We start from the raw sequence: 288,358 nt of genomic DNA, 5'->3' as shown, positions 1-288,358 counted from the left end.
CCGGCCCCAGCAAGCCAGCATTCCCTGCCAGCTGCCCTGGCCTCCGCCCTCAGGGTTCAAACGTAAGTGCAGACTCTGCACGTGCATGGAACCCATCTGAGTCCTGGGGGGCGGGGCAGCCAGGAGGGAACACTTCCACCTGCCACTCCATTCTTGCATGCGCCCTTCACCCATTCGGGCACGCACCTTGCTCTGGCCCCTGACCCTGGCAAGCTGGGGTTCCCTGCTGGCTGCCCCCAACTTCAGATAGCCGCTGTGCATGTGTGGACTCTGCACAAGCACAGAGGCCATCTGAGGGCGGGGCAGCTCACAGGGAACAGCGGCTTGCTCAGGGCTGGGTCAAGGAGTGCACTGGAACGTGTGAAGGGTGTCTGTGTGCCTGTGCCTGCGTGCCTGTGACTCTGTGTGTGTCTGTGTGTGCATCTGTGTCTGTGAATGGTTACATCACTAATGTACATTTTTACACTATTCTGCTGATAACACCATCCTGACAGAAATCAAATCAAGCAGGAGAACTGTGAGGTTTATGGGAAATTTCTGGGAAGATAATCTGTAGTTTTGGACAAGGTTGTTAAAATTCTTATTTTTAATTATCATTGTTGTTTGTTTGTTTGTTGTGTCTGTGTGTGTGTGTGTGTGTGTATGCGTGTGTGTGTGTGTGTTTAAGAAAAAGGGGGGAAATGAAATATAGATTTAAAGTGTACACACAAATTATCTGCTTCTTGTTGTATCATTCATTGCAGAATAATTATGAGGTGGAATCACATTGTCACTATTACTGAATCCACTAGTTTCATTTACTTGTGTTTTTTCAGATGGTGTGTGGGGGAGTGTGACCTTATCCTAGTTGAAAGTTTTACAAAGTTTTTGGTGTGCAACATCAGGAAGTTCTACCTTGTGGTTTGGGTAAGCTCTTCCTCATTGTGCCTAATCATATTTTCCTTTTTATAATGCCTGGACATTCAGCAATCCAAAAACCTCCTGTTTAAAATGAGAGTTAATCTGATTTTAGATTTTCACTTGTGCCCTAAAAAGAATGGAAATTGCAAATTAAGGTGCCCATCTTAACTTATGCACCATATAAGCTGTAAAGACATTGTACAGTCTGGTATACGGTGGTGGCTTTAAAAATGAGGGTCTATGCACCCACACATTGCCTTGATCAGAGATTCATCAAGCAGAAATTTGTTGGGCATCTCTAGAGAGTGATTAGGAAAACTTTACTTGTTAAATGTCTGCCTAGATATCCCTCCCCAGCCCAATATCTAACTGAAAAACCAAGGCAAAGTGGGGGTGCATGGAGCCTCGTTTCTTCTGGTGTGAATTACTCTAGGCCCATTGGAATGAAAGAAGCAGAGCTGGATTTGATGTCAGTTGAGGATTTGTTCTTAGGCGTGGTTTGTACACAAAAGGGAGAAATTAGCCCCATACTTTCTCTTTGGTATCCAAGGAAAATATACTAATCTAAGCCCTGGAGCCATAAATTGACTTGGAGGAGAATGACTGAGTGATTGAGTTAATTATTTCTCTTCTAATATATGCAGCATAATTTCATGGGGGGAAAGGATCGTGTGTTGCTTTGGCAATGTGTTTCTACTAAAACAAATGTTTTCCCTTCTAATAGGGTCTGGAGGCAAAGGAGGAGGAGAAGGAGGAGGAGGCAAAAGTTCTGTTGTATTTTTAAAAGCTTTGTGCTGGGAATATAGGTTCCATTAGGACAATACTCCAAGCGGACCCAATTCAAAACAAGGGAAGTTGCATGAGTGCACGTCCCCTACACACCCACCTGTGTCCCAGCACATTGTTGCCTAATTGCACAGGGTGTGTGGTGCATCTGAACCATCCCCTATGTGCAGTTCAAATATCACTTTAAAGTACCAATCCCAACATGATTAGATGACAACATGATGGGCAGGAGACATGTATGCCTATGCTCTTTCCCCACATTTTGAATTGGGCTGATCAGGAGTATTGTCTGAACCAGCCCATGGACTGAATTGTTAGTGTGTAACACAATCCTTTTGACTATGATCTTGTCTACACTAGTTTATCACAGGTCAGTACTGAGTTTAAAATGATTTAGATAACAGTTAACCTTCAGATTCATTATTGAAAACATCTGGAAGCCAGTGTAAATGCCTTGAAGTTGTGTTTTGTGCAGTTCAGGTAGCATATTTTGATGTAGTAGAAGCAAAATAGTAGGATTCTGTGACCAATTAACTGAGACAAGAGGTTTGACAAATGTTTTGATACCTTAGAAGAGTGGAGAATACACTGACTGGGGCGATCCTCCCAAAATATTGGAGGAAATTTTTCGAGGCAAAAAATGTTGCATAGTCATCATCAGACAATATTTTTAACACATTTGGATTGCGAGCCTTTTGAAGAGAGAAAACCATCTTCTGATTTCTTTGCTATTACCACATTGAGAACTTTTTGTTGAAAAGTATTTGTTGTTGTTGTTTTTCCTTACAGAAGTCCCTAGAATGTGTTCTTGGGGCCTAAGGATATTTGGGGTCAAGGAATCCATCTTTGTCAACACAAAGCATCCATGGAGACTTTTATGCCTCTAAACTTGTTTATTTTTATGGACAAATGTTCCTTTTAAAACTTTAAAAACTGAGACAGAATCCAAATTAACCCAATATATTCTATCATCATAACAATTGTATGTTTTTATATTTTTCCCCAACCCCACTGGCCCAGTTCATTTGATCACAAAAGCAGCAAATCTTCAGTGACTCTCACAGATTCTGGCACAGCAGCAATCAGTCCAATAATAGAAGGAAGCATTGAAAACCATTGCAGGAATAAGTGTGTAATACCATCAACCAAAAGGATTAATAATTTAAGTAAGATCCAAACGTAGAATAAGATATTTATAAAATATACAAGGATGTTGATGAAGTACAGGACGTTGGGTACTGCCTCTTTAAGAGGCAAGCCCAAAGGCCTCATAATGAGATGGGCCACTTGAGAGAACGGGAGTGAACCATTTCACTTTTGCAATACAAGTTTGTGTGAGTGGTTGTGCCTGGATGATCTCACCAGGGGGCCTGAACAATCTGAGGCACAGATGAACCATAACCATAAACAGTTCTAATTAGCTGTTTTTCCTTCAGTCTAAGATTTCTGCTCTGAACCTTTCTTTAAAAAAAAATTAAATTTTTATTAATTTTAACAATATCTTAACATTCACAACACATTAAACAAATATGGACTTCCCGCTCACACCTCCTCATGAATCACCAACTACAGAATTAACCCTTGCTATAATAATAATTCAAAACATAGATCTAAACCTTACAAACACAATTTTGATCTACCCAACCTGCTAATATTACTAGAATTCAAACCCTGTTGTAAAATCAATATTAGGAAAATAGTTCTTTAAATATAATAAGAATGGTTCCCAATCTTCTTTAAAGCATTCTAGATTTTGGTCTCTTATCAGTACTGTAAGTTTTGCCATCTCCACATATTCCAAAATTTTTATCAGCCAATCTTGTTTTGAAGGCAGTTCATTGCTCTTCCATTTCTGTGCATATATTATTCTGGCCGCCATGGTAGCGTACATAAAGAATGTTAAATTAGTTGTAGAAAACACTCCTTGTGTTATTCCCAGCAAGAAGGATTCTGGCTTCTTAGGAAATGTCATTTTGAATATTTTCTTTAACTCATTATATATCATGTCCCAAAAGGCCTTAGCCTTCCTACGAGTCCACCACATATGAAAAAAGGTTCCTACAGAGTGTCCACATTTCCAACATTTGTTTGAAACATTTTTATACATTAATGCCAGTTTTTTTGTGTGTCAAATACCACCTATACATCATTTTTTAATTTTCTTTTAAAACATAACATGCAGTGAACTTTAAATCAGTTTTCCATAATTTTTCCCAGGCTGCCATTTCTATATTGCACCCCACATTTTGAGCCCATTTTACCATAGTCATTTTAACCACTTCATCTCTTGTCTCCTCCAAAAGCAAGAGCTTATACATTTTAGAAACTAATTTTTCATCATTTTCACACAGCTCCTTCTCAGATCTCGACATCTGATCCTCAAATCCAACTTTAAGATCCTTCTTATAAACTTCATTTAGCTGATGGTACTGAAACCAATCACTAACCAAATTTTGTTAGTGTAAGTTAAAAATTAAGTTAAAAAATAAACTTTTTAACTTACAGTCCTTTTCTTGAAAATATAACAGATCCCTATAAGTACCCCATTGCGATTGCATATTTACCTCTTTACGTGCTAAAGCTTCAATCGGAGATACCCATAACGGAGTTTTAGGTTCCAACCATTTTTTATATTTTACCCAAACTCTCATTAAACTCCTTCTTATATAGTGGTTAAGAAAATCTTTATGTACTTTACTTTTGTCATACCACAAATATGAATGCCATCCAAACCTTCTATCAAATCCCTCCAGATCAAGTAATCTAGAATTTCTTAATGTTATCCATTCTTTTAACCATGTCAAACAAACAGCATCAAAATACAACCTTAAGTCTGGTAGGATAAGACCACCTCTTCCCTTTGCATCTGTTAAATGTTTAAAATTAATTCTTGGTCTTTTCCCTTGCCAAACAAATTTAGTTATGTCCTTCTGCCATTGCTTAAAACAAGTTAACGTATTGATTATAGGAATAGTCTGAAAAAGAAATAACATTTTAGGCAAGACATTCATTTTCACCACTGAAATTCTTCCCATTAAAGATAAATTCATATTGGACCATCTTTGTAAATCAGTTTTTACTGTATTCCATATTTTAATATAATTATTTGAGAACAACAAATAATTATTATTTGTCAGCCAAACACCCAGATATTTAATTTTCTTCTCCACTTTCAACTCACTTATTTCAAAGAATCTATCCTTAGATTTCTGATCCATATTTTTAGTCAACACCTTCCTTTTAGTCTTATTTATATAAAACCCAGCCAATTGGCCAAATTGTTGTATTTTTTCCAAGAGTCTTCCAATCTTGTCCAATGGATTTTCTAAAAAGAACACAACATCATCCACAAAGGCTCTTAGTTTTTATTCTTGTTTCCCAATTCTCGGGCCGTGTAGTTGATCATCTTCTCTAATATTTCTACAGAGCACTTCTAAAACTAATATGAAAAGTAATGGGGAAAGTGGACATCCTTGTCTAGTCCCTTTTTGTATTTTACAATTATCTGATAATTCCCCATTTACAAGAATCTTAGCATATTGCTCTGAATAAATTGTCTTGATAGCCCTAATAAAATTGTTGCCAATGCCCATTGCATCTAATAACCTCCACATAAATTGCCAGGAAATGTTATCAAAAGCTTTCTCTGCGTCCAGAAAAATCATAGCCATCTGTTTGTCATTGTGTTTTTCATAATACTCCAATACATTCAAAACTGTTCTCACATTATCTCTTAATTGTCTCTTTGGCAAGAAGCCAGCTTGATCCTCATGAATAAAGAGTCTTAATATGACCTTCATTCTTCTTGCCAAAATGGCGGCAAAAAGTTTATAATCATTATTTAAAAGTGAGATTGGCCTGTAGTTTATAACTTGCAATAAATCTTGATCCGGTTTTGGGATTACTGCAATATTTGCATACTTCCAAGGCTCCAGCATAATCCCTCTTTGCAAAATGTCATTCATAGTCCATTGCAAAAGCTGTAGAATTTGATCTTTAAATGATTTGTAGTACAAAGCTGATAGCCCATCAGGTCCTGGCGCCTTATTGGCCTTGCTTTGATTTATTGCTTCGGTTACTTCCATTATTGTTATCGGAGCATTCATAATTTCTATGTGTTCCTTAGAAAGTTTTGGAATATTTTTGGTCTTAAGAAATTGCTCAATTTTTATATCTTCTACTGTTTCCTTTATATAGTTCTGAATAGTATTTTAAAAATTCTCCTCTTATTTCCTTACCATCATAAGAAAGCCTGTTTTTTGTAAGTATTTTGGATATGTAGTTATTTTTTTCCTCAGATCTAATTTTCCAAGCCAACAACTTGCCTGGTTTATTTGCGAACTCAAATGACCTTTGCTTCACATATTTTAAGTTCCGTTCAACTTCATTTGCTACTAACATAGAAAGTTGTTGTAGCATTTTGATAGCTTGAGTAATCGTCTTCTTATCTTTAGCCCATAATAATTCTCTTTCCTTTTTAGAAATCTGCATCAGTAATGTCTCTTTTTTCAATCCTCTTTGCTTTTTAAAGTATGCATTTTGCTGTATAAAGAAACATCTCATGGCTGCTTTTCCTGCATCCCAGATTGTTTTATTGTCCATTCCTTGATTTAAATTCAGTTCAAAATAGTCCTTTAGCTTCTTTTTAGCTTTCTCCACAACATCTGATTTTTTCAGCAGATATTCATTCAATCTCCAATGAAATGAAAGCATTCCTTTCTTCTTCCATGTAAAACAAATTGGATTATGATCTGAAAAAGTCCTGGGTAAAATATCCATTCTTTTTATACATGGCATAATAGATTTTGACGTCCAAACCATATCTATCCTTGAGTGAGATTGATATCTTTCAGAGAAGTAGGTATATTATTTTGCATTTGAATTTTTAATGCTCCACAAATCGTAAAGATCCATATGTTCTGCTAAATCAAAAAATGCTTTAGGGAGCTTGCCTTGTAGGTTCCTTTCAGATATATCAGATTTTCTATCCAAAGATGTAGAGACAACACCATTAAAGTCTCCCAATATAATCAGGTTAACATTCGATAACTCAGCCATCTTCTGTTCCAAGTAATTATAAAATTCAACTTTCTTTTCATTAGGTGCATAAATTCGAATTATCACCATTTTAATTCCAGAAATTAAATTTTCCAAGGCTAGTAGCCTACCTTCTTCATCTTTAAAAATCAACTTGGGTTCGAATTGTTGTTTAACATAAAATACTACCCCTCTTTTTTTTTCTTATCTGAGGAAACAAATTCTTGTCCTAAAGCCTTGTTGACCAAAAATTTTCTATCCTGTTTTCTAATGTGTGTCTTCTGTAAACACACAATGTCCAAATTTTGTTTCTTAAGTAAATGAAAAACTCTATTCCTTTTTGTTTTAGTATTTAACCCATTAATGTTCCAAGAAAGTATCTTATGATCTTGCCTCTTGTAATCCATCTAATCTAACTAGAATTATGTGTTGAGGGAGCTGGCTGCTTGAAAGATTATTATTTTTTGTATTTTTGCCAAAATTCTTGCGCTTTGAGGAGCTCTGTGAATCTATTCTTCTTGCTCTCACCTAAAACGTATTCCATTGGCATTCAAAGCATCTATCAAAAATTTGTAATCCTTACGTTTCCTTAAAATTCTGGATGGTATTTCTTTCAAAAAATTTATCTGCTGAGTTTCAATAATGAGGGCTTTAACAAAATGGGCTTGAAAAATCCGCTCAGTGATTGATTTTGAATTGAATTGTACCAAAAAATCCCTAGCTAATTTATTTCTTGTGGCAAATTCCGAATTTAAACGAAAAGCTGCATCAATCTGCGCATCCATCTCTTCACCTGGAATTCCCAAAAGTGATGCAAGCTCCTTCCCAAGCAATTTTTTAATATCCTGACCAGCTTTTTCTGGAATACCTCTAAACCTTAAAAATCTCTCTTTTTGTCTGAGTTCCAGCAGTGCCATTTGATCTAATAGTTTTTCCCTATCATCTCTTAATGACCCCACATCGTGCTTCGTAGTAGAGAAAAGGGGGGAAATAGAGCACTTTCCAGCAGCCTCACAGCAGGGTTCAACGTCCTTGGTCTCAAGAGAGAAAGTAAAAACCTGTGGTTATTTTCCAAATAGAGTCAGCTCCACACCACAACTCTTATATCTTATCACTGCCAGGTAAATTTTCCCACGGTAGAGTGGAACGCCTTCTTCCTTTAATTGGCTGACTTCATGATAGACATATTCAGTAGCAAACAGCAAAACGCTTCTTCCATACACTCTCTCAAACAGCAGTGGGAAAAAATAATAATAATTCTCACTAATATACTTTTTTTTTTAGTTTTAAAACTTTTAGACATCAGTTTCAGTTTTTTAATTCCAGCATTTAGTAAGAAGATTGAATTTCCTTCCTTGATTTATAGTTAGTAAACTTACAGCGATGGCTTGAGTTCTGTAAAGTCCTTCCAACAAAAGCAGGCAAAATTCCAGCAAGTTATCCTTAATCACGCTGAGAGGTGAGCTTCTTGAACTTTAAGTAATTAATTAAATCCAAACCGTAGAGATTAGATGCCAACCGGCTTCAGTCGAAAGGATTTGCGATGGAGGAGTGCAGCTTGGTGTCTCCCAGCACCCCCCCCCCCCGCTCAACTTAAATCAGAACTGCGCTCTTCAACACAGCTCTAAATTAAGGAACCGGCTCAGGGGGAATCTGTGGGCAATCTTGATCCAAACCCTTTAATCCAGGGTGGCATGGGGGGGTTGTGAAGCCTCAAAACCCCCTTAAAGTACTCCTTCTCGGTCTCCCCTGTCAGGAAGCATGCAGCCTCGTTAGCAATCCAACCGGAAGTCGCTCTGAACCTTTCCAGTGAGCTGTAAACAACAAATATTTAAGTTATTAGAAGAAGACTGGTGTGTCATACTGTTCTCATATATTTGATACAGGACAGTTTTTAAAAATTAAAACTATATTACAAAGTCACAAAATGTTAAAAAAAAACACTTTCCCCGCCCTCAAAGTTTTTTTCTCAAACTTTGGTTTGAGAAAACCAAGCTCAATGGCTTGGCTCCTCAGCTCCATGAGTGGAGTTTCAGGGATGTTTGACCTCCTCCTCCCCATTGCATTCCCCTGAAATGGCATCAGATAGAGCAAGATTGCGGTGCTACCCTGCCAAGAGTGCTACCTTGCAATTGTGAAAATACCTTTTCACTCTTGCTAAGCACCATTGGATCCAATCTGAATATGGCTGGAGACAGAACAGAACAAGTAACTGGCTATGTCAAAGCAGGTGTTAAAGTGAACCTCAGTCATCTATACAAATCCTCCACAGGTTGGGGTATGGTTAAACACAACAATTGCAATAACCATCCTATAGTTTCTCAGTTCTGCTAATGGCTTTGAGCTCTTCAGAGAGCTAATATCTTCAAAGTTGTCTGAAGAACATTTATAGGCAAGGAGCCAAAAACTTCCACCAGAGGCAATCTTCAAGGTCCTAAAGTACAATCTCTAATAGAAAACCTTTTTTGCAAACTTGACAGCATGAATACACAGCTTCCTTAAGGATTTTTAAAAACCCAGCTACTATTGGGAATGTCTATAGGCATTATTACAGATATTATCATAGTCATCATCAGATGTAATGAAGAGAAAAGACACTGGACTAGGGATGTGCAATTCGATTTGGCCACAAATCAATTCGGGCTGAATTTGATGATACTACCCCAAATTGAATTGCCCTGAAAACAAAGGACCAGATTCAGGGCCGAATAGAATCACCCCCATTTTGACCCAAAATCGATTCAGGCAATTTCAAACACCATTTTGAGGACCATTTTGCTGGGGAAACAGGCCTCAAAATAGTGCTTCTCTCTGGGGAGAGCAGATCTACCAATTGGGATCAGCGGGTAGACCAGCCCTGTGAGGGGGGCTGATGCACTAAGTCTGGAGCAGAGAGTAGGTCTGTCCACTGATCCCAATTGGTAGACCAGCTCTCCTCGGAAAACCAGGAGACCAGCTCTCTCTGGAAAATCCAGGTAGACCTGTCCTCTGAAGTGGGCTGATGTGCTGACCAGAGCGGAGGGCTGGTCTACCCACTGATCCCAAATGGTAGACCAGTTCTCCTGGTTTTCTGGGAGAGCTGGTCTACCAATTGGGATCAGCAAGTAGACAAACTCTCCAGTCCAGACCTGTCGCATCAGCCCAAGTTGGTGTATCTGCTAATCCTAATTGGTAGACCAGCTCTCCCCAGAAAAAAGTGCCATTTTGAGACCCATTTTTCCAGCAAAATGTGCCTCAAAATCGCACACAAATTACCTGAATCAATTCAGATGATTTGGGATTGATTCATCGAGGCAGCTGCCCAAGCCAGCTGCTTTCAACAAATCAATTTGGAGGTCTGCAATTCTATTCAACCTTGAATCAAATTGCAAATTTTGATTCATGCACACCCCCTACACTGGGTCTGTTCTCATGACCAGAAAATCTGGGTTGTAGAGAGGAAATACAGCTTTTCATGGTCACTGGGCCCACAGGTCTTCCTTGCACCCACCCCATTCAGACTTGGGTAACCAGAGTTTGTTACCCGAGTCCAAACTGATGTAGGAGGAAACAGCTCCTCTTCTACCTTGGTGTTTGGTCATTTGCCTGTGAGGTTGGATATAAATGCAGCTCCGGCTGCCAGTGTCCATCAATATCATAGAGTCCTTTGGAAAGTGGGACCAGGCAGAGCAGAGCTGCTGCAGTACTAAGGGCTGCCTTTCCACTGATCCCACAATGCATTGTGGGATATTGGAGGACCCACCTCATTTCCCCCCTCTCCCAGAACACATAGCAGCCTGATCATGTGAGGGTTAGATAAGTAAACCCAACCCAAGTCTTGGATTGTCTGGGAGGCATGGGGTCAGAGCATGTCTTCCCTCCAGCCCACCCCTATACGATCACGTGAAATAGCTGTCTCACTTCCACAAGAAATGTGCTGATGCTGACCAAAAGATCAAACAGAGAAAGTCAAGGGTCATCTGGGAGGAGGTGATCTCACACTGTCTGCCTTGTTGCCACAATGTTACCCCGCCCAACCTTGGCTGCTCCCACCATCGGCTCAGCCACTACTGCTGCTGGCTACCTCAAGTGACTCATCATAAGGCAGGCCAAACTTCAGGCAGAAAATCTGGGGTTGCGATTTAAGTAGTGCCCAAGTCTCAAACCTCACTGAGAGGTTTGACTCTCAGGGAACACTTCAAGGTGCCATCATAAAACAACTCCTCTAGGACTTCTGCATGCAGTGTTCATTACTATGCAATTGCACACTAATGTGGGGGTTTTAAGAGACTTTCGGTTGTAAACGTCCTATGCCAGGCTCTGTTCAGCACAAAGTCAAAAAACTCTATCCCCACCCCTAGGTTGCCACAGCACTTCAGTTGTTAGACATATAGGGCAGGGAGTTGCTGCTCCCCAACAAAATCCCTATCAATATTCTGTCTGAGATCAGTATCACCCAGAGAATCTTTCCTACATACCCAGACAACCTCCCATGTGAAACTCCTGATAAAATTAATTTCACTAGCCTGGAAATAAAAGCTATGTTTACACTATCAGTCATTTACCTTTCATTAGCCTTTCAGTTTATGAGACTGATGATGACTGAATGACTCAAGGGCGAGCCGGCCCCATCATCACAATGTCTGAAAAGGGCCTAGATGCCACCAAATCACAGCAAGCAACCTTTCAACATTTCCATTGCACCTGCACATTTTTTTTGTCTCTGCAGTGGACAACTCTGCTGTGAAGCCTTATGAGATCTCACTGACTTACATGATATCTCTAGAGTTGTCTTCATGCTCTGCAACTTTCCCTACTTCCCTGAGATAGTCCCTGTTTTCCAATACTTTCACTGAGCCTTTGCAGGAATTTTTAGGATAAAAAAGAAAACAATTATGGACAGTTTACTGACATGCCCTGCTTGAGAAGCTAATGCAGAACAAGCTATTGCAGAATAAATAACTACTTACCTATAGTTAGGGTTGCCAAATTTTCAAGCAGACCCTGTAGTTATGCCTTTAACTGTGGCATGAACTACAATGATTAGCCGCCACCACTAAAGGCGCAGCAGTTGGGGCTGGTTAAAGAGAGAGCAACTCTATGTACAGCAGACAGAAACAATCATTCTGAAGTTAGTAATAGTGGAGGAGGGAGTGACCAAATTATCCTTGGGGGGAGCATAGGAGTATTAAAATTACATGTCCCTATTTGCATCAGTGCACTGTTGGAGAGTATTAGCATTAGCCATTGAATAAGCCCTGTTGAAACACCACAAAGTTGGGAAATCGAGCATTCTTTTCATTGTTGTGTTATTTTCTCTCACATTCCATAACACAGAGTCCCCCGCCTATATTTATGACAATTACTTGACTTGTAATAATGAGATTATTGCAGATGGAGGTCATCAGAGAGAGATGACTATCACTCTGCAAGCACCTGCATTGGAACACAATCTGGCATTTATTAGCATAAATTCCTCCTGCTGACAAAACTCAGGAGGCAAGGACAGGAAAGCAAACAAAGATTCCACTGCACAGCTGGAGTATAAACTTGCCATTATGCTCAGATTCATTTTTTCTCCTGCAAACGATTTGGCTGTTATTGATCAAGATTACCACCAAATAAAAACCAGAATTGCCTAGCATAACATGGTTGTAAAGCATTCTTCTGCCTCCTCGTTTGGACTCTGCACAAAATTGGGAGAAGGGCTTGAGGGAAGTGAAGTGGCTTCAGATTTGTATTAAACTGAACATACAGTCATCTTTACTGTTGATGCAAATATATCATTAAATAGCTGTTTGGGTTCTGTAACTATATACCACCAGTTTCAGTGTGGTGACTGACTCCATATTCAGTGCATCAAGCAGAAAAATCATTTAAAGTTTGGCTTCAGACTGGTCAAACAGGAAGGTTTCCCATTACTGAAAATAGCAAGTTTGCTGTCGCACACTGCTTGTGACTGACGTTAATAAGGCTGTGTCTTGGAACCATTAGTTGCCACTATTTTTAAAAATGTTCTTATTGCATAAAACGCAGGCACAATGTACCTCTGTTCTTTGGGGAAGAAGTAGAGAGATTATATGAGAGCTGAAGAGGTGACATTCATACCAGTAGGTGTGATGTCACTGAGGTGGGCAAGCTTCACTTGCAAAGACAACAGTGTATGAGAAAGATCATATTAGTCAAGTCAACACATATGGTGCTCTTGAAGAGCAGAGCAATGTCAGGCAGCCAGTTTATATGACTGTTAGCAAAGCCTTAATCCACCATATTACAGGTATACCCAAACACTCAGCCTCATCTCACTCTGTGGGATTTCCATTATGTGCTCAAAGTCCAATTTTTGACAAGTTCGAAATACTACCTGTGATGAAGCTGAGGTTGTTTGGAGAGTTCTTACTGTTCTCCTTACTCCAACAGTCACTGGTGAACCAGATTAGAATGGTGTTACCACACTTGCACACACATGTATAAATCTATGCCCTTGGACTTATTTGGGGGAATTTAGCTAAAAACCATATTGACAACTATGAATAGTAAACAGTCCACAGTCTGGACACATTGTGCCAATGACAGAGTACTCCAGGGGAGCAAAAGAGCCAGAGAAAGGTTGCTTATAAAAACAAATAAAAGTGTATTGATAAATCAGAGACCGGATGTACAGTGCAATTAGGCAACCTTGATACAATTGCAGTTGCACAGGGAGTGAAGGCAGCTCCCTGGGACTAGATAAAGAGGGAGGGGAAGTGAGAGAGGGAAGGTTCTAATAGCCTAGCAGTTGGCAGGCATTGGAATGTGGACAGAGAAAGAGGGAGAGGCGGTGGGTGGGGAGGAGAAAGCAGAGAGAATTAAGAGCATTTTTATAACTGTCCATATTTGCCAATTCATGCACAATTCCAGAAAGGGCTTCCATCTGGAAAGATTTAGGGTCTGATTCGGGCCCTAAGATATGTCAAGCTTAAAAGACCTCATTGCATTACCAAAAAAAAGTTATTATTCTAACAAAAATAAAAATAAAACCTAAAATAATAAAGCTTAATTTTTACTGGGCAAAGATGAAACAGAAAACTAATAATCTAACCATCTTGCAATAAGCCTAACTACATAAGAAATAACTGTAAATGAAAATACAGTTATGTAAAATTTGAAATTTACTATAATTTTTTGTATTCAGGGGCCCCTCATCATATGAGGCCATAAGCTATAGCTTACTTAGCTTGTGCCTAAATCCAGCACTGGTCCCACTGCAAAGGCATTGCCAAAGCAGGGGCAAGGAGAGGAAGCAAGGTGCTGGCCTAGCATCAGTTCTCAATGTCTGTGGCACACTGCATGCTAGCAAAGGGTAGCACTGGGTTTCTAAGGCACTCACTCGCAGGGTTAGCCCGCACAGCAAGTCCTTGTAGATAATGGCCCAACCTCAAAGGCTCTGGGATTTCACTTGGGTGTCTAGAGACTCTCAGGCAGTCAGGCATGTGGATGATTGCATAGCAAGCCTACACAGAAAGTGACTCAAAGAATCAGGGTTCCAAGAGACTCCAGGACAATCCAGTGTGGGTCTCCCCACATCAGGCCTGCACAAGGAACATTCAAAGCTAGTTATTTTGCCTCATGAAATTCTGGACCTCTGTGGTCCAGTGGTCCAGCTTAAGATTCAGCTGTTCTGTGGTTCATCTCAAGGGGTCTGACCACGCAGCAGGTGCTCAACCAGACTATCTCTGGGGCAGTAGAAGGCAGTATCTGCCACTAAATTCTGACAACAGGACTTGAGCAAAGTTCCAAATCAAAGCTCAAGACACTAAAGTTTGGGAGCAAAGGCTTTTCTGCAGTTTTGCTCTCTGCAAAATCCCAAAGGCAGGAAAGCTTTAGCTTACAATGTGGGAAAAGGGAAAACTTCAGGTACCAGACTTGGAGGGGTGGGTGTGGTGGTAGCTATTCAGAGGAAGTGCAGACCAAAAGAGTGTTGTGCCAGTTGCACATAATTGATTTGGAATTTAACCTTAATTGTATTCTGGGCTGTTTTTATTGTTGACTGCAATCCTAAAGATTATTTTGCTATATCAGGAACTCTGGCTTCATTAAGAATGTATAGAATTCAAAGGATGGGGAGTGTGTCACCTTTTGCTAGACAGCTTTGCACCAGATCAGGCTCTGCATGACATTGCTACTTGATTCAAGCAGAAAGCAACTTCCTGTCTGGGTCAGTAGGTCAATGATTGACCCAGGTAGCACCCATGCTTGCTTTGGTGTCCCTGGGAGACACCACAGCACACAACTACCCGCAAGCTTAATGAAAAGAACTTCAGCCACATTTTGAAAGAGCAGTGCACCTTGCAAATGCAGGATCAGATTGCATAGCAGACCAGAACAATGAGTGAAGCACAAGGCTAGACATGGAGCTCAAGAAATATTATACACACATGCCCCTGTGTCCATTTCTCACTATATCACAATCAAAACAAACCACCATTTGAAACTCCCTCCTTTTTGCTTTCCCCTCCCTCATTTCCACCACCACCACAGCCAATTGACAACACTTGATATTGAATGATAGCAAGCCAACCAAAAAGAAAAGAGATTGCAAGCTAATTGGAAGGCAGTGGCAGAAAACTCATCAGCAAGGGGGAAACAACAAGATAATAGCCCTCCAAAATGGTGCCCAGGGCCACATGCCATAGCCACTCAAACCGTCGAACTGGTTCACTTCAAACCAGGTTCAGTTCGGGTTCATCTCGGAATGGCCGCCTTTCCTGAACAGCGGTCTGGTTCATGATCGAACCACTCAAATTGGCCCAGTTCACGGCAGACTGGTTTTTAAGCAGGACATGTTAGTTAACTGACCGTAACAGTTTTCTTTTTTCATCCTAAAAATTCATCATAAAAATTCCTGCAAAGGAACAGTGATTTGCCATGTATTGGTATTGGAAAACAGGGACTATCCTGTTGAAGAGTATGAAGACAACTCTGGATATATCGTGTATGTCAGCAAGCTCTAATAAGGCTTCACAACAGAGCTGCCCACTGAAGAAGTGGGGGAAATGGAGTCAGGCTTCTACAAGTTTGACTTATGATAGCATCCTAACTTAGCCTAACAGCTACTATATACTACTGTCCTTCTGAGATATTACCTAGCCTTGGATCATACAGAAAGAAAACTAAACAGATGAATATTGATGACCTCTTCACACCCTGAGAGCTGCAGGCACTTCAGTATCTTGTGAAGGACAGGAATTGTCCTTCCAAACTGGAGTTTGGATTACAACCTTTGTTTTTGATCCAGGAAGACTATCCATTGTTTCTAATTGTGCAGTGAGCAGGCTAAAACTAAACCAGGTGTTACTCCAGTTTTGCCAAAAACAAGCTTGACACATGCTAGCACGTAAATTGATGGCTTTGCAAGATCAAACAATGCTATATTATGCTGGCTGCTCCAGCAGATCCAGAGAAAAACAGTTTTCCTGCAGTTTTAAAACTTTTATTTTTCTGTGGATATAATTAGACCAGCTTGGTACTGTTGTTAATAAATGTAAAACAGAAATGTTTGTATGGAGAAATCATAGATGGTAAGAGAGCTAGCTCAAGCTTTTTCACATTAAAGAGAAGGAAAACACGAACTGTCCTTCAAACATCCTTGGGGGGGATCATTTCAAGAGCCAATTCAGTGCAGCAAATGTTGGTCATCTCTCCTACTTGAAATCAAATTATGGTCTACGATCAAGGCCGAGTAATTGTTATGTTCACAAATATCCACATTCTGTGCCAAAGACGCCCAAATGTTAGAATATATTATGAGAAGTGTGACCATTATGTGTATTTACTTCATTCATTCTTTGTCAGATTTTCATGAAATTTAGAATATGTTGACAGGGTCCTGGATTTAGAAGGCAGGGAAAGAGAGGAGACGTGGGTTGGAGGAGACAAGAAGGCATTTTTTAAATTTAGTTACTGTATATAAACATTTATGCCCCTTTATACAACCCCCATTTATGGGACCTCCAGGGTAGCTAACAATCATTATAAAAATGAATCACAATATAAAACCACACAGACAAACAATACAAACAACCACTGAAGAAAGATCCAGAAGCAACAAATCAGCTAATTAAAATCATTATTTCAAGCAAATGCATTTTGGAACAACTGCATTTTCACCTTTCTTTTTAAAAAAAGAAAAGAAAAGGGAAAGAAAAGGAGGTGGTCAGTCAGATATCCCAGGGCAAAGAGTTACAGTTCCTCACCCTGGTGCCCACTCACTCCACCTCTCTTATGGGCAAAAAATAGAGGAAAAGCTTCCCTATTGACCACATCATTTGGGTAGGTTCAGCTGACAATCCTTCAAGTATCCTGATCAGAGGCGTATCTAGGGAAAATAGCGCCTAGGGCAAGCACTGAAATTGCGCCCCCTGTCCAAACATCTGGCACCCATCTTTCAGATAATTTTGCCGTAATATCAGTTGAAAAATACAAGTCAAGCTCGTTAATCTTTTTATATTTCAAAAAATATTTAGCAGTGGACGTAGCCAGACCAAAAAATGATGGAAAACTACACATTTAAGTATGCTGGGGCTCATGAAATACCCAAATACTATGTGGAGGTGTACTTGGGAAACTAAACAGAAGTGCCTGTCTAATTATCTACTGTGCATTGTAGCATCACTATTACATAAGTTGTAAAAATAAATGGAGAATTTGACTTTTCCCAGATACTCTGAAAATAATTAAAGGATATGCAGAGTAAACTGTGTCACTGCTTGGAATATATTCTAGTATTTCAGAAAGACAGTTAAAATGAGAGAAAGAGAGCAAGAAACTCACAGTGGCCTTAATACTAAGGACTTCACACTGATTCAAAGACAAACTCACCATTAATAGCCATATTATTAAGACATCACATTTAACTAACTTATCACAAGACGCAAAGTAAGAGCAAATGAATACAATCCTAGCTCATAAGCTTCAGCTCAGTATTCACAAGCCCTGATTTTCTGTACATAGTGCCAATCTGAATATGTGTGCATTGACTTATATTATATTCATGTGTTTTAAAAAAAAAACCTGTAGCCCCTTTGGGGGGCTTCCTAAAGGCCATGTGGGGGGTTTGCAAAGGTTCCCCCTCCCCCCACTGGCCTCTAGGGCCTTGCAGGGACCATTTGAGCATGTGCAGTGGCCATTTAAATTTTTTTTTTTAAGGCTGCTGAAAACAAAATGGCCACTGCACATGCTCAGATTGCCTTTGCGAGGCCTGATGTGGCCATTTTGTTTTCAGCAGACATTAAAAAAAATAATTTTAAAAAATGGTGCCCCCCTTCAAGTGGCGCCCGGGACACGTGCCCTGCCTGCCCTACAATAGATACACCCCTGATCCCAAACCATTTAGGGCAGTGATCTTCACTGTGCTTCCAAGTGGGGACCACAACAGCAAAAACCTTCAATGGGACCTCCACACTGACTGCCACACAGTGCTAGGCTTTCTTGTCAAGTCCCTACAGCATCATGGAAGCCTTATGGATGGCTTTCAAGGGGGCTTAGATAAATTCATAGAGGACAGGCCTATCAATAGTTACTAATCTGATGGCTATAGGCCACCTCCAGCCTCAGAAGCAAAATGCCTCTAAATACCAGTTGCAGGGAGAAAAACAGCAGGAAAGATGGCATGCCCTCAGCTCTTGCCTGTAGGCTTCCCAGAAGCATCTGGTGGGCCACTATGTGAAACACAATGTTGGACTAGATAGGCCTTGGGCTGGATCCAGCAGGGCTGTTCTTATGTGTGCACAAAGTAGTGGAAAGTGTAGACTTTCCCCATGGAGCTTTGTGGGGAAAGCACTAGGAGATACTACACTGCCTTTTAAGAGGGCTCTGTTTCCTTTAAAGGAGCCCCACTGGCATTGGGCAAAGCACAGCACTGTGCAGTGGGAATGGCCACCTCAGTGCAGTAATGATGGGGGCAGATCTGTGAAGTATTCCGCTTTGGCCAAAGCTTCATGCAGGCCTAATAAATAGTTTGTCAGGGAGCCACACTTAGAGTTGATAGGAGCCACCACTGGCTCCTAGGCCTTTCAATGAAGTACACTGGTTTAGGATTTTAAAAGTTAGTATCAGTATTTGGCCCCAAAACGGCTTGGCATTGTTAGCAAAGATGGTATAACAATGGTGTTGCATGAGCATCACAAAGTTGGGCTCCAGTCAACTGAAGTTTTCAGACGCTTCTCAAAAGCAGGCCCACAGAGAGTCGAAACTGGACATACCCAAGACACTGTAACTGTGGCAAGATCTGCCTTCTCTAAGAGAGCAGGTACTTGGTCCACTATCATGAGCTGGACAGAAGTACCCCAGGCCACAGCTGCCAACAATCTATCCAGGAACAATGCCAGGTTTAGGAAAACTCACAAGCTACACACCCACTTCTTTAGGGTGAGTGGAACTCATCCAGAATTGGCTACACTTACTTCCCTAGGTTGCCAGCCCTCCAGGACCGGCCTGGAATCTCCAGAAATCAACTTCAATCTCCTGGTGACTATTAAAAGCAACCCTGGAGATGTTAATGGCTTGATATCATTAAAAATATTGGGGGGTGGGGGTGTAATTCTCCAGGAATAGCTTCAGTTAGAGTTGGCAGCCCATTATTCCTAGCTCAACACTCTATGCATGTTTATTCAGAAACCAGAAATCACTGGCTTCATGGATACTTACTCCCAAGTAAGTGTGCATAGGATTCCAGTCATATACTGTATTTCTAGCTCACTTCTATCCAAAGGTTCACAGCAGGTAATATGATATGAAATATATGTATAGTATCAATTAAAGTAAATACAAATAAAGTAAATACAAAATTGCTAATACAACAACAAATGGTAAAACTCCACCTATTACCAGTTTAATTCTTGCAACAGAAAGCTGGACCAAATGATTAAGTAAGCTTTATTCCAGACAAAGGTAAGATTCCACTTACCTTTAGGGAGCTGTGCACACTTACTTACAGCTCATATTCTCCAGGCCCAATCAACAGGAAATTGTCCCTTTAAAAGATATGATATGAGATATGATATGATATGATATGATATGATATGATATGATATGATATGATATGATACGATACGATACCACACCACACCACACCACACCACACCACACCACACCACACCACACCACACCACACCACACTGTGTTGGGATTTTGCCACGGACATTGTCTCAGTTCTTTGTGTGGGGCATGCTTGTTTGTGTTTGCATGTGTCTATGTACTGGCTTGGGTGCTGAGTCACAGTTTGTTCATCTACTCCTCACTTATTGTTCAGAATGCAAACTGAGAGGCCAAATTCAGATGTAACAGGAAACCAGAGTTCCTTTCACCTCCGTTTTCCTTACCCTCACATCCGAATTCGGGAAACTGGAGTTGATGGGGGAAAGGAACCCACAGTTTTCCTCCCCAAACTCCACTCTGAACCTTTGGTTCAGAGTGGAGTTTGGGCGCCTTCAACTCCAGTTCTGTGACACCAGCATTACATCCGAACATTGGCGCCGCAATTTCAGCCCAATGGAACTGGAGTTGAGGGAGGAAGCTCCTCCCAGACTCCAGCCCAATTGGCTGTGTGGACTGTCCTTCTGTCAAGAAAGAAGCCCACACAGCCAGCTCCCCCACCTCTCTGCAGTCTCACTGCTCTCCAGTATGTCCGAATGTGGACGGGAGAGCAGGGGGAGAGGTGCGGACTGTGGGTCCATTGGACCTGCAGATCCTTGTTTTGTCTGAAGGTGGCCAGAGGTTCTCCCTCTCTCGTCCTGAGACTGTTAGCCTGTATATTGTTTTCTTAGCCTATGTTTAGTACGTAATAAATATCAAACTCTTCTTTCTTAGTTAAAGTTGCTTCCTGTACAATTACTTATAGAGAATAAGTAATTTCTCTGCAACATCCTATCCTATCCTATCCTATCCTGTCCTATGCATATAGCAACCTAAAGAACTGTTCTATTCTGCCACAACACATTTTAAAAATTCTTGCAGCTCTTCAGAAAAGGGATTCTACAGATATACAGCAACACTGAGAATGCTGCTAATTATGTTCTTGCTCTGTGAACCTAGTGCACAAATCCATGAACATAGTAAGCTTGGAATAGGCCCTGGGACAATGTGAAGATGGACCTTCACCTTCTTCTCCCCTCACCCTCCGAATATTTGCTGCAAAAGAACTGTAAGCGCATGGTGAAAAACAAAACATTCTCAGCATGCTCTTTCTCTCACGCCGATGCAAATAATATCACACACACCCCTGCACACAGACACATTCACACATACACACACACACACTTGTGTGCATGCATTCCATGGCTCAGAAACCTTTTAAACATATATACCTATTACAGTCAGCTCATATATTCATACAACATCAACAGTGAAGAGCAAGCTGTCATCTAGCCACCAGGGACCACCACCACCCCGCAGGGACCCAGGGACATTTGCCTGCCCCCCACCCTCCGTTCAATTATAGCTACACATCGGCATGGATCATAACCATAAGAGGACATTCTTCATTGATTGACCTTGATGACAGATATAAATAGGGTTAATTATGAATACAATGATATTCCTAATCTTCTATTAATTCCTATGGCCATTGCAGGAGTTGAATATTGCTGCCAAATCTTTATTCGAGTTCTTGTAAATCTGCAGCAGGTGCCCTAAGGATCTATCAACATCTCAGTGAAACTGGAGCCAAAACTGAAACTTCAGGTCATGCTGACATTTCAAAAGCATTTCAGTTTCTCCAGGTTTTCAAACAAACAGGAAGCACAGGTGCCTTTTACCCCTACTGGTACCTAGAGTTTACAGCAGCAAGTAGGCTTCCATGTAACACTTTGAAACCTGCAAATGTTTTTCTCTTGCAATTTCTCTCTTGCTTATTGAACAATGATCTTGCATAATCTTCCTCCTAAACAAACTAGCCATCCTTCTTTATTTTAAATGTCCTCCAACCATAAAAATGTCAACTGCTTGACTGAAAAATGTGAAACATGATGATTATTTGAAAAGTACTGCTTGCTTGTCATTTCTAATAGGCACAATGGCTAGTTAAGAGTATTTATATACTACTTTTCAACTGTCCCCAAAGAACTCATAAACCCATTTCACACATTATGTTCAATAAACGTACAATCTGTTTGCAGGGTATGCACATACAGATCTGTACAGATCTTTCTAACTGTACAGTTCACTGTACTGTTTTTAAATTCACTGTATTCAGATTCACTTTTAAAATGAATGCATGTACACAAACATATGTACACCTCACATATGTTTGTACACCTGATGGCAGGCACCCGAGCCTGCCAATCACAGCAGCACCCACCATCATGCTTGCAGTGTTCTCCTCTCCAGAAGAATGCTGTAAACATGATTGACCCATGGTGGGTGTCAGTGAATGATGTGCCAGGCGGGACTTCTGGTATGCTTTCAGAGGCTGAATGCGAGTGCAGCCTCCTGCTTATAACCTCTGAATAAGGCTATAATGTCTGAATGGGGCTTTTACATCTTGCATTCCATACCCCTTAGGCCCCACAGAGAGAGAGAGAGAGAGAATGTCCATGTCCAACTGAAGAGAACACTGAGAGCATCTGATGAAGCCAGAGGCACTCTTACCCTTGGACTTCTGTTCTGACATCCAGGCCCACCACAATCCCTGGGGGCCTCCAAATCCTTTTTAGTCTGCCTGGGTGGTGTGGTTGTATTAAAAATGTGTTGATTGTTGGGGGGGACTCCGAAGGCCTTTAAGTCCAGGCTCCAAAATTACCTAGGTGCACCTCTGGATGAAGCAGGCTCTAGTCCATGAATGTTTATGCTCATCTTTAAGATCCCATAAGATCTTATCTTATTAAATGCTCATCTTTAAGATCCCATAGGACTCTTCATTCTTACAAATAAAAATACAATTCTATATTTTGCAGGAAGTGTACTGCATGGTTCAAAACCAGCCTTCCATCTGACTTATGGTAGGAGCAGTCAGTCACCAAAACTCTCAAAATACAATGGGCACCATTTTTGATATGGCCATTGCAAAAACAGATATTTATTGCACCACTCTATCAACTAGGAGGGCCCACCTTCAGAAGTCTGCTGGTATGCTAAAATTAGTAGAGACTTTGCAGAATGCCCCAGGGAGGAAATAAGATGAAGACCATTAACTCAATTTCACTTTTTACCTGAGGCAGCTCATGAACTTTGACTTCAGGAGGCTGGAAATCTCCCTTTGACTTAACACAGAACAAAGTCCAAGCCATGTCCAGAGTTTCCACTCTCAGACTGAAATGTCGCAGTGATTGATATGCAACTTTGCATTTCATTTATTGCTGATGCTGAACTGTGTACATTGCTCAGATTTGAAAGGTTTTCCTTTTTAACGTACAGGACAAATGTAAGTTTTAGCTTGAGAGGGCTGCAAAGGGAGATGAAAAATCAAAGTACTTCCATATGTATTTTGAGAATGAGGAGCCTGAAGGAGAACTGGAGATTTATCTGTGTTCCACCAGACTGAGTGGTGTGTTAATTAAGACACTCTGAATTCAATGAATAACTTTTGGTTACTCCACAGCAGCCAATAATGCTGAGAATCCTGCACTCGGAAGGTTATCAGCATTCATTCAAACATGTGTACTGCACTTTTTTTGCCACTCTACTTTAGGCTCCTTGTTTCTGAGAAACAAAACCATCTCATCCTTGTGATAATTTTAGTCAAAACCCTCAGCTGATTAAGTACAGAGTTATCATTCCAGTGCACTATCTTCCTAGATCTTTCTTTATCCCTCAGTGTTATTTCACTGAAGTCAGTGTGATTACTACTACTACCACTACAGATATTTATATGCTGCTTTTTAACAAAAACTCTCAAAGCAGTCTTAATTGCCCTGCAAAAAGCAACCAACTGTGGGGCCAGGTGCCTCTCCCCTTGAGAGTGCTCTACTGCCTGAGCACCATTAAAGAAAAGGCCCTGCGTCTAGTGCCCACCTGCCAAACATTTGACAGCAGTAGGATGCAGAGCAGGCAGGCGTGTTGCTAGGAGAGAGTGAGCTCATGTTCACCCCTCTCCCTGGCGGCAACGCGCACGCACTAGCCACGCCCCCTGCATGTGACGTCACATGCAGGGTGTGTGGCCAGCACCCAGAAGGGCCAGCACGGCCCTCTCAAGCTCATTTCCCAGCTGGCTTCGTCACTGCCTGGGTCTTTTGTGGGTTTTTTTGTTGTTCTCTCCCTCACTCCAGTATGTATGTATGTATCAACCATATTTCTATACCACCTGATATGTCCATCTTTAGGCGGTGTACAAAATTTAAAATTTTGAGATTTATACATCAGGCAGTATAAAAATATGATAGATAGATAGATAGATAGATAGATAAATAAATAAATAAATAAATAAATAAATAAATAAATAAATAAATAATGAAAAAATCACAGATTAAAATACACAACAATAAAAACAATAGAATAAACTAATTATTAAAACAAGTTTTAAAAATTGTTTTAAAATGCCCATTCAACAATGAAGCCAGCTGGGAAATTAGGCCGCTGGAGCTCAGGGGAAGGGTGAAGAGCAAGCCAGGCAACTCTCAGAAGCTGAGCAGCTCAGGATCTTTGAACCGAGATCAGGGTCTCAGATGCTGATCACAGTACAGATTGGTTCATATAGGAGGAGGTGGTTTCCTAAGGTATTCTGGTCCCAGACCTTTAAAAGTCAACACCAGCACCGAGCCAGGAAATGAACAGGTAGCCAACAAAGTTTATATAATAGCAGAATCATCTGATCTGTGAGGACCCTAGTCAAAATTTTAGTGGCAGCATCTGCTGCTGTTGTTGTTGACATGCTCTTTTACTGTGGGGACTGAGCAGGAGGTTTGGGGAATGATTAAGGAAATGTGCTCTGCAGAAGCACCCATGCCTACACTCTGGGCTTGTTCTCATGACCATAAACAGGGCAGAAGGAGTGCCTAGCCAAGGAAGGACAGCCATGCATGCTCCTGATGGACGGTTATGTGGATGCAACCTCCTCAAGGTAGGATGAGGGGAGAGTGATTGTGTGGGAAGCAGAAGGGTAAGACGGCCCACCCTTGATAAAATGCTGGAGGCAGAATGTAGGCTGGCTGCACCCATCCTACCCAAATCCCGGCTCCCACACCATCACTCTCCCCATTTCCTTCCTTGATCTTTGCATTCACAAGACTGCCGATCAGGAGCACACACAACTTCCCTGACCTGGCTGGGTGCTCTTTCTACCCTGTCTAGGGACATAAGAACAGACTTTATGTCTCCCAAGTTAATTATAACCATGCTGAGGGTTTCTCTTGCAGTCTTATCAACCAAAGCTGGGCTTAGCAACACAGGGTTTTCCTGAAAGCTATTTCTTGTGGCTTGTCACCCCCACTTGCAAAATGGCTGACTGTGCATAATCAATCCATGGAACAAGGGGTGGCTGGGACGGCAGCAGCAGGCCCTGCCGCCCACTTCAGCGTGTCAATTGAAGTATGTCTATAGAGCGTATGTGCATAGAAGCTACTTGTGGCTTTCAGCAATATGAAGATTTGTGTATATGCCTCTTAGAATAGAAACCTTGAACATCTCAGTGCAAGATCATGGTCTGATCCAAGTGCTCCCAGTTCATTGGTCTCTGTGTTAGTTTCACATTATGAGTTTCTCATTGGCTGAACAATTAATTTTTTTATTTAATTGTAACAGCTCCATTTTTTTTCAAAGCTTGAGTCTACTGAGGCTTCCATACTTGATGTATCACCCTGCTATTTTTAAAGAGGAGGTATGAGCTGAACAAATGGTACCTGCCTCAGGAAGCTGGTTGGATCGTCTTCTGAATAAGAAAATGGGATCTTGGCATCTTGAGAGTCACCATGTCGTCCAAAGAGCCAGCCATTTCTGATCTTTAGATGTCAGGAAGCACATAAATAAGATGGTATGTCCCACTGTCTGCAATAACTTTACTTACTTGACAAACCACTGAAAATTTCCAGATGATTGAAATGAAAACTGCACATGTTGCTCTTATACACGAAATATTCATAGAACTGCAAAGCTGGAAATAACCTGATGCGACACCTTGCACTGCGGCAAGATTCTTCATATTCAAACACTCCGAGTCTGAAAAAATTTGCTCATTTTATTCCAATGCTCGTGTGCCAAGCAAGCAGCAGGAGTTGCTGGTAAACACTAGCCAAAAAATAAATAAGAAATATATTTCGCTTAGACCAGCTTTGGCTAGCTTGAGGCAATATAGCTGTTAGACTACAAACCCCATCATCTTTAGACAATGGACAAAAGCCATTATAGGAGTTGTAGGCCAGCAAGAGCTGAAGGGCCTCAAGTTGGCCAACCCTGATTTACACAATGGCTGGTCAACCCTGGTTCACACATCCTATCCTCACATGCCACAACTTTAGTGAAAGTCAGCAGCACCCTCATCTCTATCCTCAGAAATCCAGCAGTAGTAGTCGTAGCAGCAGCAGCAGTAGCAGTAGTAGTAGTAATTGTGAACTGCCGCAGCTGGCCTGACGCCCCCTGACTCATAATCTCCAAATGGCCAGTGTAGTGATTAGTTGTGATCCAGTTCCCTCATTTATCAATTTAACAGCTTTAGGGTTTACAAATCTGTTGTCACTCCATATAGAACAGCTGGATAAAGCCTCTTTAGTTCAACTGACATGATTTGCTAGCTAGAGTCCTACTATCCTCATTGCGGAGATGTGCATTAACCTCTCACTATCCACTTTGCTGAATTCTATGCACATCTGGATGTCAACTTTCCACATTCAGCTCTTTTGAATCATAGAGATTGAATTCAAAAAAATTATTTATTTGTATTTATTTAACACATTTTTATACCGCCCCATACACAAGTTCCTGGGCAATTTACAATCTAAAAACACAATTAAAACATTAGCACATGTAAAACAGTTTAAAATACAGATAAAAACTCTAAAACCTATAACTTCAGAACTATAAACTAAAAGCCTGATTAAACAGGTATGTTTTCAGGTCCACCTAAAAAACATCCAGAGAAGGGGAGGCTCTAATTTCATTAGGAAGCACATTCCAAAGTCCCAGGGCAACCCTAGCAAAGGCCCGGCTTTGAGTCGCAACCAAACAAGCCAGCCGCAACTACAACTGGACCTCCTCAGATGATCTTAAGAGGTGACAGGGTTCATGAAGGAGAAGGTGTTCTCTGAAATACCTTGGACCCAAGCCATTCAGGGCTTTATAGATTATTACCAGCACTTTGTATTTCATCCAGAAATGTATTGGCAGCCAGTGTAGTTATTTTTAAATGGGTGTAATATAATCTCTTAAGGTAACCCTGGAGACCAATTCTGTACCAACTGCTGCATTCTGTACCAACTGCAGTGCTAGGCCATTTCCAGGCTACGTACAAAGGCAGCCCAATGTAGAGCACTTACAGTAGTCAAACCTGGGGGTTACCAGCATATGCACCACTGTTTTAAGGTCATTTATCTCCAGAAATTGACATACCTGGCATATCAGCCGAGCCTGATAGAAAGCCCTCCTGGCCACTGCCTCACCCTGAGAAACCAAGGAGGGGCTTGAGTCCAGAAATACTCCCAGACTACATACCTGCTCTTTCTGGGGGAGTGTAATCCCATCCAGAACAGGCAGATCCAAACCACTTCCTAAGTTCCAACTTCCCACAATGAGTACCTCTGCCTTTCTTGTATTCATCCTCAGTTTGATCTCCCTCATCCAGCCCATTACCACCTTAAGGCAGATATTTAGCAAAGCTAGGCCATTTCCTGATGAAGTTGACATGGAGAAATAGATTAGGGTGTCATCAGCATATTGATAACACCCTGCACCAAATCTCCTGATGATCTCTCCCAGCAGTTTCATGTATATGTTAAAAAGCATTGGAGATGGAATGGAGCCCTGTGCCCATACAATAGCTCTTGTTTTGAAGAGCAACAATCTCCAAGCAACACCAGATGGAAACTACCTGAGAGGTAGGAACAGAACCACTGCAAAGCAGTGCCTCCCACTCCCACCCCTTCAGGTGCTCCAGGAGAATACCATGGTAGATGGTACCTGATGCCACTGAGAAATCCAAAAGAATCAATGGAGTCACACTCCCCCTGTCAATTCCTAATTGGAGATCATCCAACAGGCCAACAAAGGCCTTCTTAACCCCATAGTCTGCCCAAAAGCCAATCTGAAATGGATCCAGATAATCTGCTTCTTCCAAGACTGCCTGGAGCTGAGACGCCACCCTCTCAATCATCTTACCCAACATTGGGAGGTTGGAGACAGGCCTATAACTACCTAATTCTGAGGGATCCAATGCAGGTTTCTTCAAGAGTGGTCTAATAATTGCTTCCTTAAGACAAGAAGGCACCCTGTTCTACCTCATTAATGAAGCATTAATGAGAAGCATTAATGATTTTAACAAGACCCAATCCAGTAAGCTCCCTGCTAGATCATATAAGCCATGTCGGGCAAGGATCAAGAGAACAGATAGTAAAGCGAAGTGTCCCATGTTGCTTGTCCACATCCTCAGGAGTCACAATCTGAAATTGATCCCATTTAATCATACAAGAGGAGCTGCTGAACACCTCCACAGTAGGCTTTGCAATAACTGTAGAGTCCAGTTCAGCTTGAATAAAATGGAGAGATTTCATCTGCAAAAAACTCATTAAAAACATCACAATGGGTAACACATGGATCCAAACTCTCATTCAAGGAAGGAGAGGCATGCACTAGCCTTCTCACAACCCTAGACAACTCCGCTGAACTGCTTGTTTGCCGCATGCATTGCCAGGGCATAGCTCTTCCAATGTGCTCTGTGTTTTAATCTGTCGATTTGAGTCGAGTCTTTCTCCACTTGCACTCTAGCTGTCTTCCTTGCCACTTCAGCCCCCATAGTTCTTCCATATAAAGGTAAAGTGTGCCATCGAGTCGGTGTCGACTCCTGGTGACCACAGAGTCCTGTGATTGTCTTTGGTAGAATACAGGAGGGGTTTACCATTGCCTCCTCCTGCGCAGTATGAGATGATGCCTTTCAGCATCTTCCTATATCTCTGCTGTCTGATATAGGCATTTCCCATAGTCTGGGAAACATACCAGCAGGGATTCAAACCGGCAACCTCTGGCTTGATAATCAAGTCATTTCTCCACTGTGTCCATATACCAAGGGGCTAATTTTGAAGTAGGCCAGAGAGGGCGCTTAGAAGCAATCATGTTGACCACCCTAGTAATTTCTTATTCCAAGTCTGATCCAGGGCATTACATAGGCACATAGGAAGCTGCCACATACAGTACTGAGTCAGACCATTGGTCCATCTAGCTTAGTATTATCTACACCAGGGATTCTCAACGTTGGGTCCTCAGATGTTTTTGGACTTCAACTCCCATAATCCCCAGTCCCAGTGACCTTTGGTTGGGGATTATGGGAGTTGAAGTCCAAAAACATCTGAGGACCCAACGTTGAGAATCCCTGGTCTACACAGACTGGCAGCAGCTTCTCCAAGGTTGCAGGTAGGAATCTCTCTCAGCCCTATCTTGGAGATGCCAGAGAGGGAACTTGGAACCTAGATGCTCTTCCCATCCCCTAAGGGGAATATCTTACAGGGCTCACACTTCTAGTCTCCCTTTCATATGCAACCAGGGCAGACCCTGCTTAGCTAAGGGGACAAGTCATGCTTGTTACTACAAGACCAGCTCTCCTTCCTTACAGAATCACTGGTAGAACCAAACTTCCAAGGCTTCTTGGAATCCTATTGGATCTAATAGCCTTTTCCAGCAGACCATCCTAATAGATCCTTCACCTAAGAGACTTTACTAAAGTCCAAAAGGAAATGCTATGATAGACGTTACAGGCCATAGCTCAGTAGTAGAATATCTGCTTTGCATGAAAAAGGTTCCAGGGTCAATCTCTGGCATCTCCAGGCTGGGAAAGAATCCTTACCTGAAACCTTGGACAGCTGCTACCAATTAGAGTAGACTATACTGAGCCAGATGGACCGATGGTCTGATTTGGTATAAGGCGGCTTCCTATTATATGTTCCTTCCTATGTTTGTAAGTAAGGTTTCAGTCAAAGTATTCAGAGCCTAAACCACCCTTTCTTAATAGTAAACACTGACACATCTTTTTTCCTCTGTGGACTGAAATGGTACACATAGAGGTCATTCACACAATCAAAACTGTTCTACCTGGGTTTGCGAGCTGTGTGTGCTCCCAATTTTCAGTTGTGTGGAAGCAAGGTAAGAGGAAAACCTGGGTAGAAGTGATTGTGTAGAAGCAAGGTAGGAGGAAAACTTGGGTAGCTTTCCCTCCTACCTTGCTTCCACACAATCACTTCTACCCAGGTTTTCCTCTTAACTTGCTTCCACACAACTGAAAATTGAGAGTACACACAGCTCCCAAACCCAGGTAGAACACATTTTTTTATTGTGTGATTGACCTCATAGAGGTATTGGTGTGGCATCTTGTACAAAACAGAGCAGCTAAAGTCTATGTGGCTATTCTACAAAGATGTGTTGTGACACTTTCGTATATTCTTCCCTGGCGAAACTAAATTAAGAGTGAAAGCACATATATGCTAGAAACACTCTTTCTTTCAGGAATACAAGGCAGATGGATGGATAACTGATGCATGAACTCCCTACAATTGGCATGGTAATCAGTTCTGAGCTTCCCAGAAAATCCAGAAGCACTCTTGTACAATGCCAACCTTGTCCTGTTTGAAGTGACCTCCTCCCCCATTTTTAATTTCACATGGCAGGCCTCCTCTAGTTTCTTAATTAAGCCCAAGGGAAAGAAAAGGGAGTCTTGCAAGCACTGTAGAGCAGCCCTCTATATTAATTGACATATATGTGGGCTCACTCATGTGGTTACATTTTCGCAGCCTGACCCAGGGCAGCAGTCTTTTCTTCCTACACTCCCCCCCTCCCAACCTCATTCTCTTGAAGCAATTTTGGCATACGTTGATTTGGGCTGAAAAAATTTCAAATGATCAGAACTGTCATGGGTGATTTGCTGGATATAGAGATACCTAGGGTCTGATCAGCTTGGGTGTCAGAAACAATTATGTGCCCCAAAGTGATTCCAGTTAGCACACTCTGCTAATGGGCCACCTCCCATTCTGACAATGTTTTTCGTGCTGTTTGCTAGGAATCTACTCAGTCCACGTCTTTGTGGCTTAGAATTTTAGTAAATAGCTGGGTATCACTCAAAAATAAAATGTGTACATAGGCAAAAATATATTGGAGCAAGGGGGAAAAATCGGTTCAGCTTTGTCACTTTTTCATCCCCACACCCCACTTTACAATCAAACCTGCTTCTGTTTTAATACAAGTTCTAACCATTCCCAAACATTGTTTTGATATGCAAGGCAACTCCTGGAGCTTTCCCGGACAGCAGGCTTAACTGTGGGTTTTCTACAAGGCCTTACTGCGAGTTCGAAGTTGCCCACCCCCCCCCCAATGATGCAAATGGTGAATTTTGTCACCCCAGATAAAGACCGGGTTACATTCTAATATGCGATGAAAAACCCAAATTGTGTGTGAAGTGCTCCCTGATAGCTTGCAGGGACTTCGGGGTAAATTTGGCCGATAGGTGAATGCACACCCGGAGATTTAAAGCAGGTTCACACATTTCAGGTGTATGCATGGAATATAAATATGTCTTTTGCAATATCTAAATAGGTTCCTATTGGGACACTCCTGTATTTGTGTGCAGTGGTTGCCACTCCTGCACCTGGGTTGGCCCTACCGTGCTGGCGTAAGCTACACCAGCCAGCAGATCTGAACACTATTAAAGTAACAATTAATTTATCCTTACCCCTTCACTCATATTTTGCTGAGTGAAGGGGGAACTTTTTAGATTTTTTGCCTCAGGCACCAAAATGTCTTGGGCCAGTCCTGCCTGTGCATCATCTTCCTCTTCAACCCAATAAGAGTAGTCCAGGATATTCATTTGCAAAAGCAAACTGTTGATAAGAACTGCCAACATTTGGGCAGACCTCATGGCTTCAATGAGATATGTTTAAGGGCAAAGGAGAGCAGATATCGTGCATGTTGTATACAAGCATATAGGTGTATTCTTCACTATAGTTGGCCAAATGACCTCATGGATCTGGAAAGGAACTACTAGAAATCTATGTGGAGTTCATAGGAGAACATATGTTTCTCTCCCTCAAGGTTCCTGCATCAAAGATAGTAACTGTGTCTTCCTAGAAATTCCTCTGTCAATGCCACACAGGAATGGATTTGAAAAATTAAAGAAGCAGGGGTTCCATGCGCAAGCATTACACATGTTTCTGAATCCTTGTTTCCAATACAACATTTTAAATGGAGACTCAGTAGATCTCAGTACAGTGAAATCTGTTGTATCCTAGGGTCATCCTTAGTTTCAGATGTTACATCCAGGGGCAGCTCCCTCGTCAGGCCAAGTGAGGCGATTGCCTCAGGGGGCAAGTACACCACAGGGTGGTGGCTGTGCCATGGGATGGTCGGTGTGGGCCTCTCACCACTATCCCCCAGCATCACCCAATCTGTCTGCTGCCACCACCCCTGCTTCATCTCCACTGCCACTTTCCATCTCTTCACTTTTTCCTCCTTGCTGGTCATACTGCACAGCCCCCTGGGCCAGAAGCCCAGTGCTGATCACTTCCCTTCTTCTGCGGGCTGGCCTCTTCAGCAGTGCATTCTGTCCTCTGGCCGGTGCTGCTGCTGCTTGCTCTAGCATGTAGCAGGCATCCACCTTCACCAGCTGGTCTGTCTCTCACTGCCACAGCTGCTCCTGTGCACTCCCTCTCCTCTCCATCAAACCTGTCTGCTTTGTTTTATATGCAAATTGGAGGAGACACCGTGAAAATGTTTGGTGGTGGAAGCAGGGACAGAGAGAGTGTGTAACAATGGCAGTGAGAGACAGATCAGCCAGTGGAAGTGGAAGCCCATTGCTTGTTACCTCAAGCAGTGGTGCTAGTCAGAGGACAGAACAACATATCACTGAACTGACCAGCAAGGGAAAGAAGGGCAGCAAACAGAGCTGGCCTAGGCCTAGGGTGGGTGGTCAGTCCAGTGGTTGGGGATGCGGTCAGTGAAGTGGAGACAGGACAGCACCAACAGTTGGCTCACCCAGGGGGTGGGATGGTGCACTGCAAATCTCCTCCAAGTGCCTCCAAGAAAACAGGCAAGAAGTCATCTCTGGCTACATCCAAAGAAGGGATTCAAAAGCTCGAATGATTTGCACTTCTGAAATCTTCACTTCTTTTGAGCACTCAAATCTGCTTGCAAAGAAAACTTAGCAAAACTTAGCACCTCTTCAAATGTTCACAAAAAGAATACAGTCATCTTTCATCAGCTGCAGTTTTCCCAATTGTGGATTTGAGTATCTGCAATTAGGAAAATGAGACCTCCCCAGCCAACCATGACTCAAGTATTTGAGGTTTGGCGGTGAGGGGTTTTTTTGTGTGTTTGTTTTTAGAGGCCAGTTTTTCATGGGGTTGGGGGGGGTCATTTCCGGGGTCAGGGAGCATTTCCAGGGGTCATGGGATCATATTCTTACTGCATTGTACTTGGAAAACTGCCACTGTGAGGAGGTGGCATAGCGGGGACGGTGGCGAGAGTTCTACCTGCCTCCCAAACGGGCACTGGAGGAGGCAAAGAGTTGGGCACTGGAGAGTCAGGTACTGGGGAGTCAGGAGTTGCTGGAGGTGGCGCAAAAGAGCTCCTTACACAGGCCCACCTTCCTCCCAAATGATATAGATCGGGCTGATTTGGCCCATTTGGGGCTTCTGCGTGCATGCACAGAGACCCAAAATCGGCCCGATCTGTATCATTTGGGAGGAAGGCGGGCCTGTGAAAGGAGCTCTTTCGCGCCATCTCCAGTAACTCCCGACTCCCCAGCACCAGACTCTCCGCTGCCTCCAGCACCCGTTTGGGAGCTAGGCAGAGCTCTCGCCAACATGTGTCATGCGCTCACTCGACGGGAGATGCTGGCCAGAAATATATGGTGCAATAGCCAGTAGCTCAAGTTCCAGTTTTACTGCTAAATAGTCAGGTTTAACAGTCTCACCAGGAGTACAAAAGAGGAGTGAGAAGCCTAAATTCCAAAGTCACAAGCTCTGACAAAAGCTCCAAGCAGATTTGATGTGTTGTTTCCAGCAGTTTGTTCAAGGCACAGGCTGCCCTATTTATAGTCAGCACTTAATAAACACTCCACCCCCGCCAGCTGCCATAGATTCAATCTAGCTCCTGCTGTCTTCTCACCAGCCGATTACTCCTCCGTAATTCCCTCACCTGGTGCTGACGTTTCCCCCCATCTGCATCCTCGAGGAGATAGTGGCCGTTCCAACTCTGGCTCAGATCCTCACCCTTCTCTCCAACGATCACCTGGCCCTGCTGGTCCCTCCTGCGCCAAACACTCACCCTGGCCTGTCTCAATTACCTCCCCATTCACATCACCGGCCTGCTCCTCCTCAGGCGCCTCCCCACTTTCTGGTAAGTCGCCTGCCTCCCACTCCTCTCCAGTGTCCTCGAGTGGGGGCATGACAACATGCCCGCTATGCTACTGCATCACAGCAGCAGTTTTACAAGTACGGTACAGTAAGAAACTTATTCCCCAAACTTCCCCTCCTCAGCCCTTTAAAGCTTAATCCGTACCTGTCAGGGGGTGATTTTCAGAGGTTCGGGGGGATTTTTCTGCTTTTTACTTTGTTTTTCAGCCGCGATTCCCCTAATCCCCTGTTTCCAAATGTTTTCTATGTCGCCCCAACTGCGAATTCACCAACCACGAGGTTTTCCTGGAACTGAACCCTTGCAGGTGTCAAGGGACGACTGTATTCTCTTTTTAAAAGTAAAGTGTGCCATTGAGTCAGTGTTGACTCCTGGCGACTCCAGAGCCCTGAGGTTGTCTTTTGGTAGAATACAGGAGGGGTTTACCATTGCCTCCTCCCTTGCAATATGAGATGATGCCTTTCAGCATCTTCCTATATCGCTGCTGCCCAATATAGATGTTTTCCATAGCCTGGGAAACATACCAGCGGGGATTTGAACCGGCAACCTCTGGCTTGCTAATCAAGTCATTTCCCCGCTGCGCCATTAGGTGGTGTATTCTCTTTTTAATTATATATTTATCAATTGATTGATTGATTGATTGATATACCACTTTTCATTAAAATCATCTCAAAGCAGTTTGCAATGTAGTTAAAACAATGCACAATTAAAGCCAATTTATGGCTCATCCCTAATGTTAACTGTGCATTATCCATTGTTCACTTTCTCCTTTGAATATCATGTGGTTTATCACAGAAATTCAGATCACATTCACAATACACCAAACAATCAATCTTAACCCTGCCTTCACTTATTAATTATCTGTACTAATGGCCATCATGCAACTACATGTTTTCCGGCAGCAGTGCAAATTACTCTGAAATAGGTTAAAATACTCTAAGGCAACATGCCCAAAGATAGATGAATATCTGAAAGTGTCTCAGATGCCTGAATCATGAACACTCAACTTGTGACTTAAAGGTAGACTGTGTGCTGCAAGCACTCAATGTTCTAGTTTTATGATGCCTCTTTTAGCTGCTTAACTGTTATTGGGTTATTTGTATTTTTAAATTGTTACGTTATTGTTGTTTTCCCTTCCTTTGTAAACTGCCCTGGAAATGTTGATTGAAAGATACATTGCAAAATTTTTAAATAATTCCAGATCTGGGAAATTGTGAGTGAGGTGTTGCCAGAACTTGCTAAGAGAAACTTCAGATTTCTTTTCAACTGCAGATCTGATACGTAATGGATACAACTGGATGGAGTGATGTCATATCCTGGCTTCAAGCCAACAACAGCCTCCTGACCTGTACATGTGTTGGGACTCATGTACAGTGAGAAGCACTTGAGAAGCAACCAGTTCATTGATCTATACATACACACATGGGCTTTTTCCTTACTACACAAAGTACAATAAATAACGGAAATGCTACCAGACACATCTTAAATCAGCTTTCAGAAGCTGTACAGCTAAATCCACATGAACTCCTGGGACATTCCAACAGAATATATCTTATCCAATGCATTGATATGGGCTTTGCCATGTGTACTCTAAAACTAAAAGACCAAAATGGTCTTATTTGGCTCTCTAAGCTAGGCTTCTCATGGATTTGTGCTTATCTACTCCTGCACCAACAGAATTACAAAACTTTCTAGCACAGTTAATGATCTATGAAGCGATAGCTTTGTATTTTAATAAATGTTTTCCTTTTCTATGGTCAGAGTTTGTATGTTTCCCAGAATATTGCTCAAAGACTTTTTGCAATTAAAAATACAATAATAAGTTTAATCTGGGGAAAATGTAGCCTTGTGGCATTGGGCGAACTTCATAGGAATTCCCAAAGACCATGAAAAATAAAATACAGCCTTGTGAAATGTTAACTAACAAGGGCTGATGCCAAAGTTCATGTTCTTTATAAAAAACAGTGATTTTAATTCTACAATTCTCCAGATCTTAACACATTGATCCTTAAAGTTGTCTGCCACCCGAAGTCCTGTTTTTTTCCAGAGAACCTTGGACCAGTGGGTTTAAAAAAAATCCCCTTGAGCAAAGTTGGCTGAACTTGAAATTGGCTGAACTTATTTTATTGAGCTGTCTGACCAGTATACACTGAGATCTGTATTATATGGAATTTAGCTGTAGAACAACGAAGGATCAATCTTTGTGAGGATACAGCTATCCAGGTGAAAATAAGCTAGATATATCCCTAAAGATGGTTCCCTCTTTTTAATTAGGCAAGAAATCTGGACTGCATGCTGATCCCAAGAGAAGCAAGAGAAAGAGATTATATAAGAGATTGGGTCTCTAAGGGGACCCAGTCCCAGAAATGAGATAGTTTATGATAAGGGAATATGCAGCACATGGCAGATAGAACGGGTGCAAGAGTGAACTTGTTCCAGCAACAAACACCTGAACTATGTTACATATGTTGGTGCAACATAGTGGCATTTGCAAAGGGTAGTTTCCTCAGAACAAGCTTTGTAGGGGGCAATGAATTTAGTGAAGGTGTTCTACTCCATCAAGGCAGTACCCCCATGCCAAGTCTTCACTACTGAGCAAGTTGAAATCCAGATCCATGTTCATCTTGGCGCTTTCCAGTTAGCTGTTCAACAGCGGAAAAATGCTTCCGTTCAGGCAAATCACATTCAAAACGTAAATAGCAAAGTGCCCAGCAGGGGGAGCAGTCTCACAAAAGCTAATAACCCCCCAAAACAGCAAGTTTTTTATGCCAGATATACAACATTATAGCACTATGTCACAGCAATTAAATTCGAAATAAGGCATTGGAAATATGAACGGCACCCTGCTGTCAGCGTAGGAACTGCGGTGTCACAACACAGGAAGTGTGGAAGCACACTTCAGAGATTTGTCGTGACCCCACTGCAGAATGTAATCTGGAAAGCACTCAGGTCTGTTACCTGTTCCTGGTGTCACAGAATGAACAAGAGCTCGTTCTCTGTTATAAAGCCTTGAAATGTATCATGGGCACCATTGAACAGCTCTGGCAAAGGCACATCTGGTCTTGCTCCTACACCTTGTGATAGGAGATAACTCATGCTCAGCAAGATGGGCAGCCAATTGGCCTGAAGCTGTTGATTCACAGAGTGTGGAGAACTGATCATGGGTTCATTTTGGGGGTGTTCTCCATTATTCCTCTTTTGGGAAGGAACTCTGAAAAGGATTGTGAGGAGTCTGGACAAATTAGGCCTAAGGGCAGACAATTTTCATAGAGTTGGACAGGAAGACTGCAGGCAGATGGCCTGAAGACAAGCCAGGAAGAAGCAAAGGAATAACCAGGTATCTTCTCCTAGCAACAAGCTGTCAGACTGAGGTAGCCAGCCAGCTTCAAACTCTTATAATTCTTGGTGGCACCAGACTGGCCCTCCCATACAACCTAACCTCTCAAGCCAGCAAGATTACAGGTTGCTGAGTTTTCCAGCTGGAATCGCCTGCAGTTCACCCTCTGATCAGTGGCACAGCACATCCCACAACCTTACGGGCAGGTTGTCTGAATCCCCCTTTTGACATGCCTCTCTCCTGCTTGCTCTGCTTCACCACTTTAATATACTGAAGTGGTTCAGTAGTGTAAACAAGAAGTCCTTACAAAATGAAATATTTGCAGGTGCAATCTTTGTAAAATGATTCTACAAGATACTGAAGTGTGGAAAAGCAATCTAGTACTGTGCAATTCTTGCAACAATTAATCTCAAAATTACTTGTATTAAGTTTCAGTTTTCTGTCGGTGTTTCCCAAAACCTTTTTCCTCCATTCACTCACTCACAAAATACTTTGGTCCCTATTGTCTTTACACAAAACTTCAGAAACATAGACTAATGTTCAGTTCCTGCTCAAACAATTCCAATTCAGAATGAAATGCCTAGAGATAGAAAGCATGCCAAAAAGAATGGAAGAGAGATCTGTCATATTCCCACCTGTATCTTATTTGTTGTTCTCATATAAAGTCCCCCAGTTTCATTCCAAATGCTTTATCAAGCCATTATACAATATCCGGCTTCTGTTATTGCACATCGGCGAGTACAGGAAATAGTGGTGTTGCAAAGTTCTGGCTTCTTGTTACTGAAAGCAGCATGGCCTGAGACTTAGCTGTCAGCCATGTAACCAGATTCCTTACACTCAGAAAAAAAATTTAGTGTGCTCAAATGTGATTTCCATGTGATCATCTGCTGGCAGCCAACTTCGCCCACAAATTTACTCATGCCCACATAAATAGGATATTTCAGTCCATCTAGGCTACATATGAAGTGTGAAAGATAGAAACGTGCTGTAATTGCTGAAGTCAATTGCTTTAAAGGCCATTTTCCCCCAGGAGCTAACTGTGATGCCAGCTCTAACATAACTTGCAATGCAGAATTTAATGTACATCTGTGTTAATACAGGAACAAGTTCTCTGTACCTCCAGATGTTATACAAATTAACATCAGACTCTTATAGCAAAATCCTATGAACATTTACCCAGAAGTAAATCACACTGGGTGACATCCAGAGTAATGTTGTGTGCACACTACAAGGAACGGGCAATTTTCACTTACCTCCTCTTCCCTCTGCAATCCACAGTGCCTCCCAACAATATGTCCCCAAGGATTGTGCAATCCTCCAGAACATATTTTCAGGAGGCACAGTGGGCTGCAGAGGGAAGGGGAAATCTGCAAAAATCTTCTCTTCCCTATAGCACACATGCAGTGTTACTCTAAACATGCAGTTACTGTGTTCAATAAGATTTACTTCCAGGAACATAATTGCAGCCTTGCAACCTGCTGCTATCAAGTGCTGGAAATGTCAACAAATAAATGGGTTGAAAACACATCACAGATATCTTTGAGAACTACTCAAGGCTGATGTATTACGCAGAGTGAATGCCCTCCAGTAGAAAAAAAAAAAGAATGGAGCACAAGATAACTTGGTGACCTTGCATGATACATGACCTACAAAAGAGAATGGTTAGCATTCCAAAGAATAGCTCCAGATTAGAAAAGATGTTGTCAAGAATATTATAAAAGACATCCAATTTAACAGAGGCTGAGAGCAAGAGAGAAAGGGATACATAGTCTCTATATAAGACAACAATATTATTATCCAGTATTATCCAATAGTGCCATCTGGTGGAACTACATAAGAATTAAGAAGGTCAAGTAAAACACACAATTTGGCACAAACAATATTAGAATTAGTGAATTTTGACTGATTCAGGAAAGTGGATGGTCATAGTTACTACATCCTAGTTAATAAATCAGTTAAACTTGTTTCCCTAGAACAAGACGACTGCATTCATTTAGAAGGGTAAATTTAAATTACTCACAGTATGCAATTTTTAACTTCTACATTGGATCGAGAAATAGAGTCATTAAGGTTGTTCACATGACCATTTGGACACTACCTACCTTCCCCTACACCAGAGCTGCTCAACTTCAGCCTTTCTGTAGATGTTGGCCTACAATTCCCATAATCCCGGGCTATTGGCCACTGTGGCTGGCAATGATGGGAATTGTCGTTCAAAAACAGCTGGGAGGCCTAAGTTGAGCAGGCCTGCCCTACACAATCCTCACCACTCCCAAACTCTGCCGTCCCACGTGCCCACACATGAGCAATCCCAGCGCATTGAGGGGGTGGGGGGAGCAGGCTGCGTCCTCCCATTTCCCACAATTACCATCCCCACAGTCCCGTATTATGCAGGAAGTCCCGTATCTGAGGCAAAAATATCTTGTCCTGTAAAGGACACTGTTTTGCCCATATTATTTACATAGCCTGGGGCTCTCCCTCAATGCATTTACATTGAGCCCTTTGTAGTCTGGGTGAAGTCCATATTACAATGTGAAAGAAACAACAAAGTTCACACAAAAAGTCCCAATGGTTCTGCAAACTTGCATGAGCAATTGACTGGGTTTATTTACATCCTGCAAGTTGCTAATCATTTACTTATCGAATGTAAATAGACCCACAGACTCCTGCTATTACTGACTTGCCGCTTTTGGCAGATAAAGCAGGCTTTCAGTGCGGCTTTCAGTGACAGCCCTGGCAAGATGGAGTGGGGATGTAGCGTGTGTGTGTTGTGTGTGTGTGTAAACCTGGGGAATTCTCTCAATTTTTCACCTGACATTTGCTACATGTCTAAGTGGGACGGTCTGTGTGAACAAAAAGCTTTGTGAAATAATGGGGCTTGCTTGTGCTGTTCTGTTGTTGTTGTTTAACAAATGCATCACTAGTCAGGCTTCTGATTACCTCTGGGATGACCCCACCCCCCAGATACCCCCCCAAGACACACCCACACACAATTATGTCCCATATTCAGGCAATGGAATGTTGGCAGCCCTACCCACAATGCACCGCACAAGGAGCACGGTGCATTGAGGAATTACTCACTGCCAGCCTGCTCCTTCTTCTCAGGCTTTATGGAAGCTCTGGCTGCCAACAGCCCAAGCTTCCACATAACCAGTCGGTGAGGTAGGAGCACACACACTTCCTCCTACCTGATTTTTAGCCCAGGTTTAAAAACTGGGCTACCTGGTACAGGAGTACCAGGGTTGGGAATGATCCCGGTAGTTCTCATGACCATCCCCTACTCAGGCTTCAGTGCCTCTACCTGGTAGGGCTAGTCATGAGAACTACCTCATTGTCATTCAGACATGCATCCCAAATTTTGCGGATGTGACTTTTTTTTTTTTAAAGAATATGAACTATTTATCATCTAGGACAAAATTTTGTCAACATATCTATATTTTCCCAGTGTCCCAACTAAGTAGTAGTGTTGCTGTATTTTCCCAAAGTTCCTGTGGCTTCAAAAACATAATGAACCTGAAGTATAGTATTGTGTGTGTGTGCTGTTTTTCACCCCTGGAGCTAGTGCTTTTCCCCAGGAAAGGATAATGTGACATTTCCCTATCCAGAGCTGCAGATTCGTTGCTTATCTGTAACATGCACTAAAATGAAACCAACTCCATCCCACCAAGGGAAGGAGAGAATGGCAATTTGCCAATGCAATGCTAGATGGGTGGACCAACTACACTCCCCTCGTAGAGGAGCCACAAAATATACGTCCTTATTAGAAGTAATGAAGTACATTCTGCTCATTTTACCACTCAGTCACAGTGAAACTACAAAAGGTAATTTTAATTGATATTTTAAAACACTGAGACCAAACACAGATAGCATTTATATATAATATGTCTCACACCATTATAAACAGACACACATGAGAAATTAAGTAATTATTTCAAGGGGGGAAACATATGTAATTATAGCTGATTATGCCCATTTAAAAGAATCACAAGTTATATTGTGCATCTTTAGGAAATCTGATATGTAGTTAACAGTTACTTTCCAAGCTTTGGAGATGGAATGACATTTTTGGCATGCCAGAAATGAAAATAAAGTTAGTGACTCCCAGGTTTTCCTCAGCTATTATAATTTATTTTCTACTTTCTGGTGCTTTGCTTAGGTGGTCCTTCTCCCACCCCCACCCCCACCATCAATAGTTTGTTAAGATTTCTCATTAGCCATAACAATATATGATAATGAAATGAAGAGAAATATCACTAAAATTAAAACAAAAAACATACAGTTTGCAAAACAAATATATATGTCTTTGAATGGCACAAAACTACCATGCACAAAAAAGAAGGTCCTTGCTTATCTTTCTGTGGCAACGTGGAAACGGCACACTGAGTGACTACCAAAGATATGGAAATTTGCTGACTAAATGAATACAGCATACGGAATAAGAAAACCAGACATAAGAACTCAGGGCCAATTGGAAAAGCAAAGTGTTATCCTCAGGAAATGTTCTCTACTTCAAGGCTGCAAGCACAACTGTTGAGAGTGAACTGAAATTCTAATAAAACCTTCGGTACTGTTTTGTTGTGTGTTTTCCAAACTTAGTCTGGATGTCGGTTGTTTGTCTAGCCATGAAAGTCTGAGCAGTGTACCAGGCACAATTGTCAGAGTTTGGGCATACAGCCACACAGGCCGGACCCAAGCCCAGCCAGGGTCTAAGAAAGTGGACCAAGCTGTCCCTGCTCCCAATCCTCAATTCCCCCCATAAGCCCTGCTGACTCCAGCTTGGTACACAAAATGCAACCAGTAACAACTTGTCCCAGGGGCATAGCTATAATTGAGCGAAAGGGTTCAAAGAACACGGGCCCCCAGCTCCTGAGGGCCTTCCAGCTCCATCCCTCCTTATTTTCTTCATTGTCTCCCTCACTCTGGGGGGCCACCAGAGAGAGGGATGAATACGGGCCCCCTCTCCCCTAGCTATGCCCCTGACTTGTCCTCCCTGACCGGAACCTTGACACATTTCCATCCCACCTCCTGCATCCCTCTTTCTCTTCTCCTCAGCATATGAAAAACATTGAAGAGCCACTTCTCTACCCCACAGCCCAGACCCTGATACCTTTCCCCTTCATTCTCTCCTTATCTGGTGTGAGGGCAGTGGCAACTGCTACCACCACTCATGTTCCTTTGTCTCTTTCACAGGGAATGGAGCAACACTTCACAAACCCTGTTGCTCTATACTGCCCACTGCAGAAAGGAAGAGTGAGGAAATTAAAAGCCCCAAGATAGACACAGAGGAGTGGTGGCAGTAGGGACCCAATGGATGCGGGAATGCTCCTGCCCCGGTGCCTCCAGGTCACTGGCTGAGGCAACTGCCCTAGGGCTCATGGAAGGCACAGCCCTGCAAGCACATAAGAGGCTAACGTTTAATGGAATTACCCAAGTTGTCGGCAGAGGTTTTGCTTTCAAGTTTGTTCAGTTCTTTAAATACGTTAAATGCTTTAAAGTTTTGTTCAATTATGGTGTGTTAGACTGCTATCAAAGGCATAGGAATCATAGAATTCTGGCCAATAAAACAGTAGCAATCCTACCAATCAACTGCTACCAAATGTTAAAGGTAGGAGTTAATGCCTTTCTTAGCTCCATTCCTGAAAGTCTAACAGGTAGTTACAAAGCATCTGAAACATTGCTTGTCAATAATAGGTTTCATGAAGAAATTAAATTTAGCATTTGCACCAACAGGGATTTTTAACAGTCTTTTAATGCTCTCTTCAAACTTCTGAAATTCAGCGCCAAACCACATGTGGTGCAGGAGGTCTTTAACCTCTTCACTTTTTTTCTATTTTAAAAGAGATGCGTGGGGCTCTGCATTTTATTGTAGTCAGCACTGGGGGCAAGGGGGGAAAGGGAAAGGGGCTGCTTAATGCTTTGCGCAGGTGCCATTTTCAAAATCAAAATTTCCTCTCCTTCTGTTTAGATCAGTGAAATGGCACATGGAGGAAAAGAAGACTTCCTCCCTCAGTGCTGATTGTCTAGTCAAATGCAAAGCCCCATACATTTTAAAGCAGAAAACAAAAAGTACTAATTAAAACTAACAGTGTACATTCCATTTCTTTCAATATGAGGAATGTTACAATGCTCCAAGGAGGTGATGTGGAATGGCTTACTGTCTATCGCCAGTCCACATCGGATTTAACTATATTAATTACTTAATACTGCAAATTTGGTCTATATTGAACTGCAAACATGAGCTGTAAAAGAGCAGAACAAATAATTTCACAGCCACCATCATGTTTCAGGATAGCAGACTGCAATAAAAATACCCCTGTTTGGATCGCCTAACGCCCTCTCTCCCATGTACTGTAAGCTTGGTCTGTAAATACGTAAATGTAAATACAAATAATACAAATAAATGTAAATGTAAATACATAAATGGTTATTGTGGTGGACACACAGACATAGTGATCTCATAAACCTTCTTCTTTTCACAAAGCAGGCTAAACAATTGAAAATAAGATCATGGGTTTCCTGCATCATGTGGTTTGGTCCCTTTCAAGACTATTTATTTATTTTATTATTTACACTTGCATACCATTTTCCAACTAAAACTCTCAAAGTTGAGATGATATATTAGTACATCCTGATAGTTTATCCCAAATATCTTCAAAGTTCCAGAAGAGGGCAGTGGCGTACTTAGTGAGGAAATAGATCTATCATCTTTAACTCTTAGTAATCTTCTGAAGAAATGAATTATTTCTTCCCTGGTAGCATCTTAACTTTAAAACAAAATACTTTTTTTTTTTTTTTGCTTAGTCCTGCAGTGGGGTATGTATGAAGCAAAACTATCCATTGCAATTAGTGCACACTTAGGAAGAGCACTCTCTTACTGTACCTCAGCCCCCAGTCGTTTGGCAGCACAGACTGCCTGTAGCCACGTTCAAGCTCCCAGCAGCCCAAGTCACCATAGAGACTGAGGGAAGGAGCATCCTGGCCTCGAGAAAACCTTCAGTGTACCATGCGAGTGGCATAGTTCATTGTGGGCTTTCTGGAGGCCAGGCATTCTTCCCCCAGCCTCCCTGCTGCTGTAGCGGCGCTCATCTGCAAGTGTGACATGGCAAGCAGGGCTTCAGCCGCAATCAATCGTGTGGGGGAAGGCAGGAGTGATCCTGCCTTTCCCCCATCTCTACCCAGCTCTGAGAAAAGAGGTTGTGTGTACAACCTCATTATCTCAGTAATCCTTACGACAACCATATAGTAGGCCAGTATCATTATTTCCACATTGCAGATCGGAGAGCTGATATGGAAAAAAGGTAGCTTGCCTAAGACCACCTAAATTCATAATAAAGGTAAAGTGTGCCATCGAGTCAGTGTCGACTCCTGGCGACCACAGAGCCCTGTGGTTGTCTTTGGTAGAATACAGGAGGAGTTTACGCCATTGCCATCTCCTGTGCAGTAGGAGATAATGCCTTTTAGCATCTTCCTATATTGCTGCAAAATAGAAGCAAGGTTTTAACTAGGAAGTTCCTGGTTCACAGCCTCTGCACTACAATACATTTCCCTTTATATGATTCCCAATCATCAGAAGCACTTCCATAAAAGCTAAGAGGCATCAACAACCAAAACTAGACTATGACTTGGGAATTTATGGGTTCATGCTGACTCCACCACTCTGTTTTCTATTGCCTGAGGTAGGCTGATTCTTATACTGTATACAAGAGCCCGGACTGATAGAGATGTAAGGGCACTCACCAAAACTTGGCAATCTTGCAGAAGTACTTTGAAAATTTCCTTTCTGGAATAGTGTTATCCATATCAGACTGTGTTAACTTGCACTATTTTATGTTTTGGAATACGTAATTCTGTTCCTTGTTTTAGGTATTTAATTATCTTTACCAGCCTTAATATTCAAAAAGAAGCATACTGAAACCTAAGCCAACACCACTCGCTTAGTGGCATATGCTTAAGTCCTATTACAAATCAATGTGACTTTTATGTGCTTACCAGAGCGTGAGGTATCACACATACACATAACAATGAATAATCAGAACACTGCAAGCTGCACAATGCAACGGCCCCTGAAGAACATGCACATCAGCAGCAGATTCTTGTTAAAATCTGTTCTTGTCTGATGAGCTTGCAATATGGTGATGACACTACTTCAGTCTCAAAATCAGATATAATAGATCTAACGTATCTGCCATCATTAGAATTACCTCAGCAACATTCACTGCTGCATAAGGTATGACACTCCAGGATCTGTCATCTTTGAAACACACTGCAGCTAGGGTTGCCAAACCTCAGCTTGGAGGGAATACCTGTATCTTTCAAAAGTTTACTCTTCAAGTGGAAAAGGCTGCCACTGCTGTGCTTTCCCACCATGTCTTCACCAGTCTATTAATCAGAGTTGCTAAGACAACCCAGAGAGCTGCTCTGCCTATTTAAATACCCCACCCCACCTAATGTTCCTGGAATGAGGCAGCCTCCAGTTCCTCCCCTAATCCTATTATGTGCTCATACTGACCAATATCCAGACCAATGCTGAGCTTGTGCAAACAGATTGCACTAGCACAGGGGTTTGCAATGTTTTTACAAGAGTACCTCTTCAGTTGCAAACCTTCATCTCGGATACCCCATAGAGATGGGGGGGTGCACACATGCACACACATGCACAAGTGTGAGAAAGTCAATCTCTCTCTCACACACACACTCACTCTTTTGCAGGGGCAGAGCAACCGTTGAGCAGACGGGTTCAAAGAATCTGGTTGTGAACCATGGAAGGACTGTGAGAGCCCTCCATTTCTAGCCAGCATTTGCAGGCTGGATGTATTTATTTCCTTATTTCCCTTTCTCTCCCTCCAGTGAGGGAGAGAAAGGGAAATAAATACACCCAGCCAGCAAATGCTGGCTGGAAATTCATTCCAGAGGGCTTGCGCGGGCCCTCCGGAGATCAGGCCATGCCCACATTTACATGATGTCACATGCAAGGGGCATCACTGGTGCATGTGGTGCATACACAGAGGGGCCGCCAGTGACAGGCCTCCATTCCCTGGCTCCGCCACTACTCTCACGTTGCAGTTCTGAGATAGGCTGCTCCAGTTGGTGGCTTACATCCAGACTAAGTTACTCATGAGTGCTCCCTTTGAAATTAATGAGAGAAGTAAATTTGTCCCATTAATTTCAAGACGGCTGCTTATGAGGCTGCTTATCCAGTGACTGGAGTAGCCAAATAGTGAGGTTGCACCATGGAGAGACAGAAGAGCTCAGAGCACCCCTTGGGAGCCCTTCCAGTTCCCCCAGCGTACTAGTACCCCCTGTTGGGAACCCCTGCCCTAGCATTAGCATGTTGCTCTAGCCAGATGTGCGAAGTCAGGAGTTTGCATTCCATACTAGTGTTGCACTGGTGGTAAGGTGTTTGCGCTTGCACAACAAGGTGGCAACACTTTTGCTGTGAGACCTCTTCCTCATATCTTTCTCAGGGAACTTTTGCACAAGAGCACAACTTTGAACATCCCCACAACTATGTAGCATCCCACAAAGCTGCACAACCTTTTTGTATTTACACAAATCCATTCATTGCAACCATGCATTATCTGGATGTCAGCCATTTTTTTGAATTTGATAAGAGATATACTAATAAGGTAGGGCTCTATACGTGCTTTAAAAGGGGGCGGGGTGGGGCTGTCTTGATTGAGTCAAGATAGCAATAGCAATAGCACTTACATTTATATACCGCTCTATAGCTGGAAGCTCTCTAAGCAGTTTACAATGATTTAGCATATTGCCCCCAACATTTCTGGGTACTCATTTTACCGACCTCGGAAGGATGGAAGGCTGAGTCAACCTTGCCTAAGTTGGTCACCTACTCAGTGTAGCTTGGATTATTTTAATGCCACTCTGAAACTGTGGGTTGAAACAGCTGTCTCTGAGCAAGGGCTTCTCATTTACTGTATTATACAGATCCCAAATCTCAGTTTTGTCTCAAATGGGTTCTTGAACAGGAACTATTTATTTTCCTGAGAGATTTTTTCACACCCCTAAAAAACTGAGGCCGTAAGTACATCCTTAGGCTGCCTATTGGTAAATCTGGCCCTAGCACCGTCTCTGAGCCTAAGTCCAGCTGTACTTGCAGAAGGCTACCACTTTCCCCCCTAAGGCTAATAATCTGATAAATACTCAAATGATTTTTGGATTTTAAAAACAAAAACAAAACAAAAACATGAACTCTTCTACTGACCCAATTAAAAAAAAACACATTTAAAGCAAAAAGAAAAAAAGTTACTCTTGGCTGAAAATGGGTTGCTCACATGCGAAAAACAGCTCATGAGGTTGGGGTCAGTTTCCAAACTGTTTTGTATCTTGGTCAGATACAGTAATGGTGTGAAAGAATGTCCCCTTCCCACTATATTTTGTACAGTCATCCCTGGCCAACCGCAAGGGTTACGTTCCCACAGAACCCCACGGTTGGCAAATTCATAGTTGGTGAGGCATTGAAACCACTGGAAAACAGGAGGTTAGGGGAACACAACTGCACCTAAAAATCAAGGAAAATTTCTCAAAAAACCTCACCCCAAATCACCAAAACCCCTTGAATAACAACCGAACCAGGAAGAATTACCAAGAGTCACCAAGAGGAATGAGTAGATTGAGCCATTTTTAAAAATTTCTGAGCCCCTCACCAAACCACTCAAATGCACTTTAAAATCACACACACGCACACACACCAGCAGAACACAAGAAAACCTAATGAGAAACATTCCCTACCTGACAGCCATGCAGATGGTCATGATGCTGAGGAGGAGGGGTAGGAGATGGTGGGTTGCAATTGGGGGGAAGGAGCTGTGGGAGAGGTGGAGTGGGACATGGTGGCTAAGGGAGGATTTTAAAGGGGAATAGTGGGTACCAGCACCTGATGATGATGATGATCCCTCTGTTGTGGGCAGTTCACAGCTGCTCTCCAAAGTGACAGGCCGCTCTGAAGTGCCAGGCTGCGCTCTCTTGAAAAAGCTCAGGAGGGTGGGCTGTGCCATCTTTTTCCTGAGGTCTTTTTGGACTTCTGCGTAGGGCTGAATCAATTCACTTAGTCCCCACCTGAATGTCAGGCTGCGTTGCATAAAGGGGTCCATGTCCACTACCTCAACTGCCAGCAATGAGGCACGTTCGAGGAACCTGTTTATCTTTTCATGGGTCAACTTTGCTGTGGCCCTGCAGTCTTCTTCTTCACCAGCTTCTTCCTGGTCACTGGAAGATTTGATCAGGGCCTTCAGGTCTTGCTCTGTGAGCTCCTCAGAGTATGACTTCAGGAGCTCAGCAACTTCAGCCGGTTGGATGTCCTCAAAGCCCTCGTCACCAAGTGGCCTGGCAGAAGCCACTATCCTCCCAGCCTCTTCCTCCGCAGCTGGCACAAAAGTGTTGTCCCTCACAGCCTCCTTCCACAGCTTCCTCCAACAGGTATTCAGGGTGCTGTTCCTGAGCTCATCCATCACCTCCTTGGTGATGGTCAAGGCATGGATGATGTTGTAGCCCTTCCAGGCTTCCTTCAGGGTCATGCCGGGGTTGCCATGCATCAGGTCAGCAATGTGTTCAAAGTTCTGCCTGGTGTAGTAGCTCTTGAAAGCCTGGACAATGCCTTGGCCATTGGCTGGATTAGCCACATAGTGTTTGGAGGCATGAACACCACATCCACATTGGGGTGGGCAAACAGCAGGTCCAGAGGATGCCCTGGGGCATTGTCCAACAGCAGCAGTGCCCTGAAAGCCAGGTTCTTCTCTCTCAGGTAGCACTCCACCTCATGCACAAAGCAGTCATTGAACCAGGACATGAAGATGGTGCACATTGCCCAGGCCTTTATGTTCACTCTCCAGAACACAGGAATGTGGTTCATGTTCTTCCCCTTCAGTGCCCATGGAATTCAGGGACTGGTAGACAAGCATGGGCTTGACCATCAGGCAACCTGAGGCATTGGCACAGAACAGAAGGGTCAGTCTGTCCTTTGCACTCTTGAATCCTGGAACTCTTCTCTCCTCCTTGGCGATGAAGGTGTGGTTAGGCATCCTCTTCCAAAAGAGTCGAGTCTTGTCTACATTGAAGACCTGGTTAGGCACATAGCCCTTCTCCTCGATCAGCCTCTTCAGCTCGGCAGGAAAAGTGGCTGCAGCCTCCTGGTCCACAGAGGCAATCTCCCCAACAAGCTTCACGTTGTGCAGGCTGAAGCACTTCTTGAAGTTTTCAAACCAGCCCTTGCTGGCTTGAAAATTCTTGGGGTTTCCCTCTCCAGAACTCTCCACTAGGTGCCAGTAGATTCACCACATCTTGACACAAATCATGCGGGTGCTGAGAGGGACCTTCTTCTGTGCCTGGTCCTCCATCCATATGTTCAGGGTCTTCTCTGTCTTTTCAACGTTAGGTTCTCGTGGCATGTATGAATCCTTAAGGGAGGACTGGGACCCACTGGCAACACTGGCTCTGATGGCATCCTCATTCTTCTTGATGTTGTGGATGGCCGATTCATTAACCCTGAACAACGCTATTGCTTTGGCCCTCCTTCAGGCAGTCCAAGACTTTGATTTTGTCCTCCAGGGTCATGACATTCCTTGGCTGCTTGGCCACGGCATCATCTCTTCTCTTACCTGCACACTTTTGATCCATTTTCTGAGCTAGCGCTCTCTTTCTCTCCCATCCACTCCTCTCTCCACTCTCTCCACTGATCCTCTCTCTCTCACACCTCCACTTCTCTACCTCTCCCTAAAAAAAAATTGAAGATAAAGCAGATTTTACAGCTCCCCAGCACATGCAGGCTCCCCCCAGCTGCAAAAAGTGCAAACACAGCAGTGGAGACACAGCAGCCATATAGCCCCCCGGCACATGCAGACTCGCCCCAGAACCAAACAGTGCAGACACAGCAGTGAAGACACAGCAGCCATTACACAGCCCCCAAAACATGCAGGCTCCCCCCAGCAACAAACAGTGGGATGCAGGTTCCCCACAACAGCAGTGAAAGCACAGCAGCCATTACTGTACAGCTACCAACATATCAAATCAAACCAAACCAAGCCCACTTCAGGTAAACCGGTTCAGCAGCAAATGGGGCAGCCAGGCAGGGATGGCAAGAAAGGCAGAAAGGTTCTTACCAAGCTGGTGCAGCTACCAGTATGGCCACTCACCCCCACTCCCAGCATAGCCCAAAGCACGCGTGATGCCTTCTTAGGAAGCCATGTTGCCAGTAAGCTATGTTTCAGGGGTAGTGCTACAAAGCACCCCTCTATTGGATGTCTCAGCAGCACTGGATCATGGGATCACGATCCTCGTGAACAGTTAACCTTGCCTAGTTGAAAAGACTTGGCTGAGAGCAGGTCGATAGTGCAGGCTATGCTGGCAGCATGCCTTTAGGTTGAGCTGTCAAATAGACTGAAATAGGATGTGCCTGCAACTCACTAACAAGGTATGGCCAAAGCTATTGAATCAATCAAGCTATTGATTGATTTACCCATGGAAGGTAAATCAATTGGGGAGGAATCCTCCCACCTAAGAGATAACATGAAAGGCTCTCAAGAAGGAATACAGATAAATGGCACATTTCCCAACCCGTTCATGTTAATGAATTGACTGAGAAATACCAGGAGCACCTGGAGGCACCGGAAGCTTTGCACCTGGAGACACCGGAGGCTTGAGATAAGTAAACAAACACCAGCGCACCTCACGTCCACATTTGCATAGTCGCTCTTGCCTTTGTTTGATGAGACAAACCTAGCATAATTGAGTTCAGCCCACAATAGACACTCTTGTCTTCCTTGAATTCACCCACCCTACAGGGAGGGAGAATTGCTTGGTAAATAACGATATTTGTCTCATGGCACATTTTTGGATATAAATACCTCAGCCAAAGCCACAATGACTTCGGATTCTGGAGGATTCGGTTCAGGTTCCACTTGGACTCTACAAATTTCTATAAGTAAGCTGTAGTTGCTACTGCCCCCTTGCTCTTATTATCCACTACTACTCTATGCTTTGCTTCAGAAAGAAGCCTGAGTGCCCAGCCATCGTGCACCAAATGCACCCAGGAAGGACCAGTAATAACTCCTCACATCTTCCTAAGTGCCTCCTCTGCTTCTCTTTCTACTTTCCTTCCCTCCAGGCATCTTGCACTGCAAGCCTCTAAGAAGGCTCTGATTTGGAACTCTAGCCAAATTACTACAAGCCTTTACCAAGACTCTAATTTAGAGCTTCAGTTAAATGATCAAATTGCCCTGCCCAACCTTTTGCCTTCTGTATCTCCAATTTTACCCTTAATAAATCTTTGAACTGTACCTACATCTCCTCATCCTTTCCAAATGCACCAAACTTGCTTTAATTGATACTGGAACTGAACTGCTCCCCAACCCAAACTAATTTCCCCACTTTAAGCCAAAAGCATAGTTGAGGTGTATAGCCAGCACCTTGGGCTCAAGGCTTGGGGCAGTTCTGGTAACAGCTGCCCATGTGGCAGTGGTGCGGCTCTGGCTTCCATGCATCCACAGAGGCCAGAACCATGCTGCCACCATGTGGGCAGCTTCCTAAGAAGGCATCATGTATGCTTGGGGCCACATGGGGGGTTGGGCTGCCACTTGGGGGGATATGAATCTTATTACCTCTTGCTGCCCCAACCCGGCCGCCCCTTAGCATTCCTAGGACCCCCAATCTCCTCCCCCTTTACAAGTATTAGCTGCCCAAACTGCCAAACTGGTTTGGTCAAACGGACCAGACTGGTTGGCCAGTTTGACTGAACCCATTCAGCAGCACATGGTTCAGCTTGAATTTGAGCAATTTTTGGTTCGTGCACACCTCTAGAGAAGAGTTCTCTGTGTGAAAGGTTTTGCTGCTGAGCGTTGTGAGAGGCAGAAGGCCAATACACTAGCAGTGGTGGATCGGGCAGAAACTGGGAGAGAAGGTAGCAGTGAGGGAACTGATCCTACTCTAATCTGCTAGGCCTTGGCAGAGAAGGCCAGCAAGCTTGTTTGTTTGTATTTTTGTATTTTGTTCTTTTGCCAATTGAACCGTACAACAACTGTTCCTGTACTGTGTTTCTGAACTGAAACCTTTTCTTCAAGTAAACTTTCTTATTTTTATACTACTTTCCTGGTATGCCTGTCAGTTATTTTAGCACCACCTCACACCTACCTGCCCTTTTATACCACACTACTGAATGTTGGTTTTGGTTTTTAAAGACAAAGAGCCGATTCTCAATAGGATTTGCAGGGAGGAAGCCCTGAAGAGCTTACCTCCCTGCAGACAATCTGTTTTTGTCCCTTGGGCAGTAAGATAGCCTGCCCAGATGAGCACCAGCTGCTGCCAGTAGCTCCAAGGGTTGGTGTGCCAGGGCGCATCACCCTGCATTGCCTGCCCCCTGAGCTCCAATAATGCACCACATGAGATCCCCCCTCCCCTCCTCACGAGCACCGCAGAAGGTCAGCCACAGCTGACAGATGATCCAAAAAACCAGATGATCCTTGTTTGGGAGGGAGGCTTCACAAGCAGGTTGGCCACCATGGTGCCGCCAGGATTGGGTCTATCCCAGCAGTACACATGCATATGCAAAACCAGTCTGGGCTTCCTTATTCACACATGCACGTGTAAATAGCCTCACAGGGTACAGTGATTGGGAGTCTAACCAGTCACACAGGTCAAAAAGCTTATTCTGGTGGCACTGGATGGTTAGACTGAGAGCCAGCTGTGGCCAAGCCCTTGGTCACAGCTGGGATGAAATTTGGAGAGATGGAGGTGTTTGTTACCAAGTTACTCTGTACCAGATTTTAGGCAGGTTGAATTTTATGGCAAACAGTTCAGGGCTTATAATTATGGGATGCAGTTTTTATGCCACATATTAACTATTCAAGCACTCTCTTGCCTTTATAATGCACACGCACACATACAAACTTCCTTTTCTTCCATTTGTTTAGGGTGTGCTGTTCTAAATGCAGAAATGTTAAAACAATGTTAAAAATAAACTCTTTTATACATTTTAAGCTCAACATATGTCTCCTTTTATCCATAGTTAAAACAGATTCATGAACAAAAATGTTCTCATTTGAATCTCTGCATTCAGTAACATGTCACCATGTTCTTACTAATCAAGACACTTGGGAATCAGCCTTTTGGACTGAATAAAATCACTTTAAAAATATTAGAATGTCCTACAAATATGACTCAACAGCCACATGATCGTTGTAAAAAAAGTCTGTTATTTTAAGATAAAAGAAGCAGAGAATTTATCAATGATAAGAAAATGACAGACATTCAAAGGGAAGGCAGGAAATATTAATATTTACTCTTACAACTGTAATACTTTGTGAACAAATTGATGTATGTAAAAAAAAAGCCATAATAATCCAGGTTGCAGCTTGAAAATCCTGCCTTCAGCCACATAGATCAAATATGTTTGTCTGGGACTTAAAATTAGTTTAACTTACTGAGTAAATAACAATCCATACAGGAATCAACAAAACTGCTCTGGTCTTGAACAGGTTGTTGAATTTCACTCAATCACAGCCTATTTTTAGTCTGGCTAGTTATCAAAATCCCACATGTTCTTGCAGCATTTCCAAAGGTAAAGGTCACAGGTCTCTAAGGTTCATAAATGTTCACTTATATTACAGCTTGGATTACACTTTTTTCCTCTTACAGAAGTTCTATTAAAGAAACAGTTTCATGTATTTAAGCAGTTCCATGATGAGCAGAAAGAAATCCAACAGATGCAGTTTTCCCAGCATGAAGATGAGAAAAGTTCTGCCTACTGGATTTCTGCATGCCATGCAGGGGCGTCGGGTGTAGCAAGGTTGGAGTGGACCCAGAGACAAGATTTTAAAATGGGCCCCCCCTTCGATGAAGCCCAGCTTATGAAGTAAAGAAATCTTAAATGAGGCTGAATAGTGGTAACAAAAAGCATAGTTAGTAAAATCTCTCTCTCCCTCCCTCCCTCCCTCTCTCTCTCTCTCTCTCTCTCTCTCTCTCTCTCTCTCTCTCTCTCTATATATATATATAACACCTATGTGCCACAATAGAACATCCTCCTAAATTTTTTTAAAAGGTTTTATAAATTGTGGACGATGCAAGTCATTTAATGGTACTAGAGAAAGACATGCTGTTCTGGTAGCTCCAGGTCTTAACACTCACATCAATTTCGGAGGATGAATACAATTGAAGGAGGCCTTGGTGGGTGCATGGCTGGGGGAGTCAGTCATGTGACTTGCCTCTGGGGGGGCCCCCAAGGCAGTGGGCCCCCAGACAACTGCCTCCCTTTGCCCTATTATAGTTACGCCCCTGATGCCGTGAATTCTAGAACAAGGGATATTTTCCAGCCTTTGTTTAGTGTCCATCTGTTGGGGGTAGAGAGGGAAGCAACATATTTTGATATACATAGCAGGGATGTGCATGAATTGAATTTATATCTGGGGTTAAAAAAAAAGTTGTCCAAAAACTTGATGCAAAAAGTGGAATTTTTTCACCCCAGATATAAATTGGGCTACACTCTAACACATGATGAAAAAGTTGAATTGTGTGTGAAAACTGTGAATGCTCCCTGACAGCTCACAGGGACTTTGGGGTAAATCTGCCTGATATGTGAAATCACACCCTCCATTCCAGAGGAGATGCAAGCTAAAGGGCTTTAAAAGTCCCATGTGGAAAAATGCCCATGCAAGTCTTGATCTCTACTATTGCTGATTTAGCTCCAATTCTGCCATAAAGCAGGAATAAATCATTTTTTAAAAAAATGTTTGTATTGAACTTGTATAGTTGTTTTTATCTTGCTGTTAACCACTCTGGGGGTCTTAGGATGAAGGGTGGAAAACAAATATAAATAATAACATAAATAATAATTTGATGTCAAGCACATATGAGGCACTATCACTTTTTTCTTTTACCCAGGAAGATGACTGATTAACAGTGGGGCCTCTAAGGCATGTGTGTGTGTGTGCATGCTCACATATTTTTAAATGTCCACTCCATTAATTTTAGATCCCGCTCAGGTTGACTCAGGAATGTCCTGCTCTAACTGCATGTGCACACAGACTGCTTTGATACCACCACCCAGAACAAAATTCATTTTCCACACAGTTAAAAAAAAATTAGAGAGAACACTGCTGATTAATATTAGGAAGGAAATCCAGGACAATGAACCTGTGATACTGTAATTTGACAAGACCTGTCACATATAACTGGGTTTGTGGAGAGCACTTCTTTACACAGAGGTGTACATATGCTATGCTAAAAAGCACACTCCAGGAAAACTCAAATTTTATTTGAAATCCCTTATGCAAATTAAGCAGTTTTTAAGTAAACCCAAGGAATGTGTATGCTTGATTGTGCTGGATTCTCAAGTAATGGGAAGAATCTTTTTTGTTGGCAAAAACAGAGGCAGGCAATAGGCCAGGATATAGTTCAGGGCACTAGAGCACCATGCACTTTCAGATCAGCTAACAAGGCTGCAGTGCGGTTCAGGTTATTGTACTTTCTGCACCTAGCTACTTCACCGGCTGAGAGGACTTCCTATCTGGACGCCCACAACCCCCAAAAATGGTTGATTGATGTAGCAATTTCTTTATCTAGTCAATACTAGTAAAATAAAATAAAATAATAATAATAATAATAATGGAGGCTATACCTCCCTCGCAACTCAGGTGGAAGAGGAATGCTGCAAGTCCATCAAACAGTAGAGGAGGAGAAAAAAGGACTTGAAGAATATATCAAGGACAGTGAAGAAGATGCACTTCAAATGCTCAAGAACGAGAAACTATTCAACACCAATGAAACAAAGCAGGCCTACAAGAAAGAACAGGTCAAGAACCGAGCAAAAAAATGGAAAAATAAGCCACTGCATGGTCAATATTTGCACAATATAACTGGAAAATCGGACATCACCAAGTCCTGGCAATGGCTTAAGAATGGCAACTTGAAGAAAGAAACAGAGGTTTTAATACTGGCTGCACAGGAACAGGCACTAAGAACAAATGCAATAAGAGCAAAAGTCGTAAAATCCACCACAAACAGCAAGTGCCGCCTTTGTAAAGAAGCAGATGAAACAGTGGACCACCTAATCAGCTGTTGTAAAAAGATCGCACAGACTGACTACAAACAAAGGCATGACAAGGTAGCAGGGATGATACACTGGAACATCTGCAAAAAAAAATACAAGCTACCTGTAGCCAAAAATTGGTGGGACCATACAATTGAAAAAGTTGTCGAAAATGAAGATGCAAAAATATTATGGGACTTCCGACTACAAACAGACAAACATCTGCCACATAATACACCAGATATAACTGTAGTCGAGAAGAAAGAAAAACAAGTTAAAATAATCGACATAGCAGTACCAGGGGATAGCAGAACAGAAGAAAAAGAAATAGAAAAAAATCACAAAATACTAAAATCTACAAATGGAAATTGAAAGGCTGTGGCAGAAAAAGACCAAAATAACCCCAGTGGTAATTGGCACCCTAGGTGCAATTCCAAAACAACTTGAAGAGCACCTCAACACCCTAGGGGCCACAGAAATCACCATCAGCCAGTTACAAAACGCAACTTTCCTGGGAACAGCCTATATTTTGTGATGATATCTATAATAATCTACAACACTGACAATAAAATTCAACCATCCCAGGTCCTCAGGAAGGACTTGATATCTGGATAAAACAAACCAGTCAATAACACCTGTCTGACTGTGTAAACAAGAAATAATAATAATTATATTATTATTTTTTATTCGATTTCTATACCGCCCTTCCAAAAATGGCTCAGGGTGGTTTACACAGAGAAATAATAAATAAATAAGATGGATGCCTGTCCGCAAAGGGCTCACAATCTAAAAGAAACACAAGATAGATACCAGCAACAGTCACTGGAGGTACTGTGCTGGAGGTGAATAGGGCCAGTTACTCTCCTCCTGCTCAATAAAAAGAATCATCACATTAAAAGGTGCCTCTTTGCCAAGTTAGCAGGGGTTGAAAAAGGCTTTGGGAAAATGTTGCAAAAGGCTTTGGAAAATTGAATATCGTATGCATATCTATATATTTAATTCTCTAAGACGTTAATCCCATGTGTGGCAGCTCTCACGAGAGTTCGGAGAGCTGCCAGATAGCCATGGGTATGGGTGGGAGGGAAAAAAATTGGGATGGCCAGTGGGAGGAAAAAAGCTGTGACGGCAGGGAGGGAAGGGTGATGGGTGAGTGGAAGAAGGTGGCAACGGAGGGGGGGATGACAGCGGGTGGGCCAAAAGCCAGGAGTGCTGGCGGGGTGGGAGAGACCATGTCGGTGGGTGGGCGGCGGAGAGGGTAGCAACCTTCCTCTCTGGCCTGCCTACCAGCCAAAAGACAGGAGTGCCCGGCGGTGTGTGTGAGAGATGATGGCAGTGGGCAGGTGGCGGAGAGGGCGGTGGAGCCTCCCTCTCTGGCCTACCAGCTGGCTAAAAGGCAAGAGCACTAGTGTGTGTGTGGGGGGGGGAGACGATGGCAGTGGGCGAGCAGCAGAGAGGGCGGCATAACCACCCTCTCCGGCCCGCCTGCTGGCCAAAAGGCAGGAGCACCCGGTGAGGGGCAGATGAGAGGAAGCGGCGGCTGGCAGTGGAGGAGAAGTGGCGCACTGGCGGCCAGGCCAGCCAGCTGCGGAAGTAGAATGAGCTGGGGGGGGGGGAGAGAATGAATTGGGGCTGGTAGGGAGAATGAAATGGGGCTGAAGGGAGGGACAGGGAGAACTAGGGGCACAGATGCTCTGCGCCAGGTCAGCTAGTGTAGTGGTTAGAGTGCTGGACTAGGACTGGGGAGACCCGGGTGCAAATCCCCATTCAGCCATGAGACTTGCTGGGTGACTCAGTCACTTCTCTCTCAGCCTAACCTACTTCACAGGGTTGTTGTGAGGAGAAACTTAAGTATGCAGTTGTTGGAGATGAACTTCCAGTGCATTGACCTTTTGCACCAACTGTCCTAATGACCACTGGGGCCTTGGGAGTAGAGACAGTGAATCAGGGTCTCCCTATCTGTCCCTACTCTATCACCCCTGAACTGACTCTGCAGCACTTCCTGTGCCGAGTCAGAATCCCTTCCTTCCCTCTTAGCAGATGGAAACATTTCTCTCTCTCTCCTTACCTATCCATTATGTAGTCCTTTAGATTAGATATGGGTCTTTCCTATCTAAGTGTATTTAACCAATAAATATTTAGTGTTTAGTCATACAAGGATCTCCATGTGTTTTCTCTAAATAGCTGCAATATCCAAACCATCCTCTGCTACATACTCTGTAACTGGAGTGTGTGCTCATTCCTTAGTGCTCTGCTGTTTTACCTATTGTGGGTAAAAATCAACAACCTCTAACAGTAATACTTGGAGGAAAAGTATTTCTTGGGCTCCTTGGAGGAAAAGCGGGATATAATGTAATAAATAAATAAATAAACAAACAAACAAATAATAAATAATAAATAAATAAAATATGATAATCCCGCAGTAGCAGTAGCTATGCTTTCAAAATATAGCCTTTAACTTCACATTATTTCACTCATATTTGTTTCATTCTGTGTCTGTTTGTATCACGCTTTCTTCACCCTGAATGGTCCCGCAACAAACTGATGATTGTATTCATAGATGACCATAGATCCCACATCTGTTTGTGGCCATATTATGTTCTGCAGCAAAAGGTAATCCTTGTTCACATCCACTGAAAGGTATTTCACATTCAGCATTTCAAAAAGTTACTTGCACAAAATAATCAATGCACACAAGCAGGTAAAAATATGTAACTTTTATATATGACTTTGCACCAAAGTATCAGTTTTGGAGATACAGTGTAAAATGTTTTACTGTACAATAGGGTGATTTGCACACAGCCAAGAAAAAGATAGAAAAGGAGGAGTGGGGAGCAGAGATGAATAGAGGAAAATAAATGCTAAGATAGTGCAATATTACCTTTCAAATTTGTTTTAAGAGAAATGAGAGACTGGGTGGGGGATGGAAGAAAGGCTGTAATTGACAGATCTTATGTGACAGAAATAGTACAAACCAAAAATGCTAAGCAAAGCAGATCATGTTAAAACAGTCAGTGCAAACTAAGTGTATCCAAAGGGGAAATTAAATCCAGAGAGCGTATCTATATTATTACAAACTGAACCAGACAGTCAAGCAACTATGGTCAGACTGTAATGGATTATACATACATTCTGTGGTTCAAACACACAATAGGATATATAAACTACAACTCCCTTCATTCTTTGGTCCATCGACATGTTAACACTGGAATTTTGTTAAAATCTGGCACATTTGAGGGTCAATAAACAATTATACCTCTTGGCTTTTGAGATGAGCATGAATTTAAAGAACAGTGGCAACTTTGAGGAGCAGGATTCCAGGACTGTCTATTAATTAGTTATATTACAGTGCATAAACACAATGAAGAAATGTCATCAGAGTTCAGATATTTGATTCTATATGAGAAGGCACCAGTTTGTGCATTTATCAACAGCATGACAGGCAGCAATTCAACAGGCATAGTGACACACAGAGTCACCTTAAATGGCGCAGCGGGAAAATGCTTGACTAACAAGCAGAAGGTTGCCAGTTCAAATCCCCACTGGTACTATATCAGGCAGTAGCAATATAGGAAGATGCTGAAAGGCATCATTTCACACTGTGTGGGAGGAGGCAATGGTAAACCCCTCCTGTATTCTTCCAAAGACAGGGCTCTGTGGGTGCCAGGAGTCAAAATCGACAGCACACTTTACCTTAGTGACACACAGAATTGAGGGGAAGTAATAGGAAAAAACTGTACCGGTTTTTCTCTTCCATTACACCCACTAAAGGTATGGGGTTCTGAAAAAAATGTATTTTTAATCACTGTTTCCTCCCATTCCGGCTTTTAGAAGTGTCATATTGACAAATGCAGTACAACATGTCAAATAGTATTTTAAGAAAACAGCACGTTCCTCTTCATTGTTCGTTGGTCTTTGTTTTTTGTTGGGCGTTGTAGTCCCAAATCTGAGGACTCAAGCTTGAGACCTCTCTTGTCTAAGATGCTGCAAGTCTCTTCATATATTGCCTCTTCTTTAAGCACCTTCAGGCAGCATTCCACGAAACAGCAGAAAGTGGAGCCCGGGGCCAACAACGCACCTGAAAATTGCGACAGACGGTAAAGACAGGAGCAGAGAACCCATGAGAGGAGAAAAGGCCTGAACAGAAGCCCCTGTAGACCTTAATCACATCCAAATTTGCCCCCCTGATTTCAAGTAGAATAACGCCCAAGTGACCGCCGTTCCCAAGATTATCGCCCGATTCTATCCACGTTTATTCGTTACTTTCAAGTGGTTTCTAAGGCCTCATTCTAAACAGGTCGTAAATTCGAGTGCTTTTTTTTTTTTTAACCTTCTGCAACCACGAGGTCTCGCAGCTCTTTAAAAACAAAAGGGAAAGTACATGAAATATGAGGCAGCTCGCCTAAAAGAATGTGGTAGTAGCACGCAAGTCCCCAGGCAGCATATACACTGTTGTGAATCCGGTTTTCTTTTCTTTTCGGGGATCTTTTACAGTTCAACCACCCTGGCGTTTACGTGCGTAGTAGTAATTCTGCCTAAGCATTCCACCGTCTTTCGCCCCTGGGGTTCCCATGGCAACGGCACACCCCCCGCCCCCGCCCGTTCCATTCATGCTCAGGCAGCAGCCTGGCTTCTCCTCCCTCCCTCGGCACGTGACGAGGGATGCTCGCTCTCTCTCTCCCCCCCTTTCAAAGTATCCGTGCATGCTTCACCAAGCCGCTTCCGGGTGGGTGTGGGGCTTGCTGTTGTCCTGCCCCGAGGCGGCGGCGAGGAAGCGGGAGGAGGAGAGGAGGTTCCCGTCAACATGGCGGCGCGCAGAGCGGGTGGCCGCCGCGGCAATTCCAGCGGGAGTCGTGCTTGAGCCCGAGCCCCGAGGGACGCCATGGAGAGCGAGGAGGAGCAGCACATGACCACGCTGCTGTGCATGGGCTTCTCGGACGCGGCCGCCATCCGCAGGGCCCTCCGCCTGGCCAAGAATGACATCAACGAGGCTGTGGCGCTGCTCACCAACGAGCGGCCCGGCCTGCACTACGAGCCCATGGACAGCGGAGGAGGCGGAGGCGGCCAGGGAGGGGGAAGTGGTGGCGGTAGCGGACTGGGAGGGCCCCAGCAAAGCAGCGGCTCTCGTGGTGGAGGAGACGGCGACGGCACCGGTGGTGGAGGCGGCGGCGGCAGCGTTGGTGGCGGCAGCAGCAGCAGCGGTTTCGACCCGCCCCCTGCTTACCATGAGGTGGTGGAGAACGAGGTAACGGGAGCCGGCGGAGGCGAGGCTAAGCGGGAAAGAGAAGGGCTGGGTATGTGCACGCGTAGAGCAGCCCCCGCCCCGGCCGCCTCTGCAGCGATGAGTGTACAGGATTCCTCGCTTAGAAACGAGCCCTCTCTCTTCTGGGCGAGGAGCACCTGTGCTTTGCCTCTGAGCCCCGGTTCTCACAGAGTGCAGGAGAACTGGAAACTCCCGAGCCACCGAAATGCCTAGTTACGGCAGCAACCGCCTGCCTCCTCCACCTTAGAGAGTCCCCGGGGTAAAAGGAACAGAGGCCTATGACTCCTCCTCGCCCCGTCCTTGAATCCCCGCTCAGTCTTGCTTTGAAGTCTTATTCCTAAAACGATCCCTCTGTTATAGGGATCCTAGACTGAATGAGGGCCTTTCTACAACCGTTTTTGGTCCTCAGTTTCGATATCAGTCTCCGCGGGCTGACGTCTCCTCTTTTGCACCACCAAGAAAACACCACAGCAGGCACGTTTTCCTGAGTGTTTTCTATAAGCACGTCAGATGACTGCATGGTGCATCGAACAGCTGATTGCTGATCCTGTGTGTGTTTGTGTCCTGGTTTGACATGGGAAGAATAACATAGTTTCAAGCTTGGAAAGAGTTGTTTCTCATCTCAGTCTTGCCTGGGCAGTAGTGATGAAGAGTTATGAGCCAGGTAGCTGTCTTTTCTCTCTGTCACTCATCATCACACACAAAGTCCTCCCCCGCCCCAGCACAGGTGAATCTAGAACTTGTGTGCTGCTCAGGTGGCATTATTGCTTTGTTCTTACTTTGCAAGGATTGCAGCAGTGTGTTGATAGTAGTCCACAGTATATGTGTTTTATGTGTTGCTCTTTGCCTTTGTGGCCCAAAGCAGTTATCTAGAAGAATCTATCCATCAATAATAACTGTTGTATGAACACAGTGTAAGTTGCCCCACAAGTGGACAAATTTATAAAGATAGTAGCTGCTTCTAATAATTAGACTGATTCAACCAGATCAATCTTTGCATATCTGTGCACTCTGAACTGGCCCTATCCACCCCCAGTACAGTACCTCCAGTGATTGTTGCTGGTGTATATCTTACGTTTCTTTTTAGATCGTGAGCCCTTTGGGGACAGGGAGCTATCTTGTTTGTTTGTTTGTTTGTTTGTTTGTTTGTTTGTTTGTTTGTTTGTTTGTTGTTTTTCTCTGTAAACTGCTTTGGAAACTTTTGTAGAAAAGCGGTATATAAATATTTGTTGTCATCGTCTGTAAAGCTAGCTGCTTTTCATTCCTCAGGTGTGTCTAAATTCCACAACTACTGCCTCGAACAGAGGGCATAGGAAATATTCCATTAAGAGTTACTTGCAATTTCAAAATTGCTGTTTTACATATATATAAAACCATGGGTTGTATTCTAAGGAAGTTAGGATCAGTGTTCCCTCTAAGGCGTGTGCACATGTGTGCACTCACAAGTTTTTTTTATGTCCACTCAGTTAATTTTAGTTCCTGCTCTGGTTGAATCAGGAAGCCCCATTCTGAATGCATGTGTGCACATACTGTCTTGATACTTCCATTCAGAACAAAATTCATTACACACACAGATGGAAAAAATTAGAGAGAACACTGGTTAGGATCTTAAGTCCCACTGAAATTAATGGGACTTCAGTGGGTTACGATGATCAGCTTCTGTCATTGATTTCAATGGTGGTTAGTTATGACTGACAAGGTACAATCGTCAGTGTGTTCTTCATTTTTCTTATTCCAAGGTTTTAGAAGATACTAATCAGGATCTACTGTCAGGCCGTCAGTTATGTTTGCATATTAAGTTTGCTGGAGTGTTTATACAAAAGGTTTGAAAATACACTTGATTTGAAACAAACTATACTTTTAAACACCTGTAGTTCTTTTATAAATCTTGATTAAAATTGTCAAGAGGTGAAGTACCATATTTACTCAAATCGAAGCTGACTCTGAATTTAAGACCACCTGCTTAAAAAGTAGAGGTTAAATACAGGTTGTACCTTCATTTACTCAAAAGGAACCCTCAAGGCACATTTACTTCTCATAGCCCATTCCTCTGTGTTCCTTCCATAGGTGTTAAAACCTTCAAGTCCTTAATCATTCTCCTTCCTGGATCTGCCTGAGCCTAAAAACTGATAGGACCCCTTCCCCAAGTTTTGGCTACCGAGATATAATAAACCTGTCTTCTTGTCTAGCTCTTTTTTGATTCAATTTTTTATATTATACATGGGAAGTGCCTCCAGATAATCAGTAACAGAGGACTAGTTCAGTGTCCCCTTTTACCCTATAAATTGACCCATTAGCTCCTTCCGATTTGCTCAGTCTCTGTGGTTAGTCCCAAGGCTGTTACTATACCCTGCTTCTTCCAGTGATTGTACCCTAAAAACTCTGTTCCCTCCTTTATATCAGACAGGTTGTACAGGGAGTTTTCTTTTCCTCCACTCCCAGGAACCCCCTTTCTCATGGATGTATGAGTATCTCCATGTGTGCTTACTTGTGATGTATTAGGCTAGAAGGTTTTATTAGATCCAGAAGGCTCTCCCCATGGGGAGCCCCAACCCAGGGCAGAAGCCCCAAGAAAGCAGATTCTTGTTGAATCCACCAGGCTGGGACATTTTTTCGGAGATGTGTGACTGGACCTCCCAACATCTTTATTATTACTTTCAAGTAATCATAGTGCAGTGGTGCTGGGAAGGAATGGTGGTCCCTCCCCCTGTATGTTTTTCTATCTAAACTGTACTCCCTGAAGTTGCTGTTTGTGCTTCTGGGGAACGTGAAAGATACTTGAATGTTTGATCCTAAGGAAAGCAGTCTTCATAGATAGCCCTTACTGGCCTTGTTATTACCTTATCATTAGAACTACTGTATTCTTTCTTGTTAGCAAAAAGATGGAATGATGCTGTTTTTCTCTTGGACTCCAATATTGGTACTTGTGCACTGCATACTTGCCCTCCTCCCCATAGTTCAGTTGCTTTAACTTTGTTTTTCATCCCACTGAACTCATCTTGGATAACTGAAGATAGTAGCAGAAGATGCCTACCACCTTTAATTTTGCGTATTCATGGATGTGCAGTTGCTATGAGGAACTTAGTTTATGGATTCATTCCCCAGCACATTCTGAAATTCTGAATCACTTTATTAATGCTTAATCCATGTAGAGCAATGAATAATTAATATACAGTGCTTTTAGTGTGTGCTTTTTACTTTGCTTATCTCCTCCATCTTCAGATAGGAGATTGTTTTGGAAAGAGTGTTTTGATCCAGATGTCAGAAGCCCTATAGTCTTGTCACATGGTACATCAAAGCTTGCGCTTGAATGTTAAGATGCTACTAATTTGAATTTCTTAGGTGAGTGCATGCACACAGTCTTGAGGTGTACCATGAGGAGATTGAGATAGGCAAACATTCTGCAGTCTAATAAATATGAATAGTATTTATCTTTATAAATCAAAAATAGTTAACACAACCAATTAACAAGTATACACCAAAACTCAAGCGCCCCAGATGCAAATCACTGTCAACTATGTGGCATGGTTTTAACTAAGTGTCGCTAGTTGGAAGTTTGTCAGAGTTCTTAATATGTAAGTGATTGTGTACACACTTGTTTTTTAATGTTTTGTCTATCCGTTTCTTCCTTTTTCTCTTCTCTCAGCTTCTTCACTACGATGAGACATATGGAAATATTTTAATATATTAAATATTGCTTATGACTTTATCTGTCAAGTGCAGATAATTTACTTTTAGTTTTAGTTCGATCTGTTTGATTTACTTGTTAGTGGATTTGGTTGAGTTCACAGTTGTCTGTGTTTTCTTGGTGTAGTTTTGTGATCATTCTGGAAATCAAAAATAACTTAGAGACATTGACAGGTTAGAGTATGAAACTGATATATATTTCACAGATTAAGAACATAAGAACAGCCCTGCTGGATCAGGCCCAAGGCCCATCTACTCCAGCATCCTGTTTCACACAGTGGCCCACCAGATGCCACTGGAAGCCTACAGCAGGAGTTGAGGGCATGCCCTCTCTCCTGCTGTTACTCCCCTGCAACTGGTACTCAGAGGCATCTTGCCTTTGAGGCTGGAGGTGGCCCTCCGACTAGTAGCCATTGATAGACCTCTCCTCCATGAAGTTATCCAAGCCCCTCTTAAAGCCATCCAAGTTGTTGGCTGTCACCACATCTTGTGGCAGAGAATTCCACAAGTTGATTATGTGTTGTGTTTCAGATGGAGGTGTGTTGGATTATTTAAGTTTGAATCTCCTCTGTGCAGGGCTCATTCTTGATATGGCAACTTTTGCCTTGTGCAAAATCGGGATTACAGGTGTAGTAAATTGCAGGGCTGTAGCTCATATAGGGAAGTACCCATACAATTTAGATACTTCTGTTTAGATACTTCTGTCATGAATGAGCTCTGAGTGTCATAGATATGCAGTTGAGAAACTCCTGTTAGGTGGTGTGTTTTTTTACCACTTATTACTGACATTTCTGCTGGTTTCATTTTTTTCTTAACTTACAGATTGCCATTTTAAGATAGATAAGTCACTGCTAAACTTTCTCCCAGCGAAATCAGTGGACAGGCAGCTGGTTCGGATGATAGTTCCACAGAAATGATAAAAAGGGAGGGAAACTGAGTGTGCATCTGTTGTGATGGCTTCTGCATCCCTTGTGTGCTCGTGGTGGTGGTGGGAGTTTTCCAAATGGCTGCTCTAGACGCACTACACATGCTAGTTTAAACTGTCATCTGGAGAGGACATTACAACAGGCACACATTTGCCATGTCCCCCTTTTAATCACGTGGGCTAGGGAAGTATTGGTGAAACAGTTTAGAGTGCTTTAACTTTGGACTTATGCCTATGTGCTGTGGATCTTTAAATGAAGAGGTTGTGGGATCTTGGCTGTAGGGATTGTACGTTACTGGTGTGTTACAATCTTGTGTAAACTATACGTTTGTATCCATATGCAGTTTCTGTATAAAACTGTAACAGATTTTTGGTAGTGGTGTCATTGCCTTTCTGGTTCTGTATTGTTAGTATCTTCGTATTTTTCCTGGCACCTTTATTTTTGGAGCAGATATATCTGGACTGTGCCTATTTAACCTTATTTCTAGTCTTCAGCAAAATACAATGGGTAATTTTGCCACCGTTAAGAACTGATATATCGGGAATACACTGAAAGTAGTTAATGTGTGCAGTTTTCAGTAGCTTGCCTACAATCTTGCTTGCCTCTAACTTTAAAGGATTTCCAAATTCTATGTGAAGTATTTTGCTGTTTACTGAAGTAGCCTCCAAATGAATATTTAATGATGTAATAGAAATGGTTATCATTGGTATGGAGGTAAGGTCACTTATGCATGGAACAAACAACAGCTCAGCTGGGCAGGAAGTATCTTTCAGATACCGTTCATTAGAGACATTTTCTGGTCATCTTCCCAGTCAGAAGTTCTATTCAGTGACAGCTGCTTAATAAGGAAGTGAAATGTTAAAGGAAAATGGGACTAAACAAAAATTGCCAGTGTTAGAAGTTAATTCCAGCAAAGCATTTGGAAATCCTTTTGGATTAAGAACAGTGGTCTCTTGTAAGAAAAAGCCTGGGAGGATCTTTATCTTTTATTTTATTTTTTTGATAACTTTTGTTTAGAAATGCTTATTTGTACCAGAAACTCAGGGTTGAGGAGAGGTCTGAGGAATTCCAAGTATGTTTTATTTCCTTCTAATGCTAAGTCTTCACTTAGGCATACACACTCTTCTATCACCTGTCTTGCCCATGAGTTGCTTGCTTTTCTTTGCTCACTTTCCACACTTCTTTCAAGTTGTGCTGACTATGTCTGAGGGTAGAAAATACCTACAATTAAGGAAATAGGCTAAAATAAATTCTAACTAAAAGTAGATCTGTACACAATTCCGAATCATTGTGTTGCTATGGAAATATCATAATTTTGTGAATCTGCCATGTAATGCATCCTTAAGTCTTCAAACATTCTGTGGGTGAAATGGGCAAGTGCTTTAATGTGTTCAGTCTTGTGAAATCTTTTATTTGGATGATAGTCCCAACAGAAACAAATAGTATTCTTTGTGTTATAAGAAATAATCAAAATTTCAATTTGTATTAAAGGGAAGTATTAGCTAGCATTGTAGAATGTAAGTTGGGGGAAAAATATATCTCTGCAGCACCCAACTTAAGTACTCCCTAGAACATGTTTATCTGATCTTCAGTTTCCCCTTATTTATTTAATAAAAGCTCCTAAAACAATTAGTAGCTTATGCAAGGTTTTGCAATACTGTAGTGTCAAATTTAAAAAGAAAGTGTTTTAAATTGGTGGTTATGCTTGAAAGCTTTTTAGTGGAAAACAAATTGTGTTGTACTTTCCTAATCTCACAGAGGAAAGCAAAGAAAATGTGCCACATTCATCTGGAAAAAAGTAAGCAGCAATAGGTACTTCTTTGGGGTCTATTGAGGAAAACATGCCTTGTGGGTCTAAGCCTCCCCTTACCCCAGTTTTACAAAGCTCTGCATGGTTTTGCAAAAGGCATGGAAATGATGTCTGCCTGCACACTTTGGGACTTCTCTGTTTTGACACATGACAGGCACCTGACACAGGAAGCACATGTTTTATATAGCAGTTTTGTGAATCCTATGATGATATTATACACCAGCACACAATTGTATGACATTGGTTGCATAATATGTGTAACTGTTTGCCATCTCATTACCATGATGGAGATTGTGGTAGAGGCAACAGCCTTCAATCCTCCTCCCATTTGCTGCGCGATCAGCGTAATGAAGTTTTTCTGCAAATCATCAGAGATCCCTCAACTATGTTGTTCTTGGATAGTGGCTACATCAAGACTGGATGTGCCCTGAAATAGTATGTTCACTTCCTGGTGAGTAGAATGGGGTTGGAGGGGGAGTAACTGGGGGTTATTGGGATGAGGGGGTTTGGGCCTGAGGGTGGAACTCCCTAGGGAGTGGTGATAGGGAAAGAGCTACCTACATGTGCATATCTTCTTTTCCACTTTGCAGGAAAAAGATACCTCTACCCTATCTACTATTAATCAGCCTTCCCTAGTTATATCCCATAGCCCATACACTCTTGACATATGTAATCACAGTAATAGTCTCATTATTTCATAGAATTACATTGCTTGATAAATGATAGTGAAATGAAATTACTGTCCTTCCTCTTTCTGGAGCAAACAGCTGGCAAGGGAATGGTGGTGAGAGCAGCTCCATAACCTTACCTAAGTCTGGAAAGAGTGAGATTTGGGGCATGGGAATTCACTGTTAAGTATTCCCTTCTATATTATAAGTTTTCCCTTTGTTTTGTCCCCTTGATTTGTTCTGAGGCATTGACAGCACAAGTCATGGATCTAGATGCTTTCTGGAAAATCCTGGATAGCATCTGGGTCAATGAAGACAAGCTTTCCTCAGTTAATGAACTGAGTTTCGTTGGTTCACCTGATGGATGATCTCCATTGGGGAATTGACAGAGGGAGTGTGACTCTGGTCCTTTTGGATCTCTTGGCAATTTCTATACTATCAACTATTGTATCTTTCTGGACCATCTGAAACGGTTAAGAGTGGGAGGCACTGGTTTGAAGTGGTTCCGCTCCTACCTCTTGGGCACATTCCAGATGGTGTTGCTTGGAGTTTGCTGTTTTTCAAAATGTGATCTTTTATATGGCATCTCCCAGGGCTCCATACTGTCTCCAGTGCTTTTCAACATCTACATGAAACCGCTGGTAGAGATCACCAGGAGATTTGGTGCAGGATGTTATCAGTATGCTGATGACACCCAAATCTGTTTCTCCATGTCAACATCAGGAGAAGGCATAAACTCCCTAAATGCCTTCCTGGAGGCAGTAATGGGCTGCATAAGGAATAATAAAATGAGACTTAATCCAGATAAGATGGAGGTACTTATTGTGTGGTGTCGGAATCCAGAAGGCAATTTTGATCTGCTGGTTCTGGGTGGGGTCACGCTTCCCCAAAAGGAACACGTAGGCAGTCTGGGTGTGCTTTTGGATCCAAACCTCTCCCTGGCAGTGGCCAGAGGTGCCTTCTATTAGCTTTGGCTGATACACTTGCTGTGTCTATTTCTTGAGATAAACTACCTCAGAACAGGTAACTGTTAACTGAGCAAAGAGGCACCTCTTAAAAGTGGTGATTCTCTTTATTTTGCAGAGGGAGAGCAACTGGCGCTATATATCTCCAGCACAGCATTCCTCCAGTGGCTATTGCTGATCTTTTCTTTTTTTAGATTGTGAGCCCTCTAAGGACAGGGAGCCATCTATCTATCTATCTATCTATCTATCTATCTATCTATCTATCTATGTAAAGCGCTTTGGAAACTTTGGTTGAAAAGCGTTATGTAAATATTTGTCATATTTGCATAACAGTAGTACATATGAGAGCCAGCATGGTATAGTGGTTAGAGTGCTGGACTAGGACCGGGGAGACCCGAGTTCAAATCCCCATTCAGCCATGAAACTAGCTGGGTAACTCTGGGTTAGTCACTTCTCCTTCAGCCTAACCTACTTCACAGGGTTGTTGTGAAAGAGAAACTTAAGTATGTAGTACACCGCTCTGGGCTCCTTGCAGGAAGAGCGGGATATATATGTAATAATAATATATGCTGGTAACCTACTGACTTGACTACTGCAATGCGCTCTATGTGGGGCTGTCTTTGTATGTGGTCTGGAAACTGCAGTTGGTACAGAATGCGGCAGCCATGTTGGTCTCCAAAGAGACTATATTACTATTAGATATATTATCTTTACACTACGCTACACTGGCTACCAATACATTTCCAGACAAAATACAAGGTGCTGGTTATAACCTATAAAGCCCTAAATAGGGATGTGCCCAGAACCGCTCCTCCGCGTTCACTTACCCCTCCTGCCGCATATCCCCCACCAGTGCTCCATTGTATGAAAGCCCCCTGGGGCAGCAGCGTACCTCCCTGCCGCCCCATTGCCTTCCTCGGCCGGAAGTGGCCAGAAGTACCGGGCACCCTCCCCCACCCTTAAGGGAGCACCCTCACCGCCTCCGAAAGCTGTAAGGGTCTTGGTGGCCGAAAAGTTTTTGAGGCTTCCATAATGGCCTCTGAAATGTTTTGGACACATCCTTAGCCCTAAACAGTTTAGGTCCAGGGTATCTAAGAGAACATCTCCTTCACTATGATCCCCACTGCCCATTGAGATCTTCCGGAGAGGTTCATCTGCAATTGCCACCAGCTCATCTGGTGACTACATACGGATGGGCCTTCTCTGTTGCCGCCCCAATACTCTGCTAAAAAAAGAGCCTCCTCATCTCTGACAACTTTTAAAAAGTCTTTAAAGACATATTTATTTACCCAAGCTTTTTAACTAGACTTGTGGCTTTAAATTGCTTTAAGGTTTTAATTTCTGCTTACATTTGTTTTGTTTTGCTGTGAACCGGCCAGAGATGGATGTTTTGGGTGGGGTACAAATAGAAATTAAATAAATAAAATATAAATAAAATAAAATGAAGAGATAATGGACATGCATGCTGGTAAGTACCTATTGTACTGTTGAATTTTACAACAAATATTTGTTGAATTTTATTCTGTTACATTATCTGCCTTGTTCCTGTTTTTAAAAGGGAAAGGTGGGGTAGAAATTACTAAAATAAATGTGTGTGTTTTTAAGACGAGGAGAGCCCACCGCTGTGTAAGGTAGACTGTTCCACTGTCCAACAGCGCCTACAGTTAGGAAATTCTTCCTAATGTGTAGCCTGACTCTACTTTCTTCCATTGGTCTAGTCTTGCCCTCGGGAGCAATAGAGAACAAGAAAAGGCCTATGTGGCAGGTCTTCAGATACTTGGTTATATCTCCCCTTAGTCTCCAAGCTAAACATACCCCATGGTTCCTCATAAGACGTAGTTTTCAGACCCCTCACCATGTTTTCATTCCTCTTCTTCCAGTTTTCAATGCCTTTCTTAAAATGAAGTGCCTAGAACTAGACACTATTCCAAGTGAAGCCTGACCAAAGCAGAATAGAGTGGAACTCTAATTTCTCATGATTTATGTCTTCATTAGTGCAGCCCAAGATTGCATTAGCTGTTTAGCAGCTCTATCATACTACTGATTCATATTCAACTTAAAGTCCACTAAGATACCCAGATCCTTTTCAAATGTACTGCTGCCAAAGCAGGTCTCCTGTATCCTGTACTTGTACATTTTATTTTATTCTATTTTAAATCCAGAGGCAGCACTTTACTGTTGTCTCTGTTGAACATCACCTTTTTGGTTTGACCTGATATTGAAGCCTGTCCTGATTGTTTTGAATATTGGTTGTCTCCTTAGGTGTCAACTCTCACTTCTAACTTTGTAGCATCTACAACTTTGATAAGCATCCTCTCTAGTCTCTCCTCCAAGTCACTTATGAAAAGGTTTAGTAGCACAGGGCTATGGACATGCATGCTGTGATGTGAATGAAACATGATTCGGATGCCGAATCATAGCACATCCCTATAACACGGTGGGATCATGCATCCCCTTTAATGCGGAGGAGATCAGGTTCATACTTGCTCCTCCACTGCATTCTGCCATTTCCTTAATTGCAACCCCTCCCCTGCTATCATTGCACTCCAGCGGCACTCTCCTCCTGCGTGAAACCAGCACACACATGGCTTCCACCCATGCCAGCAGCTGGGGAAAGAGCTGCTGGTGCATGATGATAGCAAGGGAGGTGCACCACAGTTACGTGGCAGCAAGCGGTGGAGAAGCAGGTATAGACCTGCTCTCCTCCATGTTAAAGGGATGTGCACAATCCCACCATGTTAAAGGGATGTGTTGTGATTCAGCATCCAAATAACATTTTGTGCACATCCCTGCTCTGGACAGTGACTTCTCGCTGGGTATGGTGGCTCAGCCAGCTGTGACTCTACCTAACATCAGTATCATTTCACCTGCATTTGGCATCTACAAGAATATTGAGCGACTTTGTCACATGTTTTGCTACAATGAAGGTTCTCTGTACACAGCATTCCATTGATCCACTAAACTAGTAACTCTGTTTTAAAAAGATGAGATTAGTCTGGCATGACTTGTTTTTGCCAAACTTGTGCTGGCTTCTCGTTTGGTGAATGAAGTGCACCATTATTAATTTAATGATCACTATTCCTTTAGAGCTGTTGAAGCAGCAGCACCATAGGGGACTTCTGCTACTGGAACTACCACGGTCCATGCAGGAGTGATAGGACATCTGGGGAAATGTTTGTGCTGTCATATCACATCTAGATTGTGGTGTGTCCTCTCCCTATCATCCTCTCACCATGTTCCACAAGGTAAAGATAAGTTTTGTACACATGTTGGTGGACTACTTGGTTATCCATAAATAACTTTGTTTCTTTTCCTTTTGTCAATAGGTCAGCTTTGAGAAAAGTAAGTGAAAGTGTCCTAGGAACAAATGCTGCATCGTTGTCCAGACCAATTGCAGCATTTGAGGAACTCACTAGGGCCATGAAACAGCTGCCCTCAAGAATTGAAAGAAGTACTGAACTGTGTGCTTTTTTTGTATGCTTTATTTCATACCAAATAAATATTTTGATCAGCAATTGTTTAAAAAGCTTTATCTTCTCAATTACTTTTTAAGTGCAGAAAAATCATCCTTGTGTAACAACAAAAGTCTCTCCACCTCAAAAAAATAAAATGTTTGTATTTCCTGGTGTAAATATAGTTTTGTATGTTTGGAAATGTTGTTCTATTTTTAGAAGCCTTCTTGTAGCTCCACTTCTCTGGGTATAGTTCTCCTCTGCTCCAGCAGAGAAAAGGGTTTCAACATCCAAGGGTGTGTTTTTATTGTATGTTTTTAACTTTTGTAAACCGCCTTGGGGTTATCTTTTTAATGAAAGGCGGTATATAAATGCAAAAATAAATAAATAAAAAATAAAGGGGAACATTAAAGAACAACGTTCTTGGGGATCCTGCTTCTGTTATGCATCAAATAAAGCATTTCAATACTAAATACTGACAAGCAATTTCTTCTGGTGTTAACAATGACCAAGCCTTACTAAATAGTGTCTCTGAAGAAATACAGGTGGGCACCCAGGGCAAGTGATGGCTTGATTTGGAGGTGCTGTTGGTATTGGTTGGAGAGGTAGAGGCACAACAGTTGGAGGGTAGTAGGGAATCAGCTGTGTCTGATAGGGCATAGGGTTCTCACCACTCTAGGTGGCACCTCAAACAGTTCCTGGAGACGCTGTCTGCAGTTCGTGCAGTCTCTCCAGTGAACCCAAGAAGGCATTATGCTAAACATTCCTGTGTTTGGCTGCAGATGTTTTTCTTCTGCTCAGTTTTCTTGCAGTCCTGTCAGTGAGGCATAATGAAACAGAAGTATTAGGAGTGAGAAAAAAGGAGGGTAAAATAATCAAATTAAGGAATTTAATTTAGATGCAAGTAAGTATTGAAGTCTAAAAAATTAAAGAAACACCACATTTGAAAGAAAATTAACTAAATCAAATTCTAATATCAAAATGGATTCAATATAATTTAATTTAAACTGTAAACAGATGAAACATCTGTTTGTATGCATGTGCAAACAAAACCCATGAGTAAACAAGGAAAGGTCTTCAGGGCACCAAATTGGGTCTCCAGTATACAGGAGGAAAAGCTAATATTAAATCCCACAGTCTGCAGCTGTACTGCCCAAGGAAAAATACTGGTGCAATCATGATCCAAAGTAATGCATTTGGGCCCTAACTGACCTCCCCAAAGCGGGGGAAATGCCTCCTAACAGGATTCCCCTAGACATCCCTTCCTCCAAGCTTCTTCCCCTGTCACATGTGAAATTAGCAGATAAGTGATACAAAAGAAAAGGCAAAATATGCCTTTAAATAATAGCATATTCTCATATAGAAACTTGTGAGGACATGAGAACCTAAATAACTTGAAGTCCTTTGGGAAATGTAATGCCCTCAAGAGTGCCTCAAGTGGCCCATGGAGGACAGCCATTTGTAGCAAAAAGCAACTGTTCTTTTTTTGCCAATACCCAAGGAGGGGTATTTTTTGGTTGTTTCAATGAAAAATCCAAAAATTGCTCAGAGCGGTTTACATAGAGAAATAATAAATAAAAAGATTGATCCCTGTCCTCAAAGGGCTCACAATCTAAAAAGAAACATAAGATAGACACCAGCAACAGTCACTGGAGGTACTGTGCTTGAGGTGGATAGGGCCAGTTACTCTCCCCCTGCTAAATAAAGAGAATCACCACATTTAAAAGCTGCCTCTTTTCCAAGTTAGCAGGGGTTTTGCATTGGAGGGGAAAGAAACTTCCAAAAATTTGACACAGTCTTAGTATCTTGTGTTTCATTGAAATGTTGTTTTCCAGATTACATTTATATAGCATAGGAAACACAATATATCCGAGAATTCTTCTTGCTCTGCTTCTAGTTCTTGTCTTGAGTAGACAAAGGTATGTAGAGAAGAAATAGAACAGGCTCCTACTCCAGCAAGTCACAAACAAAACAGTTCAGGAATAAGTAGTGTGTGTGGTATGTTTCCCAGACTATGGGAAACACACCATGCACGCTACTTATTCCTGAATAACTATGGGAGTTAATAACTCCCTGAATAACTATACGAGTAATAGACTATGGGAAACACCTATATCGGGCAGCAGCAATATAGGAAGATGCTGAAAGGCAGCAGCTCATACTGTGTGGGAAGAGACAATGGTAAATCTTTTCTGTATTCTACCAAAGAAAACCACAGGGCTCTGTGGGCGCCAGGAGTCAAAATCAACTTGACAGCACACTTTTTTCTTTTAAGGGGAGCCTTTATTTTTGAGAAAAAAGAGAGCAAGAGTTCAAACCACTTAAAGGTTTGTTATACTGAAGTTATTGTGCTTACTGCTCTGTTTCTGAGTGTTCTTATGCATCTTGCTATCCTTGTCCATCATTCACTGCTTGACTCTCAAGTGCAGTTCTATAGTCACAATGTTGTTTTTGGTACTCCAGGGAGGTGGGAAGACTGTATTATTTAATATCCCCTCTGTCATTTCCTTATTGTTGCTTTCTGGATAATTGTTTCCTGTTTTACAGTGTTTTATGTCCTCTTGCAGAGACAGGAAGCATTATTTTGTAAATGTGCAGTTATTTTTAGTAGAGAGACGATACTTGTTAGATCAGGAAATGCAAGCAATATATGAGACAGTGGACTGATTTGGAGAAACAGAACCCATGACGACTAATTCACAAATCTTGAACCTTGTCCAAGTACACCCAGTGATTGAAAATAGCCTGTTCAGTGACAAGTCAGTGTGCAGTGAGTCATGGTTTTGGTCTTTTCTGGTAGTTATGTGTTCATGGGGATTTATTGTTAAATTTGTGGTTGGCAGCAGTTCACATCCTGTTGGCACTTTTAAAAAAGGCTAAATCTTAAGCTGGGACCTTGGCCAACCTTTACTACCCATCTTGTACATGATGGAGAACTTCATAGACTCCAGTGCTTTTGAGCAGTACTGAATGCCTTTAGACTCAGGGCTCTCAAATGTATTGCGAGCAAGTTTATGAAGTAAGAAAAAATTGAAGCTTCTCCACATAAATTATAACAAATGATGATTTGGGTTTCAGAGCTCACTTTGGACCTGGACAGGAGTAAGCAGATTAAAGGCAAAGTGCTTATGTGTGGTGGTGGTGGTGGGGATATAGGTTGTCATAAACTGGTGGTATTGTGACTTGTGATAACAACCCCATGGGAAGTGAAACTCTGATGAGAAACTGTCACCAATGACCTCATTGCCATATTAAATGCCGTTGAAAGTAGTTTGTAATTTGTGTAAGCTACACATTGAAAGTAGGTAGGGGATGTTCTTCCTATGCCTCCTGTTATGGAGGTGCACTTCAGCCTTATACATTTCTGCTCACGGATTTCAAACTGCATTGGTTACACTTTGAAAGATTAACTAAAAAATAATGCTGATAGTGTATATTCTAATCTAGTTGAGGTTCTTGGATTAATCTCTCCAAAAAAGAGATTCCTATAAGATTCTACACAATGTAAACAAACTATCAAGTGTGTGTGTTCTGGTTCCTTAGGCACTGCAGGACAAATTTACACGGTTACACTCAGTCAAGGCCAAACAGATATCAGTATAATTTGGTTTGAGATGGATAATTTACCCTTTCTAGATATAGCTTTAAGCCGGATTCCATAAATGTTGGCTGACTTTAGTAATCAAGCCAAAATGTGTGGTCGGTATGTATGTATGTATTTATTTATCTAACATATTTTTCTACCACCCAAAACTTACGTCTCTGGGCAGTTTACAACCATAGGACCCTACCCTCTCCTTCAGCACAACCTGTACATGTTTATTCAGAAGTAAGTCCAACCATATTTGGTAGGGCTTTGCACTACTTTGATGGTGCTATTGAGTCTCTGGTTGATTTTGTTTCCCACCCAATGTGATGCAGTTCATGTGTACTGTGCCTTTGAGCTAGTTTAGCCTCTACAATGTTGTGCTTGTGATGTTCTGCCTTTTGTTCTTAGGAGCCAGTAGTCCAGTAAAAGTAGAAAAGAAAACATGTGCATACCCACAGTATCACAGAATGATGTTAGCCATATATTCCATCTCTCTGTCTCTCTGCTGGAAGGCAGAAGTGGGTGGTGCAGGGGAAGTTGCATTAGTGCTGCACGGTGGGAACATAGCTGTAGTGGCTAGCTGTTGCAATGTATGAATTGGTGAATACAACAGTAGGTTGGTGACTGACTACTCCTTCACTATTTACAAAACTGCTTTGAATATTTCTAGCCATTTTGGGAGACACACTCATGTGGATTATGAATACGAATAAGATTATTAGATTAGAGGAAAAAAGCTGGTCTTGTGGTAGCAAGCAGGACTTGCCCCTTAGCTAAACAGGGTCTGCCCTGATTGCATGTGAAAGGGAGACTAGAAGTGTGAGCACTGGAAGAGATTCCCCTCAGGGGATGGACCCGCTCTGGGAAAAGCAGAAGGTTTCAAGTTACCTCCCTGGCATCTCCAAGAAAGGGCTGAGAGAAATTCCTGCCTGCAACCTTGGAGAAGCTGCTGCCAGTCTGTGTAGACAATACTGAGCAAGATGGACCTATCATCTCAGACTCAGTATATGGTAGCTTCCTATGTTCCTATTGGTAATTATGAGAGCCAGCATGGTGTAGTGCTGGACTAGGACTGGGCCAGTCACTTCTCTCTCAGCCTAGCCTACTTCACAGGGTTGTTGTGAAAGAGAAACTTAAGTATGTAGTACACCGCTCTGGGCTCCTTGCAGGAAGAGCGGGATATAAAGAGCGGGATATACAAATTCTGTATCTACAGCAAGTTATTTATATGGTTGGTCCTTTAATTGCAAGAGATTGAGCTAATATCTTTCTGGTCCTTTCCACTCTTTGATTCCATAATACATGAAAATCTTGCATCAATAATAATGGTAGTTCATCTGTCTCAGCGCATGCACACATGTCAGTCACAACGTTGGATTCAGCATCAGTCCTATGTTCTTCTAGCATCCTCTTATTTTCGGTTGAGTGTGGAAATAAGAGAGCAAAAACTGCATCTGGCTACAGAATCTGAAAAAGAGAAGAGTTTCTGTTGCATGCTAGTTATTTTGTCCTTAAAATGTCTGCTTCTTAAGTGTGGATCTGGCATAATGTGTCTTACAATGGCTAGTAACTTGAAAAACTGAAGGTAGCTTCTTCATAGGTAGTTTTTCTTTCAACAGAAAAATGATGAAAATGGGAATTGCTCTGGAGAAGGCATTGAGTTCCCTACAACCAACCTTTATGAACTGGAGAGCAGAGTATTAACGGATCATTGGTCTATACCATATAAGCGAGAAGAGTCTCTTGGCAAGTGTCTAATTGCATCCACCTATCTAGCAAGGCTTGGTAAGTTGCCAGCTTCTTTTTTAAAACGAGAATCGTAGAAAATGTTGAGTATTTTCTGCCACATAAATAATGAAGATATATTAACAGGAAAAAAATTAAAAATTATCTCTCCCAAAATACCTGTTGGCCTCCTTGTTTCCATTTTTGGTGCTGTGAGCAGATCTTTAATTTTAAAAAAACCTTTTCATAAGAGCATTATATTGGATCAAATGATAGAATGCCGTGTTTGTTTTCAATTGATATATTCACCTTTTTGAGTCTGTAATACTTCATCTTTGAATTAATGTTGGTACTGGTTAGAATATTGAAATTGACATAAATGTAGCCCATGTTCAACATTATTTTAAGCATTACTATGCCACACCTTCTGTCTCACACATGGGACCTCCAAGGCAGCTGACTGCAGTGCAGAAAAATACAATAAAAGCATGCTATAAAAACAAAGTGAAAATGGCACGGCCTAAAATCATATCAGAGGCGCTAGAGCAAGCCAAACTTCAAACAAGACTCAGTGCGTGGTCTAAAAAGGCCATCAATGATAAAACTAATAGGAATCTTTTTGGTTATGTCTGCCCCTTCCCCTGCAGGATGATTATTGCTAACCTATTATTGTCGGTTAATCATACACTGTTGGACTGGTTGGCACACTTGAATCATACACTATGAGAGAGTTAAATTTTTATTTTCCAGTCTTGCAATGCATGTTGTGAAGAAACAGGAGTCTTCTGGAGATTCCCACCCCCCCAGAAGAGTAACTGTGATTGGTCTTACTACAGCAAGAATTAAAAAGCCCGTAATACATAAAAAGGCTAGTAGTAGTGTACTACCACTATGTAGTATATACAAAATCAAAGTATTTCTTTGATATAGAAATACTTATGATATAATTGCATTATATAAAGAACCTGGCAGATATACTGCTGTGTAGAATTCCGTTGGAAATTTTGCAGCCTTGGAAGAGTTTGTGTGAACCTAAAAGTAATAACTTTGTGTTGGTTAAATGGGCTTCGGGAGGGTCTTTTTTAAAAAAGTCATGCTGTTCTTCCATAATAAGGACAGACCAGCTTTTCAAAGGCACAACTTCTCAAACTGCAGCACCTAAGTATCTCACAATCTGAGTTGTTCCTTATTTTCCCTTGCTGGAAGTGAAGGGAGCCTAATAGAAACAACAATATCCTTGTCCTCAGAGAAACTTTACCAGCTCTTTCATTGACTTTGCAAAGACAAGCAGGCACATGATGGAACAAGCCACCTCTTCCAAGGTGCAGAACTAGCATTCTGAAGCCTGGTCACATGTATTTGGCTTTTCTGCTGTCCTCTCCTTCCTTATATTTTAGGCATCTAAAACCTTGCTTAGAGTTCCTACTCTTCTTCTGCTGTCTAGCACTAGAGCACTTTGTAATCCTAGCCTCCAGTGAAGTCTTAGGGACTCAACTGACCTGCCTCAGGCTGTGGAGGTCTTGCTAAACAGTCCTTTTTTGTTCTTGAAGATTTAGAAATGGAAGTGGGGTGAAGGTTTGAAGTTAAGAACGTAAGAACAGCCCTGCTGGATCAGGCCCAAGGCCCATCTAGTCCAGCATCCTGTTTCGCACAGTGGCCCACCAGATGCCGCTGGAAGCCACAGGCAGGAGTTGAGGGCATGCCCTCTCTCCTCCTGTTACTTCCCTGCAACTGGTACTCAGAGGCATCCTGCCTTTGAGGCTGGAGGTGGCCCACAGCCCTCCGACTAGTAGCCGTTGATAGACCTCTCCTCCATGAAGTTATCCAGACCCTTCTTAAAGCCATCCAGCTTAAAGCCAAGTTCTATGTATGACCTTTGGAATGTAGAACCTTCAGCTATTCTTGATTACCTAGAGTTTCAGGGTCAGCTGGGCTTCCTCCAGTATACATACGTATGCATATCTGTGTTCTTGGCTGAGGCTTTGGCACAGCACTTATAGTGTCATTTTGATCTGAATAATGGTTTTCCTTGAGCCACAGATCTATTATTTATTTATTTTTATATACTGCCCTTCCAAAAATGGCTCAGGGCAGTTTACATCAAAACAATTAAAATCCATCAACAATTAAAATCAAAACTAAATTAAACAATTAAAATTGTTTATCATTTAAACAAACATTAAAATCATTTAAAGCCAACTTTAAAATGTAAAACCATAAATCTAATTAAAAGCCTGGGTAAACAAATGTGTCTCCAGTGCCTTTTTAAAAGTTGTCAGAGATGGGGAGACTCTTATTTCAATGGGGAGTGCATTCCAAAGTCCTGGGGTAGCAAACGAGTTGGCGGCAACTGCAGACGAACCTCTCTGGATGTTTAAACTAAACTCTGTTTAGTCTTTAGTCTGTGTGTGAGCATTTTACCCTTTGTTTCTGCAGTAGCACTGCCCTCCAGCAACCTGACACCTGTAACCAAGATTTGAGGTTACTTACAGATGTCGGGTTCTCAGAGGAGGTGCTGCTCAGGAACGTGACAGTGGCAGGTTTGCACAACATGAAAGGGTAGAAGTACCGAGTGCTTGTGCACATTTGTTGGGATCTGGCAGTTTGTGCCGACTGGACTTGCCATGGATCATATGAACCCTAGATGTCATTCCAAAGAGCCACACACTTCTCCACTGTCACTTACCAGTAAACATATTACCTTTCTGCCTTACTGTTGTGCGTGTCATTTGATAAGCTTTGGCTGCAACTGAAAAAGCTGCTTAGGCTCACACAAAGGGTACTTACTAGCCCTGCAGAATTTGACTTTTTTCTTCACAGTGGACCCCATGCAATATCATAAACAACTTGAAAATCTCTAAGTTGAAGAAGAATACATCCAGTTTCTTTGGTCTTATAAAGTTCATGGTTCTTTGGATCTTGACCTTTTTGTCTGTAATAACTTGCAGTTGTATTTCCCCCTCCATTCCTTGTATATAGAGTACAGATGAAGGTTGACAAAGCAGAGTTGCTCCTGTGTGGAACTTTGAGAAATTTATTATCCTTTCACCATTTTTGTTGAAATGATTTGGGTTTCTTCATCCTTACACACACAGAAACAACTTTGGAGGGCCTGCAAGTTTCCACCTCGTACTTAAAAAATTTTTATCACCCTAACTTGTTTTCCTTCCACCCTTCCTTAAATTTAGGACTTTCTGATTCCGATGAAAACTGCAGGAGATTTATGGATAGATGTATGCCTGAAGCTTTTAAAAAGGTAGGTGGAATTAAAAACACATTTTAAACCACTGTCAAGAGGAGGTGGGGTCTGATTCATAAAAAGATTGTTGACTCATCTGACAGTTGCCTCAGATGCTATAACAGGTAAGATCAGTTGAACGTTTGGATAGAATTGAGGAATAAGTAATAGGGAGGGGCAAGTGGCTGAGTAGTTGGATTACTATTGTTTCATTAGTGTTCATTTACCCTTTAGCATTGAGGACCTTTTGAGAACAGTGTGAAACAGCAAAAGTGTAGGTTGGGATATAGGGCATAGCAGCAGGAGGTGGAATTGGTGGACATAGTTACACTGCCTTACGCAGGGCAAAATGCCTTTCTGCTCATGCAAGGCACATTTGGATACAACCCATGGCTGGCAAATCTAATTTTGTCATCCCTTACCCTTCAGAGTTGCAGAGTAAGAACTGCATTTGATTCCTCTTCTTTTCACTTTAAATATTACAGAGATTTTTGCTTTGCAAAGTAGACCCTTTATTGGAATAGTAAAAGGAGAAAAAATAATTGACATTGAGTAAGAACTGTAAGAATAGTTGGCTAAAGTGGCACATTTTAAAGTGGTGGCTTTCTTATTTTTAGCAGGCGGAGAGCATCTGACCCTGTTCAGTCCAGCATATCATCCCTTTCAGTGGCTGTTGCCTTTCTTGTGTGTGTTAGGTTGTGAGTCCATTTGAAACAAGGAAACATTTTCCCATTCTTTTTGCTATGTAAATCGCTTTTTGAACATTTATTTATTTATCATATTTATCATCTTTGTTGAAAAGCAGTATATACCATAATTTTGAGTAGAAATGCAGTGGCTGGTACGTTTTTAAAAGTTATCTTTCACCGCCTGTGGCGTTTATGCCAATGCAGCATTTACATGCAAATTCAGGGGCAAGCTGGAAAAGTGCTTCCGCCAATGCAGCGTTTACGTGAGATTTCTGGGTGGGATTTCTTGTGGCAATTTCGTGGGGAGAATTGTGCCTACTCTGCTAGTTTCAAGCTGACAGTTGTGCTAAGAGTAGAACAGATTGGAATTAGAGCTGCAGCGCATGAATTTGAAGTGGATGGACGCTGCATTCGTAGGTGGAAATCAGAAAAAGATGACCTGGCAAGTATCCCGAAATCAAAATGTGCAAGGAGAAGTGGTGTTACCGACTGGCCTGATTTGGAGAATAACCTCGAGGATTGGATTAAAGAGCAGAGAGGAAAAGGACTGCCTGTCTCTACTGTGAAAATCCACCTACACGCAAAATTAACGGCACAACATATGGGAATAACTGACTTTAAAAGATAGTCTGTGTTGGTGCTATGATTTATGAGGTGAAAGAATTTATCTGTGTGCACTAAAACAACAATGGGGCAGCAGCTGCTGAAAGACTGGCAGTGGGGGGAGATCAGCGTTTTAAAAGTTTGTTGCAAACGCTATTGAGCAGGAAAAATTTGTGCAATCACAAATAATAAATATGGATGAAGTTCCACTGATGTTTGACTGTCCCCTGAATAGGACTGTGAATGAAAAAGGAGAAAAAACAGTTTCCATAGTAACAACCGGAAATGAGAAGACATCTTACACGTGTATATTAGCCTGCGCTGCAAATGGCAACAAACTAAAACCAATGCTAATTTTTTAAAGGAAATCTGTCCTGAAAGGCGATTTTCCTTCGGATGTTGTTATTCATATTAATGAGAAAGGATAGATGTGTGAAGACAATGTTTGGATGGCTTAATGAAATTTGGCAGAAAAGAAAAGCAGCTTTTTTCCAACCATGTGGTATTTTAATAATGGACTCAATGCATGCACAACTTACTGGATTCAGTTAAAAATGAATGCAAAAAGGAATCAGCTACACTAGCTTCGATGCCTGGTGGTTTGACCAAAATCTTGCAGCCCTTAGACTTCTCAGTGAACAAGGCATTTAAATGGGAAATGGGAAAGCATTGGGAAAACTGGATGAGGAAAGGCCTGCATATATACATAAAGGGCGGGAAAATGTGCAAAGCAACCTATGGTGAGGTCGAAAGCCTGGAAAGTTGTTATAACTTCTTCAATGATTTCTGGTTTCACAGAAGCTAGAATTATACAATCTGAAAATGCTGAAAGCGATGCAACTAACAGTTCACAAAAGGTTGAAAATGACAAGCATGCAGACTATCTTGAAAAATTAGATGAGACCTTGTTAAAGCTTTTTATTTCGGAGAGCAATAATTCAGACTTCGAAGGTTTCGTTTGAAGTTTGAAGTCTATAATTTTTGGAATGTGATGTGCAAAACAAGCAACCAGTGCTTCCTTTAAAGTGCAATTTGAAATTTATAATGTGATGTGCTTAAAAATAAATAAAAGGCTTCATGTGAAGTGTGATGGGAAATTACTTCTGCAATATGATATGTTAAAATTAACAAAAATTATGTTCAGCATTTATGTCTTAATTTCCTTTCATTGCGTTAAGACTGATGAGGATGTGGTTACCAGTGATTTACATTGCAATGCTTAGCTTTGGTAAAATTTTCAACTTAGCTGAACGGTAGTGTCACCTTTTATTTTAGTCTACTTTCCCTTCCTCCTTCCCCTTTGTTCTTCCTTTTCTGGAGAAGTTCTCCTATACACTTGTTTTTCTGCCCCCCTTCCTCCCTTCTGTCCAGAGCACTAGTGGTTCCCAGCACTACTTCTTTCCCAGTATTTTCTTTGGTTGATGGTGACAGTTTTTGGTTTTGTGTGTCATGATTTTTCCCCCTGTTGTGGCAGCTGTGTTTTTATCTGAGCTTTTGAATATTAGTGATGACATTTCTTAGATCAAAACTCTTAGATAACATGGAAGGTGAAGTGAAGTATGCATTTTAGCGCATGAGCGACCAACCCACACTTGAAAATAATGTAAGATAATAACAACAAGGACAAGGTTATCGCGTGGTGGGGAGGTGAGATATACAAAGTGAAGGAATTCTTCTCTTGGCCAGTGGAAATATCACCCATATCTCCTCTGGTCCTGAGATTTATTGAAAGTTCTTTTCCCCCTCTAAACATGCGACACCTAATAGAGACATTCTCAAGAAGAACCACTACCATAGAAAATTGCTAGCTATTCTTGACAGGCTTTGTCAAAGTTGCTTCCAACTGATGCGAAAGTCAGCCGTTGCTAAATAGGCAGTTCCAAAAATAGTTTGGTATTTAAAAATGGGGAAGAGGTTCTCTTTTCCCCCAGTAGATCAGTATTTTAATATATACTGTGTTTCTTTGCAGCTGTTGACATCAAGTGCTGTTCACAAATGGGGAACTGAAATCCATGAGGGAATCTACAACATGTTGATGCTACTGGTAGATCTGGTTGCAGAGAGAGTAAAACAAGATCCTATTCCTGTTGGCCTTCTGGCTGTACTTACAATGGTATTGTAATTATTTGATTACTCACTGAGGTGGCTCAGTGCATGCAGTGTAAGAAGTTAATGTCTTATCATTTTAAATGTATATCTTTAAAATGTGAAACTAAGAACAAAATATCTTGAATATATCCCATCCATATTCTGGTTCAATTCACATTATGCGAAATTTGGAGGCTTAACGATGATTTAGTGTGATGCATGAATTGACAAACCATTGTTTTCAGTCAGCCAGCAAATCAGAACTAGAAATTTATTTCGTAAAATATCTGAGCCAATGGTGCCCATCCACTAATTTGTCTTTTGAGATTCTATTATTTACCAATGTTTTATTTATTATTTTATATGTTTAATATATTTATATGCCAACTAAAACTTATGTCTGAGTGGTTTACAATAAAAATAAAATAAAATAAAATGTTAAAACATTAAAATTTAACACAATGTTAAAAACTGTACATCTAATTAAAAGCCTGGGTGAACTAATTAGTCTTAACTGCCTTCTTAAAAGTTATCAGAGATGGGGAGGCTCTTATTTCAGCAGGGAGTGCATTCCAAAGCCTAAGAGCAGCAAAGGAGAAGGCCCATCCCAGAGTAGCCACCAGACGAACTGTTGGCAACTGCTGATGAACTGCTCCAGATTATCTAAATGAGCAGTGGGGCTCATGGCCTAAGCTGTTTAGGGATTTATGGCTTATAACCAGCACCTTTTATTTTGCCCGGAAACTTATCAGTAGCCATTTTAGCTCTTTTAGTATAGGAATAATATGTTCTCAGATGACCCAGAGACCAACCTGGCTGCCGTATTCTGTATCCGCTGCAGTTTTCAGACTACGTACAAAGGCAGCCCCATGTAGAGCACGTTGCAGTAGTCAGGTCTGGAGGTTACCAGCATATGTACCACTCTTATGAGGTCATATATCTCAAATGGATGAGCTAGCATATTGGCTGAAGCTGATAGAAAGCACCTCTGGCCACTGCCTCAACCTGAGACACCAGGGAGAGGTGCAGATCCAGAAGCACCCCCAGACTGCTTACCTGGTACTTCTGGGGAAGTGTGATCCAATCCAGAACTGGCAGATCAAAATCCTCTCCTGAGTTCCTACTCCGCACAATAAGTACTGCTGTCTTATCTGGATTTAGTATAAATGTATTATGCCCATCACCACTTCCAGACAGGCATTTAGGAAGGTTATGCCTTCTCCTGATGATGTTGACATGGAGAAATAGATTTGAGTGTCATCAGCATACTGATAACACTCTCAACCAAATCTCCTGATGATCTCTCCCAGCGGTTTCATGTAGCACTGGAGACAATATGGAGTTCTGGGGGACACCATATAAAAGTTCAGATTTTGAAGAGCAACTATGTCCAAGGGACACCATTTGAAATCTGCCCTAGAGGCAGGAGCGAAAACACTGCAAACCAGGGCCTCCCAACCCCCTCAGACGCTCCAGAAGGATACTATGATCGATGGTAGCAAAAGCTGCCGAGTGATCAAAAGGACCAACAGAGAGAAACTCCTCCCTCTATCAATTCCCCATTGGAGATCATCCATCAGGCTGACCAAGGCAGTCTCCACCCCACAGCCTGCCTGAAAATCAGTTTGAAATGGGTTTAGATAATCCGTTTCATCCAAGACTGCCTGGAGCTGCGAGGCCGCCACCCTCTCAATTACCTTGCCCAGCCACGGAAGGTTGGAGTCAGGCCTATATTTTGCTTATTTATTGTTAAATTTATATACCGCCTTTCATTCAAACAATCCCAAGGCGGTTCTAGTTGCTTCTCTGTGGGATCTAATGGAAGCTTCTTCAAAAGAGGTCTAATTATTGCCTCCTTAAGGCAAGGAGGCATTGTGCCCTCTCTCAGAGAACCGTTTATAATATCTTCCAAGCCTTCTACAACAACCCCCCTGCCTGATAGTATAAGCCATGTTGGACAAGGGTCAAGAGAACAGGTGGTAGGCCACATCGTTCCAAGCAGCATGTCCACATCCTGAGGCATCACAAACTGAAACTGATCCAACCTAACCACATAAGAGGAGTTGCTGGACATTCTCACATCAGACACTGCGGTAATTGTGGGGTCTGGGTCTAAGTCGGCCCGTATACAAGATATTTTATCCACACAAAAACTTATTTTAAAATGTCACAGTGGGTAATCAATGATTCCAAATTTTGATTCAAGGGAGGAGAGGCACATACTAGCCCTCTCTCAACCCTGAACAACTCTGTTGGACATGGTCTTGTGGATGCTGTACAGACAGAAAAGAATTGCTTCTTTGCTGCCTGAGTATAGATCTTCAAATGCACTCTATGTTGCAGTGTGTCAGTTTTTAGTTGAGTCTTTCTCTACTTGCGCTCTAGTTGTCTAACTTGCCACTTCAGTCCCCTTAGTTCTTCCACATACCAAGGTGCCACTTTTGAAGTGGGTCAAAGAGGACACTTAGGGGTGATCATGCCTACTGTCCTGCTGAGTTTGCTGTTCTCCACCATGGCATCAATACGATCTCCAACAGAGCCAACAGTAAATCCTTCCAAGTCTTCTTGGAATCCTGTTGGATCCAATAACCTCGGGTAGACCATCCTAATAAGTCCCTCACCCCTGTGGAGGTGGGACGTGATTGTGAATCCTACCTTAACCAGATGGTGGTTTGTCCATGACAATGGGGAAATTACAGGAGCCCCCCACCCATAGAACCTGAGCAGAGTAAAAGACCAGATGAAGCATGTGACCAACAATGTGCATCTGTCCTGAGCTGCCCCAGACAAATTGTTCCCCAAGTACACATTGAAGTCACCCAGCACCACAAGCCTGGGGGACCCCAACACGAGACCAAGTCTGGCAGCTCAGTTAGGGACTCTGCTGGGATGATCAGTACACCAGCAGAAGTCCCAGTCTATCCCTGGTCCCCAAACCTAAGTACACACATTCAATATGGTCAGACACTTAGATAGGGATCCTGGTAAGGGAGATGATGTTCTTATAGACCACAGCCACTCCACCTCCCCACCCATGTTAAATTTTGCAGAATTCATGTTTGGAATTCAAACTTGGTCCCACACTTCCCAAATGGAGTGAACAGTATTACAGATGAAAAATGTTTAGGTTCTTAATACTGAATTAACTGGTGTTAATCAGTGATGCAACATTTGTGAGCTTTCGGTTTCTTTTTTCCCCAAGGGTGGCATGATGTTCACTTGGAGGCAGTGTTCCCTCTAACAGGGATTCCTATATGTTGTTGACTACAACTCCCAGCATCCTCAGCTGCGATGGCCTTTGGCTGGGGATTATGGGAGTTGTAGTCAACAACATATAGGAATCCCTGTTAGAGGGAACACTGCTTGGAGGTTCATATTTCTAGGTAGGAGAAGCTAACTAAAGGTGTTGTTAATAAGGATGGTGGCTGACCAGTTTCAAGTGGTCTTGGCTTTAGGGTGTTCTATGGTGTTGAGCTGGCCTTGGTCAGCCTGATAGATAATCTTCACCAGGAAATTGACAGAGGAAGTGGTACTCTGCTGGTTCTTTTGGATCTCTCAGCATGGTATCCTTCCAGATCGCCTGAGGGATTTGAGGATAGGAGGCACTATTTTACAGTGGTTCTGCCCTATGTATCAGGTAGATTTCAGATGGTGGCTCTTGGTGACAGTTGCTCTTCAAAACAGGAGCTACTATATAGAGTCCCACAAGGCTCCATTCTGTCACCAATGCTTTTTTAAAATGTACATGAGACCGCTGGGTGAGGTCATCAGGAGATTTGGTGCTAGGTATTATCAATATGCTGATGACATCCAAATCGATTTCTGTGATTGATACCTATAGATAATTTATTTCGGTACTATATTTACTTTTAATATTTTATCATGCATTTTTAACAATAGTCCAGTTTTTATTATTGAAGCCAAAATTAAACATATTAAATCTGTACAAGCAGAATACGAAGGAATGCATTCAACCAATCTAGGTCCAAATGGCTATGCAATATTTTATATGATTACAAATGCTGAGGCATTAAAATAATAAATTCTTTTTCTCAATTCTAAGTGGATTTATCAATGATTGAAAATGTTCATTCTGAAGTGCTGAACTAACTGATGCTAGTTTTATAAAAGTCTGAGTACTTTCTACATTAAACATTTCCCTCCCTCTTTCTTGGGTGTAGAAAAGAGGACAAACTGACGATAAACAGTTATGAATTGTCACCTTTACCAAAAATGTTTTGCCTTGAAAATTGCTGACTCTGCATCTTTTTGTCCTGCATCTTTTTGGTTTAGGCTCTTAATCCTGAAAATGAGTACCATTTCAAAAACCGGATGAAAGTGTGCCAAAGGAACTGGGCAGAAGTGTTTGGGGAAGGAAACATGTATGCTGTCTCAACCATTTCTACTTTCCAGAAGGTGAATAGGTTTACCCTTCTTTATCATGAAGGAATGCAGAAGTTGTGTTCAACAGACTGTATTATATGTGTGTGTCACCTGGAATAGGCATTGCCATTTTTGCTTAAGTTGAAAGTTAAGTTGCACACCCAATTTCTTGACTAGCAAAGCATACTGTTATTTCTATTAGTTTGTTAAAGAATTCTTATGGCCAAGAATGTAGTGCTTATAGCTAAGTCTTAGTGGTGTATAGATAACATTAATACCATTCCAACAGGTCTTTTGTGTTTTTAACGATCATATAGACTTATCACCTTCACTCCTTTTTAGATCTGTGTAGTGGCAGAGAGGAAGGGTTGTAATTTCCTTTACTTTTTGTGTAACAAATTACAGTTTTAATCATGGGTCCTTCAGACAGTTTTATAGCCTTGGGTTTTCTCATGCCCAGTAACTGCTTCTGAATTTCAGTACAAGAGTTTTTAACAACATTTTGCAACATGATGGGTTATAAATATAGCTGCTTCTGAGTCAGCAACTCCAAAACCGAATGTTGCCATAACACATTATAATTGATATTAGGCAAAACTGATAAATGGATAGTGCTAATGAGAACATCTAAACACTTCAGGTGCACATTCTGAAAATCTGTTGACAGATAACTCAGTGACTACATGTGCATGAAGTAATCTAGAACATTAAATGAAGCATTCTTAATTAAAATACTAGTCTCTTACAGTATTACCTTGGGAAAACTTTACTTACTTGTTAACTTCTCAATTGTGTAGGAACCACATGGATGGCTAGTGGACTTAGTGAACAGGGTAGGTAAATGTAATTTTTTTTTAAATTGTGTATTACATAAGGTATAATGGGTCTTTGGTGTTTCACTTCCTATTTGTGAAACAAACAAAAAGTAGGCCTCTTCTTGTTTGCAATGATTTTGTAATCAAAGTAGACAATGGGGAAAGAAACAGAAGGTGAGGGGAGCTTTTTTATTTTGTTAAGCAGTTACACCTATTTAAACTTTATTTCAATTGGGAATGAAAATTATGGGATGGGTTGAAGGTTCTGCAAAACACACACACACGTGGATTTTGAGGAAAAATATGAAGAGAGAGATGGCTGGCACTAAGTACACCTTTAGAGAGGGACTTTGACACAGATGATACCAATGGAGAATTAGCAGAGTCCCAATGCATCTATTTCAAACTCGAGCTCTGGTGGGGGGAAAGCAGTAAGGAGGGGGCAAACAGGTAAGAAGCGTCTTACCTGTTCTTTAAAGGCACACCCATCTGTCACCTGTCGAGCCAGCTCAAATGTTGGCATTCAAACAGGTTTGGTCCTCCAGGGACAAGCAGCCCTTGGAAGGAATAGGACAAACAAGGGACAAAAATGGTAAGAAACAGAAGCATCCCCTTGTGTTGCCAGATGCAGAGAGAGAACAACAGAGAAAGAAAAAGAACCTAGCTGTCCTGAAAATAAACCACAGCATTCAATCTGAGGTTTGAAGTCAGCTTCAGATTATGGTTTATTTAAAGAGCTCTGGTTAGAATAAACCAAGATCTATCCATTTTGATGTTGTCTGATCCTGGCTGGTTTTAAACCACACATGGAAGAAGAATGTTTCCAAGACTCACATGTGAAGGTATGAGGGTAGAAAATGCTTCCAAGACTAAGAGATGGCACACAAATCCAATGTTTAATATTGATTCCATGTGACATCTGAATTGGCTTGTGCATTTCAAAGATGCATCTCTTTGGCTTTTTCTGTCACCCTGTGTTGTATGTTCGTTTTCCCTCCATTAATAAAATAATATAACTGTTAGATCCAATATATTTTCATCATGTATTCAGAAGTGATTGGAGATATGAAGAGAAAAATGTTTTCTGCTTTATAACTTTCTATTTGCTTGTTCAGTTTGCAGAATTAGGTGGGTTTTCTGCAATTCAGTCTAAGCTTCATTCAGAAGATATTGAACTTGGGGTAAGGTACAATTTAATTTTTTTCTCTGTTGTTGTTTTTAAATCTTTCACTGTGTTGGTTTGGACAAAACAGCCTCCAGCATACATGATTAGGAAGGGAGCATGCTGAAAGTACAGATGTCCCAGCACATTCTTTTAGTTTCCGCTCGTGTGTGTGTGTGTGTGTGTGTGTGCATCCAAATGGCTCCTACACATACATTCCAGGTACTTATTTGGAGCACTTCTATAGGGGCCATTTGGATTAACAGTCCCTCCACCCCAGGATAAAGGGATGTACAAGAATGCCCATTCTCAGCACATCCTCTTCTTAATAGCATACACTGGGGGCCAAACATGCCCATGGTCGACCGCTGTGGTTTATTATTTTTAAGCTTTTTAGTGTAGTGGTGCTGAAGTAATACCTATGATGCTTGTTTAGGCAAACATGTTTCTAAGCATAGTGCTGTAAGTGCACTTCTTGGTAGTGTGAAAAGGCCTATTCATATGTCTCAACATGAGTTTGGAAGCAGCTCTTGATAAGATAAGGCTCAGATCAGGGATGGAAGCAAACTTTTGTTTTCCTTCCTAAAGAAGAAAGCAAGCAAATCAAACAAGAAAACAAGGGGCAATGGACAAAGTAAGTTTGTTAAGGCTAGTCTTATCTAGATAGATAAAGTTTATTACAGTCATAGACCAGTTAATCTTTAAATTTTACAAAATATTCGATTAAGTAATGCAGGCTTTACGAAGCTTACATACAGTAAAACAAAATTTGGCCACATTAACAGTCATCCCAAGTTTAAAATTGGACAGCAGATACTCCAAGTAAAAAAGATTGGTGTGGCCCGGACAATTCTTTAGCAAAGGTAAAATAAACTTAGAACGACTATCCCTATAAAATTCACAATAAAGAATTACATGAGCAGTGGTCTCTATTTCACATGCATCACAGGGACAAAGGCGCACCACATAAGGTACCTGCTTGTATTTTCCCTCCAAGACCACAGTAGGAAGTACATCGAGGTGGGCCAGGGTTAATGCTCTCCTAAATTTAGATACTAGAATGTTATCTAAATAATTGGCGGGTTTAAGATTAAAACCTTGAGGACCTGTATATAGCTCTCTTGTCACACGTGTAGATTCCTCTTGCAGCTCTATATCTAGAGCTCGTTGTTTAATAAATTGAACAGCCTGATCGAATCCCCGCCCTATAAGTTCTTCCTGCGGTGTACCAAGATGATGCAACTTTGTTTTTAATGCTGTTTTCCATTTGGATATAAAGCTATCAACTAATACTGGGGGCAAGGCCAGTAGGAAAAAATACCAGGTTCAACCAAAATTTGATTATACACAGCCAAATCTTCAGCTATAACGTGGTAACCCCAGCCTCTCTTCGGAGAGCAGCATTAGTAACAGCACAGGGAACTTGGAGAATAGCCCTTAGAAACTTTGTCTGGATTACTTCCAAAGGAGTAAATTTGCCATAAGGGCCAAGCTGTGCGCCATAGAGAATCTGAGGGTATACCTTAGCGATAAAGAGTTTAAGTCTTTTCTGTGGTTTGATTTCTGGCTGGCTATTGGTTTGTTTTTGACAGGGCAGTTTCAGTTGTGCCTAGAGAGACAGTGGGTGGGGATTAGCTGCAGGTGAGTCGCATATGTGGATAAAGGTGATTCAGTTGATATACTTTGTCAAAGCTTTTGACAAAGTTCCCCACTAAAGGCTCTTGAATAAACTTATAAGTCATGGGATAAGTGGACAGGTTCATGTGTGGATTGGTAGCTGGATGAAGGACAGGAAATGGGGTAGGAATAAATGGTCAGTTTTCACAATAGAGAGAAGTATCCCAGGGATCTGTACTGAGACCAGTACTCTTTAACTTGTTCATAAATGATCTAGAAGTTGGTGTAAGCAGCAAAGTGGCCAAATTTGCAGATGACACTAAACTATTTAGTGTAGTGAAATCCACAACAGATTCTGAGGAGCTCCAAAAGGATCTCTTCAAACTGAGTGGGTGGGAGACAAAATGGCAGATGCAGTTCAATGCTAGCAAATGTAAAGTGATGCATATTGGGGCAAAAAACCACAACTTCACATATACACTGATAGGGTCTGAGCTGTCAGTGACTGACCAGGAGAGAATCTTGGGGTCGTAGTAGACAGCCCGTTGAATGTGTCGACTCAGTGTGTGATAGCTGTGAAAAAGGCAAAATCCATGCTAGGAATCATTAGGAAGGGACTGAAAATAAAAATGCTAATATTGTAATGCCTTTATACAGATCTATGGTGTAGTCATATATGGAGTACTGCTTATAGTTCTGGTCATTGTATCTTAAGAAAGACATTGTAAAACTGGAAAAGGAGCAGGGTCCTGGAGCACCTTCCTTATGAGGCAAGGCTACAGCATCTGGGACCTTTTAGTTTGGAAAAAAGGTGAACATCGGGAGACATGATAAATGTGTATAAGATTATGCATGGAGTAGAGAGAGTGGACAGAAAGAAATCTCTCTCACACAACACTGGAACCAGGGGTCTTTCCATGAAACTGAAGGCCAGGAAATTTAGGACCAACAGAAGGAAGTACTTTTTCACACAGCACATAATTAATCTATGGAATTTTCTGCCACAGGATGTGGTGATGGCCACTAGCTTGGATGGCTTTAAAGGGAGCTTAAACAAATTCGTGGAGGACAGGTCTATCAGTGGCTTCTACTCTGGTGACTATAGGCCGCTTCCAGCCTCGGAAGCAAGATGTCTCTACCAGTTTCAGGGGAACAGCAGCAGGAGAGAGGGCATGCCCTCATCTCTTGCCTGTGGGCTTCTCAGAGGCATCTGGTGGGCCACTGTGTGAAACAGGATGCTGAACTAGGTAGGCCTTGGGCCTGATCAAGCAGGGCTGTTCTTATGAGCTTCATCCATTCCTTCTGGGGTCATACAGGACTATGCTGATGTTGTTCTTCTATCTGACATATGCCAAGAGGCCAGTCTATGTAGCTTTCATGTGGCACCTGCCTGGAGTTTGCTTGTGTATATTACTCAATTCCTACTTTTTTTTTCTAGGCAGTATCTTCATTAGTTCAGCCTTTAGGGGTTTGTGCAGAGTATCTCAACTCTTCAGTAGTACAGGTAAGTAACATTAGGCTGTAGAATATAAAAGTAGTGCTTGGATTTGAATTGTTCAAAAATAATTATTTACTTATTACAAACAGGATATTGTGTCAGTGTAGTTTACATTAAAAATGTCAATAATATCAGTAGGATCTCTGTAGGAATCCATGGTCCCTCACAACTGGGTCTTCTGTGCCTATGCAGGAGGCCCGCGGAAGAATGCTCAGTTTAGGTGCTCTCTGGCCCTTCAAGGTGTAATGATATCAGAACCTAGAAAGCTGACTGTAGAGCGCCTCCCTCATCAGTTCCTTCCTGTCTGCCACTTGTGCTGCTTTGTGAAGGTTCTGGTCCTGTTCCCTCATTATATTGTTATTTGGACTGTTTTATTGGTTTTGACTGAACTGTTCTTTGACAACTCTTTATCTGAATTTCCTGTGTATGACCTGTATTTCTGACTATTCTTCTGTCTCTCTGACTTGCTACTCCATTTGGATTTTTTACTTTTGACTGTCTTTGATTACTCTGGCTTGTGTTTCTGGACTTGGCATTCTAACTCTGATTTGGCTGACCTCAGATAGTTTTTTTGGGCTTGGCTATGTCTGCTCCTAAAAGTTTTAAGAGGTGTGTGACATACAGAGGAAATATGCCCCCTTCTGATGGCCATGCTGACTACCTCATATGTTTGAGGGATAGTCATAATACCAGTGCATGCAAGGTCTGTTTGTCATTTAAGAAAAAGACTCATTTAAGCAGGGAATTATGACGGAAGGCCTCTCTGTATGAAAATATTCTCCACCTGGGGACTCCACGGCCAAGCCCTCTGTCACTGCCGAGAACTTCTTCGACGCCCATGCCTCATGTTTCGGAGTCGACTTCGTCGCTGATCCCAAGGCGCTTGCTTTCGCCAACACTGGTGACCTCGGCTCCAGCTTCTTTCAGCGCCGCTGTGACAGCTCTCCATCTCTCGCCTGTTCGTTCAGTGCCACCTTCGCCCATCGTCGTCTCCCATGGTTCAGCTCCCTCCCCGTCTCCTCTCCGCCTTTTGCCATTGCAGCCTGCCACACCTTCTCTGTACTCTCTGGCACTGTCAAACCTACTTCGGAAGGAACTGGAGCCCCTACTTGGCTCTGCTAGCTCAGCACCCTCAGGCTCTACTTCCAAAGGCTTCACCTTATCACAGGGGTCTTGACACTGACAGACCCAGTTCACTGCTGCCTATACCTAAGACCTCTACAGGTGGCCCTTCCACCTTGACACCGACATCGGCTTTGCCTTGGAGAGAACACATCCACTTTTCTTCCTCCCATGTCCTACGGGACCCCCTGGACTATAGCAGCTCTCGGGGGCTTTTGACCCACCTCCTTTGAGGGCAAGGGAGCACTTCTGTTCATGCTCCCTTTACAATTCTCCAGCCTTACCATATGATTTTGAATAATATAGACTGTGGAAATTGATGCACCTCCGGTGGGGGGCGGGCAGGGCGGGGAGCAATTCCAATGCCTCTGATGCCAGATCCTGCTGAACCTTTTAAACTCCCTGCCACGCTGGCTGCCCTTCCAAGGCCTGCTACACAGATGCCCAGAGCCCCACTGCCTACTCCTGTGCTGCAAGTATAGCCTGCGCCTGAGCTCTCATCTGTGCCTGTGCCTCCTCAGCAGTGTTCTTTCTAATTTTTCTCATCTGTGTGTAGAATGAGTTTTGTTCTGGGTGGCAGGATCAAGGCGGTGCACGCACACATGCAATCAGAGTGGGGCCTTCCTGATTCAACCTGAGCGGGATCTAAAATTAACTGAGTGAAGATCAAAAAAGTGTGAGTGTGCACGCCTTAGAGAGAACACTACTGCTCAGGTACCTGCTCCCCTGGGGGCTCCGGGACCTGCGACCCCTGTTATACTGTCTGTGCCTGGACAGCCTGTTTCTCCTGTAGGGCCTCGCCCCAGGATTCCATTGCCTGAGGATCCTGATGGAGAGTCTCTTATGCATCTGATCCTGACTCTGAGGTCTCGAAGGTGCCACCAGTCACATCACCAGATAATAACGTGGCAAACCAACCATCTAACTCTCCAGCTGAGGAGACTAAATCCTACCAGGTGAAAATACAGGAGATGTTGATAGCCTTAGGCCTGGAGGCGCCCCCTCCTGAGGATGCAGTCAAAGATCCTGTCTACAACTATCTTTCTTCCACATCCGTAGCTCACCCTACTGCGCTGCCCATGCTCCTGGCTCTGGTCACTGCTTCCAAAGTTGCTTGTCTGCCCCAGTGACATCTACTGTTACTTGTAAAAAGATGGAGAGCCTGTATTGAGTTCAAGAGCCTTCTTGCCCGTGTTTGTTCAAACACCCAGCACTGAATTCGCTTGTGGTGGGCTTGACTTCTGCAAGCCAAGTCCACATGGAAGCATTCAACTCCAGAGGATAAGGAGGGCCGGAAATTGGACTCTATAGCAAGGAGGTTCTACTCCTCCACTTGCCTTTTCCTTAAAGCTGCCAACTACTTGGCCTGCATGGCCAAGTATCAGCAGTCCCTCTGGAACATATTTAAAGATGACATTGCTGATCTTCCTGAACCCTTTAAGGCCAAGTTCCTGTTGATGCTCTCCAGGTCTGCTGATCTTAACAGAAAACACTTGAGTACAGCCAAGCACCTGACAGAAACTGAATCCAAGGTGCTGGCTGGGCCCATCATTCTCCATCACCATGCCTGGCTCAGGTCTGCCCCTCTGGAGCCGAGCATGAAAGACAAAATTGAAAATCTGCCATTCGGCGAGAGGACTTCTCAGAGGACACGGACGAGACAGTGTAGAAACTGAAAAAGCCTCATTATACCACTAAGACTTTCACTCAGTCTCAAACCTCATCATTCCAACACAGGTGCTGCCCTGGTTACAAGCAGCAGTACTATCCCTGGCCTTCCCAAGACAGAGGCGGTTTTGGACAAGAGTCTAGGCAGTACTCTAAGCATCCCTTCCATCAGCACCAGAGGGGCCAACAGAAATCAAAGCCTGAGGATCAATTCAAGCATTCTTTTAACAATGAGGACCTGGAGGTATCTGTCCCCATTACGTCAGCCTCTATCCATCTCACTCCATTCCTTCCTTCCTTCCTGGCATCAAGTGACATCAGATGCATGGGTGTTCAGCATAGTGGTCAGTGGCTATATTATTGAATTCGACTCTCTGCTCACCCATGTGGGCATAAAATACACCCACTCAACTCCTATCCTTGAAGAGGTTTCTTCACTGCTCCAAAAGGACGCCATAGAACTTCTTCCTCCATGCATTGCAGTTATTATTCCAGGTACTTCCAGGTTCCTAAGCATGATGGTGGGCTCTGCCCCATCCTGGACTTGAGGGAACTGAACAAGTTTGTCAAAACTTCCAAGTTTCGCACAATCTCCCTGCAGTCCATTTTCCTGTAGTTGTGGGAAGAGGAGTGGTTTGTGTTCTTAGACCTAAAGGACGCCCACTTCCACATCTCCATAAGGCCTCGGCATTGCCAGTTCCTATGTTTTTGCCTGGGTAAAAAGACATACCAGTACAAGATGCTCCCATTTGGCCTTAATACTGCCGTTAAAGTTTTCACAATGTGCATGGCAGCTGTCATTGCCTATTTGCGCATACAAGGTGTTTCTGGTTTTCCCTTTCTGGATGACTGGCTTATCATGGCTAGAGAGAAGTCCACTCTTTTGTTCAGCCTGCAGCTTACTCTCTCTTCTGGCAAATCTGGGGCTCAGTGTCAATCTGAAGAAGTCTGTCTTGACCCACCCACCCACCTCCGTGTGCCATCTAGTACATTGGTGCAACCTTGGATGCCGGCAGGAAATGTGCATCCTTACCTGTAGAATGCATTCAGGCCATTTCCTCCATGGTGATAACTTTCCAGTCTACTCCCAGGCACTGGGCTCGGTCTATCCAACACCTGCTGGGCCTTAATGGCTTCGTTTCCCACGACTGTGGTGAACGCATGCTTCAAGTTGCAGATACTACAACTCTGGCTGCTGGCTATCAGCTGAACCTAGATAGTTAAAAAAAAAAGTGGTTAGTTGTACTGGATAATGTCTTGTGACCTGCTCTGGTGCTCCCTGCCTGATTCCATTTCTCAAGGGGTTCCCTTTCAGGAACTGAACACTATGATATGAGTTACTACTGATGCTTCCATGCAGTGTTGGGGTGCTCACTGTGCTTCCCTTCGGGCACAGGGCCTTTGGAACTCCCATCATCAGGAGCTCCATATTAACTTTTTATTGCTCTTAGCAGTTTTCATTGCTTTCAAGGCTTTCCTACCCATCATCCAGGGCCAGGTGGTTCAGGTCCACATCAATAATACTATGGCTATCCCGTACCTGAACCCATCGGGGCGGGGGGGCACTGTATCCAAGTCCATAGGAACATAGGAAACTGCCATATACTGAGTCAGACCATTGGTCTGTCTAGCTAAGTATTGTCTCCACAGACTGGCAGCAGCTTCTCCAAGGTTGCAGGCAAGAATCTCTCTCAGCCCTATCTTGGAGAAGCCAGGGAGGGAACTTGAAACCTTCTGCTCCTCCCAGAGTGGCTTCATCCCCTGAAGGGAATATCTTGCAGTGTTCACACATCAAGTCTCCCAGGGCAACCAGGGCAGACCCTGCTTAGTATCATGCTTGCTACCACAAGACCAGCTCTCCTCGCCAAGCATTTCCCCACTGTGCCACTTAAGGTGACTAACCATGAATAACCTTGCATTGCAATTGTGTGGCCCATGACTGAGATTTGATATCCTCCCCAAGGCAGTACATATTAAGGGGGAGGATAACATTTTGGATGACTCCCTTAGCCATATGACTCAGAGTGGGAACTGAATGACTGTTCTGTCAGATGTGTTTGGCTCCTGGGGTGTCCCTGCTGTTGATTTATTTGCTACTGGGCAAAATGCGAAGTGTCCTCTGTTCTGTTCTAGGGCGGGCATTGGCCCAAACTTCCTAGGGGATGCCTTCCAGCTGCAATGGCAGGCTGCATTACTACTTCTCCCCTTTTTTGCTAATGTCCAGAGTGCTGGTGAAAATACTGCAAGAGCACACACAGTGCATCCTGGTCTGCCCCGGTGGCACAGGCAACCCTGGTTCCTGGGTCTCATTCAGTTATTCAATGACTCTTACCTTGGCCTTCCACCTCAATGGGACCTCCTCACAAGAGACAGGGGTCTAGTCCTACACCATGCCCTTTGGACCCTCTCACTAACAGCATGGAGGCTGAACTTTTAGATGAGATCCTGTTAAATGAGAGAAAGCCCTCTACAAGACAGGACTATATGTGCAAATGGAAGCGTTTCACATCCTATGTGTCTGCTAAGAGCTTTGACCCACTCCAGGCTTCGATATGCCATATACTTCTCAGCCTCTCTCAAGGGTGCCTCTCTCAAGGGTTTAGGTCTCTCAGACATCTCCCTTAAGGTTCACCTTGTTGCCATCTCGGCTCACCACCCGGGCTGGTTTTGTTCACCCTGATTCTAAACGTTTTTTGTCGTGGGGTCTTTCACTTGTGCTGTCCACACTTATGGGGCCCCCCTTTGAACCCCTATTTTCATCCTCCATAAAACTATTGTGCCGAAAGACTGCCTTCCTTGTGGCCATCATGTCTGCAAGACTTGTAAGTGAACTCACTGCCTGCGGGCAGATTCTCCATATACTAAATTTTACCTGGATAAGGTGATTCTGCATTCAGATCCTGCCTTTCGCCCCAAGATCGTGTTAGACTTTCACATCAACCAGGTCATTGTGCTGCCTACATTCTTCTCTGACCCATCTACATCTCTTGAGTGTTCTATGCATGCCTTAGATGTCCGCAGGTGTGTCTATAGAACACATCCAGACGTTCTAACAAACTCTTCATCTCCTGTGCAGGAGCTAGTAAGGGTTCCGCCATTTCCAGACAAAGATTATCCAACTGGCTGGTGCAACTGTTTTTCTTCTGTTATAAGAAGCAAGGTGTTCAACCACCCTCCAAAATTCAGGCGAATTCCACTAGGTCCATGGCTACCTCCAGCTGCCCACATGTCGGGCATCAGTATGAAGGACATTTGCAGGGCTGCCACTTGGTCCTCAGACTTGCCCTTGGTTTGGCACTGCACTGTGCATTTGTATTTTGCATCAGAGGCCAATTTTGGTTGGGTGGTTTTAAAGAAAGTACTGTAACTGCTAGCACCCACCTCCTTTTTATGGGAGCTAGTCACACACCCAGTTGTGAAGGACCATGGATCCCTACAAAGATAAACAGGTTTCTTACCTGTAACTTAAGATCTCTGTGGGGATCTATGGTGACTCACAACACCCGTCCAACAGTCCCCTCTGCTAGCTTGGCATGAGCTGTTTACTTACATGTGCTGCTTTGCCGTGTCCACTGTCTTCTCTATCTCTCAATGTCATCAGACTCTTCACAGTGTCCAATTCAGGAACAGAAGAGGGAGGTGCTCTACAGCCGGCTTTGTAAGCTCCAATATAACTATGCCTTAAAGGGCTGTAGAGTGCCTAAATGGAGCTATTGATTCTTCCATGGGCCTCCTGCGCAGGCACAGAAGATCCTGTTGTGAGTGACCATGGATCCCCACAGAGATCATAAGTTACAGGTAAGCAACCTGTTTTTTGCACTTGATTCTGCCCACTTCATATAGTCATGTAGAGCTTCTGCGCGTGCCATCTCCCATGGAGGTCCATATGGTATCTGTGCAAGGGAGATCTTTTTCAGTGGTGACCCCTTCCTTTGAAACTCCCTTCTCTAGATATCCACCTGGCTCCTTCCTTTATTTTTTTTTTTTACAATATTCTTGTTTCAGTTAACTTTCCTTCAACTTGTGTAAGGTATTTCATTTTGCCTCCTCCATCTAGCATAATCTGACCATAGATTTAAACATAGATTTGTTTGAATTGCCAGTATAATATTTGCAATATTATATTGGTAATTATACAAGATAACTTGACTTTACATTGATTTTATAGTATATGGCTTATATTAAATTATAGAATGCTAGTTTAAGGATGGGATCCAAAGAGGTCCCTTCTGTGAGTGGGAAGCACTCACTGCTTGGGGGCAGATGTTAGTGTTTCCTCTAAGGCATGTGCACGTGCTCACGTGTATTTTGATGTCTGCTCGGTTAATTTTAGATCCCACTCAGGTTGAATCAGGAAGGCCTCACTCTGAATGCATGTGCGCATACACTGCCATGATACTACTTCCCAGAACAAAATCTATTCCAAACTCAGATGAGGGTGGGGGGGAGATCACTGGCAGTGGGGCTGCTGGTTTGTTGGTCTCTGACTACAGCTCTTCACATTGCATTGAATCCCACTCCAGAAGGTCCTCTAGGAACAGTGGAAGCTGCCTAACACAGAGTCAGATCATTGGTCCATCTAGGTCAGTATTGTCTACACTGGCTGGCTGCAGCTCTCAAAAGTTTCAGGCAGGAGACTTTCCCAACCCTACCTGGAGATGCCAGTGACTGAACCTGGGACTTCCTGCAAAGCAGATGCTCTGCCACTGAGATACGGCCCCATCCTCTCCTTCAGAACCAGCTTTTCAGGAGGTTGCAAGACATTGCCATGAGAACAGTGCTCTGTACATAGTCCTGCGTGCATGCGTGTGTCAGCTCAGGCTTGGCTGTCCATGACAACCACTGGGATCCATGTGGATCCCAACGTTTGCTGTGGCACCAAGCCCGGCTTTTAGCCAGGGTTAACGGAACAAGCGCTTGATTAAGCCAGGCTCCAGGATCGAAATGGAGCCTGAAACGGAGATGGGCACCCCAGGGTACGTCTCCCAATGTACCATGTTCATCATGTGGTGCATTTTGAGATTCCCCTGGCCTCCAGGATGCCATGCTGGTAGCTGCCATGACGATCATGTGCAGTGGCTGGGGCCAGTCTGGGAACCCTGCCTTCCCCATGCTAGCCCACACGATTGTGTGAAAGGCCCCAGTCAGTTATTGTAAAGACTTTGGGTAAATGGAGTTTTCTGTTTAATCTGTGGAATAACTCTTTTCTTGTTCTTATAGCCCATGTTGGATCCAGTAATACATAATATGATTAAATATGTACAGAATGTAGAAGAAAAGGATCTAAAAGACAAGGTACAATTTTATTTATTGAAAAAGCCAGGAATGCTGTACAATTATCAAGCATATAATTGTCATTTAACATATTTATCATATGCTAATTTGTAACCACTCCCATAATATTTATTTATATAGTTTTCTAATGCATGATGTAATACTTGTGCTGACATACACATATGTCAGGTATATAAAAGTTAGGAGATTTTTCTCATTAATGGTATCAGTTGTAGTGTGTCTACTGTGGTTTTTTTTAAATACTAAATTAAATTATAAAAATATTTATATACCGCTTTTCACAAAAAGCTCTCAAAGCAGTTCACATAGTAAAAGATATGAAAAAAGTGACTCACAATCACATACCACGGCACACATCCATGATACCAGCAACAGCCACTGAAGAGACCCTGTGCGGTCTGAACATGAACAGTTGCTTTCCCCCTGCTAAATATGAGAGAGCCAGCACTCTTGAAAAGTGTCTCTTTGCCCAGTTAACAGAGGTACTATACAGTACTTGCAGCAGCTGTAAATCTGCATTTTTCTTTGAGCATATGCATATATTTCATTCTATGGTTTTGCCAAAGTTTGACTGCGGTCAGCTAATACTTTCTATACAAGTCTCACTATGTATGTCAACCTATATTGGAATTTTCATTGTCAGTCATTTTACATAGATTGACAGTGTATATCTTCAGAATTGCATGAAGTAGTGATAGATATGTGAATAAAAGCTGTTAATATTCACTAGGAAAGAGAGAATGTGAGCTGCTGCTTTGCCATATTAATGTATAGTACCATCCTATGCATGTCTGCAGTAATACTTACTCCAAAGTAAGTGTGCATAACATTGTAGCCTTCGTTCAAAGGTCAGGCTGAACCAGGTTATAGATTGTTTTCTCTGCCATTGGAATTCATTCTTAATATGATATATTTCTAGGGCATCATAACTGTTATCTTTTACAGAGGCTAGTTAGTATCCCTGAACTATTGTCTGCCATCAAGCTCCTTTGTATGCGTTTCCAACCTGACTTGGTAACAGTAGTGGATGATCTGCGGTTAGACATCCTGTTGCGTATGTTGAAATCACCACACTTCAGTGCAAAAATGAATTCTCTCAAAGAAGTAAGTCAAAAAAATCTTTATTAGGTTGCCATTTACAGTATGAAATGTCTGTGCTTGTCCACCACACTCTTCTAAAATTATATTATTGAGAGGTACTGTAGATCCCGCCTCCATCTGAGTTGCAGTTGGTAGAAACAAATGAAGGATTTTCTCAGCTGGTTTGGCTCCACCTTTGATGGTGTTCTGGTGCCTTACGAGGGTTTTTATTTTGACAGGCATTTGTCATGATTTTCTTTGGTTTCCATTCTGTTTGATAGATTTTAGCTGCTGTTTGTGTTTTTTGTAATATTTTATTTTTTATTTTGCTAGCTTTGGGTAGCTTTATCTCAGAATAATAAAGGAGGGGCATATATGCTTTTATAAACAAAACAATGTAGTGGCTTAATGGCTGATTAGATACTGGGTTTTTTGGTCACAAAGTGTTCAGATAAAAAATGCAGGTGTGTAGAAGGAATCAAAAGTCTATATTCTGGCCATTGTTATAATTCCATTTATATCAGATGACTATAAGGTAATCTATGTAAAAACTAGAATATACTTTGATGCTACTGTAGCACTGAACTGTTGAAGTGCTTATAAATAATCAATGCTATTAATGAGTACTCGGAATATTAGTGAACTTACAGAGCAGGTCATTGCTGTGAAGGGGTGGGTGGTGGGGGAAGGATCCCCAAAATGGAAAATGGAACTGTTCAGTGTTGCCTGCTCTATTTATTCATTCCCAGATTATTCAAATAATAATTTTTGGAATTTGCACAGTCTTCATAGTGAATATATATTGCATAGTAACATAGTGGTTCGTCTAGCTCAGTATTTACACAGACTGGCAGCGGCTTCTCCAAGGTTGCAGGCAGGAGTCTCTCTCAGCCCTCTCTTGGAGATGTCAGGGAAGGAACTTAGAAACTTCTGCATGCAAGTATGCAGGTGCTCTGCCCAGAAATGCCCCATTCCCAGAGGGGAATATCTTACAGTGCTCACATGTCTCCCATTCAAATGCATACCATGGTGGACACTGCTTAGCAAAGGAGACAATTCATGCTTGCTACCACAAGACCAGCAAATTCTTTTGGTTTTTTTTTTTTTTTTAAGAATCTCATTTCTCATTTTGTGTTTGTAACTTAAGCTTCTAAGTATAGTGTGTACCTTCTACTTTTAGGTAACAAAACTTATTGAAGACAGCACTATGTCCAAATCGGTAAAGAATGCAATAGATACAGATCGATTGTTAAACTGGCTAGTAGAAAACTCTGTCCTATCAATTGCATTAGAAGGTAAGCTTATGGATAAATGATTCCATTCTCTGTCTTGCTGGACTTCTTAAACGGAAAGGATTGAACCATACCTGCATTGTTTTGCTGAGAGTATCTACCCTAAAAAGTATATTGTTAAGCATTTCTAAAATTCTGTAATCTTCTGTGCTCTCATCACAAAATATGTCTTAAGCATATTTGTTCTTACTGTTATAGTCTGCTGAATCTTATCCATCTTTGCCTACCAGATGTTCTACAGTGCATTTCTCTCCCTCTGGAAAGAGGATGTTTAAGGACATTTAACTGTTGTGCAGTGCAATCCTAAGCATGTCTACTCAAAAGTATATCCAATTCACTTCCTAAAGACTTACTCCCTAGTTATTCTGCTTCAGATTGCCACATTCATTGTCCATTGTGTAAGGTGTAGAAATGGTTTAATTCTTCAGTTGCAGAGATTCCAGTGGCAGAATCGAGGATGAAAACTCAAAAACAGAAATTGAGTTCATGTTATATCTCTTTATTTGCAAAAATGGAATTTGTGTGCTGTTACTGCCAGATGAAGACTTAATGAGGCATTCCTCCTGTCTCTGCTCACTGAGTTCTGTGTTTCTTCTGCCAGGTAATATAGACCAAGCACAGTATTGTGATCGTATAAAGGGAATTATTGAACTGCTAGGAAGCAAATTATCACTGGATGAACTGACAAAAATTTGGAGAATACAGGTAAGCATGTGCCGTGTTTTGTGTCTCATACTGTTATGGCAAGGCTAGAGGAAACATGATTTTGAGAAGTATGTACAAAACCCAGCCAAATTATCAGCAGAAAGTAGTTTGCCTGATCAAAAGCTAAGTAGTTCATGGAGTTACAGTGTATGTTGGCTTTTCTGCCATTGCGAGAATTGGGACTCAAGAAATGAACATAAGAACAGCCCTGCTGGATCAGGCCCAAGGCCCATCTAGTCCATCATCCCGTTTCACACAGTGGCCCACCAGATGCATCTGGAAGCCTACAGGCAGGAGTTGAGGGCATGACCTCTCTCCTGCTGTTGCTCCCCTGCAACTGGTACTCAGAGGCATCCTGCCTTTGACGCTGGACTGGCCTATAGCCCTCCAACTAGTAGCCATTGATAGACCTCTCCTCCATGATGTTATCCAGACCCCTTTTATAAGAACATAATTTACATGTTACAATGAAACACTAGCTGGGGAGGAGAGCGGTGTCTCATGCTCCCAACCAGCAAACGCTTTGTTCACTGGGTGGGTTGGCGGGGGGGGGGGGGGCAAGGTGGTGCTGTGGCTGAGGAGCTGCCTTGGCAGCCCTCCAGATCCTAGCAGCCAAAGGACAGTTGTCCCCCCTTGCTCCACTGTCCTCATGCCCCTGGAGCTGTGGCTGCCTATCTACCACCATCCAGCAAGCTCATGTGTGGAGGAGGTCCCTACCTGCATGCCCAGCACAATCTGGTACCAGTCTTGCAAGATGTCATCAAGATGTTAATATCAGTAGATTGATATTAACATACAATGGTTTTTAACCAAGAATACCGCTGTAATATTTCAGAATGACTGTTTAGAGTCATTTGAATCACTGTTTAGAGTCATTTAGACATTGTAAATTAACTTCAGATATTCTTGACATTGCTCACAAGTTCATTTTTCAATTTCCTACTTGAATATGCAACACCAAGAATTTGATTAATGATTTGGCAAGCTGGTTCTCAGAAATAGAAAGGTAGGAAGTTGCCTTATACCAAAAGACTGTTAGTCCATCTAGCTCAGTATTGTCTATACCAGGCCTTCACAACACAAGACCCAGGGGCCAGATCTGACCCACTGGGACTCCTTTTTTTTTTTTTTGGCTGGCCAACAGGAAGAATATCCTGTAGCAACAGCAGAAACCATATATGCCACCTTTGGGGATGGGGGTGTAGCTCATTGATAGAGCATCTGCTGTGCGTGTAGAAGGTCCAGTGTTCAATCCCTGTCATCCTTGGGTAGGGCTGGGAAAGATCCCTGCCTGAAGCCCCGGAGAAGCCATTGCCAATCAGTGTAGATCAGGAGTGAACAACTCAAATACACTGGTGGGCTGGAGCCAACCATGGCTTGGTGTGCGGGGGCCAAGGTTGATTTTCAACACACTAATGATTTATTATACTATAAACATTAATTATTAAAAGTAGTAATGAAAGTGAAGGGGCAGAGGGCAATCCCTCTTCCCCCCTTGCCTTCCCCCCTGTCTCCAGCCCTCTGTTTTAATATTTGCATTACTTTAAAATACTGATTTCATATACCATGCTAGTTAGTATTATATCTTGGAGGAGGAGAGCTGGTCTTGTGGCAGCAAGCATGAATTGTCTCCTTTGCTCAGCAGAGTCCACCCTTGTTTGCATTTGAATGGGAGACTACATTGTGAGCACTCTAAGATAGGGGATGGGACTGCTCCGAGAAGAGCACTTGCAAGTTCCCTCCCTGGCATGATAGGGCTGAGAGAGACTCCTGCCTGTAACCTTGGAGAAGTCGCTGCCAGTCTGTGTAGACAATATTTAGCTAGATGGACTAATGGTCTGACTCAGTATAAGGTAGCTTCTTATGTTTCTAGCTTCTGGCTTTTCTAATAAACTGATAAGTGCTGTGTTACCAATGTCTCTTGATTTAGACCAAGAGCATTCCTTAAGAATGATGAGTGAGATAGCTAATTTCTGACAAGCCCTATTTAATTTTGCAATTTTAGCTTCCAAGGTGCTCAGAATTACTTCTTCTTAGATGAATAAGTGATTCATCCTTGGAGAATGATCTAGTGGTGATCACTGTGAAATGAAATAGTTGTGAAACTTATCCTAGCCACTGTATTTGAATTGGTTCTTTCAGCCTCCAGAATACCCAGAGTGTAACTAAAAGCACTTCTGAATGAGTAATCAGTGACACACCCAGCAAACAGTATCTTAACACTTTGTATTCTGGGAGAGGTTTTGTACAAATACTTTTTGTCCTGTTCAAAATCAAGCTGCCAAGTTTGTCAGTGTGATATTTCAAAAAAACCACTTAGCTGGTAATAAAAAATATAGCTTGCCCATTCTTTATTACATTTTTTGTTACTCTGGTTTCAGAAGACTTCTACTTCTATTTAATACACTTTTAGTGTAATTTTACTCTTGTTTAATTAGAAGTGAATCCCTGTATGTTCAGTAGGGCTTACTCCAGTTAAAAATCAATCGGCTTACAGCCTTCCTGCTTGATGTAAACCTTTACACATGATTATATATTTGTTTGGTAATACATAGCTATTTTCTCATTATTGTATATTCTCTCCTCCTCTGTCCCACCACCCCTTGAAGTCAGGACAACCATCAACTGTGATAGAGAACATCCATGCTATTATTGCAGCAGCTGCTGTGAAGTTCAGTTCAGATCAGATCAGTCATCTCTTTGTCCTTATTCAGAAGGTGAGACTTACATTGGCCTAAATTTGAAACTATAGCAAAGACTTGAAATACATTTTGAAGTCCCATTGAACCTGAAAATCTCCGATGAGGGCAGCCCAAGCTCTGACATCTTAAGTTTCGACCTAGGAATACATAACATACTGAACTATATTATAAATTAATTAATTAAGCTGGGGAATATTACTGAAAACATTGGGGATGCTAGTAGATTAGGTGTGATATCAAATTAGGCCCACTTAACTTAAAGTAACCAATAAAAGACCTTGCTTATCTGCAACTGTCTTAAGCTCTACTTAAGATGAGTTACATAAAGATTTATGGTGATTGCCTTAGTAAGTTTAACTTATGAATATAAAGTCAGAAGTAAGGCTTTTGAATTCAAAATTCGCTAAATATTTTACCCCTGCTTTGAATAGTTGATATTTTCAGTTCAAAGCAGGCTATCTCTTGCTATGGTAGCTTTTTGAATTCAGGGTTTAAAACTAAAATAAATTGTTTGCCACATACACAACACACAAATTTATTTTTTATTTATTCCTTTGTAGAGTTGGGAGTCTGAGAGTGATAGAGTGAGACAGAAACTGTTAAGCTTAATAGGACGCATTGGTCGGGAAGCACGTGTAGAGACAACTACTGGAAAGGCAAGAATAATACATTTTGTTTTTTTAAAAGCGCAGATGTCAGCTTCTGAAATGAATGGTAGTAATTAGCTGTGTGTACCCTATAGGTTCTTGAGGTTCTCTGGGACTTGGCTCATCTTCCAACATTACCCTGCAGTTTGATTCAACAGGCCTTGGAGGAGCATTTGACAATCCTTAGTGATGCATACGCAGTAAAGGAGGCAATCAAAAGAAGCTACATCATCAAATGCATTGAAGATATTAAGAGGGTTTGTTTGTTTTTTGAATTTGTGTTTTCTCAAATTGTACAATCTCATGGTATTGCCTTAGATAGGTGATTGTCCCAGTTGCAAGTTCTCACCTTGGGAAACTTGTGTGTATGCACACTCCAGTTTACTTGCCAAGAGAATAATACATCTCTTGCCTTTGTTTCAAATGTTCAGAAAGTGTGACCAGTTTTGAGAGAAACTACAAGGACAGAATTTGCAAATGGATGGGGTGTAGAACAAAGTTAGATTTATGAAACCTGAACACTTCAGACTCCATTTTCAAAGCCCTCTCTCTAACAGGAGACTTTTGCCTTAATAAACTGAGTAAGTAGTATGTATTATTGGGAAAGCTTGTTTGTGTGTTTAAAAGAACAAGCTTAAATACTTCAATAATACTACTGAGTTTACAAAGTTCAGTATCCTAATGTTGGAAAGAGGGCTTTGACAATATAACCTGAAGTATTCTGGCTTGAAATAGTCACCTGTGCTCAGTACCTTGGCCTCTCTGTGAATTCATGCCACGAGTCCACCTGTGACATTCCAGGAGAGATATTTAACTGGGGTATCAAGTCAAAATTGTACACTTCCAATCACTAATCATCACACAACCCTCTTTGTAGAAAATGTAGCATGGAAACCAGGGAGTATAGCTTCTGCTAATTCTAGAACAGGTGTGCAGAGCCAACCATGACTTGGTGTGTAGGGGCCAAGGTTAATTATCAGCACATTAATTATACATTGAAATTTATCAAAAAATAGTAATGAAAGTGTGGAGACAGAGGGCTGGAATCAGGGAAAAGTGGAGTAGAAGAGGGATGGTGTCAGCAGGCTCCAGCCTGGGGACCAGGAACATCTGGTCTTAAGCAGCCAAGTGCATTGAGCTGCTGCTGCTCATCAGCAGGACATGCCAAGAGGTCTTCATGGCTTCTGTTGTTGCTAGAAGATATTCCTTCCTGTAGGCCAGCAAAAGAGTCCCCGTGGGCCGGATCTACTCCCTGGTTCTTATGTTCTGCAAGCCTGCTTCAGAATGAAGGCACTAAACAAAAGGCTCGCCTGTATGTTTTTATAATAAACTTGATGTAGGGCACAGTCTGATTTAGTTACAGTTTCCTATACAGGAAATATAGCAGGACAGGTCTGACTTTCTCCTAGCTAATGTACATTCAGTGTCTGGGGGAAAGCACACATGCTTACTCAAAAACACTATATGAAATTATAGAAAGTTAGCATGTTACATTTCTAACCTTCCATAAATGGTGATGGCCACCAGCTTTAAGTGGGGTTTAGACAAATTCATGGAGGACAAGCCTATCAGTGGCTACTTGTCCTGATTACTATTCTATCTCCATGTTCAGAGGCAGAATGCCTCCAGACACTGCTTGCAGAGCAGCAGTGGCAAGAAAGGGAGCATGCCTTCCTCCTGGTTGTGTGACTCCCGAAGACATCGGGTGGGCCACTATGTGAAACAAGGTGCTGGACCAGATAGGCCTCAGATCTGATCCAGCAAAGCTGTTCTTATGACACCAGCCTTGTAGCATTTCCCCAAATTAGTTCATGTTTTAGCTGTAACATATTAAATAATTGTGCCCTTTCCTTATATATTTAGCATCATAGTTAATGGATTAGACAACGGCCCCCTTCCATAAATCTGACAAATTCTTTTAAAAAGTTTTCTAAATTTGTGGCCCTCAACACTGCATCTTGTGGTAGTGAATCCCATATTATTAATTTGGCTTACTTCATTGGGTGACCCCAAGGTTTGATGGTATTTGAGAGAGGTTAATTTCTATTCACTCTTCTCAACACAATTCATAACTTTTTAAATGAGTTTTTAATCATGATGTCCTCTGGAAATATGTCCCTGAATGTCCCCTAATCCTCAGGTACATATTTTTTGAGAGGCATGAAGGCAGCAGGAAAGAGAATCGGCAAGAACCGTTCTACCTTGTGCAAATAGAATGTACTTTTGCAAGCATATTATTTGTCTATATATGAACCACTATTCTATGACCATGATAGCCTGTTCTGTTAGTTTTATTGTACAATTACTCGAAAATCTATATATAATATGTTATATTGAACACTTAAACACAGGAAAGAGATCAACTTGGTAGGAATTGGTTGGAATCAAGGACTAGTTTAAGTACAAACTACAAAAGTAATCTGGAATGGGGAATCAAGCTTTGAAAGTTTAAGCCATGTAGTCTTTGTTACTGAGGGTATAGATATTAATTTATATTATCTTCTCCTACTAGTCATCTCAACATAATAATCCTCAGTTTGTGTGGGTGGTGCCAGCTTTACGTCAGCTTCATGAAATCACACGCTCATTTATTAAGCAAACCTACCAAAAACAAGATAAGGTAAGGACATTTTTGAGACGAAATCTTGTGTGGACTGCTGTGATTGGTAGGCAGGGGAGGGGGGTGGGTTGGAACAAGATTTGGGAAACTTTTAAAAGTCATATGTTTGTAAGCCCGCTTGGGCTTCCTTTGGGAGCAAAAGGCAGAAAAATCGTTTGATAGACAGTCTAGTGTTGCACAAGTGCAATGAGAAAAATTGCGAATCTGCAGTGTTTCTCCATGTTGTGCAAATGCTATTAGAAGACCTTATCCAGAACACATACAAGTTTGTGCAAGATGTTGGGCAATGTGTCAGCATCTTTCACTAGCACAAGAACTAGTCTGGAGCAGACTTTCCTTTCCTTTCCTTTCCTTTCCTTTTTTGCACAACTTCATTGCACTACATCCTTGTACTAGCACAGTAGCATTACAATAGCAAAGCACTAGTTTGCATGTAGGCTTTCGTAAGTATGTGACTATATTCTTGCTATAAGCACAGGCCAACATCCATTCTCTTAATAGGTCTGACACTGTAAATAATAAGAATTTTTAAAAGTCATGTTGACTTTGTATTAGTTTTGTCATTTTTTATTATTATTATTTAATTATTTACATTTTACACCCCGCTTTTCCTCCAAGGAGCCCATAGTGGTGCACTACATGCTTAAGTTTCTCCTCACAACAACCCTGTGAAGTAGGTTAGGCTGAGAGAGAAGTGACTGGCCCAGAGTCACCCAGCAAGAATTATGGCTAAATGGGGATTTGAACTCGGGTCTCCCCGGTCCTAGTCCAGCACTCTAACCACTACACCATGGTGGCACATATGCTAAATCATCTCAGTAAAGTCAAATTTGCCCTTGGAAAGGAAAGCACAAGTCTTTTGTTCTGTGCTAACTGAAGGAGATGTGTTGAATTTGTAGTGTTGAACTTGTTCTTGAAACGTTTTGCTGGAAATCTGGTAAAATGACTGGAAATTGTGGTGAATAGAAGAATGAAGATAGGAACTGTAAGAAGTTTTAGACCTTAACTGTATATGGGAGCCAGACTTGGATTGTAGAGTGTTCAGACTTTAGTAAATTGATCTTGCCTGACTGGCCAGCCGTCTCCATTCAGGAGGTTACTGGACTTATAACACAACTAAAATCAGGCAAGGCCTCAGGGTGCGACAACATATCCGCTGAGCTAATAAAGACCAATGATTGTTGGGCCCCTGTTCTGGCATCCCTTTTCACACACACAGATAGAACTGCTGAAATACCTAAAGATTGGGGTCTTGCTATAATTGTCCCTATTTTAAAAAGGGGGAGGAAGGATGACACGGGAAACTATAGGCCTATAAATCTATTGAGTATTATCATCAAACTTAATGCTAAACACCTACAATTGAAGCTTCAAGATTGGTTGGAACAGGAATCAATCTTGGCTGAGGAGCAGGCTGGCTGTCTAGCGGGCTGCTCTGTAGTAGACCAAAGCCTAGTACTCCAACACCTTGAGGAAAATATGGCAGTAAACCTGGTTCCTCATTATATGCTGATTTTATTGATTTCAGATTTGCTTTCGACTCTATCCTGGGAGATCTGTTATGGTCAAAGCTTAGTGCATCCTCAATTGACAAACATTTGTTATTTTTGATGCATAAATTATACAGCAATACATCTCTTTGTGTAAGACACAATCCCAATGGTGACTTATCAAACTCAGTTCCTGCAGGTACTGGCATTAAGCAAGGATGTTAGCCCCCCTGTTATTCAACTTCTATATTAACTCGCTTGTTAAATATCTGAATAGAGTAGACATGCCCCCTAAGATAGCAAGTAGGCAGATCCCTATACTTCTTTATGCTGATGACGCACTGATTTTATCTTTGACACCCACTGGCCTTAGGAGAGCACTAAAGGCATTTCCCCAGTTCTGTTTAGAAGACCATTTGCTAATCAATTACCAAAAAACCTAAAGTAATGTTCTTCGCCAAGAGACTCAGATCTCACATATGGAGAATTAATAGCAACATGGTTGAACATGTTAAGTGTTTTAAGTACTTGGGGTTGGTGTTTCATGTTAACGGGGGAGGAAAGCACACTTAGAATATATAACACAAACAGCGCAGAGAAGTGCTACTGTGATTTCAAGATTCTATCGCTCCAAAGGAGGACAACTTGTCCCAGCAGCTATTAAGCTGTTTCAAGCCAAATCAATGGCCCAGCTGCTCTTTGCAGATCAATTGGGTCCGTTTACCCCTGCGGAGGTTGTCCAAACTAAATTACTAAGAACGGTTATTCAAATGCCAAAAGGTGTATCCAACGCAGCCTTGAGGCTGGGGTGAATAAGGTAGAGGCCAGAGTATGATTGGCAAGTTTCAAATATTGGCTAAAGCTAAAGTTTCAACCAAGTGGATTTCCCCCGCCTGTTCTGGAGGATCAGACCCACTCTAAGTGGTTATATAATTTAATGGGCTTAGTGTTCTAATTTAAATATAATGTAATGGGTTTAATTATTATTTTATTTTATTTTATTTTATTTTATTTTATTTTATTTATTCAATTTCTATACCACCCTTCCAAAAATGGATCAGGGTGGTTTACACAAAGAAATATCAAACAAATGACAGCACAAGATACACCAGCAACAGTCACTGGAGGTACTGTGCTGGGGGTAGATAGGGCCAGTTACTCTCACCCTGCTAAATAAAGAGAATCACCACGTTAAAAGGTGGCTCTTTGCCAAGTTAGCAGGGGTTTAGTGGTTATCTAATTTAATTTATTAACTCTCTTCTGAATCTCTTATTGCTGTGGGGTTTGATGAAGCCAATAGAATTCTAGAGCAACGTCTTCTAGATATCGAATCATAAGAAGAGAGAAGCAAACTCCTTAACTGTATTCAGAATTGGTGGGTCACCTTAATTTTAGCTCTGGCAAGCTATCTTCATAATCTGACATGTCCAGCCCATCGGAGAGCCTTCACCTTTGCTCGTTATGATGCTTTCCCATCATCTTGGTTGGAGGGGAGATATAAAAAGATATACCCTATCACCTCCGCAAGTGTTCCTGTGGATCAGACGAAGTTGATAATTTTGCTCATATTTTACTGCATTGAAAAATTTACACCATTCCACATAGCAAATTGATTTTGCCTCTTTTAGAGAACCTTCAGGGAAGACCAGCTGACTTTTATGTAAACTTTAGGGGAGAACAATGGACTTTTATGTAACAAATAAGACTGTATTTGTTACTTCTTGTGTTGCTAGATTTTATGCCATTGCATACAAGATTTGTCAAGCAATGGCGAAGCGCCCCCCATCCAGTATCTATCTATCTATCTATCTATCTATCTATCTATCTATCTATCCATCCATGTCTCATTTAATTTATAAACCGCCCCATCCAGAGGCTCTGGGCGGTGTACAACAACTTTTTAAAAAGACATAAAACCCACAATTCAAACACAGTGCTAAAAACAATATTAAAAAAATTCAAAAATGATTAAAACTATTTAAAACCAATTAAAATACTTTTAAAAACCACAACACTTTACAAGTGTTAGGTAAGGATGTCCTTGATTGGGTAAACTTCCTCTACCTAAATGCTACTGTGATATCTGACAGACTGTACCAACTGCATTGAATGTCAACTTGTATTATAATGCTTAAATCTGGTCAAATACCATAATAAAGATACTGATTGACCTTAATTGTATATATGTCCAGGGAATAGAAAGAGGAAACTTCATGCCAGTATTGAAAGCCTATTTGTAAAAGTTGTAATGCTCTGCTTAATACAACTTTTCTAATATTTTGCCAAGAGCATTATTCAGGATCTGAAGAAAAACTTTGAGATAGTGAAGCTGGTGACAGGAAGCTTAATAGCATGTCACAGATTGGCTGCATCAGTGGCAGGTCCTGGAGGCCTTTCTGGAACAACATTTGTGGATGGCCGATACACATATCGGGAGGTAAGTGATATTGTGCTAGTAAAAGCAGATTAGTTGGGGAGACTTTGGACTTCAAAGTATCAATTTAGAAAAGCTCAACTAAAACCAAATACATTTGTCATCTTTTCAGTACTTAGAAGCACACCTGAAATTTCTGGCATTCTTCCTCCAAGAAGCCACACTCTACTTAGGCTGGAATCGTGCTCGGGAAATCTGGGAATGTCTTGTAACAGGCCAAGATGTCTGTGAGTTGGATCGAGAGGTGAGATACCTGAAAATATGAGCTTTGTGAATTCATTTCAAATGTAGGGTTTTTATGAATTACTGCTGTACTTGTTTGTTCTTGAAACCTTGTAGCACTAATATATTTTGATATATTACTACATCAATCTGAATTAGCATAAGAGTGAGGCTTCTAAGAACAAGTTCACTTTTCCAAACTAATGGCCAATCTGCCCCATTCAGATTGATTTTTATATATCATTAAGACCTATTCAAGATGATCCAGGGCTCAAATCTTAGTTCTAATATGTGCAGGAAACCTTGTAGAGAGAGAAAAGCAGCTGTGATTAACAGTAACCCTTGTGCGTAGTTCTAGGGACAAGAAATACTGTTGGTTTTTTGTGGTCTTTGCATCACACATGGGATTTGCGCCTGCGCAGAGCCACCATCTGGATACTTCTAGACCATTACCATATTAGAAAAAAAGAACAGGAAACCCGGCTCCCCTCATGTGACAGACTACCACACTCCCTCAGTCTTTCATCGACCGCCGCAGCTGCTAAACCTCCGGCCATCTTCTCCAGCTTTGCCTCTTTTTCTGTGCAGAGTTTTGAATTTATTAGGAAAATTTCCCCCTATTTGTGATCTGTGTATTCTACCTATAAATCTCCTCATATTTTCCTCTGTTACATTTTGCCTTTTAATTTTTTTGCATGTTGCTTCCCGTATTTCCCTCCTCAGGCCTCTTATGGCCACAAAAGTGTATTTTACAAAGTGTTTGCAGTGCTCCATCAAACTTCCCTCCTCTGATGGCCATTCCTTGTGCCTGGTCTGATTGGCAGATGCACATTGCACAGATTTGTGATTGGTTTGCCAGGGCTTCACTAAATAGGCCTGCTGTAATCGGGCCCCCCAGCTTTGGGCGTTTCTCTGGGAGAGAGCTCTCTTTACTAGCTCCTCTGTGGTTGGAACTTCGGGAAAATCAGTGTCTGCTTCACTCTTCTCCCTCCACCCTTACTCAGGAGAGTCTCAACATTCCTAGCTTTGTGAACTAGCTTTGCAGGCGGCCCCCAAAACGCCCACTATCCTGCCCGCGCACCTGGCGCTTGCCACAGCTACTGCCCCAACCCGAACTTGCTGGTGCCAAAACCACCACTCATGCCTCTTGCAGATATGATGGGCCCAGCCACTCCTGCTCCCTCCCCCACTGCCAGTCTGCTGCTAAAATACAGATGCTTTCAGCCCCACCTGCTGAGCAACAGCAAGGGGAAAATAAAACAAACCATTTAAATCCTCCCTTGGTGTCAGTCCCGGTTCTACCTATTAATGCAAATGACCCTCAGTCATACCCTGAGTCTCTGGGTTCCAGGAATGACCCAATTAGCCCAAATTCGACACCCAGGTCAAGAAGTAGAAGCTCAAGCATCTCCTCCAAAAGGTCTAAACATAAGAGGCACAGAAGCTGCTTGCAGGGCACGTCTTATTCGCCTAAAAGACACCATGGGCCAAAGTATTATAGACTCTCTTCAGATGATGATTCTTCTAAGGGAGGTGATTGTCTGGCGGGGGAGCCTGCTGTACTTACGCCATCTGGACCAACCAGGAAGTGCAGAGCCGCAGCGGAGCAAGCAGAGGAGTCAACAGGGAACCTGGGCAAGGCAGTGGCTCCTGGCAGCAGGCCAGAGTCACCTTCTGATTACATCGGCGAAGAGCCAACAGGGGAACAGGGAGAGCGAGGAGGGGGTAGGCCAGGGCTACCAGATGCAAGGGGGAATGTAATGGGCAATACAAAGGGGTTAATAAAGAAGGGCGGGGACCTAATCAGCGAGGGTGGGGTTGTGGAGCCTGCCAGGGTTATTTAAGGAAGAGAGAGTCGAGGATGAGGAGGCTGGAAGGGAGAGTGGCAGGAGAGGAACAGCCACAGGGACCCCGACGTGCCACGAAGAGGAGGATTCAGGTGAGTCAACTCCCTCCCTTTGCACTCGTGAGGTTCACTCTTTAAGGCCTGAAAGTTGACCAGGTGGTAAGGGAACAGCGGTGGTCGTGACAGTGATGATCCAGATTTTTTATTATGAGGATCTCTTTGACTATTAACAGTTTTCAAGAAGGCATTACATGCCCTTCTCTGATTGCTATGCACTTGGACACCATTATTTCTCTCTTCGTCGTCACCCATGTTGCCCATATGCAGAGGGACCCTACTATGACTCTTGCCATAAGCCAAGGGCCCCCTGTTGCAGGACCAGATCTCAATCCAGGTCTCAAACTGGATCCTCAAGCCAACCCAGATTGCTCTCAAGATCACTTCCTAAGCCAAGTATGTCCAGACCACCAGTGATTCTGCAGCTTCTCAGCTGCTGTGGGAAGACATCTCCTGTGGGTTATCATCCCATGCTCACTCCATAGAGGCAGGACTTATGCAAATTAAGCAAAAAGCCTATAAAAGCCCCAGGAGGATAGTCCCTTCCAGTTTAGTTAGTCCTGCAAGCTCCAGAGCAGACAGAGCACAAGCCTTATCTAGCCTTTGCTTCTACTCTTTATTCCACTTGCTGCTTTCCTTTTCTTGCTTCTACTTATACCCCCCCCCATTACTGCTTCACCTTCCTTTCAGATATATGTATATACACACATACAAATATATATTGGGGTAGCGTTCTGCAGGGCCTTTTGCCCAAAGCAAAGAAATCATTGGAGGCCTCAAAGAACAGCTAGTCTTCCCACCACTGCTTGGCAACACACATGGCTGCAAGCGGCCTGCCCCGGACCACTGTGTCCTCATCGGGCGCAGCCTGCAACGAGGAACTGCAGGGCTCTGCTAGTGGTCAGCAGGGGGCCTCAGGCAACTTGGAAAAGGGTGCGCGGGACCGCAAATGCTTAGACTCCCCCACCCCAGACCAGGAGCGCCAAGCCAGGGTGTTGGGAAAATCAGCCGCCCAGGCCAGGAGCCCTGAGCTGGGCGGCGGGGTGTTCCTCCCCCACCCATGTGGCATACAGAAAGGAAAGAGAAACAAGCCTCTATGAGTCTCTACGTGGCAACTGCGGCTTCCTTGCAAGTAGCGACCTTATTGGAGCTCCCTGCACATTCCGAAGGTGATCGGCATTTGTTACTCTCCTGTGGGGATTCTGAGGAGGAGGAGGAGCAGGTAGGCCAAGGGTAGGGGGCAGCCATTGTGGCATTCTCCAGACAAGGAACCTATTGATCCACGCAATTGATCCATTGCCCTGGGGGGCAGCCATTGCAGAATTCTCCAGACAAGGAACCTATTGATCCATGCAGCCCCCCATTACTGATTCAGATTGATCAGGGAGCCCCAGCTCAGCCCAACCCTGGGGGAACGGATCCTACACATGCCCCACCCCCCGTTGGCGGAATTGCCTAGGAATGGCGTCAATGCTTTTCTTCCATGATTGCTGACACGTTTGAATCCCAGCGCTTGAATAAACGGCACCATAAGCAAAAGAGCCTTCCTAGATCTCCTTCGTCATCATCAGTCTCAAACCTCGGCTTCTCCCTTCCCTCCACCTAAGAAAAGAAGGAAGGTTCAGAAACACAAGCATCCTCACAAAAACTCCAAAAAACGGAGGGACCAAAGGAGAAAACTCCCCCCTCCTGTCTGTTCTTCTGAGGATTCAGACAATAACTCTCCTGGATACTCTCCTGTGCAGACCTGGGGAACCTTCCCTCCTGCCAGAATCTCCTCCAGCCCCGTCTGGCCCTTTCTGTCCAGATAAGGACTCTGATGACTTGGACAACGATCTGGATTTCATAGAGGAAGGGGAATGGTCTGATGGACATCCAATAGAACCTGCTACTCTTTCACATAGATTATTCCCATCTGATGACTTTTTTCACCTTCTTGTTAAGGCACTGAAAACTCTGGGTCTATCACTTGAGGCTTTACAGGGCTCTGCAACTCCAACGAGAGTCCCTGGTATTACCTACTCTCCAGAATACTTGTTTCCATTGCCTGAGACTTTCTCTGAAGTTCTCAAGCAGGAATGGCTGGCTCCTGCTGTCCAGAAAAAGACATCTACCCTGGTTAACAAGCATTATGCCTTTGTTCCCACAGTGGCTGCTTTTTTTCAGACCCCTCTAGTTGACACCCATGTCGCTGCTCTAACCTCAGGGGCGGTCCTGCCACGAGATGGTGAGTCGGTTTTGAAAGATCCTACAGAGAAAAAACTCGAGTTCCACCTCAAGAAGAACACTGAGTGTATCTCCCTTTCCATTAGAGCTTCAATTGCTGCCTCCATCATTTCCAGGGCCTTGCTACTATGGACGGATGAATTACTGCAAACCCCCCCCCCCACCAGAACGAGCAAGGCTAAGACAACTCGCCTTGAAGCTTCAGAAGGCTCAGGCATTCATCGCTGATGCGACCTTAGACTCGTACACTTCGGAGCCAGGGCCACGGCCAACACTGTAGTGGCCAGAAGGATGAGAAACACTCCTTTCTCAGGCCTAATCAATTCTTTCATCCCTTTTGCCCCTATTTTCGAAACTCCAGGAGAGATCGAAACAACCAAGTGCGGCGCAACACCTGGGGCACACCTAACTTCTCAGCAAGACCAGGCGTCCCCAAACAACAATTTGGACAATGAGCAAAACCCGTCAGGCCTTGTGACGGTCAGAGTGTCGGAGGTCACCTCTCTCAGTTCTTTCACATTTGGGAGAATTCTGTATCAGACCAATGGGTGCTAGATACTGTTCTTCACGGATGCAAAATAGAACTCATATCACCCCCCAGGGACAAGTTTCTTCCAACACTTCATTCCAGGTCCCCCTCAAAACATGCAGCCATTCTACAAGCCATTGAGCACCTAGTAGCCATCTCTGCAATAGAACCAGTACCTCCTACTCAACACCAACAAGGAATTTACTCCATCTTATTTACCATGCCCAAAAGGGACAGTACTTTCAGAGCGGTGCTAGATCTCAAGTATTTAAACAGATGAGTACGCAAACGCAAATTCCAAATGGAAACATTGCATTCTATTGCAGAGAACCTCCAACACGGGGACCTCCTATCTTTGATCAACTTGACAGAGACCTACCACCATGTGCCAATCCACCCACACTCCAGGTGCTTCCTTCGCTTCTTTTACCAAGGGCGACACTTCCAATATATGACTTGCCCTTCGGCCTCTCATCAGCGCCAAGGGTTTTCACAAAAGTCATGGCCCCATTGGTGGCCCACATTTGTCTTCATTTTTTAAAATATAAATGCTTTTATTAGTGTTATAAGTGGAAATAGAAAGGTTATTCTATTATGTTATATTCTAATCTATTATTATATTATATTATATTATATTATATTATATTATATTATATTATATTATATTATATTATATTATATTATATTATATTCATCTCTGAGAATCCAACAAATCCAAACAAGTTAACATACAAAGTCTTATCCATCAAAACCAAGACAAAAGAAAAATAGAATAGAATTGAAGGAAAGCCCTTAACTGGGTATCAGTAGCTATCAGTAACAGAATCTTGAACCCTAACCCTAAAGGAAAAAAGGGGGGGACAGCCCCAACCATGTTGATCATCCTACTGTCAGGTAATCGAAGGAGGAGGGAACCAACCCAACTATAACGTACAAAATAGAAATACTGCAAGTAATTCAAGTGCAGAGCCAGACATCCCCAATACTCTGTGGTGTGAGCTCCACACCACAAGCTCAAGAAATGTTGTTACATATTGGTGGTTAAATTCTGTATTCTAGAGGAAAGAGAGTATAAATTCTCTCACTCCAATTTCATCCTGCATCTGATCTGAAACCTATATAAATAATAATAAGAAAAGAAGTTTATTCGAAAACTTCATTAAGTAAGTTAACGGAATCTCATAATGTATATATTTAATTAAAAAAAATTATGTATTACTCTCCAGTGCTAAAGAACAGGGAAAATTCTGAAAAATCCTGGATTCTCTAGTCTTTTCTGTCCCAGCTACATTAAATGAGAAATTTAGTATATTATCTTATATGTCAAACTGATGGACTGAGAGAATTTAAAAAGATCAAAGGACATCTATGTTTCTAGCAGAGCCAAAAATGAATTCAGAGAACTTTAAAATCCTTGTTCTATCAAACCAGATTACAGGTTAACCACAAAAACCTTACCAGCAGACTTCACCAGCAAAATGCTATGCAATTATCTTCCTATTGTGTTTCAATATTATACATAACAAATGAAGGGATCTAGATAGAATTGATGAATTCAATCCCACTCTTAAGAGCTCAAAAATAGATGTGTGTTTTTAAATGTACCTCAAATATGTCTCAAATATGTCCTGGTGTGTAATTTTAAATGTACTTCAATGCCGTTCATATTATTATAATTTCAATACAATAAGGGAAGATCTATCAAGCCAAACATAAATTGTTTATGCATTTCTCTGCGCTCAAATCATGCCCTAAATCACAACAGTCACTTCATACTGGCTTTCTTCTCCAAAGACAATCCAGCTACCTCCTGTTGAATCCATGGGAAGTTCAAAAAACAGCAGTACGGAAAAAACTTATGGGCTCATCTATAAATCTAATCGTCAGGGAAGATAGAATTTAAAACTCTCACGGAACACTCCCCCTGAATTGATGGCTCAGGCAGATGCCCTGAGCTGCCAGAACATCCTATCTCACAAGTGAGCCGCCAGAACATCCTGTCTCACGTATTTGTTTGGCCTGGCTTTCCAGGGTTTTAAAATCGATTTTAATATTCTAACCCGATTTTGGGGCTTTTAATCACTGTAATTGTTGTTTTAAAATGTTTTTAAATTGTTAATTGTTGTTATATTGTTTTTAATTTGTTTTAGCTCTTTACTGTTTTAATGGTTTGTTTTAATTGTAAACCGCCCTGAGCCATTTTGGAAGGGTGGTATATCAATCCAATCCAATCCAATCCATCAATCAATCACATGAATGAATGAATGAATGAATGAATGAATGAATAAGTGGCAATTAGACTGGGGCATCCTGCTCAAGGTCTTTCGGTTGTGGGGAACCCCTCAACTGGATTTGTTCGCATCAGCCCAAGAACACTCAGTGTGCAAAGTTTTGCAGCAGGGCAGGGATGGTCCTGTCGTCAGAGGATGATGCCTTTCTCCTCCACTGGGGCAGACAGCTTCTGTAAATGTTTCCGCCATTTCCTTTAATACCTCGAGTCCTCCAGAAGATCGGAGAGGGCAGGGCCAGATGCATCCTGTTCGCTCCCTGGTGGCTCAAGGCAGCCCGGGTTTACTACACTCCTACACCTGTCATGGGACTTACCTACTCCTTCCACCAGTACTGTACCTGTTGATGGGAGACCAAGTTTGGTATCTGCACCCGAGTGTGGAGGCTCTACTCCTCACAGCCTGGAGAATAGGAATGTGACTTCGTTTAGTCGCCATGTGCAAGAAGTTTTGACAGCCACAAGAAAATCCTCCACACAGAAAGCTTATGCCGTTAAGTGGAAGCGCTTCTCAAAATGTATGGCCCAGAAGGGCCCATCTCCATCTGAGACACCCTTGTCAATGATTTTTTAATATCTGCTTATGCTGAAAGACAGTGGGTTGTCCTACTCCTTATTGAGAGTTCATTTGGCTGCCATAGCTGATAGGCATTCCACGCCTGGTTTGTTCTCTCACAAACTGGTTAGAAGGTTTTTGAAAGGGATCCTTCATATGTTTCCTTCAATACCTAAGTGTTACCCATCTTGGAACCTGTTGCTAGTTCTTAGGCAGTTGATGAAGCCCCACTTCAAGCCCATGGATACATGTAACTTTAAACTGTTGTCTTTAAAAACTGTTTTCTTGGTTGCAATTACTGCAGCAAGATGAGTAAGTGAGTTAAGAGCATTACGTTCGATGCTCCCGATTTAGTATTCCACAAAGATAGAGTTGTTTTGAGACCTGACCACATTTCTGCCTAAAGTGGTATTTTAGTTTCACCTGGCGCAAGACATCACGCTACCTACCTTCTTCCTTTCACCTACCACGGATGAAGAACGAACCTGTCATACGTTGGATGTTAGAAGAGCGCTGGCCTTCTATAGAAGAACCTTTTCGCAGGTCTCCACCTCTGTTTGTATTGTATGCTGAACCGTTAAAGGTCTTACCTGTTACATCTCAGAAAATTGCTGCATGGGTGAAGGAGACAATCTCCTTAGTGTATCATCTGGCCTCTGAACCGTTGCCTGCCCCTATCAGGGCATATTCCACTCGAGCGATGGGAATCTCAGTAGCCTTTTAACAGAGTTGTTTCTATCTTCAACATCTGTAAGGCTGCTACATGGACCTGTCCAATGACATTTGTCAGATATTACATGTTGGATGTCCACTCCAGGTTCCAGGTGTTGTTTGGTGCTTCCTTCCTCTTTGGCCATCCTCCATCCAGGTAAGGAAGCTTGCTATTATCCCATGTGTGTTGTACAGAGACCATGAAGAAGAAAGACAGTTTCTTACCTGTAACTGTAGTTCTTCAAGTGGTCTTCTGTGCATTCACACATCCCACGCTTCCTCCCTACTACCTATGGCTAAATATGACCTGAGGTCTTAGCTGCAGCAGTCGCTTGGACTGAGGGAGTGTGGTAGTCTGTCAGATAGGGGGAACTGGGTTTCCCTGCTCTTTTTTCCTAATATGGTAAAGCTCTAGAAGTATCCAGATGGTGGCTCTGTGCAGGCACAAATCCCATGTGTGATGCACAGAAGACCACTTGAAGAACTCCATTTACAGGTAAGAAACCTGCCGTTCCTAGAAGCACTGGCATTAATACTGACAATTCTGTTATTAAATTTTCTTTGGATTATTACCGTTTAACTGAAGAAATGGGTTAGAAAGTAAACAATAGAATCTAAGGTATATTGCAGTATAAAATTGTACATAAAAACATGGGATGTGTGACGTGAACCATGCTATGTACTTTGTTCACAGATGTGTTTTGAATGGTTTACAAAAGGGCAGCATGATCTTGAGAGTGATGTGCAGCAGCAGCTTTTTAAAGAAAAAATTCTTAAATTGGAGTCCTATGAGATTACTATGAATGGTATGTAAGTATTTTTCTCCGTGACATCAAAAGTAATTTGCATATATTTGTCTGATATATTAGAATAATATTGGTAAACTTACTACTACTGGATATTGTTGTTATCTTCACAAACTAATGAACATTTAACAGTAGCCTGAAAGCATTTATTTTATAAACTGTGTTTCTGATGTTTGTTTAAATGAAAATAGTAGAATCCCTTTAAAATGTTGATTTTTAAAAACAGGTTTTGGTTTGTTTAAGACCTTTTTTGAAAATGTGAACCTTTGTGATCATCGATTGAAAAGACAAGGAACCCAACTGGTAAGCAGATTTCTTGTATCCTTGTCCTGCATGCAGTTCGAAATTCTACAGTTGGCAAGTTTGGGAAAATAGTGTGTTATAAAAATAGGGAGCTGTAGAAGTAGTGATTAGATGTTAGATGACCTAGGCTCAGATTAAACCAATTTGCCCTTAGTCTACATAGGCTGGGATCACAGCACTTTGTTCAAATTCAGTCATAAAATACAATCAAGAACACAGTTAAATCTGTATTTATTCTCTTTTCTCTGCTTAATATTTGTAAAACAAAATAAATCTTGTTGCAAGGCTGAGTTGTCTGATGTACATCTGTTAAAAATAATAAAAATGGCTTAGAGCCAGTATGCTATGGTATCAAAAATGCAGCCAGGGAAACTCAAATTCAAATCTAGATACAGCTGTGAAGCTTGCTGGCTGACTTGGGGCCAATTGCACTCTCTGCTAGGGATGTGCATGAACCTCTGTTTGTACAGTGGTTCTAATATGAACTGGTGAACTGATTTGTTCTGGTTTGGCCCAACCATGAACCGGTTCAGTGGTTTGAGTGCAGGGTTGGGGGTTGGGGGGGCAGCCAGCAGCAACTTTAAAAGTGAGTACAACAGGTCCTACCTGCATGTCTGCCACTCCATGCAGCTTCCTGCTGTGGTTCCCCCCCGCCCCCCAAACACACCAGTAGCCCACACTTGCTGGCAGCATGGCACCAGCACACATACGACCTACACATGTGCAGAAGCCATTTGTGTGGTCAGCATAGCACGGTTGACCATACAAATGGCTTCTGCCGCATACAGGCTGTTGGGATGGGGGGGGCACCGCAGCAGGAAGCTGCATAGAGCAGCGGGCACGCAAGTTATGACCTCTTGTACTCACTTTTAAAGGTGCTGTGCACCGCTCTCAAACCGCTGAACCAGTTCGTGGTTGGGCTGAACCAGAATGAACTAGTTCATCAAACTGCTGCACAAACAGAGGTTCATGCACATCCTACTGTCTAATAGCTGGCTTAGAGGGTTGTTAGGATAAAATAAGATAATTCATTTCACGGATGTGCACGGAACTCGATTCATCTTGAATCCAGTTAAGCTTTAATCCGGACTGAATTCGAGCCGGCCTGGATCTGGTCTGGCCATTGAGCCGGCTCATGGACCAGCTCAAGGGTATAGGATTCTCCTTTACAGGTAAAAGGGATTCCCTAGCCTAAGAAGGGGGTGGGAGGGTGGGATCCTTTACCTCTTAGTTTTCTGGTGGCAGCTGTGGCAGCGACATTGGAGGTAGCAGCAGGGGCTCCTCCAACCCTGTCACCGCCGGCCTCCCAAATAACAGGCCAGGCCAGCTCCTAGCCGGATTCCCCTTTACAAATATACCCCCTGAGCCGGCCTGCGACCCGGTTCATAGAACAGGGGGGAAGTCTGGTTCAGAATTGGACTGGCAACCCCTTTTGGGGGCCAGGCCAGTTCAAACTTGGACTGCTTGGACTGGGCCGGCTCAATGTCCGAGCCGGCTCGCACATCCCTAATTCCCATGGGTGTTGTTTTCAGCTCTTTGACAGCAGGATAGGATACAAATGGGATATTAAATAAAGAAATGGCATTTAATAACAGCTGTTAATGAAGAAGATATGCTGATATGAATAATTAGCTGTCTGCTTCTCAGCAGGATTGCACCAGTGGAAAGTCAAAATATAGAATTATTCTGACCATCTTGCTCAGTAGAGACTTGCTCAATTGTAGCCTCATAGAGACAAGACACAATTAGAATATATTCTGTGATGCCACAATGTACTTGATCTATCCATTGTGGTGAACCTAACCACCTTTGAGCTTTAACTGGAATCCACACCTGTCAATCCAAGTCCTTGGATGTTGCATGGGAGGAATTTCTCTAGGGCCAAGTGGACTCATGTCTTGTATGGAGGTAGAATATCTGTAAGAGCCTCATATGAAAGTTATCTGCAGGCTTAACTTCAGTGGGAGGGTAGCTTCATTCCTAAGATTTAGGCCAGTAGCTCATTAGGTAAAATACTTTTATTTATTTGTATTCATATCCATATCCCACTCTTCCTCTAAGGAGCCCAGAGCAGTGCCTGTGATTATGTTTATCCTCACAAAACCCCTGTGAGGTAGGTTAAACATTATATGATTCTAGTGCTCATTTGTGAATGCATCCAAACCTCTGTGTCAAGACACTTGTGTCCTCCATACTTCTGATAAGAAGCATGAATGAGAGGAGAATCCTTAAACCTGCCTCCACTGAAGAGTCGTGAGAGGAATGCAGCAGGACAGGTGTTACAACAAAGGTCAGGGAGAGCTTCTGCCCAGAATGGACCTGTCGACCAAGTCAGTTTTCCTTCTGTTTGGTGAAAGAGGATCATCCCTCAAGTCAAGCTGTCTGTTAGGAAGAGGAGATAACTGGAACTAATATGTTCTCCCTCTGATTTTTGTATTATACTGAATCTGTTTTTATTGCTGAGCTGATAGTTGAACTGTGTGCATTAGTGTACTGTGTTAATCTTTTGTGGGCTACTTTGGGGGCCACCTTGTCTAAAAAGAGGCATAGAAATATAAAAATAAAGAGTATGCTGTGTTGTATCATATAATCCAAAGTGCTAAAAATCTCCTTTCTCTCTCTCTCTTTTTTTTGTAAAGCACGTAGAAAAACTAGAACTAATAGGAATGGATTTTATTTGGAAAATTGCGATGGAATCACCTGATGAAGAAATAGCTAATGAAGCCATTCAGCTGATCATAAACTATAGTTACATTAATCTAAATCCTAGACTGAAAAAGGTAACAATTGTTTTGATGTAAAAAGGCTATGGCCAGAGTAGTCCAAGAAAATGAGACAGAATAGGCAAATTAAGTTTTTTATTGAATAATCAGCTTGCTACTTCATCCTCACTCCATGCTTAAATGTAGTAATAGTCCAGTGCTTTTAGTATTGTTACATTTCAAAGAAACCTTCAACAACTAGCTTTCAACTTTTATTCTTTTCAGGATTCTGTGTCACTTCATAAGAAGTTCATTGCTGATTGTTACACAAGATTAGAAGTAAGAGGTTTCTAAAATATGTTCCTTTTCTAATGTATTTTTTCTTAAATAATTGTAAGATGGTTTCCAAATGCTCAGCCTTGTATTGTGCAGAAGCCACCTTCTGAAATGTCTGATGTTTTGTTTTATAGATTATAAATAAAACCATGCCTGCCTGTTGTAGCTTGGTGTTACTATGTTTATGAAGCATTTATTTTGTTAATGGAACATTTACTTTGTTAATAACAAAACAATAATGAGAGGCAGACATGTGGCTTGGTATATATACCCACAGTGAGACTGTGCTGAATAAGTTGCCCAACTTAATATTTAAGGTCTTCCTAGCCTTCACAACAGTGTAAAAATAATTTGAGGTCTTTTTCATTCTAGGCAGCCAGTTCAGCACTTGGTGGTCCAACACTGACACATGCTGTTACTAGAGCTACTAAAATGCTAACAGCAACTGCCATGCCCACTGTGGCTACATCAGTACAGTCCCCTTACAGGTAAGCTTAAGTTTCAAGTTATATTGTTCACGTTGCCTCAGTTTAGATAATTCAGCAAACCAGGCTTTGGAAAACCAGGAAAGTGCTGCTGGCACATGCACTCTTCCTCCCTTTCTGAATTTCCTCCGACTATAACTTACTGTGACATGTGAATCAGGCAAACTATGGTTAACACTATCATTCAAACCCATAATGCAAACCCACTTCAAACCATTGTTTGGAGCTTATTATTGAACCATAATTTGTCTGATTTGCATGTCACAGAAAGCTGTGATTGTAGCAGTAGTTCATGTTATATTACATTATGTCAGAAAGCCCAAGTATAAAAAGATTGCTGGCATGACTAAATGCACTGCTTGTTGATAAAGTGTTGGGGAAAAGTGAGTATTAAAATTAGATGGAGTAAAGTATTGAGTATGCAGATTACTGTTAAGGAATGGAATTCAGTTTTTAATGGAGAAGCATCTAAGGTTGTATGCCCTGGTTATATTACAAACATTTATAAAATATTGTTATTGATCATATTTAACTCAAGCTGAGTAACTCTTCAACTACCAATATAATCAGGTATTGGAAATGTGATTTTTCTAATGCTAATTATATGGTGGTCTTGTCCAGCAATAATGGAATTTTGAAAGATGATTTAGAGAAGTGTTCAAAGGATGACAGGTATTAAATTCTATGGTGTGTTTACTAGAAATATTAACAGAAATTCCACAGGAAAGCAGACATTCTATTCAACAGCTGGAAAACCTTAACAGCTGGAAAGATGTCTGTAGCTAAGAACTGGAAGAGTAATAGAAAAGTTACCTGTCAGGAATGGATTAGTATGGCAAACTGTTGAACTATGCAAGCTGACTGAATTGGTTAAAATTAAAGAGAGGCAATAAATAAAAGACACATTTAGCACTCAGTGGAAGCCCTTTGTACAGTATTGGAAAAATATTATACTAAAGTTAAAAAGGATAGATGCTTCTCTGTGTTAACTTTTTTTCCTTTTTCCTTATTTGATACGTATTTAAAGTGTTTTCCCCCTCTGTTTGCTCTTGAGGTATTTATTATGGATATTGATATTAATGTTTGTGGATTTTCTAATATTGATATTGTAGATATTGTTACAACATGTTAGTTTTCTAATATTATTTATTAAAAAGTAGAAAAGAAAGTGAGGAAAAAAGCATTAGAGGAAACCTGGCAGTGAGGAGGGAGCACGCAGGCCAACACAATGTTCTTGACCCTCCAAAACAATGGAACATGATGTCAAAGTGGGTGGGGGGAGAGAATGAACAAACTGTATATGCGCCCAGGTAATGTTGCAAATTAGGACTACTGATGCTGAAAATCCTCTGGTACCCACAGCTTCATATATATATATAAGAACAACAAATAATGGGTTTGTATACCTCATATTCCTCATAAATTAGTGTTTTTGCTTTGGTTTTTAAGTCTACTTTGCAGTGGGATTCAGTGCAAAAGGGGCTGCCAAAACAGTGACGTAAATCATCTGGTAACAGGAAGATGAGTTGAATAAGCACAGTTTTTGAGATTTTCTCAGTTCAAATTAACCTATGCTGAGAATGTCTGACTCCTCAAAAAGTTTTTCCAGAACAATCTCCTGTTGTTAAAGAAAAGCCTCCTACTGAGGGAAAAGGGAGCAGCAAAATATACCTTATGTTTCTGGTTTTGGAAAACTAAGTGACATTTTATCCCAAAAAACGTCGAGCAGTGCTCATGTGGTTCCCGTGTTAAATATGTATGATGTTATGGAATCTCTCGTCTATAATGAGAACTGATTTCCTAGAAGCGGATATCAGTGGAAATGGTTTCCCATCCTCCAGTAACTGCAGTTATGTTGTTTGCTTACTGTGGATATGCTGGAAGTTGATAAAAGCTAGTATAAGGAGTTTTAAAGCTATAAGAAGGTTTAAAGCCTATGGTTCCCAGAGGGCATACTAAAGCATAATAGTTCATCATGCAAGTGACGGAATATACAGCTGGGCTACAGTTTGCCAGAAACAGCACTTTAAGAAAATATGTTGCACTCACCCAGATATACACTTTGTATAGAAGCAGTGCAACTTCCCAGTTTCTCTTATGGATCACATCTTCTGCAGGCTCTGAGAATCTGAGCAGACTACTGCTCAGATCAGCCTAAAAAACTGTAGTAGCTTGCAGTACTGTCTTGTTCTTGGCCTTTCCCTCACAGCCAGTTCCCCCTTGCAATATAACTCTTGGTACCTAGGGGACAGTTTCCCCCCGGTATAAAAATAGGCAGCATGCTTCACTCCTGCACATTTTTCTGGTGTAATAGCATGTTGCCAGCTTTATTCTGGGGGAAAGGTGAGTGCCAGATTTAAAAAAAAACAACACCCCAAAAGCCAGGCAAACTAAAGCTACTATTTATACCTCTCAGTTTCTAGTTTTGCTGACAAAAATAGGATGGATATCCCAATTAAGAGAGAGATGTGGGTACTGCTGGAAAGAGGGGTACTGCATCACTTCCTACCACTCCCTTCTCCCCCCCCCCCGGTGTGTAACAAATGAGAATGCAGGACTTATTTACCTCAAGCTCAGTTCCCCACCTATGCTCCATATTATTGGCTAATGTGGAGCAGGAGTAGGCAACTTGAAGCACAAATGGATCATGTCACATCCTCACTCTCTCTTTTTACTGTGTGTTTTGGAGCTGCTGTGTTCAGTGGCAGCCATGTATCACATTGGACTTCTGTGTTCAGTGGCAACCATGTATTACACATCCAACCTAATATTCTGTAAAAGAGTAACTATGGCCAAAAAAAAAAAAAACCCCAACCCCAAAAAACAATCTCTTGGTTACTGCTACCTTGTGATTGAATTCCAGCCTCTGCATACTTCCTGATGGTAAAAATTTTATTTAGGTTACCCAGCAGATAGGGGGAGACTGGGTTGCATGTTGCCAGGCTTTTGTCAGACTGGTAGATGTATTCCAGGCATTGAACAGAGGCCTTATCCAACTCTCTGCCATTTCTTTTGACTGCAATTTCAGGTCAACGAAACTTGTAATCATTGAGAGACTGCTACTCTTGGCGGAACGCTACGTCATCACTATAGAGGTAGATTTTCTTGTCATATTGGTACCCATGACATTTTGTTCTAGTGTGTCACCCTCTAGGTAGAATGATGGGTTTGGATGTGTGAGATCAAAGTTCAAATTCTGCTCCGTTGTAGTCTTATTTTGTAGACTTGTACAAGTCATTGATCTTTAAGCTGATCCATTTTCCCTCACAAAATGCCTGTGCAGTAACCACCGTGGAAGAATTCTTTATCTCTTCAAGGCGCTCTTGACTCCATCCACCATGCAAGAAAGTCCATTATTTTTAGTAGTTCGAGTGCCTGTTAGTTTCTTCTTGACCGCCGCGGTGTTCACTCATGAAGGATTCGCTTCTCAATCAAACTCGGTTCCTGTGATAGATTATCAGTGTACTTTTACCCAGATTTTTGGACTCTGACAGTTTAACATTTCGCTTTTGGATTGTGATTAGGACTGGTACTAATGGACGATTTAAAAACTTTTAAAAAGAATGTATTACTTGTAGAGAGACTCTTTCCTCCTCAGATAGGCACGATCACTGTTTGAGTGAACATCATAATGTTAGAACCAGCAAGATTTGTTTGTCATTCTTGAAACAAACAAGAAAAAGAGGCTTTATATGAAAACATGTTAAGACCTCCAACACCAAAGCACTCACTGTTGCCTTAAACATCTTCGATGTTGGTCGATAGTCGACCCTCGGGATTGACGTTGATGTTGGAGTGTTCACCAAGGGGAAAAGCTCAGACCCACCGATCAGAGAGAGCACTTGGAATCTACGTTTAAGAGGCCCAAAGATGTCAGCAAAGACGGGTATCACTGACATCATAAAAAATGGAAGTGCCAGAGGGATGATTTTCCTAACCAGTATTTGCTCTAATTTTTTTCATCTGTGTGCAGAATGAGTTTTGTTCTGAGCGACAGTATCAAGGCAGTGTTTGTGCATGTGCATTCAGAGTGGTACCTTCCTGGTTCAACCTGAGTAGAATCAAAAATGAACTGAGCAGACATAAAAAAACTGTGTGAGCGTGCACACATGTGTGCACGCCTTTATTTATTTTATTTTATTTACTTACTTACTTATTTATTCAATTTCTATACTGCCCTGCCAAAAATGGCTCAGGGTGGTTTACACAGAAAAATAATAAATAAATAAGATGGATCCCTATCCCCAAATGGCTCACAATCTAAAAGAAACATAAGATAGACACCTGTCACTGGAGGTACTATGTTGGGGGTGGATAGGGCCAGTTACTCTCCCCCTGCTAAACAAAGAGAATCACCACGTTAAAAGGTGGCTCTTTGCCAAGTTAGCAGGTGTGGCCTTAGATGGAACACTGCTCCTATTTGCTCAGGGTCAAAGCACAGACGTATCTCAACATCAACACCTGACCCAACATCAAAGGACAGTCTTTATTTTATGTCTTTGACTACCACACCAGCTACGACATCTACACCAGGTTAAATCTCTGTGAAATCACCCTCATACCTCCTCACTCTCTGCAGTTCAAGTCTTTATAACAGATCTTCAAAGAATGCAGGTATGCCCTCAAACACTGGCATCAGTGTTGGTATCTGGTACAACTTCTACACTGATATTGACCATCACAACTTAAAGAACGCTGCTTTCAATATCGATGGTGGAATCCACATTGACACCAGTGTGTATGACCTTTGTCTCAAGAGTTTACTACAAATCCAAAGACACAGGCAACCCCCGCAACAGGATGTTTCAGGCACCTTCCGTTCTTCACCTATCATTGTGGTTCTTCTACATGGTCTCTGTTATTCACACTATGGGTTTTGTGCCTGTTCAGTAGCCAATCGTGTGAACGAACAGATGACTGTTAGAAGAACTTCTTTTACAGGTAAGCAACCTGTTAATTTCTTGCCTGAGAATTCCCCAACCAGTTCTGACCAGGACAAAGGTTCTAATTTGAGTAAAAAGGGACAATCTTCTAAAGAAGCCTCCCCGACTGTACCTGTGCCAAATAAGACTACTTCAGAGAACGTGGAGTCATTGATGACACAATCCACTCTATTGTGATCCACCTTCAGAGGTTTATCAGTGCACAGTTTAGACCAGGCCTGCTCAACTTAAGCCCCCCAGCTGTTTTTGGACTACAACTCCCATGATCCCCAGCCACAGTGGCCAATAGCCAGGGATTATGGGAGTTGTAGGCCAACATCTGCAGGAGGGCTGAAGTTGAGCAGCCCTGGTTTAGACAGAGATAAAGAAATGTAAACAACTCCTATCCCAAAAACTCCTTCAGCATCTCCAGCTAGAGTGACACCTATGCCCTCTCCCTCATATACAGCAACCTTTTGTTGGAGAGAGAAATACCACTACTTGGTCCCAACCTATTTGTCCATGCGATGCCCAATGGATTATTGGAGTTCACCAGGAGCACTAGGCACTCGCTATGTATGTGGCTTTAGATGGTTCCAGGATCCCTATTGTTATCCATCACCTGGACTCCCTTGTGACTTCGATGAATACAGATTGTGGAAATCCAGGAAATTAAGAGGAAACCCAGAAAAAAGTGATAACCTGAAAGACCCTAGACAGCCAAAAAGCCCAAATAAGAACTCTACTTTAAAAAGATCTTCAGTACTACCTCAGTCACAACATCCCATAAAAGAAATTTCTCAAGGAAATGGTCAAACTCACCATGAAAGCCCTGATGGGATGTGCATGCATAATTTTTTCCCTATTTGATTTGTGCCTGAATCGAATCACATCTGATTTGTTTTGTTTCAGAATCTGTCCCCCTGATCACCCCAGATTGGGTTTGGATTTGATTTGATTTGGATCAATTTGGACCACTTATAAAGGTCCTAGGGGCACCAAATGGTCCCCATGGGTGCCACCTACCACCCAAATTTCAAAGCAGTGCGGCACTTGGTTGATTTTTAATGTTTTTTTAAAAGGTTTCTACTGATTTTGTATATTTCTGCCATAGGAAATAATAGGGATTCAAAGTCCCCCTATCCTAACTCTAACATGGACCCCAAGCTTTCATTTTTTAAAAAAACCAACGAAACACCTAAGCCACCTTCTAGCCCCTATAGAAGTGGAGTTATGCAGCAAAATTTGCGGTCATAATTTTTCAAGTGTTTGTATTCTTTGGTGTCTAATAACTTTTCCTCATAATGAATCCCTATGAGGATTCATTGCACACATCCATTTCTTCTGTTCATTTTGACTGTCATTGGACAGTGCCAACTGTCAACTGCTTTGTGCCAACCCCCCCCCCAAACACACACACACTGGGGTACCCAGTTTATTTTATTTTTTTATTTTTTGCGTTTTTGAGGTGTTTAGATTCATTGGTGTATTCATTACACACCTTCATTTCTTCTGTTCATTTTGACCCCACTGCTTTGCGGATGGGGGTGGTGAATTAGTGGCATCCCATGTGCCAACTACACCCCCAACCCGCAAGCCACTGGGTACTCAGTTTAGGAATTTTTGAGGTGTTTAGACTCTTTGGTGTGTAATGAATCCTCATAGGGATTCATTATGAGGAAAGGTTATTAGACACTAAGCACTTGAAAAAATTCCTAGAACATAAACTGAGTAGTACCCCACTGCCTTGCGAGTGGGAGGGGGTGTAGTTGGGGCATGGCAGTTGACAGTTGGCACTGTCCAAAGACATTCCAAATGAATAGAAGAAAGGTGTGTAATGAATCCTCATAGGGATTCACTGAGGAAAGGCATACACCAAAGAATCAAAATACTTGAAAAATATTGACCGCACATTTTGCTCCATAACTCCACTTCTACAAGGGCTAGAGCTTAGCTTTTGTTTTTTAAATGAAAGCTGGGAATCTGGGGGAGATAATAGGAGGAATCTGAATCTCAAATCGATTCGAATCGCATCTGGCATGATTTGAATTGGACCTGAATCTAGCCAATGGAGCACAGGGATGATTTGTTCTGTCTCCAAATCACCCGAATCAGCTAGATTTCGGTACAAATCAATTTGTACCCAAATCAGTTTGCACACTACTGCTCTCCAGTGCCTTCAGGAAAATCTCCTGATAAGGAAAAGGAAAATTTTCAGGTTGATTGTGATTCCTCCACTGATTCTGGTGAGGGTTCTGCCCAAACAGAAAATCCCTCAGATCCATCACCAGATGAAAATGTAACCAACCATCTAATTCACCTATGAAGGTAACAAAATCTTAGTGTATCCAAGTGGCAGAAATGGCTAAAATTCTGGGTTTGGAATTGAAAACTCCAACCCAAGAGGTGAAAGATCCAGTCTACAACTTCATGTCCTCTTATTCTGCACAACCAGAATTGTTACCTATGTTGCCAGTTCTGACAAACTCAGCTAATTCAGCTTGGGAGACACCATCTGCCTCTGTCTCGACTTCCAAAACATTAGGAAGCTTCTATAGGATTCAGGAAGAATCATGCCATCTTCTAAAATAACTTGGAATCCAGGTAAACTGGAAAAAGTCAAACCTACAACCTCAAAGGAGAATACAATACATAGCGGGTGTTTGGGAAACAAGGACAAAGAGGACCTACTTCCCAGAAGACAGAAGGCTCTTGACTGTACACTTAATCTCCACATTCACAGCCAATCTAAAACCAAGGGAAAGAGCCTTTCAAAGACACTTAGGCTTGATGGCATCTTGTACAGCCACAGTAAACCATGCGAGATTAAGGATGAGGTGACTCCAAATTTGGTTTTGGTTGGTGTTGAAACTGAATGTGGACAGCCAGAACGTGTGGCTGACTCTTCAAATTCCAGTACTTCAGTTCCTCTAGTGCAGTGTTTCTCAACCTTTTTGGAGTAAAGGACCGCTAAATTCTTCATGCAGAGTTTCAGGGACCGCTACATTCTTCATGCGGTTTCCCGGACCAGCAGTTACAGTGAGGGAAATAAGTATTTGATCCCCTGCTGATTTTGTCCGTTTGCCCTCTGACACAGAAATGACCAGGCTATAATTGGAATGGTAGGTTTACTGTAGCTGTGAGAGACAGAATAACAACAAACAAACCCTCAAAAGCCCAGTGCCCAAAAGTCAGCGATGGATTTGCATTGTAGTGAGGGAAATAAGTATTCGAACCCTTCACAAAAGATGTCTTAGTACTTGGTGGCAAAACCCTTGTTGGCAATCACAGAGGTCAGACGTTTCTTGTAGTTGGCCACCAGGTTTGCACACAACCCAGGAGGGATGTTGTCCCACTCCTCTTTGCAGATCCTCTCCAAGTCAGAAAGGTTTCGAGGCTGATGTTTGGCAACCCGAACCTTCAGCTCCCTCCACAGATTTTCTATGGGATTAAGATCTGGAGACTGGCTGGGCCACTCCAGGACCTTCATGTGCTTCTTCTTGAGCCACTCCTTTGTTGCCTTGGCTGTTTGTTTTGGGTCATTGTCATGCTGGAATACCCATCCACGACCCATTCTCAATGCCCTGGCTGAGGGAAGGAGGTGCTCACCCAAGATCTGACGGTACATGGTCCCGTCCATTGTCCCTTCGATGCGATGAAGGTGTCCTGTCCCCTTAGCAGAAAAACACCCCCAAAGCATAATGTGTCCACCTCCATGTTTGACGGTGGGGATGGTGTTCTTGGGCTCATAGGCAGCATTCCTCCTCCTCCACACACGGCGAGTTGAGTTGATGCCAAAGAGCTCGATTTTGGTCTCATCTGACCACAACACTTTCGCCCAGTTCTCCTCTGGATCATTCAGATGTGCATTGGCAAACGGCAGACAGGCCTGTACATGTGCTGCCTTGAGCAGGGGGACCTTGCGGGCACTGCAAGATTTCAATCCTTCACGGCGTAGTGTGTTACCAATTGTTTTCTTGGTAACTATGGTTCCAGCTGCCCTGAGATCATTGACAAGTTCTCCCCGTGTAGTTCTGGGCTGCTTTGTCACCGTTCTCATGATCATTGCAACTCCACGAGGTGAGATCTTGCATGGAGCCCCAGACCAAGGGAGATTGACAGTTATTTTGTGTTTCTTCCATTTGCGAGTTATCGTGCCAACTGTAGTCACCTTCTCACTAAGCTGCTTGGTGATAGTCTTGTAGCCCAGTCCAGCCTTGTGCAGGTCTACAACCTTGTCCCTGACATCCTTCAACAGCTCTTTGGTCTTGGGCATGGTGGTGAGTTTGGAAGCTGAGTGATTGCTTGCTTCTATGGACAGGTGTCTTTTATACAGGTACTGTGACAAGCTGGGATTAGGAGCACTCCCTTACAGAGGGTGTTCCTCATCTCAGCTCGTTACCTGCATATAGTGAAAAGACACCTGGGAGCCTGAAATCTTGCTGGTTGATAGGGGATCGAATACTTATTTCCCTCGCTACAATGCAAATCCATCGCTGACTTTTGGGCACTGGGCTTTTGAGGGTTTGTTTGTTGTTATTCTGTCTCTCACAGCTACAATAAACCTACCATTCCAATTATAGCCTGGTCATTTCTGTGTCAGAGGGCAAACGGACAAAATCAGCAGGGGATCAAATACTTATTTCCCTCACTGTAGTAAAGGGGTTTCAAGTTTAAGTTTATCTATTTGTCTATTTTACAGACTTTTATACTGCCCAAAACTTGCATCTCTGGGAAGTTTATAATTAAAATAATATAAGCATTAAAATAATTAAATTGGAAATCTTTTGCAAACATGGAATATTAAGGGTTCTCAGCCTTGGGTCCCCAGATGTTGGTGGATTTAAATTCCCATAACCCCCAACCACAATGGCATTTGGCCATTATGTCTGGGGATTATGGGAGTTAAAGTCTACCAACATTTGGGGACCCAAGGTTGAGAACCCCTGAATCTAAAAGCCTGGATGAACAAATATGTTTCCAGTATGTCTTCAGTATGTGCGGGGTGGGGGTGCTTGTGATTACTCAATGGAGAGGGGATGTTGGGCCATTAGAAAAATTCAAAAGCTGCATGGGGCCAACAAAAACAACACACAAGCAAGCTTTTGAATTCCCCAAAACTGTTCATCAGGCTGGATGTCAAGCAAAGCAAAAAGGAGGTGAGGAGAGGAGAGCTGGGCAAGTTGTCAGTAGAGCCCAAAGTCTACAGTTTAACCCTCTCATGATGGAGGTGGAGTTTTAGCAGGAGTTGTGTAGTTGCAGGGCCGGATCAAGACAACATTAGTCAGGACCACCCACTGAAATTACTTTAGTCATCTCTCATTTGTGTCAATGCTGCTTGATCATGATCACCTGGCTTGATCTGGATCCTGCTCTTAGATGTGCATTTTGTGAGGCGGACCTAATGAAACCCGCACAGCTCCTCCAGAACTCCTTAAAAACGGTTACGTGGCAGGCGCTGGGAATGGTTTTTTTAAAATGGTGAAATAAAATGTGAAGAAGAGCGGTGGGGACCTGGCATTAAAGGGAAGGGGGCGATTCTGAGATGGTGGGGGCGCAAGGTGTTGTAGTGGTGGATGCCTCATCTTCCTCGCTGGGGAGACAAGGCACTGTTCAGGGTGGGCGAGGCAATGGTGCACCAGACTGCACTTGGAAGATTGTCTGTGTCCAAGAGCTGATGCCGCCGCTGTGCTTGCACACCAGAGTGTAGCAGGTACTCCCCCATCCTCTCTCACAGCGCATGCCTCTGCGCCCCCCTCCCAACTCCCCTGCATGCGCCAGTCACACCAGCCTGCCTTTGGGGCCATGCAGCTCATGTGGTCCCACATGCTGACCATGCATAGCTGCAAGGCGAGCCAAGGCAGCCCTCCTCCCTCCCTCCACCGCTTAGCTCTCACCGCAGCATGATCCCGGCCAGAGGCTGTCCCCCTCCCCACCCAGCGAGGTCATAAAGGGGACCACCGTCTTCCACCGGCGGTGCAGACCAGAGGGTTATAGGGGGCTGAGAGACCACAATGCCCCACCAATGCAAGAGGAAAACAGCATTTCCTCTCAAGGTGCCTTGGCCGCAACAGGCAGCTGGTTTTAAATCAGTTGGGATCGGACACGAACCGCGCTGGGCATCAAATCCCCAGGATCACTTCATTCCATTGCCATTCATCCAATGACCCTTTTGCATGAACGCACAAAATGGTACTTTGCCTCTCCCCCACACCATGCCACCTCCCTCTGCCACTTAGCCCTCCTTGGTAAACGTGCTTGCTCCCCCTCCCCTGAGGAAGGTCCACCTGCACTCCCTTTCTGCAAAGCCTGAGCCAAGGCAGCCCTACTCCCTCCCTCCCCCTGCCGCTTAGCCCTCACCACGGCATGATCCCGGCCAGAGATTCCAACCCCTGGCATGGTCACAAAAGGGACCACCATCTTCCACCAGCAGTGCAGACCCGGGGGTTACAGGGGGCCGAGGGACCACAACACCCCACCGATGCAAGAGGAAAACAGCGTTCCCTCTCAAGGTTCCTTGGCCGCACTAGGCAGCTGGGTTTCAATCAATCAATCAGTCTTTGGCTGCAGACAAAGAGCAAGCAAGAACCAGCAGCCCTTCAAGTGGCGCCCACTGCCATATCTTTTCCTCCATGCCCCCGCACCGCATACAGTTTGAAGCTGTAAAGACAGGGAATAAGATAGCTGTAGGAAGATCTCAGCAGCATGGGGAGGCAAGGTGGAAGCAAGGTCCGTGCCTCTGTGATACTCCTCCTCTTCCTCTTTCGTGCCATGTGCAAAATTGAGGAAGTGAGTGCCTTGATTGTAGTTGTTTGTGGGGGGTGGGGGTTGACTCCCAGTCAGTGACTGGCACTCAACCCTTTGGGGACCGGCAGCAGTCCAGGGACCGGTGGTTGAGAAACTGTGCTCTAGTGGTGGACCAAACTGCAGTCTCTGTCCAAGGGTGTTCCCTTGCCACCTTACGACTCCTTCAATAAATGTAACTATGGACACCTTATTAAAAAGGTTGAAGAGCCCATTAAAAGGTTGAAGAGCCCACAGTATCATTGTGCATGATATTGCACTCAAGGGAAATTGACCCCACAACAAAGCTCTCTACACATAAACTTTTTAGAGCTACTAGCAGTGCTACACGCACTGAAATCCTTTCTTCCACTAATTAAAAAACAGATCCTTCAGTGCTATGGCAGATTGAATACAGATCCTTCAGTACAATGTTAATTGCGTATCTTAATCATCAAGGGCGAACAGTCTTCCGATCCTTATGCAATCTAGCAGTTCAGTTATGGGATTGGAGCCTGCACCATGGTGTACTTCCAATCAGTGTTCTCTATTTTTTTTTCATCTGTGTGCGGAATGAGCTTTGTTCTGGTGGCAGTATCAAGGCAGTGTGTGCACACATGCATTCAGAATGAGGTCTTCCTGATTAAACCTGAGTGAGATCTAAAATTAACTGAGCAGACATAAATAAATGTGTGAGTGCACGCCTTAGAGAGAACACTGCTCCCAATGGCCCTTCACATCAAAGGAGTGGACAGCTCCCTAGCAGACATTCTCAGCAGGGACTTTAACTTCTCCCAGCAACACGAATGGGAGATAAACCAGGAGATTCTCCACAACCTCTTCTAAAAGGGGGAACCCCCTGACAGACCTATTCGCTGCACAAAACAAGAAGTGCAGACTTTCTTTCTTTATTTATTTGAAACATTTAATATACTGTCCACTCCAAAGACTCTGGGTGGTGTACAAAAACATGCAAAGCAATACAGCATTAAAATTGCATTCTAAATTAAAAACTAAAGTAACTAACAAAAAAGAAAAAAACAAATAGGTAAACTAAAGGGCAAAAGCCTGGTGAAAAAGAAACGTCTTCAGTAGAGATTTACAAATCAATAAGGAAGGAGCTAAACGAATCTGAAGGGGAAGGGAGTTCCAGAGAAGTGGGGCAGCAACCAAAAAGGCCCTTTCATGGGTCCTAGCAACTCGAACCTCTCAGAAATCAGGGACCGACAGAAGGGCCATCTGAGAAGATCTGGCCGGATGGGATGTAACTGGATGGGAGAGGCGGGTCTGTAGGTAGACAGGCACCAAACCCCGAAAGGCTTTGAAGGTCAAAACCAGAGCAGGTCTGGGGAAAGACTTGTTGTGAAAATCCTTCCAAATGCCATTGAGGCAAAACCTCTTCCCTCTGTTTCCCATATTATCCAAAATATTGAGCAAGATCCTCCAGGAGGACACACCATGCATTCTACTTACCCAGACAACCATGGTTTCCCATTCTGCTCCACTTGTCACAGGAACAACACAATCATTTTCCTCCCCATCAGAATCCACTGTCCCAGGGAGGTGGTCATGTCTTCCATACTTATCTAAAGAAGTCCAGCCTGTCAAATGCCTCCATAAAGGTCCATATGGCTGCACTCTCAGCAAGACATCTGGGATGAGATGCACAGTCTGTTCTCTCTCATCCTGATTTGAAAGGGTTCTTGAAAGAGCTCAATAACTTATTTCCTCTGTTAGAGAGCCTATTGAACCTTGGAGCCGTTCGTTGGTCCTTTCTACACTAACAGAGCCTCCCTTTGAACCTCTAGGCTCTACTTCACTTAAGTTACTCTCCCTAAAGACTGCTTTCTTGGTGGCCATAACATCAGCTAAGCGAGTCGGCAAACTAACAGCTCTTAGGATTGACTCCCCTTACACAAAGTTCCTTTTAGACAAAGTTATTATGAGGACAGAGCCAACCTTTAAACCTAAGATAGCCTTGGAGTGTCACATAAATCAAGACATAGTCTTACCTTCTTTCTTCATGAATCCATCTACTCCTGTAGATAAGTGAAAGCACTCCATGGATGTCTGTACTATATGGAAAGAACAAGAAGTTTCAGAAGATGCCATAGACTATTTGTCTCCTTTAAGGGAAAGAAAAAAGAACAGTCCGTCTCCAGACAAAGACTTTCACACTGGCTAGTTGGAGTAATTTTCATGAGCTACAACATAAAGAAGGTTAAGCCTCCATCTAGAATCAAGGCACACTCTACAAGAACAATGGCTACGTCAGCAGTTCAAATGTCTGGACTAAGTATGATGGACATTTATAAAGCAGCAGCATGATCTTTGGACCTCCCTTTCATAAGACATGCTGTGGACATTTGCTCAGTGGCAGAGGCCAACTTTGATCAGGCAGTTCTAAAGAAGGTGCTGAAACTACATCCTAGCACCTGCCACCGTTCAAGTAACCAATTACGCATTTTGTGATGGAACGTGGATCACCTTAAAGAGAAACAGGTAGCTGGTGAACTTTTGGTGATCCATGTTCCAGGGCTGGCTTAGGGTGGCGACCAAAGTGGCACCGGCCAAGGCTGCAGAGGTCTAAGGGCACCAAAGGTGAGCAGCCTCTAGCTCAAACCACCCCCAGCCCCTGCACAGCTATTTTTAGTATGCAGCCAGCAGCACAGTCTCACCCTGCGCTGCAACGGCTGCTACAATACCTTTTCCTGGACCTGCCCCCACCACCACCTTTTCCCTGCCACCGCTGCCTTGGCTCTTGCCACAGCCAGAGCAGGAAAACCTGCTCTCTTATGAAAGCAAAAGAACAGATTTTTCTTCTCTAGCCACAGCAAGAGCAAGACCCCTACTGAAAATGGTAACAGACTTGTGTGCGCTTTGATAATGGTATCAGGGTGCATGTGTGCACATTGCGATTTCTAGTAGGCTTTAGCTGTGGTCAGAGTGGCAGGGCCAACACGGGGGGGGGGGGCGGGGGTTGCCAGAGCGAAATTTGCCAAAGGTGCCACAAGCCCTTGAGCTGGCATTGCCATGTTGATTCACAAGACCCACCCGGACTTCCCCACCACAGTAATAATCACTTACCTGTCCTCATCCACCCACATTTCATCAATCCTCACAACAGGCACTCTATCCATCTTGTGCACAGTGGGTGAAGTCAAGAGCACCTTGAGGAGCTGAATAATTCTTCCATGGGGATTACTGTACAGGTACAGAACCCATTTTGTGAGTGAATATGAATCACCAAAAGATGGGTAAGCAACTTGTTACAGGTTAGCAACCTGTTTTTCTTGAGCCTCAACCCCTTTGTCTGTAAAAGGAAAGTCATATTGTTTGCCTCTCAAAATGCCAGAGTAGTTATGAAGGCAAAATACAGTCCAATTGTATGTGTTGTATAAATGATTAATCCTTGAAATAGTTAAAAGCACAAATAATAATAATATATTTAATAATACTGCTTAGGTCATTTTCAGTTTAAACTGTTTTTCTAATTTGTTAAATAACCTACTTCATGATCACTTTTACTGTTTTCTTTCTGTAGGACCTTTACTCGGTTCCTCGTACTATTCTACCTCATGGTGCCTCCTTTCATGGACATATTTTAACACTTAATATTACTTATGAGTCTACCAAAGATACCTTTACAGTAGAGGTATGCTTATATAACCTTACTACATTTCTACTTAAATTAAAAAAAAAAAAAAGCTTTCCTGAGAATATGAAAATTCTCAGTAAAAAGAAAGTTGAGTTTGGAATAAAGTATGGAATAGGATCCACATATCCTGAATAAGCGAGACATAGGGGATAATGCAGAGCTTTTTGAGGCTATAATTGCCACTGGGTTCTAGCTGAAATGAATCCCCAGAACTGAGAGCATGAATGAACTAAACTAACTTCACTTCATTTTTACAGGCTCATAGCAATGAAACCATAGGAAGCGTCAGGTGGAAGATAGCAAAACTGTTAAATGCTCCTGTGGACAACATACAGATATTTGCCAATGACAGTTTGGTATGTTAGTTAAAACAATCCTCTATTCTGAATTTGCGTTTCCACTAAGACTAAAAAAAATCTGTTATTTCAGTTGACAGTGAATAAAGATCAAAAGCTACTACACCAATTAGGCTTCTCTGATGAACAAGCACTTACTGTAAAGACATCGGGAAGTGGAACCCCATCAGCAAGCTCTGCCGATTCCTCCACTAGTTCCAGTAATAGCAGTAGTGTCTTCAGTTCTTCATATGCAATGGAACAGGTACAGTGTGAGGGGCTGAAATACAGTTTTTTCATGTTCCTTTCATTAGCTGTCATTCTGTCGGCAGGCAAAGCTGCTTTCTTTTCTCATTCAGAAGTGTTATCCAGTGACTTCTGCTTCTGTTTACTCTGCATTGTACATTCTCAAACTCTCTCTTTTATTTAAAAAAATCATTGTCAGAAATAGCTTTTTCCGCATTGTTACATATTGAGAGCCAGTGTGGTGTAGTGATTAGTGTTGGACTAAGACCAGGAAGACCTGAGTTCAAATCCCCATTCAGCCATGAAACTCACTGGGTGATTCTGGGCCAGTCACTTATTTCTTACCCTGACCTACCTCACAGGATTGTTGTGAGGATAAACATAATAACCATGTACACTGCTCTCAGCTCCTCAGATGAAGAGCAGGATATAAATGTAAAAATTTTAATTTGCTTTCTCACTGCTCTCACTGCTTATCCATATGGAAATTATATTGAAACCACATTTGGTGAAATATGTAATTTGCTTAGCCCCTTGTCAGGACCAATTCTCCCTGAGGCAAGAGCCAGCGACAGCCTCAGGGAGCGAGTGTGTCAAGGATGAAAAATGCAGGCACTCCACCTGCCTGCTGCTGCTGTCCCCATCTCACCAGAGCCACCACTGCCTTCCCCATTTTTTTTCTCCCTCACCCAGAGCCAGCACTGTCATCACCCCACCTAACCAGCCCCTGCACCAGGCTCGCCTTCCAGCTGCACTCTGTCCTCCAGCCTGCACTGCTATTTGCAGATTCAGTGGACAGCTGCAGCTTTGCCCACTGTCCTCTTCTCATTGCTGCTGCTGCTCCAACACAAGTAGCAATGAGGAGAGGCTAGCAAGAAGCTGTAGCTGCCAGCTGAATCTTCAAACAGTGGTGCAGGCTGAAAGGCAGAGTTTGTCTGGAAAGTGAAGCTGCAGGAAGGGCACCATTGGGGGCAGCATGTTGTATTGAGCCATCCCTATTTCTTGCTTTCAGAGAATTTGGTGCAAGTCTTCTCATAGAAGGATTAATGTAGGAATTGTCTGTCAGGTGGACCTCTATATCCGTGAGGGTTCCGTTCCAGGCTGCAGCCTCAGATATGGAAACCGTGACTATCGAGTTAAGGGAACCTGTGGGATCGCGGGGGTTAGGTTCCCGGTTGGCCAGAAATGGCTGAAAATCAGCCAATTTCACTGGGAGCAGGGCCCCAAATTGGCTGAAAATTGGTGTGTGCTCCTCACTATTTTTTAACAAAGACGGGAGCCATTTTGTGGCTCCTTTGAAGAAAATTTCAGCTGGAAATGACCTCCATGGTCATTTCCAACCACTTCCGGCCTGCGGATACACAAAGTCAACATGTTTTGCCCCCACCCCACCCCCCGCGTATGCCAGGGTCGGGTGCCTTTTTCCCAACCCCGCATACGTGAATCCACAGATATGGAATCTACGATAACAAGGTCCGCTTGTATTTATTCCTTGATACATCTTAGACTCTCAGTGAAGTTTGAAATCAACAGGAAAGATAGATTTTGAGGTGGTGTTTTGGGCAGTGCCCGAAACGGGGAACAGCACACATTAAGACTGTGTGTGTTGTTTTAGGCAGATCCTTGTCAAAGCTAGCAGGGAAATATTGTATGCCTAACTGCATTCACAATGTGTTTTGCCTCCAGTATTGAAGGGATCTTTTGAAAAATGGAAAGTTAATTATCTTAAACTAGAAACTGAAACATCTCTATATATATTTGGTCCCAGGACCACTGATATACAATTAATGTGTAGTCATCTCAGACCCAGGAACAATGGCTAGCATTATAAGAGTATATCTCTGAACTGTCGCAAACCTTCCCCAATGCCTCAGTAGTACTGGCCCTTATTCTTGGAATTATACTTCAGAGGACAAGACATGCATATAATGGACAAATTTCTAGCAATCCCAGAGGTAGACTTCGGCTACCAAAGAATTAGGTGGTCTGACTGGAAAAAGCAGTATCAGATTTCTATGCTTCAGAGAATGCTCACCTCAATTATAATAGAATTGTAACAGCAGAATCACTGGAAATAGCTATTCAGTCCTGTCAGGCGCTGTCAACTCACTTGCAAGATGTCCTTGAAAGCGAATTACATATAGTGAGAACAACATTCAATGTGAGAACAATTATAAATGTAAATCATGGTTTGACCAGAAATGCAGGATGGCTAAGTGTTCTCTGGTGGCTAATTTTAAACAATATAGGCTGAATAACTGCCCCTTTCCTCCTCCTACTCTGCATGTGCAGAAGAAACAGTATAAGGAACTAATTAAGATGGGAAAAGAGGAAGCACAAAATAAATTTGCTCTAAATTGATACAGGCCTCTAGACAAAAAAAAAAAATTCTGCCTCCTTTTGGAGTAATATGTAGCAGGCAGATTTCCTAGAGACTCTACTAAGATAACTTGCCATGTATCAGCCAATGTTTGGGAATCATATTTTTCATCACATTATGCTGCTGATTCAGTGCAGATGACATCTATTACACCAACCTAGCTGATCTGCTTCCTTGGCCCCCAATCGCCATTTCTGAAATAAAAAAGCTAATAGTACAGCTTAGACAGAGAAAAGCACCTGGGGCTGATTACATCTCTGTTGAAATGATTCAAAACAGTGTTGACTGGTGGACCCCAGTTCTGGCAGCTCTTTTCACTGCTATAGATCATGCTGTGCAGAGTCCCAATGACTTGGCGAGAATAGTCCTGCTCTATAAAAAAGGAGCGATATCTGAGCCTGTAAATTATTGGCTGATTAATTTACTTAGTGTAGTGGGGAAGCTTTATGCCAGACATTTATGCTGGAAATTCTGGTCCTGGTTAAACAGTGAACATTCTGGCTGACGAACAGGCAGGCTTCACGACTGGCCAGTCTATGATAAATCAATGTCTAGTCTTACAACATTTGGTGGAGAAGTACAGCTCTTGGCCACATGGACTTCTGTTTGCTGCATTCATTGATTTCAAATGGGCCTTCTATTCTATTTCCAGGGATAGATTTTGGGTAAAGTTGGAGACTTCCTCTATTGATCATAGATTGCTTGTTCTTATTCGTATGCTTAATCAAAACAACTACCTGAGGGTGAGGTTCAATCAGCAGGGTGATTTATCAGACCTAATTCTAGTCCAGAGTGGTGTAAAACTGGGCTGTATTTTAGCTCCCTTGTTATTTAACTATTGCATAAATTCCCTGGTGCAAGCCTTATAAAGTTCTTAATTTCCACCCTCCTAATTTGTCCTCTTGCTTGCACTTGCAATTCTTGCTTGCACTTCTCTTTGTGGATGATATGGTAATAATATCCTTTTCTGAAATAGGTCTGCGCAGACCACTTAAGTTATTTGCTGCCTGTTGGTTGGAGGAAAGATTAGAAGTTAACTATAAAAAAGCTAAGGCTGTGGTGTTCAAGAAATACTCCAAAAACAGATGGCAGATTGATGGCCAAGAAATAGAGCAGGTTAAAATTTACAGATATCTGGGGGTGGCTTTACAGTCAAATGGCTCCTGGGAGGCTCATGTGGTTCATGTTACCCAAGGTGCACATAGAAGTGCAACTGCGCTGTCAAGATTCTATTTCTCCAGGGAGGTAAATATATGCCTGCAGCGGTGAAAGCCTTTCAGGGTAAGGTAACATCTCAATTATTGTATGGTACTCAAATTGGTATATACCCAAATTTTTATTCTTTGGAGGCAAAGAATAATTTTATTCTTTGGAGGCAATACAGTTCAAGTTTTAGATCTATTCTTGGTGTTCTACGCTGTGTACCAAATGCTGTGTACCAAATGAGAATTGAAACCCAGTTAATCCCAACTGAAGACTGCATTTGGTTGCTTATTTTCAGCTATTGGCTCAAACTAATCTACAACTCTTTTGGTTTGGTCACCCTCACCTTAATGGATAGCTTTTCCTCTAGATGGGAAAATGCAGTGGAGAAGAAACTTCAGTGTTATGGCCTCCTGCTTTCAGATCTGGCTCATATAGGCCTTCTTAAGGGCAAAGAAACAATTCGCTAGCGCCTTTGGGATATTGCGCTTCAAAAGGATAGAGTGCAAACTACACACTGTGTGGTTGTAGGAAATCCTAGATAAATCTTATCCCCGGCTAATTACTTAAACAAACTTACTTCCCCTAAGTTCCGCCATGCCTTTACTCTGGCCCATTTAAATACATTACCTTAGGCTGTTTTGGAGGGTAGATTCTGCCATATGCTGTATTCCCAACGGCTCTGCCCCTTGCGCTCAGCCATAATCGAGTTAGTAGAGCATGTATTACTTTATTGTGTATCTTATAGAGAGATATGTTCTCTTATTGGTCCAGTTTTGTTACATTATCCAGGCAGGCCAGATGACTTCTATGTAAATTTTCTCCTTTCTGACTCTGATGCCGAGATTACCTACTGTGTGGCCAGATTTTGTGCTACTGCTTGTAACATTAGGAAACAAATGGTTAACCCATATCAGGAAATAAATGGTTAAATGGTTAAATATTCAATCAAATGTTAATCATATTCAATCACACAGCTCAGAATTCTAAGATGCAGAGAAGGAGATAAATAGGAATCAGTGTTAAAATTTAATGTCAAGCAGATAGCATCCCTAGGCCAATTTTTAAAATATATGTTGCTCACTGTAATAACTAAATAGAAAACTTTATCTTAAGAGTTGGTTTGAACTAATTGTGTGTTCTTAATCCTCAGGAAAAATCCCTCCCTGGAGTGGTAATGGCTCTGGTGTGTAATGTATTTGACATGCTTTACCAGCTTGCTAACCTAGAGGAGCCAAGGTAAGCAGTGTAGTTAAAGCACTGTAGAAATGCTGTGACTGCGGAGTCTAGATATCTGTTTCCTTATAAAGTATTTACGAATGGATGCAGACTGCAGCAGAAACTGAGTGCATTCTGTCTCTTTTGTACTCTTCAGGATAACTTTGAGAGTACGGAGGCTTCTTTTGTTGATTCCTACTGACCCAGCTATTCAGGAAGCTCTTGATCAGCTGGATTCTCTAGGACGAAAGGTATGGATTTCTCTGATAACTATAAATTTGCAGTATAAAACCATTAGTAGTTTAATTTTACAGTTCCCTTGCCATTGGAATTGAAAGCAATAGTGAGAGATTGGCTATGAAGCGACCTTGCTAGCTTTGAATGAATGTTAACTGAAATGATTTATAACCAAATCAAAAAGCTGCACAAGTTCTTATAATCTTCAAGTAAAAAGTGAACAGTCGTTGCTAAGTTAACTTCATTTCTGATCTGAGTAATGCTGTACATTGATCTTAAAAAGTACAAAGTATTTGCTTTGCTTGACACATGTACTTTCCTTCTAGGGATTCACACAGCATGGCTAATGTGTTTACTGCCATTAGGACAAGAAAACTGTATGGTGTTAGCACAGCCATGTATTAGCTTGCATGCCTAACCTCTATAGATGCTGCAGAATGTTGCTTTTAATTGTATCTATTATATTAATTCTCCTGGGTGTGGCTTGGAATGTGCGTCCCAGCACCCAGCTGATTGGCTGGGCGGCGGACAGGCCTGATTGGCTGAGGCGCACCCAGAAGGATTGGTCGCCGCGGCAGGCCTGGCCGCAAAGACAGCGGCGGGCCCAGCCATGGAGGCAAGGCTCAGGAAGTGGGGCGGAATGGGGGGGCAGAAGTGGCGGTGGGGAGGAGAGGCGGCTGGGCCTGGAAGTGGAGACTGGGGCAGAAGGGGGGGGGGAGGGAAGTGGTAACCGCTGGCCTCAAAGAGCGTTCAGATGCTCTGTGCGGGGTCTGCTAGTTTCCTTTTAATCCACAAGATCATATAACTCTCTACCATTATGGAGGTTCCAAGCCCTGTTCTTGTAGACAGAATGTGGCATAATTCCATAAATTTTTGTTCACAAGCAAAACTAGCAAGATCATTTTTAGGGCTGTTGGACTAGCTGTCCATGTATGATAATAGCACACAGACATTGAATCCTAGAGTTCGGTGAAGTTAGATTATAACTGAAACTCTAATTATTTCCTGCTTCATCCAAATGGACTGCTAGCCATTTCTATCTAAAAATGTGTATGTGATGCAGGTTCTGTTATTGCTTGAATCTTTTGTGCACCCTGATTTACCATTCAGTAGTTAGTTTTGCTGCTTTTTTGGGTACTCTTCAGTCTACCCATAGGTAGTACCTCTTTTCTTGACAACCTGATCAACCTGCACATTTCATTTAAAAAATCATTTTAGGGAAGGGAAGGCATTCAATTGGCCTGAATTTGCTTTTGGTGAGCGTGGAGGGTGGGGGGATCAGATTATAACACAATATTAGGAATGCCAGAGGGGAGAAATCCTATTAAAATATGTGATCGGTTTTTTTAAAAAACTACTGTTTTAAGTCTTTTAAAACCTCTATTTTAGTGCTTTGAAAAATTGTTTTCTAAACACTTGTTAGCGTTTGAAAAATTGTTTGAAAAAAGTTATCGTATATGTTATAACAAAAATAAAATGCTTTAAGTATTTCTTGATTTAGGAAAGTTGGGGCTCTGGGGGATGCTTAGTGATAATATTAGAAACTGCATAAGAATGGCCTACCATTAGTATTTCTTTCTGCTTACACTTCTCAGAAAACGTTACTGTCTGAAGCAAATTCTCAGTCTTCAAAATCCCCATCTCTGTCTACAAAGCATCAACACCAACCTAGTGCTAGTTCAATACTTGAAAGCCTTTTCAGGTCTTTTGCTCCAGGAATGTCTACATTTAGAGTGCTTTACAATCTTGAGGTGAGAGAGAAAGAGTGTGTGTGGTGGTGGGGGGATCAGAATATGTGTTTCTGCAAAGACAGTAAAATGGTTCTGGCCTTAATACACTTTATGAAAGTTTGTTCGTCTCCAAAGTGCCCTAGTACTCCCTCTGTCAATGTTTAAAATGTTGTTAATAGTATAAGAGAGATAATGGTAAAAACACTATTGACTGTCTGTCAAAAGAAGCCATTGAATTCAGCAAAGGAGATAAAGTGTCATAGTATAGTCAGTTCTGGACTATGTACCGTGAGTTAATTCTGAACAGCAGCGTTAGAGTATACTGTGAATTGTTGCACAGCTGAGCAGGAAATCATACTTTGCCCTTGGGTTAAAAGAGGCTTAGCTGATTGCCTCACTGAAGCTATGCCGCTTTTCTGAAATCTATGAATATTTTTCAGGTCCTGAGTTCCAAGCTAATGCCTACAGCAGATGATGAAATGGCAAGAAATTGTGCCAGATCTTTTTGTGAAAATTTCCTCCGAGCGGGTGGTTTGAGGTTAGTTATTAAAAAAACCTTTCTGTCAGCAGTGTGAAAACTAACCTTTGAAAATTCACAACTCATTCAGTAGAAATTAAATACTTCAAACTACACCCAATATTTAAGCAGCTATAACAGATATTGTGGGGAGAGTGTAAGTAACTTTTTAGTCATACTAGATAGCTTCCTTTCTTTCTGTTCTCATCTTATTAGTTGCTAGCATCATTACATGTATGACATTTGTTAAGTTTACAGAGAGCCTCTCCATCCATCTGTCTCTAGGATATAGAAGTGCCACAACTACAGAGCACTCTGGTTACACACACACACACACACACACACACACACGTTTCTATCTCTTTTCCAAGACTGTTGTCAATAATTGGTTCTATCCTAATATTGGAAGCCAAGTTATTTTCAGAAAATTGTTTGTCAAATAGTTCTAGGTTGTAGCTCCACTCTTTTCCAAAGCTGTAACTGGTTTTCCAAACAGTTTTGCCCAATTAAATAATTGTAATATAAAGCGACTGTCTAGATCACCTCAGAACCCACCCCTCCCCTGGATTTTAGGTCAAACTAGGTGATACATTAAATGTGTTATCATCTGCAAGTCTCTGTTTCCATTCAGTATAGCAGCCATGGTGAGTGGGTGAGTACGTGGAACATCCGGATTTGTCCTGCAGCACTGTTGGTGGTGGGGAGGGCAGTGTTGTGACTATTGGTGGGTTTTTTATTATTTGTTTTCAAAACCTTACAAATATACTTGAAAAATAATAGAAAAGGTAAGTGACGGCCAATCAAGCACAGGAGGAATACCAAATATCTATATATTTAATTCTCTTAGCCGGCATGTGTGCCGAGGATTTGGTGGCGGAACTCTCAAAACACGCTGCGAGAGTTCCGACAATAATAATGGAGGCCGTTCGGCCCAGCCCTGCCAAGTAAGGAGGGAGGAGGAGAGGGGGAAGAAAGTGGCAGTGGCGGCTGGGCAGATGGGTGGATGGATGGTGGCGGGAGAAAAAAGTGGCGGCGGGCTGATGGAGGGGGAGAAAAAAGCTGTGGCAGTGGACGGGCAGATGGGGGGAAAGAAAAGCGGCGGGCGAATGGGGAGAGAGAAAAGCCGCAGCAGGCAGATAGGGGAGAGAGAAAAGCCACGGCAGGCAGATGGGGGGGAGAAAAGCCGCGGGGGGCGAGGTGGGCAGGAGAAAGCGGAGGCCGGCGGGGGGAGCTGCGGGGGGGCTGGAGAAAGCGGCGACTGGTGGGTGGGCTTGGGGGGGAGAAAGTGAGGGGGACTAGAGGCACAGGTGGTCTGCGCCTGGTTCAGCTAGTAACAATCTATTATATTTGTAGCATTGGCACCTTTGGGGGTGCCAGTTTTCAGTGGGAAACTGATACTGGTGGGGACACTTCAAATGGGTCAGTTAATGCCTTCATTCACACAGCAGTCCTGATCTGGATTGGGGTTCCCATGACAGCTGTTTTGAACTGAATAACACATGCAGCAGACAAGGGCATATTAAATATGTCTAATTTGGCCCTTTGACAGTAGACAAACCCATTGTGTACTCTCTCAACTCACATGTAGCCTTGTTTGTGATACCACAGGGAAGTTACACAACAACCTTTTTTTGTTCAGATCTGTTCCCACCTTATCTGGTGATCCAGTTTCAGGTGTGTCCTCAGCCATTCTACTTGATTATTGGCAAATTGACATAGGCCAGGAACTAACCTCTAAACTAAATGGAAAATATACAGCCTAAGATGCTAGTGTGTTGTTTATTTTTATTTTTACATTTATATCCCGCTCTTCCTCCAAGGAGCCCAGAGCGGTGTACTACATACTTAAGTTTCTCCTCACAACAACCCTGTGAAGTAGGTTAGGCTGAGAGAGAAGTGACTGGCCCAGAGTCACCCAGCTAGTATCATGGCTGAATGGGGACTTGTATCATGGCTGAATGGGGACTAGTATCATGGCTGAATGGGAGACTCGGGTCTCCCTGGTCCTAGTCCAGCAATCTAACCACTACACCACGCTGGCTCCACAGAAGTAACGAGTAAAAAAATAGGTTATTGATCCCTATATCTATACTTACCATATATACTCGAGTATAAGCTGAATTTTTCAGCACCCAAAATGTGCTGAAAAAATCAGCCTCGGCTTATACTCGAGTCATCTATCTGCCCGTGCTAAAATGTCCCCCTGTAATAAAGTACATACTGGTCACAATATACCCCACTGATGTCTCAATTAATGTAATTTTATTGGCATTTATTTTGATTATTGAAACTCACCAGTAGCTGCTGCATTTCCCACCCTAAGGCTTATACTTGAGTCAATCAGTTTTTTGGTTTCTTAGGTAAAATTAAATATCTCGGCTTATATTCGGATCAGCTTATACTCGAGTATATATGGTAGCTTTAAATGGAACAATGAGGTGAGGTTGATTGTCATACTGATAAAATAGTAACCTGTGCGTCTTCTTAAATCAAATAGTAACATGTGCATCTTCTTAAAGTGTAGCCTATAAGTATCATCTTTCTTCAGTGTAGATAGTAGGTTGCTGGTTTTCCTTTCACTGAGTAGTCATGTGGAAGGATAATATCTGTTAAATTGACAGAGTTCTGCATGCTTGCTTTCTTCCTCTTGAAAACAAGTTATTGATAAAATTTATTTTTTATTTTCCAGTTTGGTGGTGAATGTCATGCAGAGAGATTCTATCCCATCAGAAGTGGACTATGAAACAAGGCAGGGCGTTTATTCAATCTGCCTGCAACTGGCAAGGTACATGATTGACTTTTACAAAGGTAGATGTATATGGCAGTAATCCATTAGCTATTGGAGTTTTTTATGGGTAGCAATTATTGTTTGTTATTTCTCTTTGTAAACCGCCCTGAGCCATTTTTGGAAGGGTGGTATAGAAATTGAATTTATTATTATTATTATTATTATTATTATTATTATTATTATTAACTGGAATAATAGCAGATGAAGTGATGCAACATTTATTAACTAACAAACAGCTTCCAGTTGAACAGAAAGGAAATTGCCCAAACACCAGAGGCACAAAAGACCAGCTGCTGATTGACAAAATGATTTTAAAAAATTACAAGAGAAGAAAAACAAATCTAAGTGCTGCATGGATTGACTACAAGAAAGCCTTCGACTCATTGCCTCACACATGGATACTAAAATGTTTAGAAACAACTAGTGTCAGCAAAAACATTCAGATATTTATTTAAAAAGCAATGAGCATGTGGAGTACACAGTTAACAATCAATGGCAAGACACTTGGACAGGTTAGCATTAGAAGAGGCATTTTCCAAGGGGACTCACTATCCCCTCTGTTGTTTGTAATCGCCATGACCCCACTTTCACAAATACTAAACAAAACAGGCCTCGGATACCAAACATCTAAAACATCAAGTAAAATAAATCATCTCTTGTGCATGGACGATCTGAAGTTGTATGGAAAGTCCCAGTCAGAAATCCAATCACTGCTAAACACTGTCCGTATATTCAATAGTGATATAGCAATAGAGTTTGGACTAGACAAGTGTGCTGCATTAATAATGAACAGAGGGAAAATAACAAAAACAGAAGGAATAGAACTGCCCAATGGAAGCAAGATCAAGAACCTGGAAGAGAAAGAACATTACAAATACTTGGGCATTCTCCAGGCTGATAACATCACACACACTGAAGTTAAAAGAAAAGTTGGAAGTGAATACATCAGGAGAATTAGAAAAATCCTCAAGTCCAAACTCAATGGGGGGAACACCATACAAGCCATAAACACCTGGGCTATACCTGTTATCAGATACACTGCAGGAATAATAGACTGGACTCAGGCAGAGCTAGAGACTCTAGATCGTAAGACCAGGAAAATCATGACCATCAATCATGTAGATAGGCTATACCTCCCTCGCAGCTCAGGTGGAAGAGGAATGCTGCAAGTCCATCAAACAGTAGACGAGGAGAAAAGAGGCCTTGAAGAATACATCAAGGACAGTGAAGAAGATGCACTTCAAATGGTCAATAACGCAAAACTATTCAACACCAATGAAACAAAGCAGGCCTACAAGAAAGAACAAGTCAAGAACCAAGCAGAAAAATGGAAAAATAAGCCCCTGCATGGTCAATATTTGCACAATATAAGTGGAAAATCAGACATCACCAAGACCTGGCAATGGCTTAAGAATGGTTACTTGAAGAAAGAAACAGAGGGTTTAATACTGGCAGCACAAGAACAGGCACTCAGAACAAATGCAATAAGAGCCAAAGTCGAAAAATCCACAACAAACAGCAAGTGCTGCCTTTGTAAAGAAGCAGATGAAGCAGATTTACAACCTAATCAGCTGTTGTAAAAAGATCGCACAGACTGACTACAAACAAAGACATGACAAGGTAGCAGGGATGATACACTGGAGCTACCTGTAGCCAAAAATGGGTGGGACCATAAAATTGAAAAAGTTGAAGAAAATGAAGATGTAAAAATATTATGGGACTTCCGACTACAAACAGACAAACATCTGCCACACAATACACCAGATATAACTGTAGTCGAGAAGAAAGAAAAACAAGTTAAAATAATCGACATAGCAATACCAGGGGATAGCAGAATAGAAGAAAAAGAAATAGAAAAAATCACCAAATACAAAGGTCTACAAATTGAAATTGAAAGGCTGTGGCAGAAAAAGACCAAAATAATCCCAGTGGTAATTGGCGCCCTGGGTGCAGTTCCAAAAGACCTTGAAGAGCACCTCAACACCCTAGGGGTCACAGAAATCACCATCAGCCAATTACAAAAAGCAACTTTACTGGGAACAGCCTATATTCTGCGACGATATCTATAACAACTGACAATAAAATTCAGCCATCCCAGGTCCTTGGGAAGGACTCGATGTCTGGATAAAACAAACCAGTCAATAACACCTGTCTGACTGTGCAAACAAGAAATAATAATAATAATAGGGTTTACAAATATCATGGAATCATGTAACGAGTAAGAAACCATAAAACACAGTTGATTTGCTAAACAAATTACTTTTCTAGCAGTCAACAAATTGAGATAATTTGTTTTCAGAGACATCCCATCTTTGTCTATTTTCACAGACCCATACATAGTTTACTTTAGTCATAAAAGCAAAATCTCGCTTCTTCTTTTTAAAATACAATTATATTTGTATAGTGAGTTGATGCCAGTATTTGATATATAAAATACAGATTTTACTTCCCTGTCTTTATCAGGGATTATTTCCATGGTGCAAGAATAACAGAGGATCTGAATAAAACTGTACAGCCTACTCTACTTGAGATGTTGATCTTCCTGTGTGTCTACAGTGGTGATCTTCACTGTTCAAAATGGTGCTTGATGCTTTTATCTTTAGGTTTTTGCTTGTTGGACAAACAATGCCAACCTTACTTGATGAAGATCTTGTTAAATATGGGGTGGAAACACTCTCTTCACGTCCATTCCGTAATGTAAGTCGACAAACTACCAGGCAGATTTCAATTTGTGGAACTCCAGAGAAGTCTTCCTATCGGCAGCTATCTGTTTCAGACAGGTCCTCCATCAGAGTCGAGGAGATAATTCCTGCCGCACGGGTTGCAATACAGGTAAATAGTGTCAATATGATAGCAACAGCCTGCTAAATGGTCATTTCTTTCATATAATTCTAATAGCCTTTTTGCCACTATGCCATAAAAGCCTAACTCATTCCACGTGGTTTCCAGTTTCTAAATGTCTTGGGGTTCGGGGAATCTTCAAGTGCCTCCTTTGTCTTACATTTTCAAACTAGAAAAAAATTCCTTCTCTTTCAGACAATGGAAGCAAATGACTTCACTTCAACAGTTGCTTGCTTCATGCGGCTTTCATGGGCTGCTGCTGCAGGACGGCTTGACCTGGTGGGGAGCAGCCAGCCAATAAAAGAGAATAACATGCTCTTTCCTGCTGGGATTCGCAATCGGCTTAGCAGCTCAGGTACTTCACTAGCTTATCTCAATCAAGAAGTTTGTTCACTGATTTCAACATTATTCCAGTCGGGAAGTTACATTGTGCCTGCACCTCTTCAGTGCAAACTTAAGAGGTCTAGATTTATGCCTTTTAAAAGTTCAAGAAAATCTTTGTCATCTGTCCTGTTAACCTATTGTAGGAAGCAACTGCAGTTCAGGAAGTGAAGGAGAGCCTACAACTCTGCATGCTGGGATCTGTGTAAGGCAGCATTCTGTGTCCACCAAAGATGCACTGATTGCTGGAGAAGCTTTGTCTCTCTTAGTTACATGCCTACAGCTCCGCAGCCAGCAGCTAGGTAAGTATAGGGTCGATGCAGAGCTGTATTCTGTCCCATGTTGTTTCCTAATGCTAGTACACCAGATGAACTACTGTACTGTAAACTCTGTACTATAAATTTATAAACACACTCTACTATAAATCCTGCCTTCTCACCAGCCAGCTCACCTCTTATTTTATCTCTGTACAGTATTGTGACCAGTGTTTATATATAGACAATTGTCTTTTATTTTAGGATCTTTCTACAACCTCCCTTGTGTTGCTGACTTTATCATAGACATTCTCCTTGGTTCACCAAGTGCTGAGGTGAGTAACATTCAGAAGAGTTATTTTGTAGAGAGTTCTCAGTGAGGTATAGTATGTTTCAGTTATACCTTGTATCCTTAATATGGATAGCTACTTATACAAGGGGAAATTGTATAGCTGTTTGCTACAAATATTAGTGACGTAGGTTTCTGTTCATGCCATTGATTACATTAAACAAATGTTCTTTGTAAAAAAGAACTTGCACTGATTCTAAGAATTAAATTAGCTGCAAGTTTTTGTTGCCATTTTAGGGTATGTCATTCTTAAGCTGAGATGATGGTTTGCCATATGTTCCATTATCTTTCTTGTCTTCTCTCCCCCGTTCTCAAAAGAGCACTGATGAACTATTGATTCAGCAGAAGCTCAAAAGAGTAAAATAAATTAATAGTACTTCCCATATATTACTTAACTCGCCTGCAAACAAAATGTTTAGGTTATTAATTTGATATGGGGACTGAATGTACTCCCAAGGAAGTCATAGAACAGATAAATAAGTTGATTTCATTGAGCATGACACTTGCTGTAAAGAAAAGAAATAAACCTTTTAAGTATTTCTTTTTGACAGCACAGGAACAGAATAACAACAAAGACATTGGGGTTGACTACCCCGGACAGTTAACCACATCAGCAGTTACAGGAACTGTACTAGGGTCTGTCTGATCCCACTAGTTTTTAAAATGTGTGACCCCACACATCTTAAAATTCACAGTTTCACAGAAATTTATAATGTTAGTACTGAGCTGCAGAGACTTTGCAAATCACCAGCTTGCAAATAAATAAGGAGTTATTATAACACCATATGGTTAACTGGTAAGTATTGTCCAGTATGGACTTCCTAGATAACTAAAAACCAAGTTTTGATCACACATGGGGAGTTCTACTAACATTTACCACAATTCAAGTCTGTAAAGTGATTTTTAAAAATTTTATTAGGATGTTCATTGGCAAACCCCCCCCCAAGATCCTTTATAGTGATATTTTTGTAGGCATACAAACATTGCATTTTTAAAAATGATAACATGATGTATTTTACCCTATATGCTCTCTTTTTTTGCAACAAATGAAAAGAACAATCTGTAGAAATAAAGAATGAATAATCTTAACAACATTGGGGGCAGTAGGATTAGGACCTCATGCCCCATATATGTATAATACTTTCAGTATCTCATTCAGTGCAATTGAAGTAAAAATGACCCTGCCACCATCAGAGTATGCATTGCAACTTACAAAAAACAAAACAAAAACAGGGAAAGAGATGTAGGTATGAAACACCACAGGGCAACAGGCTTCATTTTTGTTCAGGATGGCAAGCAATATGGAGTTATAGAAGAAGGTTAAAAGTGTCCCTCTTTAACATTTGATTAGCCACAGTACTGGTTAACTTTCCTGTTGATATTGGCAGTCTTTTAAATGTGTCTATTATAGTAGGTGGTCTGCAGAGAACAAACCATTATAGTCACTTCTGCATAAATGTCAGGCTCTATCAAGTTAGCTTAGTAATATGCTAATTTGGGGTGTGTGATACATTTTTCTAAGGCAGTGCTTTTAGAAAGTTTTATGATAGAATGTATCATTTTGCTGTATTTCAGATTCGTCGTGTTGCCTGTGATCAATTATATACCCTCAGTCAGACAGATACGTCAGCACACCCAGATGTTCAGAAACCAAACCAATTTCTTTTGAGTGTCATCCTTACTGCTCAGCTGCCCCTTTGGTCTCCTACTAGCATCATGAGAGGAGTCAACCAGAGGCAAGTTGAAGGCATGTTTGTTCAATAGAGAATTTAAAAATGAGCATTTGACACAAATGCTTGTTTAAGGCAAGGTAATTAATTCTGTAAAGCAGAAAAATGTGAGTCAGAATTGGGGAGGGGGAATGGAATGGAAAGGAAACTTTATTTCAGTCATTGACCAGACAAAATACAATAGATAAGTAGTAACCTCCAGCAATCATGATTCTGCCAGTACTTTCTTACAAAACACCATTTACAGTATAACAATATATCGTACAATTGACACTCATGGTTTTACCAATTGCTTCCTTACACAGCTTGCAATGTAGCAAAATTTTACCACCTTGGTGGAAACATTAATAACACTGTCAGACAAAAGGAGATACACATAAAAGGCCAATGTCCTTCCTGGGAATCTAGACAAAATAGGTGACAAAAGTGCTAGCCGAATATCTCTATAAAATAAATAGTGAAGCAACTTATGATCAATTGTCTCAACCGTTCCTGACTGACACGGACATAACCATTGGGCAAAAGGAATACTGAGATAACGACCCTCTTAGGAGAGATGAGGGCAGTGCATTCAAGCGTCCCAAGGCAAATGCCCTTCTCGATTTGGCAAGAACAAGCTCATATAAATATTTAGCTGGTCTAGGAGGGTGAGTTGTATTACCTAGGAAAGTCTCCCTGAGTCACTATGTCCCAAATCCGCTGCCTAATTATCTCCTTGGCTTTTAAGATCCCTAAGGAGACCAATGTTGGGATACTTAACCCCTAGCTTCTAATTTCCTCTCAACTCCCTCTTTCCATGCAGATGCAAAGTTGTCCTTGGGAATTAGGATGTTGCACTCTGATGGTTCAGGGACTAGGGTGCCCTCTTCTCTGTCTAGTAAGAGGCAAACTCTTTTGGAAAAAAATGACTTGGCTGAAGACTAGGTGAGGAGGCACCTCCCACTTTCTTCATAGAACCATACTCCTTCTGCTTTTGCAGTGAACAGACACAAATTCTCAGCCTGGCCAGAGGAGCTGGAGGAATAAGGATATCCATGAGATTGCTGAAGCTTATAGTGAATATGAACTCGAATGTACCCTGGCACTTTAGGCAAGATACAAAGACTGAGTGCACATTTGGAGGTAGCCTAGTCTGCCAACACCTAATGATTTTTCTCTTCTGGCATTTTATGTTACCATTATACTTGTGAAATTGATAATAGGAAATGCTGGTTAGGCCAAGATAATAATTCTATAATCCGTATTAGTGTTCCCTCCTAAAAAGGATTCCCAGATGTTGTTGACTACAACTCCCAGCAATCCCCAGCTGTATTATTATTATTATTATTATTATTAATTCAATTTTTATACCGCCCTTCCAAAAATGGCTCAGGGCGGTTTACACAGAGAAATAATAAATAAATAAGATGGCTCCCTGTCCCCAAAGGGCTCACATTCTAAAAAACACAAGATAGACACCAGCAACAGTCACTGGAGGTACTGTGCTGGGGGTGGATAGGGCCAGTTATGCTCCCCCTGCTCAATAGAGAGAATCACCACGATAAAAGGTGCCTCTTTGCCCAGTTAGCAGGGGATAGCCTTTGCCTGGGGATTATGGGAATTGTAATCAACAACATCTGGGGATCCCTGTTAGAGGGAACACTGATCCATATCATTTAAAGTTATCATGCATAGTATGCCAGTCTCTAAATTCCAGTCCTCTTTCTAATGCCATTAAAATTTCAACAATAATAACACAGGTTCATTGAGCTGAATGTCTTCATTTAGCAATATTTAGTTGAGAAGCTCAACACAAAATATAAAAATCAAATCCTACATCTGCTTTTACAGAAAGGGATTTTAAACTGCTAACATTTCAATGTGTTATCCTTGGCTTGATGTGATCATCCTTATAAGCAATTTATTATTGTGAGCTTAAGGTAAAAACAGAAAGATCTTTAGTCTACAGTTTATTCACAGGGGTGATCCTTCCATCGAGCAGCTTGTTACTGGAGTGCACCTGCTTCTCATCTGTCTCCTCTGCTATCCCTTTTTTGAGGAGAGGAGAGCTGGTCTTGTGGTAGCAAGCATGACTTGTCCCCTTAGCTAAGCAGAGTCCACCCTGGTTGCATATGAATGGGAGACCAGAAGTGTGAGCACTGTAACATACTCCATCAGGGGATGGGGCCGCTCTAGAAAGAGCATCTAGCTTCCAAGTTTCCTCTCTGGCTTCTCCAAGATAGGACTGAGAGAGATTCCTGCCTACAACCTTGGAGAAGCCACTGCCAGTATGTGAAGACAATACTGAGCTAGATAGACCAATGATCTGACTTGGTATATGGCAGCTTCCTATGTTCCTATGTCCCTCCATCATCCAAGCAGCTTTTTGCTGAGCAGTGGTGTAGTCATCCTCCACCTTTTGCTTCTTTGCAGCAGTAGTACCTACCACCATTTGACTTGGTATGCAGCCTCCCATGCCTCCCTCCTGTGCTACTGGTCTAGTTAATAGAAGTGGGGTGGGGTAGAAAAATAAATTGTGAAAGGGCAGTAGAGGACTGTGTAGAGCATCTCCAGTACTCTACTGCACTTTCAGCATATCCTCTTCCTCTCCATCCCTCTTTTCATAACCAGTCCAGCAGCATGGGAGGGTGCACACTAAGTCAGGCAATGGATTGCCTTGGAGGAGGAGGTGATAGTAGTGAGGATCTAGGTAGTGTTTCCAACATTCATAAGTAGTGGGTTCTGCGCCTGCACAGATCAGTTTCGGGCAGAATTCGTTAGCTCCCTGCAACACCTGCAACTGCCAATTGCACGTGACTGCAGTACCCTCTAGTGGCGATTGGGCATCCCTTCATTCAGTTTCTTTCTGACCACCATAGTGATCAGACCTCGGAATAGTTGGCTCCTTGGAATATTGGATTTACGTTTGTTTCTCTACTAAAAACCCTCTGACTACTTGTGAACAGACTGTAACAATTCTTTGGATATCCCTTTGGATTTGGTGCTATTTCTGACTCTCTCCTGATGACAATTGGAACTGGACTTTGGCGACTCTTTCTCTACTCCTTTGATTTGGCGCAATCTCTGACCTCGGAATGTATGACCATTCTGCTCTCAGTTGTGTTGGCAATAAGATGACTGGAAAGCGAACATCAGGTAAGGAGAAGACTACTTCTAAAAGGTGTAGCAGCTGCCGTGGGGAAATCCCCTCGACCGATGGCCACGCCCAATGTTTATTTTGTTTGGGAGAGGCGCATGATACCAAACAATGTTCCGTCTGCGTTACTTTCAACAAACAGACGTTGAAAAACCACAAGGCACGCCTTAGGGTTTACTTGTTGGAGGAGGCTCTTTTACCCCAAAAGGCCTCCGCAGTGTTGTTAATGCCGAAACCAGCACCTGGATTGCCTTCTACGATCCCAGCAGAGGAAAGGAAGTTGTCAGCTTCTGGAGCCTCAACATCAGCCGCTTCAGCATCGACTGCCTTGGCATCGGCCACTTCGGTATCGACTGCCTCGGCGTCAATTGGCTCGGCTCCGTTTAAAAGACCAATGGTCCCATGATCCAGTCCAAGAAGAAAGAAGAAATCCAGTCTAGTGACGACGGAGCCCCCGCCGAAGAGGCATAAGCATAAGGGACACCATTCCCAAGGTGGGGCTCACACCCCTTCGCTTTTGGGCCTCCAGTCTCTGGAGACACCCCATCACCGAGTGGCCTCGTTATCCCCAGCACCCACGCTGCGCCAATCACCGTAGACACCGAGCTCCCAGCCAGATACTGCTCGAAATCTAGAGCGTTCAACGCCGAAGGAAAAGGAAGGAAGGCCATGAGTTCGACATCAGCAGCGAAGACATCTTGCATCGTGATCGTCTTTGACGTCTGGGACACCCACGGCCTCGGCATCGACCACTGTGAGGCCATTAGATGAGGCAATGAATCCAACAATTGCAGTCATACTGGACATGGAACTCAACGCTGACGTTGAGTTCGAGGACAATCTGGACTGTGTAGAAGACGAGATTCCAGTACAGGAGGACATTGAAGAATGCCCTGTAACTCCCTAGGGCATACGTGCACTCTCTACCACCCGACTGGCCCACTTACTGCATTCAGAGGAGAGCACACCTTCCACAGGAACCTTTGCTGCATTTCAGGACTCTGACATTCTACCAAATGCGGTACCCAAGACTCCATCTCTCTCGATGAGAGGCACACCAGTCAGTGGTTTCCTGCCTCATGGAAGTTGGGGGTGACTCCTACGTGGTGACCGGGGAGGAATATTCTCTATTCTTCCAGTAGCTAAGGGAAAGGAATCAGGAAGTGTTACGTCAAAGGAATCAGTGGTGCAGACGTCCTTTGCTCCAGTTCTGCGTGCAGAATCAGCTGTTCAGACCTCTGCGCCTTTAACACAACAGCGAACTGTTTCACTCCAGACTATCTTCATGCCAACCGTGGCCAATTCTTCACCAGATGGCCACACAGACAGCCCTTCCTCAGGAACCGATTCAGGTAGCCTCCACAGTGGTGGGGAACTCACCTGTTCCTTCAGATGTTGATGACAAGGATGACGAGGATGCCTACACCTCCGATTCTTTGGACCCTGACTCAGGAGAACCAGAAGAATCTAGTCTAGCAAACCCAGATTCAAATGTAGTGACTGTCCCATCCACTTCTCCAAATGAAGAGATGAAGGGTTGGGAGAGATGGCACAGGTGTTAGGTTTACACCTCAAGCAAAAGTTTACTGATTTGGAAGATCTGGTATATAATATGATGAGAATGGCTACCAGGTTACAGCCCGTATTTATACCCATGCTTCCTCATATTACCAGGGCGGCAAAATTGGTGTGGGAAGTGTTACAGACCTCGGCACCCACTTCCAAGCGACTAGAGGCGTTATATTTTATTCAGGAAGAAGAAAACAAGTGCCTTATATGGCACCTAGCTCCAAACTCCTTGGTTGTGGATTGCGCAACCTCATCAAAGAGTGGCAAAAGACATAAGACACCGGCGGACAAGGAGGGTCGTAAGCTAGGCGTGTTAGGCAGATGCACTTATTCAATGGCCTGCTTGTCTATTAAAATAGCAAATTACATCGCATGCCAGGCAAAGTTTATGTATTCTCTCTGGGAGGCTCTGTTTGATCAACGAGCTACATTGGAACCACGTGAATTTGTAAAGAAATTTGAGTTAGTATTCGCAAAGACAACTGCGACAACCCGCCAACAATTGGCAAATGCCAAACATTTGGCTGAGTCAGAGTCACGGACATTGACCATGTCCGTTGTCCTAAGGAGGCAAGCCTGGTTGAGGGTGACCGGGCTGCAACAAGACATGAAAGATCGCATCGAGACTTTACCATTTGATGGTGAGGGTCTCTTCTCAGACAAGACTGATGAAGACATGGATCAGTGGAAGAAATCAAAGATCATGGCATGCTCCTTTACAAATCCACTGTACTCTAACTCCAAGTACCAACCATACAACCAGTATCAGAGAAGGCAAACTTCTTATCGCCAGCCTGATAAAAGAAACTTCAAATGCCCCTACCAGCGCTACAATAACAATAATAAAAGACCCTGCTACCTTAGGAACAAGATGGTGCAGTCCAACCGTACTAAGGGTGCACCGCAAAACAAACAGCAGCTTTGATCTGGGCTGGGGCCTGACTGCAACCAAAAGTGTGCCTCTTTGGTGCGACTGCAACCTCAAGACACCAAAGAAGACCAACACAAGGAACACCATCTCCTTGAACTCAGCCAGAATATCCATCAAACTGGCAGGCCATGCCCAAGCATAGCACCATATAACGTCAGACCAATGGGTCCTACACATAGTCACAACGGGCTATGCAATGGAGTTCAAGGAGCACCCGCCATTTCTGGGCGTGAGATACACTCCTGAGTCACCGGTACTACGGGAAGAGGTGCAGAAGCTCTTGCCAAAAGAGGCCATATCACCAGTGCAGTGGGCCCTGAGCCAGACAGGATTTTATTCTTGATATTTTCAAATCCCCAAGTGCGATGGGGGGATAAGGCCAATAATGGATCTATGTGGTTTGAACCAGTACATCAAAGTGCAAAAGTTCAGAATGACAACGCTGCAAGCCATCCTTCTGCTCCTCCACGAGGAGAATTGGATTGCATCGCACGATCTGAAAGAAGCATACTTCCATGTCGGCATTCAGGAAAACCATCGTAAGTATCTCCACTTCACGATGGGGTCGGAAATCTATCAGTACAATGTGTTGCCCTTTGGCCTCGTCACCTCTCCAAGGGTATTCACAAAGTGCATGGCAGTGATTGTAGCCCACCTCAGGACATGGGGTCTGTTGGTGTATCTTTATTTGGACGATTGGTTTCTGACAGCCAAGACATGAGAACAGCTGCTAGAACACGCAGATGTAGTAACGACCCTATTGGAAAGCTTGGGCATCCAAATCAGTTGAGAAAGTCATTCCTAGAACCAGCAAGGTGCCTTCGATATATCGGCGCGCAGTTGGATATAAGGGAACAGAAGGTTTATCTGCCAGAAGACCGCTTCCAGCACATGCGGTTGCTCATACACAGATTTCAAAAGACGCCTGTACAGAGAGTGCGCAAGGTCCAGGTGTTCCTGCACCACAACAGTCCACTATGTGAAACTAAGAATGCACAAGTTGCAGATGTGGTTCCTGAGGGCCTTCCACCCAAGAATCGAACCACAGTCCAAGCAAGTTACACTTCCAGAAACAGTCTTGTCCTCCCTGAATTGGTGTACAAGAGAGGCGAACTTGCTCAACGGAATACCCTTCTTGACTCCTCAACCAACTGCTGCAGTGACTTCCGATGCCTCGATCAGGGCTGGGGAGCCCACTTGACACACCACAAGGTGCAGGGTCTGTGGGCCCCAAAGGAGAGACTACTACACATTAATTTCCTGGAACTCTTGGCAGCATTTAAGGCCTTAATCACCTTTCAGGAACAGGTTGCCAGCTGGACCGTCCAGCTGTAAATGGACAATATGACAGCCATCGCTTATGTGAACAAGCAGGGCGGGACGGTGTCCAGGTCTTTGTGCAATCTCAGTCTTCAGTTGTGGAATTGGTGCATCCCCGGGCAAGATCTATCCCATCACTATACACATCAAGGGCACAATGAACTGTTTAGCGGACTCACTGAGTAAAGAACTAGTGCTGGAACAAGACGAATGGGAACTGCATCCAGCTATGGTACAGCAGCTATTTCTGTTGTGGGGAGTTCCGAAGGTGGATCTCTTCACGACCTGCGAAAACACAAAGTGCAAGCTATACTGCTCCAGGATGGGAATAGGACCAGGGTGCAAAGGTGATGCCTTTCAATATCAGTGATGCCGGGAACTGTTCTGTGCCTATCCACCAACACCTCTGCTACCCCGGGTGGTGGCCAAACTCCTTCACGACAGGACACAAGCAATTGTAGTAGCGCCATGGTGGCCAAGGCAACCATGGTTCATGCAACTACTCAGACTGTCCCAGGGCCAGTTCAGAAAACTTCCTCACTGGCCAAACCTGCTCATGCAGAACCACGGCAGCATGATGCACCCCAGCTTAGCCATACTGAATCTCACTGCTTGGAGGATAGGCTTCTAAAAAAGATCCTCCTTAACACCCGCAAGTCGTCCACCAGATGCAGTTACAGGGCAAAGTGGCGCAAGTTTTGCGCGCACGCTGCCTCCAGGGGATTTAACCCCAGGGAGGCTAGCCTAAAATCGGTTCTACTCTATCTGACCTCTCTGAAGCAGAGTGGCTTGGCGAACATCTCCATAAAGGTACATATGGCTGCCATATCAGCACACCATGATGGATGGGATGAGAGAACTGTCTTCACCCACCCGAGATGTAAGGACTTTATGAGGGGAACAAATAACTTGTATCCACCGATACGGCCACCAGCGGAAAAGTGGAGTCTCTCTTTGGTGCTCTCAGCCTTGACGGAGCCTCCATTTGAGCCACTTGCAGAGGCGACACTGAAGCTCGTCACTCTAAAGACTCTCTTTTTGGTGGCAATAACAACGGCTAAACGAGTGAGTGAGCTGAGAGCGCTGCGTATAGATGAACCATACACGAAGATATATCCGGACTGGGTCGTGATGCACCTGAATCTGGTATTCAGGTCAAAGATTGTAACTGACTTCCATCTGAATACCAATGTTGTGCTGCCATCCATTTTCCATAATCCTAACACTCCACTGGACTGAGTGATGCATTCACTGGAGGGCACTGCTCTACTATTTAAAGGCTACTTTGCGTGTCCGAAGGACAAGGCATCTGTTTGTAAACCTTCAGGGGCACCGGAGGGGGTACACTGCCTCACACCAGAGGCTGTCCTTCTGGTTGGTAGAATTGATCAAATTTGCATATGACCAGCAGGGTGTGAGCCCTCTGGCTTCCATAAAGGCACACTCAACAAGAACGTATGCCATGTCAGTGACACACCTGTCAGGCATTAGTTTCAGTGACATCTGTACAGCAGCTACCTGTTCGTCTCATCAGACATTTATAAGACACTACACCATAGATCTCCGGACTACAGCCGCAGCGGTCTTTGGAAGGGCGGTACTGAAACAGGTGTTACAGTAACTTGCGACGCACACCCACCACCATCAAGGCAGCTCACGATTCACCCACTACTTATGAATGTTGGAACCACTACCTAGATAAACAGGTTCCTTACCTGTAACAGATGATCTGGTAGTGGTTTCATACATACATAAAACTCGCCCGTCCATCCCCACAGCTAAGGGGGCAAGCTACTGTACCCCCATGAGCCAAGATGACGAGTGCCATCAAGAAACTGGACAGTCATCAAGAAACTGAATGAAGGGACGCCCAACTGCCACTAGAGGGTACTGCAGTCACATGCAATCGGCAGTTGCAGGCATCGCGAGGAGCTAACGAATTCTGCCCGAAGCTCATCTGCGCAGGCGCAGAACCCACTACTTATGTATGTATGGAACCACTACCAGATCATCTGTTACAGGTAAGCAACCTGTTTTTCTCATGCAAGTGACTGGGAGGGTGGCGCAGACAGCATTTGGTTCCCTGTCTCAAGCACACAGAGGTCTTGGGTGGCGACTTTTTATTCATGCAATTTATTCATATCTAGACATTTGACAGGTGCATGCATGTGTAGTTGGTACATGTGAACGTGAAAAAAACCTGCAAAATATTTCTAACACTTATTATGAAATCTTCCTAGTGTTCATTGCTTCAATTTTGTTTTTAGACTCTTATCCCAATGTACAGAATATTTTGACCTCAGATGCCAATTGCTGGATGATCTTACATGTAAGTAATAGGAGTCAAAGCCGATTGGCACTTCAAACTTCTGGGCAAGGGGGATAGTCCTTGGTACTTCTGGGTAAAGGAAGACTTGGCAGAGAACATGGCACTTCTGGGTAAGGGAACAAGTTCCTTGTCCAGAAAATGGAATTTTAATTAAACCTCACCTACAAAGAGTAATCAAGAATATTATGGGTTGAACTTCCAGAGGGAAAAATGTGATATTCATTTTTTAACAAAACAACATTTATTGTTTTCTCATTCTTCCTCTTTATGGCAAACAGTTCTTCTTTGTGACATCTCTGTGTATTCTGATACAGAATTTAAAACAAAAAACTGGCCATGAACTGGTCAAAGACTCAGTCACTTTCAGAGCTTAAGTGAGAAATATCCCACCTCACTCCTCAACATACAATATATTAATACTGTAACTCTGTGGATATTTGTGCATTGTATTCCAAATAGAGAACATGTGCAAGTGGTAAGGCAATTGGCCTTCTCAGTAAAGGTTTGTAAAGCTTTCTTAGATGCTGAATTATGCATTATGGTCTCTGATGAAAGTTGCAGTGGTCAACACTGGTGACTTCAATAACTTCACATGTGGTTCAGTATTATCTATGTATGTGCAGGATCTTAGGGCTGTGTTAATTTTTAATTCCCAAAGAATAGTACTAGGTTCATCTAAATTAGGCCTGCTCAACTTTGGCGCTTCTGCAGATGTTGGCCTACCACTCCCATAATCCCTGGCTATTGGTCAATGTAGCTAGGGATTATGGGAGTTGTAGTTCAAAAACAGCTGGGGGGCCTAAGTTGAGCAGGCCTGAAAAATGTTAATTTGTACATGAACAAAATGTTAACCTAATATTAATGACTGAAACTGAGCTGTTAGCTTTTTGTTCTACTGAAAGAAAGTATCCTTTAGGTCTGATTTTTCTCCATCACCTCTCTCCCCTTGTGTTTATCACCTAGCTTCAGAAATGGAACAGCTGAAAATCAGCCCAGCTGCCATGCTAGAGGATGAGATCACGTGGCTGGATAACTTTGAACCCACCCGTGCAGCCGAGTGTGAAACCAGTGAAGCGGACAATGTTTTGCTGGCAGGACATTTGAGGCTTATTAAGATTCTCCTCTCACTGTGTGGGACAGAGAAGGAATTGCTAGGTCACTATTGCTTTCATTTTGATTTTGATTATTCCCTTTTTCCCCCTTTTTTTTCCTGTAGCAGTATGCATCATAGAAGTATCTGTGGGTTATGGTCACCTCACCCTTTACTCCAACTGGATAATCTCCAGCTAGAGTTTTCTAACAAGTGCCTCATTCTTGTTCTTCTGTACAATTGTTGGGAAGGGCAGATGTGTCAAAATACACTGTGTCTCTACAGGCATATTTACTTCTGTACATACAGATATTCAGGAATTGACATTTTGCCATAAAATGTGCTTGGCAAACCATCCTTCAAATCATGTAGTCTGAATACCTGCCACAAATAATGAAGAGCTTTACACCATGGGGTGTGCTTTTTAAAAAGGATGTATGACAGAGAGGTATGAGGAGAATAAGACCTGAGGCAGCAGAGGTGCTCTGATTCTGAGTGGTAGAGCCCACTAAAAGTATGCAGAGTATGCTTGAAGTAACAGCTTAAAATGAAAACTGTTTGCTGGTTTTATGTAATAATCCCAAGAAAAGATTGTGGGAACTGTGCAGACATTTTTCTGGGGAAATACAGCCTGATGAGTACCTTACAGCGGAATAGGAGCAAAGTGTGATACCCTTTGATAGATTCACTTAGTGTCTCATCACTCAGTTGTCAGTATGGAAGGGAGTGGGATTGCTGAGACATGCCATTGCTTCCCCTCTCGTATATTCAGGCCATCCCTAGCTACAATTTAATGTAGAACTATATCTGTAGTTCAGCAACCACAGGTTGGGAATCCCTGATCTAGCTCAATGCTGTCTATTCTGACTGCCAGTAGCTCTCCAAGGGAGATGATCAGCTCTTTTTCCTTTTAATTGCAGATGCCAGGGATTTGAACTGTGGATCTTTTGTATGCAAACTATGTGCTCAGGGACTGAGTTATGGTCCCTTCCAATACTGCTCACTAGATGCCTTTCTGTTGCATGGCCATTGTAATGTTCAATACCGAGTGCAGATTTTCTCGTTTCATAGGTTCATCTCTGATCAAACCATTGTTAGATGATTTCCTTTTCCGTGCATCTCGAATTATCCTGAACAGCCATTCTCCAGCTGGGAGTGTTGCTGTTACTCAGCAAGATTTCCACCCAAAGTAAGTAAAGTTGATTGGTGGTGTTAAACAATGAGTTGCTGGCTAAGGTGGAGTATACCATCTTTGTGTACTCAGCTTTGTGCACACATAAAAGGCAAAGACAGTCTTCATTTTCCTTTTAAGTTTCAACATCACACTAGGTTTCATCATCTGCAGAGAGCGGCACTTGAGTGTTATTTTGTCCCCTGAAATGGTTGGAAATTAAACATTCTGGGAAGAACTGTGTTCCTTGGGGAGTCTACTGAGGAACACTTTGAAATATTACTTAATTATAAGTCATCTGAATTGCTCTCATGGGCCCTTTTAAAAAACTTTTACCAGAAGGTGTTGATTTCACATCTGAAGAATACACTTCAGATATTTAACTCTAGAGGGTATTTGGCAACAAACTATAAATGCCTTTCTAGAACTACTTATTCTGGTATTTATAACGTATATTCTGGAACTTACAGGGAGCTAGTATTTAGAATTTGCATGGCTGCTTTTATGCCATTTCCAGAATCTCTTTGAGAAGCACTAAAGCATCTGAGCAAAAATCTCAAATCATGGAACATACAGGAAAGGTTGCTACAATCCATAGTAAAAATGCAACTCTTTTCTCAAAATTTCTGAATGTTACATCAAGAAATATGAACTTAATTTTTTAAAGTTTATACTTAAATGTATTTATTTGATTGGTTGGTTGGTTGGTTGGTTGATTTCTATACCACCCTTCCAAAAATGGCACAGAGAAATAATAAATAAGATGGATCCCTGTCCCCAAAAGGGCTCACAATCTAAAAAGAAACAAAGAATGACACCAGCAACAGTCACTGGAGGTACTGTACTGGGGGTGGATAGGGCCAGTTACTCTCCCCCTGCTAAATAAAGAGAATCACCATGTTAAAAGGTGCCTCTTTGCCAAGTTAGCAGGGTTAACAACGTAAGGATTATATTTATTATTGTAACTTATTCCCAGCTCTGAATTTGATAATTTAGTGTCAAAATCGAAGTATGTTTTCTGCTGAATCATTTTCTTATCTGCAATCTAGAACCAGCTATTGCTTTGTAGTGGAGAATGAGAAATAAGTAGAACTTTTGCACTTTATACTTCTGCAAAATGAATAACATCCACTGGTCTGGGAAATAAAATTCCCCAAATGGTTTTTAAATTGGACTGCACAGATGGTATTAAACTTGACTTTTTGATTCCCTTTGGCAACTGTTGGAAGTAGGTCATTTGATAGATATAACTAAACTCATGCTGAATATGGAGCATGAAGATGTATTACTCTCTTTCTAGATGCAGCACAGTGAACAGCCGATTAGCAGCATATGAAGTGCTGGTAATGCTGGCTGATAGTTCACCTTCCAATCTTCAGCTTATTACAAAAGAACTGCTTTCTATGCATCACCAGCTTGATCCAGCTCTTTCCAAGGATTTTGATGTAAGTAAATGGTTTCTTTGATGTAAATGGAATTATTCACTATAACTAAGCTTATGTAAAAATAAATTACAGATATTCACACTAGATTGAAATAATGGCATATAGCTGTATAGGAAAGGGGCCCCATGGAGTGGCTATTAGAGAGAGAGAGAGAGTCGTTGAGCCAAGAACACTCAATTTTGCACCTAGTTTCCTGTGCTACAAATAAGCCAGTTTGCCTTTTCTCTGTTTTCCTATCTGCCCCTGCCTTCCAGTATCTCCCACCTGTAGATGGTCGGTCCATTTCAGGATTTGTGGGGCTAAAGAATGGTGGAGCTACATGTTACATGAATGCAGTCTTCCAACAGATTTATATGCAGCCAGGACTTCCTGAGGTAACATTTTTTCTTGGTTTTAGGATGTCTGACCACTACTCTGATGTACTGCTGCTGCTGCTATTATTATTTCTTGTTTACACAGACTGGTGTTATTGACTGGTTTGTTTTATCCAGACATCGAGTCCTTCCCAAGGACCTGAGATGGCTGAATCTTGTTATGAATGTTGTTGCTGTTATTATAGATATCATCACAGAATATAGGCTGTTCCCAGTAAAGTTGCTTTTTGTAATTGGCTGGTGGTGATTTCTGTGGCCCCTATGGTGTTGAGGTGCTCTTCAAGGTGTTTTGGAATTGCACCTAGGGCGCCAATGACCACTGGGATTATTTTGGTCTTTTTCTGCCACAGCCTTTCAATTTCAATTTGTAGATCTTTGTATTTTATTGTTATTTCTATTTCTTTTTCTTCTATTCTGCTATCGCTATGTCAATTATTTTAACTTGTTTTAATTTCTTCTCGACTACTATTATCATTATTATTATTTTACATTTATATCCTGCTCTTCCTCCAAGGAGCTCAGAGCAGTGTACGTGGTTATTTTTATCCTCACAACAACCCTGTGAGGTAGGTTGGGCTGAGAGATACATGACTGGCCCAGAGTCACCAAGTGAGTTTCATGGTTGAATGGGGATTTGAACTTGGGTCTTCCCAGTCCTAGTCCAACACTCTAACCACTACGCCAAAGATTTGGAAGGAAGGAAAGCTGATGTACACTTCTTAAAACTAGGGATGTGTGGAATGTTATGCCTCAAAATCGGCTGTTTCGAGTGTTCCAAGCTTGAAACAGAACACCCTTTAAGGCGGAATGTTCTGACCCATTCGGAGCTCCATTTTGGAATCCAAAATGGTGCTCTTCTGTCCTCTGCGCACACGTGGTGACCATTTGCGTAGTTAGCAAGACCATGTAAATGACCACCACACATGCACAGAAGCCAAAAGAATGCAAAATGGCACTCGGAACAGGAACATTATGATGCAACGGGGTTATTTAATTAGAACCACTGGCTCGACTTCTTGTTCCAATGAAACATTCAATTCATTTTGCGTTCCTTTCCAAGCTTGGAACAGAATGCAAAATGGGTTTCTTGCGCACCCCTACTGAAAACAGTCCCCAACTTTGAGGTTAAGCCAGTACTAGCTAGTTTAGACATCAGTTTAGACATGTAAACTTCTTTGAGCACTTTTGTTGAAAAGCAGTATATAAATATTTTTGTAGTAGTTTGGGACTCAAGTGTGGTAGACCAGATGAGACGAAAGCCCTGCATCATTGCTAGTTGGCTTAACTAGGTAGGAGAATTACTTCTGGCAGAGGCCAATGCAAGTTGGCAGTGCTGCTCTTAGCAACCCACAAAGAAGGCATTTATTACCCACCCTTCCCAAGTGCAGGACTGACTTAGGCATGCAACCCCACCCTCAGCTGGACTTTCCAAGCTAAACCAGTCCCTACCTGATGAAAAAGTGCTACATTGGCAATGAATCAGAGTTACAGTACATGGAGACTGCAGACTGGGCTCTTGGTCTGCTCGAATATGTTTAGAAGACAGATGAGGGAGGCCTGGTCCGTATCTCACGATGTCTCACCCCTCACCCGATCCAATGCCACACTATAATGCCAACCAGGATTGGCAAAGCTCAGCCCCATTCCATCCATACAGGACGTGCAGCCTCTTAGGAAGTCTCTCCATGTGTGGGCAGCCACATCACCCCACTCTTTAATTCCCCTTCCATTCACTTGACCAGGTCCAAGCTTTAAGGTGGAAACAGCCAATAAGCATGAGTTGGGTGTGCTGAATATTTCCCAAATGCTACAAATTAGTCAAACATCCTAGTTACTGTTAGTGTTGACTAATGCAGCAAAACTAAACTGTTCCTTTTTTGTATCATGACTTTGACTATGCAGAGTATTGGGAAAGGATTGGGTAGGTGAATTCTGTTGCAAATTTGACAGTAGATCCCCACACACACACACACACACACCCTTAATGTCTGGTGTTTATGCTACTTTTTAAACATAACACTATCAAGCAGCACAAGTGTAGATTAAGTTGGAAGTGAAGTTGGTGGTTGGTTCTTCCATTTCATGCATTTTCAGTAAACTTGTCACAAATGATTTCTTCTAAAGGCATTGCTTTCAATTGATGATGACATGGATAATCCCGATGACAGCGTGTTCTATCAGGTTCAGTCTCTCTTTGGTCATCTGATGGAAAGCAAACTGCAGTATTACATACCTGAAAACTTCTGGAAGGTAATTCTTCCCTTTTGTTCAGCAAGCATGCATTCCCCCAGATTTAACATGTATGTTTGAATCTAAGCATTTGAAAAACAGCTGTACTAAAATATCTCTGATACTTTGAAATGTAATATACAATTTCTGCCAAAGTTTCAGTGGTCTCAAGATCTTGTAAAAATGTTTTCTGAAGTGGTGACTGTTTGAAATACATTTTTGTTTTATAGATCTTCAAGATGTGGAACAAGGAGCTTTACGTACGTGAGCAACAAGATGCTTATGAGTTCTTCACCAGTCTTATAGATCAGCTGGATGAATATCTCAAGGTTATTTTTTTATACTTTTATAATTGCATAGTGAATATCTATGACACAGCCACCATTTTACAAGCCAATTGCTATTGACACTTCCAATCTCTTACAGAAAATAGGACGAGACCAAATATTTAAGAACACTTTTCAGGGCATCTACTCTGATCAGAAGATCTGCAAGGATTGTCCTCATAGGTGAGTGGCTGTTTAGTAGATAATCCCAGCCAGTAAGCCATAGTTGACAGTTGACAGATATGGAGCAATTTAAGACAAACACCCATTCTCTGCTGCTGGATGAGAGCATCTGGTGTGGGTCATCTACTTTCCACGTGCTGTCAAGTGCAGTGTACAGGTTCCTTTTGTGTATGTCAAGGTATTTATCAAATACAGGTAGTTTGTGCATAATTCAAAACTCTTAATTGTTCAGCTTCTGAAGTAGTGTGGAAAGTAGTATGATCTTTGAGGTGATCCATGTTCCCTCACAACTTGGGTTCTGTGCCTGCGCAGCTGAATCGAGCACGTGGTGCAACCATTATTTTTGGAAGGAGAACACCTTTCTCCTCAGTTACTTCTCAACCACCATGCTGCTTGCATAATCAAGGATTAGGTCCATCTCATCCCAGTTCCTGCGATATAAAATATTTCTTGATTCCTTGGCTTTGACTACAAACAGTTTTACAACTTATTCTCTGGTTTTTGTTTCTGGTTTGTTCTCCTCAGTAATTTTCTGGTTTTGATAACAGTCTGATCTGGAATGTGATCCGTTGTAGCCATAAGGAATGGGTTCTGCGCCTGCTCAGGGACCTCGCTCAGGGACCTGATTAGCTCCTCTCGACACCCCTCCCACCTGCACGTGCCGTGCTGAGTCCGTTAAGAGTGGCGGTTGGGGCATCTCCTCCTCAGTTTCTCTTTGACCTCCTTAGCAATCAAACCTCATAGCTGTTGCTCCCCGAAAGAGATTTAGAAAGTGTTTTGGACTCTTGATTTGAACTTGGATTTGGACTGGATTACGATTTACTCTTACTGGACGGATTTGTTGAAAGATCGTTTGCCTTTGTAAATTGACCTCAGAACGGATATCGGATTGCGTTTGTGTGACGGACTATTGGATTTGATGACTGGTCGTTTGCCTTCATTGCTGGCTATCTGGCAATGGAAGAGAAAAAAAACCTTTAAAAGATGTGTAAAATGTCGAGCCAAGCTGCCGTCGACAGATCACCACGACACGTTTTTAATGTGCCTGGGAGAGGAGCACAATACCGCAACGTGTAAAGGATGTTGCTCTTTCTCTAAACAGACAAGGTAAAATAGGGCACTGCACCTCAGGGCAGCTTTATATGACGAGGCACTCCGCCCACTTACACCTCGGCTGGGCACTTCATCGGTCTCCCCTTCGATGTCGGACACCCGATCGACATCGTGCGCTCCAGGCTCCCCGGAGTCGAGTAATCGCGGAGCTGCAAGGCAGCAGTCTAAAACCATGTTGACGAGTGCTGCAAAGTCTACAGAGATTATTTTCAAGAAGCCCAAGGATGTTTCTAGAAAGGGGAAACAAAAGGATCGGGAATGTACTAAGGGCTTGGAGGCGCCAAAAGTGAAGGCGCACTGTACCCCTTCCCTGGTATCGGCACAAGCTTTTGAGGGTGACACGGATGAGTCTGCCTCAGCATCGACTGCCACGACATTGACCACAACAACTCAGCATCCAGCTCCGACATCAACTTCGACATTGATGGTTCAGCTGCCTCTCTCGACATCGACGTCTCAACCTGCATTGTTGACATCGACAGCTCCGTTAGTATTCTCTGCATCGATGTCGACATTGACAACGTCTGACCAGGGCATAGCTTATAGCGCACCCTTGACGTCGGCATCAGCCTTGACTGCAGCTGCAGCTTTAGGAAGAGCTCCTCATCTGCTCTCTCTAGCGAGAACCCCATTTCAATCTCCTTCTACACCTAGGACACCGGGCTTTGATGTGCAGGATGGTGGGCGATGTACAGAACTACATGACCTACTGGACTCAGCTTCGAATACTCCGTCGGGGTCTACTTTCCAAGGTTTTCTGAGCACAGGCCTCGATGATCAGCGTGATGAGGAGGAACCAGTTCGACTGCCCAGGACACCTTCCTACTCACCTCTACATATTTGGCTGTCAGAAGTACATTTGCCTGCTTCAACCTTGCCGCATTCTGCAGTCCTCTACGAGATACCACTTGGGGCATCAGTGGGTGCCTTTTGGGCAACCAACCCACACTTGTGGATTCCGCCACACGTCACCCGGGGATTAAGCAGATTACCTACACTGGAAATCCCTGCAGATACCCTCTGCTCCACACCCAGTGGTACAGCCACAGGGTCCTTTTATTCAAGGGCAGGCAGTATCACCCCTTCGACCTCTGCCAGTCGTGCAGCTTCAGCCGCCTGCCGTGCCACTTCAGCCACAAGCCCTGCAGCTTCAGACGCCAACCGTACAACCTCTAGAAAAGCCAAGAGGAAGAGGAAGTCTTCTCCTCACGCCCTAATAAGGAATATAGCGGTGGCTCTGGGGATGGATCTAAAGTCTCCAGATGCAGATGTTGCAGACCAAGTATATAATATGATGGGGAAATCTAGGGCTTCTCACCTGGTTGCGCTCACTATGATCCCAGCAATCAGTAAAGCAGCAAAGACAGTGTGGGAGGTCATGCATGTCACATCTCCGACTTCTAAACGTTTGGAGAATTTGTACAGGATTACCGAGGAAGACAACACTTATCTACTGCGTCACCCAGTACCCAACTCATTGGTTGTAGACTGTGCCTCGACGTCCAAGGGTGGTCGCCGCCATACAACACCTGCGGATAAGGAAGGGAGAAAGATAGATGTCATGGGTAGAAAAATTTATAGCACTGCTATTCTTGCAATTCGAGTTGCCAACTATGCGGCCTTTATGGCCCGATATAATCACCTGTTATGGGATGTGCTATTGCAGGACTCAACATCTATGATTCCAGAGGACTTCCAGTGGAAGTTTAACGAAACCTATGAAAGAACCACAGCAGTGATGAGGCAGCAGTTGAGCACCTTTAAACATTTGGTGGAGACAGAATCTCGTACGATGGTTACGGCTGTGGCCATGCGCAGGCTTGCCTGGCTCCGCTCTACCACCCTCCAGCCAGATATGAAGGACAGGGTGGAATCTCTAGCATTTGATGGAAAGGGACTGCTCCATGAGGACACGGACGCATCTATGGAGCATTGAAAAAGTCAAAGTTTACGGCTCGTACCTTTATGGCATTGTTGGGTGCGTCCGGGACTACATCAAAGGTCCGCTCTTATTCACGTCAGAGGCCCAATAGATTCCAGGATAGGAAGGACTAAAAAAGGCAATACTGGCCCTATCAACGCCCTAGGGGGTATAACCAAAAGACAAAGGGGAATACAGCACGGCAGAATAAAGAAGATCCTAAACAGGGCTTTTGATGAGACGGTTCATCCACTGCACATTCAAAACATTGGCCTGATACCACCAACGCCGGCCAGTCTACCCAGGACCCCCACCATCGGTCCTGTGGTTGCCAGAAATTCCATCAAACTGGCAAGCTATGCCCAAGCAGACCGGTGGGTCTTACGAATAGTACAAATGGGGTATGCATTGGAATTTGTGGGAAAGCCTCCTTTTTCAGGACTAACATACACGCCGGCCATGGAAATACTATAGGAGGAGGTCAGGGTTTTGCTAGAAAAGCAGGCGATTGCTCCAGTGCAGTGGGCGAACAGACTATTGGGTTATTACTCCCGTTATTTCCAGATCCTGAAGAGAGATGGCAGGAACTGGGCTATAATGGACCTGAGGGTTCTCAGCTATTACATATTGACCAGGAAATTCAGAATGGTCACTCCACAGTCTATCCTGCCCTTGTTGATCCATGGGGTGTTGGCAGCGACATTGGATCTAAAGGATGCCTACTTCCATGTAGACAACCAGGAGAACCACCGCAAGTATCTCTGGTTCACGGTGGGAAGTCAAATATAGCAATACATGGTTCTCCTGTTCAGACTGTCAACAGCGCCGAGGGTTTTTACCAAGGTTATGGCAGTTGTGGTTGCCTACCTGAGGACGCTGGGGGCGATGGTCTACCCGTACTTAAACGATTGGCTCCTGGTCAGTCACAGCAAGGAGATTTTGTCCAACAAATACGACAGGTGGTATGCCTGTTGGAAGACCTTGGAATCAACATCAGCTGGAAGAAGTCAAAGCTCACCTCAATGAATCGGGTAGACTTCATTGGTGCAGTGCTGGATTTAGAAAGAAAGAGGGCATTTTTGCCTCAGGAGTGCATTTACCAGAGACACTCACTCATCCAACAATTTGTGAACAACCCGTGTCAACCTGCTGTGTGGATCCAGAAGCTGTTAGGTCTAATGGCCTCCTGCACCACAACTGTACAGCACACACGTCTGCACATGCGCACGCTACAACAATGGTACCTCCGCAACTTTTGCCCCAATGTGGACAGTCAGAACATGCACCTGACCATGCCACAGGTAGTTATGAGCAGTTTACACTGGTGGATGGAGGAGCGCAATCTAACACAAGGGGTGTTGTTCGTGGCATTGACCCCCTCCCGTTGGGTGACAACGGATGCATCCTTGACAGGATGGGGGGGGGGATATTGCATGGACCATTGCATCCAAGGCACTTAGACACAACCTCAGACTCAGCAACATATCAACTACTCATGGCAGTATTTCTAGCCCTGAAGGCGTTCAAGCCGCTACTCAAAGGGGAAACTGTGCAGTTGCAGTTGGACAATACGACAGCGATTGCCTATATCAACCACCAGGGGGGACCGGTCTCTGACATTGTGTCTGCTCGCCCCAAAACTGTGGGACTGGTGCGTGCAGCACCCTGTCTATCCAATAGCACTCCATATAAGGGGGGTAGACAATTGCTTGGCCGACAACCTGAGCAGAGTCACCAACTACAGCCAGAGGCACAAGTGGGAAATAAAGGACATGTATCTCCAGAAAGTATTCAACGAATGGGGGGTCCCCTCAATAGACTTGTTTGCAAGACGTGCCAACAAAAAGTGTGCCAACTACTGCTCACGTGCAGGCATAGGTTGGGGGTCCCTGGGGGATGCGTTTCAGCACACCTGGAATGCGGGTCTGCTATATCTGTTTTCTCTGTTACCTCTACTAGAACGGGTGGTAGCACGAATTATTCAAGACAGAGCAGACTGCATTCTACTGGCCATGCCAACTGTGGTTTTCTCCGCTTCTACAGTTATCGCGGGGCACCTTCCACAGATTTCCACAAAGACCGGACCTGTTGCAAAAGGGAACAGGGAAGGGTGTTGCATCCCGAGGTTCATGCCTTTAAAATAACAGCCTGGAGAATCAGATTGTGAAAGATAACTTACTGAATAAGCAGGCGTGAGTCCACTAGGCGCAATTACGCTTGCAAGTGGAAGCGGTATACAACTTATATGAAAAAGAGGGGGATCAAATCCTTGCGTGCCACACCACATGAGGTTTTGGTTTACCTGACTTCACTGAAGTTGAAGGGACTAGCCAATGTTTCTATCAAGCTCCATTTGGCTGCCATTTCAGCGAGACATAAGGGTTGGGATGGGTCAACTGTATTTTCCCATCCGGAAAGTAAATGTTTCCTAAAAGGCCTTAACAATTTGTATCTGCCTGTACGTCAGCCAATGGAGCAGTGGAGCTTGTCCTTGGTGTTGTCAGCATTTACGGAGCATCCTTTTGAGCCACTGGAAACTATACCCATTAGACTATTATCCCTAAAGGCTGCCTTTCTGGTGGCAATCACATCAGCAAAGTGAGTGAGCGAGTTGACAGAGCTTCGTATGGATAAGCCTTATACTCATTTCTATCCTCACAAGGTAGTGTTGAGACTGGATCCGCGCTTCCGGACAAAAGTAGTGACTGACTTCCATTTGAATCAGGAGATAATCCTACCTACCTTCTTTCAGGACCCTGAGACAGATTTGGAAAAGGCACTCCACTCGTTAGATGTGCGTAGGGCCCTTCTGTATTACTTGGAGCGGACTCATGCCTTCTGGAAAAGTAGAAAACTCTTTATTTCATACAAAGGAAAACGTAGGGGGCGACCAGTCTCACGCCAACGACTTGCTCACTGGATAGTGGAGCTAATCTTTCAGGCATATAAATGCCAGGGGATTGCACCACCTGGAACAGTGCGTGCACACTCTACTAGGGCTTATGCGGCGTCAGCAGCCCACCTGTCAGGCCTCAAGATGTCGGATATCTGCATGGTGGCCACATGATCCTCTCAACAGCCATTTATCAAACATTATGCTATTGATTTGAGGATGGCGCAAGAAGCAAATTTCGGAAGGATGGTTCTAAAAAGGATGTTGGCTTAGGCTTCGGGTCGACTGCACCCACCTCCGGAAAGTAGAAGCTTGCTAATCACCCATTCCTTATGGTTACAACGGATCACATTCCAGATAAACAGGTTGCTTACCTGTAACTTATGATCTGGATGTGATCCATTGTGGCCATAAGTACCCTCCCTGACCATCCCCGCTGCAGTACCAGTTGGAGGAGAGGGACTATTCAACTTGCAGATTGCCCCTGGAGGTGGTCTGCGAGAAACTGAGGAGGAGACGCCCCAACCGCCACTCTTAACGGACTCAGCACGGCACGTGCAGGCGGGAGGGGTGTCGAGATGAACTAGTCAATCAGCCCGCGAGGTCCCTGCACAGGCGCAGAACGCATTCCTTATGGCTACAACGGATCACATCCAGATCATAAGTTACAGGTAAGCAACCTGTTTTTTTCTGGCTTTCTGTTTTCTAATGGACGTTAAGAAAACATTTTAAAAGTGTGCCTCTTGTAGATGTACTTTACCATCCTCTGGCAGGCACAATGAATGCTTAATCTGCCCAAGAAAGAGAAACAACATAAAATCCTGCAAAATTTGTTTAGCCTTTTTGAGGCAAACTCAGAAAAGCAGGGAACTCTGTCTTCAACAGCACTCTAAGAAACCGCTCTCAGACCACCGACTCCAATGCCAAAAGCGCCACTTAAGTCAACTGCGTTGATGTCAGCTGACCGCCGCTCCTCAGGCTCTAGGGCGACTTCATGCGATTGAAAACAAGGAGACTCAAATTTTTGAAAAACCACAATCAGTGGACAAGGCTGTTCAATGCCATCACCATAAGAAGTGCAAACATGAGCAGTCGAACTCGGGCTAGTCAAGTTCCAAACATCACTGCATGTTGACATTGAAACCATCAGTATTGACATTGTCAATGTCGAAACCCACAACAATGTCCGACACCAGGGCTATCTCCACATACTCCCGATGTCGACACCAATAATGACCTCGACACTGACACTGATCACACCACATCTCTTTTGACAAAACATTCAACTCAGACATCAATATTGACAGCTACCTGCTCAGTGTCGTCGGCTTTCATACCAAAACTTGTTGTGACTACAATATCGATGACACCGTCAAAAAGCAAAAAGCTTTGGCCTGGCCTTTCAGGGTTTTTAATTAGTTTTAATTGTTTTAATTGCTAACCTGGTTTTCAGGGTTTTAATTGTTATGATAGTTTAATTGTTTTTAAAGATGTTTTTAAATTGGTGTTAATATTTATATCTCTGTTTTAATTGTTATTGGTTTTAATGATTTCTGTTGTTGTTGTTGTTGTTGTTGTTGTTACATTTATATCCCGCTCTTCCTCCAAGGAGCCCAGAGCAGTGTACTACATACTTGAGTTTCTCTTTCACAACAACCCTGTGAAGTAGGTTAGGCTGAGAGAGAAGTGACTGGCTCAGAGTCACCCAGCTAGTTTCATGGCTGAATGGGGATTTGAACTCAGGTCTCCCCGGTCCTAGTCCGCCACTCTAACCACTACACCACGCTGGCTCACAGCTGGCTCACTGTTTTAATTGTAAACCGCCCTGAGCCATTTTGGAAGGGCAGTATAAAAATCGATAAATAAATAAATAATAAAAGGACACCCCTATAAAGAGTGTACTGCAAACCATGTCACCTATCATAATCGATTTTCCTCCAGACTCTTCTATGGTTCAATCTTGTGCATTCGATCTCTAGCAAGGAATAGCACCTATCATCCAGAGAGGCTTCCCCGAAAACTCAAGAAAAGACAACTTCCAGAAACCTGGGGTCTTTAATTGGTTCCACTCCTAGTACCCCGTCGGGTTCTACCTTCAAAGGTTTTCCCCTAAATGGATTGGATGGGGATGAGGATTTGGAATCTACCAATTCCAAACACACTATTGGCATCCCCTGCAAAAGTGGCCCCACTTTGCTCTTCACCTTACCCCTGAGAGAGAGATTCCATCACTCTGCTCCACACTTTGCATCCGTGATACAACCAGTGGACTACTGGAGCTCTCCAGGTGCCCTGGATCTAGCCTACATACGGGGACTCGGGTGTTATAGAGACCCTTACTACTTGCCTTCACCTTTGTTGCCATATGACTGATGAATTCTGACTATGGAAAACTATGCAACTCAAAGGTGATCTGGAAAAAGCTCCTGCAAAAGAGCATTGGCTTAGTCCTAGGAGATTACAGAATCTCCTTTCAAGAGGCCAGAAGCTCCTAGCTCCCACCACTGGAAAGGAGAAAGTAACATCTCCAGCTTGTGTTCACTGGACTGAACCAGATCCGGAGATCATCTACCACTTGGTGGGAAATCACCCGAAAGAGAGAGAGAGCGTGCTCTGGAGGGAAATACAATTTTAGTTTCTCTTCTGAAGGGAACTCCATTCAAACAGATAACCCTTTCGTTCCTTTCTTTCCATTCTAACTTGCCTACAGAGGAGTCCAAGTCATATCCAATTTAAGTGGCAGACATGGCAAAAGCTTTAGGCTTGGAATTGAAAGCACCAATGCTTGAGGTCAAGGATCCCATGCATGACTTCATGGCCAGTTCTTCAGCCACCCAACCAGTATCTTTACCAATACTGCCTGTCCTAGCCAATTCTGCAGATGTGTGCTGGGACACACCATCAGCCTCCTCAACATCTAAGAGGCTGAAAAATTTGTATAGGATACAAGAGGAATCTTGCCCCTTCCCCTTTAAGCACCCTCCACCAAATTCACTGATGGTTGCGCTGTAAGCAGTAAATCAGGCAGAAAGTACTCTTCCCCGGTGGATAAGGAAGTTAGATGTAATGAGGCACGGATGTAATGGGACACGTTATACAGTGAGGACTTTCACTTCAAACCCACAACAACTGACCTATTCCCAAAAGTTATAGGTCCTCTGGCAGACAAAAATACCAATTCAAGCAGTCAGAGGAAAGACTATAAAATATTTTAGATATACTCCAAAACATCAATAGAACCCTAGACAAAGACAGCAACAAAGGACCAAGTCCCAAAACCAGTCTAAGCAGACTGCTAGGACCAGGAAATATCTTGGACGCAACTCACTTCTCCCATACGGCCCATGCTTTTCCCCCATGCATGGCATCTCATCACATCAGATCCCTGAGTGTCGTCCATAATAACGATAGGCTACGCCATCAAGTTTACAAGCTCCCTCGTATTCACAGGGATCAAATACACCCAATCAACTCCTACCTTAGCAGAAGTACTATCATTACTAGAGAAGGGGGCAATAGAACTTGATCCCTTAAAAGACCAGGAGAAGGGCTTTTATTCGGGCTATTTCCAGGTTCCAAAACGAGATGGAGGCCTCTGTGTATGGGTGTATGGACTTACGCAACCTAAACAAATATGTAAATGCCAGAAAACTCAGGATGATCTCCTTGTAAGGCATTCTTCCCCTACTAACAAGTAAAAAATGGTTTGTGATGCTAGACCTGAATGATGCTTTTTCCACGTGGCCCTGTATGTAGCCTTCATTGACTTTAAAGCGGCTTTTGATTCCATCTCAAGAGTCAAACTATGGGAGAAGCTAGAGGCCTCCTCGATAGACCGGCGATTGTTATACTTAATACGTATGCTACATACTGACACATCATTCAAGGTAAGGTGCAACCAGCAGGGACATCTCACTAGTGCCATCATTACACAAAAGGGTGTAAAACAAGGCTGCATTTTGGCACCGTTACTATTCAACTTCTACATCAATACAATGGTGGGGCAAATTAGCAGCTTAGACTTCCATCCCCCTAAACTTGCAGGAGCCCACATCTCCACCCTATTATATGCGGATGATGCAGCAATGCTCTCAAGGACCTCAGTTGGCCTTAAACGAGCACTGAAGGCATTGGCCCAGTATTGCAAGGAAGATCAGCTGGAGCTTAATTACCACAAAATCAAAATCATGGCTTTTGCCAAAAGGTTCAAAACCCGCTCCTGGTTTATAGATGGGCAAAAGATAGAACAGGTCCCTTGCTTTAAATCAGGGGCGTAACTACCATTAGGCAAGGGGAGGCAGTCATCTTGGGGCCCCACTGCCTCGAGGGGCCCCCCAGAGACACTTCACATGACTCCCCACCCACCCATGTTGCACCCCCTATGGATTATGTTGAGTCTCTTGGAGATTGGCAGGAGCAGAGAGTAAAAAAAATAGATTCAATGTGAACCAGATATTCACCGTATTCATAATGGGGATGTGAGTGTGAGTGCACTATATATATTGTGTGTATATATATATCAGCGAGGGGTCCATTTTTAAATCTTGTCTCTGGACCCCCTCCAACCTTGCTACGCCCCTGCTTTAAATATCCGGGGATAGTCCTGCATTCCCCCGGCTCTAGGAAGACTCATGGGGAGTATGCAGCACTAAATGCACAGAGGAGCTCCTCCGCTATTCTTAAGTTCCTCCAAACAAGAGGTGGCCACTATATACCCTCAGCGCTAAAACTGTATGAAGCCAAGCCAATAGCACATTTACTCTACGGTGCCCAGCTCAGCCCCTTCCCCAACTTTTCCATGCTGGAATGTGTGCAATCAAAGTTCCTAAGAGCAGTTCAAGTACCAAGATGTGTGTATAATGCTATCCTGCAACTAGAGACAAGCCTAATGAAAGTGGAGGCAAGGGTATGGATGACCATACTGAACTACTGGCTAAAGCTCTCCCTTTCCCCCTCAGGCCTAGCCCCCTAATGCTATGTGATGACTTCCAATCCATTTGGAAACAGACACCTATGAATAAAATAAAGTCCCTGGGACTATCCGTGTTTCACTTAACTTGGGGTACAACCCGGCCAAGGCACTAATCAAATAACGTATTATGGATATAGAGTGTCAATCTGACATAGGCAAGGCCCCTGACTTCCCTGTAAGTGAAGGACTCGGGTATGTCAGCAACCCCTTGCCATACCTAATGCAATTGGAGGTCCCAAAGCATAGGAGGACCAGTACACTGGCGCACTGCCATGTGCTTCCTTCAGCAGTGCCTGAAGGTCGCTATAGGAAGATCCCAATCTCAGAGCGCAAGTGCCCTTGTGGCTCAGGGCAGGTAGAACAGCAGGACATATTCTTCTGTAGTGCCTTATCACTATTACATGGCTGTCTTGGGCGAACGGACCAGTTTTATACCTCCTTGCTGCTCTCCGATAGCAACCCTGCTGCCACCTACAGTGTCGCCAGGTTCTGTGCATCAGCAATTAATATCCAGCGGACGATGATCATGCGTGCCCAGAGCCCACCTCTATGAACTAGAGGACAGCCATGGCTACTGCCTTAGTGTGGCAACCCAACAACCTATAGACCCGCAACTTCCTGGCTACTATTTTACTGGGTTAGATTTTTGTGTATATTATATGATATCCTTTTAACGCATATTAGCTCTTATTATTTTAAATGACTGTCATGATTTTATATGTTTTAAATCTTTTTAAACCTTTTCTTACTTTATAAGTATGCAATGCAATCTAGGGTACTGCTACATGGTTTATTCCTATGCTTCTTATTGCAGCCATAGTTAAATCAAAATGTAGCCCAGAGTCTACTATGTCTCTTATTAGAGCCATAGCTAGATTTTTAGTGCAGTCACAAGCCTATTTTTTATATTTTAAATCATTTTGTTAGGAATGTATTTTAGCATCTTTTATATTTCTTATTGTATATTTTAAATCATCTTATGATAGTCTTAGAGTATAAAATCTATTGCTACTTAGGTAATAATAATAATAATAATAATAATAATAATAATAATAATAATAATAATAATAATACTTTATGCTGATCTGTGACCGTAATAAAGGTTGATTGCTTGATATTTCCAGGTGAGAATACAGCCAGAACACAGGAAGTACTTAAGATTCACATTAGGTCCAAGAATTTGGTCCATTTGAGACACCCTAGTCTCTCAGGTCCAATACACGCTAGACCTGCTAGTAGAACTAGGGATCTGAGTCAATTTAAAGAAATCTGTCTTAACACCGCAAAAACAAATTTGGTGATTGGTGTGGTTCTGGACTCGCAATCGAAAAGAGTGTGCCATTAATTGTCTCCTTCCAGAAGACGGGAAACAGTTAATAGTAAATCTGATCTCCTCCTTCAATCCAAAGCAAAGAGCTCAGGCAGTGCAAATACTGCTAGATTTGATGGCCTCGTGCACAGTCACTGTGCCCCATGCAAGACCTTGAATGCACAGACCCCAGAACTGGTTTCTTTTGGCATTCAAACCGAATTCTGACAGAACATGTAGCTGACACTTCCATCATCTGTACTAAGATCACTGAAGTGGTGAATCAGGATGGACCCTCTCAGTGGGTATGCTCTTCAAGCTTTTAACTCCCTCACTCACAGTGATGTCAGATTCCTCCCTGAAAGGTTGGGGAGCCCACTGTGAAGAGTTCCACACCCAAGGCAAATGGACACTACAGCAAGAATCCCTTCTCATAAATTTATTGGTATTATTGGCAGTTTTCCATGCCCTAAAGTCCTTCCTACCCCTTCTAAAGAATCAAGTAGTGTAGGTTGTGCTGGACATCATGATGGCAGTTGCCTACATCAAGCACCAAGGGGGGACAGTCTCACTGTCCCTCTGCAACCTAGCACTGCAACTATGGGAATGGAGCAAAACTACCTCGTCCATCAGTTGCCCAACACATCTAAGGCACAGACAACACCCTGCCGGATACACTGAGCAGGGACTTACAATGTGTCAGTCCGTCATATCCTTCTACACCTGACAAGTCTAAAACAATCAAGACTTTCAAATCCTTCTCTCAAATTTCACTTAGCAGCCCTCTCCACAAGATCCCCAGGCTGGGATGGATGCACAGTGTTTTCTCATCCTAAGATATTCCTCAAAGGAATAAATAACCTCTTCCCACCAGTCAGAGAGCCCACTGAACCTTGGAGTCTCTCCTTGGTTTTACTTTCACTCACTGAAGCACCATTCAAACCTCTTGTCTCTGCTTCCCTTAAATTTCTACCCTTAAAAGTTGCCTTCCTGGTTGCCGTAACATCAGCAAGTAGATTCAGGGAGCTGATAGCCCTTTGGGCTGACTCTCCTTACACCAGGTTCTATCTGGACAAAGTCATTCTGAGGACAGGATGTCCTGGATTCTGTCTGGACAAAGTAATCCTTATCATACCTCAGCACGGCTCACACTGACAGGGAAGAGGAGAGAAGTTCACATGGGAAAAGAAAGGGGATATATGACTCCACAGCCCATGCTTTTAACCATTATAGGAGATAAGCAGCACTACATCTGCACAAGGCCTGATGAAGGGCACTGTTTACAAATGACATCTCTGCAGCTGAATAAAAAGTATTTCTAACATTGTTTGCCAACTTATAAACTTACTGTATTCTTTGATTCAGGTATGAACGGGAGGAAGCCTTTGTGGCTCTCAATCTAGGAGTCACTTCATGTCAAAGCCTGGAAATTTCACTAGATCAGTTTGTTAGAGGAGAAATTCTGGAAGGAAGTAATGCTTACTACTGTGAGAAGTGTAAAGAAAAGGTACTGCTTTTTTCCTCTGCATGGAAATCTAAACACCCTGAGTTTCTGTAGAAACAGGTTGCACAGACTGAGCTGAGAAAGTTTGAAACCTTGCCCCAGAAGTGAAATGTGCACTTTCTTCATTGTATCATATTTATATCCCATCCTTTCTCCATCATGCTCAGGGTGGCATAGAAGGGACTTTCCCATTTTACCCTCTTACCAATATGTGAGTGATTTGCTCAAGGACTCACCGGTGGGCTTGATGGTTGAGCTGGGCTGTGAAACTAAATGTAATGTTTTCTTCCAAAGGAATGTTTTTGGGGATGATTCCATAGAAAATTAAATATGGAAATCCATATAGATTTTGCTGGAAATCTAGGTCCAGGCAGAAATCTAGTGTCTTGCTCCAAAATCTTGGACATGGAGAATCCATGTGATCTTCAATCCATTTGATCTGGATCCCTGAAAGTTCCTGCTGATGGAATAGTAAATTCACATGAATTTTAAATTTCTGTATTGCTTTTTAGAAGTGCATTCTCCTATTTCATTTATTCTGAAATAATATGAAGAGAGGAAAGGATTATTGGAATCTGCCCATAGTCTGGTTTGTGTAAGATTAATTAAGGGCAGGGAGCTATGGCCTGATTTGGCTTTGTAAAGTCATAATGTCACCAAACCTGGCTACATCATGATGTGATGTGATCCCTGACCCAGATGGGCTTGCCTTGTCAAAATGTCTAAATAGAGACCTCTTGACAAGGAAGCCCAATTGGTCAGTGATCACAACACACCTTGATGTAGCCAGATTTGGTGAGGTTATTACCTCACAAAGCCAAATCAGAATAAGGACATTGCAAGAAAAAATAGCATCAAAGTTGTAGGTTGGGGTGGGAGGGGGGAGTAGTTATGAACAGGCAGTAAACAATGTACAAGAAAAGTGAGAGAAGGATGGGGTTGGAGATTTGTGAACCTTTCGGTGGATAAAAAATCAGCAGTTTTCCATAGAAAATTGATCTGCCTTTACATCCTTGGATAAATAATCATTTTTCTTTCCTGAAGGGGTAGAAACACTGTTTCAGCTTCCAGCATGGATGTATGTTTTTGTGTCTGGATAATTTAATGTGTAAATTATGTATTACGTGTGATGTTTTATAAGATTTGTTCTAAATAATGTTCTTTACTGGGTAGTTTTTGAGGGAGAACTACATATTTCATAAGCCAACTTCTGTATGTGATGCAGAATCTAAGTCAATCATAATGCAGTCTAAGTTAATCATAATTAAGTACCACTGAAATGAATGAGACATTACTTAATTTCAATAGTCTAGATCCTGCCCACTGATTAAGGAATTTGTTTTCTAATATCAAGTTCTTCGGTGTGGTCGCTGTATATTACACATTTGGGCCTTGCACCTGCACAGAACCCACTTCGGGAACATTCCAGGCTTCTCTCTTCTTTGTAGTTTTGCTGGGATCCTTGCCCCCTTTCCATCTTTGTCTGCATGCGTTGCCCCTTCCCTCAGTCTTTCTTTGTTCACTGACAGATCAACTTCTTCTGGAATCGCTCTAAGCTTCTACCAAAAGAGAGAGAGAGAGATTTTCCCCCATCCCTTCTCTACGTTTTCATGTGTCTTTTCTCTTTTGGTTTGTTATTTCCTCCTGTTGTACTGTGCCATTTGCTTTCCCTGCACATGCCCCTCCCCCATTCCCGGTGAGGATACGAGGGTCAGGGATCTGCAATCAGTATATGACCACTAAGGTCTCCTTCAAACGGTGCATGAGGTGCAGGGTTAAACGTCCCTCAGCTGACGGCCACAGCCGCTGCTTGTTTTGCCTCATGAGGCACAAATGACAGAAACTTGTACGCACTTGTACGCTTAAAGTTCACAAAACAAGCCCACAAAACAGGGCATCCAGGCTCCGTTCATGGCTTTGGGAATAAGCGCTACTCATCAAAATCCGTTTTGATTCCCTCCGCTAGGCAGTGCTCTGTGGAAGAGAGTTTTAGACACACTCAGACCGCAACATCAGACTCACCGATAATACTGGCATCTATACCGACCACTGCCAGCTCATCTAAAGCTCTGGTACCGAGCTTGTTTCATATTCTGCACCTGGAGCCCACTGCTCCTTTAGCTCCAACGTTAGTACCAGAGGCTTTGTCACCGACAATTAAGTTACCCTCTTAAAAAACAAGAAAAAAGTGGCTGCTTTGCCTATCAGGTTGAAATACCAAAGGAGTAACCAAATCGGAGACCTTTGGATGCCTCTTAAGCCAAAGAAGAAGAATACAGACTTTACCCACGCAGGCAGTTTGCTAAACATCCTCTGTTTCAAACAAAAACTCTGGTATTGAGGACAAAATGAACTTGAGCATTCCAGTGGGGCAGGGATCTCCCCAGTCGACACACTCAGCACCGACTCTTCCTTCGGTCCTGAACAAGCAGCAAGACCCAGTTATCAAGCCTGAGGAGGACTCAGTTTTTGAACCCGAGGAACCTGATGAGTAAACAGGTCCTCACTCAGATGTTGAAAACATTTATTCTTATCCGAGGACCCACCCTCGGAGGGGACCAAAGGAGCCCATTCTGAACTTGACGGCTTTCATCCAGACTCACGAATTCCCCATTGGGAATTCAAACACCACTACCCACACCATGGAACCTACCACTAATGACAGTATCGCTCTGAATGGGACACCTGACAACATGGTGATCGATAGCAGGACAGGGGCACTCTTACGACTCTGGAGACAGGTACAACTTGGATCGATACTGACACTTGGACCAGTACCTGCTTACCCAGGATGCACTCCCAACCAGATACCGAGAGCCATACCATACATTTGCCCAAAGGTTGATTGGTACTAAGGCTTGTACGAAGACCCAAGGGAAGATGATTACCGACATGTTCCATCCCCAACACACTCTCATTCGGGAACAAGGTTGTACTGTCACTTGCTGGATCTCAGGCATACCTCTCAGCCAGCATACTTCTCTCATACTCAAGGTATGTGCCCTAGACAACAGATGCAACTGAAAAGGTCTGCAACTTTTTGCAGTACCTAACCATCCTATTGAATGGGAGGCTCCACTCCCACTGAAACCTTCTCCCAGCTCCCCACCAAACATGATATCTTTGGACCCAGAGAAACAGTACCTTGGTACCTACTCGGGAGTTGGAAAAGCCCAAAGACAACCTAGAATCGGAAGGCGTGGAAGATTCAGAGGATGCTCTGTCCACCCACTCAAAATTAGCTTCCATGGGTTTCTTTCCTAATGACCTACTAGTCGATCCCGAGCCAAACTCACCATCTGAGGATTATATTCCTAATACATTTCAAGGATGGCCTTGGCCTTAGACATCCAGCTGGCACAGCAAAACAAGGGTGACTTAGATCCCCTCTTTGGTCTCATCAGCTTGGGCGCCTATACACAGATTTCCTTGCTGATGAACGCTGCCCATGTGGATATAACCAAGTCATGCTGGAAAAGACTTTCATCTCTACCACAACCAACTAAAAGGCTAGATAACTTTTTCTGCAGCCACACAAAATAAGTGGTGGCTGGGAGGTTCCTTCAGAGACACCCCACTCCCAATTCTGTGGTGGTGGAGACATCCCAGTCCAAAAGCAGAACACGGGTGGCATTGCAAGGGGTGAAAGCTGGAGTCCTTCAGATAGCATTTATACTCAGTCTTGGCACTTCACCTCAAAGTGGCCAATTACCAAGCATACAACATGAGGTATAATCATTTCCTGTGGGAGAAACTCTTTCTATTCTTGGACCAACTGCCACAGGATAAGAAAGAAACTGCCAAAGTCTCTTTGAAAGAAGCAGCGCATCTGGTCAAACAAGAACTTTACTCCCCGTGTTACTCAGCAGAATGTACCTCTAAGGCAGGCCTGCTCAACTTAGGCCCCCCAGCTGTTTTTGGACTACAACTCCCATAATTCTCAGCCACAGCAGCCAATAGCCAGGAATTATGGGAATTGTAGGCCAACATCTGCAGGAGGACCGAAGCTGAGCAGGCCTGCTCTAAGGTGATAGCAACCTCCATTGCAGTTTTGAGACATGCTTGGCTCCAATCTTTGGACTCACCCATGAGGCCCACACATGGATTAAAGATCTCCTGTTCGATGGAGACGTGCTATTTGGTGACAAAACAGATGACACCTTGCCAAAAGTACAAACATTATGCAGCACAGCAAAGTCCATGAGCTTTCAAGCGCCTACAGCTTGCGCCAATAAACCTATCCAGTGGTCCCATAACCAAGCACCTAGACCTGCTATTCATTCTGTGATCGTTCCTTTCGTGGCCAAAAGTACCCCCAGTGCAGGAGGAAATGGCCGTATCCCTACAACAAGACTCCAACTCAGAAACAGGCAGCAGTTGTCCTTCTCCAAAAAATGACTGCTGCATCCTGGCCCATATAGGAACCCGTCTCTCACCTTACCTTCAAGCTTGGGAACAAATCACAACCGACTCCTGGATCCTCACTATTATAAGAATAAGTTGCATTCTAGAATTTTCCTCAAGACCACTCCCCGTCCCAGCCAGTCATCACCAGACCTACACCAATCTACACCAATCTTTCTCCCTCTTGGAGAAAGGTGCCATAGAATCAATGCCAGAGACAGCGGAGTGGGGTATTACTCCCCATACTTGCCATATTCAAGCATGATGGAGGCATCTGTCCCATCCTTAACCTCGGGATTGAACTGCTGCATTGCATACAAACAGTTCAGGATAATCACAGTCCCAGTCATTATCTCTCTTCTTCAGAGAGGAATGTGGTTTGCTTCCTTGGATCTAAAGGATGCATATTACCACCATACGATTTCAGCACCAGAAGTCCCTCTGTTTCAAGATCGGCACTGCAACTTACATTCAAAACACTTCCATTTGGCCTAGCCTCCACACCTAGAGTCTTCACCAAATGCATGGCTCTGGTTGTAGCCTTTCTCCAAGAGACAGGCATCCAAATCTTCCTGTACAAATGGTTGATAGTAGCCGACACCCCAGGAGATACCTGCAGCCACTCAGACCACTATAAAATTGCTATACCGCCTAGGTCTCCAAATCAATTACAGCGAGTCTCACTTCAATCCTACAACCTGTATAGAGTTAATAGGACTGCTGTTTCATTCCAGACATGCTAAAATTTACTTACCTCTCAGGAAGATCCAGGTGCTTATCTCATTGGCCAAGAAGGTGGTGGCAAGGGACCAGCACACAGCACACAACAATTGCTAGGATACATGGCCTCCACAATGCATGTTGTATCTCACACACACCTTTGATCCACAAGGCTACACACGTGGCTCCTGCACAACTTGAAACCTCAAAAAGTCTTGTAGGTCACCTGCCTGAGCCTACTAGAGACCTTACACCATTCAGTGTTTTGGTGGACAAACACCACCTCGCAGTGGGAACCCCATTGCATCCCCCTACTCCCAAATACCTCTTAATGACGGATGCTTCAGAACTCTGATGCAGTGCACACACAGTCAACCTCCATCTAAAGGCTGCTGGAGCCCAGCAGAGACACATTACCCTACAAATTTCCTAGAGCTGTTAGCCAATGAAGAGGCAGATGCCCTGAGCAGGTCAAGAATGGACATGCACAAATGGCAATTAGACAAAGTTATACTGCACTCCCTCTTCATACGATGGGGCAGGCCAATGATTGACCTACTAGCATTCACGGAAAACTAACAGTGCCACTAGGGGGATGTGTTCTTAATCAGTTGGAAGGGCCTTTTTGCCTGCTTATTTCCACCAATACCGCTGATCATCAGAATCCTCCTCCAAAATACAGGAGAAACCAGACTGCATCCTAATGACACCGTGGTGGCCATGCAAACCCTGGTTTCCCCAACGTCTTCAAATGTCATCTGGCTGCTACCTACATCTCCCGCCACACATGCATCTTCTCACTCAGGCTGCTGGACATTCACAAACTACACCTCACAGCATGGCGGATATAACCTCATTCCCTCAGAGACTTAAAGAGGTCCTCGTGGCTCCCAAAAAAAAACCCCCATCCACATGGAAATCCTACGGTCAGAAATTGAAATGTTTAATAACATTGCTGAACTCAAATGGTCTCAGTACTTCCACCATAACCTCCAAAGACATATGCTCTTACCTAGTACACCTGAAGGAAACTGGGTTGAAAATGTCCTCCCTAAGAGTCCCCCCAACCGCTATAATAGCTCACACCCCTAAACACACACCTTCCTGGTTTCAGAACCCACCCATGAAACCATTCATAAAAGGCCTCATGAACTTCTACCTGAACGGTCCTATCATGATGTCGGTGTGGGACTTCTTGCTCATATTCTCCTGTCTGATGCACCTCTCTGTTCAAACCCCTGGCAACAATTGGTCATTGCCTCCTCTCCTGGAAAGTCACCTTCCTAGTAGCCATCACTTTGGCTCGTAGGGTTAGTGAGCTCTGTATATTGAGAGTGCCCCCATATCTCATATTCCATAAGGAAAAGGTGTTCCTACACCCAGACATTGCCTTTCTCTCGAAAGTGGTGTCTGCCTCTCATGGCTCCCAACCACTCACACTGCCGGCCTTCTTCCCAGACCCCAAAGACATGGCTCAACACCATATACATGCCCTTGACATAAAATGGGCATTGGCATCCTATGTGTACCACACAGCTCCGTGGCGGACCTCCTATCTCCTTGGTCATGTTTTATGAAGGCCAATGGAAAGGCAACCAGGTTTTTGCTCGGACTTTGTCTCCCTGGGTTAACACCATCCAGCTGTGCTGCCAGCTTGTGAAAAAGCCTTTGCCACTGGGCATAAAAGCACATTCGACAAGAGCCCTGGGCACATCCATGGCATGCAACTGGTCAGTTCCATTGGACGTCATCTGCCAGGCTGCAACATGGGCCTCACCACATTCCTTCATACAACATTGTGCTCTGGATATCCAAGCCTGCAAACACGCTGCCTTTGGTGGTTGTCCTGCAATCGCTCTTCGCATGATCTCCCACCACCAGGTAAAACCATTATAGTTTGCGATGCGCCCAAATGTGTAATGCACAGAACCACATCAAAGAACAACAGGTTGCTTACCTGTAACTTCAGTTCTTATAGTGGTCATCTGTGTGCTTATACACTCTCCGAACCTTCCCTCAGTAGTTATCTGGTATGGCAGACTGAGGAGGGAAAGGGGGATGCATGCACACAACAAGAGAAAGTGTTGGGGCTCCCGCCAACATTATGAAGAAAGTAGAAGCTTGGGATGTTCCCAAAGTGGTCTCTGTGCAGGCTTAAAGTCAAAATATGTAAGAGCACAGATGACCACTAGAAGAACTAAAGTTACAGATAAGCAACCTGTTGTTTTTGCTATTGATTTTACTGCATACAAAAAATCTACACATAGGGAGCAGTGTTTAAGAGAAATGTCATTTTGGAATGTCAGCGATGGGAAAGATGCAAGTAGACAGCATCAACAGACTTAGTTTATGACTAAGCACCAATGAAATTAATGAGACAAGTTAGTCATTACTAACTTGTCTCATTAATCTCAGTGTAACTTGGTCATGACTAACTTTGTCTGGATGCTGACCATTATATTTAGTTGTTTTCTCCTTTTACCTGAATTTTGCTTTGGTGGATTACTAAAGGAGTTCATTTATTAGTCTTTAGTAAACTGTTTGCCTGCTCTATTGCTCTATAAACTTAAATTCATACATATAAGAATATTTATTTCCAGTATGTTGGAACTGTGTAGCTTTTGCTGCTGAAATGAGTATTTAGCTGGAGATGACTGTCCTCTTTCTTTCTTTTTAAGAGAACTACAGTAAAGCGGACATGCATTAAAGCTCTGCCCAGCGTGCTGGTGATCCACCTTATGAGATTTGGATTTGACTGGGAAAGTGGACGTTCCATTAAATATGATGAACAGATAAAGGTATGCACATTGCTCTAGATTTCTCTGTGATCATCTTTTGGAATTAACCCTCATTTCTCTTCATTTTTCCTTCAGTACCAGGTATTCCTCTTGCAAGCCATGTAACTGTTTATTATAGACTTTGGGAAGCAATAGCCCTTATAGACTGCCTTACGGGAACAATTTTGGACTAGGTCCTGTAAAAATGAGCAAACTTGTTGCTTTATCCCATGGCTCACTCCATTCTATAAAGTATTTGCTGCGTTCAGCCTTTCAAACCTTGTCTGTTAGATAATACTGTATCAGAAAACTCATTAACTTGTAATATGGAGTTCAAGTTTAATCTGAAATTAAACAGTTCCCCTTTCAAACTTTCAAACAGTTCCCCTGGATGCTGAACATGGAGCCCTATACAGTTTCAGGAATGGCTCGCCAAGATTCTTCTTCAGAAGTGGGTGACAATGGAAGAAGTGTAGATCAAGGAGGTTCAGGCTCTCCACGGAAGAAAGTTGCCCCTACTGAAAACTATGAACTGGTTGGCGTGATTGTGCACAGTGGTCAGGCCCACGCAGGGCACTACTATTCCTTTATCAAGGATAGGAGGTAATGAGGTGATTAAGGGACAAAGGAACAGTAACCTAGGAGAGTCTTGATACTAGTTGTTCTTTAGTCACTTGCTTTAGTGCTTTAATGCTTAATAGTCCCAGCTATTTTCAAGATATATATTCTTCTTGGCTAACACGTTAAAAATGTGTGTTTGTTTTTTAAAATTTAGCAATTGTTAAGATTGTGTGTTACAATTCTCACTGTAGTTGATCTCTTTGGTGTAACCATAAGAGCTGGAAAAGTATTAGGAATCTTGTTTTGAGTTGTTAAGACATTGTACTTGACAGTTAAAATAGCCTGTCTGTCTTTGTACTGCCACAGGGGATCCGGGAAAGGAAAATGGTACAAATTTAATGACACGGTTGTTGAAGAATTTGAGTTGAATGATGAAACTTTGGAGTATGAATGTTTTGGTGGAGAGTATAGACCAAAGGTTTATGATCAGTGTAAGTATACATTTTGAATACAATTTATCACCTTATATTGCATTTAGAACTTTCTGGCCTCAGGGTTGTGTTAATCACAGCTAGTAATGTGGACAATGTGCTTTCTAAGGCTTTTCAGCTGCCCAGTTTGGTTTGTATATCCATTTATTATGTTACCTTTTAATATTATGAAACATACTTCTAGAAATTGGAAACTTTCTGTGGGAATTATTATACTTAGCTTTTCTGAACTGCTTGTGAACCATCAGTTTATCTGTGCTTCTTTGAAATGAGAGTTGATTGTCTCTAACAATTGTCTAAAAGTTGTAGTCAGGCCTAGATTCCTACCATAGGAGTCAGGTAATTCAGCTACAATAATTATTTTGAACTAGCTTAACCTGCACAGAACATCTGTGCAGTAGTCTCCAAACTCCCTGTTAGATCTCTCTTCCCCTCGCTTGTTTCTCTCTCTGCCGCTCTATTGGAGCCTGCCTGACTCACTTCCTCCCTCACAGCCACTTGCCCCCGCTGCCCTAAGGGGCACCAGCCCTTTGCCTACTCAGAGTGGGGCTGGCCGCAGCCTGATTGCCTGCAGGGGCGGAGGGCCTTGGAGTTGGAGAAGGGAGAGGTAACGCCTCCCTTTGCTTATGGGGGGAACCCCATACCTCGCCCCAGGACCCCTCAGTTACTCCTCCGTATGCACCCTCAATCCTACTCTCTCCATCCCCAAAGTACTAACACCCTAACCCTTCCCTCCCCCCCCCCAGCAAAGGGAGGCAACTCCTCCCACCGCCTCCACCACTCCCTTCTCCAGTGCCAAGGCTCACTCACTCTCAGCCACCCCCTTGCCCTTCACTCATGTACCCACTCTCAGCCACCCCCCACTTCCAGGCCCTGCCCCCAGCCCACCTCTTTTGGTTTCCACAGGCAGATGATTTGCTTGTGAGCTGAGAAACTCTCCACCCATAGCAATTTGTCTCTCTCTTTCCCAACCGCTGGCCTCCATCACCCTGCTAATCTTCTTTCGAGGAGGATGGCCAAGCCAGGGTTTCCTGTCCAGTCTGCACAGATAGCCCTCAGTGGGGTGACGGAGGCTGCTGGTTGGAGCTGACCTAGGCCACTACTGCTGCGATGCCGCTGCTCAGTGTCTCTGTTCCTTCCTCCGCCATCCTCCTGCTCCTCCTCAGCAGCAGCTGCCCCTCCGTCCGCCACTCAGCCCTCCTCTGTGCCTCTCTCTCTCTCTCTTTCTCTCTCTCTCTCATCAGAACTCTTGTGAGATGTACCACGTACTGCAAGGTGTGCCCCGTATGTCCTTAGCATTTTAAATATATATAGATATCTCATCTTTCAGCCAACCCGTATCCTGATGTCCGCCGTCGGTACTGGAATGCCTATATGCTCTTCTATCAGAGAGTCTCTGATCAGAACTCTCCAGTCTTGCCAAAGAAAAGCCGAGTCAGTGTCGTGCGTCAGGAAGCTGAGGAATTGTCCTTGTAAGTTAAATTGTTTCTAACTCCAAGCACTTGATGAGCGAGCAAGGTGTGTCACTACTGCTCTCCCTGCAAAATGTTTCACTTTTTTAAAAAGTTACTTAACCAGAGGTTAATGCTTTCACAAGGAACTCTCCAAAATTTATACTCTTGTATTCAGAGATGTCCACTTGAGACAATAGTTTTACTGTGCACTTGCTCAGGACAACATCTGAGATTTGTGGGTAAGGCTAAAGGGAAGCTGCAAAATTTGGAAGACACAGGTAATATATAAAGAAAAGAGACACTTCAGTGGCAGTACTGAATTTTTGAAAGCATAGCTTCGAAATGTTGGAACACCCCACTTCAGGATCAATTTCTTATCTCTGTAAACCCAAGTCCACACATCCTTTTAATGACCAACACATACGTAGCCAGATAAGCTTTGTCTTTTGCCTTCCAAATTTTCATAATTTTTAATTGGGTGTTGGTAAACTAACACACCTATTTTCATTGTAAATAAATATTAAATAAGGGGATTGGATGGAATGGTTACAAAAATAATCAGTGGGAGATTGTAGATATACCCCATAATTATACTCCATAGAAGCATGAGCAGAACTCAATGAAAGCTGAAGGAGGAGCAGGCTGTTAAATGCTCTAAGGTGAGTCACATAGGGACATTTATTTAGAAGGTTGAGCCTAACATGACACAGTGCACTCAACTTAATAGCAGTGCACTGAACTTAAAGACAGGAGGGGAAGCTGTGTTGATTTCTTGTTTAAGACTGCTCTGCATTCAGTTCCATTCACAAAGAGTGCAAGATTGTAGCCATAATCTGCAGATCTGGACAGTCAAGCTGGTAGCAAGGTCAAAATCTCCAAATACAGAAAACTAAGTACCATCAACATTCATTGCTGGATAATGTCCACACTTCAAAATTGTGTGACTGTTGAAAACTGCTTTGGCATTAAGCTTGCATGCATTTTCCCCCCAGATCTGCTCCATCTTCACCAGAAATCTCACCACAGTCATCACCACGGCCCCATAGACCCAGTAGTGACCGTCTGTCCATCTTGACCAAGCTCATCAAAAAGGGGGAGAAAAAAGGCTTATTTGTAGAGAAAATGCCTGTTCGGATATACCAGGTAACAAAAGCAATAACTGTGAAAATAAAGCATTTGGCAATAAACAGTAATTTTTCCTGATTAACTTCTTGGAACCAATAGCGTTTGAGAATGGAAAAGGGAGCAGAGGACCTGATCACAAAATGCCAAAGGATGGGCAGCGCAGATCAGCCTATGCATGGATGACTCCTCTACAGAAACACTCCTATACAAACACACGCCTGAGGGACCACCTACTCCCAAGGGTTTCTGCCCTCCCAACAAGGTTGTCAGAGGGGCCTTTGCTCCATATGCTGACATTGAGAGAAGCTAAATTGCCGTGCACACAGGATAGGGCCTTCTCTGTTGTCACCTCCAAGCTCTGGAATGCTCTCCTAGTGAATGTCCGCTCTTTGACATCTGTGACTACTTTAAAAAAAACAACTAAAGACCTTTTTATTTGTTCAGGCTTTTACCTTTTAGGGGCTGCCAGGTCTCAGCTCTCCTGCTTCTGTGTTTTTTATGGTGGTTGGTGTGTTATGGTTTTTTATCGTTTAACTGATTTTAAGGATTGTGATTTTTATGGCATTTTATTGTATGTTAACTTTTGTAAACCAACTTGGGATGCTTTATGAAAGGTGGTATAACATTGAACAATAAATAAAATAAAATACAGCTGAAGTTGTTAGAATGTGAAGATCAAAACCCTTACATATGTATGTAAGGAACTTCCCTATTTGGTTTTTAGCTCAGCTTGAAACTGAAACTTTTGATCGCTCTGGTGGGGCACAGTGGGGGAAGGTGTGATACTGTGATTCTCCTGGATGTCTCAGTGGCTTTCAGTACCATTGGCCATGATTCTAAAAGACATTGAGCCAACTAGTTGGGAGATGGGACAGAGAGGCCCTGGCTTGAGTTGACCCTAATCTTTTCTGATGAGTGGGTCCCAAAAGGAGAGCCAAGGGACTGCTACCTCCATCCCATGGCACTTGGTGTCTGGAATGCCACAAGGATTCATTGCATCTCTGATGCTTTTTAATATCTACATAAGGCTTCTATGGTATAGAGAGTTGGGCTAGGATGTCATCAACAGGCAGATGGAGACTAGCATCTCTCATTTATATGCAAGTTCTAAACTGGAGTGTGGGTAAGATGGTTTGGGGACTGGATGAGAGTGAACATACTATGACGATGACAACAAATATTTATTTACCAAAGATCTGGATCAAGATCCGTCGACAGCCATAAGAGTGGGTTCTGCGCCTGCGCAGGAATCCCTGCGGTAGCCATGCCTCAGCTTGTCGAGGCGTCCAAGCCCCACCCCCACGCAGAGCGTGCTATTTAAGAGCGGGCTGGGCGACATGTTCCTCAGTTCTTTTCCGACTGCCTTTGCGTTTGGACCAAGGTTTGCCGCCTCTCCTTCAGAAAGTTCCTCGAGTTCTGTTTCAAAATAGTAAAAATAATTATTATTTGGACTGTTTTTCGTGTATGACCTATTTCTGGCTGACGACATTTCTCTATTTCTGACTCGGACCGGCTGACGACCCACGACTGGCTTTGACGCGGAACGGACTAAACTATCCCTCTCGCCCACGGTATGACTGAGGAGAAAAAATCTTTTAAGAGGTGTGAGGGCTGCAATGCTAAACTCCCTTCCAAAGACCTCCATGATTTGTGCCTGATTTGCCTGGGCGAGGAGCATAATGTCTCCTCTTGCAAAATATGCCTCTCATTTTCAAAGCAAACGCGGAAGAATCGGGCACTTCACCTGAGAGCAGCAATATACGACGAGGTGTTAAGTCCCTCGACACCAGGCCCACCCCGTCCCTCAACGTCGAAAGTCTCACCTACTTCGACGCCTCACTTGAGACCAAGACATTCGTCCTCGGCGCGTTCAGCGTCACCTCATTCGAGACCTAAATCCTCGACCTCGACAAGTTCTGGGCCTCCTACACAGGCTTCGATATCGAGCCGCCCTTCGGCGTCGAAGGAAGTCTCTGTGACTTCAGGAAAATCCTCGATGTCGACAACGAAGCACAAGCTATCAGAGTACTGATAGGACAAGATCTCTGAAACGTCCAGCGCCGGTAACAATACCGACACCGGGAAAGAAACAGAAGTTAATCGATCTGACTAAAGATCGTACTCTGTCTCCTTCGACAACTCAGCCCTCCTCACAACCTCCTTCCGCACCTGACCATTGTGTCGAAGTCGACCCTCAGTCACCGCCTTCGAAGTCGACCCGACCCTCGACACCAAGACCGACGTTGATACCGGGCTTCTTGATGCCGAGAGCAAGATCGCTTTCACCGACTCTGACACCGGTCCCTTCGTTCCCCCCATCGACACTGGCTGCACCTGCTCCCAGCGTCCCATTATCGCTTCATACACCGGTGCTTTCTACATCGAAACAAGTCACTCCTCGATACCGATCACCACTTCCAGCGTTCGACATCGAGGACATTGCTCCAGATGCCGAAGTGGGCCTCCACCCTTCCACAACACAGACGCTTCTGTCTCTTCTGGACTCCACCGCAAGCACTCCATCCCAGGCAACATTTAAGGGTTTCCCCCCATCGGAGGAGGATCCACAAACTACCCTGGCTCTGCCATTTCATCCAGTGCCCTCACTCTCAGCAGCCCAGTTGCAGAGTCCTCTTCCCTGGCATATCTGTGAGTTTACCCATACGCCACCTGCCCACATATCTGGTTCTGGGCCAGCGATAACTTCCTGCTCCCATGCACCTTCCTCGGCACCAACCCGGCCATGGGAACCCTTGACATCACTCTCCTCCTCGATGTCGCTGACCACATTATCTGTAGCTGCTGCTACGTTTCGTCCAACTACCGTGCAGACAGCGACTCAAACTGATGCGATTGCTGTCTCTAATCGAACTGTTCAGACAAGGCCCCCAGGAACTCGCTCTATAGCGACTCAGACCTCGTCTCTCACGACCTCACCTATGACAACAGTACAAACTCAGACTGCGATGCCCACATCACCCACGACCTCACCCTCAGAGCACTACGGCTCGTCTGATTTTGAATCTGATCCCGAAGGAGAAGAGGCCATTGTGGAACCTCCCGCCGATGTGGCTCCGACAATCTATGTGTCCCCCAATGAAGAAATGAAGGCGTACCACAGGCACGTTCGAGCCATGGCAGACGCCTTGGGACTTGACCTACGCTCCAAATTGGTGACCATAGATGACCCTGTCTACAACTTCATGCTGAGGGCACAATCTACAGCACCAGTTGCCCTTCCAATGTTCCCAGTAATAACACGATCTGCTAAATGCGCTTGGGAGGTCCTGCATACTTCCACCCCAACATCTAAGCAGCTAGAAAGCCTCTACCGTATAATGGAGAAGGACAATACTTACCTTTTGAAGCACCCAGCTCCCAGTTCTCTAGTAACTGACTGTGCTTTTGCTTCCAAGGCTGGTAAACGACATGTGGTTCCGCCTGAAAAAGAAGGAAGGAATTTAGACCTTCTGGGTCGGAAAGTCTATGCAGCATGTACTGCCAAGTACACCCACAGTCTCTGGGAGAACTTGCAAACTGAACTTGACACTTTATCTCCAGAGGAATTCAGGGACAAATTTCATAAAACCTCACAAGACAGCAACTCAGCATCGCGAAACACTTAGCTGAGAGTGAGTCCAGGGCCATGACAGCTGCTATTACCCTCCGTAGGCATGCCTGGCTGAGATCTACCACATTACAACTGGATATGAGAGAAAGATAGAAAGTCTCCCCTTTGATGGCACTGGTCTGTTCAGTGAGACAACTGATGCCACGATGGAACAACTTAAGAAATCCAAATTTACAGCAAAGACATTTGCATCCCAACATCCACATCTACGTATTCATCAAAATACCGCTCATCCTATAACAAACAACACCCTTCGTTCCGTCAACAAGAACACAGGGATTTCGAAAAATCCTACCAGCCGTATCACCACCACACTTACCAAAACAAGTTCAAGCCTTCTCAACCTCAACGTCCCAAGGGGTCAGACACCCAAAAGCGCCTTTGAGACGCAGGTCCGGCCACCGTCACCTCTCCACTCCCCATTCCCGCCATCGGGGGAAATCACATCTCGACTGATGGATCTCAACACTGATCCACCTCTAGCACGGCCTTCCATCAAGCTGGCAAGTCATGCCCCTGCATGGCAACATATAACATCAGACCGTTGGGTCTTGAAGATTGTATCTTCAGGGTATGCCATCAAATTCAGGTCGATCCCACGGTTCACGGGTATGAGGTTTACCCCTCCTTCTACTACACTACGGGAAGAGGTCAAAGAACTATTGGAGAAAGGGGCGATTGCCGCGGTGCGGTGGGCAGACAGACGGGATGGGTTCTATTCCCGTTATTTTCAGATTCCAAAATAGGATGGAGGCATCCGTCCAATCATGGACCTTTGCAAACTGAACAGATTTATCCACGTCAGGAAGTTCAGAATGATGGCGCTGCAAAAAATTCTCCCGCTCCTCCAAGGAGAGAAGTGGCTAGCAACGCTGGATCTCAAGGATGCCTATTTCCATGTCAACATCTGTCCCCAACATCGGAAATTCCTACGTTTCACAGTTGGCTACCAAGTGTACCAGTACAATGTATTGTCCTTCAGACTGTCCACCGCCCCAAGGGTCTTTGGGAAATGTATGGCCACAGTGATTGCCTACCTCAGAACACAGGGAGTCACCATCTACTCCTATCTGGACGATTGGCTCCTGGCCTCAAGAGACCAAAACGGGTTGCATTCTCAGATCCGCTATATATTATCAGCCCTCCACAACCTAGGCATCCAGGTCAATTGGAAGAAATCTCATCTGGAACCAATGCAAGTGGCAAATTACATAGGCACAGTGCTGGATACTATACGCCAAAGAGCATTCTTGCCGGAAGAACGGTACAACTCAATAAGGGACCTAGTGACTCTGTTCCAACACCACCCCATCCAACCTGCGCAATCCATTCAACGCTTACTGGGCCTCCTGGCCTCCTGCAATGCAGTAATCCTTTATGCCTGCCTGAAGATGAGGAAACTACAGCTGTGGTTTCTCTCTGTCTTCCACCCGGCGAGACACAGTCAGAGGAAAACGCCTCAAGATTCCAGCTCTGATTCTTCGATCCCTCTCTTGGTGGGCAGAACGCAAAAACCTCTTGGAGGGGGTACTATTCCAGACGCCTTCTCCAACAGTCTGGCTGACAACGGATGCCTCCCTACTGGGATGGGGCGCACATTGTGCGGGTCGACAGACCCAGGGCAAATGGTCCCTGAGCCAGAGTCAACTCCACATAAACTTTTTGGAATTGCTAGCAGTCTTTCTTGCTCTACGATCTTTCCTACCAATCTTAAAGGACTCCTATGTCCAAGTTCAATTGGACAACACAACAGCACAAGCATATATCAACCATCAGGGCGGTACGGTCTCCCGAAGCTTGTGCACACTTGCTCTCCAGATGTGGCACTGGTGCATCCATCACAGGATATATCCTCTTGCAGTTCACATCAAGGGACTAGAAAACATCTTAGCGGACAGTCTCAGTCGAGTGTTCCTTCAAGACACTCACCACGAATGAGAAATCGACCCCAAGTATATCAACCCACTCTTCTGCCGATGGCTGCGACCGTCCGTGGACCTGTTTGCAACCTCGAAGAACAAGAAATGTGCTCGTTTCTGCTCCAGAGCAGGTCACGACCAGAGTCACTGGGGGATGCTTTTCAGCTAGACTGGACGATGGAGACGCCGTACATGTTTCCTCCTCAACCTCTGATCTCAAGAGTGGTGGCTCGCCTCTTGGCATGCCCGATACCCTGCATCCTCGTGACGCCATGGTGGCAGAGACAATCATGGTTTCCACAAGTATGCAGACTGTCCAAGAAGCTTTTCCATCGTTTCCCATCAAACCCAGATGTTCTCTCACAAGACGACAGCCTCGTCCTTCACCCAGATGCTCAAACTCTCCGTCTGACCGCTTGGCAGATAGGCTTTTAGATGACATTTTATTAAATCAAAGAAAGATATCCACGAGACGTAATTATCACAAAAAGTGGCTTCGCTTTAAGACCCATGCAAAATCCCACAGTTTTTTGCCAAGGCAAGCTTCCATCCGTCAGGTACTCCTATATCTATCCACTCTGAAGTCACAAGGATTGGCTAATGTTTCCATAAAAGTCCAGCTAGCCGCTCTCTCATCCCAGCACCCAGGGTGTGAGGGTAAGACACTCTTCTCTCATCCTCTGAGCAAAGCCTTCTTAAAGGTCCTCTCCAATGTCTACTCTCCCGTAAAATCGCCAATGGAGCCATGGAGGCTATCATTAGTGCTCTCATCGCTAACTCAAACCCCCTTCGAGCCTATGGCCACAGTGCCTTTAAAATTGGTCTCCTTAAAAACCACATTCCTAGTCTCGATCACAACAGCTCATCGTGTAAGCGAACTTACAGCCCTGAGAGTAGATTCCCCATACACCCAATTCCACGAGGACAAAGTCCGTATGCAACTAGACCCCTCTTTCGTGCCAAAGGTCGTATCAGAATTTCATTTGAACCAAGGTATTATTCTACCTACCTTTTTCAGGAACCCGCATTCAGCCCTGGAAAGGTCCATGCACTCTTTAGACGTCCGTAGAGCTCTCTTATTCTATATGTCATGTACAAAAGATTTCAGAGCCACTATGCGCCTTTTTGTGGCCTACAGCGGCTCCACCAAGGGCTTGCCGATATCTCGACAAAGGTTGTCTAGATGGCTAGTTAACCTCATCTTACTTACTTATGAGATACAGCACAAAGCGCCTCCGAAAGCCATCAAGGCCCATTCCACGCGGGCTTATGCTTCGTCGGCAGCACACCTCTCAGGAGTTGGCTTCTTGGACATATGCAAAGCAGCTACATGGTCGTCCAATCTCCCATTTGTCAAACATTACGCCATAGATGTGCGCTCTACTGCAGAGGCTAGTTTTGGGAGAAGCGTCCTTAAAAGGGTGTTACAATAGCACTGCTACACCCTCCTCCATGGGGAGCTTGCTAAACACCCACTCTTATGGCTGTCGACGGATCTCGATCCAGATAAACAGGTTGTTTACCTGTAACTGATGATCTGGTAGAGATCCGTCGACACCCATAAGACTCTCCCATCCTACCCCTCTGCAGTAGTGATGCTCTGCTATGTGCGCAACGTTATGCTTGCTGTTGTTCTTGAAATGCATGCATGAAATGGATTTAAACCAATTAAAACCTTGTTCTCGGTTGCTGCAATCAAGGCATCTCATTGGGTTATCCTCGTCATGTGCTCCTGGGCAGGACTATGTAAAATTCTAATAGAAGCCTTTAGAGCCCGACGGGGATAACCCCACCCCAGTTCTTATAGTCCTGCGTTGCTCCTGGCAGGCTTTTTTCCTTCCTTCTCTGGTCAGGTTATTATATCTTTCTTCTGTACTTGCACTTGTTTGTCATTACTGTCCATACTTATCTCTTCATTTTTACCTCGTTCCTGTCGTTATATATCTATATCTATATCTATATATCTATATATAAATTGTATAGCTATTTCTTGTATACCCCTTCTTCCCTGCCCCCCTGTCCATCCCCCTGTTATATGGAGCATGCAGGGAGGGTTTTGAACGTTTATGTGCCAAGGGGGCAAGCAAAACCGGACTTTCCACGGGGCACTAGGGCTCCCGGCTCGCTTCTCCTGCCCTTCAGCAGCCCACTAGCAGCCAGTGCCGCACCGCCACTTGCAGAAGTCTCCCGCCTCCCTGTTCCTTTCTCGATGGTCTCTGAACCGTCCAAGCGGGCAGAGCGAGAGGCCTCTGCTTCACTCCCACTTCCCAGCGGTGATAGTTGGGGAAAAACGGAAGGGGAGTAAGAAGGCAGCCCGCCGCAGAAGCGCCTGATGCGCAGTACAACGGCTGCGATTTACCGAGAGCAAACACGCCAGGAAGAAAAGGCGTGAGCCGCGTTTGCACTGTTGAACTCTAAATTGAAGGCAGGGGCCATCAGACCTCTCACAATTCCCCCCCTACAAGCCGAAATCAGGGCTTTAGCTGGGGGGAGTAAAAATGGCGGCAAAATTGGGCGATTCAGAAGGGAGACAAGATGGCAGTCGCACAGAAAGCTCTTCTCAAAAGCCCACCAAAATGTCGGACGTGATGCTGGGAGACAAAAGAACCTCTGGATATGTGTGTGGTGGTGAGCTCTGACCTCAGCGAAGGGGGTTCCGGGCAAGCTACCATAAGGCGGGCTTCGCAGCCTACTCCTCAGGCTATACCTAGAATGGTGCCACCTGAGTGGCAAGCTTGGCTGAAAAATGCCATTGTGGACACAGTTTTCCAATTGAAACCCACAAAAAAGCATTAAAAATCTAAAAAACGTGGACACCGTTCCTCATCTTCAGAAAGTTCCTCAGATTCTAGTTCCCCCTGTGCCTACACCTAAAAAGGTGAGGTACAAGCGTAAACACACAAAGGGGGAAAAGAAACCGTCCAAGAAACCAGTATCTATTCACTCCTCTGAACTCTCGAGGGAGGAGTCTGGGGATCCTACGCCCAAGGACATTAGACTCAGGGCAAAAGACAAAAAATCAAAGCTGGTGCCCATATGGGATGAGAACATCACCGAGGGCCTGGCAGGGCCGGGTGGAGGTGGCCAGGATCCAGATCAGGACCTGTGCCCAGATAAGGAGGAAGGAGAGTGGTCTAGGGCGGAAGATTTAGATCATTCTCAGGTCTCACAGCGCCTCTTCTCCCCAGAGGACTTTAATCCACTTATGACTAAAATTATCATTACCATCGGGCTACAGTCAAAACTGAACTCTGAGCCAGTTTAGACTCATAAAGGTGATTTAGTGTTTCCTAAGGCTACAGTAAGCCATGTGATATGTTGCTGCCTATGCAAGATTACTTTACAGAGACAATCAAAGCAGAGTTGGCTATGCTCGCATTGAACAAGAAACCTGTTCCAGCAACTGCACGTTTCTATTCCTTCCAACAAGAAACCACCGATCTACTCAAAAACCCCAGCACCAATGCCCCAATCACCCAGTTGGTTACGGGATCGTTGATTCCATGAGATGGATAAGCCTCTTTGAAAGATCTTTCTGGGGAAAAGGCAGAATTTGCGTTCATACGGGTGCATGACAACTCGTCTCTTGCGACACGGTCCTCCTCAGCTGCATCTATGGTGGTAAGAGCCAGCCTATTGTGGCTCAATGATTTGCTGGATGATACTCCGGCGGATCCAGCTCGACTCAGACGACAATTAGTGAAGCTTCAATGGGCCCAGGCATTTGTGGCAGACACCACGTTGGACTCCATTCGATTCTTCTCCAGAGCATATGCTGCCGCAGTAGTGGGCAGACGTGACCTGTGGCTAAAGGGTTGGCAGGCGGACGTCACTTCGAAAATAAACCTGTCAGCCGTACCTTATGACAGCTCCCAAGCTTTTTGGGGGACTCAGCCCTCAAGGATGTGCTGGTGGAATCGAAGGATAGAAGAAAAGCAATGCCAACAGCCCCTAAGAAAGGGGATAAAACTACATTTAAAAGGCCCTTCCAGCCTTTTCGTACCTTTCGCTCCTCCTTCAGGGGGTGTGACAGAGATTTCAGAGCACAAAGAGGAACATGGTCTCGCCAGTGCTTCCCTCCCAAGAATTTCGGAAACAGACAATCCTTCAACCAGGGCAAGCAGCAAGGCAAACAGCAGTTCTGATGCAGAATCCTCTATGATTGGGGGACACCTTTCAAAATTTTTCCACATTTGGGAACAGACTGTAACGGACAAATGGGTTCTGGGTCTGATCAAGTCAGGCTACAGAATAGAATTGAACTCCCTTCCTCGCTCTCGGTTCCTTCCTACCCCAAACTCTCATTATTTTTCCAAACATGCAGACGTAAAATCAGCTATCCAACATCTTCTGGAAATAGGGGTGGTGGAAAAGGTTCCAGCCTCTCAAGCAGGGAGGGGTGTTTATTCTGTTCTGTTCACCGTCCCCAAAAGAGATGGGTCAAAAAGAGCAGTACAGACTTAAAACATCTGAACAACTCTATATGGGCGCAAAAATTCTGGATGGAATCTCTGTGATCCATCACAGAGGCCCAGACGCAGAGACTTGCTTTCTTCTATCAATTTAAAAGAAGCCTACTTGCATATCCCAATTCATCCAAAAAGCAGACGCTTTCTGCGCTTCAAGTACGCAGGGGTTGACTATCAGTACAAGGCCCTTTCATTCAGCCTGTCCTCGGCCCCCAAGGTCTTTACCAAGGTCCTGGCGCCAGTGATGGCACACCTGCGATTGCAAGGCATCCACGTTTTTGCTTATTTGGATGATTTGCTCGTAAAATCGGGGTCCCCAGAGGCAGCATTATCTGATCTGGCGGTGACATTGTCTACCCTGGAACAATACGGGTTCTTAGTAAACAAAAAGAAAAGTCAACTGATACCTGCTCACAAGATCTTACATCTAGGGGTCATTATAGACACCATGCAGGATCGACTTTTACTGCCAGAAGACAGAATTCAAACTCTGGTCTCGGAAACACAGATGGCTTTCCATGCATGGGAGACGCCCGTGCTATCCCTAGCAAGGTTTCTGGGCCTAATGGTGTCTGCCTGGAGGCGGTGCCTTGGGCAAGGTTCCACCTCAGGGAACTGCAGTGGTTCCTTTTGCCATTCAAGCATTCATCTCAAGGAAAAGGAACATAATGGTACACATGCCGTCCAACGTTCGGATGTCTCTTCGCTGGTGGAGCTCCCCCAACAAACTATCTCAGGGGAAGATATTTCTGGAATTTCCAAGGACCATTGTGACGACGGATGCCAGCAGCAGAGGTTGGGGAACCCACTGTCACCAGTACACTGTTCAAGGAAGGTAGAGTCAAGAGGAACAGACACACTTGATAAACTGGTTGGAGCTAAGGGCCATCAGACTGTCCTTGCTCAATCTTCTTCCTCACGTGATGGGCTCTGGATGTCTTAATAAAAATGGACAACACCACGGCCAAAGCTCATGTAAACAGGCAAGGGGGCACAAGGTCAAGATCTCTGTATCAGGAGTCAGTGCTTCTTAGGCGGAATGTCATCTGAAATCAATTGCAGCCCACCACGTGAAGGGAGACCTGAACTCCATTGCCGACTGGCACAGCAGAGAGGACCTCCTTCCAGGAGAATGGGCACTGAATCTTCAAGTATTCGAACAACTGGCACACAGGTGGGAACGTCCTGTCGTGGACTTATTTGCGACACCTCTCAATGCGAAGCTGCCATGATACATCACCAGATTTCAGTGTCGGATGGCGGTGGGGACAGATGCACTTTCCAGCCAGTGGCCAAGAGGTGTGTTGTACCCCTTCCCTCCAATTCCTTTGCTGACTCGCGTATTAAGGTGCATAAGAACAAAAAGCAGAGGTCATCCTGGTGGTGCCTTATTGGCCAAGGTGGCCGTGGTTTGCCAAACTAATATCCCTCAGCATAGACAAGCCGTGGCATCTGCCAGTCACAATGGACCTGTTGCTACAAGGACCAGTTCAGCATCCGAACCCAGCCTGGTTTCAGCTAGCCGCATGGAGACTGAGCGGCGGCTACTAAACAGGCAAGGTGTGACAGAAAAAGTGGCTTTTACCTTCCTTGCCTCACGTCGGCCATCAACAAATCGAGTGTACCAGTACACATGGAGAGCATTTTTCCGATGGTCTTGTCATCACCATATCGCCAAGGCTCAGGCCAAACTAAATCACCTCTTACAGTTCTTGCAGGAAGGCTTAGATAAAGGGCTAAAACCGAATAGATTGAGGAGACAGGCAGCCTCTTTGGTACCCCTTATAACTGGGGGTTCCTCAAAGGTTTCAATAAGTCACCCTTTGCTAAAACGTTTCCTGAGAGGAGCGGCTCTGTTATCTCCGCCAGTTACACACCGATTCCCCACGTGGAATTTGAATACAGTTCTGAAGGCACTACAGCATCCACCATTTGAACCCGTTAGGTCAATTTCATTGAGGCTGCTGTCCCTTAAGTTGGCCTTTCTAGTGGCCGTGACGTCGGCAAGGCAAGTATCAGAGTTGAAGTCAGTGTCAATTCATAAATCCTACTGTATTATATTAGAGGATTCTGTATGCCTAATTCCAGATCCATTCAGTGGCCCAAAAGTATTATCTGACTTCCATGTATCACAAGATGTATACTTGCCATCATTTTGCCCACATCCGACACATCCTCTAGAAATTGTGGCATAAGCTGGATGTCCGTCACTGCCTAAAGAAATATAGTACACGATCCGCCAGTTTTCGTAAGACAGACGCTCTATTTGTGTCATACCTGCTGGCCTCTGTGGGAGAGGCAGTGTCTTCAAAGACAATTGCAAGATGGATCCGAGCTTGCATCTCTTTGGCATATGAGGTCCAAAAAGTCCGCCCGCCTGAGCACATAGTAGCTCATTCTACCAGATCGACTGCAACTTCAGCTGCCTTCGCTACCAGTGCCCCTGTTCAGGAGATCTGTAAGGCGGCAGTTTGGAAGAACCTGTCCACATTTTTCAAGCATTATAAACTGGACTTATATGCCTCCGCTCAGGCGACCTTTGGGAGGTGGGTTCTACAGGGAGTGCTTCCCCAGGAGAAGAGCAATATGTGGGTTCCCTCCCGGAGACGTACTGCTTGGGTATGTCCCAATGAGATGCCTTGATTGCAGCAACCGAGAACAGAGCATCGGTCACTTTCCGTGAAGGCTGCTTCTTGTTGCTGCAGTCAAGGCATCTCAGCCCACCCGTCTGATACTTAATATATTTTCTTGCTCTACTCCAGGAGAACTCCTTCATAGGATAGGTATGGGAAAAGTTTTTGGATCTCAATTTATGTTGTGTTATGTGGCGGTGGCACTGCTTTCAAGTGGCATACCAGTGTTTCATTGATGTTGCATTCAATTTAGTCTATTATATCTGTTTAGATGTACCTTCTCTTTGCTAACTTGGCCTATAAGAACTGGGGTGAGGTTATCCCCGCCGGGCTCTAAAGGCTTCTATTAGTATTTTACATAGTCCTGCCCAGGAGCACGTGATGAGGATAACCCAATGAGATGCCTTGACTGCAGCAACCAGAAGAAGCCTTCACGGTAAGTGACCAATGCTCCGTTTAGTGTCTGAATCAGTTACTGAGCCACTTTTAAAAGTTATTATCTGACCTAGAACTGAACCAGAGGTTTAAAAAAAAAAATTCCAGATGAACCCAAGCAAAAACCAAACTCAAAATTGTAATGGTTCAGCTCCCTGCTCATGCATTAGTTGCAGCTAAGAGACTCCATTATCCCTTCTCAGACATGCAAGCAGAGACACATGTTGTTTCTAATAACCTGTTTATTACATGGTGCTTTTAAAGAGTTACAGTATTTATCTAGCAACAAACTATAAACACTTCCTTGGCTTTTATTGCTAAAATAAGGCTTATGCTGTCTTTGCAGATGGTGAGGGATGAAAATCTGAAGTTTATGAAGAATAGAGATGTCTACAGCAGTGACTACTTCAGTTTTGTTCTCTCATTAGCATCATTAAATGCTGTGAGTAGTAAATTAAATATTTCAGATACAGGAAAACCTCAATATCCACGGACTCCACATCCGCTGAGTCACTTATCCGTGGTCGGGTAATTGATGCCTGACCTTGGTATACGCATGCGGGGTGGGGGGTATGTTTCTGCAAATAAGGGGTTAATCATACATATCCATAGGCCGGGGATGGCTGGAAATGACCTTGGAGGTAATTTCAGGCCGCCATTCTGTGTTTGGGAGCCTCAAAACGGCTCTGTTGTGTAAATAAATCAATCTGTGATTTTCGGCCATTCAGGGGGACAGCTTAACTAAAGGGGACAAGTGAAGCATGGTAGGCAGCTCCCCCCCCTTGCATCCCCCCCCCTCGCAATTTGGCCAATTTTTGATGGCTTTCCTGACCTCTAGGAACCTAACCCCCACGATCCCATTGCCCCAATGACTCGATATTCGCAGTTTCCATATCCACAGTTGCAGTGGGGAACAGAACCCTCGCAAATATCGAGGTTTTCCTATACTATGGGAAATGAATTGCTGAGTCTCAAGCCTCAGTGGAGTCCAGACAAGAAAAACTCGGAACAAAACATTTATCCTTTCCAACCAGCAGCAATATCTGTTTGAAAGTGGATGAAGCCTGTGGTGGTATTAATGATGAAATGTCAGTAAAACCTATTCAACCAGTGAGTTAAGGTTTCTGGATAAACCTAGCTCCAAAGCCCAAAGAGGAATGTTGGGCTCCAAGAAAGTAGGCATCATTGGGCCCTTGTCCACAGTGTCAGAGTGCATGCCAATTCCCTTCTCATGGTATGAACTAAAGGAAAATACAATAAAATAAATAAATTTCAACAGGCAGAAGCTGTTCTTCCTCTGTTCTGCTGAACTCATGGAGGAAAGAGGAAATTGCGGTACATTTGGCTAGGCTCATTGAATGGCAGCTTCAGGGAATCATCACATTTCCCTGCCATCTTAAACATGGTTTCGACAGCATCGCTATTCATATCTATGAAAAGATTGTGTTCAGGAAATCAAGCTGAAACCTAATACTTTTAGGCTCATGTGATCTATTTCTCCCCTCAGACAAAGTTGAAGCACCCCCATTATCCAGCTATGGCAAGAGTGAGTTTACAACTAGCAGTCCAGTTTCTCTTCCAAACATATCTACGAACCAAGAAAAAACTCAGGTAATGCTGCATTTAAACTAGCATTCTGAACTGGGGGAACTAGGCATATATACTGCATGTTGCCATCTTGCTGATATTGCCATATTTCCTTTATTTTTAAGGGTTGACACAGAAGAATGGATTGCAACCATTGATGCTTTGGTTTCTAAAAGTTTTGATGCTTGTCAATGGTTGGTTGAATATTTGGTTGGAGCAGAAGGGCGAGAGCTTATAAAGTAAGTATTGACACAGGCATGCATGTCTGTAGCTAGTTAATGAGGTCTCATCATGTACATATACATCAATTGTAGCACCATTTAATTGTTGTCCTTTAACCTGACACTCAGTGTTGTTGTTTTTTAATGTAAGCACTTTATTTTGCATGTAGAATTGACAGACTTCATTGGGTGATATCACTCTTTAGGCTTCTCTATAGGAAAACAAGTCTTTGATGTTTAGGTGTCAAAATATCTGAGACCTTGGAAGCATATTGAACTTGATGCAAACATGTAAGGCAGGTTTGTGACTCTGGACCTGCTCACCAAAAACCTATGGATTTACGATCAGCAAGTTCTTACTGGTTTTTCATCCTGGCAGTAAGAATCTCTTTTCTTACTAAGGTAGAGGTAGCTCTGTGCTGTGCATAATAGCATTATGCTTTTATTTATTTATTTATTTACTTGCTTACTTACCTACTTACTTACTGATTGATTGATTGTTTGTTGAATTTATATACTGCCTTTCATTAAAACAATCCCAAGGCAGTTTACAGCAAAAATTTAAACACAAGATGGTAAAAAAGACACAATTAAAATATTACGTGAAAAATATTAAACAAATCTGATTAAAAATTTAAAACAAAAGCATAAAAGCAATACAGAGTATAAAGAGCAGCAGGAGAGAATCAAATAAATGATTGTTATGCATAGCACAGAGCATAGCCGTGCTACCCAGTGAGGTCTAAATTTCCCATCAAAGTTTCAACAGCTGCTGAAAAGTACCATTCCTTTGCTCTTAGGTGTGTGTGCATGCAGTTGCATTCTAAATCCCACAACACCCCAGGAGCCAGAGACATTGAAGGAGTCTGACACTATGCCAGTACTCCCAGCCACATGAGGCTGTGCCGGGTCCCACGGCTCCTGCTGCTACTTAGGCTGGGCTGGTCCCTGAGCACTATGATCCTGCAGTGCCATCACTGGGGCCTCCGCGAGATGTTACAGGCTCTGGCACAGAAGGGAGTCAGAGCTTCACTGGTGGGAGCACTCCTGACAGGCTGCTCCTGAGTCCTTTCAGAGGCCCCACCTGCACTGACCTTTCAGAAAGGAAAGTGGAAGAGGCCAGATGCCTCCAGACGAAGAGGCTGAAGATGGGCCTTCCCAGCCTACCCTTCCACGGTCTGATAGACGGCACACCAACTCCATCCAAACCATCCACTCCAGAACTGATGAGACTGGGGGCCTGCATGCCCTTCCACCCATATCTACCATTCTAAGGGAGGTTCCCACCACTTTGCAAACATGGTTCCAGGGCATGCTAGACAAGTCCCTGGCACAACACCAGTGCTCAAATTCAACCAAAAAGCGGTCCAAGGATAGGGAGTTCTCATCTTCCTCTTCCTGATCAACTCCTCCTAGTTGTTCTAAAAAGACAAGGAAGTGATATAGGCACAAGAAGTCTCAAAAATGAAAAAAGACCCCCCAAAAGGCTAAAAAACAGAGCAAAGCCAAAGGGGGTTATGGTTCACCCTCCACGTCCTCCATTTTTTTCTGTATATGATTCTCCAGACCTTCACCTTGGGAAGCCAGATATCTAGGGAAGCCATTGACCTCATGGCCCATTGATACAGCTGATAGCCCTGTTGAAATACCAGATAATCCAGATATATAATCTAGAGAAGAGGGTGAATGGTCGGATGAAGAGGTGCATAAATTCTACACCTGGCAATAGTGGTTCTTTGATTCCTCCCAGAGTCCCAAATCTCCTTCACCAGGGTCCCATATTACACCATGACCCAGCGTGGTTCAAGCTTGCTGCATGGAGACTGAGTGCAATATCCTGAAGAGACATGGCTATTCTCAGAAGGTCTTTGACACCATCCTAGCATCCAGAAGAGACTCCACTAACTGAGTATACCAGTACAAGTGGCAAATTTTTCTCCAATGTTGCAGAAGACACAAACTTTCAGGTGAGGACTGCAGCCTCCCAGAACTACTATTCCTCCAGGATGGCTGGACAAAGGACTTAGGGCTAATACCCTAAAACACCAACCAGTGGCCCTGGCCACTTTGTTATCCATGTCAAACACACAGAGTCTTCACTTGCACCTGCATCTTAGGAGGTTCCTTAGGGGCGCCCACACACCTTGCCCCCAACAGTGGGATCTCCATAAAGTGTTACAGGTTCTGCACATGGCTCCCTTTGAGCCCCTTCGCTCAGTTCGCTCTGCACATCCTAACATTCCTCGTGGCAATCACATTTTGTAAGTATATTTTGTAAGTATTTTTTCAAAGGACTTAGTTGGTTTGATACCTGACCCTTCCTTCCTTCCAAAAGTGTCTTCTGTGTTCCACCGCTCTCAGGACATTGTGCTTCTTTCTTTTTGTCCCAGGCCAGTCCATCCTTTGAAAAAACAATGGCATAAACTGGACATGTGTCACTGCTTAAAGATGTATCTTTCATGCATGGCCTCCTTCTGATCAATAGAGGCGTTATTTGTTTCCTTCCTACCATCTTCAATGGACCAGAAAGAGTCCTCTGCTATGATAGCCAAATGGATTAAGGTTTATATTGCGCCAACATATGAAGTGCAGAATCTGCCACTCAAGATCACAGCACTCTTCAGGGTTGTCAGCTACATCAGCCACATTTTCCACGAAAGCACACCAGCTGAAATCTGCAGAGTGACCACATGGGCATCGCCTTCTACTTTCACAAGACATTACAAGCTTGACCTTCTCAGGCAGCCTTTGGCAGATGTATTCAACATGTTCTTCCACCCCAATAGATGTTAACACCCACACCCGGGTCTCATTGGTTACTCACCGTGAAGGCTTCTTCTTGCTGCTGGATTTGAGGACTTCTCAACCAACCCATCAGACAACTTCATCTACTGTAACCTGTCTGCAACCTGTCAGATGTCTGCATCTACTGGTGTATTTTTCCTTTTTTCGGTATCCTGGACTTGGGTAAACAGAACTGGGGGTGGGGCTTATCCTTCCCAGGCTTATAAAGACTTCCTTAATTAAAATAGTCCTGTTCTCTGGAACATGTAGAGATAACCCATGTGAGATGTCCTCAAATCCAGCAGCAAGAAGAAGCTTTCACAGTGTGTAACCAATGCTCCTATCTAGCTTGGAAAACTACATCTGAGTAGATAAAAATCCATGATAGAAAAGAACTAGTAATCTTTGTGCTGCTGCTGGACACTTTCTCAAAAGTAATGTAATATTTTGTAGTGCAGTTTATTAGATAGGGAATTTTAAAAGGCATCTCACTAAACATAAAAGGAAAACTTGAAAAAATTCATTAAGTTCCTAGAAAATGCAGTAAAACTCTCCCATTGGAAAACATAGATTATGGTTTGGACATACTTTGGCAGTTTTCTCAGGTACTTTTAGGCACAGAAAGTCCAGACTTTGTGATACAGGAGGCATGCTTGGAAACTGCAGGCTGTTTTACTAGTGTAGGTAGATATTATGTATGCAGTACAATATTTCAGCTTGTTATTTAATAAATGTAGTTGCTTGCTTGCGGGGGAGCAAGAAGATCAAAATTTTGGGAAAAGAAAAGGGCCAAAAGCCATAGAATGACAGATTTTAAAAATGTGTTAATGAATCTAGATAAATGCTTGAGTTATTAATACGCAACTTCATTCATTGATGAAACTGCAACAATTGTATATGCACGTATGATATTGAGATTAGATTCCACAACTGGCTAGTAGCACATATGCTAGTAAGGTCAATCACAATTTGTGGACCCCTGTATTTATTTACTAGCAGAAGACTTGATGTCAATATAAAATTTCTCCTCAAATCCACTAAAAGAAGAGCAGGGATTGTGTGTGTGTGTGTGTGTGTGTGTGTGTGTGTGTGTGTGTGTACGCACGCATGTGCTGCTCCTTCAAATATCAGGCCCTTGCACAATGAACGACTTGCAAGTGAAAAGCTTATCTACATTGCTTCAGGCAGTCAATTATTGCTTCCTTTTTAATCAGAGTATTTTGCTATGGTATTGCATTATGGTTCTAAATGCTGCAGATTTGAAGAATTCATGTTAGACGCACATAAATGTCATTTACATTCTACAAGGCAGCTTCAGTTTGGCTATTGTGAACTGATGCCTCATTTATGGTTTTGTTCAGTCACTGAATCTTTGTGATAAAAAGTATATATAATTTTTTTAATTATTTTAAAAGTGACCATATCTGGTTGAGCACTCTGACAAATATAAATTTCACTTTAAGAATAAACAGGGTTTGAAGACTTGAACTAGCATGTTAAAGAGACAGGCTGTGCCTTGATGTTTACATTATTTTCAGTTTCATTCTGTATGTGTTTGTTTCAGGACTTTTCTGTTGGAATGCAGTGTAAGAGAGGTGCGAGTTGCTGTAGCCACCATTCTTGAAAAAACTCTAGACAGTGCCTTGTTTTATCAGGATAAGGTCAGTAATATGTAACTATTCTGAATTAAATTGATTTCTAGATTGTTAAACCAATCATTGTACCTCTCTCTGAAAATAGTATTATATTCTCCCCACTTAAAAGGAAGAGAGGATGGGAAAGGTGCTTTGCACTGGCTCTCATCAGTGGTGCTGTGGATGCTACCCAGTGTATTCCTGGTTCCTTCTTCTTTAGGTTCTTAAAACATGGTCAGTGGCTCCATAGGTAGCTTCAAGGCTAGTTGCCCCACCTAAGTATAAGCTTGTATTTTCAATTTTTTATAACCAAATAATTGTTTCTGACTGATATAAAGCCTTATGCTTTCACTTTAGATGCTAAGTCACTGACAAAGATGCAGTAAGCATCTGCAGCGAGGCTCCATATTTCATTTGCTTTGAATGAAGAAAAGGCGAGTTTATAATGTGAGGCCACTAAGCTTAAGTATTTGTGTATAATACTTGTACACATAGGATTTGTGCACAAAGACTTCTAGTGTTTTTTCTACTATATCGACATTAGTCATCCTTATGGACACTAGCCCACATATTGCACAAGCTCAGCTGACATCTTCTTGAGGAGCAAGAGCACACACTGGGTGAGGGGAAAGTGATTTTTGCTTTTTCTCCCTGCCTCCATTAGAGGCAGAGAATTCTTTGCAGAGAATTGTGTGTCTGAGGGATATGCACCTCTTGGGCACATATTTCTGGATGGCAAAGAGCACTAATAGAGGCAAAGGGAATCAGCAAAAATTACTCCACCTTTACCCCGCATGTGCTCTGCTGCCCAACAAAACATCAGCTGAGCTTCAAGCAGCCTCACTGTGCAGGGATGCAGCTCCTCACAGCAGCTGAAGGTTGTCCAACATATGGACCACTAACTACTACCTATGAATGTGATGTTCTACTGCTAATGAGTGTTGGTTTGAATGTTAGGGTAGGCAAATATAGACTATGAAGTATGCTGTAGTATTTTTGTTGCTGCTATGCTTGTTCCGATATTTTCTGTCTTTTATGCACAATTTTGATACGTTCTCATGTATTTTGTAGTGTGGCCAGTGGTTTTGTACTTACAGTTTCCTTATAACTTTTTCATGTTAAGCATAATGCAGTTTGTTTGCCTGGAACATGTTTAATTCAGCATTATTACAACTGTTGCCTTTGTTTTTTGTGTGATGATCTTTAATAAGCTGCCAGATATCTGTAAAAGTAATACTAATTTGGCCTTCATACTTGCTTTTTATTTTCATTGTTAAGTATGATTTAATTGTAGCTACTGTTATAAGATAGTTTAAGGTAGTCTTATTTTTTCTTTTTGTTAGTTGAAAAGTCTGCATCATTTAGTAGAAGTGTTGCTTGGTCTGTTGGACAAAGATGTCCCAGAGAACTGTAAAAACTGTGCACAGTACTTCTTCTTGTTCAATACTTTTGTACAAAAGGTAAGCATATAATTACTCTTCCACTTCGTCTGTTTAATTATAAGAGTCTTAAGACAATAAATGCTTTGGAAAATATTATTGTTGCATAAAGGCAGTAATTTCTTAATACTTGAGTTTTATTAACATTGTGTATATATACAATTATTTGCTATTGACTTTTGAACATTTCTCTGTCCAGTGTTGTACATAAAGTATATTTTATAAACCACTAATAATCCACAGAACCGAAGAAATAATTGGACTATAAAGCAAAGGGAAGTCTGATGCTAAGGTGTTCAAAAGTTGTAAACCACAACTAGTTGTAAATGTATTATTTAATCAAATACATTTTTAGGAACTGCTATATAGCAAAATACTTAAAACATAATAAACCATAACTTAAAATATACATATCAATTAACTCTCAAAAAACTTTTTGTACGTGTAAAGCAATGTGATCTTTTATTCTGACTGTCTTTTCACAGCAGGGTATAAGAGCTTGTGATCTCCTTCTCAGGCATTCTGCCTTGAGGCATATGATCAACTTCCTTCTTGGACCCAACCGGCAGAATAACCAGGTAAAAAATATGCTTAACATCCAGTAGCCTTAGTAGAATATCTATTCATATGCTTAGTCATAATACCAGTCTTTGGTGTTTAAAATAGCCTTGCAATCACCTACAGCCTTGCAAACATCCACCCCTCCACTTGCTCTTACAGGGAAACCTTGCTATTCACAGATTGACCATCCGTGTTTTTGCATGGGTGTCTAATTGACATCCGATTTCATTATCCGTGGATAAAAAAGAGTTAAAAACCATGTATCTGCGGTTTCTATAGGGTCGGAAGTGACCGCGAGGTCACTTCCTGCCACCATTTTGTAGGCATTTCTAAGCAGCATCTAAGCAGGAGCCATTTTGTGAGTCATTTGTGTTTTTTAAAAAGCATTTTTTCCCATGATTTTTCATGGTTTGGGGGAGCATTTCGTTGCTTGGGGGGCATTGCTGGGCACAAGGAGGACACAAAGAGACTCCACAGAGCAAGATACAGTTGTTTTTTTGCCTGTTTTTCACCTTTTGGGGGACTCTTCTGCCCTTTTTATTCAACCCAGGAACCTAACCCCCTTTTCTCCATAGGCATGATGCCTCATTATTTGTGGTAGTAAGTGAGGAATGGAACCCCTGCAAGTAACGAGGTTTGCCTGTACTGCTGTTAGACCAGAGGACCTAAAAGAAATAGTGGAGGAAACATGCACTTGTCTTCCCCTTGCAACAGAAAGCCAAGAAAAGGGATAGACTCATGCCACCACTTCCCTGGGATCTAACTCTAAACAGCCAATGGCCATTAAAGTAGGAGGGAATCAGAGCCATTTATCTAGCCTGACTTGATGACCACCTGCAAGCATGCAGATGACTAGCACAGTTCAAGAAACAGCAGTTTTGAGCTTTCCACCTACACTACCGAGCTTCTCCATGGAACACCTTGAGAGCTGTGGGGAACTGGCTGTTAATAGAATACAGATTATTTGGGTTTTTTGCATTAAGTGAACAGAAACCAAGATAACTCTTTTGCATATAGTGCAGTGATGTTGCTCCACCATTACCCCCCCCCCAAATGCCGGGGAAGCAAGCATGTTGGTGGATTAAAAGTAGCTCTCACCTTGAAAAGAAAAATCCCTCCAAAAGCAAGCTTCCTGAATTCCACCACTGTGCCTGTCAGCTGGTATTTGGTGATTCTGTTGGCCTCGGAAATGTAGAAAAAATTTTCATTGTATGAAAATGCTACTGTTTTAAAATAGGGCTTGCTAAACTGTCCTCTTTCTTAAAAAAAAAAAATCTACCGAAACAGAATCGTAGATGGAGTTCAGCACAAGCACGCGAATTTGGATTTCTGCATAATACTGTGGCACTGCTGGTTTTGCACTCAGATGTCTCCTCACAAAGGAATGTGGGTAAGCACTGGTTTGCTCTAGTGACCCAAGATAGAGCACTGCTCTTAATTGCATAGCTCTGTTTTTGTTGATCATAGTTTTAAGCTGCAGAAATTGACACTAACCTTCAGTCCCTGTTTTTAGTGAGATTTATGGTCACCAATATGAAGAACAATATCTGTAGACTTTCTGCATTACATGTATAGTGAGGTAAGGCTTTGAGGGAGGACTAGGCCTCATTTAGAGCAACTGCTGCTGACCTTCTCTGCTGCTGACCTTCTCTGCTGCTACAATCCAAGGATGTCTCAATGTGGGTTATGCTTCTCCACATGGCTCGAAGACAGGACTGTGCAAATTAAGTTGAAGCCTTTAAGAGCTGGGGAGCAAGGCCCACCCAGTTCTTTTAGTCCTGCGTTTGGATCCGGGCCGTTCTCACTCAGTTTTTCTCTGCTTTTATTCCATGATTGCATTTATTCAGATTTATTCTCAACTGCTACATACAAAAGTGGAAATTCTGCTTGGAGTCCCTAAGTTCAAGCACGGGGGCCCTCCAGCATCTCGACTGTCTAATGGCAATGGAACTAAAGAGACGTACTGGCCAACCCAATACATCAGGATAGTCACCACCTACTGCACTTCCTTTATGCTGGTGCACATTGCCAATATTAGGCACTTCCTCTTGGCCTCTCCTCAGCACCTCACATAATTACAATAATCTGGTCACCAGTGCTAGTGCATCTCCTCCTCCTGGGTGTAGGGATATTTGTGTATCTGCACAATCCATTGCTAAAATCTCCTTCACTTCAAACAGGGACCTACAAAGCACCCTTCAGGTGCTCCAGGACCTTCTTGGCCAACAGAGAGAAAAGCCAGCTCACCTCATTTCATCAACTGAGATGAGAGAGGAGAGGAGAGCTGGTCTTGTGGTAGCAAGCATGACTTGTCCCCTTAGCTAAGCAGGGTCTGCCCTGGTTGCATATGAATGGGAGACTTGATGTGTGAGCACTGCAAGGTATTCCCCTCAGTTGATGAAGCCACTCTGGGAAGAGCAGAAGGTTTCAAGTTCCCTCTCTGGCTTCTCCAAAATAGGGCTGAGAAAGATCCCTGCCTGCAACCTTGGAGAAGCCGCTGCCAGTCTGTGAAGACAATACTGAGCTAGATGGACCAATGGTCTGACTCAGTATATGGCAGTTTCCTATGTTTCCTATGTAACTGCTCCATCTGGGCATTCTGATAGACATGCAGTGGGACAAATTCTTCCTACCCCTAGAGTTCAGGCTCACTCTGGAGAACGAAGTGAGACAGGCCCTAGTACAGAGGTCCCACTGCTCTCCCTTTCCAGAATCCTGGAGCTGATGGTGGCAAGCCATTGAGGCGGTGCCATGGGCATGCTTTCATCTGAGGCCACTGCAGCAGTTTCTTCTACCATTCCATCTGGAGATTGCAGTAAAATCCAGCAGATGGGTCACCCTGACTCCTTTGGTACTTCGGTTCCTGCACTGGGGGACAACTATTCCATACCCCTTGGTGGGAAAGAAATTCCTGGATCCACCCTGGATCATCTTCGCCACAGACTCCAGCAAGTACAGTTGAGGCACCCACTGCCTCCATGAGTCGGCTTAAGGAAAGTGGTCAAAACACTTCCGGTAAGATGGTGAACTGACGAGTAGTTGTTGATCTACTGCTCTGCTAAACCATGAGGAAAAAGGTACATCCCTGACGATAGCCAGAGATCAGATGGGTGGGGGCAGGTCAACTCTGGGGGGAAAACAATAATTCTTCTGGAGCAATCTGCAGCCTCTTGGCTTTTTAAACAAGCCAGACGACCTCTTGGAAAAAGCCAGCAATTCCAACAGCTAAAACGAGTTCTGCCGAAATACCATGATCTGTAAGTTTCTTGTTTTCTTTTTTCTTTCTATACTCATTTAAAACTCATTGATTCTCATTGAGTCTTTTTATTTTATTTTCTGCTATGTTCATCCTGAATTTATGACAGAGCACTCAGAGACTGCTTTGATTTATAACAGTTTAATGACCGTCCACGGAGTGCTTTCACTTTTCCTTCTTATTAATGGACTTTTGAATGGATAAGAAAGGAACTTGGAAAATACATGGAATGTGCAGAGAGAAAGTTAAAATAGTCAAAATGCACTTTCAGCTCACTGACCGGAGGGTCTCCTGTACGCCTTCCCACTGACCCCGCTCCTTGCCCGGGTCCTTCAGAGAGTAAAACTCAAGGCGCAAGTCATCCTTGTAGCTCCGTTCTGGCCAAAAAGACCCTGGTTTGTCAGAACTCACCAACCTACCCACAGTAGAACACCTGATGCTACTGGTCACAGAGCCCTTCTTCAGCAGGCTCAGTGTGTCATCTAGATCAGGGATTCTCAACGTTTGGTCCCCAGATGTTATTGGACTTCACCTCCCATAATCCCCAACCAAAGGCCATTGGGACTGGGGATTATGGGAGTTGAAGTCCAATAACATCTGGGGACCCAACATTGAGAATCCCTGACCTAGATCCAGGTCAGTCAAAGCTAGCCACCTGGAGACTGAACAGCACCTCCTAAAATGGCACGGCTATTCACCCAAGGTGCTTGGCACAATGTTACCTCCAGGCGTCCTTCAACAAGTAGGATTTACCAGGCCATCTTAGGCCTTCCTAAGATGGTCTACCAAGCATGCAATCCCCAAGGGTTCAGCTACCATGAGGTACCTCCTCCATTTCCTCCAGGATGGACTGGCGTCCCTCTGTGAACAAGTTAAAATGCCAGGCTAGCTCCCTGGTGGGACTCATCTCAGGGGTTTCCCAACACTATCTGCAACAGCATCCTCACTTAAAGTGTTTCCTCAGAGGGACAATTCTGCTCTCTCCCCAGTGGGCATTGTCTTCCCTACCTGGCAGTGGCATACTGTCCTTCAGGCCCTTTCGAACCAGTGAAGTCCATTTCACTACACCTCCCATCTTTAGAGTTTGCCTTCCTCATTGTGGTCACTTCAGCCCACAGAGTGTCAGGGCTCTGTGCCCTGTCGGTGCATAAGAACTTGTACATTTTTTTCTGAGGTCTCTGTTGGGCTAATTCCAGCCTCCTTTTTTCATCCAAAGGTGGCCTCACCTTTTCACATGTCACAAGATGTGGTTTTGCCCTCGTTTTGCCAAATGTTGGTAGACCTGATGGAGTAGGACTGGTGCAGGTTGGCCATCCATAGATGTCTATGTAAAGTTGTGCCATTGAGTCGGTGTTGACTCCTGGTGACCACAGAGCCATGTGGTTTTATTTGGTAGGAGGGGTTTACCATTGCCATCTCCCTCACAGTATGAGATGCCTTTCAGCATCTTCCTGTATTGCTGCTGCCCGATATAAGTGTTTCCCATAGTCTGGGAAACATACCAGCGGGGATTTGAACCAGCAACCTCTTGCTCCCGAGACAAGTTACTTCCCTGCTGCACCATTGGGTGGTTGTAGATGTACATAAAACATCAAAACATATTCATACCATGGAATCATGTTCTGTTTCCTCTTTACCTCAAATTATGGGTCAGACCGTTTCCCCTGCCACCATAGCTCAGTGGTTAAGCGCTTGCATAGCCCTGGCTTATGAATCCCAGTACCCTAGGACTCCCACTAAAGTGTTTGCTCATTCTACCAGGGCCGCAGCTACTTCGGTTGTTTTTTCTACTACCTCTCCTGTCTGGGATATTTGTAGAGCAACTATCTGGAGGGCTCTTTCTATGTTCACCAGACAATATGAATTAGACTCCTTCACCTCCGTCCAAGCAGCTTTTGGGAGGCAGGTTATCCAGCTGGTGCTTCCTCTGGAGTAGGCGGGGGTGCTCCCTCCCTAGTTGGGGCTGAGGGCTCTGGTATGTCCCCACACTGAGATGTCCTTGGATTGCAGCAGCAGAGAATGGAGCATTGGTTGAAGGCTTCTTCTTGCTGCTGCATCCAAGGATGTCTCGACCCTCTATTCAGCACCCACGCCTCCTTTTATCTAGGGTGCCTTTGGAAGTTATTTTTTCAGACTGTCTGCCAGTTGTTCCTGACACTCTGGGGTTTGTTTTTTATCATGGTTTGCAGTTCTGATCAGTGTTTATCTTCGAGGTGCTCTCTGCCTCTTGGCCTAAAAGAACTGAGTGGAACTGTGCTCCCCTGGCTCTTAAAGGCTTCAACTTAATTTGTATAGTCCTGCCTTTGAACCACGTGGAGAAGCATAACCCACACTGAGAAGTCCTTGGATGCAGCAGCAAGAAGAAGCCTTCACAGTTAGTGAACCAATGCTCCATTTTCTAATAAGGGCGAAAGCCTGGGAACATCAAAATAGAAGGACCAGACCAGAGAACTGGGTGGTAACTGTGCTCACAGTCACCAGCAAAAGAGGAGAAAGTTTTGTTCTGTTAGTACTGTCCCAGGAGTGTCCTGAGGAAGCAGCTGGGCCGCTAGGGAAATGGGAGGCCAAGATCCCTGCCTGTGAGTAATGAGATAGGGACCAGTTCAGTTAGATGTCCGGGGGAATTTATTTTCCTGTATTGTATTGCTTGAATCTGAGTTGCCAGGTTAATGAAAACTCTCCCTCTTGCAATCTGCTTTATGAAAAGACAGTTCTTATTGCATACCGTTTTTCTTTTAATCTAATAAATAAATATTTGTTGCTGAAGTGTGCTACTCTTCATTGAGGGTCTGCCTTAGTCACATGCCTTTAGAGGCTTAGGACTGTTCGGCCCGTCTAGGGAGGGTTTTGTCATCCCCCCCCAAAAAAAAATCTTATGTGGAAAGAGTGGTTTGTCCCACATTAAAATAAAGTGGATGGTCACAGACTACTTTGAATCCCTTTACAATCAAGGATTCATCCCAGTGAACTTTTCCTTCCTCCGCTGACTCTGGTAGGAGCTATTACAACATGTTTGTGTTTTTGTTTTGTTTTGTTTTTTCCTTTTAGCTCCTGGCTTGTTTGTTTCACGTTCATCTCTTAGCACTACCACCACAGGGCCACTTCTGGCCCTCCATGAAGAAGTAGAAGCCTTGCTGTTCCTGTCTGAGGGGAAACCTTTTTTAATGGAGGTAAACTGCTCATTTAAGTCTACGTTTTACCTGCAAATGGTAATCAGGTTGACTCTTGAATGTGATAAAGTGGGAATTTAAGACAAGCAGCCAGCCTAGCAATTGATTTCATAATAATGTGCATCATGAGGTGATGTAAGTCAAGCTGTGAAGGCAAATTGAAGAGGTACCAAGTAAGAGCTTTATGAAATGGCTGTTTAGTAGAATTCATAGGACAAGAAGGGCAACCTTATCTTCAGATAAATTTTTAATGATATTGATTGCAAACTAGTAACAACTTTTTTAAAAAAACTAGTTACATCCTGTTTTGTCCTCTTTCATCTAGGTGATGCATGCCTTGAGGGAATTAACTGGGTCCCTGTTGATCCTCATTGAGATGGTGGTCTACTGCTGCTTTTGTAATGAACACTTTTCTTTTACCATGCTACATTTCATCAAGGTAAGGAAAAGCCAGACAAAGTAAACTTTCCAAGGATGTTCTGTTCCAGATTTATACTCAGTGGCAAAGGCATTGATTTGAATTATGAAGCGTTGTATGTGTGGTGGTCAGCCTCCCCTCCCTCTAAAGAGTTAACAGGAAGTGAACCCTTACCTTGACTGACAGGCTGGTGAACTCCTGGGCTCAGCCAATCAGCACACCAGGTGGGTGGGACCTAGAGAGCTGTTGCCAGGAAGAAGAGAGTACTTTGTTGGAAGAAGCTAGGCTGGAGGTGCACACAGGATGACATGTGGCCATGGAGGTTGGCTGCAGGAAAATAATTCTGCAGACCCTTGAAAGACAGGAGGGCAGGAAGCTTGAATTCACATCTGGAGTTTGGTGGGTTCAAGGCAAGGAGTCAGGCTTATAGCTTCAGGAAGTTTAGCATAGGGGGAAGTTTTAGTCAGACTTTGCATTAGGGATATTATATTTCATGGGTGTGTGTGCTTTTGCATATTCCTGATACTGTTCTATTATTGTTTACCTGTAACATGATTAAAATAAAAAACACTAGCCTATGCCCATCTTACCTAGGGCGTTGCCGAAGACAACCTATTTTTGTAACCCTACTAAGTATTCTCAACTGTATCTAAAAGCTGAGAAAGCCTCAGACGAGAGCAGTCTGCAGTAATTGTATAAAACTTGGTTGGTTCCCCCCCCCCCCCGTTCTTTTCTTTTTACAAGCCACTCCAAGTTGGTTTTTAATTTGGGAAGTGGGGGAAAAGAGAGGGGATTTTCTGGTGCAAACACATCCTCAAACATTCAGCAACTATCAGTTTTCTCACTACATGTAGTCTTGCACGTGGAAGATTTTTGTACTTGTCCAAGAGCCAAATTAAGAGAGTTTTTCTGGTTTATTCCACCCCAAGCCCAGAGAGTTTCTGTAGACAAAACGGGTGGTGGTAGCAGTTTTTGAACCTAGCAATAATACAGAATAGTTTTAGGAGAAGCCTAGCCAGGCAGCTCAGCAGAGATGATTCAGCATTTCTTTCACTCATGTGAACTTGCTCTGAGACAAAGGCTGTAATCCGTGTTTGTGTGAGAGACTGAGAGAGAGAGAGAGAGAGAGAAGCTATCAATTGTATTATCTGTTGGCAAAAGCTGATTCTTCCGAATCTATTATTTATTTATTTATTATATTCCCATATCACCCTATCTGTCTGATCTGAGTGGTTCACAACAGCAAAACAAAGACAGAGTCAATTAACAATACAATCAAAACCATTAAAAACCATTTTAAAACAGTTTTAAATCATTAACAACAGTTTAAAAACCTTGGAGGGCCAGATTCAAGAAGTAAGTTGTAAGGGCTCTCTTGAAGGCCAGCAATGTTGCTAAACCATGGATTTCTGTGGGAAACACATTCCACATTCTAGGAGTAGCTATAGAGAAGGCCCATTTCCAAGTCTCCACCGGACATACTTATGGCATCTGGAAGTGGACCTCTCTAGATGACCTTAATGTGTGGTGAGGATCATGCAGAAGAAGGTAAAGTAACCCAGATCTAAGCCATACAGCGCTTTAAAGGTATTTTTTTTATTTTGCCCAGAAACCTATTGGCAGCCAGTGCAGTTTAAGTACGGGCATAATATGGTATCTCCAGGTTACCCTGAAGACCAATCTGGCTGCCACATTTTGAACTAACTGAAGTTTCTAGACTATGTACAAAGGTAGCCCTTTGAAAAGTGCATTGCAGAAGTCATGCCTAGAGGTTAAAAGTCATTCTCTTCAAGGAAGAAGTCATTTTTGAGGTCATTCTCCAAGGATTGGACACAGCTGTCAAATCAGCTGAAGCTGCCGAAAAGCCTTAGACCAGTGATTCTCAAACTTGGGTCCTCAGGTGTTATTGGACTTCAACTCCCATAATCCCCAACCAAAGGCCACTGAGGCTGGGGATTATGGGATTTGAAGTCCAATAACACCTGAGGACCCAAGTTTTGAGAATCCTTTCCTTAGACTTAGCTTCCACCTGAGATACCAGGTTGAGGCCAGAATCCAAAAGCACTCCCAAACTGCATACCTGTTCCTTCTGGGAGAGTGTGACCCCTTCCAAGACAGAAAGATCTATCCCATCCCACAAGTTCTGAACTTCCAATTCCCCAAAATAAGCACCTCTGCCTTGCTTGGATCAGCTTTAATTCATTATCCCTCATCCTTGCCTTTACTACCTGTACTCAGGAATTTAGGGAGTAAATGCCATTTCCTGATGATGACGACGACAACAACAAGGAGAACTATATTTGGGTGTCATCCGCATACTGATAACACCCTCCACCAAAACTCCTGATGACCCCACCCAGCAGTTTTATGTAGATATTCAAAAGCATTTGTGATTAAATGGAGCCTTGAGGGACTTCTGTTTTAAAGAGCAGCTGTCATCAAGTGCCATCATCTGGAATCTACCCAAAGATAAGAGCGGAATCACTGCAAAGCAGTGCCTCCTATCCCCCGCGATCCAGAAGGATACCATGCTTGATGGTATCAAAAGCTTCTGAGAGGTTTAAAGAAAACCCAACAAAGTGACATTCCCTCTGCCAATTCCCTAGTAGAGGTCATCTATCAAGCCAACAAAAGCTATTTCAACCCCATAGCCAGCTCTAAAGGCAGTTTGAAATGGGTCTTAAAGAATCTGTTTCCTCCAAAAGCACCTGGAGCTGATTAGCCACCAGCCTTTTGATCACCTTGACCAACCACAGGAGATTGGAGAATGTCCTATTATACATCACCAAGAAAATAGAGGCAGGCTTCTTAAGAAGCAGTGTAACCATTGCCTCCTGCAAACGATGAGGCATCCTACCCTCCCTCAGCGACGCATTAATAATGTCAACTAGGCCATCTCCAATAATCTCCCTACAAGATGAAAGCAGCCATGTTGGGAAAGGATCCAGAGAACAGGTGGTAGCCCCAAGTAGCTTGTCCACATACTCAGGAATCACAGGTTGAAACTGATCCAATCTAATACTGTAAGAGGGATTTCTGGACACGGCCATAATGGACTCTGCGGTAATAGTGGGGCCCAAATTGGTCCGGATACAAAATATTTTATTCTTAAATAACTAATTAGAAGTGTTGCAACAAGACGTAGCCACCAGAGTCAGATTTAAAACAGAAGGAGCCTGAATTAGACTCCTCACAACTTGGGATAAGTCTGCTGAACACAAGCCTGCAGATGCAGTGTGTGCAGACTAGAATTGCTTCTTTGTTGAACACACTGCTACTGTGTAGGCCTTCAGATGGGCTCTATGCTATGTCTTGTCGGATTTGAAACAAATTCTCCACTTGTGTTCCAGTTGCCTACCCCTTTTCCCCCGACGTGAAGCTATACATTTGCTGCAATCCTAATTATTCTCTATGAGGAATTCAAAAATACTTTAACAATTCACCAATAATCAGAGGAGTGTCCAATTGCCTTGGGGTTTTGTGGGTGGTAGGTACCCCTGTCTGTCTACCACCCACCCCGCTTTTGTGCCCCTAGGTGCTCCACAATAGGGGATATGGACTGGTTCGGGTCCCATTATACTCTATGAGAAAAATAATTAAAAATATTTCAAATATTCATTAGAAATCATAGGGGTGTCTGATTGCTTCAGGGTTTGCATGGTTGTTGGCACCCATGGGTGCTCCACAATAAGGAATAATGGTCTGGTTCGAATCTCATTATATCCTATGAGAAAAAAATAAAAATAATTTTCAGAAATTCATAAAAAATCGTACGAGTGTCCGATTGCTTTGGGGTTTGGGTGACAGGTACCCCTGGGTGCCAGCTACCATCCTAGCTATTTTTCGAGAGCTGAACCAGTCTGAACCGGTTCAGTTCGGATCCAAACCGGTTCGGATCTGAACCGAACCAGGGGGTGGTTCGGACAAAACCAAAACCGAACCACCCCCTCCTGGTTCGAACCCAGTTTGAATTCGAACTGAACTGGGCGAACCGGTTTTGTGCACATTCCTAATACACATTCAGTGCAAGTCAGCTGTCTCACAGGGACCCTGGTAAGGGAAATGTTCTTCTTATGGACCATAGTCACTCATCACTCACTTCCCCCAACTGCTCCACAGCAGTTGGGGAGCAACATTTTGCTTTACTTGCTACTGCCATTTTTGCAACTGAAGACATCAATACAAGTGTGTGCCTTGACCTTAGGTCAATGTTTAATTATTACTTTTCATTTTTTATTACTTCTACTACTTGATTCTTGGTGGGAGAAGGTGGGCCCAAGCTGGACCCCTAGGCTCCCACAACCAGGTCTCAGAGATACCTGCCAGATCGCAGCTCCATCACCCATGATCAACTTATGAATGGCTTCAGTCTTATTCTGAACTGACCTTGTATTGCAGAGGAGTGTGGATAGGTTCTGTGGGTAGTTGGAACTGCTCTCCAAAGCCTCTCTGATTGTGTGTGCCCCGAAATCGTGTGTGTGTGTGTGTGTGTGTGTACGCACAACAGATGCATCTTGATTTCGTGTTTGGAATTGATGACTCCTATCTTACATTATTCCTGACAGAGAGCTAGAAAACTATGCAGTGCCTCTGAAATGTCAGAAAGTAATTGTGTGTAGGCTTTTCTGGAGGTCTGTACTCTGTATATTCCCAGCCTATAGTTTCCAGATCCCCACCCCACTCCCCTTCCCTAATTTTCTCCTTTTATGCATTGTTTTTAATGTCCCTTCTCCAGCATACTAGTCATTGTGCCAGTCGTCATCAGGGGGGAAATTACAATTTAAAGAGAGGTCTGCCATCAGAATTAGTTGTAAAAATTTGTTTAAATGTGTTCTCTCATTGCAAAACTCTTATGATAAATATACAAATATCCAGCTCCCTACTATCATAAATGAAAGTAGGGTGTTGTTTTTTTAAAAAGGCAAGATAGTATTTGAATAGTTATCCTACAGCTGATACTGACGGAAGTGCTCTTCCATCTTCTTGAATCTATCTTTGGTTTACAGAATCAGCTGGAGACTGCTCCACCCCATGAACTGAAAAACACCTTCCAACTTCTTCATGAGATATTGGTAAGTAAAGAGACCTTGATGCCAGATTAAAACTTTCCCCTTCAGCTTAACCCCATGGACTTGTTAGAGCATTCAAATATAAATGGGCACCAGAAAATTTAAAATGTAGCTCTTGGAAACTATAACTAATTTTCAGCCCTTCTGAATATGACCAGAGTGGTAATCACTTATTCATAGAATTTGTTCTTGTTATATAGCACCATTCAGAGAGATTTAAGTTTATTCGGTCATTGACCAGCAAACTATAGCACCATTCATATAATTTATTATTATTTATTTATTACATTCGTAGACACACACACACACACACACATTCAAAGGTTCTGGGTGGTGTACAACAAGTTTAAAAAGACATAAAAACAAACACAATTTAAAACATACTGCTTAAAACCATATAAAAACAATTTAAAATGCTTAAAAATAATTTTAAAATCTTGGAAGGCCAGGCCAAACAAGTAAGTTTTTAGGGCTCTCTTAAAGCCTGATAACACCCTGCACCCTGATGACCTCACCCAGCAGTTTCATGTAGAAGTTAAAAAGCATTGGTGACAGAATGGAGCCCTAAGGGACTCCATATAATAGCTCCTATTTTGAAGAGCAGCCATCACCAAGCTCCACCATCTGGAATCTGCCTGAGAGATAGGAGCAGAAGCATTGCAAAGCACTGCCTCCTATCCCTAACTCCCCCAGACTATCCAGAAGAATACCATGGTCAATGGTATCGAACACCGCCAAGAGATCCAAAAGAAAAACATGTTGCTTACCTGTAACTGATGATCTGGTAGAGATCCGTTGATATCCATAAGAATGGGTTCTGTGCTTGCGCAGGAGCCACATGGTATCCATGCCTGAGCTTGTCGAAGTGCCAAGGCCACGCCCACACGCTAGAGCGTGCTATTTTAGGCAGGGCCGTGGCACGAAATCCCTCAGTTCTTGGACGACCGCCGAGGACGACGACCATTCAGGTAAACAGGTGAGTTCATCTAAGGTAATATGGAAAATCAATACAAAGGGCTGCACACCCGCATACACACAGAGACAGTACTACTGCAGAGGGGAGGACGGGAGGGTCTTATGGATATCGACTGATCTCTACCAGATCATCAGTTACAAGTAAGCTACTTGTTTATCTGAAGCGAGATCCGTCAATGCCCATAAGAATGGGTGTTTAGCAAGCTCCGTCAGGAGGTGGGGAGCAGTAGTAGCTATTGTAACACCCTTTTCAATACACTTCTCCCGAAAGAAGCCTCCGCTGCAGAATGTACGTCTATGGCGTAGTGTTTTATAAAGGGGGACTCTGAGGACCACATGGCAGCCTTGCATATGTCCATGAAAGTCACCCCTGCAAGGTGTGCAGCTGATGAAGCATGGGACCTAGTAGAATGTGCCCTTATAGCTTCAGGAGGTGTCTTGTTCTGCAGTTTGTATGCGAACAGTATCAATTCGACCAACCATCTTGACAGACGTTGTCTGGAGATTGGAGTCCCTTTGGAGGGGCCCTTGTAGGATACAAAAAGCCGCATGGAAGTTCTAAACTCTTTCGTGCAAGACATATAGAACAACAAAGACCGTCGAACATCCATGGCGTGTAGTGACTGGTCTAGGGCAGTCGAGGGGTTTCTGAAGAACGTAGGAAGTATGATATCTTGATTGAGATGGAAATTGGATATCACCTTAGGTAGGAAAGAGGATCCAGGTGCATCCAAACCCTGTCCAGGTAAAAGACAGTGTAAGGTGAGTCCACTCTAAGAGCTCTGAGTTCACTCTCTTGTCTAGCCGTAGTAATGGCTATCAGGAAGGCAGTCTTCCAGGAGCCTAATTTTAAAGAGGCTGTAGCCATCGGCTCAAAGGGAGCCTGGGTAAGGGAAGAAAGGAGTAGAGACAGGCTCCAAGGTTGTACTGGAGGACGAATTGGAGGATAAACATGTGAAAGACCCTTTAAGAAAGCCTTACTCAACGGATGTGAAAACAAAGTCTTCCCATCACTACCCGGGTGTTGTGCAGACAGAGCGGCCAAATGGACCTTTAAAGAGACATTGGCAAGACCTTGTGATTTCAGTGTAGTGAGGTAGCGCAAGACCTCCCGGACCGAAGCCTGTTTAGGTAGAAAACCTTTAGAATGTGCATATATTTTAAAACGGCGCCACTTGCTCAGATAATTCTTTCGTGTGGACGCTTTTCACTGATTAAGCAAGATATGGTTCAGCAACTTATCCGCCAGGCAGTCAGGTGGAGAGTATGCACATCTGGATAGAGAATGTGACCTTCGTCCTGGGTCAGGAGATCTAGACAGTGAGGCAGGCGCTGGTAGCAATTCCTGAACAGTCTGCGTAGCTGTGGAAACCAGGTTTGCCTTGGCCACCATGGTGCTATTAGGATGCCGCTGATCAGCTGTGACAGTAGGTGCGCCACCACCCTGGGTATCGGGGGAGTGGGGGAAAACATGTACGGGGTTTCCCCGGACCAGTCCAGTTGAAAAGCATCCCCCAGTGAGTGGGCATCGTGACCCGCTCTCGAGCAGTATCGGGAGCACTTCGCATTTGTGGAGCACGCAAATAGATCTATGGAAAGGGACATCCAGCAGTCAAAGAGAGGGAGTAGGACTGCTGTTTAAAGTTCCCATTCGTGTTCGCGATCCTTCAGGAAAATTTGACTGCGGTCGTCTGCCAAAGTGTTTTCCAGGCCTTTGATGTGCACTGCTGTTGGGCAAATCCGGTGTTGGATGCACCAGTGCCAAAGTTGGACACTTTGGGCACACAGGCTGCATGACACTGTTCCGCCGTTTCGGTTGATGTAGGCCTGTGCAGTCGTGTTGTCGAGCTGGACTTGAACAACTTGGCCTTGTAAGATTGGTAGAAAAGCTTGTAGCGCCTGGAAGACAGCTAGTAGCTCCAAGAAATTTATGTGCAACTGGGCTCACTGTGGAGACCATCTGTCCACCAGGAGAGAGAACGAAGGACCTGGGGTTGGATCAGCAGGCGTTTTTGCTGGTTGTGTTTGGCTGGGTGGAAGACCGATAGGAACCATAGCTGGAGTTTTCGCATTTTCAGGCGTGCAAAGTGTATCACTGCATTGCACTAAACCATCAGCCCCAATAGGCGCTGTATGGACTGAGCCGATTGAATGGGTTGATGCTGGAATAGCAGCACTAGATCTCGAATGCAAATATATCTGTCTTCTGGTAAGAATGCCCTTGGAACCCTGGTGTCCAGAACCGCTCCTATATAGGAGAGTATAAGTCCTGGCTCCAGATGAGACTTTTTCCAATTGATTTGGATCCCTAGATCGTGCAGGAGATCCAGTACAGAACAGATATGCAAAAGTAACTCGTCTCTGGTCTTTGCAGTCAGAAGCCAGTCGTCTAGGTATGGGTAAATGGTGATCCCCCTGGTGTGCCAGTGTGCAATCACTACGGCCATGCATTTTGTAAAAACCCTCGGAGCGATGGACAGTCCGAAGGGCAGTACATTGTATTGGTACACTTGCTGTCCAACGGTGAAGCGTAGATATTTCCAATGACATGGACGTATACTTATATGAAAATAAACATCCTTGAGGTCCAGCATTGGAAGCCATTGCTCTCCTTGAAGAAGAGGTAGATGTGCTGCAATGCCATCATGCGGAACTTCCTGACACTGGTGAACTTGTTCAGGCGATGGAGAGCCATAATGGGCCGAATGCCCCCATCCCGTTTGGGGATTTTGAAGTAACGGGACTAGACTCTTTCTCACCCATCTGCCCACGACACCTGGGTTATTGCCCCCTTCCCCAGAAGTTCTTTTACTTCCTCCCGCAAAAGATCCAAAGGAGGGGTGAATCTCATTCCTGCAAACCGAGATATGGTCCTGAATTCCAGCGTGTAGCCTGATGTCACAATTTTCAGGACCCATTTGTCTGATGTTATGCGGGGGCATGGCTGGCCAGCCTGATGGAAGGCTAGGACAGAGTGATAGGATGATCCGTCGAGGTTGGTGTTAAGACCCCCGCTGGCGGGAAAGGGGAGAAGAGAGGTGTCGGTGGGTGGTCCTGAACTTCAAAGGCGCTTCTGGGTGTCCTGCGTTTTTGAACGCTGGGTCTGAGACATTTTCTGTCTTTGATGGTAGGTCCACTTCTGGCAAGAGGAATAAGACTTTCTAAAATCTCAGCGATCTTGACCCCGGTAAAGAGGCCAATATTTCCCATAACCAGTGCGGAATTTGAATATCTGTGAAGAAGCTGAAGGAGTCATGGTGAAGGTTTTGGCAGTAAATTTTGACTTTCTCAATTGTTCCATTGTGGCATCTGTAGTCTCACTAAAGAGGCCAGAACTGTCAAAGGGGAGTCCTTCAGTCTTATCTTTCATATGCATCTGGAGGTCTGTGGATCTTAACCAGGCATGTATGCACAGAGTAATGGCAGCTGTCATAGCGCGGGACTCACTTTCTGCCAAGTGCTTGGCAATGCTAAGCTGGCGACACGTCATATCCCCTGAACTCTCAAGGGTTTGGCGGAACTTGACTTTGAAATCATGGAGTGACATTACATCTAGATCTTTCTCTAACAGTTCCCAGAGGCCTTGTGTATATTTAGCTGTACAGGCCGCATAATTAGCCACTTTGATGGAAAGGCACTATGTAGAATAGACCTTTCTTCCTAATAGGTCTAATTTCCTGCCTGCCTTATCGGGAGGAACTGTATGACACCTGCCAGACTTTGAAGAGGAGGTGCAATCAATTATGAGAGAGTTAGGCGCAGGGTGCTTCAGGAGGTAGCCATTGTCCTTGTCCTGCACTCGATATAAGCTTTCAAGCTTTTTTGAGGTAGGTGTAGAGGTGTGCAGCACCTCCCAGGCACACTTAGCAGCCCTGGTAATCACAGGCAACATTGGTAAAGCTACAGGAGCATTCGACTGAGATTGAAGCATGAAATTATATACAGGATCATCAGTAGTAGCGAGGTGGGAATGAATGTCCAGTCCTAAGACATCAGCCATGACCCGAATATGTTTATGATAGGCTTTAAGCTCATCGTTCGGGGAAACGTAAGTAGGGGGCGCCACATCTACAGGTGGATCTGCAGCGTTGCTGTTCTCATCATCAGAATCTTATTCAAAGTCCGATGACCCATAATGTTCAGAAGGGGAACCCGGTGGAGGCCTTTTTTCGTCTGTAACCACAGTAGTCTGCGTTCCTGCTGTCACCACAGAGATCAGAGGAAAAGATTCCATCTGAGTAGAAGCTGAATGGGTAGATGGTACAGGTGTTTGGGAACTCTGCTGGACCATTTCTACGGTGCAGGTTTGAGAAGCTGCTGCGCTATACGATGGTTGTACAGGTTGCGAGACATCCGTTGCAGGTAATGGCCAAGGTCTATTGTCATCATAAGCATATGGCTCTGCCGGCGATGAGATACCCAGGGTAGTGTGAACGTAACTACAGGTATGCCAGGCTAGAGGAGACTGGGCAGTTGACGCAGGTAGGACCGATTGAGGTGCAGAGGCTGGAGGCACCTGTTGGGTTGACTCAGGATCTGAAGGCAGAAAACCCTTGAAAGTAGAAGTGGAACGTTTACTCAACGACGAGTCTGGTAAAGAGAGAAGAGAGCGTGTGGCTGATGGCAGGGTATCTTTGGCATCGACATCGATAATTTCTAAAGCAGGAGCTGTGTACCGAGGGGTCACCTGTGGAGCGAGGACTGGGGTATGTAGCGCCGATGTCAGTAGGCCAGCAGCCGGTGTTGAAGGCAAAGTGGAGACAAGCGGTGTTGGTGGCGGAGAGAGAGAACGTGCCATCGGCATCAGTCTCGGTATCGGTGTGGTCGATCCCAGATCAGTAACGACCACCGTCGATGTCTAGGGTAGAAGCTCAGTAGAGGTAGGAGGCAGGAGAGTAGGCGGGAGAGTCAGCCCCGAAGGTTGCTCTCTAGATGGTGATGGGGTTCGTTCCGATGTCGAAGCAGGAGACTTGCGACGCTTACAAGGTGGAGACGCAGTAATGTCCACCTCACGATGCTTGGAGAGGGTCCAAGTCCCCTCCCTCGAGTCCGATCGATGGGTCGACTTTGAGGTGGAAGATGATGAGGAACTTCCCGATGTCGATCTCTCTGGTCTCAATGTTGAGGCGGAAAGTTTTGGCTTTGGTGTCGACTCGGAAGAACCCTCGGAAGACTATTTCAAACGATGTCAGCTCGATGTCGACGGAGGAGGCGCCGATGTCAAGGGACAAGGTGTGCCCGGGGTCAAAGGGCTCAAAACCTCATCATAAATAGCTGCCCGAAGGCGAAGTGCTCAATTCTTCCTTGTCTGCTTCAAGAAACACAGACAAATTTTGCAGGAGGAGACATTATGCTCCTCACCCAAGCACAATAAACAGAGGTCGTGAAGGTCTTTTGAGGGGAGTTTCGCCCTGCAGCCTTCACACCACTTAAAGGATTTTTTCTCCTCAGCCATTTTCAAGTAGGAAGGTCAAGTCCAGTCCGGAGTCAAAACCAGGGAATCACCGCTAGCCAGTCCGAGTCAAGAGCCAGAAATATCTGCAGCCGTTCTGAATCAAGAAAAACCAATCGTAGTCCGTCAGCCAGTCTGAAGTCAGAGCACCAGGAAACAACGAAATTAGGATGAACTGTAGAATAGAGGAACTTTCCGACGACAAAAAGGCGGCAGACCATTGGTCCAAACGCAAAGGCGGTCGGAAAAGAACTGAGGGACTTCGCGCCACGGCCCCACCTTAAATAGCACGCTCCAGCATGTGGGTGTGGCCTTGGCACTTCGACAAGCTCAGGCATGGATACTGTGTGGCTCCTGCGCAGGCGCAGAACCCATTCTTATGGGCATCAATGGATCTCGCTCCAGATCCAACAGAGTCACACTGCCTCTGTCAATTCCCTGGTAAAGGTCTTTCATCAGGCCAACCAAGGCAGACTCAACCCAATAGCCTGCTCTAAAGCCAGTTTGAAATGGGTCTAGGTAATCGGTTTCCTCCAAAACTGCCTGGAGCTGGTTAGCCACCACTCAGTCACCTTGCCCAACCATGGGAAATTGGAGACCGGCCTATAACTATCCATCACTGAGGGATCTAGGGAAGGTTTCTTAGGAAGTGGTCTAATCATTGCCTCCTTCAAACAATGAGGCATCCTTCCCTCCCTCGGCAATGAGCTAATGATATTAACTAGGCCATCTCCAACAATTTCCCTGCTAGATAGAAGCAGCCAAGTTGGGCAAGGATCCAGAGAAAAAGTGGTAGGCTGCACCGCCCCAAGCAGCTTGCCCATGTCCTTGGGCATCACAGATTGAAACAGATCCATTCTAATACTGCAATAGGGATTGCTGGACACCACCTCAATAGACTCTGAAAAAACAGTGGAGTTCAAGTCGGCCTGAAGATTTTGTTCGCAAAGAACCCACTAAAAGCATCTCAGCAGAACAATGTCTAAGGGGACTGGTTTGAAATGGAAGGAGTCTGAATCAAACGCCTCACAACTCGGGACAGCTCTACTTAATGCTAACCTGCAAAAGCAACGTGCGCCAACCAGAACTGGTTTTTTACCTCACATACCACTCCCACATAAATCTTCAAATGGGCTCTATGCTGTGTCCTGTCAATTTTGAGCCGGGTTCTCCCCCGCTTGCCCTCCAGTCACCTACCTTGCTGCTTCAGACCCCGCAACTCCTCTGTATACCAAGGGGCCACTTTTAAAGCAGGTCGGAAGGAACACTTAGGAGCGATCATGTCTACTGCCGTGGTGAGTTCCCAATTCCAGGTCCAACCAGGGCTTCAATAGAATCACTGGCGGGACCAACATTAAAATTCTCCAAGGCTTTTTGGAATCCTACTGGGTCCAGCACCCGTCTCAGGCAGACCATCTTATTAGATCCTCCACTCCTGCAGGGCTGGGTTGTGGCTCTGAAACCAACTTTAACCAGGTAGTGGTTCAAACAAAAAAGGTAGTGATCCAAACAAAAGACCAAATTGAGTGTGTGACTGGCAATGTGAGTTGGTCCTGAAACTAGTTGGGATAGGCTCATAGTTGTCATGGCCTCTATGAACTTCTGAGCATCCTTGACAAGTCAGTCTCACAATAGATATTGAAGTCCCCCAGCACTAAAAGTCTGGGTGACTCCAACACCAACCCCAAGACCAGCTCCGTCAGCTCAGTTAGGGAGTCAGTTGCACAGCAGGGTGTACAGTACACCAACAGAACCCCCAGTCTATCCCTAGTTGCCAGCCTCAGAAAGACACACTCAATATAAGTCAACTGTCACTCAGGGGCCCTGATAAGGGAAATGGTGTTCTTATGAACCACAGCCACTCCACTCACCCCCACCACCTAGCTTGCTCAACAGAGTAGCCTGGTGGAAGAAGCTGGGCCCAAACTGGTCCACTAGCCACCCCCATCCAGGTCTCAGCTATACAAGCCAGGTCAGCTCCCTCTTCCATGATCAAGTCATGGATGATTTTGATCTTATTCTGAACCGACCTGGCCTTGCAGAGGAACAAGGCTAGGTTCTGTGGGAAGTTGGAACTGCCCCCCAAGACCATAGAGCTGACATGGCAGCCAGAAGTGGAAACAGTTACAGAATTACTGGTAATTTAGCACGCTTGGCTTCAGAAGGTGTGGGACTGCAAAAACAAACCTCCTCGGCCAGAATAAGAATGTGCTGGCAAGGTGAGACAGCTGTTGTCCATCAGGAGAGGTCAGAGAAGCTGATAGAATCTCCCCACCCCGCTTCCTCTCCTCACACTCTCCGGCCTCCTGCGCATATCATGGTAATGTACAAAGAAAAAGAAAGTTGATCCCTGCCCCAAGCCACTTACAATCTAGATATTGACACAAGGGAAACAGAGGGAGGAAGGGGATGGAAGCAGAGTAAGCAAAGAAGAATATGTGATGGTTTCACTTGCATGTACTTAAGCTTAGTTAGAGTAGGGAATGGGGAGCTGGGGTTGTGCCAAAGACTTCATGGAAGAGATGGATTTAGAGGAGGAAGACCATGTATTCTAGGAAGTGGTTTCAAGCACAAGGGGAAGCGTAAAAAAGTGTAGAGTTAAGCCAGAGATATTTGGATGGTTGAAAGTGGCAAAGCTGAATGAGCAAAGGTCATGCATGGGCAGGAGTGTACAGTCATCCCTCGCCATCCACGGGTTTTCCAATCACAGTTTTGAGTATCCATGACTGAAATTGTGGCAGGTCTCACCAACCGCGACCTGCGCATCTGTTGTTTGGTGGGATTTTTTTGGCAATTTGGAGTGGGGGGGTCCCGATTTTCGGGGGTCATTCGGGTGGAGGGCTTTGAAGCGAAGGACTTGGCGCGCGTAATGAATCTGGAAGCAAACAGAAAGCCAGTGAAGGTATTTAAATAAATAATGTTTAACAAGCTGAACCCATGTGGAGCATCTGTGCGCTAGTGCACTCGGCTTTCCTACCCCCTCAGTCAGCCTTACCCACCCCAGAGCCTTGGCAGGGCAGAAGAAGTCCCCCTCACTTGGCCTTTGCTCCCCCCCCCCCGCCGCTCACTCTTTGCTCCCCCCAGCTCCAACTGCTGGCCTCTGACGCCCTGCCGAGTCACCTAATGAGGAGGATGGTCAAGCCGGGGTGGGAGAGAGTACTGAGGGACATCCGTGCAGGCCGGGTGGGAAGCCCGGGCTCAGCCATCATCCTCATGAGGAGACTCGGCATCAGAGGCCAGCAGTTGGAGCTGAGAGAGTGAGCTGCCAGCTGGGTGAGCTGAGGGAGTGTGTGAGCGATGACACTGCTCTTTCTTCGGCCCTCCTGCTCCTCCTTGGCAGCAGCTGTCCCCCCATCCAATCCTCAGCCCTCCTCCTCCATGCTCTCTCTCTCTCCAAGTATTATCCGAACTCTCGCAAGATATGCCACGTACCATGAGATTTGCTACATACAACCTTAGCATTTTATTTATATAAATATAAGATGTTACATAAATGTTTCACATTTGCTCCATTTTTAAACTGTCAGACAAGTCTTCACACCACTAAAAGTTGTCCTAGAAATTCTAAAACTAGAGCTCATCTTTCCCACTCCAACTGTCACTTTCATGTTTTCAGTATATAAGACAGAAACAGAAGTTTTTCTCCTTTTTCAATTCTCAGTTGATTTTTTAGCTTTGAGTACTAATATCAAACTGTTTTAGCTAACTCTGCTGCTTTGACCGAGCCATGCTACAAATCAGTCCTACTATCTAACTTACGCCTTTTAACATGTGACTTTAGTTTGCTCAGAAACAGAAACTAAAAGCCCTGAACTTTCCAGAAGTGAAAGCTGGTAGTTTTTCCTGGGCATTGCCAAGAAGATAGGGGTGTGCATGGAACCGGGCCAGTTCGGTCCAGCCCCCCATCGAACCCCCACACACACACACGGTCCTGGACCAGTCCACAAATTTGTTGTTGTTTTTTAACAAAATTAAAGTAGATGGTAAGTACCTTTAGCCCCTTCAGGGGGCTTGCTGAAGCCGCGGGGGGGAGGGGTCCACGCGGGTTCCCTCTTCCCCCGCCGGCCTTCCTCATCACCGCCGTGGTCAGGTAACTGGAGCATTTTCGGCCCTTTCAGGTCTCCGTACGAGTGAGCGGCCACCATTTTGGTTGCCGCCGCACATGCGCCACGGCCTCGCAGAGGGCATTTGCACATGTGCAGCGGCCGCACGCTCTTACAAAGGCCCGAAAGGGCTGGAAATGCTCCAGTTACCCAGCCGCAGCAGTGATGAGGAAGGCCGGTGGGGGGGGAGAGGGAACTTGCATGGAACATCCCCCCCCCCCCCAGCGGCTTCAGCAAGCCCCCGAAGGGGATAAAGGTACTTACCATCTACTTTAAATTTTTTTTTAAGCCAAACAAAAAATTTGTGTACTGGACCCGGCGGTCTGGTTCCAGTCCGACAGAACCAGAGGCATGGTTCAGTTCGACCCCAGACCAGACCTCCAGACCGGTCCGCACATCCCTACAAGACGACTAGAGCCATTTCCATGATGTGAAACTGAAATGAATGCCCATGTTTGGTTGATAGGTTACTCAGTGTATGTGAGAGCCGTTAATTCATTTTCAAGAGATTGCAAATGTAACAAAAATCATAATTTAACCATGTTATTTTAAAACTGGAAACAGTATTTTATTTACATTTTTTAAAAAATAAAAGTTCAGTTTAAATCAAAAACATCTGATTTAAAAATCTGATTTTGTTTCTCAACCAGCTTACCTGGTTTCTGAAGAGTAGTACATTACAAGAAGGCCTGTATCCCATATATTTGGCCATGTAGATAATTCTTGTGTAACATTCATTTTTTTCATATACTGTTATAAAGAGCCAGTTCAGATAATACCATCCCAGCCCATGCAGTTAGGAAGGGGTCACACCAAGACTGCTAGTTTAAACAAGTATTTTGCACATGTGTAGAGGAACCATTCAGATGAGCAGCTCCCCCCCCCCCCCGTAGCCAGTAAAGGGATGTGCCACGAGGGCATCTTGATGGACGTGCTCTCAGTGCATCCTCTTCTTAATTGTGTGGGCGGTGACTGTATTGTCTGAATTGACACCACGTTGCTCAGCTATATTTATCTTACTAGCATAACATTGGGTAAAATCCAGTCAAAGTAGACCCTTTTTAATTTTTATGGACTTCAGTGAGTGAAGGTTAAACATGTGCTGAGCTCTTCTCTAAGCATCAGTGTATTTAATTAAAAGTATTTCAACTTTGGCTGATCATACCTGCTGTTTGACAAATATAATTGGCTTGGGCATAAATAATACAAAACTGAATCAAGAATCAATATGGAGTATTCTGATAGACTGCTTCCTTTAGATAAAGTGGAATATGGACATGATAATTCACAGTGACAATAGAAACCTGATTTTTGCTAAACTTATTTGCATCTTTTTGGCAATAAGTCGCACAGTGCTAATATATAATGTGCTCATCCTATAGCCATTAAAGATACAGAGTATCATTACAATAAAAAAAATTCTTGTTTCTTTTTTTTTTTTAAGGTCATTGAAGATCCTTTACAAATAGAGCGGGTTAAATTTGCATTTGAGACAGAAAATGGATTGCTAGGTGAGTAAACCTACTGAGAAGAGTTAGCAGTCAGGATCTGAAGCTTATTCTATGTATGCAAGGGAGATTTGGTCTTTTCAGCTGTCTGTTGAGTTGCTTGGCAAATTACTTTGAAATGGAGAGGAATTCCACAAGCACCTGACTGGTTTGGAAACTATGCAAACATTCGTTAGTTATAAATTTTGTTTCTAATTTTGAAATTATTTTTTTCATTTTGAATAATAGCTTGATTCATATGGAAGCTGAAGTGATTGTAAGCCAATCTGTCATTTCTTTAAAATGGCTTTTTAAAATCCTACAGGTATCACACAATATTGAATATTTTAGTCTTTTTAAAAATTGAGTCTAATCATTTAATTTTATTAGCTGACTAAGACATGAATCATAGATTCAGTTCAGACATCATGCCAAGTTATGGTTAAAGAAACTTGTTTGGCATGATGTCTGAATTGACAAACCATAGTTTGGCAATTGTCTGAATGGGCTCCTGTACCATGGAAACAGTTTATATATATATATTTATTTATAAAACACATATAAACTTATTCAGTGCTTGAAAGGACAAAAGCAGACAGCCAGTTCTCAGTCATGTTTACCGTTGTATATATTCGAAAACTGAAACCATAGTTGGGGTTACATTTTGATTAATGTAAACCATAGTTTGGCATATTATCTATGGAATGTAATCACCTTGCACTGTGGCATGCATGATCTGCATTTGAAGTCATGAATACTGCTTAATATCCTTTCTTTCCACAGCTCTGATGCACCATAGTAACCATGTGGATAGCAGTCGCTGCTATCAGTGTGTCAAATTCTTAGTTACTCTTGCTCAAAAGTAAGTGTGATGGTCAAAATAAGTGGAAGTTGGTGAGCTCTGATGATATGCACAGCTATGTGTATCTGTCTCAGGGACAGTCTTGGTCAAGTTTTTTATTGTTGACTTTCCCCACGTCAGAATAGAATGTTTGAGATCCATTGATCAGCACTTCAGTTACAATGAACTCCCATTACAAAACTCTCTCTTTGCTTTCATGTGTCACAAAGGGCTTGCTAATCTTATATGTATTTATGAAAGAGTTAGAAATCTTATGATCTGTATTGAGGCATAACTGGAGCACCTGAGTGTGAGAGGAAGGTACTGGCAGACTCAGAGTAACCCACAGATATGTCAATTTTTCAAAAATCTAAAGGAAGGGCGGGGGTGCTAGGGAGGCCAGAACTGCCCCAGTGTAACTCAGTGGAGCAGAATGTTCATGGATTCAAAGGACACTTTATTTTATTTTATTATTATTTTACATTTTCTATCCCGCTCTTCCTCCAAGAAGCCCTGAGCGGTGTACTACATACTTAGGTTTCTCCTCACAACAACCCTGTGAAGTAGGTTAGGCTGAGAGAGAAGTGACTGGCCCAGAGACACCCAGCTAAGTATCATGGCTGAATGGGGATTTGAACTCGGGTCTTCCCAGTCCTAGTCCAGCACTCTAGCCACTACACCAACAGGCAACCAGGTGACTAGAGCGAATAGAACTCAGTGGTGAGGGTGGGGAAGGAGGGCTCTCTGTGACAGATTAAAAATTGTTCTAGGTGGGGAAATAAATTAGACAAGCTTGTTTACAGGTTATATTTAGGATCTGTGATATGTAGCCTTGGTTCATTTGAAACATTTGACCTGTTTTGTTTAGCATATTGGCTTGTGTTGGCATCAGAGACAGTGATTTACATAGCCAGGTGGTTCTGTAAAAAGGGAAACTGTAAAAAGGGAGCACAGTGCTTGGATATTGTGTGTTTTCATTCCTTTAATTCTTTGGTGATGGATTTGCTCTGAATTTCCAAGGTGCTCTGCTGCTAAAGATTATTTCAAGGAGAATTCACATCATTGGAGTTGGGCTGTACAGTGGCTTCAGATAAAGGTAAGGTGATGGCATCCAAGCCATTTGCTGTATAAGACCAATTCAGATGTTGTTTAAAAAACTCTCTGTACCCAGATACAGTGTCTCAGACAGGGCTGGAGGTTGCACCCCAGCCCCACCACTAACCTCCTCAGCCCACCGCTCACATTTGCATGACGTTCATCTGAAGAGGTGAACAGTGCCTGTGATCAAGAGCTCTGGGATGGCCCAGCCTCTTGATCACGGAAGCACCCACCATCCCAGAACTAGTGTTCACCTCTTCAGATGAACACTGCTGTAAGTGTGAATGGTGGACTGAGGAGGAGAATGATGGGGCTGGGGCAGGACTTCAGGCCCTTTTTGAGTTCCTGAGTACAGCAACGGTTTTCAGCCGTACCAAATGGAGTCTTGCTCACTAACTGGGCAGGAGCGGTGCTATTCTTGACTGCAAGTAGCAATTGCTGTTGCTAAAGAAGTCAAATCCATAATTAAATCTGGATTCACAATACTTTGGTCTCCCAACACTGTAAGAGCTTAAGCAGTTCCACAAAAGGCTGTCTTGTCATTCTTGCTGTTGAAAATGAAGGTTTAATAGCATATCTAATTTTTATTTTAAAACTGCCTCTTTCCATAAAGGTTTTCAAAACTTGTGGCACTTTATATATAATATAGGAATGTTTCACATCTTTGGTAGTGACATGGGCAATGAAAATCCATGAAAGCCTAGATTTTTCTGAAAGCCTGTAGCCCTAGCACTTGAGTTTTTGCTGTATAATTTCAGTTAATGAATGTTTTCATATTTCTCTAGATGTCTGAACATTATTGGGCTCCACAAAGTAATGTATCCAATGAAACCTCAACTGCCAAAACTTTTCAGCGCACTATTTCTGCACAGGTACAGGTTACGTCTGATACTGTTTGCACAGAACACTTAATGAACCTTCTAATCACATAGGTGGCAGTTAATACTTTTATACTCACACAGATGTTATGAAAAGTGCATTGCTTTTTAGAAACACTGCTCTTGCTTACAGAGCTCTGTCAACCAACTACTATATAGCATTGGCTAGTGTTTATTTTCCAAAAGTATTGGAAATTTGATACAGAAATGTCTCCAAATACTTAGATGGATGCACAGGGTTACATGCATGATTTGCCTCAAGCTTGTCAAATGTCAAGTATCCCATTGGTTCAACATTAAGACTGGAATGATAATTTTCATAACCTTTTTTGTTTATGGTTTGGAGGGAAGGGGTGGAGAATTGCCTATAGTGCAGCATCACTTTTATAAATCAGACCTGATTTTTTTACACATTAAACTTCAGTCATTTGAGCTTTAGGAGTTAGGTTTTGTTTAATTCATCCAACAAAGAACCTTGTTGGATTGAAATAATTGTATATTGTGCTCCTGTAAAAGCATGCATAGTGTGGCTTGCTTACAATTTTTTGATGTGGGGCAGTTTTGATAACCTTGAGCAACAGATCCTGTATTTACCCATGCACATTGTTGGGAGCAGCTGTGATACACTTCCTTTCCTTCAGATACAAGGAAAGTGATATGTGTTTGAGGACTTCTGAAAGCATTTCTACATAGTAGTTCTCCATTCAGATCCTTTAAGAGTAGAAAACTTACTTTAAGGTAAGGGCTTTCACAGGATGCCACACTACTTAGGCAGCTGCTGATGTTGTCATGGGATGTTTCACATGCCCATATGGTTACTTGTTTACAAATGTGTGAGACCACCACCATAGAGAAGCATTTTCAACTGTGAGGCATCATGTTTGAACCAGTAAGAGTTGATCCCTGTTTGTAAATATTGAGGGGGTGATGGTTTCTTGATGGTTTGCTCTGAGATTAGTCCTGTACTCTTCCTTAGGACACATTGGCATATGCCACAGCCTTGCTGAATGAGAAAGATCAGTCAGGAAGCAGTAATGGATCTGAAAGCAGTCCCGCCAATGAGAATGGAGGCAGACATTTACAACAGGTAAATAAAATAGGCTTGTTAAGAGTCCATTATAGACATACCTGACAAATTTGGTTAATCAGTAAACAAAATACAGCAGAGGAAAATGTATTGATTGTGATGAGTATTTCTAAATGGGCAAGGTGCTGAAATGCTATACAAAATATATTACATCGTCAGAATTGAATTAATAATACTAACAATGAGTTATTGTTCTGGATGGGGGTGCACTCTCTCTAAAGGATCCCACTCTCAACCTCAGAGTTCTTTTGGACCTGGCTTTGCTCCTAGATAAACAGTGGCAGCCATGGCCAAGCACACTGATGCACAACTTCATGTTGTCTGCCAGCAGCATCCTAAACTAGAGACGATAGGTCTGGCCATGATCATGATCACCCATGCCTTGGCCATGCTGAGGCTTGCTTACTACAACACACTCCCATGTGCAGCATAACAAGTATTCAGAAACTGTAGCTAGTCCAGAATGCGCTGGCTAGATTTCTATCAGGAGCACAGGTTAGAGAGCATGTGACCCCATCCTTTATTTTTATTGGTTTGTTTTTTATTTAACATATTTATATATAGCCGTAAACTTGCATCTCTGGGCAATTTACAATAAAATAACATAAATTAAAACAATAACAGATTTTAGAACAATAACAGATTTTATAAATCTAATTACCAGCTTGGATGGATAAATGTCTTCACCGCCCTTTTAAAAGATGTCAGAGATGGGGAGGCTCTCATTTCTGCTAAGAGTGCATTCCAAAACCTCAGGGCAGCAATGGACAGACAAGCTGGTGGCAACTGCAGACAGACCTCCCCAGATGATCTCAATAGGCAGCAGAGCTCATAACAGAGAAGGTGTTCTCTTAAATATTTTATTTATTTACTTATTTAACATATTTTATACCACTCAAAACTTAGGTCCCTGGGTGGTTTACAACAGAAAAGTTAAAACATTACAACAATTTAAAATTTTAAAACAATATTTTAAAACAATGTTAAAGCTATTAACACAGTATTTAGTTAAAAACCTGGGTGAACAGATGTATCCTTTAAAGAATTTTTAAAAGTTGTCAGAGATGGGAAGGCTCTTATTTCAGCAGGGAGCTTTCATTCCAAAGCTTCGGGGCAGCAGCAGAGAAGGCCTGTCCCCGAGTAGCCACCAGATGAGCTGGTGGCAATTGCAGATGGACCTTTCCTGATGATCTCAATGGGAGGTGGGTTTCATGATGAAGAAGATGTTCTCTTAAATACCCAGGGCCCAAGCCATTTAGGGCTTTATAGGCTATAACCAGTACCTTGTATTTTGCCCAGAAACTTATCAACAGCCAGTGTAGCTCTTTCAACACAAGAGTAATATGGTCTCTAAATACCCTGGGGCTAAACTGCTTATGGCTTTATAGGTTATAACCAACACTTAGTATTTTGCCCCAAAACCTATTGGTAGCCAGTGTGATTCTTTTAATATAGGTGTAATATAGGTCTCTTCGAGATGACCCAGTTGCAGTTTCCAGTCTACATGCAAAGGCAGCCCCACACAGAGCACATTGCAGTAACTATGTTCAGAGACTACCAGCATATGCAATACTCTTCTGAGGTCCTTTATCTCGGAAACGGACACAGCTGGAGTATCGGCCGAAGCTGATAAAAAGCACTTCTGGCCACTACCTCAACCTGAGACATGAGAGAAATTTAGATCCAGGAGCACTCCCAGACTGCAGGAGACTGTTCCTTCTGGGGGAGTATAACCTCATCCAGGACGGATAGATCAAAGTCGTCTCCTGAGTTCTGAACACACACAATAAGTAAAGTGCCATCGAGTCGGTGTCAACTTCTGGCAATCACAGGGCCCTGTGGTTGTCTTTGGTAGAATACAGGAGGGGTTTACCATTGCCATCTCCTGCACAGTATGAAATGGTGCCTTTCAGCATCTTCCTATATTGCTGCTGCCCGATATAGGTGTTTCCCATAGTCTGGGAAACATACCAGTAGCAATTCCAACCGGCAGCCTCTGGCTTGCTAGGCAAGTCATTTCCTGCTGTGCCATTAGTACCTCCAACTTATTTGGATTTTGTCTCCTTCTGATATCACTTATCCCGTCCATTACTGCCTCCAGGCAGGCATCATCTACACTGACTCCCAATTTGTGTGCAGGCACAATTCAAAGTGCTTGTTTCTACCTTTAAAACCCTAATCAACTTGGGACCAGAGTACCTTAGGGACTACCTCCTCCCATATGTGCCTGTCTGGTCATTGAGATCTTTGGGGTGGGGGTGTTTGCTCCAAGTCCCACTCCTCTCCAAGGAGGGACTAGTGTGACCTGTGACAGTGGTGGCACATTCCCTGCATCTTGAGGTTTGCCAGGCCCCCACTTTATCCTTTCACAGCTAAGTGAAGACTCCGCTGATTCAATTAGTGTTTTTAACTTGATATATTTGCAGTCATGTTGTGTTTTTCATCTGCTTTGTGCTGTGGTCAGTTGTGTATTGATGGTTTCAAATTGTTGTTTTAGTTTTGTTTTATTGTAAACTGTAATTTTTAACTGCCTGTATTTTATTTGAGTTCCAGCTTTTGGAAGAAAGGCAGTATAATAAAATAAACAACTGGCATAGTTTTTGCTTTGTGTATCCTGATGTTGAACATTTCTGAGTGCTCCAGGCACCTGCTGCTTATGAGTTCCCATAAAATGACATTAATTAATTTCCCATTCATATAGCCAAGAAACTGTGAGGTGTCCACTTGAATTGGAGCCTTGCAGTCTCAGCTTTGTGTAGCAAGTAAGTCATGAGTGGTTCTGCACATAGCTGTGCTGCTTTTAATTGCACTTACACAAACGGATTGAGCTTGTGATTGGTGCTTATAACAGATATAATGAGAAATGTGAATATTTGCAAGCCGTGCAGAGCTTGATCTTGTTTTTCCTGTCTGTCCTTTCATGAACCATACAAAGTACTCCAGAGCTTTGCAAAAATCACCTTTTCAGTAGGCTTCATTTAAAGCCCTGTTTGGTGCTAGACTGCCTGAAGCCAGTTTAGTTGACAAAGTGTGATGTGGCTTCAGTCCTGCGATACCTTCACAGATGCATTTGAGGCCAGCTCACCTTATGATGTATCAATCTCTATTTAAATATTCTTTATTACCATAAAAAGATACTCAAATTGCTATGATAATCAATACATCATTATTAAATTTCATATTCCAGAAATTTACAAATAAAATCCATCAATCCACAGATTTCTCTACCAATAAATACATAAGTTTCTATGTAACCTTGATACAATGGAGTACTTTAACATTTTTTAACATTTAATGTTTTTTTTAACTTGCATACTTAGATTTACCCCCAAAACTTTAAAATACTGAGGCCTAATACAAGAATGAGCTCTGCCGGTGGCATCTTGGAGGTGTTGCTTGGTTTTCTATGACATACTTTAGCACAGATGAGACCAGGAAGCAATTCAGTCACATTTTCTTTCAAGAGCTGAGCTTTGAATAACCTAGAGGCAAAATAATTGCTGGAAAGTCATAAGTGTCAATCATGTGCTGATATTTCACCATTTCCAAGACTATGGGAAACCACTTTATCGGGCAGCAGTGATATAGGAAGATGCTGAAAGGCATCATCTCATACTGCGCAGAAGGCGGCACTGGTAAACCTCTCCTGTATTCTACCAAAGACAACCACAGGGCTCTGTGGGCACCAGGAGTCTACACCAACTCAACGGCACACTTTACCTTTACTACAGAAAGAGCAATACTGTTCATGTCCTGTTTCTTGTCTTTTGAAAGGGCTCGGTGTCTCCCATGATGATTGGTGAACCTAAAAGTGACCTTGATGATGTGGACTCATAGTGGTAAGCTGCAAAATGAAGAACAACTGAAGTATTGAATACCTGGAGCCTTTCAATAACTGCTGGAATCCCATCACTTTCACTTTTAGATGAATCTGAAGTGAAGACTGAAAGAATCGGTGGCCATGCTACTTCCTAAACAGTTAAAGTATTCTTCAGCTGAGAAGTTTAAGTTAGAAGGCTGTGAAGGACTCCCAGCATCCTCAGTGGTTCTTGTGGGATGCTAGTCCAGGCATGAGTTTGGGGGAAAAATCTGTCAGAGATTTTACTGATTTGAGGGGGAGGGAAAATCCAGTGGTTGAAATTTTTATTATGTGAACCTTTAATGAATGAATGTAAAACTATTGCTTTTCTGTGATGCTGCAAAAAAGTTTGGTTTTTATACAGAAGAACAAAAATCAGACTGCCTTTATGTATTGAGGGCAAATTTTTAACCTTTCTGGAAATATTGAATAGGAGTATTCAAAATTATGTAAAAATGTGTGATGACTTACACTTGGCATTGTAAAATATTAGTTAAGAATCAGTTTACACAAGGACCTTTGTATTTAATATGTCTCCCAGGTAATTTGTACAGTGCTTTACAGAAAGGGTTTGTTAAGAGAACTCTTTTGTGTAAGGATGGTTATTCCTTATGGAATGGTTTTGGTACAAGGAAGTCTGGAATTGGTGACTTTTTCCCCCCGATGTCATAAGTAAATTGGTGAGAGCAATAAAAAAGCTTTGTTTATTCCAAGAATACACTTATGTATTGTGGCATCAATGAATCTCTAAAAAATGTTGAGTAAGTTTAACAGAAAAGCACTTTAAGACAGAATTTTATTGCTGTTTGCCTCCTTAAATCATCATTCTAACACTTGGAGACATATTGAATAAATTGTAGTCTTACTGATGTGATCTGCAATCATTTGCTTATGCTTTTGAAATGGAGAGAGTTGGAATTGGCTGTATATGATTTCTTGAGTGAGGTGAGGACATGTGATTTTTTTTTTTTAATTAACACAGCAAAGGATAGCTGGCTTTGTTTTGTTTGACAAGACGGCATTTAGAATATGACAGGTTTATTTACTCCTTAATGACTGGAAACTAATTGAACTACATGGGTATGATTTTGTTCTCCCATGTGAGATGCAGCTATGTGATCTCTTTAGCAGCTCTGGATATTTGCTTTTTCTGTGCCAATTTTGAGTTTCATCTTTAGTTTAACTCTTTTTGCCTTTTGTTCATGAATTTTGCCTTAATTTTAAACAAAATGCACCGTGCACATGAATTAAGGGGAAATTGTAGAGTGCCTGGGTTACCTGCATTGTGGAAAGATTTGCTAAGTCAAAGGCACAACCAGCCAAAAAGTGCCTCTTTTTTTCTTTTCACTTTTATGTACTGTTGCAAAACCTGATGACATCCAGCTTTCTTCACTCTTGTGCACTACTAGTGAGTATAAGAAGTCATTTCACTATTGAAACAGCCATACATCTTTCAGCTGGAATTCTCTGCCACATGCACAAGTCAAAGGGAGTCATATTGATAACACTGCATGTGCAAGACAAGTGACATTTCTGTTGACTTCCTTCCCTCAACAGTGTCTTCATTGAAGTGTGGCAGAATTTGGATATTTTATTAAAAGCCCCCAAATTTTAAATGTGATGTTTTAAATTTGAACACTTTGGGGTGCCCTATCCCATCCTTGATTGCTTCAGTTGATCTTAACTTTTTCAAAGTATACAGAGGGGAAATATCACTCTTGTTTAGTCCAAAGCAACTTAATTCAAGTTTCCATTATTTCCTATGGAAAATATACTAGTCTTTTACCAGAGGCTGAAACAGAGCATTGCTTGCAAAATTACAAGATGGTCTGTTTTAGCATCATACATTCTAAAACCATTGCAGGCTGTTTCCCAGTCTTCTTCCTGCTTGTACAAAGTTGGCGGTTATAGTTTTCAAGTATGATACTTGGTCAGTTATTTGGTTTCCAGATGCTGTCACTTGAACATGCTGAAGAATATTTTTTTTAAAGAAATTAATTCAACAAATCTAGTTTGCTGTGTAATTTGTGACATGTTTCTATGTTGTGATCACTTTTACTGCCAATCTTTTTGGATGAAAAATGGCTTTTATACATATTAACAGAATGTTCTGTAGGGGTTGGGGCAGTCACAGTTTAACTGTATGCTCTTGTGTATGGATTTGTCCAACTAATTCCTAATGCACTTGATACTGGAAAAGAAAAGGCAGTTCTCATGGGAAAATCCTGGTCAATGGAATAAAGTTTATTCCTCTCACCAAAACAGTCTGATCATTAGATTGTGCACAGAGAAAAGTTGTCACTTCCCCCCTATCCGTTTTATCTAGGACTAATTACTGGAGTGAATCTAGGACAGTTTCTTAAATAAGTAGATTTCTGAGCATTTCATCATTTTCTTTTAGCAGCTTGTTTCCTCTTCATTCTGCTCAGTATCGGTCCATATCCAGCCAATCAGCACATACCAAGGCCAACTGAAGAGCAGGAAATCCTGGGGGTATGATGTCGCTTCTGCCAGTGCCACCTCCACCACCACCCCTACACCCCCTTTCTCTCCATACCAGGCCCAATTGCCCAATGAGGACAATGACTGAAGTAATGTCCCAGAAATGAAAGGAAATGCAGGCCTCCTTCTCCCTAGATGCCTGTATTCCTCTTGTAATCCACTTGAAGAGAGAGGTGGAGTGTCAAGTGCTACCCAGTGGTCCACATATTGATAATCTTCCCAGTGTTTACTTCTGCCATACCTAATACTTGAAATGAGAATCATAAATGCACACAATTGCTGAAAATTGCACTAGAGTTTTTAGTGTCAATATCTAGAGTCTCCTCTCTCCCCTTACACCCACCCAGCTATCTTCAAATCTAGTTGTAGATAAATATTCTGCCTAGGATGTGTCTAAGTACAGTGTTCCCTGTACAGTTTGCTATCTTGAATGAATGCTACCATGCATCCCCCAAGTAAGGTCATATGAAATTTTATTCCAAAAAAAGAGGGCATTATAAAATGTGCTATATAAAACAGAATAAATAATTTCCTGATACAAATGTAAAATCCACAGCACTAGGAAAGCTCTTCTCTATATTAAGCAAATATTAATTACAGTAGGTAGATTTATGTGTCTGTTAATCCAAAAAACAAAAGAGATGCTTTACATGCTGCCTACGTAATTCATGATTTAACTCTTTTTGCCCTTTTGGAGAAAAAAGCTACTTATAACATAGTAATTGAACATACATCTACAAATTAAGTTTTTATTATGCAAGCAATTAAAATTGGCAACCTTTAGTAAGAGGCGAGAGGAGTTGAGTGCAACACTAACAACCTGCATTTTTAAAAGTGATTTAAAAACAAATACGTGGCCATTATTAAGTGGCTTGGTGGTTAACCAAACTGGCTGGCCTAAATTGCTAATGGTGTGCTACTTGTCTTGACTTCACAGTATCTCAAGTGTGATGAATGGCCAATACACTTGGAATCCTGTGCCTCCTAAGTGCTTTTAACAGCTTTGGCTACTTTTATGTAAAGAAATGCTCTGCATCTGCTCAGTTGGTTTCTTGGCGCTTGCTTGTCACATGATCTAAGTAAACCGTTCCTTCTGCTTCGTCAGTGGAAACTGCTTGTCTAGTTAGTTGATGGTTTCATTGATGTCAGCACTGCTTGCTCTAATCATGAAAGCAAGTAGACTGTCTTAGTTCATCCAAATATATCCTGCTGGCAAGAAGTACCAGCTGATGCTGGCTTTCTTGGCAGTGTACCACTGGAGGAACAACAGTGGGCAGTTGAATTTGGCCAACCCTGCTAGAGAAGAGAAACATCATTCTCTTTTATGGAGCACAAGGGCATCAGCCCTTATAGATGGGGCCCTATCACAGAGGTTTTACTGACTACTCTATCCCTGTTCAGTTTAGAGGGATTAAGTGTGCAAGGATGACGGTTTGGTATGTACTCTTGGAAATGGAGTCTATAAGGCACTTTGGATTTAGAAACAGATATGTATTTGATTCTGCAACAAATAAGCCACTCATCTTTACAAGCCCTATATATTTACTCAGATTAGGGGGGAAATATTCATTTACTGGAGTCTTAAATATGATGCTGATGACTAGACATGTTCTTTTCAGCCATAGCTTTAGCCATCCTAGTAAAAGTTGTGAAGTCTAACCTTGATCTACTTATCCAGTTTATACTGGTAGTCTTGTCAAACAGGTTCACACTACATAGAGTTGAGGGAGAACACTAATACTTAAAAAACTGATTTTTAGTGATGCTGATTGAGTGGTGCAATGCAACTTAGCATAGTAACTAGATTGCATAACATGGAAAGCCTCCCTTTAAAAAAAGAAAAAGAAAGCTGAACAACCTAATACAGTTCCCAAACAATGGTCAAGAATGTGTGCATTTAATTTGGGATCTGAGGCAGAAATTTGAATGATGATGCTCTTGCCTTCTATTGTTTAAAAAAGACTTCTAATCTGTACAAAGGGCTGTTGCTGGTTCCAGCTCAGAAGCCAGAAAGGGGTTGGGGGCCAGGCTTCATTACCTTACAAAAAAAAATTCTTGTCTTCCACTCCACATATCTCCTTGCACCTATTTATCTGCTCCTCTTGAAATATATGTTGAAACATAAAAAATTGGTGAGGCGGGAAGCCAAAATCAAGAAGATATGCACATTCTCAGTATTTTGAGCACAGGGCACACCCAGTTTTTACTATTTTAAACCAGCCAGGCTATTTCAGTTGGTTACATAGGAATTAATGAGAACATGACCTCCACCAGTCTGGGTACCCTACAGTTTTAGAATATAAATAGATTTTTAAGAATCCGACAGCTGACAAGCCCGAAATCCTAAATGGTTGGAAATCGCTGGCTATGCAGATGGAAGACTCCTAAAAGAACTAGGGTACGCACAAAGCATATTGCTGAAGTTGTTTAGTTTGCAAACCTGTTGAACCATCACGGAGTGGACAGTGTGAAGGGTAGCTAAATTTCATTGTATGTTCTGAGTCCCACCTGAAACTGCTCAGGCACAGCAGAGAGAGGTGGACAGCTCACCAATGTGATGTTACAGGGTGGTAATCTGTGGCTTCATCTTATGACTGAAACAGGTCCCATGTGTAGGAGGAGGGAAGAATGGTCACTTGTAGTTGGAACTCTGCTTTTCGTTCTCCAAAAATCTTTTTCTGCAACAGATGGCGGCGGCAGCTGCTCTCTTGCTGCCTGGGCTGCTCCGTACGACACAGGTGTTGTCCACAGAATATGCACCAAGAGTGTTGGGACCAGGTGATTGTGCATTACAGCCTGTCAAGGTCCAGCCATCATCACAAGTCACCATCACCTAAGCAGAGCGGGAAATATTAGATGTTAACAAAACAGAGTTCCTGTGAAAGAGTTGGCCATTAGGCTGTCCTAAAGACTTCCTGCTCCCTGAAGCCCATTCTCCCTGGCTGCCTCATAGGCCCAGAACCCTCCCAAATACTCAAGTGATGTCACCTCTTTCAACGCTCACGTCTGTGAAACCTTTACCATACAGCTTCTGTTCTCATCATTAACTAAGCATGTGAAAAATTGCTCACAATCATTCCCTTGCCTCTGCCATTTGTAGCCTCTGCCTCCCCATTGTCACTTCTGCTTTTGAAATGCTGACTATAAACTCCTGCAAAACAGCCTGTCTTTTTTTACTATAAAATTCTGGCACCCTGAGGGTGCCATAGAAGTATAATGGCTTATATGAGGAGGAAAATTACTCATAGGGGCTGCTACCTAACACCACTGGGAGAAAGGCTATAGAAAACACAGCAGTAAATTCAGTCTCTGGTTGCACACGGTGATCATAACTGGAATCATGCCTAAAAGAATGACACCCACTTAAGAACAGCCCTGCTGGATCAGGCCCAAGGCCTATCTAGTCCAGCATCCTGTTTCACACAGTGAAACAGGCAAGAGGTGAGGGCATGACCTCTCTCCAGCTGTTGCTCCCCTGCAACTGGTATTCAGAGGCATCTTGCCTCTGAGGCTGGAGGTGGCCCACAACCACCAGACTAGCAGCCATTGATGGATCTGTTCTCTATTAATTTGTCTAAGCCACTTTTAAAGGCAGCCAAGTTGGTGGCCATCACTACATCCCATGGCAAAGAATTCCATAGCTTTCCACATACCTTTGCAGCATATTCCACAGGAGAATATTCCAGCACTTTGCACTCAATGCTGGGGGCATGGCAGCAGGAAGCATGCACAGTTGCATCTGCTTGGCTGACACATTGGTCATGACTGCTTTCTGTCTTCAGTATAGGTCTGATGTTGCTACTGAACTCTCCAGTCAGTGAATGAGAACTGCAACCTGCCAATTTATATCAGAATATACTCAGTGGCATTAAACAAATCCTCTCATACTCAGGGTTGTATATATCTGGAGTATGTTTGTATGCATGGATGGCTGTTTAGGCCTCACTTGATGATATGAAATTCCCAGACCAAACCATAAAAGATAGAAACATGTCATTGGGCAGGTACGTTCCAGACCTCTCGTATACTACCAGAAAAATAAACTCCAGAAAGTTTCCTTGATTTCTCAGAAAATGCAGGGAAACTCCTCCATTGGAAAAGCATGGGAAATTATGCCTTCCAACAAACGTTTGGTACATTTGGAGACAAAGTTCAGACTTCCACAGTATTAAGAAAAAATGAGCAAGTGACATTTCTTCAGTTCACTGCATTTCACTCAATGTCAGATTTCCATGAAAATCACTTGACATCAAAATACATGAAAGAGTTCTCAACAGGAACAGGATTACATCTTCCAAAGCACCTCTTCTGCTCATTAACTAGCAAGGAGTGAAGGAAGAGTGCATGGTCGTGTTGTAGTACAGGATGAATGCTTGCAGACTGCAGGCCCTTTTACATATACAGAGCCCCAGCTTAATTTTAAAAAACACCACCACTGAACTTCATGGTTCTGATTTATTTATTTTTTAAGTTTGCTCAGACTAGCTGGGTTGTGGAGGAGCTTCTGTAATCTGCACCCAATTCATGCCTCCATGCCAACAAATGCTGCCTTTTCTCCCCTACAGATTCCCTCAGTATTCTTGAAGGGGGTGGAAGTGCATGATCTGTGCAAACCAAAACCTGTACCCAAATAGTCTTGCTCCCGAGTCCTGCTCTGTAACCCTTACAGTGTGTAATGGCCAAGGCAGTCTATTATAGCTCTGGAAAACACAAAGCAGCAGCATGGGCTAAGCCTTGTTGCAGAGGAAAGCTGCTCTCCACATGATGATATACCCATATGGATATGCATGTATGGAAGAATGAGAGGCAGGCGCTACAGTTCAGTGGCAGAGCACATGCTTTGCATGCATCAGTTCCCAGCTCCAATCCCTGACAGCTCCAGGTTGAGCTTGGGGAAAACCACAGTCTGGACCCCAGGAGAGCCACAGCCAGTCAGTGTAGACCAGACTGTACTAGAGGGAAACCTGGGCTGCCTCCATAGAAGGCAGTTTGGATGGTTGAGACCAGGCTACACTTCATTGGCTGCAAACATTCTGACATGTGCAGATATGTTTGAAAGATGCCATGACAGCGCACAAGGCTGGACATGTTTTAAGCCGCTTTGGAATATAAAAGTACTTTTTTTTTCATTTTAAACAAAGTTTATATGTTGAGGGGAGCAGATGAGACAACTTTCAAGGATAATTTATCCAACTTCGTGGAAACTATGAAATTATTGCAGGCTCTTTTGTTAATTCATTTATACACACTATGCAGATCCTAATCCAGAGAGACTTCATGCCGCTATTGCACAGTGGTCCCAAATGACAAATGTGGACACATATATATGCTTCATGAAACAGATGAGCAGGCACATTCTCAACTACTCTATGCAATGCTGATGGGGAATGTGTACACAGGATGCATATCAGGCAGCAAGCAGGCATATCCAGCCAGGAGATTCACACTGTTATGCACTCAGATTCTGCCCAGCCAGGATAGCTGTGCAGACCCTCCTTGCTGGAACAGGCTAATGGTACCCAGTTCTAGAAAAGCACCTAGATGTACAGATGCCTCAGCAATGAGAGCACTGACTACCATCCTGTTAGCACTTATCCCTGGTTGTTTTTAAATGACTTTTGAAAACACACCTGTTTTAGCAGACCTTTAATAAAGTTTTATTTATGGTAATTTTAATCCGTTTATATGGTTTCTAGGTTTGTGTTTGACTGGACTGTAAACCGCCCTGAGATTTTACATAGGGCAGTAGACAAATGCAACAAATAAACAAATGAATAATAAATACCTGTCAGAACATGGCCATCCTTTGTGCAGCTGGCACTTCGCACTGCTGTGCCCTCTGCAGTCTGTGAGTGGGCAATAACCTGGCAGTCAGCTTTGGGCCAAATGCAACATCTGGCAATGGCATAAACCCCTTGGCCTCCAAACCGATTTTGCGCCACACACTCCTTTCTGTCTCCCTGATCCTGTCATTTAGAAAGGTCAGCCGTGAGACACAAAGACCACCAGCAAAGCGCAGCATCCCCTCCCAATGAGCGGCCTGCTTGTATGAAAAACTAAAAAAGAGAAGCGTCGTCCCCACAGAACCTCACCTCAATATGTTCACCACGCCACTTGCCATTCTTGGAGAAGCTTGAGCAGCTGAACAGCTCTTCGTTGCTGTTACAGTGGGCAGTAGCTACAGCTGTATGAGTGGGCCCAGACAAGGAAGACCATACGGAGCGACAGTACAATTCCTCATCTGAAAGAGAGTGCCCATCAACCAACATTTATGTGTAATAGTAGCCTCACTAAAGACTCACTTCAGCCAATATGTTTACCAGGTCTCCACCCGCAAAAGAGCTCATTCCTTCAAAAGACCCACTGCAGGGAGGAGCCAACTGGGAAAGTTGTATTGTGAACATGTCATCTTTTGCATGCAGGGGGTGTCTCTACTGCCTAACTGAAGGCTCATTTCAGTCTATCAAATCTCTTAAAACAAAGCACTAGTTATTTATCTAGCTATTTATTTATTATCTTTTGATTCCCAAATTCCTCCTACTAGATTTATTCTAGTAAAAAAAGAATGTTCCTCCCACAATTTCGAACACTAAATTACTTGTATTCTGCAACTTGAGGGGAGAGTAGAAAAGGGTCTGTGGGGGGAGGGGGTGGTGGCAACAAGGGATAAAAAAGATATTGCTAATGTCCTCTAATTATAACTGCATTAAACGAGGGTAGAGGAGGAGGTATTTTTGTGGCAAGCCATTTAAAAACTTCTCAGTATACTTTACTTTTTTTAAAAAAAGTATTTTACCTGCTACAAGTATGGATGGAAGCCCAGCTACTCTGTTGGGGGTTAACAGCCTCTGGTCTTCTGGAAACCAAGCTTCATTTATAAGGTTTTTGATGGAGAAGTGGATCAGCTTCTGTCGCAGCTCCGAGATGGACAGACCCGGGTTGGTGTTCAGGATCATGGCCACAATACCTTTGAAAACACAAATTTATGTTTTGTATTAACAGGCTAGGACAGCAGGGATGCTCAACTTTGGTGCTCCTGCAGATGTTGGCCTACAGCTCTCATAATCCCTGGCTATTGGCCACTGTAGCCGAGGATCATGGGAGTTGTTGTCCAAAAACAGCTGAGGCGGAGACTAAGTTGAGCAGGTCTGGGCTAGGACTACCTACACATGTGCACGGCTGGATTGGGGCTAAAATCTTTGCCTTCCATTTTGCTATGAAATGTTACAGAAAGTCCACAAGTGTGCCATGAAATTACATCTTTTGGATCTGCTTCAGCAGTGCGCAAGCATACAAGCCAAGTTGTTAGCCTTTTAAAGCGAGCTAGAATTCTCTGGGTCAGCTGTTTGGTGGTAAGAGGGGGCTGAATCTAACCCCCCTCCCCTGAAAGGCCTTTTCAAAAGGCAGGGAGAGGCAAGCTGACCAGGAGCAGAAGGCCTTTTCAAAAGGCAGGATGCGTAAGCTGACCAGGAGCAGAAAAGGTGGTGGTAGCCCATCCTACATTGACCACCACCAGGTTGGGTAGCAATAGGGTGGTCTGGTGAGGCAGATAGCAGAAGCCAGCAAGTCTCCAACGCCGCTCACCTTCACAGTTTCTACAAATCTTCTCTGCCTGAGGCACCAACCTCACCACACCCCTCACTGAGCAGACAGCAGCAAGCAGCACGCACACACACACCCCAACACACACAAAGTCGCCTTAAGTTTTGCAATCCTTTGTTGTTTTTAGGTTTGCTAGAAATTCAAAATAAGAATTATTCAGCTATCTGGGAATACTTTCCTCCAGTGTACTCTGTTGCCTAATTTGATGGGTTATTTCTGCATAAGTAATGCCTCTTCCCCCTCAAGTGGCACTTTCTGTTCTATAAAGAGCTTTATTTTACAGTCACAACAGGCACCCTTCAGGATGTATATAACCGTTTAATAAGGAGACGAGTTGGCAGTTAACTCTTAACTGCACTCAGCCTTAGGCCTAACAGCCTACAAGGCACATCACTATCAGACCATAACACACACACTCTCTCTCCTGAATGCTTAATGAAGACAGTAAGATGCATTTGCATAAAGCTGCCAAATGAGACTGAAGAAAAAATTAAAATGGAAAAAAACCCCATCCTACTGATATGAAGAGAGCATGAAAGAGAGATATGTGACATAAAGGTCAGGCAGGCATTTCACACTGAAGCATTTTGCCAAGACCACTGCTCTCAGAGTGTGCGTGATGCTACCCCAGGGCCCTGGGGCAACCTCATAGCTTTTCATATCACAATTTTACCTCACAGTTTCTCTTACTGAAGAGGTTCCCAAGTTTGGTCCCCAGAGGTTGTTGGACTACAACTCCCACCATCCCCAGCCACTTTGGCCATTGTGCCGGGAGGTGATGGGAGTTGTATTCCAACAACATCTGCAGATCTAAGCTTGGGAGCCCCTGGGATAGACAATAGTAATCTAGTCTGACTCGGTATAGGGCAGCTTCATTTAAAAAAAAACACACACACACTACACTAAAAGCTGTCGTGTACTGAAAAATAACACTGCCATTTGAAGCACAAACATTGTTTTGTTTTAGAGCGTATAATAGAAATGAAAGAATATGTCATGATAATGGCTCTACTTCCCTCCTCATGAGGAAGCAGTAGAGCACCCGCTTTGCATGTTGATGGCCCCAAGTTCAACCCCTGGCATCTCCAGGTAGGACTGAGGAAGACCCATCTGAAATCCTGGGGAGTTGCTGCCAGTCCATGGCCCATATTTAGTGCAGTGAAGTACTAATGTCTGAACCTCACCCATGCTACTGAATGTGTGTAAACCCCACCTGTGCTGTGGTGGAACAGGCAGTTCTGCTCCACCTTAACGTTGTGCAACTTTAATGCGCGTTGGAAATAATGGGTGCCGCACAACTTTAAGTCAAAAAGGACCTGCCCTGCTCCACACAGCACAGGTAGGGTTTACACGTGTGCAGCTGAGTGGGCAGTGCTCAACCGCCCACATTTCGCTGTACTGAATGTGAGCCAGTGTATACAAGTCCTGAGCTAGGTGGACCGATGGTCTGACTCAATGTAAGGCAGCTTCAGAAGTTCATATAAGCATACACAGTGCCTACTAGGGGTGTGCAGGCCAGCTCAGTTAGAGCCAGGCTCGACATCAAATCAGCTCAGCTCGATGGGTTCAGGGTCGAATCAGTCTGGCCTTGGCTGGTCCAAGTTTGAACCAAACTGAACCCAGTTCGAACCAAGTCAGTTCGGAGCTATACTGGTAAAGGGGAATCCGGTATGCGGTCACACAAATGGCCTCTGCACATGAATAGAGATAACTAAAATGGCCCCTGCGCATGCACAGAGGCCTGAACTGGGCCAGAGAAGGTCCAAACCAGGCCGTCACCGGCCCAGGCTACTCAGGGGGAAGCTGGCAGTGGTGGGAGGAGCTGCCACAGCCACCCCCCACCACAGCCACAGCTGCAGCTTGTACTTGTGAGTAGAGATTTACTCCCCTCCTGCCGCCTCTATACTTAGAACAACCACCTCTATACTTAGAACAGCCCCCCTGCCCCTGTAGTGGTAAAGGGGATTCCTTATTGGATTCCCCTTTACCGATATAGCTCCAAGCCAGTCGAACCAGTTCAGTTCGAATTCGAACCAGGTCTGGCTGAATTCAGTTCGGATTTGAGCCAAATCAGCAAAACTGGTTTTGTGCAAATCCCTAGTGCCAACATGAACCCAGCAACTGCATGAGATTATGTGTAAATCAAGCAGGAGTGGAGCTTATTTTAAATCAGATTCATACTTAGTTTTGAAAGCAGTCCTGTTTTCGAGCCATCACCCAAATCACAGTTTCTGCCATTACTCCTGTCTTCAAGATTCACCTGTCCCTTCTACTAGCCACCTTCCCAATGAAAATACAGTCTAATAATAACTCCTCATAGGCCCAAACTGGCCAAGGACACCTTTATGGATTTCTGCAATTCCATGTCAGCACAAGAACGCATAATCTATGTTGACATACATGGCAGCTTGTCATTTTCTCAGTATTAACCATTCCCATCCTGCAACTGTTCTCTCTCACCTATTTATGCAGTGAATGGCAGAAACAACAAGGTCATGAATCATGGAAATTTAATCACCCAACATAATAATAGTTCATACAAGCAATGTCCCCAATGTGGACAGTGCAAAAAATGAACAAAGACAGCTTCATACAATAAGGCGGCCAAGTAGAATCTACTTGAAACCACCCCTAGGTGGCAGCTTCTCAATGAGGACAACTATTTGTGTGTATCAGCTCACTGGTAGATGAATCCTAGCATATGGCTTGCCTTTATACCTCCAGAGATGTTCGGCAGAACTGGAGAGTCACATGGCCCCTCACAGCTCCTCAAGGGGAGCAGCTGCTACAAGAATGATGAGGGGGGAAATCATTATTCAGATTAAGAATTTGAAGCTCAAAACAATTAACTGGAAGACATATCCTGGGCATATGCCACTGGGCATTGCTCCTACGCATACCCCACTGGACTAAAGGAAAGCTGAACAAGAGAACATTTGCACTCTTAAAATGTCACCTGCTACATGGGCAGCTGCTTGGGATGTCCCACTCTGTGTTGTGAAGCAGGAACTACAGTCGCTGGAGGCACCAATTATATCATCTCCCGGGGCAAACACATCTACACAGCGGCCAAAGTTGGTTCCCAAGGTTCCCATGGAAACTGGTTGGTCCTGGACATTGGTGGCTCCAACTGTAATAACCTATGATAACATAACATCCATTACTACCAATACGGAACAAGTAGATAACCTTTAATGTGTACAGGTGGCCCCTCATTATCTGCACTCCCAGCACCCGCAGTTTCACATATCCATGGTCAGGCAATGTTGGCCAAACCTCATTATTCGCTGAGACAAAAGCAGTGGCGGCCCGTGATCGCACCTCCAGCGGGGGGGGGGGGGGGAGGAGGCACCTTTAAGAGTAAATTAATTCGGTGCTCACCTCTGCCGCTGCGGCACCTGAACACTGTTCGAAGCCACAATGCGCCGCCCAGCAGCCCCATGGCAGGGAAGCGCCTCAGCCACTCACCTGGCTTCCACGGAGCCAAGCTCCCACCAGCAGCCAGGTGATTGGCAGAGGCGCTTCCCCACCGTAGGGGATGCTAGGCAGCACACTGTGGCTCCGAACAGCGTTCAGGTGCTGCGCGGCGGAGATGAGCACCAAATTAATTTACTCTAAAAGGCGCCTCCCGCTGCCCCCCCACCCGGAGGCACGTTTATGGGCCGCCACTGGACAAAGGGGTTAAATTTTGCCTATCCGCAGTTCCTAGGTGGCTGGAAATTACCTCCGAGATCATTTCCAGCTACCATTCTGCTGAACAGAGACATTTGGTGGCTCTTTGGGGAAAAGCACGCAATTGTTTGCAGAAAAATGGCAGAATTGAAGGTTTGCGGGAGGGCATTGCTGGACTGCTGGAGACCTGCAATGCATGGCACGGCATATTATTGCTCCAATTTCTGCCTTTTAATTACTTTTTTTGCCCTCAAGGAACCTAACCCTACAACTGCAATTAACTTAAGGTCTCGTTATTCACGGTTTCATTATCTATGGAAATTAGCGGGAATGGAACCCCTGCAGATAAGGAGGGTCACCTGTAGTTAAACAACATAAGCATAGGATGGGGTGTTGATGGGGAAACCCCACACAGAAAAATCTGAGAGAAACAGTAATTAAGAGCTATACCATGGCTTCTCCTCTTCTCTCAAAATCCGGGTTTTCCGCTGTTTCTCCCAGGTCCTTACCTTTAAACTATCATCTTTAGCTGACTCCATGAGGCCGACAGCATAGACCCAAATTAAAAAACCACAATCCATTCATATATCACTTGTTCAAAAAGCTGAGCATGACCTTAACCCCAACTGGAGTTAACTACGAAAGAACCCTGACAACCCATTAAAGGGAGAACCCTCTTTCAGCTAAAGGGGACTGTTCAAAGGTAAAGACCAATTATCTGTGTGGCTTCCCCAAGATCATCATGGCAGATCTGAAGATATATGAGCAGGATACATGTCCCAAAGCAGCAATTTCCCAACTTCTTGTGAACACTGTGACATCCTAACTAGCAAAGCACTGGCGCAACAGAAGCACCATTGTAGCATCAGTACTTCTGAAGAGTTCCAGAATAACACTAGGGATGTGCATGGAACCAGCAACTGCCGGTTCGAAGCGGGGGTGGGGGGGGTTAGCTTTAAGGATGGGGAGGGTGCTCTTACCCACCCCCGCCCCATCGTGTTTCCCCTACCAACACTGTGCTTTAAAACGAACCCACAGAGCGGCAGCGTACCTCCTTGCCACCCCAGTGTGTGGCGGACCAGAAGTACCCGGTGCGCGTGCACGATGTGTGCACAAGCGAGCAAGATGTGCACAAGCGCACCAGGCACTTCCGAGTACTTCTGGGCCACCACACACCGGAGTGGTAAGAAGGTACACTGCTGCCCTGTGGGACCGTTTTAAAGCACAGCACAGAGAGGGGGAAAGTGGTGGTGGGGCTAAGACCTTAAAGCTAACCCCTCCCACCTTCAAACTGATGGAACTGCCAGACTTTCGAACCTTTTGAACCAGATGTTTGGAGGGCTGTAAAAGGGCCTCCAAACTGGTCCGTGCACATCCCTAACTAACACTGCCAGAGCTAGTATGCATATGGGGGGATTTTGACAACCTCCCATTTAGCCAGAAGCCCTTTGTGTCACCCAAAAATATGTCTGTAAGGGCTGCACAACCCTCAGGAACATATTTTCCCTGATACTGGGAATATATTTCCAGCATTCAGGACCAAAATGTGTGAGCTTGAGAACTGCAACCCAGAGATAGGAAGCAATTAATCCTTTATTTATGTGCAGTGAACGCAAACCTCCCACACTGACATACAGGTGAAACTTGGAAAATTAGAATATCGTGCAAAAGTCCATTAATTTCAGTAATGCAAATTAAAAGGTGAAACTGATATATGAGACAGACGTATTACATGCAAAGCGAGATAAGTCAAGCCTTAATTTGTTATAATTGTGATGATCATGGCGTACAGCTCATGAAAACCCCAAATCCACAATCCCAGAAAATTAGAATATTACATGGAACCAAGAAGACAAGGATTGTAGAATAGAACAATATCGGACCTCTGAAAAGTATAAGCATGCATATGTATTCAGTACTTGGTTTGGGCCCCTTTTGCAGCAATTACTGCCTCAATGCGGCGTAGCATGGATGCTATCAGCCTGTGGCACTGATGAGGTGTTATGGAAGACCAGGATGCTTCATTAGCGGCCTTCAGCTCTTCTGCATTGTTTGGTCTCATGTCTCTCATCCTTCTCTTGGCAATGCCCCATAGATTCTCTATGGGGTCAGGTCAGGCGAGTTTGCTGGCCAATCAAGCACAGTACACTGTATACTTTTTGGAGGTCCGATATTGTTCTATTCTACAATCCTTGTCTTCTTGGTTCCATGTAATATTCTAATTTTCTGGGATTGTGGATTTGGGGTTTTCATGAGCTGTACGCCATGATCATCACAATTATAACAAATTAAGGCTTGACTTATCTCGCTTTGCATGTAATGCGTCTGTCTCATATATCAGTTTCACCTTTTAATTTGCATTACTGAAATTAATGGACTTTTGCACGATATTCTAATTTTCCGAGTTTCACCTGTAGCTGTTTAACCCCAAATGTACCACTGTAGCAAATGGCACTTTCAAAGACAAATAGCCAGTTTGGCGAGGCGATTTTCAGTGGGAAAACAGCAAGGCATGGATGCAACAAAGGAAGCTGCCATATACTTAGTCAGACCACTGATCCATCTAGCTCAGTATTGTTTACACAGACTGGCAGCGGCTTCTCCAAGGTTGCAGGTGAAAGTCTCTCTCAGTCCTATCTTGGAGATGCCAGGGAGGGAACCTGGAACCTTTTGCATGCAAGCATGCAGGTGCTCTTCTCAGAGCAGCCCCATCCCGAGGGGAATATCTTGCAATGCTCACATGTAGGCTCCCATTCAAATGAAAACCAGGTTGCACTCTGCTTAGCAAAGGGGACAATTCATGCTTTCTACCACAAGATCAGCTGTCCTCCCTTGATGCATAGAGCTCAGTATCTCTACTTCTAAGCTGCAGTCCCAATCCAAATCATGGCCCTGTGCAGCTGCTACTCGACTTAAGCCTGAAACTACACACAGTTACTTTTAATAGCACATGTAATTTGGTCCTCAGTCTTCAAATCCTTGTCATCAGGTATTCAAATAGCAGCAACTGTCCATTCTACTATTCATTTGCTTAGGATGTTAAGGTAAAATGCCTGCCCACCACCACTACACAATAAAGGAACATGCCAGGAGAACATCAGGATGCCAGGGTGGGTGCACTCTTAACTACATGAGCTAGTTCAGGGCGAGGAAAGTATATCTGAACCACCCCAGTGAGGTTCCAATGAGGAACATTCAACCCTTCACATACCTCGGATTCTGATGCTGGTGAATACAGACAAGCGTCCTCCTTGTAGTTGCCTGCTGCAGCAATGATCACCACCCCCGTCTTCACCATCAGGCGACAGGCTGCATTGAGGATGCGGCTGTAGCCGCCAGCCAGCGGGAGCAAAACCACAAGAGGACTACAGGGCTGTGCTGTCAGGGTCTTTTTAATAAACTCCAGCCCTGTTGTACAAAGGCAAACAAACCACTGGGCGGGTGTGTTTCAAAAGAGAAGCACAATACACAACTTCCACAGTGCCTTTTAGAGTCTTCCACAGGTAGGGAAAACAAACAAGAGGAAAAGTGGTTTCACTGAAGTTTTACTTCTCCCGTCCTTTTTAACAGGAAATGTACAGAAAAGAATGAGATTAAAGAACAAGCTTTAATAAAACTTTTTTTTTTAAACCCAGAAAGGAATTAGATGCATCTAAGGAGCGTTCATTATCCTTAATGTTTTCCCCTTTGAAAGCTGAAAACTAAGCAGAAGGCTCCCAACACTTCATGTAAACCTAGTCTGGGGACCACAAATATGTATGCATTTATAAAATGAAACACATAGACTAATCCCTTGTTTAAGGGAGAACTGACAGTGTGCAAAAGCCCACTCGAAAAGCAACTTTTCTCCATGTTAAAAAACATACATCTATGTACCTCTGCACTGGCAAAGAAGAGTTTAAGAGAGGATGCAACCAGTGTTCCCTCTAACAGGGATCCCCCAGATGTTGATGACTACAACTCCCAGAATCCACAGCTGCAATGGTTTTTGCTTGGGGATTATGGGAGTTGTAGTCAACAACATCTGGAAATCCCTGTTAGAGGGAACACTGGATGCAACACAGCGAGAGCACCAGTGAAACATTCTGTCTTGGCTGCTGTGTGGAGGCCCTGCAAGCCAACCAATTTGGGGTCAAACTACACATAACAGTAAGCCCATCATTACAGAGGAAGTTAGGACTGTGATGCACAGGGAGAAGCAGAATAATACTCCCTCCCCCCACCCCGTAACCGTTTTTCTACCCAAAAAATTACCCAAAGCTGAAAATATTTACAGCGAACAGCCACTGGTGAGGGGATTTTTTCAGTCGGAAAAGGGCACAGAGGGGAAATGTTAACCTCCACTGACTACATATGTTTAAGCAAGAACTCATGAGAACTGGACGGACTAATTCCACTACAGCTAACAGCAGCTTTTCGGCTGATTTTCCCAGGTGGTGGATCAGCAAAACCAGGAATCCTGGACTTCGATAGATTGTGCTCCAGCAGCAATAGCTGCTTTTACTTACCTATCAAGGTGCCGCTCACAGTGCCTTTTCCCTGGCAGTTCAGCACCCGGAGACTGCGGACACTGGCTCCTTTGGCCACACCAGCATCCCTCCCACTCACCACTCCAGCCATGTGGGTCCCGTGACTGTCACACTTACTGGCCTGCCAGAAATCATATTATTCCTCATCAATACCGAACACCAAAATTAACCATAAGCCTTAGTGCCACTCTGTTGGTGTCCCACAACCTTTCAATGAGCATCTCTGTCCAAAGGACTGAGTGGTTTCATTACCACCAAGAGGATGGTCAAGTGTGAGCAATCCAAACACAAGAGCAACAGTATTTTTGACACTGAGCTTCATACTACAGAATTAAGTACTACTGATGCTTTAAAAAGAATAAATACAATATAAAAGCATACTGGACTTGTTTGTTTATTTGGATTAATCTTTGATTTTAAAATAGAAAGCCTCCAGGGGGAAGGAGGAATTCTTGATTTGGAGCAAAGAAAAGGCTACAGTCAGCCTTTCAAGAAATGAGTTGGTGGTTAAATCAAGATCTGCATAGTGCTGAGCTTAAGGTAAGAGTTCACCCACTTCCCAAGACCTAAGATTAATGGCATCCAAGTAACTATCTTTACCAGCATAATCTCTGTGAAAAAGTGGGCCAGAGGAAGCTCACATATGAAAGCCATTCACACACGCAGCCTAACCCAGGCTAGGGCAACCCAACCGGGTTAAGCTGCGCATGTGAAGCACTGGGATCAAGCCCAATGCCGGCACTGCCCCTGCACCAAGTCCAAGTTTTTCACCTTGGCCGGAGATCATCTGGGTGATCACCGCCGGGTTAAACGGCTTCCTCCTGGGATGCGGGAGGGGGTAAATCCTCCTGCTCCCAGCATCTCTCTCCGCTGCACCGCCACTCGTGTGGGCGTGCAGTGCAGCGGAGCGGAGGACGGCGGCTGCCCGTCTGTTGGAGAAGGCAAGCGAACTCCTGCCTTCCCCACAGCCGGCAGAACATCATCAGTGTTTGTGAGCAGGCAAAGAGCCAACATACCTGTCGGTGAAAACGAGTACCATCCTCCTCCGGAACATTCTCAAAATCAGTCACAAACACTCTGCCCTCTATCTCTCGGTGGTTGCTCTGGACGCCAGTATCTAGCAGATAAACTTCAACCAGGTCACCTCTATCTACAGAGAGACAGTCAGTCAGTGATGCTGCCAAGGGGAAGTGTACACACAGCTCTTACTGCAATGTTCAGAGCTTTTGGCATCCCACCACGCTTATTAATACAGGAGGGTGCTTATCTTGCATGAGCAACTTGCAATGGGAGCTGGTCCAGTTTTATAGGCAAACTGTCCAGCAAACAGTAAGGAAAATGAATGGATTCCCCTTCGGTCCCAAGACAGAAATGAGTTAACCCATTATTTTCTCTGTTACTCCTGAGAGCAGGACTCAGAGCAATGGGTTGAAATTACAAGGAAGCAGATTTAGGCTAGACATCAGGAAAAAGTTCTAAGAGCTGCCTGGCAGTGGAACAGTCTGCCTCACGAATTGGTAGGCTCTCCTTTGCTGGAGGTTTTCAAATTGTGGCTGGACAGTGATCTGTCAGGGATGCTGTAATAGTTCCTGCGTTTCAGTCCCCTGGGTTGACTAGAGGATCTCCAAGGTCTCTTCCAACTCTAACTGTCTACATTTCTATGAGTCTATGAACGCCTATGCTCCTATGTAAAAAAGCAGGGCTTATTTTCCCGATACCAGGAAGGGAGAAGTAGCCCCATCTCACAGATTGAGACATTACTTCAGTTTCTTAGAACCTGTGGCACTCTAGTTCCACAGAATGGTTTAACCAGAATGGTTAAATTTCCCCCTAAAGGCAACTTTAGGGACAGAGACTAGTGCACGAGGAAGGGTGAATAAGAGCAAAAGACATCCTATAGAAGCCCTGATATAACAGTCCAGAGCACTACCTTGGGGGTTAGTTCCAGAGAACTACAAGAACTCCAGATAACTACCTTGGCGGGCTCTGCAGGCCCCACTGAGTGGAACACATGAACATAATTCCCAGTAACAAGCCACAGGGTAGGACTGACTGCATGTCCGTAACCAGAACAGTATGGAAATTCATGGCAAGTCTCATTTTAAATTCTCATCCAGTGAAGAAAGACAGTCAAGAACAGGATTTTCAAAAGCAGCACATCATCCCTGGGAGGTCTTGGGAGAGTAAGGTCTTCAGTCCACTTACCTGCCACCAACATGCTTAGTCGGGCAACTCTTCTACCAAGCTATGCTTTGGCAAAATACAGTTTTCTAACAATTCTCAAAAATCTATTCTAGAGTCACATTATTATCAAACAATTATCCTGTTAATATTTTTCAGTTGAACACTCTTATAAAATGCACTGAAAGAGTCATAAGTTATTTTAGTCTTGTAGACCATCAACACATCCTGATGTCCATCTCACCAGGGTGGACCTGGAGACTTAATTCCCTGTAGATTTTGCTACCTGTTGTCCTTGTGGTGAGGGGGCTTACCCACAGAACTTTGTAGAAAGAATCACGGCACATCCTTAGCCTGTTCCTAGCTGTAGAGTCAACCCACCATAGGGGCAAACCAGGCAACCATCTAGAGCAGGGCTTCTCAAACTTGGGTCCTCAGGTGTTATTGGACTTCAACTCCCATAATCCCCAGCCTCAGTTGCCTTTGGTTGGGGATTATGGGAGTTGAAGTCCAATAACACCTGAGGACCCAAGTTTGAGAATCACTGATCTAGAGTGTCAAATTTCAGAGGTGCCTGCCTCCACTTTGTAACTACCTTGGAGAGAGAGGAGGTTATGGAGACCCCAGCTAAAGTTATGGAGAAGCAACACAGAGGCAGCTTAGTCACTCAATGGATGTGGAATATCCCATGTAACATGACGGAGAGCCTACTGGCTGTTCTACAGCAGCAAATCAGACCAGAAAGCTTTGTATGTTTGTATGAGAGTCAGCACGGTATAGTGGTTAGCATGTCAGACTAGGACTGTGGAAACCTGGGTTCAAATCCCCATTCAGACATGAAGTTTACTAGGTGACCAGTCATTTATATCTCGGCCTAACCTATTTCACAGGGTTGTTCTGAGGATAAAAAGAACCATGTACACTGCCCTGAGCTACTTGGAGAAGGGTGCAATATAAGTAACTACTGAGCAATTTCTATGGAAGAAAAACATACTGGCTGACATGACGTGCAACGTTACAGGGCCATAACATTGTGCCCCAGGCTGCTGCAGACTTCAAAGGCAGCTCTGACACTTTTCAGAAGCAGTGTTTCTACAGGTTTCCCCATTCACAACCATGTGGAAACCTGCAGGAATGCTGCTACTTCCACAACCGCAGCATTGGCGTTTTCTCAGAAGTCCTCAGCAGTCCCAGGCACAGTCTCACAGCTCCAGAACTCTGTGCGTCATGTCAGCCACTACACTCAAAATGTATTGGGGCCCAGCTTATTAAAGTAATTTGTGCTCCTAGTGGTTTCCACCCCCTCCATCTCTCCGCTGCTAAAGTCGGGCAATCCCACCCTCGCATCTGCATAGGATTTTATTCTTGGCCTTGTAGGTCTTTGGCACCTGGTGAACAAATGTGTAAACACAGGAAGGAAAGAGGGCTTACTGGGAGGATTGTATTCATTGGATTTGTACTGCCCTGGGACGATCCGGCCAAGGTTCCAGGGAATGGTCTGAGCAAACACATAGGAGTCCTCTTCTATGTAATCCACATGCGGTAGCTTCAATGCCTGCACACAAGAAGGAAGCAAACCTGAGTCTTCTGCCCCTAATTTCCCGCAAGATCTTAATCCACAATCCCACTTCCTCCCTGCCACTGCTAACCTCCAGCCTCACAACTGCCTCTGAATTTATTCTCTCCAGCTCCCATCTTTCCTAGCGCATGCCCGTTCTCCGTCGGTGTTTATGTTGCCCCCCACTCCTCTCCCCTAAGTCATGTGCTCTTTGTGGAAAAATTTTGCTGCCACATGCTCAATACTGCCCTAGGTTTGAAGCTGCAATTACGAATGGTAGCTGACCAACTCTTTGCTTAAGCAATTCACTGGCTAATAGGCCAAGAGGCCACAGGACGTTCCTGAACCTGGTGCTAATGGCCCTGAAGCAGCAGCTATCAAGAGTCTTATATGATGGCTCATTTCCATTGGCAGGGGGAGTGCTGAAGTGAGAGTGGCTTACATCAGGCCACTCTTTTCTTTGGATCCAGAAGCCAGCCCAAAAATGTCGGAGTCAAACAAGGGTAAAGGTAAAGTTGTGCTGTCGAGTCGGTGTCGTCTCCTGGCGAACACAGAGCCCTGTGGTTTTCTTTGGTAGAATAGTGGAGGGGTTTACCATTGCCATCTCCCGTGCAGTATGAGATGATGCCTTTCAGCATCTTCCTATATCACTGCTGCCCGATATAGGTGTCTCCCATAGTCTGGGAAACATACCAGCGGGGATTCGAACCAGCAAACTCTTGCTCCCTAGGCAAGTTACTTCCCTGTTGTGCCATTTGGAAAAATTACCAGACTTAATGATGGGCATTGTGCAAGGGTAAATGAGCTTCTCTTTATTCCCATTACAAGTAACATACTGTACATGGAACAGAAATAAGACTGCTTGGGACAAACAAAGAGGTGATTAATAACTCTATCTCTGAATATCTAGGCGCCACAGTTAAAATTGTTGGGTGCCATGGCACCCTGGCTTATGTACTGTGAAGTCTACCATCCTTCTACGCAAGATGCACACACACTGCTCCATTCTGTCCCAAGGCACGCTGCTTGCAAATACACAGAGCCTCCATGGCGTCTAAGCACTGCATCCATGTTGCAACAATGCTGTTCACATTGGGAACCATGGTAGCAATGTCGCTACAGTGAGGACATAGTGTTTAGTAGGCACAGAGGTGCCCCACCCACCTCCACAGCCAGAGGCGGCCTCAGGGGCGTAGCTATAATTGAGCAAAAGGGTTCAAAGAACATGGGCCCCCAGCTCCCTCCCTCCCTATTTTCTTCATTATCTCCCTCACTCTGGGGGGCCGCCAGAGAGAGGGATGAACACGGCCCCCTCTCCCCTAGCTACGCCCCTGGGCGGCATGCTTTTGCATAAAATGGAGTCATGTGTGCACATATTGCTGAGAAGAACAGTAGACTGAGTGACACGTGAGCCCATGTAAAGTAAGGCACCCTTCTTCCTTCCACCCCACCCCTCTCTGCCAGGTATGTGTCTGGTCAGCAAAAAGAAACCCAGAGGCCGTGCACACAACCTTGATGAGGAGGGTGGGTGGGTGAATGGGCTGTGGGAAAGGCAGGAGGGCACCTGCCTTCCCCGACAGACAAGCAGCTGGCGTCCTCCGCACACAAGAGGAGGTGCGGCGAAGGGAGCTGCTGAGAGCAGACACCGAACAGTACAATATAAGATTTTAGATGCTTTCTTTGCACATGTTTCAGCTTGAACACGGTGATCAAAGCAGCAGAGAAAGAACCACATCAATGAGTACAAAAACCCAGGCAGGCATGTAAGCAAACCACAATATTCATGAAGACACTAAACTATTTGCTTTTTCTGTTTGATCACTTTCCTTTGGAAATAGCAAAAAGCGGACTGCATCATTTCCAATTCACACTACTCTTGCACAAGTTCTCTGACCAGCAAATAGCCTGAAGCATGACATTGTGAGCTAGTAGCAAGCAATTAAACAAACATTTCCCCCCATTATGTCTTGCATCACTTTGATTTCCCAAATAGCATTTGCCTTATTTGCAACTTTTTAACTGGCTAGACAGAAACACCCATTTTAAACAGGGTGAATTTTTAAACTGGTTGGACAGAACCACCCCCACCCCCGCAAAAAAAAAAAAATCCCCCAAATGCCCTATGGACAAAAGAGCAAATGCTATCATAAAGACCTCTTAACCATTTTCACATGACTAAATGGGATGTATTTATTTGTTATATTTCTGTCTTGCATCCTGTAAGGAGCTTAGAGCAGCATTTTAGGGTCAACAATCTGATAATGTGGATAGGATCCTTGGATTCATCCATGTGCATACTTGACCCAGAGGTGCACCAAGGTAATTCTGGAGCCTGGACCTAAAGGCCTGTGGAGCACCCCACCCGCCACACCACCAGCACACACACCGTGACACACGCACTATTCCAGTTGGCAGGGACTAGAGACAGGGTCTTTTCAGTTGTGGCCCCTCGGAACACCCTCCCTGAAGAGCTTCGCCATGCTCCAGTGTTTTTAAAAAACATCTCAAAATGCACCTTTTTAAGGAGGCTTTTTAATGCTCCATTATTGTTTTGTTTTGTTATATCTGGTAGGTTCTTTAGCTTTTTATAATTTTCATTTTTAATTTGAACCTAATAATTGTGGTTTCTAATCTGACATTTTAAAAAATGTAGTTAATTTTATTACTTTTTGTTGTATCTGCGTCTAACTTATTGTTGTGAGCCGCCCCGAACAGTAGTGCACTGGAGGGGTGGGGTATAAATATTTTAAATAAATAATAAATTAATTAACATATGGGTTCTTGAGGGCACAAACAGCAACTGAACTTGCAAGAATGTAAGAATATAAAACAGGTATATTTATGCAATTATGCATTAGCAGAAACACTGCAACACACACCTTAACATATTCCCATCCCACATATTTTGTTCCCCACTCCCACGTCTGTCTCTAAAGCAGAGATCACATTCAGCTGCCCTGAGCAGATCACAGTTACTCTCGGCTGCCCGGAGCAATGCAGGCCAGCGGCACGACCATCACACCACCCAGGCCAGACTAAAGAGGACTGGGGAGCCCCCAGGGGGTGTGGAGGCCCTGGACCTCCTCCCAGAAAGGCAGGGCTAAGAGCGCCTCTGGCTTGACCTTCTTATAAGCCCTTCTGGGCTTATACAAGCTTTATGACCCTCAGGGACACATTCCTGAGAAGAGTCCTTTAAGAGGGAGCAACAAAATCAGACACCCCTTCCCCTTCACCCACACTGGGCTGCAGAAGGAGGAAGACGTGCTGCTAGTTTCCAACCTCTTTGTACCCCCACAACAGGGTGGATAAAAATCAATGGGTTTTTTTAAAATTGGATTTTTAAAATTTTAAATCAGATTTTTTTAAATAAAATGCTTTTTGAGGAAAAAGTCTATCTAAAGATAGTTTTCTATTTAAGATACATTACAGTCCAAAGGTTATTCATCATGAAATAAGTATTAGTTTTTAATTAGGTAGCATGAGGCTGTATATATGCAATGTTTAAATTTTTTGGCAAATGAATTCCATTAATCCATTCACAATGTCATGCTCTTCCAGAGGTTTCTGTAAGATTATTTGGGGCAATTTTTCTATCTAGAAGAGGACCAAAAATGAAACCTTCAGCTGGTTGTAAATATTAAGATTATACCAGCAAAAATGAGTCTTTATGTAAAAAAACCATGATTTAAATCTAGTCTTACTGACTAGTGATTTAAATTGTGATTTATAACGTGATTTAAATCGATTTGATTTAAATCCAACCCACCCTGCCCCACAGGGCTTCTTCCATTATTGGAGCACTGCGGGGAATAACAGTCAAGATATTTAAAAATGACAACGTTGCATGGGAGCAGTGTCCCCGGGTTCAGCGCTGCTCTCCTCAAACAAGCACCGAACCCGGGGAGAATAGGGGTTATGGCTAAAGATTGCATTGGCGCCAGGGATAGCTGTCACTCCCAATTCCGCTTCACCGAAGGACAGAATACTCAGCCACATGATGACTGAAGAGGGCTGAAGTCAGATGTCAAGTTAGAGCATCAGAACATTCTACAGAAAATGTTCCAATGCAGAGCTTTTCAGAAAACCCACTTCACTGCCAAATTGTACTCTTACAAAAACTTCACAGCTTTCAATGGGGCTTAACTAAGGTTCCCAACGGCCGCTTGTGCCCAACGCACACGTGAAGTCCACATTCTGGAAGCCCGGCTGCTTCCAAATATTCATGGTTGTTGTAATGATTTTGCTTTGGTTGTTTGGTTGGTGAATATTTGGTTGTTGAAATTTTGAAAAAGACCTATTTCTTGTTGTTTCATTGTATTTTATGCTTTGTTGTTGCTGCTGTTGTTGTTAGCCACTTTGGGACCCTTAACTGTGAGGGAGGGGAGGCTGAAACAAAAAGGAACTCACCATGTGCAGCACATCACTGCTCATCTTCACCACAAAGCCCTGGAACAGCTCATCAAATATGTGCAGGATCTTGGTCAGGTAGCCATGCTTGGCGGCTCTGGCTTGCAGGCGCCTGGCAGTTCGTGCTGTTTGGGATTTATGCGCTTCCTCCTTAAGCACGACAATATATTGCCCAGCCATGCGCCAGGCATCCTGTGTGGAAACAAGCAGAAACAGAGAAGCAGTTGCAGGAAATCAAATTTTGCTGACTTGGAAAAAGGATATGCCTGGCCTGGATCAGCTCTGGGGCCCTTAACATTGGTGGATGAGAAGCTTTTTCTTCTATGGTTACCCAGAGAGTGCAGCATCTAGGGTCTGCTCAGCACTCTGGCCTGTTTCCTTTGAGATATGTGTGAATTAAATGCCACACTGGAAGGGGAGCAAGGAGAGTGGTGCTAGAACATCCTTTGGGTCTGAACATGAGCCTCTCCCTGCCTTGCTGGACAAAGGAACGGAAGAGGACAACAACAAAGCAATGCCACTCTGAGGGGTGGAGAGGAGATGGATCTTCTGTCCACTTGAAATCTCAAAGTCACCACCCCCATGCAAGCGTAAGGCTCAGACATGTATTAGACATCTATGCAAGTCTCTCTTTCTCTCACTCTCTCCATGTACAACACATCCCACATTCTGTCTTTTACCCCACAGGATTCCAGACAGGGATATACATATCTGGAACACCTTGTGGGGAAGAAAGCAGTGGGCGGGGGACTAGTTCGAGTGGATAAACCAAAAACAGGGAATGGTTTAAGCACACACACACCCCTCAACTCCGCCACTCAAACTCTGTTTTTCTCCCCCCCCCCTTTTTTTTTAACTGGGAAGACTTCATTACACACATCTGTGTGTAGTGTATAGTTTGCTCCTTAAGAAATGGCAGAGGTACATAAAGGACGGCAATATTATATTACAAACTAAGAAACTCAAAAACAAATATTGCTAAATCCCAACTCAAAAGATTTTGTCTATCTTTCAGCAGCAGGAACAAATTAGACATGATGTGGGGAACCCAGAGCTCCCAACATCTTTGCTTAAAAGCAGCTGTGCCCTCCCCTCAGTATGGATCATGGCCACGGTGCTGGAGGGAGACGGTGGGGGGGGAGAGAGAGAGGGAGGTTTAACCCTCTTCACACACCCCACCCCCACCCCATGGCATTTCCTTGGTTTAAATTATCCTGAAAGCTGCTATTAGCCGCCCCAGGGGAAAAGAAACCAAGACTCTGCATTGTATCAGTTTTCCCCCTTCTTCAGCTAATAATGACTGGGGGCGGTATTCAAATCACAGAAACAGAGTGAGGAGCGAAAGGGTGAAAACCCCTCTTGTAGTACCACACTGAGCAACTGCTTTTAAGCAATATGCCCGGAGATCACAGAACTTCCACATCTGTCTAGTCTGGCCCACAGTCTTTTATTCTAAGATACGTTCTGGATCTTTGTCCACTTGACCATACAGACGGGAAATAGTTTTAGCTTTCACATCCCTCTACACTGTTCTGCTTTTTTAAAAACCGGGAGGTCAAGAACCCAGTTTTTGAGGAATCTGCATGCAGACCATCCTGATGTTGCTAGCTTGCTGTGTTCACTCAAAATCCATTTGACTTATTGCCCCTGCCACCGGATGGCAGCTGTTCCCACTCCTGATGCAGCATAAGAGGTGCCTTATAGCAATAGCAATAGCACTTACATTTATATACCGCTTTATAGCCGGAGCTCTCTAAGCGGTTTACAATGATTTAGCATATAGACATTCTCCATCCAGCTGCAGAACCCAATGTATGTGGACTAAGAGACTGAATGCACAGTGGGTATGCATCTAATCAAAGTAAGTATGGCCCAGAAGTGCCTAAAGACAAAGCAGGATAATAGAATACAGCTTCCTTTCTATACTACACAGATTCCCTTCTAAAAACTCTGTCCACACTGTCCCTTGCATTTCCTGGCTGCTGTCTGGAAGTCAGATCCTTTAAGCCACATGGCAAGGCAAAGTTAAAATGTTCAAGCCAATGGTTCCAACAGATCACATCACATCAGAGATCACAGGAGCTTAATGGGTGGGTAGCCTTTTCAACACACAGGTGGGACAAGTGAGTCAAGGCAAAATGCTACAGGTGTGCACTTGTTCTCTAAGTGTCTGGGAAATGATGTGTTGAGGCTTGTCTGCAAAGCAATGGTTTGACTGGTATCTGGCCAAGTTTCCTAACAGGAATGAATACTTAATATTTGTTCCTCCCCAAGTAGCCTGCAGATACCTCTTTTTCAAAAGATAACGCCCCCCCCAAAAAAAGAGCCAAGTTACGTAGACTGTACAGCATAACGGAAGCTCCTTATATCAGAATTACATGACTAAAACAGATGCAACAAATTTACAACACGGTTCCTACATGACTAGTTGTGGACTTTGCCACACGCTTACAGTAATCATGAAAAGACCCCAGCTACTCGTCTGACATATCAGATCCTCCAAAGCCCTTATTCACACAATGAGGCTGTTCTCACACACACCTTAACCCAGGCTAGGGAAGCCCAGCCTGGGTTAGGCTGTGTGTGAGAACCGCCAGGAGCACAGATCATCTGGGCGCGTGATTCGCACTCCCAGCAAGAGCTTGGGGGGGGGGTGAGTTCAAACAGCCTCCCCACCACCCCACCCAGTCGTGTGAACTACTTCATTGTGTTCTATGCACATGCAGTCTATTTACTGTGTACCGTGCAAACCGTGCACACATGCAGTTATTCATACATTAAGTTCAATGCTTGTACTCTTCCTAGCTGCACCCTGCATTTGAGGGGGCCGGTACCCAGATTAGAGAATGCATGCATAGTCATTCATACAGAAAGGTGTTTATGTGTACAGACATCTGAATACGTGTACAACAGTGTCTGAAGAAGGCTCAATGCATCACTACAATGCTATTCACATGAGCTGCAACCAGTCGCCCTCCCCCCCCCCGTCTGAATGGGGCAAAAGAAAATCTCCACCTACAGATGAGCAGCCTTTCCAAAACCACTGGGCAAACGGAAGCGCGGGGGGGGGGGGCGCTTCCTGGGGCAAATCAGCCAATACGGGGCCCCTTCCAGTTCATTTCCATGGGGGTTAAAAGAGCGGGCCCGGGGCGGTTGCCCCGCCTTAAGGACACGGGGGGTTATACCATGTGATCAGGGCTTAATCTGTGGCAAGCCAGGCACCTCTTTTGGACGCCAAGGCCCGGCCCACATTAAGGCCAAGTGCATAAGTTAGTCTAATGAAGCGGGTGTCTCTTTACACACGTGCGGAGATGAAGCGCACTCCCGCCACATCTGGGATTCGGTAACGGGGTTTCAAGGCAGAGCTGACCCAACGCGCCTCTCTCGTTTCCGACCAGACCCCGCGGGGGGCGCCTCGTAACCAGTGCAGTGCAGTGCAGCGTTGACGCTGCCCCGCAAGGGCTCCTCTAGAGTCGTTCTTTGGGCAGCACGATTAAGGTCGCAAGATGCACAAAATGATTAAGGTCGCAAGATGCAGTGCCCCGTGACCGACGAGTGGCAACGCGACTACTTTTGCGTGCAGGGCGCACTTGCGGACGCGACTGCTCTCAACTTGCCAGTGCCGCTCATGAACGACTCGGGGTTAGGGAAAGCAACCCGAAGCCCTCGCTGCAGCAGACGCACGTCTTTGCAACAGCCCCCGCCGCCGCTAAGCGCACAGCTCCCGCTTGCCTTTCTAGCCATCCCGGGCAAGCCACAAGGACGGAGGCAGAGAAGCCTTCGGAATTCGGATGCTTCTCCCGCTGCTGCCGCCCGCCCGCGGCTCTCCTCTCCCCGCCACAGTCACCTTATTGCTCCTGTGGAAAGCGGCGGATCCGCTTCTATCTTTCCCAAAATCGGTCTGATTCTCCTCCTCGAAAGCGAAGGACGGGATCGGGTCGTCGTCGTCCGGATCCTGGTGACTGGCGGCAGCAGCCCCTGGCGGAGCTAAGAAGGCGAGCGCTCCTAGGAGCAGTAGCGGCGCGCGCCAGCAGCAGCTGCCCACCATCCTGCCCCCCAAACAGCCTTGGATCTCGGGAATCTGCAGCGCTGAGCCGGGACTCAAAGAAGGAGGCTGCTGAATCCTCAGTTCCCGGACCTGGAGCCGAGCACAGGCGCGAAGGCTAGAACCCAGGGGAGCGGGCAGAGCCAGGAATCCGGCGGCGAAGTCGCTTCTTTGCAAGGCGGGCGAATCTGCAGAGAAGCTGTGCTTCCTTCCAGCGGCTGCAGTTCCAGTGTTAAGGATTAGCAAATGGTAATTGCATCCCCGAGCGAAAGCGCGCGCGCGCGCGCACTCACACAACACACACACTCTACTTTGCTCCCTCCCTCCCTTACATCTTCATGCGCTTCTCAAAATCTTTTGGGCGTGTATGTGCCGGATCACGCCACTATTATCCCATCGGACCATCCTATCTTGTTAAACATTAATTGGAGTTTTTCTCATCCATTGGGATCAAGTTTCTGCCTTTTTTTGCTTTCCTGGCTTCATATTACCCGGATAATTTGTTAAGGCACTCGCCGACATAGCCCAACCAAGGCCAATGTATATATATTCTATGCATGGACATGATTGGGGGACTGAGGGGGGCCTCAAGGGGAGAAAGCAATTGTCTAAGCAATTCGAGAGCAATGTGTGCTCGCCAATATGCATCCTATTTTAATGAGCCTTTTGGAAAGCTTGTAACACCGTTTCAAGAAGATCGACAATACCTGGCAGACTCAGTTTCTCCAAGGCAAAATAAACGACAGTCACAGTTTCCTTAATACTTCCATCCAGGGAAAGTATTCTTTTTCCAAGAGAAATGGGACCTCCCTGCTAAGCCCCAATCAAGTATTATGGCCCCGAATGTATGCATTCAGGCTTACAGGGCTGTGGGTGTGGGTGTGGGTGTGGGTGTTATGTATTGCATATGCTCCAGAGCTGATGCAGTCGAATCTGACAATGAAGCCTTTGTTCCGAAAGGTCTTTTAATATTTGTTTTATTATTTTATTATCAAAATACACACACACACACACACACACACACTAAAAGGAATGTAGTTCCCCTGCTGTTAATGTGAATAAATCTATTTTAGGTCTCTTTCCAATAGCACAAAGTTGCTCTCTTGGGTATTAACTGCTAGCCTGGTCATCTTAAGATCTAGGAGACACCTGACATCAAAGGTCTGCAATAGAAGAAGTCTGTGTGTGTCATATTTTTGGCTCTTGAAAGTCAATATAATCACTGGGTAGAAAAGTTTCCATATGCATGTCTTATGTGCCCTTTTGATTAAATTTCAGAAAGCAAACGCAAAATGCCGCCCCAGGGCTGTTTGGAAATGGTGGTTCACTGTGATTAACTGAGCTTGTTATTTGGGGTCCCCATTCATGTTCTCTTGCAACATGGTGTGGCCCTTGGAGGGTCTATTGTGCCACCCATTTTCCTCCACTAGCCCTTCTTCTCTCATCGGGGCATCCAAAACCCACCTGCTCATCATCATTTGTTGCATTCTTTATCAGGTGATGCCGTGCATGATGTGTAAGCGCATCACCACAAATACGAATAAGACAAATATTTATATACACTTTTCAACAGAAGTTCCCAAAGCGGTTTGCATAGAAATACAGACGGCTCCCTGTCCCCAAAGGACTCACAATCTAAAAAAGAAACATAAGATAGACACCTACAGCAGCCACTGGAGGGATGCTGTGCTGGGGATGGAAAGGGCCAGTTGCTCTCCCCCTGCTAAATAAAGAGAATCACCCCTTTCAAAAGGTGCCTTTTTGAGCAAACTTAGCAGGGGACAACATTACAAACAGGGCTGGTTCCAGGGCCGGACTGGGGGCACTGAGAGGGCTGTGGAATGTATGTGGGGAGGGTGCCAGGTTTTGAGCAGAATGGGTATTTAAGAGTGGGAGTCAGGGAGCAGGGGCACCTCGCAGGTGGGGCGCACCTGGAATATGCCCTGTGGGCCAGTCTGAGCCTGGCTGGCTCCAGGTTTGAGGGGATCCTGAGCAAGCTGTCTCCAGGTGGCTCTCCCGTATTGGCGCCTGCTGGCAGCCTTCGCAGATAGCAGTGGGTAGCAGCACCACAGCACTCTTAGCACGGTCATCAGTGGGCCTGCCCTAGTGAGTGGTGGTGGTGACACCAACAGTAGCACCTCCATTTTAATTCCCCTCCAACACAATGCCTCTTGCGTAGTGTTACTGAGAGCAGTGTTGCACCTGAGGCAAAGCATTGCATTGTGGGGAGTTTACAATGGCAGCACCTCTCCGCACGAGCACCGAGAGACACACTGCTGCTTCTACTGCTTGTCACTCAGCAAGCCCACCAGGATGGGCCCAGCTGCCACGTAGGGATATAGGAAGCTGCCTTCTACCGAGCCAGACCATTGGTCCATCTGGCACAGTACTGTCTACACTGACTGGCAGTGGCTTTCTAAGGTTCCAGGCAGGAGTCTTTCCCAGCCCTACCTGGAAATGCTGCCAGGGATTCAACGTGGAACCTTAGCCTGCATGCAAGGTAGGTGTTCTGCCACTGAGCGACAGTCCCCCCCACTCCTGAGCACTGAGAGAGACACTGGAAAGAAGGGGGCCCAGTTCCGCTGCCACCCAGAGAAAGAGGCAGGAGCTGCTGGCACAAAGCACAGATAGTGGTTGTGGGCCCTTCCCAGGGCACTGGTCTGACAGCATCTGCCCAGTAGTGCTGAGCCTGATATAACTTGATTTCATTCCTCTCACATTACCTTAAGTCCAGTGCTTTTCACCACAGAACTGAGGGGCTTTTTCTGTGGTGGCCCCAATCTTTGGAACCAAAGATGTCTGGCTGACATTTTATCTTTTCTGCTTTTATCATTTAAGCACCAGGTGAAAATTATTTCATTTTACTGGGTTTTTAACTGAACAATGTTATGATCTCCGGCACATTTTAATGCTGCTGGCTTTGATTGATTGATTTGATTTGTATACTGCCTTTCCAAAATGGCTCAGGACGGTTTATAATTTAAAAAACCCACTAAACCAGTAAAGAGCTAAAACAAATTAAAAACAATATAACAACAATTTAAAAGCATTTTAAAACA

At 43.5% G+C, this 288,358-nt stretch overlaps 3 protein-coding genes across 3 annotated transcripts; 2 read left to right on the top strand and 1 right to left on the bottom strand.

Moving 5' to 3' along the window:
- Positions 1-54,312: 54,312 nt before the first annotated feature.
- Positions 54,313-57,555, top strand: LOC128325024 (uncharacterized). The gene is made up of 2 exons (XM_053250370.1): positions 54,313-54,410; positions 56,188-57,555. The coding sequence occupies exon 2, from the start codon at positions 56,199-56,201 to the stop codon at positions 56,952-56,954; it is 756 nt and encodes a 251-aa protein (XP_053106345.1). The 5' UTR covers positions 54,313-54,410; positions 56,188-56,198; the 3' UTR covers positions 56,955-57,555.
- A 3,631-nt stretch (positions 57,556-61,186) lies between these two features.
- USP24 (ubiquitin specific peptidase 24) lies at positions 61,187-257,065 on the top strand. The gene is made up of 68 exons (XM_053242957.1): positions 61,187-61,824; positions 78,559-78,724; positions 81,853-81,920; positions 85,164-85,307; positions 89,576-89,698; positions 90,463-90,498; positions 91,596-91,661; positions 94,698-94,763; positions 102,768-102,842; positions 103,788-103,946; positions 105,103-105,217; positions 105,816-105,919; positions 108,529-108,636; positions 109,182-109,277; positions 109,364-109,525; positions 111,781-111,888; positions 115,666-115,815; positions 115,925-116,056; positions 124,941-125,052; positions 125,279-125,355; positions 127,995-128,135; positions 128,343-128,396; positions 128,766-128,881; positions 131,907-131,973; positions 144,128-144,238; positions 144,499-144,597; positions 144,671-144,841; positions 149,559-149,644; positions 149,781-149,874; positions 151,456-151,611; positions 152,031-152,128; positions 154,797-154,892; positions 157,499-157,727; positions 157,932-158,091; positions 158,264-158,419; positions 158,636-158,706; positions 160,296-160,456; positions 169,674-169,735; positions 170,699-170,890; positions 171,897-172,014; positions 173,297-173,441; positions 173,696-173,815; positions 175,940-176,065; positions 176,275-176,373; positions 176,471-176,553; positions 190,127-190,268; positions 198,068-198,187; positions 198,549-198,769; positions 199,094-199,218; positions 200,549-200,690; positions 201,665-201,815; positions 215,231-215,326; positions 216,392-216,495; positions 216,597-216,710; positions 221,041-221,137; positions 222,454-222,570; positions 223,035-223,127; positions 224,398-224,500; positions 229,415-229,536; positions 229,862-229,975; positions 234,961-235,026; positions 246,998-247,064; positions 247,824-247,902; positions 248,902-248,977; positions 249,765-249,851; positions 250,834-250,944; positions 254,719-254,783; positions 254,870-257,065. The coding sequence occupies exons 1-67, from the start codon at positions 61,462-61,464 to the stop codon at positions 254,779-254,781; spliced, it is 7,851 nt and encodes a 2,616-aa protein (XP_053098932.1). The 5' UTR covers positions 61,187-61,461; the 3' UTR covers positions 254,782-254,783; positions 254,870-257,065.
- Positions 257,066-257,761: 696 nt separating this feature from the next.
- On the bottom strand, positions 257,762-285,630 carry PCSK9 (proprotein convertase subtilisin/kexin type 9). The gene is made up of 12 exons (XM_053242958.1): positions 285,102-285,630; positions 281,255-281,446; positions 276,721-276,844; positions 274,125-274,258; positions 273,088-273,229; positions 271,791-271,987; positions 267,864-268,047; positions 264,102-264,272; positions 263,398-263,546; positions 263,091-263,271; positions 260,959-261,140; positions 257,762-260,138 (listed from the first exon to the last, which is right to left on the bottom strand). The coding sequence occupies exons 1-12, from the start codon at positions 285,300-285,302 to the stop codon at positions 259,938-259,940; spliced, it is 2,058 nt and encodes a 685-aa protein (XP_053098933.1). The 5' UTR covers positions 285,303-285,630; the 3' UTR covers positions 257,762-259,937.
- Positions 285,631-288,358: the final 2,728 nt, after the last annotated feature.

Source organism: Hemicordylus capensis, chromosome 4 (genome assembly GCF_027244095.1).
Source record: "Hemicordylus capensis ecotype Gifberg chromosome 4, rHemCap1.1.pri, whole genome shotgun sequence".
NCBI classification, from domain to species: domain Eukaryota; kingdom Metazoa; phylum Chordata; class Lepidosauria; order Squamata; family Cordylidae; genus Hemicordylus; species Hemicordylus capensis.
The sequence above is the reverse complement of the archived record's forward strand: the minus strand, read 5'-3'. Positions and strand labels throughout refer to the sequence as shown.

Coding starts and splice junctions, on each gene's coding strand:
- LOC128325024 (XM_053250370.1), top strand. CDS start 56,199: ATGCTGCAAGTCCATCAAACAGTAGAGGAGGAGAAAAAAGGACTTGAA.
- USP24 (XM_053242957.1), top strand. CDS start 61,462: ATGGAGAGCGAGGAGGAGCAGCACATGACCACGCTGCTGTGCATGGGC. Junction 128,397..128,765: donor ATTGTTACACAAGATTAGAA/GTAAGAGGTTTC, acceptor TTTTCATTCTAG/GCAGCCAGTTCAGCACTTGG. Junction 157,728..157,931: donor CCGCACGGGTTGCAATACAG/GTAAATAGTGTC, acceptor CTTCTCTTTCAG/ACAATGGAAGCAAATGACTT.
- PCSK9 (XM_053242958.1), bottom strand. CDS start 285,302: ATGGTGGGCAGCTGCTGCTGGCGCGCGCCGCTACTGCTCCTAGGAGCG. Junction 281,447..285,101: donor CTTTCCACAGGAGCAATAAG/GTGACTGTGGCG, acceptor GTTTCCACACAG/GATGCCTGGCGCATGGCTGG. Junction 261,141..263,090: donor GGATGGCCATGTTCTGACAG/GTATTTATTATT, acceptor ATAAATTGGCAG/GTTGCAGTTCTCATTCACTG.